Source organism: Caretta caretta, chromosome 11 (assembly GCF_965140235.1).
Source record: "Caretta caretta isolate rCarCar2 chromosome 11, rCarCar1.hap1, whole genome shotgun sequence".
NCBI classification, from domain to species: domain Eukaryota; kingdom Metazoa; phylum Chordata; order Testudines; family Cheloniidae; genus Caretta; species Caretta caretta.
In genome coordinates, this window is record NC_134216.1 from 4,913,414 (window position 1) to 5,201,771 (window position 288,358).

General features: G+C 43.0%; 5 protein-coding genes and 1 long non-coding RNA gene across 15 annotated transcripts; 4 read left to right on the forward strand and 2 right to left on the reverse strand.

Annotated features, from left to right (window-relative positions):
• Positions 1-1,552: 1,552 nt before the first annotated feature.
• Positions 1,553-23,636, reverse strand: TMEM169 (transmembrane protein 169). Of its 9 annotated transcripts, XM_075117724.1 has the most exons (6): positions 18,866-18,942; positions 18,218-18,349; positions 11,464-11,616; positions 9,376-9,437; positions 7,593-8,029; positions 1,553-4,243 (listed from the first exon to the last, which is right to left on the reverse strand). In XM_075117724.1, exons 5-6 carry the CDS (start codon positions 7,894-7,896, stop codon positions 3,621-3,623), a joined length of 927 nt encoding a protein of 308 aa, XP_074973825.1. In that variant the 5' UTR covers positions 7,897-8,029; positions 9,376-9,437; positions 11,464-11,616; positions 18,218-18,349; positions 18,866-18,942; the 3' UTR covers positions 1,553-3,620. The 9 variants fall into 9 exon arrangements, with proteins under 9 accessions (XP_074973825.1, XP_048725804.2, XP_074973827.1 ...); XM_048869847.2 differs by lacking the exon at positions 9,376-9,437; XM_075117726.1 differs by lacking the exons at positions 9,376-9,437; positions 18,218-18,349; positions 18,866-18,942 and adding an exon at positions 23,489-23,636 and having other exon boundaries at positions 11,464-11,611.
• A 73-nt stretch (positions 23,637-23,709) lies between these two features.
• On the forward strand, positions 23,710-50,491 carry PECR (peroxisomal trans-2-enoyl-CoA reductase). 2 transcript variants are annotated; one of them, XR_007359172.2, is made up of 8 exons: positions 23,710-23,851; positions 25,311-25,444; positions 41,258-41,423; positions 42,107-42,188; positions 45,081-45,177; positions 47,757-47,867; positions 49,440-49,538; positions 49,673-50,491. XR_007359172.2 is itself a non-coding variant. In XM_048869946.2 (8 exons), exons 1-8 carry the CDS (start codon positions 23,722-23,724, stop codon positions 49,759-49,761), a joined length of 921 nt encoding a protein of 306 aa, XP_048725903.1. In that variant the 5' UTR covers positions 23,710-23,721; the 3' UTR covers positions 49,762-50,491. The 2 variants fall into 2 exon arrangements, 1 of the variants encoding a protein (XP_048725903.1); XM_048869946.2 differs by having other exon boundaries at positions 49,427-49,538.
• Positions 50,492-73,376: 22,885 nt separating this feature from the next.
• On the forward strand, positions 73,377-165,918 carry MAP3K2 (mitogen-activated protein kinase kinase kinase 2). Its single transcript, XM_048869189.2, has 17 exons — positions 73,377-73,852; positions 112,655-112,724; positions 121,793-121,932; positions 125,206-125,246; positions 128,855-128,954; positions 131,189-131,302; positions 132,218-132,317; positions 135,023-135,153; positions 136,643-136,722; positions 140,982-141,049; positions 145,266-145,358; positions 147,381-147,587; positions 148,291-148,439; positions 150,177-150,308; positions 152,147-152,276; positions 154,253-154,430; positions 156,967-165,918. Exons 2-17 carry the CDS (start codon positions 112,718-112,720, stop codon positions 157,190-157,192), a joined length of 1,896 nt encoding a protein of 631 aa, XP_048725146.2. The 5' UTR covers positions 73,377-73,852; positions 112,655-112,717; the 3' UTR covers positions 157,193-165,918.
• Positions 165,919-169,781: 3,863 nt separating this feature from the next.
• ERCC3 (ERCC excision repair 3, TFIIH core complex helicase subunit) lies at positions 169,782-219,021 on the forward strand. Its single transcript, XM_048869346.2, has 15 exons — positions 169,782-169,886; positions 176,435-176,640; positions 182,399-182,635; positions 184,317-184,366; positions 186,024-186,159; positions 186,353-186,511; positions 188,310-188,514; positions 191,190-191,504; positions 193,985-194,169; positions 198,962-199,164; positions 202,840-202,936; positions 203,131-203,248; positions 209,114-209,232; positions 216,761-216,913; positions 218,439-219,021. The coding sequence occupies exons 1-15, from the start codon at positions 169,868-169,870 to the stop codon at positions 218,571-218,573; spliced, it is 2,337 nt and encodes a 778-aa protein (XP_048725303.1). The 5' UTR covers positions 169,782-169,867; the 3' UTR covers positions 218,574-219,021.
• A 25,951-nt stretch (positions 219,022-244,972) lies between these two features.
• On the forward strand, positions 244,973-284,589 carry CYP27C1 (cytochrome P450 family 27 subfamily C member 1). The gene is made up of 9 exons (XM_048869960.2): positions 244,973-245,442; positions 254,165-254,355; positions 259,467-259,666; positions 262,049-262,258; positions 267,499-267,662; positions 271,413-271,579; positions 272,590-272,668; positions 281,847-282,050; positions 283,530-284,589. Exons 1-9 carry the CDS (start codon positions 245,086-245,088, stop codon positions 283,644-283,646), a joined length of 1,689 nt encoding a protein of 562 aa, XP_048725917.1. The 5' UTR covers positions 244,973-245,085; the 3' UTR covers positions 283,647-284,589.
• LOC142068513 (uncharacterized) lies at positions 277,963-282,001 on the reverse strand. The gene is made up of 3 exons (XR_012664320.1): positions 281,920-282,001; positions 279,819-279,968; positions 277,963-278,656 (listed from the first exon to the last, which is right to left on the reverse strand). It is a non-coding gene; the product is annotated as an uncharacterized LOC142068513 (long non-coding RNA).
• Positions 284,590-288,358: the final 3,769 nt, after the last annotated feature.

Consider the following 288,358-nt stretch of genomic DNA (forward strand, 5'->3'; position numbering starts at 1 on the left):
GGTCCACGGACTCCTGGGTGTCCACAGACTATGTCTAAGATTTCCAAAGGGGTCTGCACCTCTATTCAGCATTTTTTAGGAGGTCTGGAAACGAAAAAAAGGTTGAAAACCACTGCTGTAGAGGTATGTGTGTGCAGAGTATTTATAAATTACAACTACCTTTTGGACACCTGTAACTCAATTACCACCCACCTTCCCAGTCCGAAACGTTACAGTCAAGATAGGGATCAGAAAGGAGCTTCTGTGCCAGTCTTTAAATGCCTTAAAAATGTTCCGCCAGGAGGTGATGACACCATGAATGTTTCCAAAAGAAGAAAAACATCCATGACAATGAAATACGGGGGGAAGGGGACAGACTTAAAATGAAGGTTGAAGTCCATCAATGCTCAGTATAATTAACTGTATGGAGTCAAGTAATGGGGGTGGGATTTCCAGCCAGAGACATTAATGCATTTTGCATTTGCGCTAAATGACACTGGCTCAGGATCTCCCATTCCCAAGGGGCAGATTCACTGCCCTATCAGGACAGCAAGACAGGCCATTCCGTTGCCTCATATCTATGTAGAAAGATTTCAGAGTAACAGCCGTGTTAGTCTGTATTCGCAAAAAGAAAAGGAGTACTTGTGGCACCTTAGAGACTAACCAATTTATTTGAGCATGAGCTTTCGTGAGCTACAGCTCACTTCATCGGATGCATACCGTGGAAACTGCAGCAGACTTTATATATACACAGAGAATATGAAACAATACCTCCTCCCACCCCACTGTCCTGCTGGTAATAGCTTATCTAAAGTGATCATCAGGTGGGCCATTTCCAGCACAAATCCAGGTTTTCTCACCCTCCACCCCCCGCACACAAATTTACTCTCCTGCTGGTGCTAGCCCATCCAAAGTGACAACTCTTTACATAATCAGGTTGGGCTATTTCCTGCACCAATCCAGGTTTTCTCACATCCCCCCCACCCCCATACACACACAAACTCACTCTCCTGCTGGTAATAGCTCATCTAAACTGACCACTCTCCAAGTTTAAATCCAAGTTAAACCAGAACATCTGGGGGGGGGGGGGGTAGGGAAAAACAAGAGGAAACAGGCTACCTTGCATAATGACTTAGCCACTCCCAGTCTCTATTTAAGCCTAAATTAATAGTATCCAATTTGGAAATGAATTCCAATTCAGCAGTTTCTCGCTGGAGTCTGGATTTGAAGTTTTTTTGTTTTAAGATAGCGACCTTCATGTCTGTGATTGCGTGACCAGAGAGATTGAAGTGTTCTCCGACTGGTTTATGAATGTTATAATTCTTGACATCTGATTTGTGTCCATTTATTCTTTTACGTAGAGACTGTCCAGTTTGACCAATGTACATGGCAGAGGGGCATTGCTGGCACATGATGGCATATATCACATTGGTGGATGTGCAGGTGAACGAGCCTCTGATAGTGTGGCTGATGTTATTAGGCCCTGTGATGGTGTCCCCTGAATAGATATGTGGGCACAATTGGCAACGGGCTTTGTTGCAAGGATAAGTTCCTGGGTTAGTGGTTCTGTTGTGTGGTATGTGGTTGTTGGTGAGTATTTGCTTCAGGTTGCGGGGCTGTCTGTAGGCAAGGACTGGCCTGTCTCCCAAGACTTGTGAGAGTGTTGGGTCATCCTTTAGGATAGGTTGTAGATCCTTAATAATGCGTTGGAGGGGTTTTAGTTGGGGGCTGAAGGTGACCGCTAGTGGCGTTCTGTTATTTTCTTTGTTAGGCCTGTCCTGTAGTAGGTAACTTCTGGGAACTCTTCTGGCTCTATCAATCTGTTTCTTTACTTCTGCAGGTGGGTATTGTAGTTGTAAGAAAGCTTGACAGAGATCTTGTAGGTGTTTGTCTCTGTCTGAGGGGTTGGAGCAAATGCGGTTGTATACAATTCAATATCTATTGTATACAATCTCTACGTATACAATACGCCACAAGTACTCCTTTTCTTTTTGCGAATACAGACTAACACGGCTGTTCCTCTGAAACCAATCTACTGAGTGTGCTCATCCTAATTGTATGAATGTGTCATTCTTGTATCTGAAACTAAGAATATGAAGTATAACCCTGAGGTCCTATTGTAATCATGCAAAGTGTGGGCCATTAATGGTGGTTTAGAATCTTGATTGCTCCCACTGACTAGGACAATTGGTTGTAAATGGTTTATTTACCTGAAAGGCTTCCTGTATAAGTGCGGGCCAGCCCCGGAAGAATGGAGGGGTTTCACAGGACATGTGAACATGTCACCTGATACTGGAATCCATCTTAAACCTGGTGCTTTTCCATTTAGAAGGAAGGGTGGGAACCCAGAGAGACCAAAGATTCCTGCCTTGTGCCAAAGATATAAAAGGGGGTGGAACAGAACAAAGGGGGGTCCCAGTCACGAGAAAGCCTCTGCTTTTCACCGAAAATGCCTGCTGGAACTAACAAGGACTGTACCGGGGAAAGGACTGGGCCCAGACTAGGAAGGAATCTAGCCTGTGAAAGAAGCTTACTGGAACATCTCTGAGGGTGAGATTTACCTGTAATCAATTTCTTAAGGTATTAGGCTTAGACTTGCGTGTTTTGTTTTATTTTGCTTGGTAACTTACTTTGTTCTGTCTGTTATTACTTGAAACCACTTAAATCCTACTTTTTATACTTAATAAAATCACTTTTGTTTATTGATAAACCCAGAGTAAGTGATTAATACCTGGGGGAGCAAACAGCTGTGCATATCTCTCTATCAGTGTTATAGAGGGGGGATAATTTATGAGTTTATCCGGTATAAGCTTTATACAGAGTAAAACAGATTTATTTGGGGTTTGGATCCCATTGGGAACTGGGTGTCTCAGTGCTGGAGATAGGTGACCTGCTGAGCAGTTTTTGGTTAAAGTCTGTAGCTTTAGGGGCATGGACCAGACCTGAGTCTGTCTTGCATCAGGCTAGCATGTCTGTGTCAACGAGGCAGGGTTCCGGAATCCCACGTTGGTAGAGAAAAATGGCTCAGAGATAGTCTCAGCACATCAGGTGACAGTCCCAAGGGGGTCTCCGAGACCGAACCTGTCACAACTGGTTTCTAAGACAACTTTAGTAACACCATGCACTTTTCAATCTAGCCTCTAGCACCACATAAGCACAGATCTCCTGATTTCAGCAGGTGTTGGGTACAGGGATTGTCCAGAGAACAGACTCCTTTAGCTAGGTCTATAATCACTATATGGTCCATCCTTTCCACCCTAAAACTAGAACGGCCTTTTGCAGAAGTACGGGGCTTTTGCCACTCATCCCAACATACCTATACAGCTTCCCACCTTAACCCCACACACCTGGATCTTCTCACAATTACATACAGTTGTGATTTGCTAAAACCAAATATTAAAGAGATCAGCTAAGCAGCCCTATTACATAACCATGCATGTTCATTTGACAACAAATGCCAGACTCTCATCCGGCATTTTTTGGTGCTCTGTACACATTTCACGTCCCCTCTTCCCCCCAACTCCCAAGTTTTCATTCTCCATGTGTGTGCTCCAACATAAAAAAGGCAGCATAGTTCTTTGTGTGGTGCACCATTCAGAATACATGTGAACAAGAAAGTCAGAGACAGGCAGCACAAAGCCTCAAACTGTTGAAGTCTCAACACCCTGTGCAGAGCCTTTGCCAGACAGACTACCTGAGATATTGTCAGAATCTAGCAGCTCAACAATGCTATATGGGGAACAGTCTTCTAGGCCCAGCTTGCTACACAACCAGCCACAGAATCCCTTCTCCATATCACTCACGGCATGCCACCAGCCACCGAAGGACCACGCAATCTGAGTAACTGCCGTATACAAGCCTAGGAAGAAAGACATGACCATGATTATGACAGGATAGAAGATAATCAGTAAGGGGCAGAAGGTGATCTTGTGCCAGAAGGTCCTCTCTTCGTTGTACACCAAGAAGATGTTGTACCAAGTGATGGTCCCGTAGTAAAAGGAAACCACAAAGGACACTACAAAGATGACAGGAAGGCAGATGATGCTCCAGAGCAGGACATGGGGGCCCCTGTCCAATCCAATGTCGCAAGTCTTCTTCCCTTCTGGTGTCTCATCTTTTGGAGGCTCCTTTGACTTAGCCAGCTCCTGTAGCTCTTTGTCGGTTAGCGTAACATGGATGTCCACCATCTGGCCCTTCTTCTTCCCTCTTGTGATAGTTCCAGTTAAAGTAACATATCGGCTGTCTAAGGGCATGCTCCAGGCACCTTGAAATGGAGATAAATTTCATCAACATTCAAGAGAACTATTTTTTAAAGTACATTTCATGCAAATCTCCAAAGACATTGCGTGGAATTAGACAATACAGTTAGCGTTCAAATCATAATAATAATATAAAAAAGGCAGGGCAAGGGAAGCTAAGAGATGCAAGCAGGAGATCACACAGAACAATGGAAGAAAATGTGGAGCTATCCAGGGACGCTGGTTGAGAGGACAGGAGTGGAGAAGGTTCTGTACTGGTGAGGCTGTGTAAAAGGAAAAACAAGAGGCAGCTGCTATAGGAAGAGAGGGGAGATGGTAGAGGAAAGAGAATGGGCCAGATTCAGAGGGGACTCTAAAATGGTGCAACTTTCTCTTCTGGTCCCCTCAACATGCGTGTTACACCAACCACAATATACTCAGTGGGCCAAATTCAGAAGTGGGGGGAAGGAAAGTCTAAGTTGGTATAATTTGCATGACAAGGGATAAGATGTAGCAAGAAAAGCAACTAAAGGGTATAAGACTAAGTTAAAATAGCCCCCATTCTTAAGCCTTCTAAGTTACATCAACTCAGAGCCCCTTACACCAGGGGTGGGAAAACATTTTGGCCCTAGGGCCATGGCTGGGAATTGAAATTGTATGGCGGGCCATGAATGCTCACAAAATTGGAGTTGGGGTGCGGGAGGGTGTGAGGGCTCTGGGGTGGGGCCAGAAATGAGGAGTTCAGGGTACGGGAGGGGGCTCCGGGCTGAAGCAGGGGGTTGGGGTGCAGGAAGGGATGCAGGCTCCAGCTGGGGGTGCGGGTTCTGGGGTGGGGCTGGGGAAGAGAGGTTTGGGGTGCAGGAGGGTGCTCCAGGCTGGGATCGAGGGGTTTGGAAGGCGGGAGGGGGATCAGGGCTGGGGCAGGTGGTTGGGGCGTGGGGAGAGGCTCAGGGGCGCAGGGTCCGAGTGACGCTTACCTCAGGTTGCTCCTGGAAGCAGCAGCATGTCCCTTCTCCAGCTCCTACACGGAGGCGCGGTCTGGCAGCTCTACACGCTGCCCCATCTGCGGGCACTGCCCCTGCAGTTCCCATTGGAGCGCCGGAGGGGCCATTTGAGCGTGTAGGAGCCGGAGCAGGGCCATGCCGTGGCTTCTGGGAGCCACGTGGTACGGTCCCCGACCCTGTGCCCCAGCCGGAGCGGGCCAACCCCCAGATCTCGCTCCCCAGTGGGAGCTCAAACAGCTCACGGGACGGATCCATCCTGTAGTTTGCCCAACCCTGCCTTACACAGTGGTTAGAGGGGTCCCAGTTATACGCCCTTACACATCAATTCTGAATTTGGCCCCAGGTCTGTTACTTAGGCTGCAGCAAGTCCACAGAGAGTTTTCAAAACAAGTCTGGGCAATCCGATGTAGCTCATGAAGGTGGTGGTGGTTACATTCTCTGGACCTATTAAAAGGCAGGTGGGAGCAATCTGTCCTTGCTGGAGAGCTGGGATTGTAGAGGCCACAGAGAAGGGAGTTGCAACAGTCCCGGTTAAAGATATTTATTTCATTGCTCTGTAAGGCACCTATTGCAAATGTTTCCCTCCACGGGCCATAAACATATGAGAGACATTTTAAAAGAATTAAAGGGAAAGTCAATCAGCCCAAATAGGGCCCAATATCAAACGATGTGGCACACAGACAGACCCAGGCAAACTAGTCACCACCACAAAGGATCCAGTCCACATTGGAGAAAGTCAGGGGAAGAAAGGGGCAGGAAGAGAACAGAAACAAAAAGCAAAGGAAGGGGCCAAAAACGGGCAAGAAAGAGACAACAGAAGTCCCTGGGACCTGCAGCATAATCTAAAGGCAGCCAACATGGAGATGGAGTTCCATAGTGAGGGACAGAACAAATCCCATCCCCAGCCCAGTTCTGGAAGAATACGGGGATCATTAGCTGGCTTGACCAGCCCAAGCAGACTTATTGCCTGAGTGGGACACTGGGCGGAGGAGTGGTTGCTCAAGTCAGAGGAAGGCACGGGCAGAGGTGAGAACAGACGAGTTTGCAAGCCTAAAACAGGATATGGATATTCCCTAGGGAAAGTAGCAATTCAGTTATGACATCAATGAAGGGACGATGGCACACACTTTAAAACTGAAGCGTCCACTGTCTGCAAACCTTTTGAGGTTTGAAAACACAGCAGGACAGTAGGTTTGAGATGCAGCGATCTAACTGGACTGTGAATACCAGCAGTGCATTCCGCACAGGGAAAGGGATGGAATATACATGCACTGCAATTTTCCTTATTTATTAGCACCCCCTCCCCGCAAAAAAAAAAAACCTACACACAACACCACTCTCCTTCCTTATCAGCTATGAGTCCGAATAGATGGACAGGGCTGGAAGACCTGGCAGGGACTCGCCCCCGTGCAGAGATCTCCAGCTGCCCTTCTGGGTGAAAGCAGCTCTGAAAGTGCTCACCGTTGACCCTGACAAGGAGTCCCTTTCCAAAGAGGAAGCTATGCTGAGACGGTATCAACAGGAGGCTGCAGCCAATGACCTCTCCCTATGGCACTATACCAGAAAGAGCCTCTAGAATTGATCAACCTGGAGCCTGAGTTCCCATCCATTTGCTTTACATGCAGTTCTAAGTAGGGAAGAGGGCCTGATCCCAAAGTCAATGGGAGGAGGGTGTGCTCAACATCTCACTGCAACATCTCCCTAAATTAGCAGCTACATTAAAAAAAAAAAAAGATTTAAGAAGAGGGGGACCAATGGGGAGGATATTCAAACAAATAAGTGGCTAAGACAACAGACCAAAAAATAACCCCTGGTGCCTTTTATCTGGGATTTCAAAGCACTTTCATGTCTGAAGCCTCTCAAACTCGCTCTCCGCTATTATGCGACAGGGAAAACTGAGGAGTAGAAGTTAAAGTGCCTTGCCAAAGGTCACATCAAAAGTCAGTAGCGGAGCTGGAAAGGCGGCTCTGGATTCTCCTCCTGTGCTCCCCGACCAGCCCACCCATCCTGAATCCATAAAAAAAGACCCTCGATTTGTAAATTGAAAATGCCCAATTTTCCAAAAAGTAACGATACAGAAGCTCAAAAAATAACTCGCAGCATCTACCCTAATGAACACTACATCTGAAAAGGGGCTTGTGCCCTCAAGTCCCATGGATGCCCATGGTGCTTCAGAGCACTCAGCCGCAAGAGAGGAGGATAGACTTCCAGAAGTTTTATCCTTCCCCATACCTTTGAAACAAACAAACAACAAAAAAAGACAGGCAAGAGTTAGTGACCCTATTTACACACGGATCAATATATTTTACTGTTCAGTGGCTCAATGGCTAGTTGAATCTGGGTGCCAGCTGCAGCTTCTGGGGATACGTACCATCTGCCACGGAATTTCCCAAGAACTTAGAGCCTTCTTCTGAACTTCTCTCCCTTCCTTCCTCATCCGCCTGCTCTTCTTCCACCTTATTTTCATTCTCCGACCGATAAACTATAATAGACTCTGGACGGGACTCTTTCTTTTTCTTTTTCCTTCTGTCCATAGTGGCTTCTCCATCAAAGGTCACTGCCGTAGCCACAGCTCTCCGCAGGGAGCCTCGGTGCGGACTGCGTGTTCCAGCCTTGTTCTCCCTCTGCACTGCTTCCTCCATCCCGCTGCTGTTTTGAAGCGTCTCATCAGGCATCTCTGAGGAGGTGTTTAAAAATCTATCCGCTCCTGCACTTCTGAGCCATTGATCAGGCAATGATTAGCAGGGATACTCTGGCTTGCGAAAGCATCCTAGTCACAGCATCCAACAGACATCCTCCATTTCCAACCTAAAATGAGAGAGGACAAATAATCAATAGAGTGTCACATTTAACTCCATGTAGAAGAGCAGGTTCCTGCGGATTTTTAAAGAGACACTTCCAGCTAACTTACCACGTTAAGCAAAATTGGTTTAAGCGCAATTTAAACTGACTTACGTGAATCTACATTTATTGATTTTAAAATCGGATTTAGTTACACCAATACAAATTTTCTAATATGGACCAGGGTTAAATGTATGTTCCAAATTTAAATACAGGAAACAAAAGCCGCCAGGATGGGAGTGGGTGTTTAATAGGAATAGACTAAATAAGCACGGTTTGTTGGGAGATTTTAACATTCCTCTGCAATGCCAGCAAAACTGCACTGGCAGTAGAACAAAAAGGTGAAACTGGCAAGCAACATACATGAAACTGACTAATTTAGGATCCCTACTGGACAATTGCAGCAGTGAAACTATGGTGCAAATTGCCTTAATCTAGACAAACCGTAGATTTATTATGCAAGATGAGGTTAATGCAAATAGTAATTGAATGATGTGATACACGGTGAAAAGTCAACCGGATTTTTAAAAACCCTGCAATTTAATAATCTGCATTTCTATTGGTAACAAGCATAAGCATTTTTTTAAATGTGAGTTTTATGTTGAGGGGGGTAAAATCAAGACGACTCCATGAAAAATAAAAAATTACAATGAAGTATTTTGGTTGTGTAGAAATTTTTTTACTACCAATCGATATAAAAAACTCAGGGCCTGATTCTTTACTCAAGCAAAGCCATTATTAATATTAAAAAATGCCACTGACTTTGATGGGAGTTTTGCCTGAGTAAAGGACACAGGAACAGGCCCTCAGCATGCAAGCAGTGTAAACTGCATCCTGGTGGATAATCCCTGGATCCATACAATTCTCAGACTAGACTCAATCTAGGAAATGAAGAGACCGATTGGGAGATAGCACTGGCAGATACTTTGGTGGAGATCTAAATACAGCAATGCAGATCTAGGTTGAACATTTAAATGATCAGAAGACTCTGCATGACTGAGCATTAAAGTCCTGCCTAATGCATGAAGCAGTCCTTCAACAGGAATTTAAAGACATCATCATAATTTACAGCCCATTAAATGTGGAGACATTGTTTTATTTAAACAAATGCTGGGAAAAAGTTGAACATTTTAGATTCAGCTATATAGTCTAAAATGACCCTCCCACAAATACAAAGTCACACGTTTTGGGGATTTGGGTTGGGGGGGGGTGGGAGTTATTTTGGTTGATCTAAAGTTTTATTTATGCTTCTCTCTTATACACATGCACACACAGAGATTTGTAGTAAAACTTTAATTGTTTTACTTGAATACCTGAGGAAAGACTGTGTTCAGTTGCCTCTGGGTGGCTTGAAAAGTTGAAAATCTAAAGATCACTGAAGTTTTACATATAGAAAATAAATTTTCATTAGTCATCAGGAAGCATGCAAAGAGGCATTCCAATAATAGGGTCAGCAGGACACTTAAAGATGCGTACATTAGGCACCCAAAAATAATTAGGACTTTTGCAAATCTTGGCACAAGCCTCCAGCCATTACAGCTGCAAACAGAACCTTCAAATTGTCAGCAGAGTAAAACCAGTGCAATGTTCCTGACAGACTGCCTGAAACAGGAGCGCCAAGAGGGGATGAAATGACACGCCATCTCAAGGAGGGGTTGATTCTTACACCTTAGTAAAGTTAACAATGTTGATTTAAATCATTTCAATCCTTATTAAAGCAGGCAAGAAAGAATAGGGATGATATTTTGAAGAAGTGCAGAGTCTTTTCTGAGTGGTAGCCCAATCTAGCATGGTGTCTTTTGTGGGTGAAGTTTGGTTTTAGGTAGAGTTTGGGATAGTACTACCATCCAATCCTAAATAGAGGCAAAGAAAAATCATATAGCAATTCTCCTGGCCCCTTCTGCACCTTGTGAAAGAGCCTGTGGAGGGGTCACGTAAAAGAAAGAAGGGGGTTAAAAATACAAAGCAACTAGAAAAAAGAGTGATTCCTTCCTGGGGACATTGCTGCTTCTCTGCATTGTAGAATGTCTCATTTACATAGAGCAGCAGTGTTCTTGGGAAGTTAGTTAACTAGGTGTTAACACTCCATACCTTAATCAATATAAAAGAACAATGGACTATCCAAGAATAGAGAAATACTCCTGCCCTCCAGTTCAAACCACCCACTGATTTCAGAGAGAGCGCAAAGAGTCCGCTCTTGACATACTAACTCTGGAAGTTGTCCAGGTCCATAGGAACTTGTTTAAATTTTGAGAGAGGCGTTTTTCAAAAACGCACGCTGAGGGGACAAATGGCTGGGGAGTAAATTCATGCAAGTGGTGCTATTCTTCAGAGACTTGCCTGGGACACATGAATACACTCCTCTAAGGTTCTCCTGAAAAGTCCAGTACTAATACTTAAAGCTTACACCATGCTTTGCACCTGAAAGACACTGCACACAGAGCAGCTGATTAACCCTAATGCCCCTCTGGGATGGGGAAAACTGCAGCACAGTGGCCTGGCGCCACTCAGATGCCACAATGATGGGCAACCCCCTAAAAAACTGGACAGACAGAAAGAAACTAAGCTGGGATTAGAATCTGGGACTTCCAGGTTCTCAGCCTGTGTTCAGCCCACACTGCCTCAAAGAGTAGACAGAAAGTCTCCTAACCCTTGAACAGCAACCCACACAAAACTTGCCAGTAGAAGTTAAAAACAGCCCTAAAACCACAGACCGGGTTGGGGGGGGGGGGAAGGGGTTGGTTTGTTTTTTAAGTATATTCAGCTGTGACCTAGGTTAAACGCACACAAAAATTGAAGGCAAAACCAATGCAGCGCCCTCAGCTGTTACAATGAAAAAGATGTGGGGTCATGGTGGATAACCGGCTGAACCTGAGGTCCCAGTGTGACGCTGTGACCAAAAGGGCTCATGTTGTCCTTGAATGTATAAACAGAGGAATGTGGAGTAGGGAGGTTATTCTACCTCTGTATTTGGCACTGCGGCCGGGATACTGTGTCCAGTTCTGGCATCTGCACTTCAAGAAGGATGCCGATATATTGGAGAGGGTGAGCCACAATAACGATTCAAGGATTGGAAAACATGTATTATAGTTTTCAGAGTAGCAGCCAAGTTAGTCTGTATTCACACACAGAAAAGGAGTACTTGTGGCACCTTAGAGACTAACAAATTTGGGCTCCTGACGTTGATTTAGCCTATCAAAGGGAAGATTAAAGGTGATTTAATCGTGGTCTATAAGTCCCTACATGGGGAACAGAAATTTGATAAGAGAGAGCTTGGCAATCTACTAGACAAAAGTTACAAGAAAATCCAGTTGTTGGAAGTTGGAGCTAGACAAATTCTAACTAGAAATAAGGTACAATTTTTTAAAAATGAGGGTAATTAACGACTGGAAAAAACTTACCAAAGGCTGTGCTACAGTCTCCGTCTCAGGGAAATTTTAAATCAAGATTGGAGCTGTTCTAAAAGATCTGCTCTAGTTCCAACCGGAATTAGTTCAGGAAGTCCTGTGTTATACAGGAGGTCTGTCTAGATGATCACGGGTGTCTGTTCTGAACTTAAAAAAAAAAAAAAACGATGATCACCCCGCACCACAAACAAATCAGCTGTCTCCCCACCATACATCTGGCCGGTGTTTTGCCTGCCCTCATGCTCAGCCTGCCTGGGAAGCAATGGCACCCTCTCTCACATCAATAAAAGCAACACTTTAGGAATAGGGTGCCCAGAGTACAGTCCACCCTCTGGTTCAGCTGTCAACTCAGAGATGTTGGGGCAGTTCATGGGCCCGGGTGAATCTAACAGGTTGGAGCCCAAGCCTGCTCCTCCTCTCTTGGAATGCCTCGGGATTTGGTACTCAGCACTAGTGAACTCGAACAATGAGCAGTTTCTATCCATTCAAAAAAAGGCTCCGTAAGACACAGACACAAGCAGATAGCACAGTAACGAGCATCTCATTCTTTGTAAAAGCTATGCAGACTGGGTGCAGCCCTCACACCTCAAAAGTGGCACTTGGCGCTGGCGAGCTTTGGCAATCCTGCTTCAGAGGTGATTTTCTGCACTGACTTCTGTCGATCACCCAGTGAGAACTCCACCCCGCAGAAGTCTCAAAGTGTAGGTGGAGCATGATAATTTCCATACGCATATCATCAGAGTAGACTGCACTCCCCATGAGAGCACAAGAGCAGGCACGAATCTAATAATTCACGACAGGGGGTAAGGGAGAGGACAATGGCCAGGGCTTCAGAGCGAGCATGCAGCAGTTTATTAGCCAAGCAACTGGTTATTAATCTCCGTGAGAACACAGATGGAAGAACCCTGGGCAGGCTCCACAGTAGCAAGCTCTGCTGATCAGGGCGGTCATGACAACATTAGACTCTGTCGCACAAGGGTCTCAAGGTTTTCTCCTGCACTATTTTAAGTCAATGGAAAGGCTTGATCCTATTTCCATTAAAAGATAAGATATTATTCTGCTCACGAAAACAGAGTACGAGAAAAAGTCTCTCAGAAAGCTAAGAAAATCCTTTGATCCCTGGTACATTAAAACCAGGGTTCTGTTCTGGCCACAGCCTTTTGGGGATTGTTCATAACAGAGCCGAGGTGAGACGACAGTGTGAGCAGTGGACACTAACTAGCATCAGTTTTGTACTTATTTATGTTTATAGTCACAGAAAATAAAACAGATAAATACATCCAGTATGTTGAGCGCTTCCAGCACTCCTTCTTACTTATTTGTAGTACACCAAGGTCCCAAGCAAATCAGGAACCTGCCTTCCTAGATGCCGTCTAAACAAATAGCAAGACAAGATCTCTGCCCTGAATAATTTGTCTGAAATTAGACTGTATGGTGCAACAAATGAACATGCAAAATAATAAGAGGGAAGAAGGTAACCATAATAAGAGCTGGTATTTACATGTGCCAGCTTTATGTCCGCTCATTTATTCAAGGTATTTATCTGGCCTCTGTTTCCCATAGTATCTGAGCACCTCATAATCTTTACTGGATTCATCCTCACAACATCCCTACATGGTAGGGAAGTGCCAGGATCTCCATTTGACAGATGGGGAACTGGAGCATAGCGCGATTTAGGGCCTGTCTAAACGAACGCTTAGTTCACTGCAAGCTGGGGTGTAAATATACCTTGCACTAGCCTGCCACACTCTAAGTGTCTATGTGGATCCCGCTGCTGCCAGAGTTCCCGTGCACCTAAGTACATTTGTACTTACCTGTTTTGAAGCACACTACATACTTGTACTTAAGAATTTTAAACACTATGTACTTAGTACTTGTCTTAAGTACACTTTAAAAGGTATTTAGGTATTTAAAATACAAGCAACTTTTTCCCCCTCTGCAAGAGCTTTTTCAAACAATCACATCCCTCCCAACTGTCCCACATTTGGGGGGGGGGGGGCATGCGTGTGTGAATGTATTTACATTTATAAGATATTTTCTCATTGTTAATCCATTGTTCATGTATACGAATAACATTTCCTTGTTACTCTTCTTCTCTCTCTTCCACTGTGTGTTCACGTTATTCAGGAAGTTGTCCATACGTAGACCAGACAATTGCAAGGAAGACGGGAGTTGACAGTACCTGTGCTTTTACTTATAAATACATAAGCACGATTTCCACGGCACACCTGTACTTATAAGGACTTCTGCAGTGTGTACTTGGCACTTATACTTAAGTCCTTTTTTCAGTACTTATGGCAACTCTGGCTGCTGCACGTTAAAAAGTCCCCCTAGCGTGCCTTGACCTACTCCCCTTTCAAAGCAGGCTAGATCGAAGTGCAGTAGGGAACATTTTGCGCACAGCAGCAGGGTCCACACAGACATACAGCGCCACAGGTGCTGGAACTAGCCGTAGGGTTGCCAACTTTCTAATTGCACAAAACTGAACACCCTTGCCCCGCCCCCGCCTCACTCCTTCCCTGATGCCCTACCCCTGCCCCGTCTCTGAGCCCCCTCTCCCCCCGCTGCTCACTCTCCCCCACCCTCACTCACTTTCACTGGGCTGGGACAGGGGGTTGGGGGCTGGGAGGGGGTGAGGGCTCCAGCTCCAAGGTGGAGCCAGAAATGAGGGGTTCAGGGTGTGGGCTCCGGGAGCGGGCTCAGGGCTGGAATAGAGGATTAGGGTGCAGGAGGCGGTGTGGAGTCTGGGAGGGCGTTAGGGTGCAGGAAGGGGTTCTGACCCGGGGCAGGGGGTTGGGGTGCGGGTGGGGGTTAGGGTACGGGAGGGGGTTCTGACCTGGGGCAGAGGTGCAGGAGGGGGTTCCAACCTAGGACAGGAGGTTTGGGGTGCGGGCTCCAGCCAGGCGGCGCTTACCTCAGGCGGCTCCTGGTTGGCAGCTCAGTGGAGCTAAGGCAGGTTCCCTGCCTGGCCTGGCTCCGCGCTGCTCCTGGAAGTGGCCGGCATGTCCAGCCCCTAGGCCAGGCGGCTCTGCACAGTGTGCGCTGCCCGCAGCTCCCTCTGGCCATGGTTCCCAGCCAGTGGGAGCTGCGGAGCCTGCACTGGGGGCAGCGTACGGTGCTTCCCTGATCGCCCCTGCGCCTAAGAGCCAGACTTGCCGGCTGCTTCCAGGGAGTTGCACAGAGCCAAGGCAGGCAAGAAGCCTGCCTTAGCCCCACTGCGCCGCCGACTGGACTTTTGATGGCTGGAGCCACCAGGGTCCATTTTTGACTGGGCGTTCTGGTCGAAAACCGGACGTCTGCAACCCTAAATAGGGGTGCTGCTGCACCCCCTGGCTTGAAGTAGTTTCCATTATATACAGGGTTTACAGTTTAGTTCAATGGCTCTCAGCACCCTCACTATAAAAATTGTTCCAGCACCCCTGCTTAGTGCCCAGCAGGCTAGTGCAACATGGAGTTACATCCAAGCTTGCGGTGAGCTACACATTCATTTACACAAGCCCTAAGTGACTTGCCCAAGGTCACACGGGAATTCTGCAGTGGAGCAGGGAATTGAACACAAGTCTTTGAAGTCGCAGGCTAGGATTCTAACCACCGGACCATCCTTTCTCTCTGTGCATACCTTGATGGTTCCAAATCACTTAAACATTTTTTCAAAACAAAGTGATAAGCAATCCCACTGACCCTCTGTCAGGCCAGTGCCAACTGGCCATGCCCAGCAAGCATCACAGGAGACGTCAATCTTGTAGCAGAATTTCAAAGAGCAGAGCAGAGCGGTTTAACATATCAGTTCAAGGAACAGAACAGAGGGGAAAACACAGTAAGATAGCTGACCATCACAGAACACTTTACAGGTATTCTTTAATTGAGACACCCAACACCACCGAGATATACTTGTTATTAGCCCCACTTTTCAGGTGACGACACTCAGGTGACCTGTTCAAGGCCACAGAGTGAATCAGTAATGGTGCTAGGACTAGAGCTCAGGACTTCCCGGCTCTCAGCCCTATACTCAGACCACTGAACTGGGCCTCTTTTGCGTTTCCTTTTTGTGACAGACTTAACTCTTTGCTAGTAACATTCTATAGGATACATTGCAGCCAAAACGTTTTAAAAAGGAGTTTTCCAAAGTATCACTCAGTTGTTTCTAGATGACATTTTCAAAGGATTTATTTAAGTCGTTCCACTGAGGGTGCTTTACAGAATATCTGTTTTATGAATTAGTTCTTTTTTCTCCATTATTCCATAATTTTCCCAAATGTCAAGAGATAACGCTGCCGTGCAAAGCAGCCTTACTGAACTCTGGCAGACACTGTACAAGAAAAGCTGTTCTTTAAAAAAGCCAAACAAAATGCTTTGTTAAATTCCCTTGCATAAAACTTTCCCTTATGGAGGATCCCCGAACACCGCTTATCTACCTATTTAGGACAAAGATAGGATGTACCAGAGTGTATTCCACCCCAGCCTCCAGGTTGTTTTGTCCAGATTTGGTAGAAGAGAATAAAGAAACATTTTCAGACAAAGAATGCAAAGCTTCCAAGTTTATCCACAGGAATGAGACTGGTTTTCTATCATGTATTATCTTGTGCCAGAAGTTTCAACGAGTGACACATGTACATGAGCTTTTGAAGAGACCCGAGATTTTGATATTAGAATAACCTCGGGGGAGAAAAAGTTTGAGATTTTCAAAGCAATCTAAGAGATTTAGACACACATCTCACAGTACAATGTTTAGCATAGTAGGGTTCTGGTCTACGACTAGAGCTCCTAGATGCTATGGTAATACAAATAATTTTAATAGAAGATGTGCTAGACTGCTTTGAAAATCTCAACCTAATACCTGGGCTTACATTTCTTCTGGAAACAAAGTGAAGACACTTTTTCCTCTCCTCGCCCCAATTCCACCCATCCCTCTACACCCCCAAACGTCCCCATTTTCCTACTTCAGCCAGTGGGCTCAGAGTCCTGCATGTTTAACACAGCAGACACTGAGTGCTCATATGAAAGGATTTCATTTGCCAGCCCAATGGCAATGCTATTTGCTGGATGACATGGAAGCAGAGTTTGGAAACAGCTGTTTTTTCCCCAGCCATCCCACCTTTAGGGCTGAACCACCTCTAAATGGAGTGCATGTGCGAGAAAGACCTGCTGATGGCCAGTTGTTGTACCCAGGGTTCGTTGACCCATAATGCAACATGGGCTGTGATGATGGCTTCTGCTAACCCAACCAGAGGATGAGTCACAATTTGTAGCCACTTAGAAAACTTTGGAAAGGGGGAAGGGCTGGAATGTGGTTATTGGAATGAAGGGGTGGGAGACTTACAAGTCCTTCTCTTAACAAGGCAATGTGTGGGAGAACCCATGTGGGGAGAAAGGTACATGGAGGAAGAAGACTTTCCTTTTTTAATTATAAAGCTAAAGGTCACTGCTGTGTGGTCCACTGGAGACGGCTGTCTAAAACCAAATGTAGAGGTGAATTTTTTGAAAAATGTTTACACAAGGCCAATACGCTCACTGACTTCAATTCAGAGTTCTGCCTGAGTGTAAACTGAGTAAGAACATCATGATTTGGCCCACAGTTACTTAACAGCTACACGGGGTAACCTGACAGAACTGGAAGTGTCCACAGGGAGTGATCCGGGACTGCTTACACATCACACAATAAAAATCATCTAGGATACTTAGAGAGAACCTCTAAAGGTAGGAACTGGATGGCTCAGGGGATCAGCAGTAGGACACAGAGCATATCACTTCTAAGGGTACATCTTCACTGCAGAGTCAGCTTGGGAGACTATTACCAGGTCTGAGTACCCAGGTTATATTAGCCTGGATAGAGAGGCCCTACTGCAAAAGCTTAAAATGTCCCAGACCTGTGTGACTGCATCCACGCTGGTACTGCACTCGCCCACCTGAGGAGCTAGGCTAGGACTTCTGGGTGGCTATCCCCTGGCTCTTCTGGGTGGCTATCCCCTGGCTCTTAGCGCTGCTTTAAGTTCTCTGAATTCTTTCACGGTGTATTGTGAGAGAACTTTGGCCCAGGAAGGACAGACCTGTGTGGAAGTGTTCTTAGCCTGCCAGCTCACTAATGTAAACAACTTCCTGTCCTCCGCCTCTGTTGCAACCCATGAGCAGGCATGGAGTTTACTGTGAATGATGATCTGATCCAGCTGTTGGCTTTAATGCAACCTTCATTTTGGCAACAGGAGGCAGATGCAAGGCACGAGACACAGTGGAAGGCATCTTGGCAGTACGGTACCTTGCTAAGGAAACCACACTGCATCCTCCCTGGTCCATTCCCCTATCTCCTTCCCAAAGACTGTTCAAATACTGTGGAAGTGCTGCATACAATGTGGGGTTTAAATGCCAAACTGGTGTACATAAACTAGAAGGTGACTTCTGGTACAGAAGGAAGGTGTAGGTAGCGGGGAAGAAAGTATGGCCCAGAAGGAACTGTGGGAAGACACTGGAGGACTATCAGCACCTATGTTGATTAGTCCGTGTCCACACTGCAAAATGGGTGTGTTACCAGCCTGGGTTAAAGCAGAACCCAGGCTCAAACCCATATCTCCTAACTGTGCCAGCAAGCTAGGTTTAAAGCACCTCTAAACCCAGATGAGAGGTTTGTGTGTGTGGACGGTAGTCAGGCGAGAGGCAACACCTGGGTAAGAGCCTGGGTTAACTCTGCTGTGAAGAAATAATTTAATACACTGGTTCAAACACAATGAAGACTGGTAGGAACCTGAGTCATTACCTGTGGTGGCAACATGAACAGACATTGGTGGGTTTGGTCCAGGTCTTAGTGGGTAGATTTCTGTTTCATAAATGGCAGTGTCCTAAGGGAGGGAAAGAAGTGGAGCTCTCCACTATCCCATAGAACTGGTCCCTGCAAGGCACAGTTAAGGCAAATGCTCACAAAATATTGATCTAATTTTTTTAAACATTTAAACTATGGCATTTATAACAGATTAAGAACTATTGCAAATCTCAGCAAAAAGTAAGTAACTTTTCTTGATGGGAGAGTGAAGGTGTCAGGGTTCCTTCCCCACTCTGAACTCTAGGGTACAGATGTGGGGACCCGCAAGAAAGACCCCCTAAACTTATTCTTACCAGCTTAGGTTAAAAACTTCCCCAAGGTACAAACTTTGCCTTGTCCTTGAACAGTATGCTGCCACCACCAAGGGTTTTAAACAAAGAACAGGGAAAGAGACCACTTGGAGACGTCTTTCCCCAAAATATCCCCCCAAGCCCTACACTCCCTTTCCTGGAGAAGGCTTGATAATAATCCTCACCAATCTGTACAGGTGAACACAGATCCAAACCCTTGGATCTTAAGAACAATGAAAAATCAATCAGGTTCTTAAAAGAAGAATTTTAATGAAAGAAAAGGTAAAAAAATCACCTCTGTAAAATCAGGATGGAAAATACTTCACAGGGTATTCAGATTCAAAACACAGAGGATCCCCCTCTGGGCAAAACCTTAAAGTTACAGAAAACAGGAATAAACCACCCTCTTAACACAGGGAAAATTCACATCAAACAAAAGATACACTAATCCGCCTTGCCTGGCTTACCTCTACTGGTTGCAATATTGGAGACTTGGATTAGGATGGGCTGGAGAAGATGGATTTCTGTCTGGCCTCTCTCAGTCCCAAGAGAGAACAACCACGTAAATAAAGAGCACAAACAAAACCTTCCCCCTGCCCCAGCAAGATTTGAAAGTATCTTGTTCCCTTATTGGTCCTTTGGGTCAGGTGCCAGCCAGGTTAGCTGAGCTTCTTAACCCTTTACAGGTAACAGGATGTTGCCTCCGGCCAGGAGGGATTTTATAGCACTGTATACAGAAAGGTGGTTACCCTTCCCTTTATATTTATGACAGAAGGCATTTGATATTCTTCACTCTGATAAAACATGTAAGTGGTGTAGATTTTACTCAATGGCTTGTGGCTTGGTAGTCAAGCAGGTGCTTTGGAAGCTGAAGACCTAGTTTGCAAACATAGATGAGTGTTTGTCCCTGGGATTAATTAAAGATCTGTCTGATATAGTCTATTTAGGATATGTACGTCAGCCACCGGCAATTAATGGGGCTCTATATGGCCTCAAGATCATGGCAACATGGAAGATAATTAAAGAATGTCTTAGAGTGCCAACCACAGCAGTCTATACTTTGCCTCAATTGAGCTCTTTAATACAGTGTTTTAGAACTTCAAAATGCTATAGAAACATTAATGAATCTGAAAGGCAGCATGGTCTGATGGTTACAGCATAGACTAGGAATCAGAAGTCTGGAGTTCTATTCCAAGCCTGTTTGTCTCTGACTTGCTGAAAGACAATGGCATAGTTGCAAACACTGTACCTCTATTTCCCTATATGTAAAGTGTGAATGTATACACTCCTTCATATTACAGTTTATGATCTTCAGATGAAAGGTGCTATACTATAAGTGCTTTTATTGTTAAAGGGTTAATCTTCACCACACCTACCAGAAAAATAATAGTTATCCTTATTTTATCCTTTATTTTCATTTATTTATCATTATCCTTTATTTTACAGAGCGGGAAACTGAGGCACAGAGCTGTTAGCTGACTTACTTGTTTAATGAGCACATGACTGAGAATTATTCTTACCAGCTAGTACTACCTCTTCTACCAAGTAACCTCTTACCGTGAAAAAATATGCAGAAATAATCGTTAATGATGTTTTCAATCTTTGTGCTCTCATCTAATGGGATCACCAGAGAAACCAATCTGTGCACTTTATTCAACACACAGGATCTACTAGGCACACCAATGCTGGTTAAAAATGAAAATGATCTATGTTGGATTGGGAAAGATCTGTCCAGCGTTTATTTTTTGTTGGGCAAAACTCAAAATAATGCTGAATGTTCCCTGCAGCAATTGAATAACTGATACTGGGCTTGTTGAGGGAACTATTTAAAAATGCCAGACCTCTGCCTTTTCTTTAGCACAAAAGGGGCTGTGTTCAAGACATTTTAAAAGGATCAGATTATACCACTTTCAATAATAGTTAGATTTCATCACACCAATGGCTGTTTCTGAAGAGAGAATTTTCCATTCAGAGTATGTGGCTCAGGTATTACAAACTACTAGATACCATCCTTGACGTGTATTAAAACACACAAAATTAGGGAATTATTTGAGAATAATGGAGAATCAACTCAAAATAAGAGAAAACTGCAAGCTGCCTTTCTCTAGCTCTGTGCAAAATAAGTGAGAAGATATAGAAAGATAAATATAATTTAAAAAATCATTCCCTCTTGAGAAACACACAACATTAAAGATCTGCTATTTGCTTAGAGAAAGCTATAGATTGATAGGTGCATAACTCAGTTGGGATGTGGATGAATGATCCTGTAAGTAAGGAGTTATGAGATAAATTGAGATGAAATATTATTTTAAGCACACTTAACATAAACGCAAGTGCTATTTTTTCTGATGAGCAATTTATATCTTATGATGAAGGCTTTGAAAAATTCTTAAGAATGGTTAAAAAGCCCAAGGTCATTTAAGGAAAAAGCGCCAAGAAATACAACTTCAGAGCAACGCATTTTATTTTATGGTTAATAAGGTTAAAAACAAAACAAAAAACACACACCCAGAGTTTTGCCAGGGTTCTGCCTCTGAAAAACCGTTCCTTGGTTTAAGAGGGAATATACATGCATGTGAAAATAATCCCCTTTTGCTTTTTTAAAAAACGATTTCCTCTTCAAGGGGAAGTGGGGAGGAATCCACCAGCTTCAAAGGGGGAGAAATGCAGCTAAGAATAGATCGGACAGCAGAATAAGAGGGGGTGGGGGCTGAGCGGGTTAGTCCTAGTGCCTGATCTCCAGAACTGCAATCTCAGCTGCTGGGTGGGACCTATTTGTTGCCCTCTAAGAGCAAAAGAGAAAAAAAAATATGTACACACACATATATACACACACATCTGATCAAGTCTTTTTATTCCATTCAATAAAGCAAGTAACTATCTCCAGCTCAATCAATAAAGCCCAATGTCTGAGTGACCTGGACAAGACCACAATTTTGGAAAAGGGAGCAAATGCCATTTGTAGTCAATATCGCCTTTCCTCTTGTTAGGTGTCAGGGAACGCAGGGCCATAAATCCCCTTTATTTCAGAGGCAGCAACAGACTTCTGCAGTTCTTTGCACAGCCCTGCCCGGTGCCCAGCAGAATAGGGCAGGCTTTGCTGAGCCCCATTTCATTTGTTTTGCTATATTCGAAGTGCGAGCATCGTTTTATTTTAGGGGACAGGCTAAAAAACGCCCTTCTGTCTAAAGTTTGCTCACTCACATGCCAGTATGCCTGCAGGGAGAACCCCTTTCCAACCTGCATACATATATGGAATTCTCTCACATGCAATGGGGGACTCTTCTCCAACGTGCATGCCAGCAAGGTACCGTCAAATGCCCATGTGCCATGAAATCCCTCTCTCCAAGATGCATAAGCCATTCGCACGTGCAAGGATGAACCCTTCTCCAGCGTGCACGCGTGGAAGGAACCCTTAGTCATATGCACACACGCGCCGGCAAGGTGACATGTCTCCAAAATGCATACACGGAGCCCTCACACCCAGACTAGGGATGCTCTATACACTGCAGCCGCATGGACTTAACGAACAAGCCTCACATCTGTACACTCAACCGGATAAGACAATGCATTAGGAGCAAGGTGGAATGTGCGCCCTTGCTCCTACGCAGGGAAGATCGCCCACTGCAGCTTGTTGGAGAGTTTGTAGGCGTGGTGCCTCTCCCCCCACCACATATTTAAAACCACAGCACCACGTACAACGGGGCAGAACTCTGCTGCTGCACCTCCCCTACCTGGGAATTGCAAAGGTGCAACCGGGGGAGGGGACGGGGAATAAACAGACGGCCAGTTACACTGAGGCAAATGCAGAAGAGAAAATCACCTTCAAGATAGCAAAAATCACCTGACATGAAATCAAACTTACCTGCTGGCCCCCTGCGTGGGGGTCGGATGCTTCCGTCCCCAGCTGGGTCTGCAATGGGGGTGAAGGGGGTATGCAATGGGGGGGTGGAAGAGTGGATGCTCCTGCCCCCAGCTGCTCTGCAATGGGGGTGGGGGGGAACTGCAATGGGGGGTGGAGGAGTGGATGCTCCTGCCCCCAGCTGCTCTGCAATGGGGGTGAGGGGGGTCTGCAATGGGGGGTGGAGGAGTGGATGCTTCCGTCCCCAGCTGGGTCTGCAATGGGGGTAAAGGGGGTCTGCAATGTGGGGGGAGGAGTGGATGCTCCTGCGCCCAGCTGCTCTGCAATGGGGGTGAGGGGGGTCTGCAATGGGGGTGAGAAGAGGGGATGCTCCTGCCCCCAGCTGCTCTGCAATGGGGGTGAGGGAGGGTCTGCAAGGGGGGGTGGGAAGAGGGGATGCTCCTGCCCCCAGCTGCTCTGCAATGGGGGTGAGGGGGGTCTGCAAGGGGGGGTGGAGAAGTGGATGCTCCTGCCCCCAGCTGCTCTGCAATGGGGGTGAGGGGGGGTCTGCAAGGGGGGGTGGGAAGAGGGGATGCTCCTGCCCCCAGCTCCTCTGCAATGGGGGTGAGGGGGGTCTGCAATGGGGGTGAGAAGAGGGGATGCTCCTGCCCCCAGCTGCTCTGCAATGGGGGTGAGGGGGGGTGTCTGCGAGGGGGGGTGGAGAAGTGGATGCTCCTGCCCCCAGCTGCTCTGCAATGGAGGTGAGGGGGGTCTGCAATGGGGGTGAGAAGAGGGGATGCTCCTGCCCCCAGCTGCTCTGCAATGGGGGTGAGGGGGGGTCTGCAAGGGGGGGTGGGAGAAATGGATGCTCCTGCCCCCAGCTGCTCTGCAATGGGGGTGAGGGGGGTCTGCAATGGGGGTGAGAAGAGGGGATGCTCCTGCCCCCAACTGCTCTGCAATGGGGGTGAGGGGGGTCTGCAATGGGGGTGAGAAGAGGGGATGCTCCTGCCCCCAACTGCTCTGCAATGGGGGTGAGGGGGGTCTGCAAGGGGGGGTGGGAGAAGTGGATGCTCCTACCCCCAGCTGGGTCCGGGGTCGGACACTCCTGCCCCCGGCTGGGCCTGCCTGGCAGCGGGCAGAGGGCGCTGTCCCCGTCCCGGGGGGCCGCTGACCGGCGACCGATGCTTCTGCCGCCGCCGCCGCCTCCCGCCCTCAGCCTCTGGCGGTGTCTGGGAGGGGGCGGGGCCACGGCGGGGTCACGTGGGAGGGCGGGGAGCCTATGGCGGGGGCGTGGGGGGCGCTGTGCTAAGATGGCGGCGCCGGGCGGGGGCGTGTGCTGCGGGGTCCTGGCCGCCGGGCTGTTCCGCAACCAGGTGGCCATCGTGACCGGCGGCGGCACTGGCATCGGCAAGGCCATCAGCGCCGACCTGCTGGGCCTAGGTGGGGCCGGGGGGGGGCCCTGCACGGAGCGGGGAGTCGTGGGACGGGGGGAGCTCGAGGACCGGGGAAGTGGGGGCGGGGGAGCCGTTGGACTGGGGGGGGGCGAAGAAGGGGGGAGCTCGAGGACCGGGGAAGTGGGGACGGGGGAGGCGTTGGATTGGGGGGGGGCGAAGAAGGGGGGAGCTCGAGGACCGGGGAAGTGGGGACGGGGGGAGCCGTTGGATTGGGGGGGGGCGAAGAAGGGGGGAGCTCGAGGACCCGGGAAGTGGGGGCGGGGGAGCCGTTGGACAGGGAGGAGTGCAGAAGGGGGAGCTGGAGGACTGGGGGAGTGGGGACGGGGGGAACCGTTGGACTGGGGGGGGGCGAAGAAGGGAGGAGCTCGAGGGCCGAGGAAGTGGGGGCGGGGGAGCCGTTGGACTGGGGGGGGGTTGAAGAAGGGGGGAGGGGGGTAGCCGTTGGACTGGGGGGACGAAGAAGGGAAGAGCTCGAGGACCGGGGAAGTGGGGACGGGGGAGCCGTTGGATTGGGGGGGGGCGAAGAAGGGGGGAGCTCGAGGACCCGGGAAGTGGGGGCGGGGGGAGCCGTTGGACAGGGAGGAGTGCAGAAGGGGGAGCTGGGGGAGTGGGGGCGGGGGAGCCGTTGGACGGGGGGGGTTGAAGAATGGGGGAGCCGTTGGACTGGGGGGATGAAGAAGGGGGCCTCTCAGACAGGGAGAAGGAGGGTGAAGAATGGGGGAAGCCCTTGCAGTGGGAAAGCTGATGCTGGGGGGGAATACTCCTCTGAGGAGGTGCGGGAGAAGGGGTATGGGATCCCTCCAAAGAGTCAGTGCACAAGGTGGGCCCTACGGGAGAAGAAAATGGGGATCCCCAGAGGGGTGCAGGAGGAAGCCCCCCAGGCACCTTCTGTCACAGATGCTTTACAAACATTAATTCAGTCTCTTGTCAACTTGTAATTTAGGTTTATATTGCACAGATTGAGTGGGAAACTAAGGCATGCAGCATGTCTAAGTAACTTGCCTAAGGTGCCCTGGCAAGTGTGCCAGTATTGACTTGGTGAGGGGGAGTGCCATGCACTTAGTCACCTGTCCTGCTTCACTTATCCTTCCAGGCCTTGCCTGAAAATACTCACCTTCATTAGCCTATAATACAGGGGTGGGCAAACTTTTTAGCCCGAGGGCCACATTGCAGCCACATTTTCCGTCAGTTTCCCTCTAGCACTTTGGGACGCTGCAGATAAGCCTGGCTCTGACTGTAGATCCTTCTTACCTCCAGAGCTTAGATGAGGGAAAGAGATGTGAACTCAGAGACCAGAAAGTAACACTGACTGCTGATCTCTAACTTGCCGGCAGCTATTAATGAGCTGTCAGTCTTACAAGAAATCTCTACCTTATTAAATGTCTAATACAACTATCCTATTTGAACAGCTTCTGTCTAAAGAGTTTTTGGTTTTGTTTTGACAGGTTGCAATATAGTTATTGCCTCTCGTAAACTTGACAGATTACAAGCTGCTGCAAAAGAGTTGGCTGCTAAAATCTCTTCCTCAAATCCAGTCAAAGTGACCCCCATACAGTGCAACATCCGCAGAGAAGAGGAGGTAATCCAGATGAATTACTCTTGTGTTTAAAATGTTAAAGATGTGTTGAGGCTATTAAAGTTGTCTCAATCCTCAAAGGCTCTTCTGTGATCTTACTCAGAAGAATGAATGCCATAGATCAGGTAAATGCATTGTAGCATTTTTTGATTTACTGTTACAAAAATGTAGATGCAGGGGAAGAGAAGATAGAAAGGACTGAAATTAACCGTTTCCTGGAGGTTGCCTGTCACTGCAGGAAACAATTACACTGGATACACCCACCTGATCCTTAATGGGTTGGTTCTACTTAGTGCTCCAGAGAAGTGTATATGTGTTTGTGGGGAGAGGAGGAACATCAAACCTGCAATGGCCCCTGCAAATATGCCCTGGTAAAAATGTATTTGACACCTGAGATTTGATCGTTATTTTAACCGTCTCTGTGAGTAAGAATCACTGTACTTCAACATCTAGCCCCACTTATACCTACTGCAGTTTCTTATGGTCAGCTGCTCGTTTCTTGACTCATGAGAAGGCAGGGCCTGGCAACATCTGATGGGACAGAGAAATTAAACATTGACTACTACCCAACCTCAAAATGCCTGATTTTACCCTGATCTGAAAGGAAGCCTTTTTTCAATAGCTAATGTAGACTCTTTGCAGGCCAAACTTCAGGAGCTTAACAGCAGTATTTGATTCTTTCAGAAGTCTTGTAAAGGGCCATCGTGGGGGGGGACATGGGGTCAAAGTGGTTGAGGCAGGGAGCTAGTGTACTCATCCCTGGACTGGGCATTGGAATGCCTCTTGTTGCTCTGCAGCAATCTGTCTGGACAGCACCCCGATGCTGCTCCTAGGTAGGCCAAAGGAATTTAATCTTTCTTCATTGGCTGAAGGAAAATCATTGTGATATGGGCTTGGAGTATGTACTGTACAGCTGTGTGAAAGGAGAGTCACCTCCTTTCGGTGACTCTTTAAGCAGGAAAACACTTGTAATTTGAATGGTCTTCTATGTGACCCAAAGCTTGCTGAAAATCCTAAATGCTTCTCATGGCTGGAGGTCTTCATGCTTGTAGATCATGAGGCTCAGACTGAAAGTGATTGACAGGCTTGATTAACTGTTAACTAACTGTCTGAATCCTGCTTGCCAATTTCTTCTGAATTAAGAAGTGATTGAAGACTTTGGATGATGTCATAAAGCCTGCTTGAGAGCAGAGGAGAGGGAGACAGGTAATCTGTCTCTTAATAGCCAATTAAATTGGAGAAAGCTTTAGTAATTTGGAAAACCGTTCATGTTCAGTCCTAGTTTTTAGATCTCTCTGAAGTCTGGCAGGTGAATGAAGTCTGAGTTGCCTGCTTGTTGTTACACTTTATAAATAAACATTCAAAAATGTAATGATTTGAGTCTGACCTTTATTCTCACACAATCTTGAATGAGTTCATGAAAACACCTAAACTTCCTGATCTGTGGTGGTGGTCCTTGTCTCATTTGGTGAATTTCCTTAAGCACTCAAAGCCTCAAAACACAACAAAATGTAAAAGCATATACCTACCCTTCAATAGCGATATACATTCTAAACCCGTCTGGTCAATTTTACTACCGTAAACCAACCAGCCTAAAATAATAGAATAAAACAGAACAGCTAATAGTGTCTTAAGAGATTTATAACAATGTACCTGGTGCCTTTCAACTGGAAGAGCTGGGCCCTACGGGGCTGTCCACACTGTTTCAATTCACTTGCCAGTGAATTTCAGCTCAGTATCTACCAGCATCAGCAATGCTACATAATAGGTTAGGACAGATGGCAAAAGACCACTTATGTTATTGAAGCCACAAGGACGATCTAAGTAGGGGGGATAGAAATACCAGAGTCAATTAGGCACTGAGACAATAAGTAGAGAACCCCTTCCCTTGCAAAGAGTGCATTGGCATCTTAAGATTCTTCCTAGGGATGGTCACTAACCTTTTGCATCCATCTGAAAGGTGAGTTAATGGAAGCTACTGGACGCTCACTGAAAATAGGACACTTATTTAAGTGCCTAAATGTGAATTTAAGAACCTAATATTAAAATCACTTTTGAAGAAACAAATAGGAATAGCACTGTTACAGTGTTCTTACTATAGGTATTTTCCCCATTTTAAAGATTGATGTACGGAGAAGTGTCTTATCCACAATGCCACAGTGAATCCATCGAGGTAGGAAAAGAATGGCAGAGACCCTACTTGCAGCCATATGCAGTAACCATTAGATATTGATAGTTTTCATTTTTATTTTTTGTGGTCATCTAGCCTGACCTCTAGCATAATATGGGCCATGGAATTACTGGGTAAAATTCTTGCATCAAGTTCTGGTTGAATTAGAACATCTCTCATAAAGGCATCAGTCTTGTTCAAAATACTTAGTTCTAATGATAGATTGATCTCACTGTTAAAAATCTGTGCTACATTTCCAGGATGAATGTCTAGCTACAACTTTCAGATATTAGCATACAAAATTATAACAAGAGCCATATTAAAGAACCCTCTATCACAGGAATCGGCAACCTTTGGCACACGATCTGTCAGACAAATCTGCTGGCAGGCCGGGACAGTTCGTTTACCTGCAGTGTCTGCAAGTTTGGCCGATCGCAGCTCCCACTGGCTGCGGTTTGCTGTTCCAGGCCAGTGGGGGCTGCGGGAAGTGGTGTGGGCCGAGAGATGTGCTGGCTGCCGCTTCCTGCAGCCCCCATTGGCCTGGAACGGCGAACTGTGGCCAGTGGCAACAGCCGAACTGGCGGACGGTGCAGGTAAACAAACTCTCCCAGCCTGCCAGCGGATTTCCCTGACGGGCCATGTGCCAAAGGTTGCCAATCCCTGCTCTGTCAGATATCTCCTCCCCACATAGATACTCACAGACTGGGATCAAATCACTGTGAACTTTCTTTTTGATGAGCTCTTCTCTGGACCCTCTCTAACTTTGGATGGCAGAACTAGATGTACTTCCTTCCCTAATATATAGTCTGATTTCAAATAAATGTTGATATCCATGAGAAGCCCTGAATAAGAAAATGCAATTTTCATCCTATGTTCCTTAGGTACAGTCTGTAATTCTTAACTAACTTCTGTGCTATTCGTTGTATTCGTGGATTCCCGTTTAAGTTGTGTGTGTTTAACATTCTCTACCTCTGGACTTTCCAAGGATTACTACATTATCACCATTTAGTTCTTTCCTAAGATCAAACAGATAACTGGAGCAATAGGTTGCTCAAATTTTAAATCATACTTGTGTGAGTGGAGGTTACCAAGGTACTTCCTCAGGCCAACAGTGGCTGTAAATGCTGTCTACAGTGCATTTGGCTACCTTGCAGTGAGTGCGGTGAAAGTGTTTTTGGGGTGCTCACTGGCAATCTCTCTGTCTAAGCTCTAAAAGAAGTCCTGTCTGTCCTTGAATTGAAGGATGATGGCTAAGATGTGGCGCTGTCAGAGGAGGGATCCAGTGCAGATATGGAGGATTCTTGGGAAGAGGTTGTGGCCCTGTGGACTAGGCCTGAGTCTAGTTGAGACTGGGATAAAAGACACTTAAAATTGCTGTGATGAATCATTTTGTATTACACGATAAAAACACAAGACTAGTGTCTTTTTTGGCTGCAATCTCATCTTTGTGATATCTCAAATTAAACACTTGGAAAAGTAAGCCTTCCTATTTAAAAATACAAAACAAAAAGCCAGACAAATCAGGTCCACGAGCAAGGTGTGACCTGGTGTGCCTGGGGTAGCCCTTACTAAAAATGCCAAAGTCCGGGCAGTCTGCAAAAAGGAGAGCAGATTCTCCTAAAACTGATGTATAACACTGAAGTTGGACTCACCAGTCAGTCACAAACTGTGCTCCTGGTCCCCTACACTGGTTATCAAGAAGCTAAAAAAGAAATCACACAGCCCCCTTTATTGCATTCCACTTCTCTGGCTCCCGAGCAGCCCATAGTCCAGTTCGGTGAGAACTTATTTAAAAAATTCTGCTCACTAAACAAGATGTTTTTCTGTCCCCAAAGGGCCGGCCACATTGTCAGGTCAATATTGGGTTGGATCTTACCCAAAAAACCATGCTGCAAGCCAATCCTTTAGTCTCTAAATCTAAAGGTTTATTACAAAGAAAAATGAAAGAACAAGAAGAGAGTTGTTAAATGATAAAGCACTCAAATACATACAGAGATTCAAAGTCCATGTATCAGGTTCTTAGCAATATTGGTGAGTTTGCAGGCTTGAAAGTCCCTCTGGAACACATCCACAGCTTGGATGGATCATTCAGTCCTTTGTTCAGAGCTTCTTCAGTTTGTAGAAAAGTTACTCCAGAGGTAAGAAGAGGAATGAAGACATAATGGAGATGCTGTTGCTGCCTTTTGTATTCTTTTGCCATGAGGCTTGTAATTCCTGTATCCCAAACACAAGCTTCACAGCACATGGAAAAGCCTTAGAGTTCTTTGACCATTGGCATGCCCCTACATGTCTTGCTGACTCATCGGGGTAGTCTCTGGCTTTTTTCAATGGGTTTATTGTACAGTTGATGACCCTTGATGGGCTATCGAACAGGCTATTCCATACAGTGTCACACAAGGCATCTCTTCTCTCCTGGACCCCTTCATGGCTCCAAAGACAAGTAAGAATTTTATCTGAGTTGTAACTCTAGTTCAGAGAAATTGGAGCAAAGATTCTTGAGTAGAGGAATTCTAAGGAGGATGAAACTGCTTTCTGAATTGCCAAAAGATCTCCTATTCTGCTGTTCTAAATCTCTTAATAGTGCATCTGGTTTGAAGATGACATAATGTTCGTTCTGTCTTGTCTGCCTAGTTTGAAACTGCATCACACAAAGCTTTTGAGAATACATCTCTCCACATGTAGCGCTTGTATTTGGGCTGTCAGGGCTCTCTTCAGCCTCCAAAGTGCTGAAGAAGCCATATTGAGTGCTGCAGGAGGAGATTTATGCTAGACATCAAGGGAATAACTTAATGAATGCAAGTTTTGATGTTTCTTTTAATCTTTATCCTCAGGGGCCTTCTTGCTTTCTAGCTAAAATGTCTTTTCACCAAGTATGCAAGAAATAATCCTGCTTGCTAATGAAGGGCTTTCATAAATAGTGCCTCACCTGTCAGGTTCCTTTAATTAAAAAGACAATGCTGCTGCCTCATTGTCTTGTTTCTAGTTGTTTTACAGACAGTATTTTGTAAAATGTAGCAAATCTGTTTTGTTAAGGCTGTTGGGAAAAGGAATTATGGAACATGGCTGTGTAAAGAGCATCCGGGTTTCCCTATTTTGTTCTCGTGCATGAAGGGATGTTTCATCTGGAACAGCAAATTTGGGTCTCTGATGACTCTCTTTGGACTAGAGCATATGTGGTGACCAGTATGGGCTCCTGAGGCAGTAGTGATCTTAGTAATTTGGACTGAATACCAGTCAGTATCCCACGCTTGCTGTTACAGATGCGAGGGGGAGGGAGAGTGCATTCGGCTTCTGCTGGCCAAGATCTAAACTAAGTGGCTGTGTATCCCTTGTGTCAGGCCAAACCCTTTCCCCCAAGTTCCAAGGAAACTATCACTATTTAGCTCTTGTACCCCACTCTGTAGGCTGCAGGGATGGAGGAGCCCCACAATTCTTCCTCCTGGCTGCTGAGAGGGGAAGAGGCTCTTCCCTGACTGACTGATGTTTGGAGGAAGAGTCCTCCTCCCCACATCTCCTGTGTAGCAGTGGAAAACGGGAGGAGTTGAGACTCCTTCTCTGCCATCTGCACAATCAGGGTACAGGTGCCAGGAGAGTTTTGGTGGCTTCTTTCTCCTCTTCCTTCATGGGAAAAGGATGGCCTTCTCTGCCCAGCTCCTGCTTCTCCACTGCCTCGACATGGGTGAAGGAGAGGGTCCTAGTACCTGCAATGCCACCAGGTCTTTCTTCCTTCCAAGCATAGCTAAGCTGGGACTCTTGGTGTGCCTGCGATCAACCAAGTGCTCTTAGCATTCTCTGGACTGCGTCCATGTCCCCTACTTCAGGATTGCAAAAACTGCCGTGGGTGAGGAGGCTGGGGAATGAGATGCTGATGCTAAAACCCAGGTATCCAACCAGCTGGTTTTAAACCTAAGCGACAAGGTCCCTTGGGAAGGAGAAGTTGTATGCTGTCACTGCAGTAATGCTGACCACTGTAGCTCATCTGAGCATTGATGAATAGCTTTCTTTTCCAAGAGACCTAAAATCCTCAAGCTTTACTGTAACTCCCTCCACTGACAGTTAAATGTAGCCTACATTGGTATAAAAATACTCCATATCTATCCTGCATGGAGTCTGTAGTGGAAGAATGGTTTGACAAATCGTGAGTAAGGGATTTCCATTGTGTTTAAAATAGCAGCTGATAACACATAGTGAACTTCCCTCATCTCAGGTGAAAGGGCCTCCCATTGTCTTGATCCACAAATGCCACAATTGCTAGCCTTTGATTCTTCGCACTCTTCGGACGATTGGAAAAAGGCAACTATAGTGCCCATCTTTTAAAAAGGGAAGAGGAAGAATCTGGGAAACTACAGAATGGTCAGCCTCACCTCAGTCCCTGGAAAAATCATGGAGCATGTCCTAAAGGAATCCATTTTGAAGCACTTGGAGGAGAGGAAGGTGATCAGGAACAGTCAACATGGATTCACCAAGGGCAAGTCACGCCTGACCAACCTGATTGCCTTCTATGATGAGATAACTGGCTCTGTGGATATGGGGAAAGTGGTGGACATGATATACCTTGACTTTAGCAAAGCTTTTGAATACGGTCTCCCACAGTATTCTTGCCAGCAAGTTAAAAAAGATTGGATGAAAGGACTATAAGGTGGATAGAAAGCTGGCTAGATCATCAGGCTCAACGGGTAGTAATCAACAGCTCGATGTCTAGTTGACAGCCAGTATCAAGCGGAGTGCCCCAGGGTGAGTCCTGGGGCCAGTTTTGTTCAACATTTTCATTAATGATCTGGATGATGGGATGGATTGCACCCTCAGCAAGTTCGCAGATAACACTAAGCTAGGGAGGAGAGGTAGATATGGTGGAGGGTAGGGATAGAGTCCAGCGTGACCTAGACAAATTGGAGGATTAGGCCTAGAGAAATCTGATGAGGTTCAACAAGGACAATCACAGAGTCCTGCACTTAGGACGGAAGAATCCCGTGCAATGTTACAGGCTGGGGACCAACTGGCTAAATGGCAGTTCTGCAGAAACAGTCCTGGGGATTACAGTGGACAAGAAGCTGGATATGAGTCAACAGTGTGCCCTTGTTGCCAAGAAGGCTAACTGCATATTGGGCTGCATTAGTAGGAACGTTGCCAGCAGATCAAGGGAAGTGATTATTCTGCTGTATTTGGCACTGGTGAGGCCATATGTGGAGTATTGCGTCCAGTTTTGGGGCCCCCACTAGAGAAAGGAGGTGGACAAATTGGAGAGAGTCCGGCGGAGGGCAACGAAAATGATTAGGGGGCTGGAACACATGACTTATTAGAAGAGACTGAGGGAACTGGGCTTATTTAGTCTGCAGAAGAAAAGATTGAGGGGGGATTTGATAGCAGCCTTCAAGTACCTGAAGGGGTATTCCAAAGAGGATGGATCTAGGCTGTTCTCAGTGGTGGCAGATGACAGAACAAGAAGCAATGGTCTCAAGTTGCAGTGCGGGAGGTCTAGGTTGGATATTAGGAAACGCTATTTCACTAGGAGGGTGGCGAAGCACTGGAATGGGTTACCTAGGGAGGTGGTGGAATCTCCATCCTGAGTGGTTTTTAAGATCCAGCTTGACAAAGCCCTTGCTGGGATGACTTAGTTGGGGTTGGTCCTGCTTTGAGCAGGGAGTTGGACTAGATGACCTCCTGAGGTCTCTTCCAACCCATATCTTCTATGATTCTATCAATTACTCACTGAGTTTCTTAATGTGTTTTAAGTTCACTAATATTCATATTTCCACACATGCCTGGTAGGGGGCTTATTCCTTCACCCACTTACTTCCCTGGTCCTTCTCGCATGAACAGAGAGCAACAATACCCGAAGTCCAAAGGTGCAAACAATTCCATGTTTATTGGGGTGAACTTCCAGCAAACATGATTCCAGTTTCCTTCCTTAGTGTCCCCCTTTCCAGCTCTGACACCACAGAGCCTGTGTCCCTGTTCCCATTTCCCCCTTTAGCAAAACATGATTCCCATTCCCCCCCACACACACACACGCCCTGATTGACTGCAGCCTATATAGTAAAACTTGAGTTCTGCTTAGCTATACCTTAACCAATCATTTTACTGAAATTTAACTAACCATTCCTAACATATTGTAACATGATTATTTAACCAATTATATCCCACCACTTTAATTAGTTTACACCCAGCAAAATTAATTATACAGCAGACAGAAACAATCACAGAACCAGACAGAGATTATACAGACAAATAAACAATAGGGAAGTGGGGACTACAGTGATAGAACAACAAAGAAATGAGAATTTCATATCCCAGCTATTGATAAGTGAGTTCTTGCCAGACAGGATGCTATCAAACCAAGTTTCCTTTTACATCTTCTAGGCACTTCCCTTTCTCTGGAGGCGATAGGCACTATCAGGACAGGACTGTATTCCTAACAGCCCAACAGCACCTTATTTCAATGTGACTAGTTTGGAATGTTAGGATGTGATCGGTCGCTTCCCAGCTTATGGCTGCCTCTGCTGCTTAGCCAAAGATCTTCGCCTAAGCACAGGGCCTCACTGTCACAGTAAGAGAAGGACCTTACACTGGCAGACAGTGATTTTGATTCTTTCTTTTATACTTCTATAACTAGCTAAGTGATAAGAATACACCTAAATTTTTAGAGTATAGGCCTTTACAGACAGGCCTGAATATCTATATCCTAACAATGCCTCTCTCTTTTGAAGTAGGTCACTTTATTATCCTCATATCAGAGATGATGAAACTACGTGCCACAATGTGATGTGGTTAGTGCAAGGTCACAAAGCGATTCAGTGTCAGAGCACAGACTGGAACCCTGGTCTTCTAGTTCTTCTTTTTGACCTTTGTCAAAATTGACCCCTTAGGTCAGTAGTCCCCAAACTGTGGGGCATGCCCCACAAGGGGGGCATGGAGGAACATTCAGGAGGGCGCATGGTGGAGCCGGGGCCAGCCCCCATGTGGGATGGGTAGGGAGCACTATGCTTCCAGCCCTGCTCTGCCCGCAGACCAGCTCCTCCTCCAGGCCCAGCTCCGCTTTCACTCCCTCTCCAACTGCAGCCGCAGCTCCACTCAGCTCCCTGCTCTGCTCCCAGCCCAACTCTTCCCTCATTCCCTCTCTGTCCCCAGCCCCAGTTTCTCTCCCAGCTTGGCTTTGGAGGGATGTGTGTCTGTGGACAGATTCCATTACTGGTAAAGGGGGGTGCGACTGAAAAAGTTTGAGCACCACTGCTTTAGGTGATTGAATAATCCAATGTATATCTCTACTTTTGCTTCCAGAGAGGAAGTTTCCATGAGCTGAACACTGAAAATCTATACAGGGAGAATTTCAAATTCAGGATCGATACAGAACTCTTTCCTTATTTTCCCCCTTGTGAGCTGTAACTGGTTCTGCTGATAAATCTTTCTCTCTCACTGCACTGGCTGTGGTTACTGTAACCAGAAGAAACCCTGCAGTGATATCAAAATGTGCTTTCATTTGGTGAATTATTTAGAGGACAGCTGTAGTGTGAAAGTATGGAAGCTGCTGAGCTGGATTGGAGACAAAGACAGCAAAGGCTGGCACACAGAAAACAGGACTATTTTATTTATATTTTTTATTTTGCTGACAAAATGGTGAGGCAGTAGACACTAGAATGATCTGGTTTTTAGTTAAAATCCCCCAAAAGGTCTGTGTTGGAGAGTAAATAGCTTATCTGAAAATGTTCAGTCGTTCCCCCCCCCGCCGCCTTTCTCTTTTATTACTTTCTTCCTCCACAAAAGACCTTGTGTTATGGATGGATATGGCTTTGTCTAGAATAACTTATTTCCACTCCTTGAATCTGCCAGGGTGGATTGTAAGCAGGGCCCTCCACAGCTGCAGAATTGTGCTCTACAAGCTATTTTAGGCTTAGGTCAACTAAGTGTTCAAACCACCCCTTGCACCAGTTTAACAGTATCAGTTAAAAAATTAGACTATTAGTTAAACTGGTAAGCTCTTAGTGTAACCAGTACAAATGCTTTCATCCTTAATATGCAGTGTTGTGTAAGCTTGAAAGCTTGTCTGTCACCAACAGAAGTTGGTCCAATAAAAGATATTACCTACCTTGTCTTTCTTCCTGAGTGACAGCCTGAAACAATAACCATGAGAGGTCTGAAGTACCCCATTTTGCTCAATGGGGTGCTTACTCTGATATCATAAACATGACCATTTAAATGTCAAAAATAATAACTCTTTCACAGTCTACCACTTTAGCAGAAATATCTAAAAAATATGTCTCTCCTGCTATTCTAATCTGCCTCCTGTACTCCTCTGGGAAACAGAACTTAAACTCAAATTAGATAAGGTATTTGCATAGCTCCCATCCCTTTTGTATCTAGATAACGAGCTACTGGACTGATCATGTGTATTTACTTAGAAGCTTTTAATTATGTATCTAAACTGCTGCAGGATTTCCAGTGTGTCACACCAAAGGGCGTCAGTCACTAGGTATGTTTCAGAGTAACAGCCGTGTTAGTCTGTATTCGCAAAAAGAAAAGGAGTACTTGTGGCACCTTAGAGACTAACCAATTTATTTGAGCATAAGCTTTCGTGAGCTACAGCTCACTTCCTCGGATGCGTACTGTGGAAAGTGTAGAAGATCTTTTTATATACACACAAAGTATGAAAAAATACCTCCCCCCCACCCCACTCTCCTGCTGGTAATAGCTTATCTAAAGTGACCACTCTCCTTACAATGTGTATGATAATCAAGGTGGGCCATTTCCAGCACAAATCCAGGGTTTAACAAGAATGTCTGGGGGTGGGGGCTAGGAAAAAACAAGGGGAAATCCAGACTCCAGCGAGAAACTGTTGAATTGGAATTCATTTGCAAATTGGATACAATTAACTTAGGTTCAATAGAGACTAGGAGTGGCTAAGTCATTATGCAAGGTAACCTATTTCCCCTTGTTTTCTCCTACCCCGCCCCCCCCCCCCCCCAGACGTTCTTGTTAAACCCTGGATTTGTGCTGGAAATGGCCCACCTTGATTATCATACACATTGTAAGGAGAGTGATCACTTTAGATAAGCTATTACCAGCAGGAGAGTGGGGTGGGGGGAGAGAGAACCTTTTGTAGTGGTAAACACCCATTTTTTCATGGTTTGTGTGTATAAAAAGATCTTCTGTACTTTCCACAGTATGCATCCGATGAAGTGAGCTGTAGCTCACGAAAGCTTATGCTCAAATAAATTGGTTAGTCTCTAAGGTGCCACAAGTACTCCTTTTCTAGTCACTAGGTATGTGGCAGGCACTTTCCTTCTTCTCCCGCCATGTCCCAGCATTCTGCCCAGAGGGTACATCAAGTTGGCTTTCAATCACTAGTAAACTTGATTTAGTTCAGACTTCAGTCATTTCTCTGTTTATCTCCTTTCCTATAGCAAAGCTTATTCTTATTGCTGTTACAACAGTTTCACCCACCTTATTAAAGCAGCGTGACTTGGTATCAGTCACACTGGTATTCCTTTATGTCTGTTCTGGTAAATAATGGGGGGAAGGCTGCTGTTTAGTTACCTGAATTAAGCAGTGCCCCTCACTGTGGTGTTTAGTAAGTTGTAGTTCATAACTAAATTTACTCTGACCTTTTTAATACTCTAATAATGCAGCTGTAAATATTCCATTAATTTACAATCTTAAGTCTTTATTTGGGGATATAAATTTTCAGCCATATAATACCTGTCATCCAAAGTGTGTACAAGAGTCACTTCACCTGCTACTGAAATGCAGCTACTTCTGAAGAGGAACATAGCTGCTGTTGAACAGAATATGGCAACACTACACACAGTTCAGGACAAAAGGTGAAGATGCCCATCTCAAATTGAAACTCTCCAGGGGGAATTTTAGGCAGGTAAAAAAGCGCCTACTTAAGTAAGGACATTAAGCTCTAGTCTTAAATTTATTTTCATTGTCATGTTACTTCATTGTTTTTATTCTGTTGACTAAAAAGCTCACCCAGTTGTACTGCTCACACTTTTCCTACCTCATCTTCACTGATAGGCCAGGAGTCAACTGAACAGCAGTTGAAACAATCACGAATAATATGTTAACAATTCCTGTGAAGAACAGTAAGAGATGAGTTTCTTTGGGCAGAATGTCCACCTAGTACATAGTAATAGCTAAAAGTTGGTACTTACAGAGTTTTAACTTTTTTTAATGTGCTGTAGACTGAATATTTTATTCAGTGACTAGCAGCTTATCTGTTGTTAGACTTTGTATTCATTTATTTGAACTCTGTCAAGTTCAAGGTACTTTCCCTGTTCTCCCCAGCCCCCATGGCATAGTTACTGAGTTGATGTGGCGCTAAGTTAGCGGCTCTATTTGTGAGACATAGGTCACACGCTGCCCTCTTGTTTCTGATGCTTCTGTATATTGCCAGCTCAATATATGAGAAGGATGCTGAATGATGTTCTTCCCCCTGTAGGATTGCACTGCTCTTGAATCTGCCTGGTCAGCAGGACATTCCCATTACCCGTTCTTTTGTCCGTTTTCTGTGACCACAGATGCTAGATTAACTCTCTGCATCTTCTTCTTGGCTGGGGATAAACAGTGCTCAGAACCTTTTTATGACAGCTAATGCAGAACAGGGAAATGAGTTATAGGAAAAAATTGAGCACAATAATTGATCCAAGGGATAATTTGATGGGCAGCTGTTCAAATGGTCTCCAATTCCTTCTTTTTTTAATAGAAAAATACGCAAATATTTGTCACCGGCTTTGGTGTATTTGCGGTTGCCAGTATAGCATTGAGCATTGTTGGTGCTACCGACAGTAATTCAAAAATGGCACTAGTCTGCCCAGAAACAGAGGAAGCAGGGGAAGGAGAGAGCAGAATTGTGGGATTTTTTTTTAAATTTAAACCCATGTCCCAGAATTCCACTGCCTTCTGCCTGGCGTTTGCTATGATCTGACAATGCACAGTGAGAAAAATCCCAAAATGCACATGGGTCAGCAATGAAGCAAAGGATCATGGAATACCCTCCCAGGCTGCAATGCGCTTAGTATGCACCAAACACCTGTCATGTACAAAAACATGCAAATTGAATGGGCACAGCCGTTCCGTGGGCACGCTATTAGTTCGTCTTACATTACGTTACACGCTAACAGATGTCAACTTACTGCGAACTATCTCTCCTGTGTTGACAAGGTTTTAAGTATAAAAAGCTACACTTTACAGATAAGGAAACTGAGGCAGAAAGGTTAAGTGATTATCCCAATACTCTGAGAAGGTCAGTATCAGGTAGGATTAAATCAAGAATTCCTGGCTCTCTGACATGTTTAGGTCACCTCTTTTTCAACTGGGAACTGTGAGGGTTTCCTCCAGAATATGGTAGCAAATTGCAATAGATGGTCTGTTCTAAAACCCTCTTATTTGAATATAAGTACTGTTGGAGTATTCTTATTACTTCCCCACTCCTCCAATATAGGAGATAGGAACATATTTGTTTAGTCAAATATGGCTTTGGCAGTTGTTAAAGAGAACACTAGGATGGTTTTGATTCTTTTCCTACTCCTTCCTCTATGATGTTGTTACTGTCAATCATATGACACTGTAGAAAAGAAAGATTACCACTGTTGCAACCACTGATGTATCACCACTGTTGCACAATTGAGATAAATCTTATACAAAGCATGCCTTGTAAAGTATCGATGGAAAAGTTATAGTCTGCTAAGTATTATTATCCTGTTGAAATCTGTGTATCATGGTGTTCCTGGGTAACACCCATAAGGCAGATTTACATCGAGACTGGTCCATTAACGAGAATCAACTCTTCTAGTGGGCCCCTCCTAAAGACAGTTCAGAAGACACGGAGACAGTGGATGCCCTATGACTCAGCAATGGCATATAAACTCTGTTTGAACCAGTAACTTTCCATGCACATAGGCTGAGGGTATATATGGAAACTGTGTCATCACCTCCTTGTCTCTTTCCTGCTCCACATCTCTGGACTATGATTTCTAACAAAGGGGTGCTCTGAACCATGGACTGAGGACCCCCCCAATCTTTTGGGTGAACCAGAGAGACTAATTGCAAGTTAGCAGATTTAACATCACTACTATGATCCTGATATGCAAACTCTGAAATCAACTGTAATGGATATGATTCATTTTAACCTTTTAACAACTCTCTTTTACCTTTAGGTTTCAGAGTAACAGCCGTGTTAGTCTATCTTTGCAAAAAGAAAAGGAGGACTTGTGGCACCTTAGAGACTAACCAATTTATTTGAGCATGAGCTTTCGTGAGCTACAGCTCACTTCATTCGGATGAAGTGAGCTGTAGCTCACGAAAGCTCATGCTCAAATAAATTGGTTAGTCTCTAAGGTGCCACAAGTACTCCTTTCCTTTTACCTTTAGTTTTAGTTTACTAAAGGATTGGTTACCAGCATGGTTTTTGGGTGAAATCTTGAAGTATATTTTGACCTGGGGTAAGTGGCTGGGTCTCTGGAGCTGAAAGAACCTAATATATGTGATTTATGGGTTTAATAATCATTTATCACAGAAGTCTGGTTTGTCTGAGTGGTGCATGCCTGAAGGGGACTGTCTGTGGCTTCATGTTAACTTGTATAGTATTTTGGAAGTGCACATTTGTTACTGGTTTGGTGAAATCTCATGGAATATACCACAAGTCTGGAGTACTTGCCCTGTATTTTGGCATTCTTAGCTGTGTCCCAAACCAGGCAGCGTGACGCAGGAAGATTGTCTGTGGTGAATGTAGTCAATATAGCCTCCTGTTTCACTTGAGAAAGCTGATTGTTGCTGTTTGATGCATTACTGCCCTTAGCAAGCAGCAAGGGCCTTTAGACAATGAAGTGGAGTGTGTGTGTGTGTGTGTGTGTAAAGATTACTCCCTCAGCTACTGAAGTGCAGAGCTTTCTGAGGATGGGATATAGTAGCCATTATAACCAGCAACACAATATGGCCACTTTTAGAACAGTAAGTGAATTAAAAATATTGTATCCATTCAAAACGGCAGTGAATTTAAGTACAGGAAGGCATCAGTAATTACCTTATGTGGAATTTGGCCAGGAGCCAATCTCAGGAAAAGTGCCATAGGAATTTTAGTAACTTTGAATTTGAATGCTTCATTTTTACATTTTATCAAAAAAACATAACCTCCAATTGCACAGCTTTCCCTTTATTTCAGTACTGACACTTCCAGCACCTGGGTTATTTTTGGGAGCTGTCCCATCCAAATACTGACTCTGCCCAGTCCTCTGTTAACTGAAGCTGTCAAGTTGCGCTCTCACAGCCTGAGTATAGTTGCAAGGTTGTTGCCTAGAAGAACTCGTGCAGGGGTTCTCAAACTGGGGCTCAGGAGGTTGCGAGGTTATTACATGGGGGGGTCACGAGCTGTCAGCCTCCTCCCCAAATCCCGCTTTGCCTCCAGCATTTATAATTGTGTTAAATATATAAAAATGTGTTTTTAATTTATAAGAGGGGTCGCACTCAGATGCTTACTTTGTGAAAGGGGTCACCAATGCAAAAGTTTGAGAACCACTGAACTTGTGGAAGGCTGGTAAGTGCATTGGCGCATTCTTTTTGTAGATGGGGAGCACACACTGCTAAAATGGGATAGACAGACAAACCAATTGACCTCTTATAGATTTTTTTTTTTTAATTACTTTTATTAGGTGGAAGCTTTGGTGAAATCCACCCTGGATCTGCATGGCAGGATCGATTTCCTGGTGAATAATGGAGGGGGCCAGTTCCCCAGTCCTGCTGAAGCCATCAGTTCAAAGGGCTGGAATGCTGTCATTGAAACAAATCTGACTGGGACCTTCTACTGCTGCAAGGCAGGTGAGGACTGGATGTGGCAAGAAATACCAGTAGGCAAATAACTTTTAAAAGGCTGCCTGTTGTTCCCCCACCTCCTCTCTGCACACATTTGCATCACATTGGATGCCTGTTTCATTAATCTCATCCTAAACTAAATATATATCTTCTATGTTTGTTATGAAAAGAGTGGAAGGATGGTCTTGTGGCTAAAGCCAGGCCTGGGAGTCAAAAAGTCTGTTTCTGGTTTTGCCACAGACTTACATGGCCTTAGGCAAGTCACTTAACCTCTTTAATGCCTGATTTCCCTATCTGTCAAATAGAATTAATACTTTTTTCACAGCAGAGATGGGAGGCTAAATGTAAAGTTTGTGCACTGTGATCCTTGGATAGAAAAGTGCATGTTATTAATTATGAATGCAAAGTAGTTTAGTGGGAATCAAGATCCTAATCCTTCCGCCAGCAGTTCTCAAAGCTCTTTGCAAACACTAATTAATTGCTCTTGACATCTCATACATGTTGTTCCCATTTTCAAGATGTGGGGACTGTGGTTTAGGGACGCAAGGTGATTTTGCGTCCCTAAAGTCTGTGGCAGAGCTGAGATTAGACCCAGGAGTCTTGACTCCCACTTGTGTGTGCTAATCATTAGGAAAAATCATTTGAAAAGAGGCAGATGCTGAGTAGGTTATTTTCCTCCCCTCATATAGTGTACAATGCTTGGATGCGAGAGCACGGAGGAGCGATTGTCAACATTGTAGCTGACATGTGGAAGGGGTTTCCTGGCATGTCGTAAGATTATTTACCTTTCCTATCCTTTTTGACTTAGCAGTATTAATCACTTTCAGCTGAGCACCCCCAGCAGGGCCTCCTTTTTGAACAGGGGCTATTCTTACAGAAAATATTCATGCACTAGGCAGCAACAGGGCTTGGAAGAGCGGTTACTGCTCTGCCTTGACACACTGTTTCCACACGTCTTTCTGTATGTATTTGCTGTATGTACAGGGATCTATCATGAGTTTAGAGACAGCTGCAGCAATAGATTGAATCTGTGTTCCACACCAGCTGGACTATACAAAACCAGGGGCTTGTCTACACTGTGCACAGGTGTGAATTGCAGAGCACACTAGGAAGGGTTGCACGCTAACTACCCTACCCTATTCGTGGATGCTGCTGGCACAAATTAGTAGTGTTGTTTGAAAGAGGACTGCGTTACTGGGACTAGGTACAGTAGAACCTCATTTATCCGACCCTCCATTATCCAGCTCTCCGCATTAACCGAACAACCAGCCCATACATCCAGAAACAGGCCATCTCTCCTATGGCCGCTAGATGGCGTTGCAGCCTCACATGTTCACATGTTCCCATTTTCCAGATTATCTGAATTTTTGATTATCCGGTCTGGTCCCAGCCCCAGTTAGATCAAATAAACGGGGTGCTGCTGTACCAGTTAGTTCATGCCAACAGCATCCACCTGGGGCAGTTAGCATGCAACACTTTGGTGCACTCTGCAGTTCGCACCCCCATAGTCTGCACTGCGGCACAGTGTAGGCGTAGCCTGTAAGTGAAGCCTCTGTTAAAGTTGTGATGTGGGTGAAAGTTGCCTGTGAGTTCTGTGTATGCAACTTCTGCACTGGTCGTATTCTTCAGAGAGTGTTGCTGTCCTCTTCTACTGTGGATTTACTAGTTTATCTGTTCTCTAGTTGTAGCATGATTTTGGGTCTTGGGGGGGGGGTTGTTGGTTGGGAAGGAGTGTCTCACAGGGGGCCCTGCGTGTGAAGCGGGGACACCCCCATAGGCCCAGTGTGGGGTTGGTACACCCCGTCACACAATCATCGGGACTCCCTGTTGCATCAGGCAGTTTCGATGAGGGGGGATGCAGGGACCAGCAAACACTCAGTTTATGCCTCCCAAGCCTCCTGGCTGGGGCAAACAATAGCAATTGGGGGGCTCTAATCCTCTTGGCAGGGCAGAGCAAACAATCTGTCTGCAACCCCTGGGCAGGACAGAGCAAAGCAAATAGTCTAGGCCTGAAGCCTCCTGGCTGGGGCAGGCAATAACAGTTATGGGATTCTGATACTATGGGTGAGACAGAGCAAATAGTTAGTCTATGGCTTTAGTCCCTGGTAGCCAGACCTAGTGGCAAGTGCGGGGGTGGGGGGAGAGGAAGAGGGGAACCAGGGCCCTATGAAGCTGGAAAATTCCTGGTTAAAGGTTCAAGCATCGGCTTCTAATACATTCCCTGTGTCACTTCCTACTGCAAGGCTCATCTCAGGAATCTCCTGGGCTGGCAGCAGCTCAGCTTCCCAGTCAGTCTCTTCGGTTGACTGGTCGTCCGCAGCGTAGTCCAGGTCCAGGATTCCCACTGCTTCGGGATTTGCTGGTGCCTCTGCAGGGGCTTGCAGCACACATCCTTCCTCCTCTTCAGACAACCGGGACAGAGCAGGGCTGCCTCCTTTTATCTGTCCCTTCCACCTGGAGTATGTGCAGCAGGGGGGAGGGGGCGTGGCATCCTGGACCCACAGTGATTGGTCCTGTCCCAGTGGCCCGGTGCAAGGTTGGTACACCCCATCACAGAGTGTCCCTAGCATGTTCTGACCTTGTCCTGCAGGTAGCCTCACTCAGCCTCCCCCAACCCCCACCATGCGGATATCTGTTTTGGAGTCACCTTCTCATGTACAGCATCAGGGGTTTATTTGCTGAAAGCTGTGGAGTGGACAGGACCAGGAATTTTACTGCCCCTAATCCTGAGTGGGAATACCGGAGTAAGGTTGATCGGTACAGGCTGACTCCTTTGTGTGTTCACTGTTGTGCCTTCTCTCTTGAGCAGGAGATCGTGTGTATCTACTTTCAGCAGTTTTCCTTCTCTTGTTGCATTTTTGGCAGCAACAGGTGCCAAGGCTCTGCAGAGGGGAGTATGAACAGTAGGTAGAAGTCACACACACAGAGCTCATAGGTAGCTCCCAACCATAACGCAACTCCAGCAGAGCGTCTTGTCATAGACAAACCAACATAACGCACTTGCTGTACTTTTGTTAGTATTTTTTTCACTTACTATCTAAGAGCTGGAATCTGTCTGGTTCTAGTCAGTGTAAAGATAACTTAGAGATCCACAAGGTGGTGCAGGCACTTCGGTTTGCTCTGGAATTGACCGATGTGTGAGCTCTCACTGAGAATATACCAATACCACATTTGGAAAATAAACCTAGAGCTGGAGAGCCTGAGCCCCATCTCATTTACTATAAAACTAAGATGGAAAGAGGTTTCATCAGGTCACTCTAAGGGGCAGTGTCTGGCTTGTTAATCATGTTTTGTGCTTCTATATAGTCACATGACTATTGGCAAATTAACTTCTGGGTTTCAGTTGCACTTGATTTACCTGTCCAGCTGTGTAATTATTTGTTCACTGGGGTTCCCTCGTAGTATCATCTCACATACCCATCTTATGACCTGTAGTCTTTCAGCAAAGCTTCCTCTTGACTCTTTGCTGTTCCTTAGGAGAACAAGCTTGTTGGAGTTTGCTTAGTAAGCTGGAAGATGCAATTGTCTGACTGGCCCAGCCAAAAACTTTGTAGTTATTGTTTTATGTTACTTACATTTTTCTTACATTCTTCAATGGGGTGGTGAGAGAGAGCACAGTGTTATCTGTTGAAATGGATTCTTTCCTTTCTTTCTCTGTGATAGACATACTGGAGCAGCAAGAGCTGCAGTGGATAACCTAACCAAGAGTTTAGCCATAGAGTGGGCCCATAGTGGAGTGAGAATCAACTCTGTAGCCCCTGTAAGTAACAACACACAATATGATCAGACTTATCAATGATATAGTCCCAGGTTTAAGATTTTTCAAAGCCAACTGGCGTGGGGGGTAGAAATGCAGAATTTATGGATGTTGTGTGGCTAAATCCCCATGTCTGCTTTGAATGCTCAATTTCATTTAGCATCACCACTCTAAAGTGTTCTTAACATCTTCAAGGCCCTCTGAGTGTTTGCACTGACTGGATGGTCTGTCTGTCAGGAACATGGGGTCAGTAAAATCACTTCCACTTCTGTGTTTACATTAGCACTTCCCCTATTTTTCTTCTTTAGGGGAAAGATACTTGGGAGTGGGGGAGAAATGTCTTTCAAAAGCACATTTTGAAAACATATACAACACTCAGTATTTCAATGGGGGGTACACGAGTGTGTGATTCAGGAGGTGTGCTATGTAGAAAGGACAGTTATGTAGTGATGGTGCAGGGACTGGGAGTTGAGAAATGGCTTCTGTCCCCAGCTCTGACACAGAATCTCTCTCTCTAGGATGTCAAACAAGTTCTTAAACTCTTTTGCCATAATTTCCTCATATGTAAAATGGGGTTATTTGGGGGCAAAAATGGATGTTTAGCGTGTGCAGAAGAATTCACTATAGAAGAGTGGGGGGTGGTGGTTATTCATGATTCATATCAATGAAACACAACACAGACAGGAATCCAATGTACAGGCTAGCTAGAACATGCTTGCCAGATCACTGGGAATTAATTATGTATTGAGTAATTGGTTTAAATAATGTTATGGAAAGACTAACTATCTATTCCAAATGCATGCTGCTGTGAAATAAGAGACATGGCAGCCCTAGCTTTGAATGTTGATATTGTTTCAGTTCTAGTTGTTATACGTTGCATCCTAAACCAGAGTCTGTTTTTCCAAATTTGATTTATTTTTTGGTGAGAGATATGTGGGAGGAGCAGAATTTTCCCATTCAAAATCCATGTTGCATTCTCCCTTACAGAAGTCAGAGTTGGGAAACAGGCCAGCAAGGGGACCCTTCCTCTGCCTTTATGGGATGGTGTGTGTCCCGTTAAGCTTCCTATCTAGAAACAAGCAGTATTGTTGGTGTTGGGATGGGCTGTTTAATTGGATGCACACCGTGCAGCTCCATTCAGGTAGAGAAACTCAAGCTTCCTCAGAGGTTTCTGCATTTGCGTAAAGGCTGCATTCCGGCTCCTGTGAAACTTAATTGATCATATATTTGCAATGAGAACTACTGAATGACGGTTAAACATTGAGATTTTTGCCTAGTTTCTTAGGTTTATTAAGTCTTGGGGAAATAAATTAACATAGCTTGTGTGTAATGAGACATAATGTGTGTGTCTGGCTTTTTAAAAAGACTTAATAATTATCCATTTAATCATATCAATTATACATTATTGCATATGCCAAGCAGCATCTCGGATAAGTAAACATATATTTTTTAATTCACACAGTGCTTGCATTTTAATACGTCATGTACCCAGTGCACAATACTATAATTGTCAGATATATCAAATTATGTATTAACATTAGAGGACAGTTATTTACTGGCTAGCCTGTAATGGTTTCATTACTGTGTCAATTATGAAAATCCATATTGCAGTCAGGAGACACAAAGATATGCACAACTATCCTGTGTGGGTGCACCACTTTTGCGGTAACCCCCAAGAACTTTTCACTGCAGGATCTGGGCGGGGCACCAAGGAAACATGTACGAGGGAAGCAGAGTGTGTTTCTAAAGGAAATAACTTGCTTGTGCATTAAACACTATTCCCCTAATTCCCAAAAAAGCTGTGGTCCACATTCCTGTAAGATTCCTATCACCTTAATAGCCACACTATGGATTAATGACATGGAAAATTTTAGTTGGAATTCAGAACATTTCTCCTGTTTAAAAAACCAACAGTCTTGAAACATGCAGATTATGCACATAGCTGGTCATGTAACCCTGTGTTCCAATTGCTGTTACTTTCATCTTCCCTCGTCCATCCCTTCTATCTGCTACAACCCTCTTAATCTAGAGTGGAAAGTCTTCAGGGCAGGGACAGTCTCTTTCTCTACATCAATACAGATCCTAAAACATGGGGCCCTGAATCTGGCTGGGACTCTGGGTGGTACCAGAACACACATAGTAAAGCCAGTGTAGGGCTCTGTAAGACAAGAAGAAACCTTTGGCTGTCCTATTTGGATTATTTTGCTCTCCTTCAATAAAAGCAAATCTTAAATATTTGTAATTCCAAAAAAAATCTTTTGGGTTCAGATTTTATACCCAATGTTTGGAGCTGTTGAGCTGAGATTGAGGAATTAATTGCAAATTTGGGAAAACTAGGATTTTGAATGGAAAGACCAGCATAACAGTAACCAATGACTTGAATGACACTGTTTAATAATGAAGATGCTAATAGCTACCTGCATTATAACTAAAGTGTCTCATTATTCTGACCAAGCCCAGTTTAAAAAACTCACAGCCAAGTGCTGTTTAGATGGTAAAAATGTGTCAGGGTTTTAAACTTTTCAGAATTAAATTTATGCAACAATACTTTGATCTCACTGTGCTTTTTGTTTTCAATATAGGGAGTAATATTTTCAGAAACCGCTGTTGCAAACTATAAAGAACTTGGTGAAGAGATGTTTAAAAACTACATCCAAAAGATTCCAGCCAAGAGACTGGGAATTCCTGAGGAGGTAATGCATTTCAGAACATGTTCCTGATTCTACCTGTACCTCTGTCCTGACACCATTATAGTATATGGAGGACAATAAAGGGTTAATATTGAGGTGGTGAGGGTGTTAGAAGAGGGAGAGCTTGGAGAAAGGGAGAGTAGTGTGCAAAGCATTGCTTGAAGACTTAAAAAGAATCATCCCATTAGGAGATTTATCCAAACATACTCTGAGAATTTAAAATGTATTGTAAGTACTTGTTCCTGGTCAAATAAATTCTCAACTTACAGAGTAACAGCCGTGTTAGTCTGTATTCGCAAAAAGAAAAGGAGTACTTGTGGCACCTTAGAGACTAACCAATTTATTTGAGCATAAGCTGTAGCTCACGAAAGCTTATGCTCAAATAAATTGGTTAGTCTCTAAGGTGCCACAAGTACTCCTTTTCTTTTTGTTCTCAACTTAGTTACAAAGGAAGCTGACTAAATGAGAAAAGAACTGAAAGTATTGAATGGTAACGTCAGAAAGTAAAAGCATAAGGGATTAAGCCATCTTCCAGTCAACTGGTTGATCAGTAAGAACACTCTTTTCTTTGACAAAATAATGAAACCTCTTTAAAACTTTTTTTGGCCTTGGTATGGAAGGTAGAGAGTTATGGTCTGCTGCTCAACTTAAAAGCTTGTTGTATTAAGCTATATTACTTAAGTGGCAGCCATGGCTAGGCAGCAGTTCTGCGGAAAAGGACCTAGGGGTGACAGTGGACGAGAAGCTGGATATGAGTCAGCAGTGTGCCCTTGTTGCCAAGAAGGCCAATGGCATTTTGGGATGTATAAGTAGGGGCATAGCGAGCAGATCGAGGGACGTGATCGTTCCCCTCTATTCGACATTGGTGAGGCCTCATCTGGAGTACTGTGTCCAGTTTTGGGCCCCACACTTCAAGAAGGATGTGGATAAATTGGAGAGAGTCCAGCGAAGGGCAACAAAAATGATTAGGGGTCTGGAACACATGAGTTATGAGGAGAGGCTGAGGGAGCTGGGATTGTTTAGCCTGCAGAAGAGAAGAATGAGGGGGGATTTGATAGCTGCTTTCAACTACCTGAAAGGGGGTTCCAAAGAGGATGGCTCTAGACTGTTCTCAATGGTATCAGATGACAGAACGAGGAGTAATGGTCTCAAGCTGTAGTGGGGGAGGTTTAGATTGGATATTAGGAAAAACTTTTTCACTAAGAGGGTGGTGAAACACTGGAATGCGTTACCTAGGGAGGTGGTAGAATCTCCTTCCTTAGAGGTTTTTAAGGTCAGGCTTGACAAAGCCCTGGCTGGGATGATTTAACTGGGAATTGGTCCTGCTTCGAGCAGGGGGTTGGACTAGATGACCTTCTGGGGTCCCTTCCAACCCTTATATTCTATGATTCTATGTTGGGAACTTGGCTTAAAGTTGCTGATGACCCATATCCTCAGGCATCTGCACAAAATGAGTATGCCTCTGTAGATGTCTCACACCTAAATCAGCCATTACATACTTTGTAACAGACACACATCCCCAGAAATTTGAGTAAGTAAATGGCATAATTCTTCATTGTTAGGTCTCCCCTACAGTGTGTTTCCTGCTCTCTCCTGCTGCATCCTTTATAACTGGGGAAACTGTGAAGGTGGATGCTGGTCAAAGCTTATATTCCTCCACTTGGGAAATACCAGGTAAAAATGGGTTCATGGGATAGTGTCTTCCAGTGATGAAACTTGGGAAGGGTGGTGACTGGGTGTGGGAGGATAGAAGAGTAGAGGGCTAGTTTTGCAAATGAACGGATTGTTTTTGGTATCACTTCTCACAGATCATAATAGGTGGCCTTCAGCACCAGAAGGAGACAATTCCAAGGCACTCAGAAAGATGCTTTCTGGCAAGACTGCATCAAAGCTGTGAAGAAATGAGACTCCATCCAATCCCCAGTGGAAATGCTGACAATATAACACCTTTGCTTTGTAATTCTAAGTAAATTTGGGTTTCCTGTTCGTGATGCAAACACACTGGGGTGCCTTGATCTTCATATATTTGTAAGCTAGCCCATAAAATCCTTATATAGTGAATATTCTCCTCTGAAAACTCCCCCTGCCTCAGAAGGTTTGGGACCGATCGATTCGTTATTACATCAGGATTCAACAGCTTCAACATGATAGAAACAGTGAGGAATCCGTAGTAGATGTGGTCAAAATCTTGCTCTAAATCTAGTGAATAAAAAGCCAGGAGAGGCAGGCACTCTCCATCTTAGGCAGGATATTAGCATAGGCAATATCAAAGTGATTGAAAGAGAAATGTACATAGCTTTAATGAGTGGGAAATGTCAGCTTGAAGCCCTTATCCTGGATGACTTTGGAAAGAATGGAGTTTGAATCTCTGGGGAATGTTAGTTTCTGCACAGAACTAGCATTCTGGGCTGTGTCAGTAACCTTTGAGTCATCTGCTGGGTATATAGCACTTCTTCTACTCAGCTCATAGCCTGGGTTGCCCAAGAATAATTATAATGGCTAATTAAAGTGCGCACGCAGCTGAACTGCACTGGGAATGAGGCAATGCTATCTGTGACAATCACTAAGTTGGTGACGTTGAGCATGCTGACTGCAAACCTAATTCAATAAAACCACCTCGCAGAGCAGCACTGGTTTTCCTATTGATTTATGCTATTGATTTATGCATCACATGTTTCTGAGTATGCAGGACCATCCTTACCCATACGCAAAGCATGCAGTTGCGCTGGGCACCAGGAAATTTGGGGCACCAAATTTCCTGGTGCCCTGTGCAGCTGCGTTCTGCTCCAGCCCCTGCTCCGGCTCTTCCCCAGGCCCCTGCCCCTGCTCCTCCAGCCCTGCTCTCACTCCCCTGAAGATTGCAGCCAGGCCCAACCCTGCACTCACCACATGGTAAGTGGAGTGATCTGGCCCCAGCCTGCTCTGCTCCCCTGGCTTCCAGCAGCGCTGCCGGCGAGTGCTGTGGGGTGGGGTGGGGCGGGGCGGTTCTCCCCTCCCACCAAGCCTGGGAGCCAGGGGAGCAAAGCAGGCTGGGGCCGGGTCACTCCACTTACCGCAGGAAGTGGGCAGTCCTGCCCGCAGAGGCCTGGGGCCAGCCCCTCCATCCCCCCACCCCGCTCCCTGCAGTGGAGGCCTGGGGCTGCGTAGGGTACCAAAATAGCTAGGGATGGCCCTGGGTGTATGTCCTTCCTGTGACACTTTCTCAGGGGGCCAGGATTGAGAGTCACCTTGTCATTCCTCTGCCTCTAGGCAGGTGCTTAACTAGGTGCCAGTTCCCTGACCCCACCAGTCTGTTAGCTACCCAAATAATTTCCTCTGGGCTCTGCCAGCCCTTACTTTGCCTTGCAGGACAACAATAGGTGCACCTGAGCCCAAAGCATTTCCTGTAGTATACAGCCCCTGTCAGTGGACACTCACAGAAATTACCAGGTTCACTATCCCCAAGCGGACAGCGTGTACACTAGCTCGTTTGATTCAACTGAGGATCAACTCGTATAGAACAGTACAGCACAGAGATATGTTTTTAATGAAAACAATAATAAATTTCACTGTTGAAAATTTAAGAGCTAGTGGGGAAGGATAATGAAAACAAAAATGGTTACATATAAAACAATCATAAAATGCAAACCGGGATCTACTCTATCAATGAGAAAAGGAGTACTTGTGGCACCTTAGAGACTAACCAATTCATCTGAGCATAAGCTTTCGTGAGCTACAGCTCACTTCATCGGATGCATACTGTGGAAAAACCATGAAAAAATGGCAGTAGAGTGGGGTGGGGGGAGAGAAAACCTTTTGTAGTGGTAAACACCCATTTTTTCATGGTTTGTGTGTATAAAAAGATCTTCTGTACTTTCCACAGTATGCATCCGATGAAGTGAGCTGTAGCTCACGAAAGCTTATGCTCAAATAAATTGGTTAGTCTCTAAGGTGCCACAAGTACTCCTTTTCTTTTTGTGAATACAGACTAACACGGCTGTTACTCTGAAACTCTATCAATGGTTACCTTTCCTATATAATAAAGTAGATTTTGTGCCAAGGGTTCAGACTTTTAGAGAGCTAGCTAGTTTCAGACAAACCAGGATCCAACTTTCATGAAGCCCCTCTTCCCTGCCCCCCTCCCCCACTAGTGAGTTTCCTCACTGAATGACAATAAATAGAATGCCAGGAGACATTTTGTTAATCTTCAACGTTCTTTTTTTGCCTCCCACAAACAGGACAACCCCTGAGACTTAGTCACCAGTGTCTTCCCATCCCCCTGTTGACTTCATATGTAAATTGAGTCCCTGTTGTATTAGTTTACAATGCTTAATTTATGTGTGAACTGAGATAGACAGGTGAATAGACCTCCTAACCCCTGTTTGAGGGAAAACTGTTTTCTCTTTGGTTGGTGACAGACTTAAACACATACTTTTATTACATATACACAACTCCTTAAATATCAGCCATACATACATCATGCAGTGATTATAAGGATCAGTATGACAAGGTTTTATTAGAGACCTTCTGTGATGGCGCGGACAAGGTCCAGAGGCCCCCTGCTGGAGGCCTTACACCCATGTGTCATCCCTCCCTACCCCCCACCCCAGAAAAGAGTAGCAGAGAAGTCCTCCAGGCAGCCTAGAATGACTGCACAGAAGCAACCAATTGGAGGGCCTGCTGGAGCAAGTAATCAGGGCCAGAAGGGCCATATAAAAGGCAAGCAGCAGAGCAAAGAATTCAGTTCCTGTCTGGAGCTTGAAGAGAGAGGACTAGGTGCCTAGCTGGATGGATGAGCAGCAGGATCATGGGCACGTCAGTGCAGGCGAAATGAGCCCAGAACCTGGCCTGACCAGGCAAGGGCACTGAGGTGAGCCCAGCTGGTCTGGTTTCAGACTGACCCCAAGGAGGACTGCTGAGATGGGCTTGGTTAGGTTGTTGAAGAAGGCAGGGCCTCTAGGAAGAAGCCGTAGATCTACAGCCCCATACCAGGGCCAGGAAAAGAACCCAAGAGTGCATACCCCAGAAGGGGGGGCGGACAGTGAATGCAGCTCAGAGTGTTGAGTTGCTTAAGACCCACTCAAAAGATTGCAGGCACTATCAGCCAGGGAAGGGGGCACTTGCAAGAGGCAGGTGATGACCCCATTATACCTTCCATTATATTCTTTATGGATAAATACGATGAAAGCAGTGTGTTAGGTGTGGCGAGTTTGTCAGGCCTGCTAAGACTTGCTGTTACAGAACAGTAAATTCTTTGCCAGTTGGCACCTGTGTGTCACGTTCTCCTTAGAAGTTGAAAGTGCTGTTGAAGACCATTGCAGAATGTGAATTATTTCTGTATGTCGAGTTCCATACAATAGGATAAATTAATTATAAATGTGACTGGGGTCCTAGTGGGGGCCAACTATGGTCACTCAATTAGGGTGAACTACAAATAATGGGCAGACAAACCCCATAAAGCTGGTGGATATTCCAATACTTAGATTCACCAAAACAGCTTCTATGTTACCTTACCGGTTATTCAGAAGTCCAAACAACACAGTTCCCTTAAAGTGGTCCATCCTCACACCTCCATCGAGGTACCTAAGTCAAATATGATGATTTCTGAAAATCTTATTTCATCATATAAAATAAAGGGTTCTATCAATACCAAAGGATTGGACACATTACCTTCCAGGTTAATGAATGTTTCAGAACTTACCCAAATACACACTACAGCCAATTCTTATTAACTAAACTAAAATGTATTAAAAAACAAAAGAGAGAGAATCTGGTTAAAAGATCAATATACATACAGACATGAGTTCAATTCATCGAGGTTCAGATTCATATCAGAGATGGTGAGCTTTGTAGTTGCAAAGAGTTCTTTCAGAAATAGTTTATAGTCCAATGTCCAAATATCATATTCAGGGCATACCAGCATAACTGGGACCTTAGTCTTGTGACTCAAATGTCCTCTGATGAAGCTAAAGCAGATCTGAGATTAACAGGATCAGGACCCAAAGGCCTTTTTACACAGCATCTACTTGACCACACAGTCCTGGTTAAACAATAGGCTTTTAATGTAACCTTTTGCTTTCTAAACACCAACAGTAATTAGTTACACAAATTAACATAGGGCAATTTATCCATTAGGCAGTCTATTACAAACTCCAAAGAGACATATAGACAATGACATTATTTTACCCAAGATTTATCCAAATGTTAATATTCCCTTTTGATCTCTGAATCAATAGTTATAGTGACAGACAGGAACTGTCTGTTTATGGGTAGCATCTAAGATACACATAATTAGTATCACTTCTAACAATATAGGTTTGCATTTCAAAGTTCTAGCCTATTTAGCAGGAATTGCCCTAATTATCATTCACATACCTTTCTAAAAAGAAAAGGAGTACTTGTGGCACCTTAGAGACTAACCAATTTATTTGAGCATGAGCTTTCGTGAGCTACAGCTCACTTCATCAGATGTTTACCGTGGAAACTGCAGCAGACTTTATATACACACAGAGAATATGAAACAATACCTCCACAAGTGCCACAAGTACTCCTTTTCTTTTTGTGAATAACACGGCTGTTCCTCTGAAACATACCTTTCTAACATGACTTTAAAGGAGGGCTTTGGGTCATTCAGCCAATGTTTAACCCTTTCTAGCCATGCGTCACAATAAAGTTTTCCCAAGCTTTGAAACTTACGGGGAGAAAACTTCACTATGCACAGTGGCTTAGCACACAGAGTCTGGGAGCATTAACCAATGTGCGCTATAGGGTTGGTTAAAGAGAAGTGCATCTCTAAACCTGAATCTCCTCTCTTGTCACTTTAATCCTTAACCTTGTATGTTTTGCAGTGTGTAACTATATTTAAAACTATTTTATAAACGCATTGCTTCCTGTTCTTACTGGCAGTGACCAGAGTTCAGGACTGCGTCTTCACCTGCAAGAACATGTAACTTCAGGCATATAAGGTAGCTTAAGAAATGGTTCTGTCGTGTAGGTGCTTGAGATGTTTTCAGTTGTTGCAGGAGAAACTCTTGATGTCTGCACTCATTTTCTTAGCCAGTTAAAGATCAACTGAAAGGCTTTTAAGTGTCACTTTCTGCATTTTCATAATTCCAGCAGTGTCTTAACTCAGCTGGGATAAAGACATTTGGGTTATAATGCCACAAAAATGCACATTTTTGTGTGATTAGTAAAGTGGATAACTTTCATCTAAAATTTCATAACTTTTCGTACTGTTTAGCATGTATACCACACTAACATGGTATATATGTGTGATGTTAGCTTTCAGTTTAAAACAGATGTCCCCAGATAGACCTCTATTACCATTTGCCATAATGGCCAAAACTAAAATAAGTGATGGATTGTTCTGTTTGGTTTGTGACAGCAGAAATCCACAACTGGGGGCAGGCGGTTGGTGCAAAATGGAAGTAAAAGGGCCTTCATTAACATTTAATCTTGGATTCTGTGTAAGACTTGGTTGCCGGTTGTCCACCTCCAACACAGTGAAGCTGCTTGGTTTTGGTAATAAAATATAACAACTTCCTGAGTTCCTTAATGTTATAAAAAACACGAATACTGGTTCTGAGTGGGAGGAGGAGTTTGAGCATATAAAGCTAAGAAGCTTTTGTATTAGATTTAATCTCATACTGATAGCTGTTTTTCTGAGTAAGTCATTACTCATTGAGCTAGTAGTAAGGAAGGACCTGTAAAGAGATGAAATCAGCTCCTTCAAACCTGCCAGTGTGGACATGTCCTTCCTACAGTAAGTATTAGATAAGGTAAACAATTAGAGAACATTCCTGGAAGAAAATCCAGTCATTAAATTGACTAAAACCCAGTGATGTGATCATCTGCATTTGCTTAAGTGCAATTCTTAGCTTGCCAAGATAACCATATTTCTACATGTTTCATTTGTTCCTATGTAAGAAATTAAAACTAAACACAAGATCCCTGTATCGAGTTCATGCAACTTCCCCTCCGCATATGTTTGGCTTCTGAACTTCTAGGATCCACAAAAGAATGCTGAGTGGAAGTGAACTGAAGCTTGTTTTAGGAACCTAAAACACTTGCCTATACAGTATCCCAGAGCACCCTACAGCACCAGTTCTCAAACTAGGTCGGGACCCTGTTTAATGGGGTCACCCAGAGCTGGTGTTAGACTTGCTGGGGCTGAAGCCGAAGCCTGAGCCCCACTGCCTGGGGTTAAAGCCGAAGCCTGAGGGCTTCAGCCCTGGGTGACAGGGCTCAGGTTACAGCCCCCTACCTGGGGCTGAAACCCTTTGGCTCCTCCCCCCCACCGTGAAGGGTAGTGGGACTCAGGCTTTGCCCCCCCACACACACACACTTGAGGTGGCAGGGCTCAGACGCACACTGGCTTCAGTCCCCCCTCCTGGGGTCATGTAGTAATTTTTCTTGTCAGAAGGGGGGTCACGGTGCAATGAAGTTTGAAAACCGCTGATCTACAGAGAGAGTGAACCATAAACTAAAAAGAAAAGAGTAACTTAATTTGCATAATACAAAATGACTCCTTATCCTCTACACTAAAAGTATCTGCTGGGTTTTTTTGTTTTGTTTTGTTTTGTTTTTTTTTACTGTAGTATGAATCTGCATATAGAGGAGAGGGATATTATGTATGATTATGGTGGAATACAGCATTAGCATCACTTAAAATGCATCCTCAAATAGGGGGAACGTTGATTCCCTTTGCAATTTTGTACTTGAGAAACAGTATTAGGCCTTACATCTGATATATGCTGAAGCTTGTAGTGTCATGAACACATATGCACATGCATACTTCACATATCAGTCGCGTAGCTTCACACCTGAACGTTTTGGCCATTTCTCTCCCTTTACCAACTGGGATAGAAGAAATGTAACTTTATGGGGGGTGTCTTGAAACATGTTACAAAAGTGGGATGCTGTAGTGGCCTGCTGACTGTATTGCCAGCTGTAGACGTGGAAACTGAGATTAAAAATCAGTCTGCAGATCTGCTGCTATGCCATTCTGGAATAAAAACAACGAGGAGTCCTTGTGGCACCTTAGAGACTAACACATTTATTTGGGCATAAGTTTTCGTGGGCTAAAACCCACTTCATCAGTACACACAGTACATGAAAAGATGGGAGTTGCCTTACCGGGGAGGGGTGGGGGTCAGTGCTAATGAGACAATTCAATTAAAGTGGAAGTGGACTATTCTCAACAGTAGAATACCAAAGAAGGGGGGGAAAAATCACTTTTGTAGTGGTAATGAGGCCAATGTAAACAGGGTGGCCCATTTCAAATGATTGAGGGGAGGGATAGCTCAGTGGTCTGAGCATTAGCCTGCTAAACCTAGGGTTGTGAGTTCAATCCTTGAGGGGGCCATTGAGGGATCTGGGGCAAAAAATTGGGGATTGGTCCTGCTTTGAGCAGGAGGTTGGACTAGATGACCCCCTGAGGGTCCCTTCCAACCCTGATATTCTAGGATTGAGAAGAAGGTGTGAGTAACAATAGGGGGAAATTAGTTTTTGTAGTGACTTTTGATGGGTCACTACAAAAACTAATTTCCCCATACTAATTTCCCCCTATTGTTACTCACACCTTCTTCTCAATTGTTTGAAATGGGCCACCCTGTTTACATTGGCCTCATTACCACTACAAAAGTGATTTTTTCCCCCCTTCTTTGGTATTCTACTGTTGAGAAAAGTCCACTTCCACTTTAATTGAATTGTCTCATTAGCAGTGACCCCCCCCCCACTTGGTAAGGCAACTCCCATCTTTTCATGTACTGTGTGTATATATACCCGCCTACTGTTTTTCCCCCCACTCCATGCATCTGATGAAGTGGGTTTTAGCCCACGAAAGCTTATGCCCAAATAAATGTGTTAGTCTCTAAGGTGCCACAAGGACTCCTCGTTGTTTTTGCTGATACAGACTAACACGGCTACCATGCTGAATTCTGGCAACAGTCCCTCTTGGTCAAAGGGCACCGAGAAGGAAAATATATGTGTGGGTGGTGAAAATATCTGTCCTGTCTGTGGCTTGCTTAGCTCTTCTGGAGCTACCTAATCATATCCCAACAGGGAAGGTGAAGGCAGCCACAGAAAATGGTAGGGAGAGATTTTTACTGAGGTTTAAATGACCACACACCAGCCGCTTATGAATGTTGCTTGTGCCATAGAATTGTAATGAGTGAAAAGCAATGCCATCAGAATAAACATTACCTCTGGCATTCTTTTCTAGAAATGATCTCCCCTATGTTTCTTTACTCTTGTAATCTATCTCTGCTTTTCTCTCTTTACCTATTCCGCCTCATGACACCAGTTAAGCATCCATTTATTCAGTTAGTGTCTTTTCACCAAACTGATAAATTACTTCCTTGCTGATCTTTCTTATTATTGTGTGTGAATATACAGGAGTGCTTCACCCAACCCCAAAACTGATATGGCTCCATGAATGGCTATCTTTTAATCATACTTGACCTACACTGTAGAGACAGTTACCTTTTCCACCAGCCTGAATTATCAGCATTTTGCATACTTATTTAGACAATAAGGAAGAACCAGTTGTAAAAACTTCATTCTTTAGAGGTTAATGATTATCATTGTGGTTGTTGCAGGGAGTATGTTCTGGTTCTCAATGCAAGTCAGCAGTAAGGTGAAATCTCCTTCCTTAGAAGTTTTTAAGGTCAGTCTTGACAAAGTCCTGGCTGGGATGATTTAGTTGGGGATTGGTCCTGCTTTGAGCAGGGGGTTGGACTAGATGACCTCCTGAGGTTCCTTCCAATCCTGATATTCTATGATTCTATAAAGTGTCTGCCTCAGTGTATGTAATTTTTAACGAGTATGATGAAGCAAAAGCTGCCTGGGACCAACTTTTATAGCTGTGTTTAGTCTTTGAATGGACAAGTAGGACATCCTGTATAATCTCAAAGGAAGCAGAGCATAGCATGTGCCATAATGGAATAATTTCATCCCCTTCTAACGACCGTCCACTCTTGCGCTGTCTCAGGTAGCTGGGCCAGCTTGCTGCAGGCTGACATTAAGGAAAATAATCTTGTTTTAAAAAATCAACATTGCCAGTGATCCGGATTGCTGAGAATGGTTGAGTCTCTGTCTGAAGACAGATGAGCTACTTCATAAACTTACATTTATGGGGCTTGAGCAGACAAACCTGTCAGCTTAGATGCCTCTCCCTGATCTGATTTACAATGTGTTTTTCCCCCCATAGAAATAGCTCAAGAAATCCATTCCAAGGTCCTAAATAATGACATTATTTCCCATCACTTTATTTCCCTCCCAAATTTTACAATCTAAATCAGCCGTTCATTGTTATTTTTTCCTCTACTCCTAAGCTTCAGTGGTATATAGGGTCTCTTGTACCTGTGCCCCCAAGCTCTTGTGCTTGCGGCCTGTTGCAATTAGAGATGCAGAGTTTCTTTCTTCATGCCTAGGCTAAAGAAATAGGTTCACTAACTTTCAACTGTCTTAAGTTGTCATGGTTCTATTTCCACGGTTAACTATACAGTTCCCAGAGCCATGGTATTGCAGGATCCTCCATAAATATAAGTTGTAATGATTACCACAGTAATAAACAGTCAGTTAGCAACTTGTAACTCCCTCTCCCCTGCCTTGAAGCTTTGATCTCTCTCTTTTTTCAAATATCTCTTGCCCTGCCATTGCTACATTTATCTCCACCACACTTCCCTCCTTTCTTGGCCTTGCTTGTTCAAACATTTGGTGTAATATCGTTGGCCAATGCTTTCAAAATATTTTAAAATTATTTTTGTATGCCTCCATTCTTGGGTGCCCAACTTAAGACCCCTTTTAAAGGGGTCTGACTTTCACAGGATGGGTGCTCGGCCCTGTTGGAAGTTGAGACCCCTCAATTTGGGTGCCCAAAATCACTAGTAACTTGCTGAAGTTGTTGACCCAACTTATTTTTTTTAAAAGGAACGATCATGCTCTTGATTTTCTAATGTAACTCGCATGCCTCCCATTGTAATGTAAGGATCTAGATTCTTTCCCCTCCCATCCCCACATTGTATAGCTCACTTGAGCAATTGTCTATACAAGTGCCTGTTAACTTTATTAAGCCTTAGCAGGAAAAGGCAGAGGAGTGGGGGGAAAAACTGTCTGTAAGGGAGATGGTCCCATGGGAGCAGCAGATAACTGGGGAGCATCTTAGGCCAATGAGAAAATCAGGGGTCATTATTATTTATCTACGCTGGGATAGTGTCCAAAGCCTCCAGTGAGGATGTGGGTTCTATGTTGTTGGTATAAACTTATAGACAAGAGGTGGAAGGATGTTCTTGTGGTTAAAGCACTAGACTGACCCTCAGAAGACAAGTATGGTAGTTTTCCTGTGACCTTTAGCCTCTTTGTGCCTCAGGAGCGTGCTCAGATACTACCATGATAAGTTTGTGTAAGTATACAGATGGATGATCCATGTGTCAGAGGTTACAATATAAGATGACAAAAAGGAATGAAGGGAAGGATAAGAGGATACAATGTACATGCACAGTGGTCAGGGAGATGATACGGCCATGGCTTGTTAGGGTTTTTTGGGGAGGATTTAAACAAACTTGTGCAGCTGCCCTCCACTCCAGCCATTATATGCTGGTCAGTTTCTTGGAGGCGTCAGGGTACAAGAGGGTTCTGAGAATGGCATCTGAAGGAAAGAGTAGTGCCTTTATGGACTAGTGCAAGGAAGGCGTTCTGGTGTGGAAGAAAGCCCAAAGGTGGTAATTGAAGGACGAGATAAACAGGCTGCTATCGCTGGTGGAAGGGGCAGTGTTGGATCATATTAAAGAAGTTCTGTATTAAAATCACAAATGAGTTTGATTCCCCATAGTTTAAATTCCAGGGTATTACTAATTAAGAGGTCTCTTGGTTTTTGGTACTGTTTCTCTCCCTCTCTGTGTGAAACTTGCAAGCTGCTAATTGTGTTAGTACATTCTAAGATAGAGTCTGTTCTCAAAGCAATTCTTTGTAACAACAACTACTCATACAGAGAGAGACCCAAAGCAATACTCTGTAACAACAGAAACAGCACCCATAGACTCCCCTCCCTTTTGTTGTATTCATCTCGCTTTGTTAACAATTGTGATTAAAATAGAGATAGAGGATGTGTGTGGATAATAACTGAATGATCAGGGAGGTGCCAGCCTAAGAATCCAGTGTCCATTGGCTGAAGAAGGCGTCAAGTGGAAACAACCAGAGGACCCCCCGGAGGGCAGACTGGAATCCATCCATCAGCCTCAAGGATAGGAGAATCAAAGAACAAGATAACAAGATAGCACGGAGCCGTCAGGAATGTGCCATCTGGTGATTGATTCGCAACAGCATGATGAAGCAATTCCCATAGACTGGCATAGGAAGAAATTCCTATAAAAAAGGACTCTAGAAAGACTTTGGGGTCTGATCCTGCAAACCAACTTCTAGGAGCATCAGATGCGCATCTGACGAGGCCCTGCTCCCTCCTCATGTCGAGGCCACCTGGCCAGTGGCTTGGCATGAGCAACTCTAAGGCTGGTAATTATGATAACAACCTTGCAGAACCTGTGTGTGTGTGAATAAATATGAAATTGAATGGAATGTTATAGCTATAACTAACTGTTTACTATGATTCTTTCTGTATTCACAATAAATGTGGCATTTTGCCTTTTCCCCTTTAATAAGATCCTGCTGGTTTTTATTTTATTGGTATAAGAGCAGGAGGTGACAGTGATGAGACTAGAGCAGATAACTGTTAAGGAAGAGAATCGTGAAGGGACATAAGGACAAGGAATTGATGCAGTGAAAAATGGGGAGCCAGTGGAAGGATTCAAAGAAGGGGATATGCAGGGCCAGCCTTACAGGTGGGCGACTGCTGTGGGTGACCACCCAGGGTGCTGTGGCATGGGGGCACAGTGGTCAATCGCCACCACACTCACAAAGCCAGTCCAAGCCCCCTTTAACACCTGAGTGCTGGCCCAGAGCCGGGGAGGGCCAGGGCTCGGGGTGTTCTGGCCAGGGACCTTTTACCATGTGCCAGACTCCAGCTGCTAGTCTCTGCCAGGCTGGGTAGGAATAGGACTTCCTCTTCCCCTGCATGGGTCGCTCCCAGTTCTGGGTCCGATCCACCTCTGAAAACCTCCCCTGGCTGCAAGAAGTTCCGCACTCTCCCCCCCACCCACTTCCTGCCCCAATCGCTCCCCTGCTGCTGTGGGAGGAGTCACCATGCAACGAGCTGCCCTCCTGTCCACCCAACCCCTGTGCATCTGCCTTCAAAGGCAAGGCACCAAAATACATGTTCACCCACGGTGCCATTTTCCCTAAGGCCAGCCCTGGGAATACGTATTTGATGTAGTCAGAGCAATGGGCAAGGGCAGTGATCTCAGTAGGTGAATACGGAATGGAGAAGGGTAGCATGTGGGTCAGGAAGCTGAAGGGGATGCGTCTGTCTCTGGTTCAACCCCATTTTTGACACCTGTCCTTTTTTCAGTGTGCGGAAGACCCCGGCACGCATCTCTCTGGAATGCACCAGGTTGCAGTCCTTTTCTGGCTCCTCCAGAATCTCCCCGCACCGCCTGATCTACGTACACCCTGTCCGTGGCCCCATGAAGTTGCAAGACCTCCTCGTCAGTCTCCTCCTGGTGCTGGCCAAAGTGGCCATTCACCACCCCAGGAGGAGGATGCTGGACGGGGAGGTGCTATGTGACTGTGGGACCTATTTCCACTCCTCCCTTAGCTCACATATCCGGGAAGAGTTCCTCTGGGCTGCTTCTGCTGGCTCCCTTAACCCCTTTGAGGACCAGGAGGCACTCTGAGGTCCAGGGTTCTCTGCTCAGGGGCCCCTTCCAGATCCCTGATTTTTAACCTATGACCCTCATGCTCATTCATGTTTTATCATTTGTTGTCCTCTGCTTTCATTTGAACCCTGGGTCTCGTAGCTCCTCCCCTTAGGCTGGGGGAGAGCTTTCAGATGTGGGCAGGCTTCCACCCACCCACCCCTGGAATTCAGTAGGTGCTTCGCTGTGAGAGCAACCATGCTCACGCCCAGCCTCCAGCATGTAAATTACTCCCAGCTACACTATATTGTAAGGGAACTTTTGATTTTATTCCCTATCAGGCCATCTTGGATTCCCTATGTCATTGTTTGGCATACATCTTGATTCCCTTTCTTCATCCAGGCTTTGACACCCTTTTTCATTTGGGTGCTCTTTTCATGCCATAGTGGGAACAGGTAGGGGGGTCATGTGACTGGCTAATCTGCTCAGCAACAGGAGATTATATAAGGCCAACAATCCAGTCACTCGGGGCTGTCCACCCTAGAAGCAGCAGTGAAAGCGGTTTGTACTGGAGGTAGCAGCAGATTCTGTTTGCTCGAGCGGCATTCAGAGCCCGTGGGGGGGTAGCCAGTCCATAGGTGGGATTACCTCCAGGTATCTGTACCATTGGTGTAACATCTGCAGCATACTGACGAGGGTTTCTTACTTCCACTCAGGATAGCAGTCCGTCAGCTATCCACCTTCAACTCATACTTGCACCCAGGACAGCGCTGGGGAGAAGACCAAGAAGAAGAGCTACTTACCTGAAGAAGTCCTCGTGCGCCCAATTCCAGGATCTGGTTCTCCATCTATGTGGCCAGTGCTCCTGTCCTGCTGGTGAGACGTGCCCTACTTGTCAACAAGAGATGGTACAGTGTCAGCTTGTCATATCTTATTCCTACCTATTGTAAATATTTTTGGCCCTGGGCTTTAAGCCCTGGTTGGGGAGTTAACAGGTGAGGTATCGTTCTAGGTCTATCTGTTTAAGTTGGGTGTCCGGAGTCCCACCTTGTTAATAAACTTTATCTGTTTTGCACCTTATGTTCTGTCAGGTCCTCTGTTGGGGTAAAAGCACCTGATGATAGATGCGGGATGCAGGGGTGTAAACCGATGTAAGTCCCTGGCCAGGCTTAACAATATGAATGCTATGGCCAGCCACTCTTAAATTGCACTGTAGAGCACCACTCCCAGTCCTAGCAAACTCCCAGTCCTAGACTTTCCCCCAGAAATGTGCGTCTTGTACTGCCCACCTTCTGGACAACACAAGCTCATATAAAGTCTGTCATTTTATTAACAGGATTTGTGCATATCATTTTTCTAGTCTCTCAAATGGAGTTTCCCAAACACTTCAATCCAAGCACTGGTTTAGATAAAACAAGTTTATTAACTACAGAAAGATACACTTTAAGTGATTACAAGTAATGGGGCATAAAGTCAGAATTGCTTACAAAGAAATAAAAGGTAAAATGCAGCTTAATTTAACAAGCCTAAATTAATTCAAAGCAAAAGTCTCTCTCTCTGCATGCTTCAGGCAGCAGTCTTACTGGCTGAATTCCCTTCAGACAGGTTCCCTCCCTCCGTCAGTCCAAAGCTGCGTCTGTTCCTTAGGTCTGGCTTCTGTGGATAGAGAGAAAAGGAGGAATAACTTGAGGTATCTGTTCCCCATTCTTATACTTTTTCCTCTTCTTTGAGAATCCTCTCCAGCTGGGGTTCAGGAGACAGAGTCTGTGGGTACATGAATCTCCAGCTGTTGCTTTGCCAAGATGTGAATTTCTCGATCACACCTTTTTTCCTGCCAAAGAATGGTCACTTAAGCAGGTAATGGTCCATTTGATTTTGTCAACACCTGCCTGAGGAGTCAGTTTGCTTTTTGTCTTTGAGGAACTGGTTTGTGGCTGCTTCCCCAGATTTGGCATATGTCTTAGTAACATCATGCAGTAGAATCTTATAACTTTACATACAATGTAGCCCCACATCCCAGCAGTTCTTACCTGCTCTGAGGCCAAATCCTCAGCTCCGTGGCAGCAACTTAAGTCCCTCCAGGTCCTATTCTTGCCTCCAGCCCAACCCCTGTGTGCATGAGTTTACACAGGGGCAAACCCCACTGCACAACTTCTTACCCCGGCTTTATGCCAAACTGACTATTTCACTGTCAGTTACTTTTGTAGAAACGGCTAGTACTTATTCTACAGTCTCCTAACCTAATGCTTCCTATGCCTCTGCAAGTGTTGAATTTAATACCTAAATAACAGGCTTTCTTGTGTCCATTGTATTATTCATTTTCATATTCAATGAATACAAATCTTCAGCAGCTTAATATAATTAAGCTGTCACAGACTTTCCAGTTCACTGCACCAGCACAGAATCAAAGAAATGTAGGGATGGAAGAGACCTCAAAAGGTCATCTAGTCCAGTCCCCTGTACAGAGGCAGGACCAAGTATACCTGGACCATCCCTAACAGGTGTTTGTCTAACCTGTTAGATAAAACCTCCAGTGATGAGGATTCTATAACCCTCCTTGGAAACCTATTCCAGTGCTTAAATATCATTGTTGTTAGAAAGTTTTTCTAATATCTAAACCTAATTTCCCTTGTTGCAGATTAAGCCCATTACTCCTTATCCTTGAGGGCATGATCAGCATTCACATTGCACTCCCCATCAGTACCGGGCCCAGGCTGGGGAAGCTAATGATCCAGCCAGCAGACTAAAATTCGGTGATGAATCCTGGTCACGTGCCACCTGAGACATGTTGCATATACGCTAAGAAGACTTCTTGTGCTACCTTCAAAGTATGTGGAGAACAACTGATCACTCTCCTCTTTATAACAGTCCTTAATATATCTGAAAACTCCTATCAGGTCCTCCCTCAGTCTTCTTTTCTCAAGACTAAACATGCCCAGTTTTTTAACCTTTCCTCATAGGTCAGATTGTCTAAACCTTTTATCATTTATGTTGCTCTCCTCTGGACCCTCTCCAGTTTCCCTGCAGCTTTCTGAAAGTTTGGTGCCCAGAAGTGGACACAGCACTCCTGCTGGGGCCTCACCAGTGCTGAACAGAGCAGGACAATTGCTTCCTGTGTCTTAGATATGACACTCCTGTTAATATACCTGTAATAGGGTGGCTTGCCTATGGGCTGGAGAGCCTGGGGCTAAGCCAGCCCTGATTACAGGATGAGCCACACCTGGGTTGAATGAGGGGCTCCCCATATCAAAGATCAGGAAATTGCACTGAAGGGAGGAAGTCCAGGAGACTTTGTCTGTTCTAACAAGTTGTTTAGCAAGTAATAATCACACCTAAGGCTGAGATCTTGGCATAGACCCAGCTTGCTAAGGCATAGGTGAAGTCATTCTAAAAGTGCTAGCCCATGCTGGTGATGTGTTCTCTCTCTCTCTTTTTTTTTTTTTTTTTTTAAATTTAAAAAGAGGTAGATGTGTTCTGGGTATTTATACCACAGACTCTGAACTCCTGGGATTATTTCTTCTGACACAAGCAAAACTGGCACCCACAAGGAACTACACTGACTTTTCAAAGTGCCCCAGCCCTTGAACTACCATTACAGTGGATGGGAGCTGAATGCTAGAAGGGTTTGCATGATTTGAGCCAGATATAAGGGGGGGGAAAGGTGAAATGATGAGCTCTCTCCAACCTCGCAAGAGTTCCTCTAATATGGTAGAAGCTACCTTCAATACCCCACCCTCCAGCTATTCTTTCCCCTTCAGTGAAATTCCTTTCTAAAGATGTTTAAAATGGACAAATGGCTGTGGGCTGGAACAGGAATAAAAGGGGGGAATGTTGGATGTGTTTTCAAAGCACAGTAGGCAGCTGTGGCTCATTGATCTGCTAGTGGTCATTGAAAAACACTGTACTAGACAACACAGAAGCATCACACAATGTCAGCATTTCTCTTGGCTCTTCTCCTGTCACTTAATGCAAAAGGTCACCTTGGTTACTGACTAGTTAAGAGTTCTGAACGGAGCTTTGATCAATGATAGTCATCATCTCAGCATGCTAGGAGGAACATGCCTGGCAAGGCTTTGTCTGCTGTGGGATGAAGCTGCCTGACTTGGCAGGACCCTTGTGCACCCTCTGTTCTTTAATTCTCAGGGTCCTGACAAAATAGTGTTAAATGGGACCCTTATTCATTAGTGTGATTCAGAGCCTCATACCTCTCATTTGGATGCTCATCAGTTGTGTACTTATTTGGCACTTTTAAAGAGACATTTGTAAGAACTATTGCAATTATCTTTCACAACAGCATTTGCCTTTGAAGGATCTCAAAGCACATAAAAATAGGATGGTTTTATCCTGTAATTCTCTTAGACATGTACATAGCCCTTATGTGAGGAAACCCCACTGAAAGATTACTAGCTACGTCTAAGGATTTGAATGATTGGGCCCTTATAAAAGAGCTTGTCTACACGGGGAAACTTACCAGCATAATTATACTGCTATAGTTAAACAGGTATAACTTCCCCTAAGAACACTCTTATTCTAAAATAAGCCCTTACAGTGACACAGATGTGCTGCTGCAGCAGTGCAGCTGTAAGGTATGCAGAGCTCATAACTTTGCTAGACACTAAAAATCATGGATTGAACAGAGACACTGGATTTATGGCTTATTACAACAATCTGTAATCCGCTAAACCCCCCCCTCTTTGTCTTATGACTACAGGGGTGTTAACAGGCCATTTCATCTTGAATGGTCTCTTAGCATAGGTTAGAATATGTGCTAACTACTTATCTGTTTGACCTCATACTTAACTGTGATTCCGACACTACCCAGGGTACAATCTGGACTGCTGGACAGCTGTGTCCCCTCAATTCTCTAACCTAGGGTGCCTTTTACACTGCTTCGCTGTGAGAACAACCACTCCTGGTCTGCCCACACACAGCCTTCAGCATGTAAATCACTCCCAGGTATCCGGTATGAGTACTATATTCAGACACCCATGAATTACACTGCAGGGCAACACCAGCAGACTCCCAGTCCCAGCCTTACCCCCAGATATCTGTATCTTGAATTGCCCCGCACCCTTCTGGACAATACAAGCTCAGGTAAAGCCCATCATTTCATTAATAGAAAATGATATTCACAAACCTTGTTATCCCAAATGAAGTCTCCCTAACACTTCAGTCCAAACACACGCTAGTTTAGATAAAACAATAAAGAAAGTTTATTAACTACAGAAAGATAGATTTGAAGTGATTACAAGTAATGAGGCATAAAAGTCAGAATTGGTTCCAAGAAAATACAAGGTAAAACACAATTAATTCTAACTTAAGTTCAAATGAATTCAAACCAAAAGGTCTCTCTCACCACATGTTCTAACAGCCTTACTGGCTAAATCTTTCAGCCAGGATCCATCCCCAGTCCAATGATGCTTCTTTTGTCTTTCAAATGTTGTCGATGCCATGAGTAGAGATGAAGGGAGAGAGATCCTTTGGGGCATCTGTTCCCCATTTTTATATCTTTTCCTCCTCTTTGAGAATCATCTCCAGGTGAGGTTCAGGAGACAGAAAATCTCTGCGACGAAAACTCACAGCTGTTTCTTTACCAAGATGTACATTTCTCACTCACACCCTTTTCCTGCCAAGGAATGGCCACGTAACCAGGTGATGGTCCATTTGATTTTGTTAACACCTGCCTGAGACATCAGTTTGCCTTTTGTCTTTGAGGAACTGGTTTGTGCCTGTTTTTCTAAACTTGAAATATGTCTCAGTAATGTTATACAGAAGAATCTTATAACTTTACATGCAACGTTGCCACACATATTTTACCAGGATAATAATGATCAGCCCATTATGAGTTTTAAAATGATACCTCACAAGGTATACTTTGTACATAATCCATTACAGTTTTGTAAAAAGGGTAACCATAGGGATACAGACTGTCACAGTGACACTCTGAGTATCCTTCTCAGATCTGAAGAAGAACTCTGCTCCAAAGCTTGTCTCTCTCACCAGCAGAAGTTGGTTGGTCTAATAAAAGATATTACCTCACCCCCCTTGCCTCTCTACTATCCTGGAACCAACACGGCTACAACAACACTGCATACAACTTACTGCAATAACAACTGCAACCATTGCTCTGAGAGCATTCCCAGCCTTTCTGCCCACCAGTCAGTTTCTCCCTGAAACACTTTTGTGATATCTCCCACATTGCTCCTTCTGCATGGGAAAAACTCCCTGATAAAATCCATAGGGTTATTACCTTATCTTCTTTCAAATCTCACTGTAAGACATACTCCCTGCTGTGGTGCCTATGGTACCCTGCTTGGTAATCAAGAGCAGGCAGGTAATGAGGTGTGACATCCCTCTTACCTGTCCCCTTCCCTTTCCTTTTTTCCAGTCCTTTGCTCTCTCTAATTTCCCCATTCCAGCTGTTCCTTGCTCTGACTGAAACCTTGGCCTCACTGCAGTCAATAGGAGTTTTGCCATTGACTTCAACTGACTTCAGGATTTCATCCCCTATCTCTACCCCTAATTAAAAAGCCAGACAATAACACATGTCACTAAAAAAGTTGTTGGTGTTCGTGCATATGTTGTTTGGCCTGTCCCTGCTCAATCCTTTGTCTCCTCCTGTCTTTTAGACTGTAAACGCTCTGGGGCATGAATTGTCTCTCATCTGTGTATCTATACAATGCCCAATACAATGGAGCCCCATGTGGAAGTTATAGTAACATAAATGTTTATGAAAAATAAACATGGATTTCTACAATGGCTATCATGATAGTATCTAAGGATGCGTGCAATCCACAAAGGTACTTATGCACTGAAGTCCCATTTTTAGGCACCACTGCAATTCATAAAATCCCCGCTTGGCTGCTAGCAAACCCTATAGGTGCCTAAAACTCGGCGACTGAGTTTCTGCCTCTGGGCGTGCACACTGCAGCTCCTCCTGCCTGAGCATGCGCACTACGGCCTCATGATTGGCATCCAGACACTCATCTCTTGCCTAAGCCGCAGAATGATTCCCAAACTGGGAAAGACAGGTGCCTATCCAACTAAGTTATGTATGGAGGCCTGATCCGGTAGGTGTGGTCAGAGGCTGCGAACTGGAGCTGGCCCCTTAAGTGAGCTCACACAAAAGGGCCAAGGGGAAGAAGGGATTTGAACTATCATGTGAGTGCCCTAACAGTTAGGACATATAGTCATTCTAATTTTTACTGGCCCAATTAATATTAATTAATTAAAGTGGATCAACTTCAATCAGCAAGATTGAGGGAGACCCACATCAGAATATTCCAGAACCTAGTTATTAGCCTGACAGGTGGCACATCCCTGTTCAAATCCCTTCTTCCTCTCAGGAGGAGGAGGGACTTAATTGGGGGGTCTCCCACATTCAGGCTGAGTACGTATTCACTAGAGGCTTAAGGTTATAAGGGAGATCCTCCTCTTCCCTCCCCCGCCATTTTGTTTCAGGCCCCGAACGCAACTGTGGTGACCAAATCTCATCTTCTGCCAGTTCGTGGATTGCTAGCACTGCTAAGCGCCTCCCCACAGCTGGACTTTGGCACCTATCTCTGAGAAAAGGGCAAGGCTTAGCACACATCCCTCTGGTCAGTGTCTCACCTTGGCTAGCTTAGGCAGCTCCCTGGGTAGCTTGCTGCCTTTGTGGATCACAGTGTAAGGCACCTATCTCTCCCGCTTCGTTGTATAGAACAGGAAAGGCCAAAATTACTGACCCCCCAAATCGCATAATCTTCAGAAGTTTGAGAGCTGCAAGACACACACAACCAGCTTCGTGGGGTGGCGCCTGCCAGGGTGTGAGGCTTCTGCCCCAACTCTCTCCCATGGGGCTAAAGCCATTAGACCTCCTCCCTTCAGGAGAAAGACCCCGCCACAGGGCAGAAGCCCCTAGTCCCACCACCCAGCCGCAGGGCAGAAGTCCTGAGCTCCACCCTGCCCAGTCTGGTAGGCGGAGAATGGAGGATGCATGGGGGACTCTATGAGCTGCACTTTAACTGTAAATTAGCCACATGTTTGGCACCTAATTCAGGCTTTGTGTACTGAAGTGTTGTTCCTGTGATTTTTCTAGGTGCCTAAAAGGTAGGTGCTGCAAGACTCAGCATCGTTATGCCTTTCCCCCTTCACGGGTCTTGGCCTGCATGCTGAACAGTTAATTTAGGTAATTTCTGCACCTTAACTGCAGAACCATCCTGCTAATGAGAATAACTATATGGTCCCATATCTCTTCAGAAGGTAAAGTTCAGTATTGCTCTAAAACTTTCCTCCTGCCATGGGCTGGCAAACTAATCTCCTTTTCAAAAATCTATAGCAAAGTGAGAAGCACTAGGGGATATAGTACATAAACATCAACATAATGATGCAATAACCATCTGAAGCCTTGTAATCTCAACAACAGGTTTTGAGGAAGTCACTACTCAGAGGTCATTGAAAACTTCCCCTAATTTCAAGTGCAGTTGTCACAATCCTCTCTCTCAAGATAGCACAATTTGACACAAGGAGTCCAGAAACAACTTGCTGTTGACCTTAGGTTGCTTGTAACTGAATTTGCCTCTTGGTCATGAAAGGATGGAGATGGTTGACCTCTTAGAATCATAGAATATAAGGGTTGGAAGGGACCTCAGGAGGTCATCTAGTCCAACCCCCTGCTCAAAGGAGGACCAATCCCAAACTAAATCATCCCAGCCAGGGCTTTGTCAAGCCTGACCTTAAAAACTTCTAAGGAAGGAGATTCCACCACCTCCCTAGGTAACGCATTCCAGTGTTTCACCACCCTCCTAGTGAAAAAGTATTTCCTAATATCCAACCTAAACCTCCCCCACTGCAACTTGAGACCATTACTCCTCGTTCTCTCATCTGCTACCACTGAGAACAGTCTAGATTCATCCTCTTTGGAACCCCCTTTCAGGTAGTTAAAAGGTAGCTCACTAAATGCTATTCTTGACCAAAATCATTCTCCCCCGCCTCCAACCTCTGTGACTTGAAAGAAGAGAGTGAGATGTGTGTAACAGACTGGCACGCACTGGTATTACTGCTTAAATATATGACTTTAAACCTGAATCACTTTCTTGTTTTCTACTGGGAAACCTGAATTGTCTGATAGTACAGCTATACTGGTAATGATCTCTTTGTGAGATACACAGAAAATACAGCAAAGGAGTAATGTGAAAAGTTGACTGGCTCTCTGTGTGGAAGAGTCTGTGCATTCTGCCTTGCATTTGGGGGCATTTTCACTTATTTATTTTTATGTTTGTATTGTTGTAGCACCTGGGAGCCCCAGTCATGGATCAGGACCCTGTTGTGCTAGGCACTGTACAAACACCAAACATAAAGACTGTCCCTGCCACAAAGAGCTTACAGTCCAAGACATCAGATGGATCAAAACAGATGGGGCGTATAAGGAAACAATGAGACAGTACTGGTCAGTGTGATTGGCAACGGTCTCACTTTGTGGTAAAAAATTGCTCCCCCTACAAGCTCCCTTCTTTGAGCCTCTTTGGTACATTATTCTTAGGGCTGGCAAAAAAATTTATATTTTAATTTTGACGGATATCAATGTTTAAGCATTTCTTTTAAACTTTTATCTATTTAAATGTTCATAGTTGCATGAAATTATGGGCTTTAAGCATTTTCTAATTTTGATAGATTTAGATTTTCACAGCTGAGAGAAACTGGGGAGGTCAGATAATTTAATGACAGTAACTGTTGAGAGTCAAAAAATTAAAGCTTTATAAACTGTTTAAACAAATTAACATCATGTCAAAATATACAAAGTAAATATTCTTAAGTCAACAAACCGTACCTGTTTTTACCATTCATTTGCTAGGCTATTCGGAACAAGCCTTATTAAAAAGCCTAAATCAGTACAGTTTGACTCTAATAAGTCCTAGTGTAGCTTTTTAGTTATTTTGCCTATCTGTAAATTTCAATTACTGATGGAAATATTTGTGTATCACTTGCTGCATGTGTGTATGGTGGAATTGATGTTTACCTTTAAAAATCGACTCCATCCAAGCCTAATTTCAATGCACCCCTCAGCCGGTGGCCCAGAAGGGGGCAGACAGGACCGTCCATAGCCAGGAAACAGTGCCTACACCCATGGAGAAACAGAGGTGCCCAAATTCTTCCTCCTGCCTGACCCTCCTATTCTCCCCCACACCGTGGAGTGTCCCTGCAATTTGGGGGAACACCTCCCTCCCCCAAACCTGATGTCAACTAAGTGCTGGTGCCTGGCAGCACTCTTGCCCCACTGTGTGTCAAAGCTCCTATACAGCGAGTGGAGACTCCCCTATAGCTCTAGGGGCAGGGGCACGTGGTTGGCAGCAGTAGGCTAAGGCCAATGGTGGCCCAAGGGCAGCTAGTGAGAACCCAGCCCCCAGCTGCCCTGCCACAGCTCCTGCAGGCCTCCCAAGGGTCACAGGGCATCATTCTGGCGCCTCAGGGGAGTCTTAATTGCGCATGCGCACAGCGAGATGCTGCGAAGACAGGTTCTTTCAACGACCCCCCCTATGAAGAAGCTTTGACAGAAGCCTCCCGCGCCGCTCTTCAGGCGCACGCGCCGGAATCGGAACAACGGGTGGCTTTCCCACTGCGCATGCGCCACCGGGGGTCGCGTTACCCCCCCCCCCCAGCGTTCTCAGGTCGCGTTGTGAGGAGCGCGAGAGGGCTGGCGTGCTGTGCGTGCGCCTACAGGTCTTGTCTGGCGGGATGACGTTCTCCTCAAGCGCTCCCCGCCCCGTAGGCCCCGGCTTTGACGGCCCCTGCGGTTTACGTCACGAGTTTCTGGGTGGAGGAGGTGGCGCTTTCAGCGGGGACGGTAGCGGCGGTCGCGGGCGCCTCACGTTGAAGGGTCGCTCCCCCCCCCCCCCCCGCCCCTTCTGCCCTCGATCCGCGTGAGGGGTGGCGGGCGCCCTCCCTTTGGCAGCTCGCTCCCCATCTTCGCCCCCACTCCGGCCTCTGGCCCGCCCGCCTTCTCCCGGGTGTCTCCTGCTGCGGCCTCGTCTGCCGTCACCCCCGCCGATAGGCCCCCCAGTCCCGCCGCCCCGGGGGGCTAGGGGCAGGCGGGCTGCAGGGTCCTGCCCGCGCCCCCCCCCCCCCGCCTGTGCCCGGAAACCTGGCTGCGCCCCCCCCCCCCGAGCCTGCTCCTCACCCGCGTCCCCCGGGCCTGCACCGGGCAGGGAGCTGTGGGGGGGCTCCCTGGGCTCGGGCACCAACGGCTTCCTCACCCCCACTCGGGGCTCGGCTGGGACCCAGGTAGGTGTGTGGCAGGTGTGGAGGGAGAGGGGGGTGCCGAGGTCCGGAGGGGGCTTGCCTGCGGGAGGGGGGGCCTGAATGTGTGTATGGGGGGGTGTCTGAGCTGCCCAGCTGGGGGGAAGGGAGAGGGAGGGGCCCCTGAGTTGCCGTGGTGAGGGGGAGCCATTTAGCTGTCCGGGGTGGGGGTTGGGGGGAAGAGCCTTAGCTGGTGGGGGAGGGGGACCCTGAGTATGTGTGTGGCGGGGGAACGTGAGCTGCCGAGGTGGAGTGTGGGGGGGGGGAGCCACTGAGCTGCTGAATTGCAGTGGTGGGTTTGGGGGGGATGACACCCCAGCAGTCTAGGGGGTGCAGAAGACAATGAGGAGTAGAGAGTCCAGAGCCATCAGTTTGGGGATGACATGTTGGTGTCAGGTGATCATAGAATCCCAGAATGTCAGGGATGGAAGGGACCTGAGGAGGTCACCTAGTCCAACCCCCTGCTCAACGCAGGACCAGTCCCCAACTATGGGGGGGTCTTGATGGGGGGGGGCGTTCTTGATGAGCTGAGTTCTTCACAGCAAAGCGCTCCTTCCTGAATGCCCGGAAAGTGACCAGTATGCTTATGCTCAAATAAATTTGTTAGTCTCTAAGGTGCTACAAGTACTTCTTTTCTTTTTGCGGATACACACTAACACGGCTGCTGCTCTGAAACATATCTTGTGGGTTACTACAAACAAACAGTAACAGGGCTACCCCTAGACCAAGTAACAAAGCTGTTTAAACAAAATAGCACAATAAATTAGTTGTTTGTGGCTTTTGTGTGTGTTTGTTTACGTTGTAATTATAGAGCCTTGATGGAATTGGGTGTTTTATAAAAAAAAATACATAATATTTAATTATAATGTCACTTAGGCTTTTGACAGTATGCCATCATTGAGATAAGTAGTCTCCTTCCTTTAAGTCTCATTCCTTTAAAGAGTTCTGTGATGGTGGCAGCACTGTAGCTGTTTATGTGGGCTAGCTATCAGCAGGTATTTTTGTCGGAAAAGAGAGAACATTAGGTTCTTTTTTCCCTCTCAGTTGTGAAGTGCATTGCAATACATGTAAGGTATTTCCTTGGCTTCTGCTTTTTCTTGGCAAACAAATTTTTAAAGGTTTGCCACAAGATTTTTGGTTTTAAAGATCAAAGCATGAAAGGTGCTAAGCAATTATGGATATTATATCATTAAAGTTCTATTTGTGGGGAGTGTTGAAGAGGATAAGGGAAGTCTGTCTTGCATCTTTGATAGAAGGGGAGCTTATGGTATATACAAATAGCTCTAAATTGTGAGATTCACTTTAAAACAATGCAGTATTTTGCTGAGTACAAGAGGCCTTCAGAAATTCACTGCTACATATGTGGCAACGGCTTAGTATTTGCAAGATGAAGGTCTACATGCTTGTCTAGCAAAACATCTTGTATTCTCTTGTGGAGTGGCACTTGTTAGGGAAGGGGGGGAATAGCAGAAAATTCTGTGATTCATTTATTTTGTTGGAGGGAGGAGAAAATGAAGAAGTTGTTAGGAAAGACTCTGGACGCTACATTACAATGATGAAATTTTTTATAGAATGTTTCTGAGACTAAAAAAACTCCCTCATTAACAGCAACATAGTAAGAAATATGGGAAATTGATATTTTCTTTGATATACACTGTTCTTTCTCTCTCTCTCTCTCTCTCTCCACACACAGACACACACACACACACACAGTATTTAAAAATGTGAACATCTCGTAACTAATACTTGGTTTTTTCCCTGGACATTTGTTTCAGTAACAACCACGACATATTTCAGAGTAACAGCCGTGTTAGTCTGTATTCGCAAAAAGAAAAGGAGTACTTGTGGCACCTTAGAGACTAACCAATTTATTGCATCCGATGAAGTGAGCTGTAGCTCACGAAAGCTCATGCTCAAATAAATTGGTTAGTCTCTAAGGTGCCACAAGTACTCCTTTTCTTCTAACCACGACATAGGACATATTGAAGCAAACTGGTAATGTCAGTTGTTAGTGTCACTAAATACAGAGTAAAAGGGCCATCTAGGTTTTCATAAAGCAGAATGACAAGCTGGTATTTTACAAATTGACTTATATTTGGAGAAAATATGTATATCCTGTTTGTCTTGTGAAATTCTTTGTATCATTTGTTTACATGACATTAATGGAGGGCTATTGTGAAGAAAATATCCTCGTTTTTAAATAGTTTGTCTCCAGTTGTTTGAGAGAGTTCTAAATGAAAGTGTGAAAGGAAACTTTGTTTAGAAATAACAACAGTGTTCAAGTATCTAGAAATCTTACAGTGCGTAGTGTATAGGGAGGTGACATATACATAGTGGCAAGAATGCTGTTCTGACTGCGGTTTTTAATGTTGTGTTGTTTGTGGAGGAAGTCAGTGTCTTGGAGGAAGCTGAACCTTTGTGTGATGAGAGGTTTGAGGATGGTTTCTAACAGTGCTGATATTCCTTCAGTAAGAGTGCCATGGTTAGATCTGGTGGGTCTGCCTGGGTTCTCTTGTTTGTGTATCTTAGGAAGCATGTAAAAGTTCCCCGGAGCAGGTTTGTGGGAGATGAGTTTGTAGAGTTTCTCTTGGAGTTGTTTGGGGAAGGATTTGATATCCTTAAATTCCTGGGGAAATTGTGGTCTGAAGTCACCTTTAGTTCTTCATAGAAGGTGGTGTTGGAGACTTGTTGGTTGGCCTCATTAATGTAGTCGTCATAGTTGAGGACTACAGTGGTGCCTTCTTTTGTCTGCTGGTTTGATCACTGTCTGGTGGTTAGATTTCAGGGACTGTGTAGCTGTCCTCTTGGAGCTGGAGAGATTTTGGTTGATGTGATGTTTGTTTAAGATTTTTTTTCCTGAAGCAATCAATGTAACGATCAAGAGTGTGGTTTCATCTGCTCTGTGGTGGTCAGCTAGATCACTTTTTTCCTTATGATATCCGTGGGGACGTGGTAACTGTGAGTAGAGTGTCATTGTTGTGAAATAATTCTTTGAGGTGGAGTTGGTGGGAAAACTCTTAGTTCTCCACATTAGCATCATATTAGGTCTGTGGTGGGGCAGAAGTTCAGTCCCTTACCATATAGATAATTCATAACTTTGGTGGACACTAAAAATTATGGATTGCATCAGAGTCATAACTAGGCATTTTAGCACCAAGGGTGAGTAAACATGTTTGCACTCTGTGATGGGATGTATCAGCACTGGTGCAGCAGGGGTTAATCCTTCTTTCTGGGCCAAGGAGGGCACGCCCCCGTGGCTCTGCTGGGTATGCTCCAGCTGGGGAGATGATATAAAAGGCAGCAGAGCAGCTCAGTTAGGGCTGACCGCCGATAAGAAAGGAGGTGAACTACTGACTCCTGGTGTAGGACCACCTGCACTCCAGGAAGCGTAGGCCAGCAAGTCGCAGACGGAACCTGACACACAGGCTCGGGATACCACAGAGAGGGGAGAGACCAGGGAGATCCAGAGACAGGAAACTGCAAAGAATCCGGTAGGAAGCGACCCAGGGAAATGTTGCAGGGAAGCGGTTGTAGAACCATAGATAGGCTCAGCGTGTTTCGGTAGGATTCCTGACGAGCTGGTGGCAGTTAGGACCCGGTGGAGAGTGTGGACGTGGGTCCCCCTATCTTGGGTACCTTGGCATGGTAGAACCTGTTGCGGGCCCAATGTGCCCAAGAGAGCCAGTACAACAGGGGAATGAAGATGAGGACCTTTGAGCCTGGAGACCAAGTCCTGTTGTTGTTACCCTCCTCAGAGTCTAAGCTGCTGGCCAAGTGTCAGGGCCCCTACAAGGTAACTAGATAGGTTGGGCCTGTTAACTACAAGATACAGCTACCAGGACTCAGGAGAGGCGCACAGGTTTACCACGTGAACCTCCTCAAGGTCTGGAAGGATTGGGAAGGCCTGATGATTGCACTATATCTCCTGGAACCTGAGTTGGGGCTGCTGGCCGACAAACCCTCTGAATCAGGGCCAGTGGCAATCATCCAGTAGCTCAACCCCGAATAGCAGGATCAGATATGACCGCTAATGTCAGCCTTCCCGTCCATCTTGCCAACCTGGTCAGGGAGAACGAATGTGTGAATGTGAACGAATGTGAGAAGCCATCACATCGCCACCATCCCTGGACAGAAAGTGAGAAATAACCACCGTCTGCTCCCCAAGAAGATACCAGTCCCCCATGATGCCTTTTGGGTTGCATGGGGCTGCAGCCACCTTCCAATGGCTTATGAACCAAATACTGAGCCTCCATAATTCGTATGCTGCTGTGTACATCGACGATATTGTTGACTATAGCGTGGGCTGAAAGGAACATTTCATCAGCGTACTGCAAGCCCTGGGAGTCACGGGCCTCACCGCGAACCTGGCCAAGTGTAATTTAGGCCAGCGGGTGGTGACTTAACTGGGCTACACTGTGGGTAAGGGAAAGCTATGCTCCTTAATGGAAAAGGTGCAGGCCTTATGGAACTACCCCACCCCCACGACAAAGGGACAAGTACGGAAATTCTTAGGGCTGGCTGCGTACTACTACCATCTGTGCTCAACTTCACCACACTTGCCACTCCACTGATGAACTTGACAAAAAACTCCCAACTACGGAAAGTCCAGTGGTCAGAGGACTGTGAGGCCATCTTCCAAGCCCTACGAGAGCCAGTGGTGTCCCAGCCTGACTTCCCAAAACCTTTCATCCTTGAAACAGATACTTCGGAGGCAGGACGGGGAGCAGTGTTGTCACAAGAACTAGAAGGGGAGGAGCACCCAATCCTGTACCTCAGCCGCAAGTTGTTGCCCCGGGAGACCCACTACTCCACGGTAGAACAAGAGGCCCTTGCCGTTAAGTGTGCGGTCGACACCTTAAGGTATTACCTCTTAGAGAACCCCTTTCTTTTGGTAACTGACCACGCACCCCTCCGACGGATCCATAGTACGAAGGAAACCAATGTGTGAATTATGCGGTAGTACCTCTCCCTCCAACCTTATGCTTTCCGTGTGCTGCACTGGCCAGGGAAGGCCAATGCAAATGTAGATGACTTCTCCCGTGAGGGAGGGGAAGAAGGGCAAGGAAGACCGCTCCCAGATGCTATCTTAAGGAAGAGGGTGTGTGACTGAGTGCATCAGCCCTGCATGCAGCAGGGATTAATCCTCCCCTCTGGGCCAAGGAGGCCATGCCCCTGTGGCTCTGCTGGCTATGTTCCAGCTGGAGACAGGGTATAAAAGGCAGCAGAGCAGCTCAGTTGGGACTGACCGCCGATGAGGAAGGAGGTGCACAACTGACTCCTGTGGTAGGACCGCCTGCACTCCAGGAACAGGAGGCCAGCAAGACGCAGATGGACCTCGACACAACGGGCTCGGGATCCCGCAGAGAGGGGAGAGACTGTGGAGACTCAGAGACAGCAAACTGCAGAGAATCGGTTAGGAAGTGACTCAGGGAAATGTTGCAGGGAAGCAGTTGTAGAACCATAGACGGGCTCATCATGTTTTGGTAGGATCCCCACCAAGCTGTCCGGTGGAGAGGGCAGGCCCAGGTCCTCCTATCCTGGCCACCACCCACCCCAGAGTGGTGGCCCAGCTCACCACCACTACTGACTCTGGCCCCTAGGCTGCACTGCCCCGATAGCCAGGGCTGTACTACTGACTCAGCGGTGGGGCTGTAACGCACCTCTGCCCCGCTTCCAAAGGGTGAGGGAGTGTATCAGCCCCGCTACCATTCTTTTGTCATTTTTCCGCCCCGTTGCTCTGTGCCCTGGGCGGCTGCCCTGCTTGCCCCACCCTGGTTATGTCCCTGTGCTTTCTCATCCTTCTCCCTCTCTCTGGTTTTGAGAGCAAGAGGGGTCCGATTTGTGTTTTAGTTCACTCTGTTAGTTCTTGAATCCTTAACTGGAGACTTAAAAAATGGGGAAGGTGGTCAAAGAGGGTGGATCCATATGAGTGAGTGAGTTGTTCTTCCCATAGTTACTCTGTGAATCCCTTTTCTTAGAAGATTAACCAGCATTAGTGACCCTCCATAGCTGCCGCTTACTAGAGGTTTCTGGGAGCATATTTTTCTCAGAATGGGCATCCCTATGGACAATTTTCAAAGAAGAGTTTGTGTTTTCTAACACACAAGAAGACTAATCTCTCCATGCCGTTTTGTGGTCTTGAATCAAAGTGGTTTGTGTGGAAAGATATGGTACTAACAAACACAAAACTAGGGCTTCACATAGCTTTCCTTTGCAGCTCGTTGTCATTACTACCCCCAGAGTTCTATACAGCATCACTGACAGTAGCCAGAATGTCCCAAGTTTCATTGTGCTGCTGCTTGGGAAAGTTCTGAGCAGCAGCTGGGGCAGTGGAGCTGCTTTTTGCAAACCCAGCATGACACCACTGCATCACGTTTATATTCAGAACACTCTTCACAACTGTAATGGCTAGGAATATTTTAAAATTAAACAGCAGACTGGAAGAAACCATGCATACCTACCTACCGAATTAAAGCAAGCTTATTTTGATCCTGTATCTTTAATAAAAAGAAAAGGAGTACTTGTGGCACCTTAGAGACTAACCAATTTATTTGAGCATGAGCTCATGCTCAAATAAATTGGTTAGTCTCTAAGGTGCCACAAGTACTCCTTTTCTTTTTGCGAATACAGACTAACACGGCTGTTCCTCTGAAACCTGTATCTTTAATAATGCCTTTACATTACTTCTTCAGTTAACCAAACATTACTAAGGGCTAGTCTACGCTGGCAATGCTAAAGTGCTGCCGCACCTTGTGTAGTTGCGGCACAGTGTTGGGAGAGAGCTCTCCTGGCGCTCTTTAAAAAACCACCTCCACAAGGGGCGTAGCTCCCAGTTGTCTACACTGTTGCTTTACAGCGCTTAAACTTGCTGCTCTCAGGGGGGTGTTTTTTCACACTGCTAAGCGAAAAAGTTGCAGCGCTGTAAATTGCCAGTGTAGACAAGCCCTGAGTTTCTGTAGGGAATGGGAGGTGAGAGGTCTGGGATGGGAAGTGTTTGTAACAGGATATGTTTGAAAACAATTTAACTATTACCTACTACCACTTGTAGTAGGAAAATTATTTTTTCCCTGGACCCTTGGAAGACCGTTAATAAAAGAACCACTGTGTGCATAGATTCTAATTTTAATACTATTATTTGCACTTAAATAGAACTTTTCATCAGTAGATGTCAGGGGTTTTGACAGAAGTTTCAAGCATTGTTCCCCTTTTACAGATGGAGTAACTGAGGTGGAGTTTCAGAGCAAAACTTTTAATGTGCTGTCAGTAATTTTGGATGCCTAACTGGGGACACTTTATGCCTGATTTCCAGAGGCACTGCACTGAATGCCAACATCTTCCAAAAGTGGCATTTATGGGTGATCACCTCCAAATCAGTGTCCACTTTGATTAAAATTGAGTAATCAGAAGGTCATGAGCAAATAATGGGAGAGCTGGGCACAGCACCAAGGCTATTCCCGTCCCTGTGCTCAGGCCACTGGGCCATTGCTGCTCCTAGTCAGAGGTCAGGTTCAAGGTGGAATTGTGATGTGGGGTGAAAGGCTGGGACCAACCCTGCCATGGCCAGGCAGCTGCCACCTGTCCCACGGCCAGGCGGGGCCTGCTGAGAAGGGGGTTTGTAACAGGGAGTGGGCAAGCCCTTCAGCTAGTAACACCCCGGGTCTCACTTGAAGCGGGGGAGGTCCTTTCATTTCAGCAGCTGAGGGGCAGAGGGAGGCCGGAGAGCAGCCCCCTGCCCGTGTCTCTGCTGTGGCACGCTGCCCAGGGCAGGTGGAGGGTCCAGAGCTTCCCACAGCAGCCCAGACTGATTCACTCTGCCCTGGGCTTCTGGGCCCTGCACCCTGTGGTAACTGCTCCCCAAGGGCTCTGCTGGCCCTGGAGCTGGGTCTCCCTGCCTGGGCGGCTCATACTGGCTGCAAGCAGTCAAAGAGTGGTGCCGCGCTCAGGTGCAGCCACAGCTCCGGGCACTAGCAGACTCAGCAGGAGGAGGAGATGGGGGAGCGCTGTGGCTATCCAGACCATGGCACTAGCCTGTGTAGCAGCTGACCTGCACTGCCCGGCTTTGGCTTCTGGCCTCCAAACAGGCTGGGGCTGTGGTCTTGGGCGGGGGGAGAGGAGGAGGTGGGGCTGGCACTTACCTGAGGAGGATCGGGGGAGGGGGTTGTGGTAAGGGGAGGCCAGCACCTACCTGAGGAGGAGCAGATAGATGGGTGGGGCAGTGGGGAGGAGTTGGGGCTTCTTGTCCAGCAGTGGGACTAGAATTTACATGAGGGGGAAGGGGCAGAGCCAAGCAGGATCTGTACAGGAGGGGACATGGCTTGGGGGTCCAGGGGGGGAAAGAAATGGTTGTGGCGGGGCTGTAGAGCCAGGCACGTGATCAGCCTCTGGCCTGCCAGGCTGCGTAGATACAGAGACTAGAAGTGTCTGTGCGGTGATCCTGTGTCTGTGAAACTACCCCCCTGTGGCTTTGCACCCTGGGCGACTGCCCCGCTCACTCCTCCCTAGTTACGGCCCTGGACTGCGTAGACTTACTGGATTTATGGCTTATTACAACAATATGTAACCCACTAACAACCACTGCCCAGCTGCTTTCCCCCACACTCCTTCCTTTCATCCCTGACTGGAGGGGTGCTAATGGGCCACTTAACCTTGAATGGTTCCTTGAAATATGTTAACTACTTATGCTAAACAGGTTTCAGAGTAGCAGACTGTATCTGCAAAAAGAAAAGGAGGACTTGCGGCACCTTAGAGACTAACAAATTTATTTGAGCATAAGCTTTCGTGAGCTACATAAGCTTCGTGAGGATACATCCGATGAAGTGAGCTACAGCTCACGAAAGCTTATGCTCAAATAAATTTGAGTCTCTAAGGTGCCACAAGTCCTCCTTTTCTTTATGCTAAACAGTCTGTTCCACCTTGTATTTAGCAGTGACACTCTGCGTCAATGTCTGCACAGCAAAGAAAATCCCTGACTGGCCCATGCCAGCTGACTCTGGCTCACAGGGTTTGGTCTGGGGGGCTATTTCAGTGCTGTGTAGACTTCCAGGCTCAGGCTGAAGCCCTGGCTGTAGGACCCTCACAGGGTCTACGCAGCAGTGAAACTGCCGTGAGCCTGAGTTGGCTGGCACAGGCCAGCCACGGGTTTTTCTTTGCCATGTAGACATACCTGAGTTAATTTTCCAGGCTTGAAAAAGAGCTCTGTGTAAGCTCAAAAGCTTCTCTCTCTCTCCAACAGAAGTTGGTCCAATAAAGATATTACAGTAGAACCTCAGAGTTATGAGCACCTCAGCAATAGAGCTTGTTCATAACTCGGAAATGTTTGTAACTTTGAACAAAATGTTATGGTTCTTTCAAAAGTTTACAACTGAACATTGACTTAATACAGCTTTGAAACTTTACTATGCAGAAGAAGAATACTGCTTTTAACCATCTTAATTTAAATGAGCACAGAAACAGTTTCTTTAACTTATCAAAGGAAAGTTTAAAAAAAAGATTTGACTTTTGTAGTAGTTTACATTTAACACAGTACTGTACTGTATTATTATTTTTTGTCTCTGCTGCTGTCTGTGTACTTCTGGTTCCAAATGAGGTGTGTGTTTGACCGGTAAGTTCGTAACTCTGGTGTTCGTCATAACTCTGAGATGCTAATGTACCTCATCCATCTTTTCCCTCTAATATCCTTGGACTGACATGGCTACAATAACACTGCTTACATGTAAATGTGCATATTTTGGAGACAACTGAGGTTTGAGAGAACTTCCTCAATTCTTAAAATTTGTCACCATATAATGTTGCAATAATGCTGTTTTCGTTTAAGATATTTTAATGCTCTTGTGGAGTAAAAAAACCTTGCATAAACACACATTGAATTTATATATACACAGTTTAATATAATATTTGTACAAATATGTAGATGTGTAGTTAAAGTAAAAATGTGAGGTAAATAGACTTTACAATTTGGTTATAATTCCATCTCTGCTTCTTTTATGTGGTTCCTAGGAAAGTTATTCAGAGTCTAGAGCTTTGAATCTTTAAAAATGACTGTAGCTAGATACAGAAGCATGCTTTGTTTTATTGTAAACATAAAGTTTGTGCTTTAGAGGGCTAGAAAATCAGTCACTCTGTAAATTTCCTTCACGCATGTTGCCAGTACTGTTCTTGGGTTTTTCTTCTGTTAACCTTTCCTCAGCTACTGTTTATAAATAATTGGTTCAAGTCAGATGTGGTATGAAAACTTTGTAGTATTGATACATATGCTTGGAGAAACCTTCTTGGGGGAGGTTCCATGTATTTAGTAGTTTCAAGGGTATTTGTTAACCATCTTCATCTGTGTTATATTTTATGTAAATTTGACTACAGGCTGACTTTTATAAATTATAGGATTACATTTTCAGTTATGAATTAAGTGTAACAGTGTGTTTTGATGGGACTTGTTTACAGACCCGATATGTCAAAACTACTGAACATCCCCTGGACTCAAAATGGTAATATTTGTGATATCACATTTCAACATAGTATCATGAAGGTGAAGATTATTGTTTGTAAAGTGTAATATATGTCGGAAGGCAGATTACTGGGCTAGATGGACCTTTGATCTGACCCAGTATGGCTGTTCTTATGTTCTTAAATTGAAAGTATAATAAAATGTGAACAGAGTAACTTTTTTCTAACTTCTCCCACACAAAAAAACCCAAAACCACCACAACAAAAGATTATTTTATGGAAGGCAAATAAAAGGGGTATATTTACTGTGTGTGTGTTAAATAGACTATATATTATGTTAAATAGACTATATTTAACACTCAGTGCTAGATATCTTAAATTTGGAAAAATTGGGCAAAAGCAATTGGACTTTATTATAGCAATGATGAATAAAAACATAAGATCGGCCATACTGGGTCAGACCAAAGGTCCATCTAGCCCAGTATCCTGTCTTCCGACAGTGGCCAATGCTAGGTGCCCCAGAGGGAGTGAACAGAAACGGTAATCATCAAGTGATCCACCCCCTGTCGCCCATTCCCAACTTCTGGCAAACAAAGGCTAAAGACCCCATCCCTGCCCATCCTGGCTAATAGCTATTGATCGACCTATCTTCCACGAACTTATCTAGTTCTTTTTTTGAACCGTGTTATGTATAGTCTTGGCCTTCACATGGGATTGCCAACTTTCTAATCGCACAAAACCGAACGCCCTTGCCCTACGCCTTCTCCGAGGCCCCACCCCACTCACTCCATCCTCTGCAGCTCCCTCTCCCCCACCCTCACTCGCTCATTTGCACAGGGCTGGGGAGGGTCACAACATCCTCTGGCAAGGAGTTCCACAGGTTGACTGTGCATTGTGTGGAAAAAATACTTCCTTTTGTTTGTTTTAAACCTGCTGCCTATTAATTTCATTTGGTGGCCCCTAGGTCTTGTGTTATGAGAAGGAGTAAATAACACTTCCTTATTTACTTTCTCCACACCAGTCATGATTTTATAAACCTCTATCTTATCCCCTCTAAGTCGTCTCTTTTCAAAGCTGAAAAGTCCCAGTCTTATTCATCTTTTCTCAGATGGCAGCCGTTCCATACCCCTAATCATTTTTGTTGCCCTTTTCTGAACCTTTTCCAATTCCGATGTATCTTTTTTGAGATTTGGCGATCCCATCTGCATGGAGTATTCAAGATGTGGGAGTACCATGGAATTATATAGAGGCAATATGATATTTGCGGTCTTATTATCTATCCCTTTCTTAATGATGCCCAACATTCTGTTAGTTTTTTTGACTGCCGCTGCACATTGAGTGGATGTTTTCAGAGAACTATCCACAATGACTCCCAGATCTCCTTCAGTGGTAACAGCCAATTTAGACCCCATCATTTTATATGTATAGTGGGAATTATGTTTTCCAATGTGCATTACTTTGCATTTATCAACATTGGGCAACAATACGGCAGATGAAATTCAATCACCCAGTTTTGAGAGATCCTTTTGTAGCTCTTCACAGTCTGCTTAGGACTTAACTATCTTGAGTAGTTTTGTATCATCTGCAAATTTTGCCACCTCCCTGTTTCCCCCTTTTTCGAGATCATTCATGAATATGTTGAAAAGGACTGCGCCTAGAACAGACCCCAGGGGGACACCACTATTTACTTCTCTCCATTCTGAAAACTGACCATTTATTCCTACCCTTTGTTTTCTTTTAACCAGTTACCAATCCATGACAGGACCTTCCCTCTTTATCCCATGACAGCTTACTTTGCTTAAGAGCCTTCGGCGAGGGACCTTGCCAAAGGCTTTCTGAAAATCTAAGTACACTATATCCACTTGGTCCCCTTTGTTCACATGCTTGTTGATCCCCTCAGAGAATTCTAGTAGATTAGTGAGGCATGATTTCCCATTACAAAAAGCATGTTGACTATTCTCCAACAAACTGTGTTCATCTATGTATCTGACAATTTTACTTTTTACTATAGTTTCAGCGAGTTTGCCCAGTACTGAAGTAAGGCTTACCAGCCTGTAATTGTCAGGATCACCTCTAGAGCCCTTTTAAAAAATTGGCGTCACATTAGTTATCCTCCAGTCATTTGGTACAGAAGCTGATTTAAATGATAGGTTACAAACTACAGTTAGTAGTCCTGTAGTTTCACGTTAGAGTTCCTTCAGAACTCTTGGGTGAATGCCATCTGGTCCTGGTGACTTATTACTGTTTAGTTTATGAGTTTGTTCCAAAACTTCCTCTGACACCTCAATCTGCGACATTTCCTCAGATTTGTCACCTAAAAAGAATGGCTCAGTTTTGGGAATCTCCTTCACATCCTCAGCCGTGAAGACCGAAGCAAAGAATTCATTTAGTTTCTCAGCAATGACCTTATCGTCCTTGAGTGCTCCTTTAGCATCTCAATCGTCCAGTTGCCCTACTGGTTGTTTAGCAGGCTTCCTGCTTCTGATGTACTTAATTTTTTTTTTGGGGGTGGGGGGGAGAAGCTATTTCTTTTTGGCTAGCTGGTCTTCAAATTCTCTTTTGGACTCCCTAATTATATTTTTACACTTCATTTGCCAGAATTTATGCGCCTTTCTATTTTCCTCACTAGTATTTAACTTTCACTTTTAAAGAATGCCTTTTTGTCTATAATTCTAGTTGCAAAACAGTTTGTTATAAATTTGTCATCAACTAGTCATTGTAATCACCTTTGAGGCTTAAATTTTCCATGCTTCATCTGTGCCCTAAGGTGAACATTTTCTTTTTCTTTTTTTAATTCTGAGGGTAAAATGGTTCAGCAACTTCTGAGAGGAAAGAAAAACCTTTAACATTCTTTTTCTGAGTATGATTATAGTAAAAATGGTGATAATTTGACTGTTATAGCTCGCCTTTGAAGAGTAGTTCATCACCTTATTCCAGAGGAAATTGGTTGCGATTTGATAGTTGTGATCATTGACATTTATTTTAACTTGAACTGCTGTAAGTTAAAGAAAGATCTGGCCGTATTGGAAAGAGTCCAGAGAAGAGCAACAAAAATGATGTAAGGAGAGGTTTTAAAAAAAACTATTTAGTCTTCAGGAAAGAAGACAGACGGGACCTGATAAGTCTTAAAGGGCTGTTACAAAGAGGACAACGATCAGTTGGTCCCCATGTCCACTGAAGATAGGACAAGAGCTAATGGGCTTAATCTGCAGCAAGAGAGATTTAGGTTAGATATTAGAAATAACTTTATAACTACAAGAATATATAAGCTCTGGAATATGTTACCAGGGGAGGTTGTGGAATCCCCATCATTTGGGGTTTTTAAGAATAGGTTAGACAAACGCCTGTCAGGGATGGTCTACTTGGGCCTGCCACGGTGCAGGGGGCTGGACTAGGGGCACAGCTTTGCCACTATAAATTCCCGAATTAGCCACTCTAAGCCGATGGGAGAGAGCTTTCCTGCCTGCTTAATTACCCCAGCCTCTGCGAGGAGCAGTAGCGTTGTCCACACTGGCACTTATGTCGGTGTAATTTATGTCACTTGGGGGTGATTCATTTATGTCAGTTGGGGGAGTGGCATAAATTGTGCTGACATAAGCTGTAGTGTAGCCATAGCCTAGGTGACTTCTTGAATTTCTGTCCAGGCCTATATTTCTGATTTTAAATTCAACTTATGAATAAGGACATTACAGATGTTTCAGGAATCTATGGTGGGATTTTCAAAAGCATTTAGCATTGGACTAACTCTGGTCTCTGAAGTCAATGGTAAAACTTCCATTGACTTCAATGGTTAGAACAATAGGGAGTGCTTTTGAAAATCCCACTGCCTGATGATCAGTTGTCTATTGCTGTTCTTCTCACTAAAATAACCCGCATAGCCTAGGGCATAGTATCTCAACCTTTTTGATTATCAGGGATTAGCTTGCTGCCTTCCTAAACTGTGTCAGGGAGATCTCTGGTACTGGTGCCGGTCCATGGACTGGTCATTGAGAAGCACTGGCTTTAGGGCTTGAGAGTCCAGAGGACTTGAATTCTGTTCACTTCTTCCACTAATTGGCCGTAATACTTTTTGCTTATTGTGAACTTACTTAAGTGAGGCCTAACACCTCACTTAAGTAAATATTCTTATATCTTTTTATTTTGCTGTTTGCCCAAGAACCCTCCCCTGGATCTCCTTATACATCTTGTTTTTCGAAGTCAGCTTGCAAACTGGAAGTAGATCTCTGGGGCAAGAATGCTCTTGTTATGACTTGTGCAGGACCAGGCAGGTTGTCTCAACTATTAAATATTACCCCTTTTCACAGTTGGGGAAACTGGAACATCGTGGTTTAAGTGACTTGCTGCCTGGAACAGAACCTAGATCTTTGGCCTGTGAGAGCACGTCTTCACTGTGCAGTTAACTTGGGCTCTTAATCAGGTGTCGCTTCTAACCTCCCTCCTGTGTACACACACAACTCTCTCTCCTGAGTTTGGTGCTTTAAAGTATTCTTTCTTATCTTTGTAAAGTCCTCCTAGACCTCAAGATGAACAAGTGTTATATAAGTGCAGTAAAGATAGAAAATGCAAAATACACACATACACGAGTTGAGCGCTGAAGTCACAAAATGACAAAATTAAGATGGCATATACACCCTTAACTCATCTTTTGTGCATATTAGTTGGAAGTCTCTTATTGCATGTTCACATTTGTCAAATATTGTATGCTTATAAAATAGGTGTACTTGCCAAGAGATTAAGTTGTTTAGTTCCTGGTGTCAGCTGAGTGTGAAATCATTTTATGTATGCTAATGTCCATTTACATGGGGATCTGTTTCTCTCCTTGTCACTGCCTTGCTTCCGGCAGACCTTGGTTTTTATGTCTCTTTTGTCGCTTGTTTCTTTCCCAGCACCCCCTTCATAATTTGCATCTCTGAGTATGCACAGCAGCAAAGGACACCAAAGAAATGCGCCCCTGCTAAGCACAGTAACAATAGTTAGATAGCCCCTATGGTTTGAATAATGACGTTCAAATCTGTTTTGAACTGCTGATGCTTATGAAGGGACCACTTCTTTGCAGGAGCACAGGTGCAATAGGAGTTGGATCCCCTCACTTGGATGAGTTAACAAATGGATGATGATGTGGAAAAACACAGTTCCTACTATTCCACAACCCTTTCCAAAAACACCCTACCCCTGGGACTTCTAAACTTGGGTCTAGTTTACACTAGTAAAGGTGTGGTGATATAGGTGTACTGACAAACCCTCCCAGTATAGAAACAGGTTCTCTTGAGGAAAAATGTGCTTTTGCTGGTATAGCTTATAACGGTTTCCCAAACAAGCTATAGTGGCAAAACACTTGTTTTGCTATAGTTGGTGCCTAAAATAGCGCTTTTGCCATTATAAAACATCATAAAAATCACACTCTGAACTGACATTATATCAACAAAAGTTTCTAGGGTAGACCTGGCCTTAGTGGAAGGGATAGTGAGTCAGACAATTGTCCTTATGGGGCAGATTGAGGGCAGTACCGATAGAGAATCGTGTCCAAGAACAAAACAAATACCAACGGTGGTCGTTAAGGAAAGCATGGGAGGGGATTTGTCATCTTGGATATAAATGATAACTCAGTGTAGATGGTGATTAAGCTAAAACTATTGGACGGGCTGCTGGTGCAGAAAGAATTTAAGAAAAGTTAAACCATCTAAATGCTGACAGTTTTCAGCACTATGGAGGCAAATCTATGCAAATGGGAACCAGAATTTCACCTTGGAGTGAAGATTTTACATTTCAGCAGAGCAGCTGGAGACTAGCAAACACTCAGATAATGAATATAAAATTAGAACATCTGACTCTGCTGACAACCACAGTAACAAAGGAAATTAAAATGTTGACATCCCTACCAACTTCTTCAGGGAACTAAAGAAAGCAGCAGACGTGTTTTATCGCAGAGTGGTGGGGAATTCGTACCCTACACATTTTTGAAAAGCAGGTTCTGACTGCTTGAATATGGTTGATTTTAAAAAGTCACTCTATATTCATTGTCCAATTACTGACAGATTAATGTCACTGTGTCGCAATTGTTATGTTGCAGTAGTAGTGGTAGAGTTCTTCATTTTGTAAAAATCTAATTGAAATGGCAAAAACCAAAACATAGAATAAACTGGTCACTGTTTGAATTTTTAATGGTTCAGTGAAAAATGAATCAATACAGAGAATAAGAATTTTAAAAATCATAGAATATCAGGGTTGGAAGGGACCTCAGGTCGTCATCTAGTCCAACCCCCTGCTCAAAGCAGGACCAATCCCCAACTAAATCATCCCAGGCAGGGCTTTGTTAAGCCTGACCTTAAAAACTTCCAGTGTTTCACCACTCTCCTAGTGAAAAAGTTTTTCCTAATATCCAACCTAAACTTCCCCCACTGCAGCTTGAGACCATTACTCCTCGTTCTGTCATCCACTACCACTGAGAACAGTCTAGATCCATCCTCTTCGGAACCCCTTTTCAGGTAGTTGAAAGCAGCGACCAAATCCCCCCTCATTCTTCTCTTCTGCAGACTAAACAATCCCAGTTCCCTCAGCCTCTCCTCATAAGTCATGTGTTCCAGTCCCCTAGTCATTTTTGTTGCCCTCCACTGGACGTTTTCCAATTTTTCCACATCCTTCTTGTAGTGTGGGGCCGAAAACTGGACACAGTACTCCAGATGAAGCCTCACCAATGTCGAATAGAGGGGAATGATCACGTCCCTCGATCTGCTGGTAATGCCCCTACTTATACATCTCAAAAATGCCATTGGCCTTCTTGGCAACAACGGCACACTGTTGACTCATATCCAGCTTCTCATTTACTATAACCCCTAGGTCCTTTTCTGCAGAACTGCTGCCTAGCCATTCGGTCCCTAGTCTGTAGCGGTGCATGGGATTCTTCTGTCCTAAGTGCAGGACTCTGCACTTGTCCTTGTTGAACCTCATCAGATTTCTTTTGGCCCAATCCTCCAATTTATCTAGGGCCCTCTGTATCCTATCCCTACCCTCCAGCGTATCTATTTCTCCTTAGTTTAGTGTCATCTGCAATCCACACCATCCTCCAGATCATTAAGGAAGATGTTGAACAAAACCAGCCCGAGGACCAACCCTTGGGGCACTCCGCTTGATACCGGCTGCAAACTAGACATGGAGCCATTGATCACTACCCGTTGAGCCTGACAATCTAGTCAGCTTTCTGTCCACCTTGTATTCCATTTGTCCAGTCCATACTTCTTTAACTTACTGGCAAGAATACTGTGGGAGACCATGTCAAAAGCTTTGCTAAAGTCAAGGGACAACACGTCCACTGCTTTCCCCTCATCCACAGAGCCAGTTATCTCATCATCGAAGGCAATTAAATTAGTTAGGCATGACTTGCTCTTGATGAAGTCATGAATCCATCCATCATCCCTTTATGTATTTTTTTCACTGCAGCATCTCACTTTTCTTTGTACCACTTTTGCAAGAAATCTAAAATGCTCTGGGACCCTGTCCTTTGGCCACATTGTTCCTCGTACTGAGTCCTGGAATCATAAATGTGTTGGGAGTATAGGACAGTAAAGTATTTTATTAGTTTTTAGCCAGAACAGCAAGCTAATGTCAGCTACATTAAGGCAAAATAACTTCCAAATACATAGAAAGTGTGACAGTCATTCATACATGCTGATCTGTTGATATAACTGATATAAAAGCAAATGTGGGCCCTTAAGATTTTGCATTGGAATGTAAGTTTGAAGTTGGGGTATGTATTGCTTTCCCAACACATACCTTAAAGCCTTATGGAGCATTGGAGTGTTGGTGACTGTTTTGTAGGCAATGTGAAGGTGGAAAGGAACGCACAAGTCTTTTCCCATAACTTCTTCTTTCCATGCTTTTGAGGGGTTGGGTGCACTATCCCTAAGTATATTTTATTTGCTAATATATAAATACTACATTTAAAAAAAAAAAAAAGCAGCACTGAATACTTAAGTAATTTGTAACCAGGTGTAGAATATTTCAGCTTTTATCCTGGTTAAAGTCTAGCCCAATCTGTTGTGCAGTAGTGGTGGATGTATGTTGGCCTGCATAAAATGGGTTCATGGTCTTGGCCCACTTCCTAGTGGGCTGATGTTCAGTTCACAAACCATTTCCACATCTGGCATCCTAGTTAATATTTTTTTGAGGTGAAGGTTTGAACTCTATGAACTACCCTATCTCCCTTACGAGAACTCCCTTCACATCAGGGTTAAGGCTGTTTTATTCACTGCTGTGGCCTGTGTTGTAGCTGTTCTGTGAATAAAAGTCTTGAGACTCCAAAACTGTCAGTTTGGCACCATTCATGAGCACCAAATAAAACTTTCAAATGAGAAATTAAATTTAAATCCCAGTTTGCAGATGTTTAAAATATGTATTGCAGAGTTTTAATCCATTGCATGCTGCTTCACTTGGTTTTATAACTCTGTAAAAATGGATACACAATTACTGATGCAACTGTAAACACAGTATGGATTGAAAATGACACTGGTCCAGGATTTCCTTGAAGTAGTGGACCAGTGCCAAAATAATACTTCTGGGCCAAGAGACTAGTGACCATTCCAGAGATCTCAGGAACCGCAAGAACTAGAAAAACTAATACTGTGCACCATTGGAAATTTGAGAAGCCAGTGTTCTGATTGTATATCGCATTTCTTTCTTGACTCTAAGCTTCCACTCTAGTGGACTCCATAAGTTAGAACTAGAACACTATTGTATGCCTTCTAAAAGCATACTACAGTGTGAATTTCTAACTTCAGGGCTTTATGAGAATATTGGCTGCTAAAATCATGTTGGAATAGTGAATCAGTGTGAGGAATCGGAACAGTAGCCAGAATGGTTACATTTTACTAGAATTGATAAAAATGAATAGGGATTTAAACATTCTTGCTTCAGAGCATCGGATAATCCCTTAACTGCATAGTTATAGAACAACTTCCCATAGGTTTCTTCCTAATCCTATCTGGTGTTCTTGTATTTTATTGATTGAAGAAGAAAAAAAAGTGTATCTAAAACAATACCAGAAAGTGTTTTATACATGTCTCCTAAATACCAAAACAAGGATCCTGTCCCTAGGACTTCCGATGATGGAGTGTGGGAAATGTGTGAAAGAAGCAAAATGAGGATATGTTGTCTTCCTACTTGTATTTGGTTCTTGGTTCTCTAAGTAAACTTTTACTGCTTTTAACTTCTCTTAGCACTGCAGATCCAATATAGCTGAGAGAGATGGATTCTTCTGGTTCACACCGACAGAAAGTTACATTTACAAAGTCAAATCCTGCTTTATTAAACCGATCCAAGCCATGTAACTAAGGGCAGAATTTGACTTGCAGATTGTTTCTTCTGATGTATACAGCAAGAAAAGCAAAACAAAACTTGTCTTTCAGATCACAGGATAAGTTTGCAGCATTAACAGTTTGGAAAATGAAAGCAATTTGGTACTGAATCATTGGGGAAACAAACTTGGAACTGGTGTAATTTTTAAAGTATAATCACGTGTTAATATTTGAGTGTCATCTAACTGAAAGATAACCGTTGGCCTCCTTTATTTTTTAAATCTTATGTTACAAGTATCCCCTAAAGATTACTAGTATTGAAAGATTAGTTAAATGTTTTTCTTTTTCAACTTGACTTTTCAGATTGGAGAACACTTCACAGACATGCAATTCAACTACTTTTCAGTAGTCAGTCTTCCCTGTTTATGTGGATTTTTCAGACAGCAATAGGGAGAAAAAAGCTTTTTTAAAAAAAATAGGAAAACATGTTTGTAAAATAATAAATTGGCAGGAAGACTTGCAGAGAGAGAGAGAGTCCTTAAAACTACTTTAATTAAAAATGTAAACATTTCAAGTTGATGGCCCCTCTAAATTACCTTTAAATATTTTTGCTGTTGAATGTTTATGAAGCAGAACTTTGTTAGCCTTGTAAAATTTAAAAGAAAGTTGATATATGTATATCTTCTGTGCTTCTCTTTCCCTGCAGAAACTGAGAAACATTTTGTCCCATGCTTCTTGCTACTGTCCCAAGCACTTCCTGTTTCCACATTCAAAGGAAGTCACTACTACCCTGTTAGGTGTGCAAAATGTGAGGCATGTGTTTTCTTGAGTGAGCAAACTATAAGGGAGATGAGAAGATAACTTTCCTTTAAGTTTTTTTTAAACTGAATCTGTTGAATTTCTGCATATAGTGTGCAAGAATAAAAATAATGAAGACATATTGCTTGGGTGCTCTGGGGCAGGGGGTGGCCCGGGACTGCCCCAGCTGCGGCCGGTGTGGCTAGCCTGGGGGCTGCCCAAGCTGCTCAGGTGGCCCGGAGATCAGTTGCAACAGCTGCTGCAAAAGTCACAGAGGTCCCGGAAAGTCACGGAATCCATGACTTCCTACAGGCGTATTTCAAGACATCCTTCTGCGCCTCTGCCAGTGCCTATTAAACAGCATAAGAAGGAGGATGAATTAGATTCATAGACTTTAAGGCCAGAAGGGACCATCAGGATCGTCTAGTCTGTCCTCCTGAACATTTCATGCCAGAGAACCTCACTCTTCCACTCCTGTAATAGACCGATAACCTCTGGCTGAGTTACTGAAGTTCTCAATTCATAATTTACTGAAAGACAAAAAAGAAACTGATCCTGAACCACCAGATCAGTGTCCATCAGTCTCTTCTAAATATCCACAGTCCTCTCTTGATGGAGTTTCATCATCCCTGATACCAGCACCTAACTGTTTCAGAGCCTTCAAAACTTGCTCTCTTGGATTGCTGATGCCTTAGAAATTGAGACTTCAGTAATCAAAGAAAAGGTGCACAAATTATTTGATACCTTGCACTTCTGTATTCTGGGCAGGATAGTAATGACTGTTAAGAAGGGCATTTTGGAGCCAGCAAAAGCTCTGGCAAACGCCATCTACCTTGCCCCAACTGCAAAAAGAGTGGAAAAAATGTTATCTAGTGTTCCAGAGGGACTTCAGACCGTTTTATACCTAACTGCCCCTGGAATCTCTGTAGTCTAAGGGAAAGCTAGACAACCTGACCTTCCAAGAGCCATTCCAGAAGATCTGAAAAAGCTAAATTTCTCCAGATAGTGGGAAGGGGGTTAGGGGAAAGGCTTACTTCTCTGCTGCTCTCCAATTATGAACAGCAAAATACCAAGTTATAGTCACGAAGTATGATTTCTTTACATGGGGCAAGGGTCCCCCTTTTTTTCAACAAACTTCCTTAAGAAACCAGGGAGGAATTAAAGCCATAATCTCTGAACATCAACTGTTATCTTAAAAATCTCTACACTGACACCATATCTTGGTCCATGGCTGTGGCAGTTACAATGAGGAAGGCTTTGTGGCACCAACCATCCAGTGTACCAAAAGTAGTACAAAATACCGTAGAGGACTTGCTCTTGAGCGCACAGACCTATTCAGCAACTGAACTGATGAGGCTTTGCATTCAGTGTAGGACTCCAGAGCCACTCTGATATCACTAGGTAACAATACCCTGGTCTTGAGATGGAAACACTTCAGACTCCAGTCTCAGAGTAGACTATTTTCAACAATTCCAGTCCCTGCATCCTACCCACCAGCTTCCCCATCATTCTTCAGGGAACCGTCTCACAAAAATCAACTGAAAAGTGGCTGCCCTGCTTTGCCATCTCTGGAAGTCAGGCCAAAAGGTTTCTACTTGTGATATTTTCTTACTCCAAAAAGAGATGGGGTGTTTCTCCTATCCTTGATCTGAAAGGACTAAAGAATTATACACACAGTCTCAGATATGTTCTGTTTGTACAGCACCTACCACAGTGGAGTCCTGGTCCATGACTGTGGCTCCTAGGCACTACGATAATACAAAGGATAAATAATAATGCTAGCCTCCACCATCCCTTCTTTATAGGCATGAGACAAGACTGGTTAGTGGCTCTAGACCTCAAGGATGCATACTTCCATATTGTGATCCGTCAAGCCCACAGGAAGCATCTGCATTTTGTAGTAGGGTCCAATCATTATCAGTACAAGATACTGCCATTCGTGCTCCCTGTGGCTCCAAGAGTCTTCATACAATGCCTAGCCTTGGTGGCCACACACGTAGAGGCAAGTAATTAATGTCTGTCTATATCTAGATGATTGGCTGATCGGACAGGCCTCATGAGACCATCTGCAACCTGTTCAGGGAGTTGAGCCTGATAGTGAGCTACAGAAAGTTATTGCTCAACCATTCGCAGAGGATAGAGGTCATAGGAGCTATAATTGACTTCAAATTAGCAAAGGCATACCTTCCAGAGGAGAGATTTCAGCTACAGAGCCAGATAATCATCTCTAGCTTCGAGATAAATCCATCACATTGAGACTTTATCTCAAACAGGTCATATGCAGGCTTGCATTTACTAGCTAGACTTCACCTACGCCCATTACAGGGCTAGCTGAGGTCCGTGTATTGCCCTGAGACACCTCAGCTGGACATGCATATTATAGTCCCAGCTCATATCCTTTTATCGCAAAACTAGTGGACAGACTCCCTGAATATTTAGATAAGGGTACTCTTCCTCCACCCCTGCACCTCTAAAGACAGTGATCACAGATGCATACGGTACAGGTTGGAGTGCTCACCTTTACCATTTCCAAACATAGAAAATGTGGTCCCAGGAAGAGATGAGACTCCATTTCAATGTCTTGCAACTTGGGGCAATAAGATAAGGTAATCAGAAATGCTTTGCAGGCTAAACGAATTCCAGCGTACACATCCTCACAGACAATACATCCCCAGTGTAGTTAGTGTGTGATGGGGGCAGGGGGAGAGCAAGAGAGGTGAATGTTTGTCGCCTATGTTCCAAAAGACAATCAAATTATGGATGTGGTATCAACTTAGCAATTCAGGTTATCAACTCAGTGGACAGCTCAAGAAAGGCTCATTTTGAACTACATTCAGAAATCCCATATGAGAAACCCCCTTTGCTCCCTAGATGCCACCACCTTGCCCAATATGCTTTATCTTAAACATTCCAGAACATCAAGTCATCCATCTGCTCTTCTCTCAAGACATGGTGTGTCTTCAAGTATCTAGGCTCTTTCCTTCAAGATAAATTACTTCAGAAACACTACAGTTGAGCGAAGAGGAAGAAGAGGCACACCAGGTAGAATCATCTCCAAAGAGATGTTTTTCATCTTCATCTCCAGATACGACACTAGTGTTGTCAGTATCGGTGTCTATAAATGGTTTTAAGACTTTCCAGGAGCCCTTAGAGGATGGTTGATGTGATTTGAGATTCCTTTGGAGGTGGTTTAGAAGAAGACTAACTTTTCAACATTCTTCAACCATCTACACAAAATAGAGTAGCCCTACCTGTTGACGAGGGCATTCTTAAACCTGCAAAAGACTTGTGTGCTATGCCAGCATCTATCTCTGCTTTTCCAGAACATGCTGACTAAAAATATCAGGTCCCACCTAAAAGGCTGCTGCTCTCAAAAACATATACTTGGAAGAATTTTTTTCATCTAGGCCACCTTCATCTCAATACTCAGTCGATTGATTGTTTAGGAGAGTATTTTGTCTGTATCCAGCTGTTGATGCTTGTTTTTTACTTAAGTTGTAAGCTCTTTGGGGTTGGGGACAGTGTTTGTGGTCTGTTTGTGCAGTCCCTAGCACAATGGGGTTCTGGTCCATGACACGGGCTTGTAGGCACTACGGTAATACTAATAAGAAAAATAATAAAAGTACCATTTCTAATCTTGCATCTGACTGAGACTGATTCAGTAAGTTTCAGTGTTGTATTAGTAACCTAGATGGATGGTGAAAGTTGGAATTTTCAACTAAGTTAAATGGTAAAATATTGTGTGACAACATATCTAGGATAAACATCACTTTTAATGTAAGTGTAAAGGCCGTGAAAGTCGTGCATTCCCATATTATTGATGATGCTGGTAGTGATGCCAGTAGTAAAAGTTGTCCAGTGCTTCCCATTATTAAGACCCTGTTTTGAGTTGCGCTTATAACTTTGCCAAACTTTAACCTTTAAGGCTGGAATTTTCCATGCCAAGTGTTTGCCTCAAGCTGAATTTGTTTTGGAAAGTTTCAGCTAAAATGATCCATGTGTTCCTTAGAATGTTAAGGAACTTGAGACACTTGGGATCTGATTTACAGAAGTGCTTAGCATTCGCAACTGAAGTCAGTAGGAGCTGTGCTCTGAACCTGAAAAGAGCTAGGTAATATGAAAAATCAGGCCTTCCCTAGGCTTCTCAAATTGGGCGTCTCTTTGCCGCAGTTCCTCATGTAAAATGGGGAAAATACCATATCACTTCATAGATGTGTTGTGGTGATAAATTAAGGTTTGTAAAGAAATAAGATACTAAAATAAGATCACCATAGAAAAGCTTATAAGGACAATTAATTTTGTATTCAGAGCAGGCTCTTAAGGATGTGCAGTAAATGATGCATGGGGCCACATTCTGAAAGAAGATAAAAATAAATATTGAATAGCTACCCATTCATTTAGCATCATCCATCCTGTGCACTGATTGAGGCAGAAGTACTGTGGAAAAAATAGTAAGTGATAATATATTTAAAGATCATATCACAAATACAGGAGGGATTAAAGTTTCGTAGGCAACCTTAATTTTGACATTTCCTAACTTGAGTATGTACTTCTGCAACCTTAACACTCTTTTAACATAACTTATTTGGATGTGATAGCTATTAGAGTGGCACATCTATAGCTTACAAAGTTTATTTTGAGAACACTTCCCATTCCAAAAACACATTCAGCAAAACTGGAAATATACAGTTCTGTTGCTACATCAGATTTTTGTGTGAATGCACGAGCAAGTTTAGAATAATGTATCGGTCTAATAACTAGTTGTATTGCAAGGCATAGAAAATGTTATTTTTCCTGGAGACTTGATTAAATGCTTTATGAAAGATTGTCTTGCCTTTCCACAATGTCCTGAAAAAGCTAATACTGCCATCTTTAGTATAGTTATAAAAATTACTTATGTTGAATTTTCCCTCTTTGTTCTGCATGTAATTGTTTGTTTTTTAAAAAGTCAGAATAATAAATATAGCTTACAGTAATCCAATATATAGTCTACAATAAGTATTCTTTACAGGTAGCATGTACAAGGAATTCATATTTCTGGCTTTCTTGCTCCCCCAAAATGGTAGACTTTCAGCCCATTGGGGGTCATAGAACTTAAGCATAAACCTGTAAAAGAATAATTGTAAAGTTCTAGATACTGGATATTAAAGTGTGTACCCTGTACTTGAGACTCGGGTGCATATGGAGGTGAGCTGTCAAAAGTGTATCTCAATCCATGAGCAAAATGTAGCTATTCATACTTAAATTATGGTAGTGAAACACTTTTGTCCTAATTGTATGTAGCGCTAAATTTATATAGGGAGTCAGATCTCAATTTTAATTTATATTCTTATTACTTAAAATTAATGTTAATAGATTATAAGCTCCTTGAGGGCAGGAATTGCTTTTTCAATAAGTAGGTAAACTTAGTTCATTCTGACTTTAGAGATGTTACCACTTTTAGTGCTATGCCTCATTTTAAGAATGGGGAATATGCTGCAATCAGTAATACTTCTAGAACCGGAAACAACTGTTGAAGTGTATTTCACTTTGTTTGTACAGCATAGTGTAATTAGACCTCAGTTCTGACTGGTGTCTGAGTTCTTCTATAATATAAATAACAGAAATATCCTGTACATACATACACTTCAGGGAGTATGGCTTACAACTCTTAGGATGTTTGTTTTTAAAAAGGCCTTAGCTATGGCTTCTTAAAGGAATAAAATTTAATGCATTGAAGCTTCTGTAACAGAAATACTGAGCTTTCATTATATCATGTTTACCAAACCAAAGAAAATAGGTTGACTCTTCGGCCATAAGATTGAGTTAGAACTGGCAGTAGTGCCACCCAGTGAAAGTTTCAGCAGAAGACCTTCCAAGATCACCAGAAGCTAATGGTACCTTAGCTTAGACTGCCTTTAAAAACAAAAACCAAGCAGCAATGCAGAAAAACACCCCCACCCCCCCAAACCAGAAAAAACTAACAAAGGGCAAACAAATCAAAAAACCCTTTTAATATGTGGGTATGGCTCTTAGCATAGTAATCAAGCATGATTTTAGTGAAGATAAAGATAAACCCATTAAATATTTCCTTTAAGGCCCTGTAATATGACATCAGCATGCTGTTGGGTGACTTATAAATGCAGCAGAAATTAAGAAAGCAAAAATCCAAACTAAGAAAATAAAGTATGTTGTCCATCTGCAGAAACTGAATGGGAAACATGTCTGTTTTGTAGACAATGGAGGACACAGACAAATAGATCATGTCATACTTGGATATACAGTAAGAATTCCTTTCTGTAGAGTATTCTGAGATCTGGCAGTACTTATACAGAAATGTAGTGATCTTGTTTGTAAATCAGAGCCAAGAACAATGTTGGAACTAGATTGAATTTATAATTTTATCAAGTACAAATAACATAAAGAGTAAATGAAAACATTCTCACCTCTGCCACAAGTGTTAGAGTTCAAACTTTGTCATACTTGATCACATTTATAATGTGAGGTTTCAGAGTAACAGCCGTGTTAGTCTGTATTCGCAAAAAGAAAAGGAGTACTTGTGGCACCTTAGAGACTAACCAATTTATTTGAGCATGAGCTTTCGTGAGCTACAGCTCACTTCATCGGTGAGCTGTAGCTCACAAAAGCTCATGCTCAAATAAATTGGTTAGTCTCTAAGGTGCCACAAGTACTCCTTTTCTATTTATAATGTGGAAACAAAATAAAGTCCAGGCCAGTGATATATAAACATAGTGCCTTAAAAGGGCCAATTTCACAAAGCTGAAAACAGTTATGAGCCAAATCAGCTGGGATGAAGCGCTTAATCAGAAAAATGTGAATGATAATTGGGAATTGTTTAAGAATACATTATTAGATGCGCAAAAAGCTACAGTCGAGGGGGAAGGCTGTATTGGTTAAAAAAAACAACACTGATTTTGAGGGGAAGTTAAGGCAGATATAGCTATATCTGTCTACATAAATATAACAAATAAAAGAAAGGGGAAGTAGATAGTAACGAATATAAATCAGAAGCTAGGAATCAGACAGTTGATAAGAAGTTCCAGAAGACTGTAAGAAAGCTAATGTTAAAAGCCTTTTGGTCTGACATTCATCCAATCAAGAGAATGGAGTGGGTGATACGGGACTTAATAAAGAATGAAAGGAGAGTAACATAATTTATGCATACCAACATGGGCTTCCAGTTCCACGCTCAGGGCCAGGTAGGCAGGCAGAGCTTCAGAGTCTCAATGCGTGGATGAGACGATGATATAGAGAGAAGGGGTTTAGATCTATTAGGAACTGGGGAAACTTTTGGGATTGGGGAGTCTATACAGGAAGGGTGGGCTCCACCTAAACGAAAGTGTATCCAGACTGCTGGCACTTAACATTAAAAAGATTGCAGAGCAGGTTTTAAACTAAGAGATGGGGGAAAGTCGATTGCTGCAGAGGAGCACGTGGATCAGACAGAGACTTCTCTTAGAGGAGAGTCTATTGATAGAGATTCTCTAGGTTTTAGTCAGGAGGAGAGGATGGAAGAGGATAAAGTATGGGCCAGATCAGACGAGAAACATTCACATAAAAAAGAATCTGACACATCAGAAAAGGGCAGACAAATAAACAGAGACAAGTTTAAGTGCTTGTACACAAATGCTAGAAGTCTAAATAATAAGATGGGTGAACTAGAGTGCCTCATGTTAAAGGAGGATATTGATATAATAGGCATCACAGAAACCTGGTGGAGTGAGGACAATCAATGAGACATAATCATTCCGGGGTACTAAATATAACTGAAGGACAGAACAGGTCATTGGGGGGGACGAACGGGAGGGGAGAAGAGTGACATTATATGTGAAAGAAAATGTAGAATCAAATGAAGTAAAAATCTTAAATGAAGCCACATGTTCCATAGAATCTGGATGGATAGTAATTCCATGCTCTAATAAGAATATAACATTAGGGATCGATTATTGACCACCTGACTAGGACAGTGAGAGTAACGATGAAATGCTAAGGGAGATTAGAGAGACTACCAAAATAAAGAACTCAATAATAGTGCGGGATTTCAGTTATCCCCATATTGACTGGGTACGTGTCACTTCAGGACGAAATGCAGAGACAAAATTTCTCGATACTTTAAATGACTGCTTCTTGGAGCAGCTGGTACAGGAACCCACAAGAGGAGAGGCAATTCTCAATTTAGTTTGGAGTGGCAGGATCTGATCCGAGAGGTAACTATGACAGGACTGCTTGGAAATAGTGACCATAATATAACAACATTTAACATTCCTGTGGTGGGAAGATCACCTCAACAGCCCAACACTGTGGCATTTAATTTCAGAAAGGGGAACTATGCAAAAATGAGGAGGTTAGTTAAACAGAAATTAAAAGGTACAGTGATGAGAGTGAAATCCCTGCAAGCTGCATGGACACTTTTCAAAGACACCATAATAGAGGCCCAACTTAAATGTATACCCCAAATTAAAAAACACAGTAAAAGAACTAAAAAAGAGCCACCATGGCTTAACAACCATGTAAAAGAAACAGTAAGAGAGATAAAAAGGCATCTTTTAAAAAGTGGAAGTCAAACCCTAATGAGTTAAATAGAAAAGAGCATAAACACTGCCAAATTAAGTGTAAAAATGTAATAAGAAAAGCCAAAAAGGAGTTTGAAGAACAGCTAGCCAAAACCTCAAAAGGTAATAACAAAATATTTTTTAAGTACATCAGAAGCAGGAAGCCTGCTAAACATCCAGTGGGGCCCCTGGACGATCTTTTGTAGGTGACAAATCTGAGGAATTGTTACACACTGAAGTGTCGCTAGAGGAGGTTTTGGAATTAATTGATAAACTTAACAGTAATAAGTCACCGGGACCAGATGGCATTCACCCAAGAGTTCTGAAAGAACTCAAATGTGAGATTGCGAAGTAGTAACTATGGTTTGTAAACTGTCCTTTAAATCAGCTACTGTACCCAATGACTGGAAGATAGCTAATGTAACACCAATATTTAAAAATGGCTCTAGAGGTGATCCCAGCAATTATAGACCAGTAAGTCTAATGTCAGTACCGGGCAAATTAGTCAAAACAATAATAAAGAATAAAATTGTCAGACACATAGAAGAACATAAATTGTTGGGTAAAAGTCAGCATGGTTTCTGTAAAGGGAAATCATGTCTTACTAATCTATTGTAGTTCTTTGAAGGGGTCAACAAACATGTGGACAAGGGGGATCCAGTGGACATAATGTACTTAGATTTCCAGAAAGGCTTTGACAAGGTCCCTCACCAAAGGCTCTTAATAAATTAAGTTGTCATGGGATAAGAGGGAAGATCCTTTCATGGATTGAGAACTGGTTAAAAGACAGGGAACAAAGGGTAGGAATAAACAGTAAATTTTCAGAATGGAGAGGGGTAACTAGTGGTGTTTCCTAAGACTCAGTCCTAGGACCAATCCTATTCAACTTGTTCGTAAATGATCTGGAAAAAGGGGTAAAGAGTGAGGTGGCAAAGTTTGCAGATAATACTAAACTGCTCAAGATAGTTAAGACCAAAGCAGACTGTGAAGAACTTCAAAAAAACTCAACAAAACTAAGTGATTGGGCCACAAAATGACAAATGAAATTTAATGTGGATAAATGTGAAGTAATGCACACTGGAAAAAATAACGCCAACGATACATACAATATGATTGGGGCTAATTTAGCTACAGCTAATCAGGAAAGAGATCTTGGAGTCATCGTGGATAGTTCTCTGAAGACGTCCACGCAGTGTGCAGCGGCTCTCAAAAAAGCAAATGGGATGTTAGGAATCATTAAAAAAGGGACAGAATAAGACTGAGAATATCTTATTTCCCTTATATAAATCCATGGTACGCCCACATCTTGAATACTGCATACAGATGTGGTCTCCTCATCTCAAAAAAGATATACTGGCATTAGAAAAGCTTCAGAGAAGGGCAACTAAAATGATTAGGGGTTTGGAACAGATCCCATATGAGGAGAGATTAAAGAGGAAAGGACTTTTCAGCTTGGAAAAGAGGAGACTAAGGGGGGATGTGACAGGTATATAAAATCATGAGTGATGTGGAGAAAGTGAATAAGGAAACGTTGTTTACTTGTTCCCATAATATAAGAACTAGGGACCACCAAATTAAATTAATGGGCAGCAGGTTTAAAACAAATAAAAGGAGGTTCTTCACGCAGCCCACAGTCAACCTGTGGAACTCCTTGCCTGAGGAGGTTGTGAATGCTAGGACTATAACAGGGTTTAAAAGAGAGCTAGATAAATTCATAGAGGTTAAGTCCATTAATGGCTGTTAAGGATGGGTAAGGAATGGTGTCCCTAGCCTCTGTTTGTCGGCGGGTGGAGATGGATTGCAGGAGAGAGATCACTTGATCATTACCTGTTAGGTTCACTCCCTCTGGGGCACCTTGCATTGGCCACTGTCGGTAGACAGGATACTGGGCTGAATGGACCTTTGGTCTGACCCAGTATGGCCATTCTTATGTTCCTATATTCTTATGCTTATGGAAAATAGATCCTGTCTAGCTTGTAATGTCATCAAAAACAGATACCAAGTGTGGTTGATTAAGGCAATAGTGTTTGTGTAATAGACTTAGACATTTGACTTGGTATTGAATGCTTTTGATTAAAAAAACTAGAATGGTATAAAATTAACATGGCACACATTAAATGGATTAAAAGCTGGCGTACAGATAGGTCTCAAAACATAATTGTAAATGGGAAAATCATCATCAGACGGGTATTTCCAGTGGGGTCCCATATAGATCAGTTCTTGGCCCTCTGCTATTTAGCGTTTTTATTAATGACCTGGAATAAAACATAAAATAACTGATAAAGTTTGTCAAACACACACATTGGGGGAGTTGTAAGTAATGAAGAGGACAGGTCACTGAGGCAGTGTGATCTGGTAAACTGGGCGTAGGTAAAGAATATGCATTTTAATATGGCCAAATATATCTATATACAGCTAGGAACAAAGAGTGTAGGCCAGGGGTGGGCAGACTATAGCTCACGGGCCGCATCCAGACCGTCTGACCTTTTAATTCAGCCCTCGAGCTCCTGCTGGGGAGCGGGGTCAGGTGCTTGCCCCACTCCACGTGGCTCCCAAAAGCAACAGCATGCCCCCCCCTCCAGCTCCTATGCGTAGGGGCCTGGGAGCCAGGGGGCTCTGCACGGTGCCCTCTCCCTAAGCACTGGCTCTGCAGCTCCCATTGGCTGGGAATCCACACCCTGAACTCCTCATTTCTGGCCCCACCCCAGAGCCCACACCCCCAGCCGGAGCCCTCACCCCCTCCCGCACCTTAACCCCCAATTTCGTGAGCATTCATGGCCCACCATACAATTTCCATACCCAGATATGGCCTTCAGGCCAAAAAGTTTGCCCCTCCCTGGTGAAGGCCATACTTACTTAACGAGCCACTCTATCCTGGGAACTAGTGATTCTGAAAAAGAGTTGGGAACCATGATGAGTAAGCAACTGAACATGAGCTCCTAATGTGGTGATGTGGCCAAAAGGGCTAACGTAATCTTTGGATGCATACATAAGGAAGACTTGAGTAGGAGTAGAGAGGCTATTTTACCTCTAGATGTGTTACTGGTGTGACTGCTGCCGGAATACTGTGTCCTAGTCTGTTCACAATTCAAGCAGAATGTTGATCAACTGGAGAGGGTTCAGAGTTGAGCTCTGAGAATGATTAAAGAATTCAAAAACATGCCTTATAGTGATAGACTCAAGGAGCTCTAGCTATTTAGTTTAGCAAAGAGGAAGTTAAGGGGTGACTTGATTGCAATCTGTAACTATCTGCATTGGGAACAAATATTTAATAATGGGCTGTAGATAAAACAGCTGATTCTCATTTAAATTAAAGCTGTTTTATACCACTCTGGCCACAATCCTTCTCCAAACCTTAGTTATCCACCTCTTGCTTGGCCAGTGTAACCTTCTGTTCTGGCCTCCTTGCATATGAATACTCTACCGTTTTCCAATATAACCAAAATGCAGTTGTTAGTTTTCTTCTTTGTCTGCCATTCTTACCACAACGTCCTCTCCTTGAAATACCTTCCTGGGTATCCTCTGTCTCAACTTATGCTGCCTGTCCTTGTCTTCAAGTCTTTGCTATAATCTCATCTCAGCTTCATCTCTGGTTTTGTCGTCTTTCTTTCTCTCTTGCTCCCTATGCTCCTTCCAGTCCTAAGACTCTTTACTCCCAGTTTTTCCTATTTCAGATCCTGCTAATGCCTTTGACGCTTTCATTTTTGAAGAAATGGGATATAATCTTTTTTTAAAAGTGTATGGAGGGGTTAATTTGGCAGCACAGTTGTCAGGGAAATACAGCATTTCAGCAGAGAATATAGAACATATTTTTGGTGCTTTAATATACAATTAGACAATTAATTAAAATAGATAACATTTATTAAAAGGACCCAGTTTCCATTTCAGGGAAGTTGAAACAAATAGCGAGTAAAATGTTTCTTTTAAGAACAATGTAACAAATTGATAGAGCAATAGAGCTTTTATGGGACTCCTCCAAGACTGTGGAACAAAATCCTGTGGCATCTGAGCACTACTACAAACATCACATTGTATATCAGACATAAAAATTATTTTTGAGAAACATTCAAATGTAACTTTCCATCTGAGTGGTGAGAAGGAGAGAACCATACATGGTAGTCATGTCACTTAATGAACTCCTGGAAGGTGATCAGATACCGATGGTTAGAGCTGGATAAAGGCAATCCAGGCCCCCTTGGCAACTTGCGACAGGAGGCCCCAATATTTATGCCCCTGTGTTCCTTTCCCCACGTGGACTGGGGGGGACGGGGATGGTCCATTTAATCTCCCAGAGAGGCAGAAGCATGAACTCCTTCTCCTTCCAGGAGCAGTATCAGGAGCTTCCTCCCCTTGGAAACAAGGAGTGAGGAAGGTGTCCTACCATGCTCTCCTACCATGGACAGGCAGAGTGCCAGCAGGGTGCTCCACCCAGTATTTAGGGTGTATCTGCTTGGGTGGGTGGACCAGAACAGTCCTGCTGCACTTTTTCCCCCTCTTGCCAGACACACACAGTCCTCTGCAGGAATGGTGTTGTCTGGGCCCCCCAGAACAGTAGGTCTTGGAGGTAACACCCCATTGAGGTGCATGGGGAAGTTCACACAATTCTGAGCTATTGTTTTAGGCTGTCAGTAGATGCAAGACATCATTGTGTTTGTTACATTTGAGTCATGTTTTCAAGCTTTTCTTCACAACCATCAGGACTATAAACTTATTTTTTTAGAAAATGAAAGCTGAGATTTTGATAACACTGGAATGCTAGGTGTGGGCCTATAGTGGCTATGTCTTAATATTGTCCTGCTCCTACTGGGACCCAGGAAATGGGCGGACGCCCGCTCACTGCTAAAAGGTCCCCACCCCCACCCTATGGGGGGGATCCACAGGACCTGGAAGCCAAGTAATTCCAGGGGACAACTAATAAAATAACAGGAATAAGAAGGCGGTCAAACAAAGGGAATCTTGTCCTGGTGATGGGCATGGTGTCAAAACCTGAACAGAACAGAACTAATCATTGCTTCAGGTTGATAGGCTCTTGTTAAAGGGACATTGGCAATTAGAAACCACTTTAAATTTTTGTTAAAATAGTCTACGTACTCTTAAATCAACATGCCAACTTTTTTAGGTTTACTGTAACAATTTCATGTTTGTAAAAATGTCTTTTTCCTCCTTTGGTGTACAAAACACCAGCCACATAAACAAGGGAAACTAAGGCCACAAAGGAAATAATGAAACTAAGTATCAACAAATGCATAATTAAACTGAAATTAAAGGTGTTTTCTCTAATCTTTGCTACAATAATCATAGGTGTGCTTGGGAGGATAGGGGGCAGGTAAATGTTCAGATACAAATGTGTTTTTAAAGTTGATGGTGCCCCTCTATCTTTGGTTTAATTTCTTGCACCTCCATAGTGGGTGGGAGTGTGATAAAGTACAAGATTATGTGCTCAGAGACTCATCTGGGTCTGTATTTTAGGAGTGTCAGGTTGAACTTTGAATATATTTTCCCCTTCTTTAGCATAAGCTTTTAAAATGAGTATGAGCATGTTCTGCTGTTGCGGCATTTGTTGGATGCTGCTATATCTGCATTCAGAGACCATGTTTAACACCATCTGCTGTAAGTGCTGAGAATCTTAATACAAAAAAAGGTGACAAATTTTGAGTGCAGTTGTTACATGTAAAAAATATGGTTATTTATCGTACTGTAATTGTGGTTCTTTAAAATGTGTTGTCCATATATAGATTCCATTCCTGGAAACTCAAACAAGACTAATGATCTTGATAGCACCAGCTTGGCCCTGGCAATTCTGGTTCCCAGCCTTCATGAGACTTTCAATTTAGCCTCCAGTAACATTGCCAGTGAGTCCAAACATTGTCTTCCTGAACAATGAGAATGTCTAGTATCCAAATTTGGCCTCTCTACTTCTCACATTCTGGATGTTGACAATCATTGAAAGAGCTTGTTCTAGAGATTTCCAAAACATTATCCTACAACATAGAAAGGATGTTACAAGGTTCACATACGCTGCAAAGTAGAAAAGTTCTCCTTATTGGCAGAGCAACATCATATTTCTCCAACAGCAGCAAACATTCCTAAATATCTGGACTATTTAATGTTGATAAAAAGATCAGGGTTTTTTATCAGTTCTGTAAGGTGCACCTGGCAGCTCTATCAGGGCACCATCCTCCTGTTCAGGATTTCATCCCAATTTGGGGGGATTTCTTAAGGGACTACTACATGTATTCCCACCAGTGTGGGAGCCTTCACTCTGCTGGGATCTCAGTGTGGACTTAGGTGGGTTGATGGGTCCTCCCTTTGAGTTGTAGCATCATGTTCCTTACGCTATCTTTCGGACTTCTAAGTGGCAGTCACCAGCCGGTAGGATCGGGGAATTGCCTGCACGCATGGTAACCTTTTTTTTGTGCATATAGGGAGGCTATGCGTAGGCCCCATTCAAAATTTCTACCCAAAGCTGTTTTTGACTTCCACCTAAACCACATGATTCATCTACCAGTGTTATTACCCAAGCCCCACTCCAACCAAGGGCAGTCTAGACTACACTCTTCAGATATACACAAACCCCTTTATCTTTACCTGGATAGAATTAAAGTCATTTCGTATTTCACTTATATTGTTGCCTTTGTGGGGAGAATGAAGGGCCAAGCCATTTCATCTCAAAAGTTATGTAAGTGGGTCTCAGGTTATATTAAGATATGTTATCGGTTAGCTAGTTTAGATCCACCAGATCAAGTCAGGGTTTATTTCACTTGAGCTCAGGCAGTTTTTCAGAATTGTTCAGTCTCAGAAGTATGTATAGCAGCTACACCTCTACCCCGATATAACGCTATCCTCAGGAGCCAAAAGATCATACCGCGTTATAGGTGAAACCGCATTATATCGAACTTGCTTTGATCCACTGGAGCGCGCAGCACCCTCCTGGAGCGCTGCTTTACCGCGTTCTATCCGAATTCGTGTTATATCAGGTCATGTTATATCGGGGTAGAGGTGTACTTGGGGATCAGTTCATACTTTCTCAAAACACCATTCGTTGATAGGAGCTTCTAGACTGAATGTCTCCTTTGGCAGAGCTGTTTTACAGGTTTATTGCTTGTGGGCCATAAAGAGTGATATATGTATGGGCAAGCATTCAAAGAAGAAAAGTTGCTTACTTTAAATAACTTTTTTTTAAAGATGTGTTTTCCATATGTATGTTCCACAACACACCGTCCATGCCTACTTTTACAGAGTTTTATAACATTTGGATTCTGTATTGGTGAAGGAACTGTGAGGTTGGTTACCTTCTCTGTGCCCTTTGTGCTCTTGGGGAGGGTGGACACCAATGCATGCTGCTGGTCAAATGATTCTGATCTCGAGTTCATATGTACCAAAAGTGTAATATATATGGACAAATGCTCAAAGAAGATACAAACATGCTTACTGTTATAATTTTAAGGATTTTTAGCAGATTTTGCTGAGCTGCATGTTTTAATCTCTAAATTAGGAGGGCAAGTTTTAATGGCTATAAATAGTTACAAGATCATAGCCTCTTCTTCCCACCCCCTTTCAGTAGCTCTATAGTTCATAAAGATCCTCACTTACACTCCCCATTCTCCTTCTAGAGCCTATGCTGTTGTGATACTTGCTCTAGCAGAAAGGATCAAGGGGCTATTCCCTTCAGAACGCCTTAACACCACTCTTTGCAGTGACCATAGTCTTTTGCTGCTAGGCAGAATGGCACCTAGAGAGTAATTACTTTTCCCTTTGCCTAAAGTACACAGTCCCTCTGTGTTTCAAAGTCTCTTCTTGGCGTCTGAACTCTGATCCCATCAAGCTGAGTGATTTAAAAGTAAGCAGTTATATGAAAGCAAGCTATTTTCAGTTTGTGGAGAAACTTCCTTGTTAAACAACTTTTTCTTTTCGTTTAAAGAAAATAAAATTTTGTACCTTCAGTGTTGCCAGATGCTTTAGTAAATTAAAAGGAAAAATGTGTGGATGTCTTTTTATGGGCTTGATCCTGTAACATAAAGCACTGCACATGTGCATGACATCATTGAAGTCAGTGGGAGGCCACTAGTGGAAGAGTGTCTGTGCTTGCCAGTTCTGTTTGCAGGGTTAAAGTCTGTTGTTTTTATTTGTACTACGGTAGCACCTAAGAGTGGGACACTGTTGTGCTAAGTGATATACAGCCACAGATCAAAAAGACTGTCCTTGCCTATGTTGTGTGAGATGGTACTCTGGCAGATCAATTAGGAAGTGTGCTTTTCTGATTTTTCTCATGATCCTAGCGTGGTTTAAGATATGGTGATAATTATACTGTTAAACAGAAGCTGCATACTTTGCCTCAACTCTTTTTTGAATTGTTTACATTATTGCTATTATCCTATCTTGGCTTTCTCTACAGCCTTTCTCTTGGGCTGTAAGGTGACTGGGGGATTCTGAACGTATGAACATATAGTGTATGTAAACAGTTGACCTGGAACTTTTCCAACTATTGAGAGTAAAGGTAGTCCTTTATGTTTTTAGGATGATTTCGTCTTCATGCGTGACAATGATTAGGGTTTGGCTCTGGGTTCTAGTGCCATCGTACTTCATTTGTCTGGGTGCTTTGACTTGATGTGTCTTTATTCAGTGATCATTTGCATTTTTTCCTTATAAATTGTGTGTAAATATCTTTAAAAGAAATTGAGAAATGTAAATACAAATACTTTATTATGGCTGTGACTTTAACTTGTGTCTGTATAGTCACATAATATCTGTGCAAGTTAGCACATTGCATATACTAAGAAATTAGTTCTGAAAATATTTTATGTGCTCAGTGGGGACCAAATTAAGGTGAACTATAAATCTGAATTTCCTGACTATTTTTTTTGTCGAAAGTCTTGATTATAATACTGTGTGGAGGAACACATTGTTCCCTCTTGTGGGAGAGGATCCAGGAGGAAGAAAATCCAGCAGAAGAATTCTTTTTTGGAGAAACTTAGAGATAATGAGTTGTTGAATCTTCTGCCAAATCTTGGTATTTGTTATCAATTCACTCCATTTAATACCTAGTATTTTCCTAAGGCATTCGCTGTTATAGGCATTTATACAGCTGTCTATACCTCCAGTGCAGTGGTCCACAAACTGTAGGGCATGACCACTAGGTGGGCACAGAGGAACATTCAGGGGTGTGTGGCAGGGCCTGGGCCAGCCCCCCTGCGGGATGAGGAGGGAGCGCCCCCAACCCTACTCAGCCCCCCGTCTCAGCTCCTGGCCGTGCCTCAACCCCCAGCTGCAGGTTCTCTCTGAGCCATGGCCCCACTCCCATCCCCAGCCTTGGCCCCCTTACTCCTGTCTGTGGCTTAAGCCTCTTTCTCTCCCCCCATCACAGCCTTGCTCCCAGCTATGGGTGTGGACCAGGAGTGGGGGGGGGGGGGGTGTCACAACGTGAAAAGTTTGGTAACCATTGCTCTAGTGGATTTTCAGTTTTCACATCCATATGTTGAGGTAGAAATAACAACTGAAATGAAGATTCATAATTTGGTTTTTAAATTGTAGTTGTAGATGTTATATTAGATTAAAACTTCCAGCGTTTCAGACATGTGGTTTAAAACTCTCAAGAAATGTAGGAGTTAGTGAAAATAGTTATACTTCATATGTAAATTTTTTACACTTTAAACCTTTACTCTTAAGTCTTCAGAGCTTACATGTTTTTTAATTGTTTTTCTCTTTAGAAAATAAATGAATGCTAATGGGACAGCCATTTCCCTGAGGTTCAGGTTTTCTGGCTGGCTGCCATGATGGGTAAGTTACCTATAAGTGGAATCCAATTAAACTGTTACCTTGGCTTAATTCCTTGTGAAAAGAACAAGACCACTTACGTAATTAACATTTTTTATGCTGGAAATGCATGTCATGGCTTTGATAGTGAAATTTGAATTGAGGCTTGCACTTAAAGCAGACATTCAACCAGTTTGAATATGAAAAATATTGCAAATTGTTGACAAAATTACAGCACTTACTCTGTGGATATAGAATAAATTTAAAAGAAATTGAAAAAAGTTAAAGTATGGAAATGTGCTGTTAGGATACACAACACTCACTCTTTAATGACACCATGGGGGGGGCAAAATCTTTCTTTAAAAATGATTTTAATCTAATCTGAGACTACAAACACTCAAATGCCTTAATCATAAGCACATTTGATGCCTAGTTTCACTACAAGGTGGCGTAAAGGCTGTCTAGATGTCCTAACTATGCATTTCTGTACCTCAAAATGTTTGGATTTTTTGTTACATTTAACCTGAATTTTTGGGGTTTATGATGAATGATTAGTTTTTGGAATGATTACACCATCCCAATTTTAACCTAAAATACTGATATATACTCTCAACCGTAACTCTATTTTAGTGTATTCTTTGTCTGGGAATTATGATATAACTGATTTTTGTGTAAGTGTTGGTCCTAATCTGATACTTTAAAAAAAAAAAACAAAAAACAATGAGCCAGGATTGTTTAAGAATATAGTACTTTTCATGCTGCTAATGTTTCTGCACACGCTGAAATTTGTAAGAACAGGGATTTTGTCAAATTATAACATGCATTAGATGTTAAATTGCATTTAGTGTCCTCAAGCTAAAACTTAATTTCTTATTTTTATCAAATACAGTGGTCTAACATGCTTCTTCATTATAAGTAGGGCCCCTACCAAATTCAAAGTCCATTTTGATCAATTTCATAGCCAGAGGGTTTTTAAATTGGTCAATTTCATGTTTTCAGATATTTACATCTGGAAATTTCATGGTATTGTAACCATGAGGTTCCTGATCCAAAAGAGGGTTGTGGGAGGTTGCAAAACTGATATAAGTTGGTTGCGGGATTGCCACCCTCACTTCTGCATTGACTTAAGAACTGGGCTTTGCAGGCAGCAGCCACAGAGCTTCCTGCGGCCGGGGGAGATTCCTGGAGGTGGGTCTGATCTCCCCTGTGCTTCTGGGAGTGCCCCCACCATTCACCTTGCTCCAGCTGCTAGTCTTCTGGGTTGGCAAGGGATGGGATTACTTCTTCCTCTGCACGGCCGCTCTCAAGGGGAGATCATACCCATGGAGCACTGAAAATCCATGGGTATCCGCTTTATAGCTGCGGGTATCCACAGATGTGGATATCCCTGGACCATTTTTGCAGATAGCAGCATACATGCAGATACAAATTATGTATCCGTGCAGTGCTCTGATGGTAAGAGCTGGGTGGGCAGCTGTGAGGAACCACAATGCAGACCCTCCACCTGCCCTTGGTGGGGGGCTTGAGGGGCACGGACACAGACACAGACAGGGGGCTGCTTGGGCCCCCTGTCCAGGGCAGGTGGAGGGTCCGCCGTGGCTTCCCACAGCTGCCTGCCTGGCTCTTACCATGGCCGGGCTGCAGCTCCAAGCTACCTCCCTCTCCCCTGCATAGCCAGGTCAGGGAGAGATGTGCTATGGGGAGCCTGTGTCCCTCCACCTGCCCTGGGTGGGGGGCCCGAGCAGCCCCAGGCCTGTGTCCCTGCCCTCCAGGCCTCTGACCCAGGGCAGGTGGAGACACTTAGGTTCCCCATAGCTGCCAGTTCAGCTCTCCCCAACGTGGCTCCAGGTGGGGGAGGGGGGTGGCGGCTCGGAGCCACAGCCTGGCCACGGCAAGAGACAGCTGTTGGGGGCCACGGCGGACCTTCCACCTGTCCCAGGCAGTCCTCTCCTCATGCCTGGTGTGCGCTACTCTCTCAGTAGCTGGTAGGAGAACCCGGACGCACTCTCTCCACTGTTTTCCAGTCCAGGGACCCTCAACCCAGCAGCTCTGGGCTTTTACTCTCCCAGCCCTTACTGCTCCTTCCCTGGACTGCTTCCTGCTCTTCCCCCTTATGTCAGGGAGTACAACTGCAGGTTTCCTCTCCTGCAACCTACAAACTTCCTCTCTCTATAGACCTGCTGAGCTCCTCCCCCGACCTGGACTTCATCTGCAATTAGGCCCTAGCAGTCCCTATGTTTCCTCCAGGTGCAACCTAAGGTTAATTGGTCTAATTTCAGGCTTCGTGGGGGGGGGACCTCATCACACTTGGTATTCTTCTTTGAGTAGTGCTCCACTTCAGGATTGTGTGTCCATCTGACTTTGTGCCCATCCATGTGCTTTTGATGGGAGATTTTTGGGAACAGTGCCTGTTCGGCCCATGCATGCAACCGTCTCATCCTTTTGTCCCATACCAAGGTCATATAGGGCTGCCCAGGCAAACTGCCCTCAGTTCCTTCTCAACCACCTTCAGCTTGAGGCAGAACATCAACCATGCCCACTTTACTCAGACTTAATTTCTAGTATAGTTTTAGTTTAATAGTTTCTTTCCCCTTTTGTTCAATTTCCCCGATTGAGGGTTGATTCTGAACTTCTGCTTTGGGGTATGGCAGGATCCCCAGGGTTTAAGCAGAGTGTCTCCTGCCAGCAAGCTATCCCAAATCAATGACCGCCATTCTTGGTTCCTCTGCTATTTGGGAGACACCCATCTGCCCCAAGAAGTGTAAAATATGCTGCTCCTTCAAAACCAGATCTTGGGAAAACAGGAAGATCAAATTATTGATAAGGGAGTAAGCCCTAAGACTAGCTTCTGACCCAGGCTCTGAGAACCCTTCTGCACACAGGCCTCTGAGTACTCTTTATGCCTCGTAGAATTCAGGATCCCTGTCACCAGGAGTCTCGAAGGATCCAAGTGTTGCTACCCTGTCTGCCTCCGAGTCTTGGTGACCAGCTCAGGAGAGGCAGCACTTGTACTGATGTCTGCAGTAAAAAGAGCTTCATTTCTAAATCTCAGGGTACCAACAAGGAAAGTAGGAATACTAGATGTCTTAAGAAATCTTGGTCATCGCCTGATAAGTAAAGAAAAAAAACTGTCAGACACAGATGAACACAGTTTGTTGGGGAATAGTCAACATGCTTTTTGTAATGGGAAATCATGCCTCACCAGTCTACTAGAATTCTTTGAGGGGGTCAACAAGCATGTGAACAAAGGGATCCAGTGGGTATAGTGTACTTAGATTTTCAGAAAGTCTTTGGCAAGGTCCCTCGCCGAAGGCTCTTAAGCAAAGTAAGCTGTCATGGGATAAAGAGGGAAGGTCCTGTCATGGATTGGTAACTGGTTAAAAGAAAATAAAGGGTAGGAATAAATGGTCAGTTTTCAGAATGGAGAGAAGTAAATAGTGGTGTCCCCCTGGGGTCTGTTCTAGGCCCAGTCCTTTTCAACATATTCATGAATGATCTCGAAAAAGGGGGAAACAGGGAGGTGGCAAAATTTGCAGATGATACAAAACTACTCAAGATAGTTAAGTCCTAAGCAGACTGTGAAGAGCTACAAAAGGATCTCTCAAAACTGGGTGATTGAATTTCATCTGCCGTATTGTTGCCCAATGTTGATAAATGCAAAGTAATGCACATTGGAAAACATAATCCCAACTATACATATAAAATGGTGGGGTCTAAATTGGCTGTTACCACTGAAGGAGATCTGGGAGTCATTGTGGATAGTTCTCTGAAAACATCCACTCAATGTGCAGCGGCAGTCAAAAAAACTAACAGAATGTTGGGCATCATTAAGAAAGGGATAGATAATAAGACCGCAAATATCATATTGCCTCTATATAATTCCATGGTACTCCCACATCTTGAATACTCCATGCAGATGTGATCGCCAAATCTCAAAAAAGATACATCGGAATTGGAAAAGGTTCAGAAAAGGGCAACAAAAATTATTAGGGGTATGGAACAGCTGCCATCTGAGAAAAGATGAATAAGACTGGGACTTTTCAGCTTTGAAAAGAGACGACTAAGAGTGGATAAGATAGAGGTTTATAAAATCATGACTGGTGTGGAGAAAGTAAATAAGGAAGTGTTATTTACTCCTTCTCATAACACAAGACCTAGGGGCCACCAAATGAAATTAATAGGCAGCAGGTTTAAAACAAACAAAAGGAAGTATTTTTTCCACACAATGCACAGTCAACCTGTGGAACTCCTTGCCAGAGGATGTTGTGAAGGCCAAGACTATAACAGGGTTCAAAAAAGAACTAGATACATTCATGGAGGATAGGTCCATCAATGCCAGAAGTTGAGAATGAGTGACAGGGGATGGATCACTTGATGATTACCTGTTCTGTTCATTCCCTCTGGGGCAGCTGGCATTGGCCACTGTCGGAAGACAGAATACTGGGCTAGATGGTCTGACCCAGTATGGCCGTTCTTATGTTCTTAAGAAGGCTCCAGAGACCTCAGTTCCACTGAAGCTCCCAGTCACTCCAGTACCCTGAGAACATCTAAAATGTCCCTTAAGAGCCATACTATGAAATGGGACTCTGTACTGAGGACTTCAACTGCAGATGGCCATATCCAGTTTAGAAATTTTATGTCAGAGAGGTCTACACCATTGTACCCTTCCATATCCCTGGTGTGATGGGTTCCCCCGGGGGTGCCACCTAGAACTGGGGTACCGCTGAGCCCACCCTGACCCACCAGACTGGGCTCCCTTTACACTGTACTGCTGTGACAAGCTGCAAAACCCCCTCTAGCCTGCACTTTCACCAGCATACATACAGGTAGGGACACACTAAGCTGTGGTTACATGCAGTTAGGTTCTCTGACCAGCCCCTGCATGGAAAGGCTCCAGCTCGGGTACCTCCCAGCTCCTTAAGCACGTAACCCCTCCCCCAGAATATAAACCCAAAATTATACCATCTTGTGCTGCACAGAGGACTACAGCCTAAGCTCATAAAATTCACCCCCTCCCTCAGTGTGGAGAGGAATATGCAACAGCCTTCTTCCCCCCGAGTTAGGATTCCCATACACTAGTTTCGATAATGCAAAAACAAAATTTATTAACTACAAAAGATAGATTTTAAGTGATTATAAAGCAAGCAGATCAAAGCAGATTACCTAGCAAATAAACAAAAAATGCAATCTAAGCTTAATATACCAAATAGGTTGGATATGAATAGCAGATTCTCACCCTAAGTGAGGATATAAGCAGGCTGCAGATTCTTAAGGGGCAAGCTGCACTTGCTTCCAATTTGGAACCCCCAGGTGTTCCATTCACAGTAAAAATCCCTTTAGCCTAGGTCCAGCACTTCCTCTAGTTCAGTCTTCATTCCTCAGGTGTTTCCAGGAGTCTTCTTGGGTGGGGAGTGAAGAATCCAGATGATGTCATTCCCCTGCCTTATATAGCTTTTGCATATGGTTGGAACCCTTTGTTTCAAAGGTTGCTTCCCATGCCAGTCAGTGGAAAAATACTGACATTCCAAGATGGAATCCAGCACCAGGTTACCTGGTCATGTTTCCCTATAGAGTCACAGCAGCCATCTCCCACAGGCTGTTGAGAGCCTTCACAGGAAGGCGCACCAGATGGGAGATAAGCTTCTCCTAAGGCCTATTGTTTCTTCCTAATGGCTCATTTAACCTGAATGGGCCCTTCCCAGCCAGCCATCTAGACTGAGAGCATTTTGCCTAGTGGGGGATGCCCAGGAATAGCTATGTGTGAAATAGATATAGTCAATATTCGTAACTTTGGATACAAAAATAATACATATTCAGCAAACCATAGCCTTTCCAATGACACCTCACATGCCTTATATTGCATAAAATACATCATAATCATGATATAATTATATCATACTAATATCACTATGAAGAATATGGGGTGCAGTGTCACACCTGGTCCTTATACCATCATCTCATACCTCTGTATCATACTATCGGAGTCTGTCCCTCATATCAAGTGTTTGACATCCATAGCATTCATACACTCAACACAAGTACCTACCTTGGTACCAAAGCCGTTCTCCACCAGACCTCATTTAACTCCTTCCTACATACCACCAGTACCACAGGAGTTTAGACACTTAAAAACCTGCTTGTCTACAGTGAGCTAGAATCCTTGTTACTTACTGGTACCGGACAGCTGTCTGCACAGAGATGCTCTTGGTCGCTCACTCCACATTTTTTCATTGGGACCACCTTGTTTACAGACTTGAACCATCCAAAGTGAACAGTTATCACCAACTCTGGATTATGTTGAGGATGACTCTTCCGACTCTCAGATTTCAGTACAGCATTCTCCTGTTTATCCTCCAAGACATCATTTTTCTACCTTGACCCCTGTGCACCTGATATCAATGGTGGATGCCTCCTCCTATGCTCTCTGGGCTCCTAGAGTAACCTTGTTGGGACCCCGGGTCCTTTATCACCAATAGTTCATTAGGGCCCTGAATCGCTGTCATAGGGCACATATGCAGAGAGAGTCTCCCCAACCTCTACTTCCACGGTCTCAACCAGAACCACTGGAGGAGACCTTCAAGGAGCAGGAAGCAAGGGCTGACCAGGAGGTGACACCTCACACAATTGTATTGTCGTCATTGCCTGGCGAAGCTGCACTGCCTCCACCACCTTCTATGGCAGATGACTTCAGGTAGTTCAGCAACTGATGAGGCACATCGATGACATGCTTCAAATCCTTTGATCCAGGTCCAGGATTCTCATCATAAACTCCACCATAAATCATAGTAAAGAGCAAGTGTGCATCAGTTGGCTTGCTTGAGAGTATTGCAGTAAGAAGCAGATCTGCTTTTAATTTTTCCCTTGGTAGGAAAATTTTAGAGGCTTTATACCATTATTATGAATGCAGATTTTCACTATTGGTTAGTTCCAAGTAAAAGTTTTGACCTGCCTATTTTGACAGGTTTCAGAGTAGCAGCCGTGTTAGTCTGTATCCTCAAAAAGAAAAGGAGGACTTGTGGCACCTTAGAGACTAACAAATTTATTTGAGCATAAGCTTTTGTGAGCTACAGCTCTGTAGCTCACGAATAAAGACTGTAAACTAGATTTAAATTATTTGAATGTATCGAATCATCAACCTTCATCCCACACAAACTCTTGGGTAGCTCATTACTGCTATTGGCTAACAATAACTACATTTTTAACATCTTCAGTTGTGTGCAGACATTTACAATTGTGGTGTTACTGCAATCATATGGTACTGTTACAATATTTTATGACAATTCTTGCGGTACTAAAGACAGGAAATGGTATTTTTGAACTTGCCAGTGTTTTTATCTTTAAATAAATGAATTTACTGTAACTTGACTTTTATTTTTGAGTTCAGTTTGATCAATGAGCAATAATAGATGATTCATATTTATTAGATTCGTATTTATTATTTAGAGCTCTGTGAATCTCAAAAATGCGTCCCTTCCACGAACAGAAATTGATCCAATAAAAGATATTACGTTACCTACCTGGTCTAACTAATTTTTAGGCATTCATGGCCAAAGGTCTTTGGATAATTTAAAAAAATTAAAATCTGGATTATATTTACTATTTACATTAAACAGTTGTTTATACATTATACAAGTTTGTATTTTATTCTTTTCAACCACTTTTTAGTGTTCAGCATAAACCACAGCTTAAAAGGACCGTGACAGTGAAATATTAAGTTGCTGTAAATCCCAGTACAAGTTATTTTAAAGAAGAGAGAAGTTAGCTAGATGAACATGGAATCGCTGTTATCCCCAGCTCTTCCTTTCCTTGTGTAAGGTGGTGATGGCATAAATGAACAGTATCAGTTGCAAATACTGTAGTTGAGGAGTCACCATTCATATTTGTCAGTGACATCTGACTTAGCCCTGACACCTCTTCAAGTGAGAGCACATTATTCTTGCTTGCTTCCTACTTCTGCAAAATTAACATTATAACAAAATTGCATTTCACAAGAATGCTTGTCAAGGATCATAAAATTGAATCTTTGAACCTGGCATTCATTTATGCATAGGACCAATGCAGCCATTAATATTTAACTTTGATAACCTAATAGAGTTCTTCCACAGGGTTGACTGCAATGATTGGCATTCTATTAAAACATTAGAGACTCTGGTGTTTCACCTTTTGAAGGACTGATGGGGTCATTCATATAGTTGTTTGACTTTGTATTGGCCTCAAAGGAGGGTTATGCACATTTAAAATGTGAGTTTCCAAGAGGAACTAAGTTTTAATATATGTAACTGTTCTCTCCTTTCTACCAATCTCCCAGGCTTTCCCTGCTGTGCAAACAGCTTTAGTTGTATGAAATATAAAGTCATGTGCATGCTTAATCCATTTAAGCAGTTCTCTAGATTCTAGTGGGAGCTCTTCACCACCTGTCTACATGAACTTTGCAGCAGAATTTGTCCTGAAGCTAGCTAAAAACTACATTGAGAGCAATCAGCAAGTAGCAAAAGTCTCTTCTAATTAGAGTTCCAATGTGTTGCTTTTTCGGTGTGCCTGAGTTCTACTGGTTTAGGTTGGGGAAGAATGATACCCACAGTAAATTGTTAACTTTGGTCTTTCTGTGCCACAAACAAGTACTGCCATAATAGTGCATCTTTACAAATTGAAGATCTAATTTTTTTCTCTCACATTTTCCTAAGCGTTTTACACGAAACAGCCTTTGAAACCCTTTTTCCTAGTTATAGTCTGCAGTTGTATCGAGGTGAATTGAATTGTCAGTCCTAATTTGTTGGGAAGCTGCTTTTACTTTTTTTCAAAAATTTAAATTTAAGTACTTAACAATAAAAGTTGTTTAGTTCCTTAAGTCCTGCTTATGATGTTACTTCCTAGAAACAAATTAAATGAATGTTTGTAATTGCAACATGCTAGCTACAGGATCTTTTTTTTTTTTTTAAGCTAATTGTGATGAATGTGTGTGCCCTTTCTTAAGTTTTTAGGAAACATGTTTATTTTCCTAGTTAATTTTTAAATGCTGCTTTCAAGTGAAACAGTTTGAACTTCTAAGTGTCCTATTGTTGGTGTTTGTTTTTTGTTTGTTTTTTAAACAGATGATCAGTCTTTCAATTCTATCGAGCAGCAAGCTTTGAATTCAATCATGCAGGATTTGGCTGTCCTTCATAAGGCTAGTCGTCCTGCATTGCCAGTACAAGAAACAGGAAAACCAAAATCATCTTCACCCAAAAAACAGGTAATTTTCTGCATTCTTGTCTAACACAATGAACAATGTATATCCTACTGTGACTTCTATAATTTTCCAATTGCAAGACCAAAGTCAGTGTTAAATGAGCTATTCTAATCCCTTGTGGATGCTGCATATTTTTGAAATTAGTTACAAAAATGAAGAGTAACGTTTCAGGACACATTCTAAACACATGCACACTAAATGTATCTGGTGAAGGTAAAGCATCCCCTTCCTACTCCCTAATTGAATATTTAAAGACAGAGAATTACACTAATTGTCAAGATCACACTTTGGTTTGGATCACAGTCTTTTTTGCTGACTTATTTTAGGATTTTTATTTTAAAAGCAAGATTTGCTGCCGTCCCTTCTTTGAATTGTTTCTTTAGACTGAATTTAGTCATATACAACTGAATTGGACTATCCAGGTATTGAAACTGTCATATTAAAGGTGGTTTGCAGTGGGGGGAAATACATAGAGAAAGTATGAAAGATTTTTTTTTATTTGTTTGACATTAGAAATACTAGTTCTTGTGAACTGTGTTTTTCCCAGAGACTATGGGCAGCTAGAGAACTAGTGGAGATTGTGGTATTGCAAAAGAGAATTGATAAAGCTGAACAATTGGGTGGGGGGAGGAGTTTTTAGTCAGAATGTTCAAATTTTATATTTATTTTGAAAAATAATATTTAGGGCTTCTGTGAGCTTCATAAAGAAGCAAAAAGCCACAGTTTTTCGCCTTTGTACAGTAGGTCACATTCTGTACATTCTGTATAAGGGCATGTGAATATCATTGCTCATGAGAATAATCCCATAGAATTAAATGGATGTTTGTTGGATTGGGGCCTGAATTGGTGGTCTATCAAGACATTTGAATTTTTACATGTATTTGTGTATTAATCTATTTTATCTTCAGTATTTGGGAGGAGGGGGGGGGGGGGTCATTCCTTATTGGTGGTTTAAAAGCCATAGATATTCCGCTTGTAACAAACAAGGAATTGTGATTGGAATTCTCCGTTTGAGAATTTGATGAGGTTGGTATTACTGAAACCTGATGGGTTGATTCACACAATCAGAATGTTAAAATGGCAATACTGATTTAGGAAGGATTGAGCGGGCAGAAGGGGAGGAGGAGTGGCACTCTGTCATAAATCGCATAATCTGTTTCTGAGTCAGTGATAACTTGGAAGAAAATGATCTTGAATGTTTATGGATCAATATCCTAACAAATAAAGCACAAGATGGGGTACTAGTTGGTGTCTGCTATAGACCTCCCAATCATACTAGGGAACAGGATGACAACCTCCTTATGTACCTATTTACAATGTGTAGGGAAAAGAACTGTGAGATCATGGAGAACTTCAGTTTGAGTGATGTGCTGGAGTTCTCATGCTGCCAGTATTAAAACAGCCTTAGAATTCCTAGACATTATAGATGACAGTTTCCTAACTCAAAAAGTGTTGCAGCCAATATGTGGGTAATTCTTTCTTAGACCTTGACCTAACCGATGAAGAGGAACTGATTACAAAACTAAAAATTAATGGTAGCTTAGATACAAGCTTGTATCATAATATGCAAGCAGAATAAAGTCCAAACCAGTAATGTGTGTACTTGGTGCTTTAACAGGGCCAGTTTCACAAAGCTGAAAACAATTGTGAGCCAAATCAGATGAGAGGAAGATTTTAATCAGAAAAAATTGAATGATAATTGGAAATACTTTAACACCTTGCTAGCTGCCCAGAGAGTCATAATCAAGGAAGAAGGCTGTCTTGGTTAAAAAAAACTGACCTGGTTTAGAGGGGAAGTGAAGGCAGCTGTAAAGCATGTGTGTATATTAAGATAAAAAGCAAGTTTTAAAAAATATATTAGGAACAAAAAGTATCCTGACAGTAGTATTGCTCCATTACTGCATGGAAATGATAGAATTATCAATAAAAATGCAGAAAAAGTGGACGTGGTTCAATAAATATTTCTGTTCCGTATTTGGGGAAAAACAGATGATATGGTCTCATCATATGGTGATAACACTCTTTAACATCCTTCAGAGATATTAGTGGAATGGAACATTTTTAAATCAGCATGCCCAAATAACTGCCCATCCAAGAATTTTAAAAGAGCTTGCTGAGGAGCTGACTGGACCATTAATGCTGAAATGCTGGAGCACTGGGGAAATTCCGGAAGACTGGAAGAAAGCTAATGTTGTGCCAATTTTTAAAAAGAATAAATGGGATGACTCAGGTAAATTGTAGGCTTGTCTGACTGACATTGATCCTTGGAAAGATAATGGAGTGGCTGATATGGGACTCAATTAATAAATAGTTAAAGGAGAATAATATAATTAATGCAAATCGCATGGGTTTAGGGAAAATAGATCCCATTAAACTAACTTGTAATCTCATTTAAAAAATCAATTATGGTTGATACAGGTCATAGTGTTGGTATAATATCCTTAGAGTTCTGTAAGGTGTTTGACTTGGTACCGCATGACATTTTGATTAAAAAACTAGAAAGATCTAAAAGAAAAATGGCACATGTTAAATGAATTAAAAAACTAGCTAACTGATGAGTCTGAAAAAGTAACTGAAATGAGAATCATTGAACTGGTGTGTTTTTCGTCGGGTCCCGCAGGGTTCTGTTCAGTTATTTTAATATTTTTATGAATTATCTGGAAGACAACCTAAAAATCATTGCTGATAAAGTTTACAGATGACACAAAAGTTGGGGAGCAGTAAATAATGAAGAGCAAAGGTCACTGATTCAGCGCGATCTGGATCGTTTGGTAAAGTGGGCACAAGCAAACTACATGCATTTTAATACAGCTAAATGTAAATCAGGGGTCGGAAATCTTTGGCACGTGGCCCATCAGAGTAATCCACTGGGGGGCTGTGAGACATTTTGTTTACGTTGGCAGGTATGACCCCCTGCAGCTCCCAGTGGCCGCGGTTCGCCGTTCCTGGCCAATGTGTGTTTTTTCTCTCACAAATGTTTAGTTTACTTCAAAACCATCCTTTTGATCCTCATGGATTTCTGGACTTATCATATCTGATACCTTACCAGAAGAAATAGTCTTCCACTTGTCTGTGTTAGTTTCTGCCAAAATGTTCAGTAAGGCAGAAAAGAATATAAATAAACCTTATGGCCCCTCTAAAGATTAAACAAAATGTCTGAGAATGTTAAATGTATTTTTATGGTTTTCTGAGTAAGAATTTGTCACCAACTAATAATTTATAATGGTTTCTATTATGGCTTTTTAAAAAATGTATAATTTCTCTCTTTCATTACAGAATGATGTTAGAGTCAAATTCGAACACAGAGGTGAAAAAAGGTAAGGCAGGAAAAGAAACTCTTTAATGCATTTCTATTGCTAGTTTATGGGTTTTATTGCTGTTTCTCTGCTAGTGTCCCAAAGAAACCATTAAAAGTACTTGATAGAAATTGATGTACACACATGACTTAAGAGAAATAGAACAGTCAGCACAAATAAGCAGAAAATAGAAATGTATAATTTAAACAAAATTAATTAAAAGCTGTTAAATGTAGACCCCAAACTGTTCTTAAAACTAAAAAGGTATCTTATTAGCAAATGTCTTACCAAATCTTCATATGTTAGCTTTTAAAATAGAACTTTCTAGCATAGATTAATTACACAAACAAGGAGTGTACACCTCAAATATAAGTAGATTTGTATATGTGGTCAGGAATTGTTGAAGCAGTATGGTCATGGTACATGAAGTGAGAATGCAAAATCTAAACTGGATCACCAGAGCTATTTTGTTATCAGTACAAAGAATTTATAGTGATTACTGAGACTACCATATTTGCCTGCCATCCTAGTTGGGGTCTGATGCTGTGTGTTGTAGTCACTAGCAGCAATGATCTATAAAATGATCTATAAAAGTCTAGTTTAAATGTTAAGAAAAAAAATGTTGATCATGAGGTCAGAGGAATACCTGATCCAGAGCGGTTTTCCATTACCAGAAATGTGTAGACAAACTCTCAATGTAACTTCCAGAGAAATGAGTTGAGCAATTCATGCACTTGTGCAGAAGGGCAGACTAATCTGGAGACTTCTTCCAGCCCTAAGCTTTATTAAGTTGATATATTTGTAAGAGTGAAAAGTGGGATTTAGAAAACTTTTTTCATTGCATAGTTAGCTTTATACTCTTTCGATTAGTCAAGGAATTGTCAAATAGGATTTACTTAGATGTAAATTCCAAAGAATGGACCTGATTCTTCAAATGCTCTCTCATGAATAACTTTATTCACGAGTGAAGTTACTGGGACTTATTCTCATATGAATAAGTGGTTGCAGGATCAAGCCCTACATTAGTAAGAAAAGGAAACATTTTGATTTGATCTTTCTGTACTGACTGTGATTTTGTGGGAAAATCCTAACTGGCAATTCTTCTATAGGAAAGTCTTCTGAGATTTGTAACTGGGCTGTTCTGATTGGTTTCCAGATATTCAAAAAGATATTAAAAAGCTTAAAATGCATAATTAAAGCTAAGATGTATGACTCAATCTCCCCTTTGTGGAGGTCTCCCACTCTCCTCCTTCACTGCCATTCCTCCTTCATGCATCTCCTTTGCTTGGAACTCTGTTCCTGAACAGGTTTGCCATGCCTCATTTCTCTTCTCCAAGTACTTCCTGCCAATATGCTTCTTACTGTAAATCCCTAGACCTTCCTGTGAGTAGTGGTCACAAGTTAAACTATTGAAAATTAACTCAAAATAAAAAAACAACCTCAAAAATTCTGGTCATATTCATTGTGTAAATTGTAAACTCTTCAGTACTATGTAACCAGTAATAATGATGATAGAGAATCCTATTTTTAACAATAGCAAATGCAACAGTTCTCTTTTCCTTTTTAAAAAACCAGATTACACTGAAGCCTGTGCTACTGGTCACCAGTTGTTAGTGGCCTGTAAAATCTATCAATGCAAGTTCTTCCATGCTAATCAGAATGCAGTGTGGCCACCTTTTAAAATGGCTAGAAAAATAGAAGTACTCTTACTGGCCATTAACAGACTTCACTGTCTGTGTCTAGAATTGTAATTGAAATGTATTAGCACATCATTTGTGGAAGAATGCTTTATGTAATGCAGAAGACATCCTTGTAGCTTCCTTTAAAATTAAGACTATTCAGGCCAGATAGAAGTGATTTGGAGCTAATGCCCAGGTGATACTGGAGAAGGAAGGTGGGTGAGGTAACATTCTTTTATTGGACCCACTTCTGTTGGTAAAAGCGTGCCTTTTTCACCAACAGCAGTGGGGACAATAAAAGATGTTACCTCACCCACCTTGTGCCTCTAGTATCCTGGGTCCAACATAGCTACAACTGCAAACAGGTGATACTGGACGAACCACGTCCAATATGCAGGTTGAGCTCTGTTCTGTGTAAGAACATGCAGTTCCAAAGATACCAGGATGGGGTGGCACAATGGACATAGGGTTATGCAATAAATAAATATTTTGAATGGTGCTTCTACATTGTTGTAAAATAGGAGGCAGAAAGGAGGAGTCAGAGCTATTCATAAGTTCCTAAGATAATATATATGGCATTCTAAACTGATAGCCAAAGTCTTCTAGTAAGCAAAGTTCCAGGCTTGCACAGTTAACTAAGGTGAGAAAGGAAAGAGACGATGACCTAGCTTCTCTCCTCCTTTTCCCGAGGAAACAACGTTCTTACTGGTATGTTGGTTAATGAAGACACAGATAAAAGGGACCATTAGCCATTGTTAATTTTCCAGCATAATATCCATAAAATTCAAGTGGAATTCCTCTTCAGGATTTGTGGTTCATATCTGCCTCGGTCACTTAGAATAGCGATGAAGGAAAAGTCTGTTATATGGCCTTCTGCTGAAATAATTTAATAGCTTCTTTTTGAGAGATATTTGTACGTAATGGAAGCTCTGAGAGTGACACACATTTAGGATCTTTTAGTTTTGGTGGCATTCAGCTAATAGGAAATCTTTAAGTTTATATCCCACATTTTAGAAATTTTTAAGGGAATTTTACTTAAAGAAACACTGTCAATGTTGTTAGTCTTAACAATTTAACTACATCATATCTTTCAAAAAGGGCGGTGGCTGGATGGTATTTTTAAACTCTCCTCGTGATTCTAGAAAATTTGTTAGCCAGTTAAAATGAAGGCGGTAATATTGATGTAATTCTAACTCTTCTGCTGGTCAGTCCATTACTCGCCTACATCCTGTTTTTCTTAGGGCAGGTCTACACTACAAATTCACATCGGCACAACTGCAGCACATCTGGTGAAGATGCTTAAAGCCAATGGGCGAGAACTCTCTCATTGGCTTAACTCCACCTCTGCAAGAAGTGGTAGCTATGTCAGTGGGAGAAGTTCTCCCGCCGTCGTAGCTCTGTCTACATGGGTGTGTGTGTGTGTGTGTGTGTGTTAAGGTCGGTATAACTACTTCGTTCGGGGTGTGGATTTTTCACACCCAAGTGGCGTAATTATACCGAAGTAAGTATGTTGAACAGATCAAGCCTCAGTGATAGCTGCCTCCCGTGTTCTACTTAGTTCTGTTAAACAGAAGTTATTGAAATTTACAAGAATCCTCCATTCTGGAATAGTTGGAGCAGGATTCTGGAATACTTAATGCTGTGAGTGCTCACCAGAATGGAGCAATATGCAAATTACTAAAGCACAGCTAGCAGGACCTAATTTTATGCCTAGTAAAATATGAAAAACTGTGAGCGTTCCTTTAATTTTTACTACAGAAGATGCTTTTTAAATTTATTCTGCATATTAATGTTCCAGAAAGGCAGGCAGCTAATATTTGGTAAACTGTTTTTTCTTTTTCCTGTTATAAGATTATTCATGGGTAATTCATTAATAAACAATGATCCTTTCAAATTAGTGAAAAATTTCTCCGAAAAATTTCTCCAAAAAATTTATTTTTTGTGTTACAGGATTCTACAATTTCCCAGGCCTGTCAAACTAGAAGATCTTGCATCTAAAGCTAAAGTTGCTTTTGGACAGCCTATGGACTTGCATTACAGCAATAATGAGGTAATATTCTGCCTTCCTAAATCCTCAGTTTCTAATGTATTAATGGTTTTGACAGCTGAACATTTCAAGACTGAAATCCAACGTATTTTCATAATGACTGAAGGCCACCTGATGGCCTCCTGCTTAAAAAGTTGCAGAATGGCCAAGGTTAGTCACTTCTGCCATGAGTTTGCAGGGTTCTCCAGTGCACCATTCCCTCAGGTGAATGGGATTTGTCTAAACAGGGATAAGGAAGAGGGCACAGCCCAAAATGTTGTAGGGAGGCAGCATGCCCTGATGGATGGGACACCAGACTGGGGATGGGGGTCATGAATTTGATTTTTATTCCCAGCTTTGCCACTGACCTGCTGTGTGACTTTGGACAACTCATTTAATCTCTTCTTGTGCCTCCCTTCCTTTTTGTAAAATGTGGATGATATTTACCCTCACAGTAAAGTGCTTGGAGATTTAAAGATTAATATTATGTAAGTGTTAAATACTATTATTAGAATTGGGACATTTGAGTAAAGAGCCGGACCTTCTGTCCCATTTCTGGACTTAATTGTTTTCTTCCCCCTAGTTCTTCTGGGCAGCACAGCCAACTGAGGAGCCCCAGAAAAATGGGTGCCCCTGCCTCGTGACCCGCTCTGCCTACCCGCCTGGCTCTCCTGTTGGTAGGAGCATGAGGGAAGGGGGAGCAGCAGAGGGAGCTACTGCAGGCAGAAGGGGTGGGGAGGGCACCCACTTGCTCTGGCCCAGGGCCCCACAAAAGGGTAATCTGCCTCTGGGCATGTGAATGAATTTTCTGCTCTTCTTGTCCCCTTTTTGAGTTAAAATGAGAAAGGAGAAGGTATAGTCAGAAGTGTGTTAGAAACAACCTGCCACTGTTAAGCTAATAAATATTAGAAACTACTGTTTACCTTGTCTTCCCTCTTTTCTCCCCTGACCATTTGTTTGGGGTTGTCCACTTGTTGTATTGTAATTAAGGTCTTTGAGGTAGGACTAGGTATTTCACTAGGAGGATGGTGAAGCACTGGAATGGGTTACCGTGGGAGGTGGTGGAATCTCCATCCGTAGAGGTTTTTAAGGCCCGGCTTGACAAAGCCCTGGCTGGGATGATTTAGTTGGGATTGGTCCTGCTTTGAGCAGTGGGTTGGACTAGGTGACCTCCTGAGGTCTTTTCCAACCCTAATCTTCTAGGATTGTATGATAGGACAGTCTTTACTGTACTTTATATCTCTACAGTGACCGTTATGGTGATGTCCCAATCCCTGATTATGGGTTTTAGGTACTAACATAATACAAATACTAATAGCTTAGTTTCTGGTTTTATTCTAAAATGTACACCACCCCGCACCTCCACACACACCCGTTTGATTGTGTTTTTCTTTGAGTAACATGGAAGTTAATTGATTGCTATAGAACCAAATTTGCAAAATGTTTCATTCCTCAAATTTCATTACAATAGTTACTTGTGGGCAGGGAAAATCCATTGATATAGACCAGTATTGTGCAGTTTCTTTTTATAAACAGGAGATATTTCAATTCTAATTTGATTAAAATCTGGTTATGGCTTAAAAAATGTTAATTATAATTTAAATGGATTTCAGTTGGCAATTTGTGACCCTGGCCTAGGCAAAGAATTAATTCAGTTCATGCCTTCCTAGTGAGGCCTGTATTTATCCCATGTAGGAATGTTTATGTCTAGCACCTTTCTTGAATAATGTAATTACTTAATAGATAAGTCATTGGGGAATGTGTACAAACAACATTACTGTTTTTAAAAAATGTATTTTGAATGTATACTATGTGAGGTGACAAAATACTGTACATAATGATGTAGAAAAGAAATTATATATGAGCTCTGTGGGGGGAAGGTATAGTGATTTATTATGATACTTCTATGTAGGAGAATGAAGAAAATATACTATAAGATGCTACATGTATCTAAAGCTGCAGAAAATGTTACATTGTATATTTTGAAATGGTTGTTACTTTGTTATGAATGCCTGCTTCATAATGCTTTGCAGACTAGAAGGCAAAGTTAAAGTTGTGATTCAAATTTAACATTATTTCCTAATTCTCTTCAGTGCCTGACTGAGGTGTCTCAATGCTGTATTATTATAGTAGTTTATATTAATTGGTTTTAAAATCATTTTTTGGGGGGTTCTTAGTCACACACAGTATCGGGTTTACACCAACACTACTCTTTTTGTCCCTTACTAAGACAACTTTTTTCCTCTCTCTCCCTGTAGCTGGTGATTCCATTAACCACACAGGATGATTTGGACAAAGCTGTTGAACTGCTAGATCGTAGTGTTCACATGAAGAGCCTCAAGATATTGCTTGTAATACATGGAAATTCACAGGTATGAATTAGTATATTTATTTATGTCTAGATTAAAGAGTTCAACGGGACATTGCCTACTTAAAAATTACACTTCTCTGTGAAATATTTATCTATTATTGTTACAAGTAACATATAAGAGATTAGAGAGTATGTTTTTTCTGTTTTTTGAGTTTGTTTACTTTATGCATGCAACATTTCATGTTTGGTCATTTTCACTGTGTTCCCCTGGAGAGTTAAATTATTTGAGTTACCCTCTTTGTGTGGGTTTTTCATACAGCAGCAAAAGATATTTTTTAAAATAGGAAAATGTGTAAAATCGCCAACATAGGCATGCAATTTCAGAGGCTAATGCATTTAACTTTTTTAAATTAATAATTTCAAATTTTCTTTAAATAAAAAAAGAGGTGTTCAAATGTATCTGTCACAACAAATGGTAACAGTGAAGATATAATAGGTTTTTGTCATGTCCCACAGTACCACTTTATGTGGACATTACTAGCACAATAATACTTTGGTCATTTGAGTTATACCACATTATAAGTAATTATTATTATTTTGTATAGTGATTCTTTGAAGATGAAATCCAAACATCAGATTCTATGAGCTAAAAGAGAGTGTGTATTTTTCTTGACACAAACTGAAAATTGCAAGTTTGAAAAAAATTCTAATTATAACAAAAACATAACTTGCTATTTCAGTGTAATTTAAGACATGGTTGTAGAAATGTTTGAGTAAACAACTGAAATGATATGAAATACATGGACTTTGAAGAAAATTGGCTTCTTTTCCTTACGCAAAAAAAGATATCGCATGGAAACGTTTCTCGTAACATAAAGAGCTTTTGGAAATCTGTAGTGTGTTTTTCTTTATTTCTTCTCCTTTTGGGACTACAGAATTAAACATATTTGTTATTTTATATTTTTTTCATTTTTAGGTTCCTGTCCTGAGTAACATGGAACCCTTGCCATCACTGGAAGATTTGGATAATACAGTATTTGGAGTGGCAGAGAGGAAAAACAGGCTGTCTGTAATAGGTAAAGCAATTAATATTCCTGTGACTTTAAGTGTATGAGCTTTCATTTTAAATTGTCTGCAGACTCATACTTTTGAGAGAGTATCTCCGTTAATCCTGATTGACTGGTTGATGTCATGTTTCTTTTACTGAGGTTTATTCATGCTGATGAGTTGGGTGATAATTTTTAGTTGTAAAAATCAAAGAAAAAATAAATAAAGGTAAATATTTTTTTAATTTGCCTAAATGTTAAGTGCAGAAAAGACTGACCAAAAAAAAGAATTGATCCATAGTTGAAAGAACCCTGTAATAGAATTAGATTTGGGATATTAACAAATGGGTTAATTCTTTGTTCCCCAATGTTAGCCTATAGATTTTCTTTTTTATTGTTCATTTGCAGACTCATCCCTTCTGTCCATTAAACTCAGTGTCAGTACTCTCTTTGACTTCATTACATGCAGGATTGAGCTTCTGAACAAAGCCATATTTATTTAAATGGCAATGCATTTTCCTGACTGCAAGATTCCATTCTTAAAAATGTTTGGTGATTTAGATTGTTCAGGCTGCTCTTAAAGTACCTCTAAGAGAAACAGCTGTGTTAGCATTGGACTAATTAACCTTTTCTCCTATGCACAGTTTGAAGTGTGAGGTTAACTTGTGAAATTTAATTATGTGGATTCCTTGGTTTCATGTCTTCTGTGACTAAAGAATTAATTGAACAAGTAACATTTGTTTGTCAGTTTAATTGTCAATTACGTTCTGATTTTGCACGTCATGTAAGCATATTTTTGCAGTGTATATATTGCACTGTTACAAACAAAAGAAAATAGCGTGGCACTGTAACTCATCTGTGTTAAGGAGATAGTTGGATGCTTAATTAAATGTTTGCTTACTTTATTTTGGGATTGGATATTCAGACATCTTTTCTTTAAAATTTTAAATATGACCATATTAAATATAGATGTTAATGTAATATAAGGACCTTTGTATTTAGGTAACGATTTGTCACACCTGGTTTGATACAGTTGAAATGTGCTTTTTATTTACAACACCCAGTAGTACCTGCTGCAAGGTTTAAAATAATGAGTCAGGCCACAAAAAATCATGAGTTTTTTTAAAATAAATAATACATTTTGGATTTGTTTGAGTAGCAGCCGTGTTAGTCCGTATTCACAAAAAGAAAAGGAGGACTTGTGGCACCTTAGAGACTAACAAATTTATGTGAGCATAAGCTTTCGTGAAGCTCAAATAAATTTGTTAGTCTCGAAGGTGCCACAAGTACTCTTTTTTTTTTTTTTTACATTTTGGATTATTTTTATTTGCCTTCTGGATTTTAAGTCTTTAGGGTTTGTGTTTTCAAGCTCTTCTCTGCACTGATGATGGTTATAAACATTTTTTGTTGTGTGTTTTAGTGAAAGCTGAAATTCTCACATCCTCATAAGACTCCAGGAGCTGGGGTTTTAAGTAAAAGTTCATGAGGTTGTCAATAAAAATCATGAGAATTGGCATCAGTAAATACTCCTCTCTTATGAAATCTAGATCCAGTCGTCTGGTGTGCTGGGAATTAATGAATTATATGCCTGTGCTGTACAGTGGAAAAGTACATTCAATCTGGTGCATTCTAAATGCAAGATTTAGAATGCACCAGATTAGCTTGCACATTGGCAGAGGCAAATTTTTATCCAGAGACGGATATGTAGATGGACACAATTCCCAGATTATAAATTTAGAATTATATTGTCTCTTCTAATGAAGTTAAGGGCACCAAAAACGCCAGGAGAAACACAGAATGTTGACTACAGGTCTAGGAATGTTTGTAAAGGAGAAAGTGATCACAGCTAGCTCTGGGCCCCATGAAGCTTATGACTGCCCTTAATTTTGGGTTATTGAGGATGTAAAGGAGAATTTCATATTTTAAAAGTAAGTTCTATCCTTAAAGCTAACACTGAAAACAAACAAATATATACTAATCTGTGGGGACAAAGGAAGATGTCTGAAGTGCACCTTAAGATTCATTCCTTTCACACACTTTCATATAATATGAGTCAATTAATTTGGGGGTTTATCCCAAAGAATCATTCTGGAACCCTCTCCAGCATACTAAGGGCATAGTGATGTGATGGTAGTGGATTGTTTGCAGTCACCTTTAAACCCTCTTTAGTAAACTGAACTGTTCTTGTTCTCTGCTATAAGAAACAACGGAAATTTTAATTTTAATCATGGTAAACTCAAGTACCCCAATACACTTTTCCAGTCCTTCAATATGTAGATTGACTTTCTTAAGCAATCCTACCTATGATGTGTAGTAGTTCTTAATTTGTCGTCTTCAGACCTGATCCTGGAAGCTGCTCCGCATGAGCAGAGTCCACATCCATTGAGCAGGATTTGGGCTTTATTTTGTCACTTAATACATTTTAAAGTATTAAATTTTAGGAGATGACATTAAAGTTTTAGTTGATGGTGCCTAATGGGAGGAGGGAGGGGGGGAGGAGCGGTTGTTTTTTGAATCCTTGGCCATTGGAAAATCAGCACCTTGCAGTATCAGGCTCCATGAGAGCAACAGTCAGCTTTTAAAAACTGTGAAATAAATCATGGTAGATGTAGAAGCAAACTTTGTGCTTTACAAAAAGAAAAAATACCATAGTAAGCTTTTTTGCAGGAGAGGATTGTTTTTAATCTCCAGTCCAAGAAAACTGTTCTCCAATATTGCCTTTTTTTTATTAAAAGGATCTAATACACGTGATAGGAGTTCACCTCCCCCGGGATACATTCCAGATGAGCTGCACCAGGTCGTACGAAATGGATCATTCACTAGTATCAATAGTGAAGGAGAGTTCATTCCAGAAAGCATGGATCAAGTAAATTTTTTTTTTTTTCCATTTCCACTTGATTAAATGTCACTGTGGGCATGGTGACTGACCTACCAATTACCACCTATCAGCTTTTCAGTTAATGTTTCTATAATGGTTTAAGTACTATAAACCTAGTAAGCATTACCACCTTCCTCTAGCAGGTGCACAGGGGCGTGTCATTCTGTTCCTCTGATCAGTCTGTTACTCAACTATTCCACCAGAATGAAGCTATTAGAATCTACCAGAATTCCTGCTCTCTCTCTCAATATCATATCCTATCTGGATACTGATGGAAAAGGTGGGTGGGGTCTGAATAGCTCAGAGGATTGAAAAGGGGATATGTAGTACTTTTCACATCTGGGCCATTATTATTTATCCTTATTACAGTGGTGTCTCATTGCCCCATTTGAGATCAGGACCCCCTACAGGAAGACTTTGTACTCACAAGTAGTAAGAGTCAGTACTTACAATGAAGCATTTACAATGAGATGAGATGAGAGAGAGTGGAAGAGAAAACAGAAGCATAGTGTGAAAGTGACTTGTCAGTTGCACAGCAAGTCAGTGTCTGAACTGGGAGTAGAACTTATATCTCCAGACCCTCAGTGCCAGGCCCTGTCCTCTGGACAACGCTGCCTACCCATCCTCTGATCAGATCCAGCCCATTTCTGTACATAATAATCATTACCATTGGCCTGCATAAAGTCAGTTGATGCCTCTCAGACATTTCAAGTACACAAATGCTCACAGGAAATTAGAGACCAAGGATTGCATGTATGAACACTCCAAAACGTAAAATATTTATAGCACATGCAACTGTAACAACCACCTGCATGAGTCATCAGTGTTTAAACCTAGGACCTTCAGCTCTATAGCATATGCCTCTACCATTTAATCTATAGGAATAACTCACTCAGCTGGTAGAAGTAGTAGACTGTTATCCTCTCTGGACCAGCCACTCAAAAGGGCATGTAACCTGGATTGTCACCGACACAGCAAAAGACACACCTCTGACCCCATAACCATCTCTTTTCCAAATTTCAAGTTCCTTCTCCTGGAGCCGTTTCTTTAAAAAACAAAATTTTTTGAAACATTGCCACAGCTAACTATCTTTAGTAGCTTAATTTTTTTGCTCATATTTTCCAAAAAATTTCAGCCTGAGATAGAGACCAAGCAATTTTGTTAATCTAATATAGGTGTTGGAAATACTTCCTCTCTTTGTGTGTGTACTACATACATTTCTTTTAACATAATTGCTATAATTTACTATTTCCTAAACACTGTAAATTAAATACAAACACTGTTTGTATTAGGTGGGAGAAGAGCACCAGAGTGCTTTTCAACAAGCAGGACTCCATACAATATGACTTCGGCCACATCAGTTATAACTGCTGATTTTTATGATCAGTATGTTAGGGTTTTGAGCTATAAAATGTGATGCAAAGAACCATCAACAATAAAAAAAAATTTCAGTCCCTCTCTTATGGTTACTTACTAGATGCTGGATCCATTGTCCTTGAGCAGTCCTGAAAACTCTGGCTCAGGAAGCTGCCCCTCACTTGACAGTCCTTTGGATGGGTAAGAACTACTTACATTCAGCACTTTTTTCTGCTAGATTGCTTGAAAGTACTGACCACAGAACATAGTAAGTCAACCTTCAGAAACAATTTCTAGGTGTACTTTTTTCAAACACACACAGAAAAGCAAAAACAATATAACTTATTGGGATTTAACTGCTTACTGATGCACAGAAGAGAAGAGTGCCATATCAGCCTGTTATTTTTGAAGATGCATGAAATTTAATACATCAGTTTCTGGACTTGCTGCTTTTTGTTGCACACAGAGATTTATTGTAAATCTGGACATCGTTGTCTTGTTTGTAAATTGAGTGTATTCCACAGCCATGAACAGCTCCATTAAACATCCACTTTAGAATTTGGCATAATCTGCAAGAAACTTCCATTCTACTAATAGGTTACCCAGCATTGTGCTTAATATTACTGCACAGATGATAAATCAGTGCAAACAGTCAAACATAAATGGAAAGGTGAGTGATAGTTGTGTATAGTCATTGCAGATAAAGATCCATTCAAAACATAAGATTATATTGTTGGCACATTTTACTGAACATTTCAGTTCCACCTACATGCCCAAATATTATAAATAAAACAAAATTTGAACATTTCCCAGATGAACTGACTGACTTCTTATTTGCTAAGTTGAATATTTTCTGTTCTGAAATAAATCATTGTACAGGAGAAACAAGCAGATACAGTCAACTTATCTTGGTTTGGTTTTAAATTTGCTTTCGGTTTTGTCATTTTGTGCCACTCTTGTCTAATATTTGGAGGTGTGGAGTTTAAATACTTAATTAAAATTATTAGTACACATTTATGAACCACAGATCCACCAACCTGAAATGGATGGTTGTTCCCATGTTGAACCAGTCAGACTGGCAGAACAGCCAGTCATAGTTGAGGTAAATTCCTTGTGCCTCCTTTCCTTATTTGATGAAGACATCATTGTGGAAGGACTTATCTTCCACGCATGCTGCAAAGTCCATTTTTTCCGGCATTTAAAATAATCGGGGAGCTGGAAACTGAAGGATGATCTGAGAGGGTCTCACCATATGGTTGTGGAGAGGGCATTTATTCTCTTTTGTGGGAAAGTAAAAATTAATCTATTTGAAATTGGAAGTTTGAATCAAAACTTTATAATGACAGGTTTCATGAAAAAAACCCTAAAATATACTTAAATTTTGGGTGATGGTTAAAGGTGTGGGTAGACATCATAACTCAAATAAATAAAATTCTTCAACCCAGCACATGGTGCAAAATTTCTGCATTGTCATCAGAAATGAAACATGTCCATGCTTTCCCTTTGTGTTGTCTTGTAATTTAATTTGCTGTAAAGTTTTGTGATCCTGCCAGTAATTAACTGTTGATGATTGAAGCGCTCATGGAGTTAAATATCCATTCAAAAGTCTTGCTCTCTTCCTGTTCCACTCTGACAAGAGCCAAAAGACTAACTTCCCATGTCCAAAGCACCGCAGGAACTTCTTCCTCTAATCTGTTCTCACTGTCAAAACATCAACAGCACTCCTTTCCTGTACTAGCAATGCAGGGCTAGAAGAGGGTAAAAAGTGTGGGGAGAGATTCACTCCCAGCTTGTTTTGTGCTTATGGAGCATGGGACAGAGAATGACAACAACAGGGGCTTCTGATCTATCTCCGCTTCTCAAATGTTTATACCGGTAGGGAAAAACTGCTGTGTCCAGGAACACATGCTAAGTGGACTCAGAACTAGACTGGAGTCCCATGAGTCAAAATAGTGGCACAGCAATGGGGTATGTGAGTCACTCTGAAATCTAGCTTGATATCAGTGGCATACTGAATATGGTTACCTTGGAGTTGAAGATCAGATACATCTTAGACTGCAAACTTTAAGTTTCAGAGGGGTAGCCCTGTTAGCCTGTATCAGCAAAAACAATGAGGAGTCCTTGTGGCACTTTAAAGACTAACAAATTTATTTGGGCATAAGCTTTCGTGGGCTATAACCTACTTCATTGGATGCATATGATGAAGTGGGTTATAGCCCATGTATACCCAAATAAATTGGTTAGTGTAAGGTGCCACAAGGACTCCACATTGTTTAAACTTTGAAGGCTATAACTACTTAGAGTTAAGGCATGTATCTCTTCATGTCCATTTTTTGGGAAAGACAATTAGCTTACAATTTCATGTCAAAGTATCACAAAAGGATCTTTGAAAACTTTTGAGATTTGAACTTTCCAGAAGCTTTCACTCAGACAAAGAAGTTTGTTTACATTTGCAGAAGATGATGCTGCCTGCTTTTTGTTTACAATATCACCTGAAAGTGAGAACAGGCATTTGCATGGCACTGTTGTAGGCAGTGTCACAAGATATTTACATGCCAGATGCGCTAAAGATTCATATGTCCATTCATGTTTCAACCACCATTCCAGAAGACATGCATCCATGCTAATGATGGGTTCTGCTCAATAATTATCCAAATCTGTGCGAACCGACACAGGTTCATTATCATCATCTGAGCCAGATGCCACTAGCAGAAGGTTGATTTTCTTTTTTGGTGGTTTGGGTTCTGTAGTTTCCGCATCAGAGTGTTTGTTCTTTTAAGACTTCTGAAAGCATGCTCCACCCCCTCATCCCTCTGATTTTGGAAGGCACTTCAGATTCTCGGATCGAGTGCTGTAGCTATCTTTAGAAATTTCATATTGGTATTTTTACATTTTGTCAGATTTGCAGTGAAAGTATTCTTAAAAACGAACATGTGCTGGGTCATCATCCGAGACTGCTATCACAAGAAATATATGGCAGAATGTGGGTAAACAGAGCAAGAGACATACAGTTCTCCCCCAGGGAGTTCAGTCACAAATTTAATTAACACATTATTTTTTTAACTAGCCTCATCAGCACAGAAGCATGTCCTCCGGAATGGTGGCTGAAGCATGAAGGGGCATACAAATGTTTAGCATATCTAGCATGTAAATACCATGCAGTGCCAGCTACAAAAGTACCATGTGAATGCCTGTTCTCACTTTCAGGTGATATTGTAAACAAGAAGTGGGCAGCATTATCTACTGTAAATTTAAACAAACTTTTCTCTTAACGATTGGCTGAATAAGAAGTAGGACTGAGTGGACTTGTAGGCGCTAAAATTTTACATTCTTTTGTTTGAGTGCAGTTATGTAACAAAACTACATTTGTAAGTTGCAGTTTCATGATAAAGAGGTTGCACTACAATACTGGTATGAGGTTAATTGAAAAATATTTTTTACAGTGCAACTATTTGTAATAAAAAATATAAAGTGAGCACTGTACACTTCATATTCTGTGTTGTAATAGAAAGATATTTGAAAATGTAGTAAAACACCCAAAATATTTAATAAATTTCAATTGGTATTCTGTTTAACAGTGTGATTTTTTTTTGAGTTAATCACATGAGTTAACTGTGATTGATTAACAGCCTTCATTTTTTGCCTAATTTTTGATTTTTTCTAAGAAAACCAATTAACCTTGATTGGTAGACTGAAAGTATCCTATGAAAAAGTTTCTTGCATAGAAATTTTTTGACTTGCCTCAACCAATCCAGAGACTCTTGTCATCCTCATTTAGTTTGCCTCTTACTTTGTTCAAGGACTCCTAACAGGGGTTTAGGCTTGTCTCCATTTTCTGTTGCCTACTAGAGAAATTCTTATCTGGAAAAGGAAGATGCTGGGGTGGTATGGTTATGAAAGTGCTCTACTGCAATTGGTTGTTCTGTCTGGCTGGGAGTTACATAAAGACAAATTTCTAGGTAAGAAATTTGACCACATGAAAAACCCCTTAATTCAATAAAATTGCTTTTTAAAGTTTTTTATGAAAACACTTGAGCTTCACAGAAGGAAAAAGGAAATCCGAGAGCTGCAAGACTCTGCATTTCTTTGGCAAAAAATATTTAAATAGGCTACAAAAATTCTTGCTAAATTAATATCCTGTAACTGATGTTTTGATTTTGTTTATCCATGAAGGTGCAAAGCACGAGCTCGTGTGTGGCTTCATTGGCACTGCTGTGTCTACTAAGAGTCTGTACTAATGAGCAGTGCCATTCGTTTCCTCCCTATCCCAAGCAAGATCCATCCATTGTAATTGATGTCTACAAGCTTTGGTATTTCAAAGTTGAGTCCCATTCATGTCTACGATAGCACACACTGTACTGTATAATTCAACAATTATAAAACAGTAAAACTTAAGTGCTTGCCTGACTACTCTGACTCTCCAGTAACAGAGCATCTAAAATGTTGTCTTACGCTTCTAGAGATAGCTACCCCAAATCTCGGATGCCACGAGCACAGAGCTATCCAGATAACCACCAGGAGTTTTCAGGTAGGTAAATCTATTGGGGCCATTTAGTCTTACCAGATACATCCAGCTGTAAGTAACATGTCTCAGGATGCATGTACATAGTATATGTGATGCTTCCTTGGGGTACCCAGGGTTTTGAGGCACCTCACTACCACCTTCCCTTAGTGTGAGGAAACCTTGTTTGTGTTTGCCATGGCTCAGCTCCCCAGCGCTACCAGCCATGGCCATACAAGCACTTGCCTCTAGACCTCACAGGCCCCGCTGTCCCTCTACAGGTCAGTAGTTGGCACACCTCAACCCTTCAGGCATCTCTACAGTACATCCTCTCATCCGCTGAACACTCTCCATATTCACAGATTTGCTGTTTCCAAAGACTCAAAACACCTCAGCTTACCAGTTTCACCTCAGATCAGTGCTGTGCTTAACACATAACACTTAGATTTGTTTATAGTGAAATCAGGTATAAGTTTATTTAACAAAGCATAGAGAATCAAGTAGTAGCAAGTAGAAGTATTGAAAACAAATTACAAATGAAATAAAATCATAACACATTGTAGAGCCTAAACTTAAGATACTCATGTCTTGTAGAGTATTGCTCACCCAGAATCTTTGCAGTGCTTTACAGCCTGGCTGGCTATGACCCTCTTTTCATGAGACAAGAATGCTGTCAGTTTGCTTCCTAGGTGAAGTATTCAGTGTGTCCCTTTGGACTTCCAAGATAGGCCAGACCAATCTTTTGTCTTTATTCATAAACAAGAATATCCCCCTTCAGTTTGTTCCTTCCTATAGATTTCTTCTCTTGTAGATTTTGCAAAGTATTATCCAATTAGTACAGACATTTTGCATTGATTATAATGACCAGTGGCTACTGGGTCTCAATAGAGACCTCACATACCACCCTTTGGTGAACTATTCTACAAATACCCATGGGATCCCTGTGAAACCCTCTGCACTGTCTGCCAATTGGCACCAAGGGATTTTTGGGTCACAGGAGAAGATAATTTTGCCTCTCATCCAAAAGCAAGAGAGACACCTTTGTTTGGTGGCACAGGACTAGGAGTCAGACCAGGACCATAGTTCCGGTTTGCCAGTGAATAGTTGTGTAACCTTGGGTGATTTATTTAACCTGTCTGAGCCTTTATTTCACTATTTTTTCCACATGTCCCATGCCTCATTCAATGCACAGAATAGACAATGCTCAATTAATGGGCAGCTATTCAATATTTTGTTTGATCCTTTTTGTTCAGTATATGGTCCTAGATCTTACTTAGTGCACACTATTCAAACCCTTCTGTAAAAGCAGGATTATTAATTTTGTCAGAGGTTTTTCATTGGCACTCATCACGATAGTGTCCAAGTGCTTCACAAACATCTATTAATTAATCTTCACAAAACTGCTGTGAGGTGACAAGATATTATCCCCTTTTTACACATGGGGAGCTGAAGCACAGATTAGGATTAAAAGTATTCTCTAATTTTGGGTGCCTAATTTGAGGTGCCTGGACCTGATTTTTCAGAGTAACTAGTATTATGTAGTAGTTTTTATATTGAAGCACAACTCCAGTTGACTTCAGTTGCATTTGTGAGTGTTCGGAACTTCTGCAAATCAGACCCCAGAGTCTGAAGGCAGACACCAGGAAAATGACACAATCAGTGGCCACCTGTGAAAAGCTTGGTGTAAGTGACTTGGTTAGCATCAGACAGGAACTCTGTGGCAGAGACGATAGAATCAAATTTTCTGGGGCAGCGTTCAACTGGTTTAACCATGGGATCTTCCTTTCTCTTCCTGCTATTTCCTATCTCAGTCACTGCATACCTTCCAACTTCTACAACAAATGAGGCAGTAGTCCTACAGCCAACAGCCTGCTTCATTGCACATCCCTAATTTGTCCCCAGAGTAGGTCTATCAGGTGTAGTGAATGAGGCAAGTGTCCTATGGAAAAAATAGGATCTGATCATTAAAGACTGTCATAATGCATTCACATAAGGGGGGCTTAATTAAGGTTGCACAGGCAACCTGAATTCTGGCATTTCTTAACTTTTGTGTGCTTGACTCTACAATCTGAATTTTTAAAGATTTTTTTTTTTAAAACTTATGAAATTACACTTACACACTCTAATTCCATCAGGTGGCATCATATTGAACCTTTAGATCACCACATCTCTGCCACTTGAGCTAACAGAGTAAATGATAGCTGTATTAGGTTATCATCCTCTATGTGGAGCAGCACTAATGGAAGATGACACATACTTTGGCAGTGGGGTTGACAAGTATTTGCTGACAGCAGAAACTGAGAGACTCAAGAATCTTGGGTTCCATTCCAGGCTCTAGAAGAGAATGTCCTCTTTTGGCCTACTTCAAAGCTTGACCTCTTCTACCCCATTCCTTCCAACCTGTCCCAGTGCTGACTCTTCCCCACTCCTGGCTTCTGATTCCAACCTTCTTGCTCAGTCAGCTCCAGTTCCTCCTTTCTTGTCCCAGCTCCTTGTCGTCAGTCTTATTGCCCAGACAGCCCTCATCATAGTCTTTCCCTGGTTCCTCATACAGTCTATATCTTTCTCCTGCCCCACCTCTGGCTCAGTCTCTCTCCCTGGGCTCCTCATCCAATTTCAGCCTCCCATCCCCACCCCCACCTCCTCCTTGGCTCCAGGTCCCAGTCTCCCCAGCTCCTCGTCTAATCTCAGTGTTCCCTACTCAGGTACCTGGCTACCAGCTCTTCCTTCTACCCCTCTCCCGTTTCCCTCACCAACTCTGTCCCAGCTCCCAATTCCCAGTCTATCCCCTCCCCAACTTCCAGTTTCTCCACTGCCAATCCCTGTCTCACCAGGCCACTTGTTCCAGTCTGCTCCTGTCTCTCCCTCATGGTCCGGTTTTTGTCTCTTCTGCATTCGAATGAGACAGCTTACTCCTTCACACTGCCTGAGTGCCAGCAGGAGAGTTGAGAGCACAGGAGAGACCAGCTACTTGCTCTCTGTTTCCATACCCAGCCTTTGTAGCTCTGGGTTGGAGCATGCTCAGTCAATCTGTGAGGATGATACATGTTTAGTCTGGTCAGTGCTAGGAGCTGAGAGGCTGGAGCATGCTCAGTGAGGATGGAATCTTTGGAGATTTTAGCTAGCAAGTCTAAACTGAGTATGTGAAAACAATAATTTTTTTGTAAAGGTTTATAATTTAGCCAGATTTGAGTGGCCTTTTTACCAGATGGCAAAAAACACATCCTTGAAACAAAGGCCGCTCCTGCTCCTTGCCAAATTTCAGGAACCTGCTCCAAAGCATGCAGGTGTTCGAGCATTTCAAAGAAAGTCACCAGAATTTTTTAACATGGTCAAAATATATATATTTTCTGAGCCTCATTCTCAGAAACATCTAAACCCTTTTGGCAGAAATTTTCCAGACAAATTGAGCCTGAGGCAGACAACCAGCACAGAAAATGTCAGCCCAAATAGTTAAAGTTTGGCAATGTACAAAACTGAAAAACAGGGTCTTATAAGGAGAAGTGTTGGACAACCTTAATAGGTGGTGCAACCAGCCCTGCTTATGATAGGAATCATGCAGTGACCTATGGGGTAGTGGGTGGCAGACAACTGGATACACCAGTGAGGGAGGGGTTTAGCTACGGATGCTAGGACAAACCCTTCTTATGTGTTGAACGTTAAATGAATAGAATGCAGTGTTTCCATACACATGAAGTCTGTAGATGTCTTAGATATTTTTACAGAAAGTGCCATGAATCTTTTTTCCATTCAGCATAAACAGGAGATTGCTTTTAACATTTCAGGCAGAAAATTCCCACAAACAATGCTGCCGCTCCAGATAGTTTACTAACTAAGGTTTTTATAGAAAAAGCTTACTTGCCAATCGAAGGAAAAAAATCTACTAAGACATAATTTTCTGTTCTATTGGTATTGTAATCTTGTGCCTGCTTAGAAACAGATGGTAGCATGTTTGAGTGGATGTGATATCTAATTAAATTTATTTTTTTATTGTTTTGCTGTTTTATCATTTATAGGGACTAAAACATGATTAGTAGGCTGAATGTTAATTTGCTGATCTTTATATGCACAGCCTTCCAGTTTACAAGTCTCTTTATACAAGAGTCCACTTCAGGGTTAAGTGTAGGGTTGCTTTTTTAAAAACTTGTGATGCAAGACCAATTAAAATTTGGTTTGTTTTATTAATTTTTCCTCGTGTGTTTAATTTTGCAATGTATGATAATATTTTCTTTGTTCCCCATAGACTATGATATCCCAATATTTGAGAAATTTGGAAAAGGCGGGACTTATCCCCGAAGGTATCATATTTCATATCATCACCAAGATTACAATGATGGTGAGTATGGGACAGTAACATTTTCAATATTTATTCTTTTTTCAAAAAAAAAGTTGAAAGAGTTAACAAATATAATCTGAAAATGTTGGAGAAGCAAACAGGTGTTCTCTCTGAAATAAATGTAAAGCATGCTTAAAGTTAGTCACAAATCTGTGTTTAGGCATGTGACGGGGTTGGGGCTCACCACTGCAGCACTTCCCGCTGGCACATCTGGGAATTAGCTCTGTCCTCTGCAGGGCGCCCTGTGCCAGTGGTGTCCCGTTCATCATCTGCTCCCCTGTTCATATCCAGAGCCACGTTGCTCCCTGATGGGCGACGTCTGCTTCTGGTCACTGCCCTCAGACGGTGCCCCTTAGTCCATCCTTACCCCCTTCCGGGCCAGGGGGGTTTAACAGCAGTCTTCCAGCTCGCCTCTGCCACAGTGGCCAACCACAACCCCCAAAGTCTAGTCCCTCTGCTCAAGGGCCAGTTGCAGTCTGTCACGGCCACTCCTCCACAGCCAGGTGCAGTACAAGGGGCGGGGGGGAGAGACAGACACCCAGGCCCTCCTACTGCTCTGGGTCCCAACTCAGGGACCCTCTAGTGTCAGCCTCTCCATCCTCCTTCTCTCTGCTCATCTGTCCGTCTTCCCTGGGTCACTTCCCCTCTAGGCCCTTCTGGTCAGGGCCTGCAGTCTGACAGGTATTGGGCTGGAGCTCTCCTCTGGGCGCACCCCAAGCCTGCCCAGCACTGCGCTGTCCAAGGTGCTGGTCTCCTTAGCTCAGGAGACAGACCTTCCCCTCTGAAGGTCTGGGAGAAACTCCCTGCTCCTCTCCTGGGCAGCCTTTATATAGAGGAGTCTAGCCTGGCCCCGATTGGCTGCCCTCTGCTCTGCACTGATTGGCTCCCCCACAGTCCCTCTCTGTTTGGCTGCCGTTCCGCACAGCCGCTCTGGCCTGTTGTAGCCCAATCTTGCCTGGGGGTGGGGCACCACCCTACCACAAGGCACCTAAATTAAAGTAGCCTGATTTTTCAAAGATGCTGAGCTGCCCCAGCTCCTGTGAAGATGTAGATTACAGTATTAGGGAATCATGGGAGCAGCTGTACATGGAAACCATCTCTGCCAAAAGCCTATGCACAAACTATACAGAACATACAATGAATGCCATGAGTAATTGTGATACTTTACTACCCAGAATAGACTTCGCTGTTACTCAATCTGGAATAGCATAGAGTAGCTAAATTGTTGCTCCTGTTTACTGATTCTCATAATAAAAGAGGAGAAGGATAGGTCATGAAATTGAAAAGCAATAAATTTAAAACTCAAAAATACTTGTTAACTTAATTAACCTATGGAACTAATTGCTGGAAGGTATTGTATTTCAAAACAAGATTAGACATTTGGATAATGAGTTACATTAGATAGAGAAAAAAGAGGGGAGGGAATCCATGCTTCCATGCCTGTAGAAGTTTCTTCCTAGCTCCCATCAGTTAGTGGTTGACAGGAAGAAACTTCTACAGGCAGGTAATTCCCGTAGTGTCCATTATGGACTATCTTTCATCTTCATCTGAACTTAAACACCTTCTGTGTGAGGATTCCTCACTAGGTGGGCCATTAGAACTCTAGTGTATCTTTGGCCTGTTTTCCAGGAATAGATAATAGCCTCTCATAGCAGTGAAGATAGAAGTATTGTTGCCTTTGGAACTTGTCTCCATTTTCTTCAAACCACCAGTAGAAAGAGTCACTTAATTATGAAACTGTTTGCAGGAATTGCAGATGTTACTTATGCACTTCTCCCAGCTAGCCAGTCTTGGACTAAGTCATTAAGCTAGTTTAAGTCTGAGCTCTACATGTAGGCATTCTGCACACTTTCCCTCTCAGCAGGCTAAACCAGTAACTTTCATTATCATTTCATCATATTCTATGGAAGATTTGAATTGTTTTGTTTTCAGTGCACACTTAATGCAGTATACAGACACATATTGTTTAGTACTTATTCTTCATGGTACAGTATTCTAGGTAGTCTTTGTGCATCATTACAGGTCGTAAAACCTTTCCAAGGGCTAGAAGGACCCAGGGGAACAGCTTCCGGTCTCCAGTCAGTTTCAGCCCCACCGATCACTCCCTGAGTACAAGCAGTGGGAGCAGCACCTTTACTCCAGAGTATGAGGAGAACCGAATGAGAAGAAGGGGAAGTGACATAGACAATCCTACCCTGTCAGTAATGGACATCAGCCCACCTAGCCGCTGTAAGTTAAAAAGGCACATTACAGTCTTCAAAGGAAAATTTTAAAAAAATCTCGTTAAATATATAATACATCAGAACCGACAAAATTACTAAAATACATGTTATTAAAGGCATATCCATAGTATTATTACAGTATTACATTAGAATTATAACTTACATTATATTATAACTAATCACTAATTTTCTTAACATTTAATAATGTTAGTGTACATCTGGACCTGAAGTAGTAAGATGCTTACCAGTCAAATGATAACTTTATTTGCTCTTGCTGCTATGGGCTTAATTTTTTTGTTTTGATAAACAGGGGACTTAATTAGTATGGTGGTTGGGTGTGTGTGTTTATACTAGCTATGTATGCTTGTAGTTGCTGTAGATCATGTCTTGTTTTTAAAGGGTACTCTTAAAATACTTCGGTGATGAAATGTATTTTAGTCTCCTTTTCAGGTACTTTAGTAAGTACCTCAGATGTGCGTATCTTGTACTTATGTGTTTGGATGTATTTTTATGGATAAAATATAGATTATTAGGTAGCTGACAGGATCACATTTTCTATTTAGAGGAAATTTTATAAATCCGTGCTTTTTACATGGAAATTTAAAATTAAAAAAGTATTTTTTTCAAGAGTTTTATTTTTGTGTTCCAGTTTTTCTTGAACAACTGAATAACAAACTCATTCTAAAAACAAGACATACTTCTATTTTCAGCACCACGAGCGCCAACTAACTGGAGACTTGGCAAGCTGCTGGGTCAGGGTGCTTTTGGCAGAGTATATCTATGTTATGATGCTGACACCGGAAGAGAATTGGCTGTTAAACAGGTTCAATTTGACCCTGACAGTCCAGAGACAAGCAAGGTAAGAGACCCTGAAAGAAATATTTGTAAAGGGATCACTTTAAGAGTGGTTTTCTGTGTGGTCTAAACTGATGTTGCTTTTTGCTTTCACTTAATTTTATGAATGTTTGAGGACATATACTTCTATGAGTCTGTACGACAGAGAGACATCCCATTTCATTAAAATCTTCATAACTCAGTTGAATGATTATAGTGGTATGTAACACATGATTTCATCTTCAGATATATCTCTCTGAAACTAACATATATTATCAAATTCAATACAGCCTGAGGCTATAAAGCTAAACCATAATCTAACATGGAAGGTACATTCTACAGAAATATTATTTTAAGTAGTAAAGTGAAAAATATAGGAACCTAGCGTACATTAGCTTTGTTTGATAATGAAACCAATAGAGAATGTTTTGATGAAGAACACTGTTTCATGGATATGACTGCAGTTATGTACAAATTGACATTATAGGTAAAGTCCAATGCCAATGAACCTACTGTAATTGGTCCCCTATATTGCTCTCCCAAGAGCATTGTTTTAGTGCTTTTGTTGACAGGTAGTATTTCCATACGTCTAATCTGAACTTGTCCTTCTTTAAATACAGTTACAGTCAGAAATGTAAAAACGGCACCATGTTACTGCCCAGATCTGCTCCTTGTTTGTATTCCAAGTTGTAGCTGCCAGTTTTACTGACAAAAATAAATTCTTCTTTTCATTCATTAGGATTCCATAGTCAGTACAGTTGTGGGGAGAGTAGAATTCCATTCCGGCTCATGCATCATCTGCAGAATTAACTGGCTGACTTCCAGCTGTAGACTGTATTACTGCTGGTGGCATAGGAGCTAGACAGAACAAAGATTGACTTGCAGCTGTAGTTTTTAGTGCTGGTGCTTTAAAAACAAATTATTGTAAAAAGTAACCAATTTGCTCTGGAAATCATAAGGACAGTAAATGTGGAACCACATGATGCCATTTTTGCAGTAGTTACCTTTCAGAAGTTACCCAAACTTGCCATTACTTCTTGTAACACACCCGTGGCAACATCAAGTGGTCTGTGATGGATAAATACCAAGTTTTGGTGAAGGGCTTCCATATGGAATCTCTGGAATGCTTAAAATTCTAAATCATACCTATTTTTTAATGAACTTGTATAGGGAAATTTACAGCAGGGAATAAGTGGCTTTTCCACCCTTAACCACTTCCATGCTATAAAAATAAATAATAAAATATATATCTGGGAGGAAAAACAAAACTAAAATATGTAATTAATTGTGAACTATAGTTTAGATTTATAAATGTGTTGCTTAACTTGAGATAAGCTTTTATGAACTAATTCTAGTGATATCCGAAGAAAGACTTAATTTGAGAATTTTTCATCCAACTGAAAATTTGTAACATAATATTACAGTATAGCTCTTGAATTTGTTGACATTTTAAAATAAAGTACCTGACAGGTTCTAGTTTCTGAGTATATGAGATTGAGAACGATTCTTGAAATCAAAAGAAACTGAAATAACTGGAAAATATCCCTAAAGAATTTATAGAAGTCAAAACATTTCTCAGATTATGCTGTAGATCTGCTCTCCCTCTTCTACTGCTGATGTTTTCTAACAAGAAAATGTGTTAACTTTACACAGACTGCAGAGTAAACCCTCATAAAGTCAGTCTTATTAACAGAAATCTAAAAGTTGTGTGAGATCATTTTGTCTCAACTATAGTAAGTTTTACTGAATATTTTCTTTTCAGGAGGTAAATGCACTTGAATGTGAGATTCAGCTGTTGAAAAACCTGCTGCATGAAAGAATTGTTCAGTATTATGGCTGCTTGAGGGATCCCCCCGAAAGAACACTCTCTATATTCATGGAATACATGCCAGGGGTAAGCAAGAGAGCTCATTGCAGGCAATCATTTCTACAGAATGTGTGCCAACAGTCTAAATCAGGGGTTCTCAAACAGACGGTCATGACCCCTCAGGGGTCACAAGGTTATTACAGGGAGAGGGAGGGTTGCGAGCTCTCAGCCTCCATCCCCAACCCCTGCTTCACCTTCAGCATTTATAATAGTGTTAAATGTGTTTTTAATTTATAAGGAGGGATCGCACTCGGAGGCTTACTGTGTGAAAGGGGTCACCAATGCAAAAGTTTGAGAACCAATGATCTAAATGGATAAGATTTGCAGGAGTACACACAGATGTTAAGGAAATGTCTGATGATAAATCATTAACCAAAGACAGACACAACTGCATTATAACATTATTTGAGTTTTGCCTACTGTATTAATTGCTTATTAATTCAGAATTAGAATTAGTTTAGAGAGCACAATATTTGTGTGCTTCTGGCTGACTACTTGCAACAAATGTCTTTTAAAAACAGTTTTGTGGGCTTTTTTTTAACAACTTTTAATCATGTATCTCAAGTTTAACATTCCTTTTTAAGTTTGCATCCACCTCCAGCTTGACTGTGTTCTAGAGATGCTTCTAACAGATGAGGAATATACACAGCTGCCTCTTGAACCAATCAGCAAGCCTATGAAGGGAGTATCACAGTAGCCATACATAGGACTCCTGTTGACTTGGGGGGAGAGAGAGAGATCAAGCTCGAGTTCTAAGGTTTAGGTCTCTCTCTTAGTGTATTGGGCACTATTACTAGGTCACTGCGTCAGCCAGTCAAAGATGTTGTGAGGGCAAAAACTAGTTAATAATAGCCAGAGATAAGTTGAAAATTAGATCTTGCAGCTGTCTTTTTGTTGGCACAGAGGCATGTATTGTACTGTCCCTCCTGTCTGCCTACTCCTTTATGGAAATATTTTGCTTTCTGAAAACTGCAGATTTTCACTTATTCACAAAATAGAACAAGCAGACCTGAGTATAGTAAGATGCAGGTGTTTCATGTATCCCTAAATGTTCATAAGTAATTGCTGCATTCTAGTTTGTTGTTATAAGGCTGCACAGAAGAAAAATTAGGATTTTAGATGAGACGAGGATCTCATTTTAGAGACCTGTAACATTTTCTGAGATCTGGAGGACAGAGTATCAAAGTATGCAGTTTTAAAGACCTGTATAGTTTTGGGTTTTTGTCTTGGTACTGTTCCTTTTAAACCATTAAAGTGTGTAATTTAAAATGGCCAACCCAAATTGTATTAAGATATTGAGAAAAACATCAGATGTAGGCTGAGACTTTTTTTTTATGCCAAGTTTCTGCCTGTTGTTTTATTGAGACCTAAAACTTATTAAACAACATATTTTTAAATGTCATGCTCTGGGTTGTCCAGATCGTTTTCTCCGTTTGTTGTCTCTCAGAGTGTAAGATGGATTGGGTACGGTCAATGGCTGTGTCGTGTACAGTGCCAAACACAGCATCATCATGTAACTAGTAAATCTCTAAAAAATCATGCTTAGAAGGAAAATACTCTACTGTGTTATCTGTATAGCAGCTCAGCAACATTTAAACTATTTGGTATTTTTAAAATTCATTGTCTTGATAACATTTCTGTGTATCATTATGCTCCTGTTAAAGGCTGAATCATTTAGTTTAGCTGGAGATATAACTGCTAATGTGAATTAAGCTGATCCGGAGAAGTCGTAGAGCCTTGCATCTCTAAATTTCTGGTACAAACTTCATACAATCCAGTTATTTTTTAATAATGGTTAAAAGATAAATTATTCTATCATTCTTAAAAGTGCTATAATTATTAATACTTTTTCTTTTTGGCCACAGGGTTCCATTAAGGACCAGTTAAAAGCATATGGAGCACTCACAGAGAATGTGACCCGAAAATACACACGGCAGATTTTGGAGGGAGTTTACTATTTGCACAGTAATATGATTGTACATAGAGATATTAAAGGTAATTAAAGAAGAGATGTAAGTTCTGCTTTCTCTACTCCAAATAAGCAACATGACCTTGAAACATTTGAAGCTTCATAAACCAAAGGGAAATGATTGCAATAAAATTAAAGGGTCACTGCTAAATTTGTGATGCCAGAATATTGGCTTAACTTCAAGCAGTTCCATCAGGATTTACTTCAATAGTCCAGTCTTTGTAATGTTTTTCAAACCTGAAAATTGCCAATGTTGCAAACTGAGAAAAAAAATGTTTTAGTGAGTAATGGGATACTAATAGGGGTATATATGACTGTTTTAATATCAGGACTTTTCAAAACATTTATTTATGAACAACAATCCAGCGAACACAATGTTGAAACCCTTAGCGAGCGTGAGTAAATCTGGTGGACATAACTGTATCATAGCTGCTAAAATTGCTACATTATTTTCCTGTTTATGTGTCAATATAATTTTTTGTAAATTTCAAGGTGACAGATTTCAACTATCATGCTTATACCAAGTTAAATAAATTTGTAAACCTAAAAGTATGTCGTTCACTTTGAACATGATATGAAGATGCAGATTTTCTGAGTGCTCTAGGCACTTTCCTTCCTTACTTCACTTCTTTCTTACCCACCCAGTTCCCTTTTATTTATTCTTAATATAAGATAGATTTGGCAAGTCAATAACTTTCTCAGAAAGTTCATAGAAAGGACCTCCATAATTCCCAGGGGGTTGCAAATCAGTGTCAGGGAGCTGTGGCCACCCTGCCATTTTTATATTGCTAAATGAGGGGATAGGTAGTCCTGGTTAGAGGAATGGAGACCCCTAGAGCACTCTGATAATGGAAAAGGTTGAGAAGCTCTGAGTTAATCCAGCACTTTTTTTTTCCAAATTGGTCAATTTTTGAAGGATATAGAAATAACCTGCAAACTCTTAGATGACAGAGGTGCCCCTAATATTCTGCCCTCCGGATTTTGACTTTATTTTTGTTCATTAAATTATTTCAAATATAACTTCATTTAAGATTAGAATCAGGCCCCATATATTCCACAGCAAGAACTCTTAAATTCTGCAGCAACATTACTTTATTCTAAGGCCATAAAATAGTCTCTTGTCCCCATCGCCACCACGACCGCCAGTACACGCACAGCTGTAGCTCAGAGTGGAAAATAGTCATTAATGTAAAATTCATTCATGATTGTCAGTGGTGGGATTTTATTATGTTCTCCGGATGGCCCAGTTCCGCTACCTGGGCCTCAACTCCCAGGGTGTTGCCCAGAGAACTCAGCTCAGATCTTCCTTTTTTTCATAAGAGTCAGGAAAGTTGGAAGCAGCTAGCTTTAGCAGTTTACCTCCTTAGCTGACCTAGTCTCTTGCTTCCTAGCCTATCAAACTACGCGTCCATCTCCTCTCGTCCTTAGATGCGAGCTGGATTCTAGCTCTGGCTCCCCAACTTCCTGTTACCTGGCTCCAGTGAACTCTGCAGGGATCATGCACTGTAATTCAATTAACTTCCCCTTATGCGCAAAGCTGCAGAGCAAGAGGTAGTGCAGGCAGCCCAGGGACACACACAAAAATGTTGGTTGCCAGGCTGCAGCAAAATGATGAATTCCATGGCATTTTGGAAATATGCCAAATTATGCAGCTGTGGAATTGTGGCATCCACAGAGACTTGAGTGAGACAAATAGGGCAGGTTATGCCTCAGGACTATAATTTTCAGACTCTCTGCAGATGCAGGTAGATGACACTGCATCAGTTACACTTGGTTCAGATTTCAGAGGTTTTTTTCTCCAACCATAGGGGCTAGAAATAATTTTTAAAATGAAAGCTCAGATTCTAGAGAACAGTTCTGAGCAAGGGGCAAGTTCTGTGCCATGTAATATACTTGGCTGTTGTTATAATGCATCAGTTAAACCAAATGTGTGTTGATTCACTCTCATGCAGTTGATTGGCTTTTACTGACTATAAAGCAGAGATTTTTCTTTTTCTTCCAGGAGCAAATATTCTGCGGGATTCAGCAGGCAATGTGAAGCTAGGTGATTTCGGTGCCAGCAAGCGACTTCAGACTATCTGTCTCTCTGGCACGGGAATGAAGTCTGTCATGGGGACTCCATACTGGATGAGTCCTGAAGTTATCAGTGGAGAAGGGTATGGGAGAAAAGCAGATATCTGGTAGGTCAAAGAGCTATTCTAATGAAAGACAGCTACATACTACCCCAGAGGAGATGGTTTCACTGCAAAATATAAATTTTCATTATTTTAAGCATGAGCGCACTCATTATGTGTTTCTGGTTGCCCAAGGTGAAAACAAGCTATGTAGACAATGAAGAATATATTGGGGCAGGGGATCAGTTAACACTAAACAGATTGGTTTTTGTATATCAATGACTGTGCTGACTGACTTAGGACCACAAGAGAACACTGTGGACCAAGCTCACATGAAGTGAGGCCTATCTGGCATACTTGTAAATACTAGAGGGGCACTAACATAGGAAAATGTCACAATTAATTCAGTTCAGTGATTAATGAAAGTTACCTAAGTAGCATTTGCCCAAACCATATCATGAGCACAACCATGTTGAGAGGGGAAGAGGCTAATTTGTTTTAGTTTTATTTCTTTCTTCTGCTCCCTTATATACCTGAAGGTCTCTACCATATGTTAACAGGATGGATTACGTGTTGAGTTTACTTAGCTATCACACAAAATATAACACCAACATATTTTATACTGAAGATTTTATTTAAAAAAAGAAACTGCAACATTCAGAACAGTAGAACTAAGGGAGCATTGTGATTTGAAGAGCTCTTTGAGTGAAATGACACAACTATTTGCAAGTGCATTGTACTCTGGATGGTTGATACTCAAAAGGTCTCAAAATTAATAATTTTATTTATATAGTGTCCCATTCCCCATCAAAATGCTTGGGACACAGAACACACAGTGAAATATCACCGTCTTACAAGAATGAGAATAATTCTTCTTTGAGTGCTGTCCCTGTGGGTGCTCCACTTCAGTTGCCAGTGTGTCCTGGCGCCGCCGATCAGAGATTTTTTGGTAGCAGTGCCTGGTCGGGATGCCCGTGCACAGTAGCTGTTTTGCGATGTCGTTGGCACTTCATTTAGTGCTCGCGTGTCCCAACCCCCCTCAGTTCCTTCTCAGCCGTCCTCGGCTGCAGACAGAGCTCCAACGGCAGTGTCACAAAATTACCTAGAAAAGAATTTGAAATAGTTATTAGTTCAGTTTAGTCCCCAGTAGTTAGTTCATTGTTAGTCTTAGGTTTCCGTTTTAACCATTTAGACTTTTTCTTTTAAAAAAAAAAAAAACCCCACTCGGGAGTTCCCTTTCCCCCTTTTTCTTTTATTGTCCTGTGACTTAAGTTGGACTCTGAAAATGCCAAGCTCTCCTGAGTTTAAAAGATGCACTTCGTGTAAGGACACAATGCCTGTCTCTGATGGATACTCACAGTGTGTCCGCTGCTTACGGGAGGAGCACATTTCTCTAAAATGTTCCCATTGCAGCAACCTTAAAGCCAGAGCGAGGAGGGACAGGGATTTCTCCATAAGAATAATTTTAACACTACTGTCTGATAGCACTGCCACTAAACTGTGGAGTTGGCCCAGAAATTCAGATTGCTGGCTCTAGCATTTGTAAATCTTATTTTTCAAGTAAGAAATTAACGTGCTGTCTAGATAAACTGACCATGTGTCAGTGGGTCACAGCTGAGGATGCCAGATTCAGGACAAACTGCTGAGAAATAGGGCAGACTTACCCCCAAACTGATAGTTATTCTATCATAAGATATACCAAGCCAGTAATAAAAGTAAACTTCTGTCTCACCACACTGGTTAACAAGAAATAAAAAATGCAGTCTCTTTAGGCATTCCAGCACTTATTTTACCACCTAGACACTATACTTTATGATGAGTGGTTATTGAAAACCAATTTCATCAAACAGGGTTCTTCTGGTCTCTCAAGATCAGCCATATCGCCAGATCAATATATAACTCAGATCTTACCCACTAATCACGCTGTTGCCAGTCCTTTAGTGGCTAAAATCTAAAGATTTATTTTTAAGAGAAAAGAAGTAGTTTAAAATGGTTGAGGAATTCATTGCAATGATTATATGCATAAATTCTTATATCAGTGATGGAATAAACAATGATGGAATAAACTGCTAGTTTGAAAAAGTCTATCTGGAAGTTACCCAAATAGCTTGGGGATTATGAGTCCTTGTTTAGAGCTTCCTTGTTAGAAATTCAGTCCAGAAAAATGAAGCAGGACATGAAGACAAAATGGAGATGTTTCCAAGGATCTTTTATACCTTCTCCCATGTGAGTGGAATATTACTGTCCAAACAAAGTTCTCAGTCTCAGTTTGTGGAAAATTATAGGCACAAGGTGGATTCCAGGGTCACATGAGCAAGTCACATAAACATCTGCCACTGAAATAATTGCATTCAGGTTAGCTGACATGTGGAGCAGGACATAAGTTGTGATTTGCAGTAGCTAGCATGACCTTCAAATCAAGTGTGTAATTATAGACGTGATAAAAGTCTGTTTTTTCAATTGAATTGAGTTGCAATGTTGTGTGGGCAACAATCTTCCATTTGTGGCATTTCAGTAAGCTTCCATGTTGTAGTTTTTGTTTCCACGGGGGAGAACATCATTCTGTTTGTAACCTGCTCTTTTACTTTCACCTCTGTTTCAGGAGCGTAGGTTGTACGGTGGTAGAAATGCTCACTGAGAAACCCCCTTGGGCAGAGTATGAAGCAATGGCTGCCATCTTTAAAATTGCCACCCAGCCAACCAATCCACAGCTGCCACCTCATGTCTCGGACCATGGTCGGGATTTCCTCAAGCGGATTTTTATCGAGGCCAAGTTGCGACCATCTGCAGATGAACTGCTAAGACACACATTTGCACATTATCACTAACAGCCTGCCTCAACTCAGCTTGCATCTACTGCATTTATTTTCTATTTGACTGCACTTTTATTTTTATTTTTGTACAAAAAAAGGAGAAAAAAGACAAGAGAGAAAACCTATTTCTCTTGATTCTTTGTTTCACTTAGATTATAAGCAAGAATCTAAATTTTTGTATTTAGAATGAGGGTCCCCCCTCCCAACCTAGAACCTTTTGTTTCTGTAATGTACTGATGTGGTTCACAGATAAAGCACTTTAGTACATATTCATTCCTTAACTAAGGGGAAAACAGAGATGTGACTTGGACTGTCAAGAACTGTAACATTTTCTAACACCGCTGACTGTCTCAGGATGCAGGGAAAAATACATTAGCAGCTAGCATGCAGGGAGAATAAAATCATTATCTGTGATTTGTTCTTTGTACTGTAGGTAGTTGCTGCTGAGGGTTTTAAGTTATATTTTAGCTTGTTAATCAGTTTCTGAATATCACACTTGAGGCATGAACCCACAGTTCTGGAAATTAATTAGAAAGCTCAAAGAACTTAGAACCCTCAGTAGAGAATGCTCTGCATAATAGAGCACCTGCCTGACACTTCCTTTGTGACCAAAAGAAAATAAGGCAGGAGCGTAACCCTAAATCAGTAGTTGGTGGGAGCTGGTATAAAGTTATTCTATTACCTTCATAGATCAAAAATTACAGGTAAATCAATTATTATAGATCCAAACTTCTAGAGACTGCAAAGCTCAGGGGGTAGTCTCCATAATGAAGAAACAAAAAATAACCAAAAAGATCAACAGATAAATAGAAATAAGTCAGGAGAATCCTTACCCCCTGCTGCTGCCAAAGATACACTTACTATAGAAGTTAAGGGGGTGGGAGGAGTCACTTCCCTTAGGTGATTGTAAGACACAAACCGGTGTGAGATAAAGTCCTTCACCATCCAATGAATGTCAAAGAAAAAAATTAATCCTTATTTACTGTATGCATTATCTGACTATCCAAATGAACTGCAAGGAATAAGACATTCAGAACAATTGTCAGAGACTGAGAAGGAATGTATTTTGAAGGTCATGCACCTGAATATAATAACAGGTTTTAGGGTAGCAGCTGTGTTAGTCTGTATTCGCAAACAGAAAAGGAGTACTTGTGGCACCTTAGAGACTAATAATAAATTTGTTAGTCTCTAAGGTGCCACAAGTACTCCTTTTCTTTTTTCTGAATATAATAATCCTTCTCAAATTGTTTTGAATGCGATTGTTTTAATAACACAATCCAGTTATTAGGATGTTAGAAAAAGTCCCTGAAATAAAATGAATTCTAATTCCTTGTGTCTAATTCCATTAGTGTCAAATGACAACAAGGCACTTCAAGACTTCTTAGGTCATATTTTTCAAGCAGCAATGATGATAAAAAAACTTTAAAATGCCTCTTTCCTAGGGAAAGCATTAAAAGCAGTCAACATAGAAACATCAGGGACAGACCATACAGAAAAAGTGGAATATTTTTAAAGCTGCTTGTGTGACGTAGCAATTGTACATGAATTTTGAAAATGAAGTCTAACTAAACAAAGAGCAGCAGCACAATGTGTCATGCTGAGTTTTGCATTAAAAATGACCAAAGATGTAAAAGGAACAAAGCAACTAAATAGTATGAGTCTACAATTTTGCAATCCAGAAGGATCAAACTGTGCTAGATCTCAGACAGTCATAAACTGTTTATTTATCTTTTCCATCTCTAGAACAGGGCAGTAAAAGAGTAAAATTCTGAGACAAAATCTCACAGTCCTTGAACAGCTCCACTGAAAAATACTGATGAGAAGCATTTACTAACTGACTTCACTTTAGAGAGAGAAGTCAAACCCTCCCATCTTTATAAAAGTATGCAATATACAGAATTTGAGAGAGAGTTTGGAAATAAGTTCTTTGACCTATATAACTTAAATTTGATTCTTGATAGTATGATTGATTCACTGGTTGCCTATCTTACCCTCACAGTTATGTAAAGACGGAATGTGCTGATGCTTTGGACATCAAACCATTCTGGCAAGACTTTGTGTAATGGTTCCAAGAGTCCACTGTGCTTTTTGTCCTTATTAGGACTATCAAAAGCTTGAGGTACATGAAAATTAAGAAATGAATGTATTGGGGCTACAATGAGAAATTAAAGTGTTGGCTCACGAGACAGAGACTCTTGAGGTTTCTGAATTTTTATTTTGCGAATTTAGCTGCTAAATTGTGTATCAGCAGCATAACTAGGAGTCTGGATCTATCCTAATCCATTTACCTGTAGTAGGTGAACAATTATTCTTCTATTGGGGTCACAATCACAATATTTTGGACAGGTGGCCTATTCTAGTTGTCTGTTTTCTGTGATTATTGTGACTTTTATCTGGTTGGTCATTTTGTTGGTCATGGTAAGCAGCAGTGCAGGGTTTACATGCATGAGATGAGAGTTCAGTCAGGGAAAACCCATGAGCCAAAATTAAAGTAAACTTGTGTTCACTTTCTTTGGCTTCTTTGTCACTCTATGGAAGCAGTCTATGGAAAGAATCTGCATGAACCTTTGTGCTGTAAAGGACCTTTGCTTCATAAGCAAAATTTAGTGGCAGTGGGGGCAGTATGGAGAGTTATGTAGAGACTGTCTTTAAAATACAGTAGAACCTCAGAGTTATGAACACTAGAGTTACGAACTGACTGGTCAACTACACACCTCATCTGTAACCAGAAGTACTTAATCAGGCAGCAAAGACAAAAACGCAGCAAAGACTATACAGCACAGTACAGTGTTAAATGTAAACTACTAAAAAAGTAAAGGGAAAGTTTTAAAAAAAGGTTTGACAAGGTAAGGAAACTATCTGTACTTATTTCATTTAAATTAAGATGGTTAAATCCGCATTTTTCTTCTGCACAATAAAGGTTCAAAGCTGTATTAAGTCAATGTTCAGTTGTAAACTTTTGAAAGAATCACCATAACATTTTGTTCAGACTTATGAACAATCTCCTTTCCTGAGATGTTTGAAATTCTGAGGTTCTACTGTAGACTAATAGTTTACATAATGTACAAACCATATATCTGAAATTGATTTCAAATGAATTAAGAAGGTATCAAAAGCCAAGCTGAAAATGTACATATATAGACAGTGGTATCTGAAAGGGTAAGAAAGTCATTTATATTACCAAAAAGTACAAAAAATGAACTTTAAAGGGAAAATGTAACCAGGTTTAACTGCAGCACTCAGAAATTTTAAAGATACTCTTGGATCAATAAAAGAAACTGCTCTCTGAAGCTTGAAGTTTTTAAAAAATATACCCTATTTGCAAGGCAGAGTTGGCTTCTCTATGCTGCAGTGTCATTTCTTAGCTGTGACTGGAAAACAAAACAAAAAAACCCAAGACTGCTGCTTTTGTGCCTTTTTAAAAGATTGCTTTCTGTCTTGACAATGGTAAACTGGTTTGAGATTGGGAAAAGAGAGAACTTGCAGAATAATACAAAGTTTTAAAAACTTTTAGGCATAGTTTTCCCCTTAAAATATAATTCCATCTGGATTGTAAATTGTTGGACATATCAGAAAGCTACTGAGGCAATATAGTACCTCTTTAATTATGACTAATTTCACCAGTTTTGTTGTTCATGATTAAGATGTTGTCATATGAATCACAAGAAGGACTGAACTATTTTTTTTACCCTTGGGAGAACCTCCCAACCGATCTAAGCTACTTATGTATAACCCTTTAAACAATTACTGTATAAAATAAAACTATATTTTGAGCTAGAAATAGGAACTATTGAAGCTAGTCAAATTCTGCCTTTTGAGAAACAGGCAGTACATTCATTCCCTTGCATGTTGCATTTTTGGAAACTTGGTAAGATCATGTTGAGGTAAAATGGTTTTTGTGTTATCTGCTTTTAATGATAGTGCAGTAGATCCCTACATGTCCATAAGGCATCTAGCACATCACTGGCAGTATAACTAATACAATTTATGTCTATAATTCTGAAGGTGCATGGAGCTGCATGATTAAAATCCCATTGAAGATGAGGGTCATGAAGCCAGATTTCTCTGCGCCACTTTGAATAACCTACCAACTAACATTAGAGTATTTTAGAATCGTTAACTTGTGAGTGCTACGTCCAATTATGAGAAAATGTCAGTGGAACAGAATGTTGTCACAGGGTTTTGGTCTCCTCCTATGTCAATACCAAAGCAGAACTGGGCTTACAGAAGTGTCAAGATTTATTGGGAGAGGAGAAATGCTTATTTTCAAATCAGGAGCTATTGATCTGGCAACTATTTTTTATTACACTGACTTTATTTCTGTTACATCTGTTTAGTAATAAATATTTAACAACTTGTCTGTAAATTGGTTTTAATAGTGAGCTAGTCGCTGCATAATTCTGATATGCTGCATTCTTATTGGCTTATATAACCAGTAGGTTTGTACTTCAGCCAGTCAGAAATAAGCTTATTAATTAAACTACAGTTTTCTGTGTATTTTTTAATAAGCTGGTTTCTATCTGATTGAAATGGAGAAAAATATGAATAACTGCTGGCTGGCACAGACTCCATTTGTAAAAACAAACAATGTGCTTTGGTACAAGTTCAGTCCTGTCTAAGGGGAGAATGATGTGCAGTGATGATTTTAAGAAAATGCTTACTTTACAAAAAAGAATTGAGTAGAATTTCAGTTAATCTAAACCACAAACTATACTTTATGCATACATAATTCCTTCCAATTTTTTTAGGCAAAATTTTTGAGTAATAGTTCAGGGTACGTTTCGAATTGAGTTAAACTGTCCTTTTGGTTATAATATTGAAAAATAATTTAGCAGCTGTCTCTTCAGCTAGTGCCTTTTTATCTGTATGCCTTAATTTTGTTTTTGTATAGACACCATATTTAAATCATATGGCCGTCTAATTATTCAGTGCCACCAAAATAGTCTTTAAAAATATATGCAAGTTTCCAAGGCAGAACTCACTAACTGCATCAAAAGTTGTATTTTAACTAGTATCTGTAGCAGACTTTTAGGTTGAGAATTTACTACAGTTGTTTTTAAATGATAAAAATACTTAGCACCTACAGTGCTCTCCTTTTTCAGAGTACTGTACAAACATTCCAACAAGGATGTTAGTGTTATCCCCATTTTACAGATTGGAAAACTGAGATGTGGGCTAGATAACTTGCCCAAGATCATAGGCTTAGACATGCCACTTGCTATACGTGGTACTGTACTATAATAAAGGAAGTTTGGCTAAGAAAAGTGTTAAGACAGAGCCAATACTACTGCACAAATTAGCAGATAGTTCAAATGAGCTACCTTTGTTTCCAATGATATTGTGTTCTCTTCTTTTAAATAATCCTAACTCTGCCATTGTCTTGAATGAAAGCGTTCCCGCTAGAAGCAGAAGGTGCAGTGCAGTATAGTAAGCCATTCCTTCAGACAACATTGACCAGTGTCAAACTGCCGCTTCAGAGACTTGAGCAAATTGGTCAGATCTACAGTTGTTTAGAACTAAATTTATTTGTTAGCTTTTTAATCGTCTAGTTCTTTAAACTTTATCATGAATATAAAAAAGCATATTTTTGTGTGCTTGAACGGAAACCCATATGGTGTTTTTTGGATTAGCAACGGTATTACTGCCCATACCATTTCTTATTGCTGGGAACTTTCTATCTTGTATTCATGACAAGTATGCAGTGTCAAATCACTTAAAAAACCAAAGCTTTTCTATCCCCTCTACAAGAGCCAAAAGTGATGTTTCGTAGATTAGTACTGTTACTCATCCTTATCTACCAGTAAACTATTGCTAAATGGAATAAAACAGGTACTAGTAAAAGTTATGTCCAGCACTGCCCATTTTTAAGGATAGGTTTGGAGGCTCCTCGTTGCTGTTTTGAGATGCAAAATTCATTCCAGCATTAAAAGGAAAAGTTTGAACAAAGATCTACACGATCTTATTGACATCACTAACATAATGCACAAACTTGGTGATTAAATTCCTTTCCTATGATATTCTTTATAGCCAAGTTTGAGCTTGGGGGCATTTAAGGAAAGCCATGAAGAAAAGTAGATTTATGATCTGAACTGCTCGTAGTGCCATAGCAAACCAGAAGACTTCAGAGGTTGCTGCAGGAAGCAGTCCTTTTAATTTAAGAGCCAAATCTCACCCCTAGATACAAGGGACTTCCACTGCCCTTAAGGGGAGAGTCACGAATGCACACTGGAGGGAGCAGAATTTCCCCCAAGATAGGATTTCTAAGTCATTAAACTCCACATCAGGAACAAAGAGTGCTTTTGTTTGGCTGATTTATGTTTTAAATTTCTTTGGCATTACTTCAGTACCTTTTTTGGATCATATTTAAGCAATACCTTGGGGAAAATCTGTAGCAACTAAAGGTGTAATTCAGTTGACCTCTCACGTATTGAAAGGACAGAATTTAGTAAGCTCATTTTGACTAGCTTTTTTTTTTTCCATTATTTTTTTAAAAGGGGAGAAAAACTGGATAAAAATTAGTGAAAATTTGGCCCTGATCATTCAGTCGTTATGCTGGTGGGACTCCTGCTGGTAAGGATTGCAGGATCAGGCTCCTTGTGGGGAGGAGAGAAGAAAGATAATATGGGTTTACACTGAATGTAAGGTGGGAAATATTTCAGAAAGTTTTGCATCTTTTCCCCCTATAATAGATCTTCTTTCCCCCTCCCCCAAGAATATATAAATGTGGATATAAAGACAAGCATTGCATTTTTTGTCAGTTTCACAGTGTTTATCTTTCGCTAATACTGGTTTAAATCTTGATGTCATTCATTCTAAAATGTAAATGGTTTGTTAAAACTTGTCTGCCATCTCAGATGTCACACAGTTCATTTAATGGAATATCATTGTAAATAAATGTTGGAGACTTGGATAAGTTTGAAAGTAGGCTTTTTAATTTTCACAGTGCTATGAATAAATGTGTAAATTTGCCCTTTTGATCTAATGTACATTTTTATGTAGCTGTTAAATTCTCTATATTTAATCTATCAGTTTCTCTCTGTATATGTTTTTACTCTCAGTTGAATGCTGGGCACAGTTTGTAATGTATACACAAAGGTGTTTTTTTCTATCAATGTTGACTTTTTTGCACATTTTTGAAAATGTTTAATTTGTACACTGATTTAATACTCTGACCAATTGTTGATGGGCGTATGAGAATCAAGTATGTGTGCAATGTACTACTGTTTGGATGTATGTTTTTTATTACTTTTGAGATGTTGCTATCAGTAACTGCACTGCTGTTGCTGCTTTAAATGGAATATCTTGTGTACAAGTGTATTAGCCTATGGTTATATCTTGGTTGAGGAACTCAGGAGTTGAGCATTGCTTACTAGTTCTATAATGTGTCTAACAACTTTCCCAACTTTAAAGTATACTTGTAATTCTGTATATGAACTCTGTGTGTGTGCGCGCGCACGCGGTGCGTACACACACACACACACACACACAGAAATATCCCAGTTGTCTTATTCCACAGTTTCATTTCTACATTTTTATGAACTTGTTTTTTAAGGGTACTATGTTTAGTTAGAATAATTAAATATATAAAAGCTTTGAGAGATAATTTACTAGATAAATATATTTTCAGCTGGCTGATGTTCAGAAAATATTTTTTTAATTTTGTTTTTAATCATTCAAAATGTATTTGTATTTCCAAAATTGGACATGAATTGTACTTAGAAGTATATTAAAACACTCTGGAGGGACAACAGTGGGATTTCTCTTTAAGACTTTTGTAAAAAACCAAAATGCTAATGTGTCAGTGATACGGAGAAAATCCACTGTTGTGAAAAGGGGAAAGCAATCTTTGAATTCTCAGAGCTACTTGAAAAAATGTGAGGGGGGAAAAAATCAATCTTGGAAAAGTCAGATTTTTCCATCTCCTGTTCTTTGTGTTACATTTAATGGTAATGCTTCTCTTTCTTTATCCTTTCCCATTTCTAGTTTTCTGGTATTAGAAAAGATAAAGCATGTTACTATATTGTTGATTGATTGGCGCATGAGATAAGAACATGCTTTAAAAATGTGGCTTACTCCTTTCAAGAATACTAGTCAAACTTTTGACTTCCATTTTGATTAACATTTTTGTGGCTTAAAAAAAAAAAAAAATCCTGTATAATGTTTAAAGTGATACCCAAGTAAAAATTCTCATGCTAGGTATACAGTGCACTGTTGAATGTCTCTAAATCCATAGTTTAGGAAAAGAGCCAGTATACTCTGTCAAACAAAGGACCTACTAATTGCCTGGTACGGTGTGGTTTCTTCCACTTTTCGTGCACATTTTGACTTTGTTACATTCTCAAAATTGTGCTTGTAAAAATGTATAAAAAACTTTTTTGATTTTTTTTTACTTTTTTATGTACTTACCTGTTTTATTTTCTTGCTGGTAAATGGCTTTTATTTTGTTTGGGTTGGGTTTTTTTTGTATCGGATGTAAAAGAAGCCATGTTTATATTTTGTGTTTGACCAATGACTTTGTTTATATGAAATTTATATATTGTTGGTACACATCTTTGTTTAGGTTGATCATGCATGAGGACCTGCAAGAATTAGCACAATGAAAGATTGCTTTTTCTTCCAAATTTTTATTCATTTTTGAAAGGTTATGGTGCAGAGGTTTACTGGATGTAACCTTATGAACTATGGAACGACTATAGATAATGGCACTTTGAGTGTTAATAAAACAAAATATTTATTTCCAATTTGTATTTCCCTTCATTTATTTTATGTTTTCAAAACAGCAAATTTACACGCTTCACATACTACATTTGCCTGCAACACTAGACTAGTCTGTTCAAAGTAAAGCAAAGTATATAACATGGTACAGAAAGCATCTCTCAACATCCATGAGCTAGAATGTTTAAATCTACAAAGGTCCTCTTATAAATGCAAAGATCGTGGAAATAAAAAACGATCACCCTCTCATGCTGTAAAGCAAATGCCTCTGATTTTTGTTATACAGTAAAAACTGGCCTGCGTAACTGAGATGGGAACCAAGAGCACAGTGTTCAACTCCTGCTCATGCCGAAAAGAGGTTGTTAGACAGGAGTAAGCTCCAGCAGGTAGCTGTCTATGTGCAATACCATCTGCAAGGACACACTCCTGTTGTAGAATGGGGGAAAACCCATCTTTACTAGGTATGTTTTTATTTGACTTTTGGATATTTCTTTATGCAAACAAGGGAATATTCAGGCTATGTTCCGAATTGGGGAGGAGAGTCACGCTTTGTTGGAGAGAAATTGCAGATATTCGGCAGCTTTTTGTTGTAGTTCAACCTTGTGGCTGTCCCAGAGCTTGACAATAAGCCTAAGAGTATTTTTAAAATTTAGTCCGTTTGTGACTTATTTATATGACTTAGTTTTAACTGATATTCTCTAAGGCGCTGATTCTGCAGTTTTCAATGTATAGGCAGACTACAGCCTGAAGCCGCATTGAAATCAACAGGGCTGTCTGTCGGGCTGCAGCAGCATGTCTGTGCATTGTAAATTGCAGGATTGGGACCTGTCACCTAAATTTAACTTTTTTTTGCCTGGAACAATCATTTCTGCAAAAATGCTGAGGGATTTTTAACAGCCATACCAGGCAAGGGAGAGACATCATCTGTTCTGAGTTTAAGGAAGTAAGAATGGAGCTGGCTCAAAGTATGCTGTCATTCAGAACTAGAACTTTCACGTGGAAAAGGGACAACTTTTAAAAATAATTGAGAGCAAAACTAGAGCTCTTTAAGTAATCTTCACTAATATAGTGCTTCACATCCCCACATTTCAGTAGAAACAGTAGCTATGTGCCTTACAGTGATAGACTCAAGGAGCTCAATCTATTTTATAGCGGTACCTTTAATGTAGCAGACAAAGGTATACAAGATCCAAAGGCTTAAAGTTGGCTTAAAGGTCAGACTGGAAATGCATCCGATGAAGTGAGCTGTAGCTCACGAAAGCTTATGCTCAAATAAATGGGTTAGTCTCTAAGGTGCCACAAGTCCTCCTTTTCTTTTTGCGGCTACAGACTAACACGGCTGTTCCTCTGAAAACTGGAAAGAAGGTGTGAATTTTTAACACTGAGGATGATTAACCACTGGAACAATTTACCAACGGTGGGGGTGAAATGCTCTATTGCTGGCCATTTTAAAATCAAGATAATGTTTTTCTAAAAACATCTGCTGTAAGTCAAACAAGAGCTGTCTCTGGGACGTGCCCTCTGGTGCTAGGTGCTGTACAAAGACGAAAGGCCGCCTGGGCTGTACCTGGAAGAGCTTTCAATGGAATGGAATGCACTGAGCATGACTGGCATAGGGGCTTGCCCTGGGGGTGCTGCTGCATCCCCTGGCTTGAAATGGTTTCCCTCATATTCAGGGTTTACAGTTTGGTTCAATGGCTCTCAGCACCCCCACTATACACATATACATTGTTCCAGCACCTCTGTGCCTGACAAAATGTGCTGGGGGTGAAGATAACGGAAGTAATCACTCGGGCTGGGGGTGAACAATTTGCACAATGGATGGTTCCCTACTCATTTTTAAAATAGATCTCTGCCGTCCCCTGTTGAGGGGCCGCAGGGGTGTCTGGGGAGTCCGGGGTGATGCGGGCTGCTGGAGTTTGTACAGGGGCTGACTGGGGGTGATGTGGGCTTCTGGGGTTGGTACAGAGGGTGCTGGGGGGGGTGCCAGAGGAATGGGGGGTGTGGGTTGCTGGGGTTGGGACACGGGGTGCTGAGGGAGTGGGGGGTGACACGGGCTGCTGGAGGGGTGCCGGAGTTGGGACAGGGGGTGCCTGAGGAATGGGGGGTGCGGGCTGCTGCAGTTGGGACACAGGGTGCTGGGGGAGTGTGTGGGGGGAGATGTGGGCAGCTGAGGTTGGGATGGGGGGCGCCGGGGGAGTGTGTGTGGGGGGAGACGTGGGCTGCCGGGGTGGGGATGGGGGGCACCGGGGGAGTGTGTGTGGGGGGGGAGGGTGTCGGGGGAAGGGGGGAGACGCAGGCTGCTGGGATAGAGATGGAGACGGGGGAGAGGCAGGCTGCCAGGGTGGGGACGGGGGGTGCCGTGGGAGTGGGGGGGGAGAGGCAGGGTGGGGATGGGGGGCGCTGGAGGGTGTCTGGGGAGGGGGGTAGACGTGGGCTGCTGGGATGGGGATGGGGGAGTGTGGGGGGGGGAGGCGGGGACGGGGGGTGTCGGGGGAGGGAGACATGGGCTGCCGCGGTGGGGACGGGGGGGAGAGGCGGGGGGGGCGCCGAAGGAGTGTGGGGGGGAGGCGGGCTGCCGGGGTGGGGACGGGGGGTGTCGGGTGAGTGGAGGAAGGGAGACGCGGGCTGCCGGGGTGGGGACGGGGGGTGCCCAGGGGAGTGGGGACGGGGAGGGACAGGCGGGCTGCCGGGGTGAGGATGGGGACGGGGGGAGAGGCGGGCTGCCGGGGTGGGGACAGGGGGTGTCGGGGGAGTGGGGGAGGGAGAGGCGGACTGCCGGGGTGGGGATGGGGACGGGGGGTGTCGGAGGAGTGGGGGAGGAAGAGGCGGGCTGCCGGGATGGGGAGGGAGACGCGGGCTGCAGGGGTGGGGACGGGGGGGAAGGCGGGGTGCCGGGGGGGGGACGGGGACGGGGGGGAGGTGGGCTGCCGGGGTGGGGATGGGGACGGGTGGTGTCGGGTGGGGGGAGAGGCGGGCTGCCGGGGTGGGGACAGGGGGTGTCGGGGGAATGGGGACGGGGGGAGAGGCGGGCTGCCGGGGTGGGGATGGGGACGGGGGGTGTCGGGGGAGGGGGGGAGGCGGGCTGCCTGGGTGGGGATGGGGACGGGGTGTGTCGGTGGAGGGGGGGGAGGCGGGGGAAGGGGACGGGGGGTGTCGGGGGAGGCGGGCTGCCGGGGTGGGGATGGGGACGGGGGGTGTCGGGGGAGGGGGGGAGGCGGGGGGACGAGGGGGAAGGGGACGGGGGGTGTCGGGGGAGGGGGGGAGGCGGGCTGCCGGGGTGGGGATGGGGACGGGGGGTGTCGGGGGAGGGCGGGGGGACGGGGGGGAAGGGGGGTGTCGGGGGAGGCGGGGTGCGGGGGGGGACGGGGGGTGTCGGGGGAGGGGGGGAGACGGGGGGACGGGGGGGAAGGGGACGGGGGGTGTCGGGGGAGGGAGGGGAGGCGGGCTGCCTGGGTGGGGATGGGGACGGGGGGTGTCGGGGGAGGGGGGGGAGGCGGGGGGACGGGGGGGAAGGGGACGGGGGGTGTCGGGGGAGGGGGGGGGAGGCGGGCTGCCGGGGTGGGGATGGGGACGGGGGGTGTCGGGGGAGGGCGGGGGGACGGGGGGGAAGGGGGGTGTCGGGGGAGGCGGGGTGCGGGGGGGGACGGGGGGTGTCGGGGGAGGGGGGGAGACGGGGGGACGGGGGGGAAGGGGAGTGTAGGGGGAGGCGGGGTGCGGGGGGGGGGGGACCGCGGCTGTGATGGGGACCGAGGCGGGGGACGATGCGAGGGCGGGTGCCGGCGGGTATTTGAGGGGTGCCGGGGGGACTGGGGAGGGGTGCGAGGGGAGGGGCTGTGTGGCGCGGGGGTTGCTAGGTGACAGGCCGCGGGCGGCGCCCCGTCCCGGAAGTGACGCTCGGGGCCGGGGCCGGGGCCGGCTGGGCGGGGCCCGCGGTGCTGCTGGCGGCGGGCGGGCGCGGACGGGCCCGTGACGATGGGCCGGCGGGAGCGAGGTGAGACCCCCCCCCCCCGCGGCGGCTCCGCTCCCCGCCAGCGCCCCCCAGCCCCCCCCCCGCGCCCGGTGCGCCCCTTTCCCGCCCCGGGCGTAGCCGGGGTCCCCCGACGGGCCGCGCAGCCTGCGGGGCGATGGGAGCTGCCCCCGCCCGGCTTCCCTGGGCTCCGGCCGCCACCAGCCGCAGGGGCCACGTCTGGACACCGGGCCCCGGAGCTGTGGCCCTTAGACTGGGCGTGTAACAGGCGTGTGCGCGCGGCAGGTGCGCGCGCGCGTGTCCGCGTCTGCGGGCGCGTGGCAGGAGCGCGCGTCCGCGTCCGCGTCTGCGGGCGCGTGGCAGGAGCGCGCGTCCGCGTCCGCGTCTGCGGGCGCGTGGCAGGAGCGCGCGTCCGCGTCCGCGTCTGCGGGCGCGTGGCAGGAGCGCGCGTCCGCGTCCGCGTCTGCGGGCGCGTGGCAGGAGCGCGCGTCCGCGGGCGCGTGGCAGGAGCGCGCGTCCGCGGGCGCGTGGCAGGAGCGCGCGTCCGCGGGCGCGTGGCAGGAGCGCGCGTCCGCGGGCGCGTGGCAGGAGCGCGCGTCCGCGGGCGCGGGCGCGTGGCAGGAGCGCGCCCCCGCGGGCGCGGGCGCGGGCGCGTGGCAGGAGGGCGCGGGCGCGTGGCAGGAGCGCGCCCCCGCGGGCGCGGGCGCGTGGCAGGAGCGCGCCCCCGCGGGCGCGGGCGCGTGGCAGGAGCGCGCCGGCGCGGGCGCGTGGCAGGAGCGCGCCGGCGCGGGCGCGTGGCAGGAGCGCGCCCCCGCGGGCGCGGGCGCGTGGCAGGAGCGCGCCCCCGCGGGCGCGGGCGCGTGGCAGGAGCGCGCCCCCGCGGGCGCGGGCGCGTGGCAGGAGCGCGCCCCCGCGGGCGCGGGCGCGTGGCAGGAGCGCGCCCCCGCGGGCGCGTCCGCGTCTGCGGGCGCGTGGCAGGTGCGCGCGCGCGTTTCCGCGTCTGCGGGCGCGTGGCAGGAGCGCGCCCGCGTGTCCGCGTCCGCGTCTGCGGGCGCGTGGCAGGAGCGCGCGTCCGCGTCCGCGTCTGCGGGCGCGTGGCAGGAGCGCGCGTCCGCGTCTGCGGGCGCGTGGCAGGAGCGCGCGTCCGCGTCTGCGGGCGCGTGGCAGGAGCGCGCGTCCGCGTCCGCGTCTGCGGGCGCGTGGCAGGAGCGCGCGTCCGCGTCCGCGTCTGCGGGCGCGTGGCAGGAGCGCGCGTCCGCGTCCGCGTCTGCGGGCGCGTGGCAGGAGCGCGCGTCCGCGTCCGCGTCTGCGGGCGCGTGGCAGGAGCGCGCGTCCGCGTCCGCGTCTGCGGGCGCGTGGCAGGAGCGCGCGTCCGCGTCCGCGTCTGCGGGCGCGTGGCAGGAGCGCGCGTCCGCGTCCGCGTCTGCGGGCGCGTGGCAGGAGCGCGCGTCCGCGTCCGCGTCTGCGGGCGCGTGGCAGGAGCGCGCGTCCGCGTCCGCGTCTGCGGGCGCGTGGCAGGAGCGCGCGTCCGCGGGCGCGGGCGCGTGGCAGGAGCGCGCGTCCGCGGGCGCGGGCGCGTGGCAGGAGCGCGCCCCCGCGGGCGCGGGCGCGGGCGCGTGGCAGGAGCGCGCCCCCGCGGGCGCGGGCGCGGGCGCGTGGCAGGAGCGCGCCCCCGCGGGCGCGGGCGCGGGCGCGTGGCAGGAGCGCGCCCCCGCGGGCGCGGGCGCGGGCGCGTGGCAGGAGCGCGCCCCCGCGGGCGCGGGCGCGGGCGCGTGGCAGGAGCGCGCCCCCGCGGGCGCGGGCGCGGGCGCGTGGCAGGAGCGCGCCCCCGCGGGCGCGGGCGCGGGCGCGTGGCAGGAGCGCGCCCCCGCGGGCGCGGGCGCGGGCGCGTGGCAGGAGCGCGCCCCCGCGGGCGCGGGCGCGTGGCAGGAGCGCGCCCCCGCGGGCGCGGGCGCGTGGCAGGAGCGCGCCCCCGCGGGCGCGTTTCCGCGTCTGCGGGCGCGTGGCAGGAGCGCGCGCGCGTTTCCGCGTCTGCGGGCGCGTGGCAGGAGCGCGCGCGCGTGGCCGCGTCCGCGTCTGCGGGCGCGTGGCAGGAGCGCGCGCGCGTGGCCGCGTCCGCGTCTGCGGGCGCGTGGCAGGAGCGCGCGCGCGTGGCCGCGTCCGCGTCTGCGGGCGCGTGGCAGGAGCGCGCGCGCGTGGCCGCGTCCGCGTCTGCGGGCGCGTGGCAGGAGCGCGCGCGCGTGGCCGCGTCCGCGTCTGCGGGCGCGTGGCAGGAGCGCGCGCGCGTGGCCGCGTCCGCGTCTGCGGGCGCGTGGCAGGAGCGCGCGCGCGTGGCCGCGTCCGCGTCTGCGGGCGCGTGGCAGGAGCGCGCGCGCGTGGCCGCGTCCGCGTCTGCGGGCGCGTGGCAGGAGCGCGCGCGCGTGGCCGCGTCCGCGTCTGCGGGCGCGTGGCAGGTGCGCGCGCGCGTGGCCGCGTCCGCGTCTGCGGGCGCGTGGCAGGTGCGCGCGCGCGTGGCCGCGTCCGCGTCTGCGGGCGCGTGGCAGGTGCGTGCGCGCGTGTCTGTGTCTGCGGGCGCGTGGCAGGTGTCTGTGCGGGCGACTGTGTGTGTATGCTTATGGTGGGTGAGTGTGCATGTGTGGCAGGTGCACGTGTGTCTTGTGTGTGGCAGGTGAGTGTGTGCGGGTGCCTGGCATGTGTCTGTGCATGCCTTGCACGTGCGCACCCACACACCACCTAGCACGAGGGAGCCCCCTTATTGGTGTGCGAGGTTGGTCATTACTGTCGTACACATATTAAATAACCTTGTTGTGCTTGGTGCCCCTGTAACTGATGGTGGGTGTGATTGAAATCCAGGGAGCTAAGAGCCATTGGGAAAGCTGAGGGATCTCTACTTGTGAAAGCTAAGACCCAATGTAAGCTAATACTTACGTCCACTTAGTTATGACACTCATGTGAAAAGCGATGTTGTTTAACTGACCTAAGGTCCGGTGTAGACACCACTAGATCAATAGAAGAATTCTCCCCTCAACTTAGCTACCACCTCTAAAGTAGGTGAATTTAGTACAGCAATGGAAAACCCCCTTTCGTGGCTTTCGTAAGTGTCTGTACTACAGTGGCATGACTGCAGCTGTGTTGCTGTAGTGCAGGCATATCCTATGTTTACAAAATAATCTGAATAGAAGGTGACTTTTCCTTTTCCCCACTTCTAAATTCCTATCTCAAGTCTTCCTGCCAAAGTCTTCCTACATGCAGGTCCCTCTTCATCTGCCAACCAGGAGCTAAACTCATAAGAACAGCCATACTGGGTCAGGCCAATGGTCCATCTAGTCCCATATCCTGTCTTCTGACGGTGCCCGGTGCCATATAGTTCAGAAAAAATGAACAGAACAGGGCAATTTCGAGTGATTTAACCCCTGTTGTCCAGTCTCGGCTTCTGGCAGCTGGAAGTTTAGGGACACAACCCAGTTGTATGGGGTTACCTCCCTGACTGTCTTGGCTATTAACCATTGATGGACCTATTCTCTGTGAACTTATCTATTTCTTCTTTGAACGCTGTTATGCTTTTGTCCTTCAAAACATCTCCTGGCAATGAGTTCCACAAGTGGATTGTGCATTGTGTGAAGAAGTACTTCCTTAAGTTTGTTTTAAATATGATGCCTATTAATTTTGGCAGGGGACACCTAATTCTTGTGTTATGTGAAGGGATGAATAACGCTTCTCTATTTGCTTTTTCCACACCATGGATGATTTTAAAGACTTGTATCATATCCCCCCTTAGTCATCTCTTTTCTAAACTGAACAGCCCCAGTCTTTTTAATTTCTCTTTGTATGGAAGCTGTTTCATACCCCAATCATTTTTATTGCCCTTATCTTTTCTCTGTACCTGTCCCAATTCAAATGCATCTTTTTTTTATAAAAAAAGATGGGGCAGCCAGAACTGTACACAGTATTCAAAGTGTGGGTGTACCACGTATTTATATAGTGGCATTATGTTTTCTGGGGTTTTTTATCTCTCTCTTTCCTATTGGTTCTTACCATTTGGTTAGGTTTTTTGAGTGCTGCTGCACACTGAGCGGATGTTTTCAGGGAACTATCCACAATGACTCCAAAATCTCCTTCTTGAGTTTTAATAGCTCATTTAGACCCCATCGTTTTTTATGTGTACTTTGGATTATGTTTTCCAGTGTGCATTACTTTGCATTCATCAGCACTGAATTTCTTCTTCCATCTTGTGACCCACTTACTCAGTTTAGTGAGATCCCGTTGTAACTCTTTGCTGTCTGCTTTGAACGTAACTATCTTGAGTAATTTTGTATCGTCTGCAAACTTTGCCACGTTCGTGTTCACACCTTTTTCCACACCCGTTATGAACATGTTGACTAGCACAGATTCCAGTACAGATCCATTGGGACCCTTTTATTTACCTCTCTATTGTGAAAACTGATGATTTATTCCTAGCCTTTGTTTCCTATCTTTTAACCAGTTACTCATCCGCGAGAGGACCTTCCCTTTTATCCCATGACTTGTTACTTTGTTTGAGAGCCTTTGGTGAGGGACCTTGTCAAAGACTTTCTGAAAATCCAAGTATACTATATCCACTGGATCGTTCTTGTCCATGTGTCTGTTTTACCCCCTCAAAGAATTGTAGATGGGGAGGCATGATTTCCCTTTACAAAAGCTGTGTTGACTTTTCCCCAACAAACTGTGTTTGTCTATGTGTCCTATAATTCTGTAATTTATGATAGTTTCAACCAATTTACCTGGTACTGTAGTTAGGATTACTGGCCTGTAATTGCCAGGATAGCCTCTGGAGCCTCTTTTAAACATAGGTGTTACATTAGTTACCCTTCGGTCATTTGATACAGAGGCTGATTTAAGTGATAGGTTACATACCACATATATTTGAGTTCCTTCAGAACTCTTGGGTGAATGCCATCTGGTCCTGGTGACTTTTTTCCAAAACCTTCTCTACCAACACCTCCGTCTGAGACAGTTTTTCAGATTTATCATCTAAAAAAAATGGCTCAGATGTGGGAATCTCCCCCTCATCCTCTGTTGTGCAAATAATTCATTTAGCTTCTCCACAACAGCCTTGTCTTCCTTGAGTGCTCCTTTAGCACCTCTAACGTCCAGTGACCCCACTGATTGTTTGGCAGGCTTTCTGCTTCGGGTGTACTTAAAAAGTATTTTTGCTGTTAGTTTTTCTGTTTCCTGCTAGTTGCTCTTCAGATTCTTTCTTGGCCTGCCTGCCTTATACTTCTACGCTTGACTTGCCAGAGTTTATGCTCCTTTCTGACTCCTCACTAGAATTTGACTTCCAATTGTTAAAGGATGTCTTTTTGCATCTAACCAACTCTTTTGTTTAGCCATGGTGGTGTTTTTTTGGTCCTCTTACTTTTATATTTGGCATATAGCTTTAGTTTGAATTTCTATTATGATATTTTTAAATAGTAAAGGAGTACTTGTGTCACCTTAGAGACTAACCAATTTATTTGAGCATAAGCTTTCGTGAGCTACAGCTCACTTCATCGGATGCATTCAGTGGAAAATACAGTGGGGAGATTTATATGCATCCAGTGAAGTGAGCTGTAGCTCACGAAAGCTTATGCTCAAATAAATTTGTTAGACTCTAAGGTGCCACAAGTACTCCTTTTCTTTTTGCGGATACAGACTAACACGGCTGCTACTCTGAAACTTTTTAAATAGCGTCCATGCAGTTTGCAGGCATTTCTCCCTTGTGACGGTTCCTTTTAATTTCCATTTGACTAGCTTCCTCATTTTTGTGTAGTTCGCCTTTTTGAAGTTAAATGCTTCTGTAGTGCGGTTCTTTGGCATTTTCCCCCAATTAAGGATGTGAAATTTAATTACATTTATGGTTGCTATTACTGAGCGGTTCAGCTATATTCAGGATGAACAGAACCAGATCCTGTGTTCTACTTAAGACTAAATCAAGAATTGCCTCTCTCCTTGTGAGTTCCGGGACAAGCTGCTCCAAGAAGCAGTCATTCAGTGTGTCTAGAAATTTTGTCTCTGCATCCCTCCCTGAGGTGACACATTCCCAGTTAGTATGAGGATAGTTGAAATCCCCCATGAAAATGCATTTTCTACCTTGTAGGCTACCTAATCTCCCTGAGCTTTTCACAATCACCATCCTGGTCAAGTGGTCAGTAGTATATACCTACTGCTATAGTCTTATTATTCAAGCATGGGATTTCTATCCATAGACATTCTGTGGTACAGTTTGATTCATTTAAGATCTTTACTTTATTTGACTCTATGCTTTCTTTCACATGTAGTGTCACGCCCTCACCAGCACGACCTGTCGTTTCATATATTTTGTACCCTGATATTACTGGGTCTCCTTGATTTTCCTCATTCCACCAAGTTTCCATGATGCCTATCCTATCAATAACCTCCCAGCAAGTATCTCTTAATGTAGGTTTTTGGTTTTTTTAAATAGATGTCTGACTCACTCGGCTACAGATCTGGACAGTGTCTTGTTGTCTTGATGGACCTTAACTGATCAAGGTGTAGATAAATTTATATTTTAATTTTTGTGACTTTGTTTTCAGATAAGAAGAAATCTAAGAAACGTCATTACGATGATGACGATGATGACGACGATGAAACTCCTGGTAGAGAGTCTCAGGAAGCTGTTCCATCTGCAGCCGGGAAACAAGTGGAAGAGTCTGGGATCAAAGTGGATGAGTATGGAGCAAAAGACTACAGACTCCAGATGCTTCTAAAGGGTGATCATTCCTCACGTCCACTCTGGGTGGTAAGTCCCATCAAACAGCTTTGTAAAAGACTTCTTTTGTTTGTGGCAAATAACAAAGGAGAATGAAGTATAGTACTGTGCAGTGAGTTTGAATTAGGTAGACTTAGAAAGGGACACTGTGAGGAGGAAGATTTTGCATAAGACCCAACAATACGGACAAATGCTGTGCAAAACACAGCCAGGGAGACAGTCTCTGCCCTAGATTGCTAACAACGGACATAGGACGGGATGCTTTGGAGATCTAGAGGAGGGATTCATGTTATCTAGGCAAATACCTTTCTCTGTAATATGGTACAAATGAGGTTTGAGGTAAAAGGTTAAAACTGGAAGGCCCCATCAATATTTTTTCCCCAGAGAAAAGCTGGGAATGGAGGAGGATTTGTAGCCATTTCAAAATATGCTTCACTTATTGCAATCTAGTAGAGAGGCATAGTGGGGGGGGGGGGGGGGGAACAAAAACGTATCATGTGTCTCCAGGTAGACAGAAATCTTGGTGTGAGTTTGCCCGTGTAAAACATTCTGAGCAAACTTTAAAGTTTTGGTACAGTCCTAGTTTAGAGTGGCATGAGAGGATGACAGAGATGCTTAATGACTTATTTGTTTCAGTTTTCACCAAGAAGGTTGGTGGCGATTGGATGTCTAACATAGTGAATGCCAGTGAAAATGAGGTAGGATCGGAGTCTAAAATAGGGAAAGAACAAGTCAAAAATTACTTAAACAAGTTAGATGTCTTCAAATGACCAAGGCCTGATGAAATGCATCCTAGAATGCTCCAGGAGCTGACTGAGGAGATATCTGAGCCATTAGCAATTATCTTTGAAAAGTCATGGAAGACGGGAGACATTCCAGAAGACTGCAAAAGGGCAAATATAGTGTCCATATATAAAAAGGGAAATAAGGACAACCCAGGATATTACAGACCAGTCAGCTTAACTTCTGTACCTGGAAAGATAATGGAGCCTTGTGGATAGGGGGAAAGCGGTAGATGTGGTATATCTTGACTTTAGTAAGGCTTTTGATACTGTCTCGCATCACCTTCTCATAAACAAATAGGGAAATGCAATCTATATGGAACTACTATAAGGTGGGTGCATAAATGATTGGAAAATCATTCCCAGAGAGTAGTTATCAGTGGTTCACAGTTATGCTGGAAGAGCATAACGAGTGGGGTCCAGCAGGGATCGGTTCTGGGTCTAGTTGTTTTGAATATCTTCATCAATGATTTAGATAATGGCATAAAGAGTACACTTATAAAGTTTGCGGCAATACCAAGCTGGGAGGGGTTGCAAGTTCTTTGGAGGATAGGATTAAAATTGAGAATGATCTGGAGAAATGGTCTGAAGTAAATAGGATGAAATTCAATAAGGACAAATGCAAAGTACTCCACTTAGGAAGGAACAATTAGTTGCACACATACAAAATGACTGCCTAGGACGGAGTACTGCGGAAAGGGATCTCGGGGTCATAGTGGATCACAAGCTAACTATGAGTCAACAGTGCAACACTTGTGACAGACCCAGACCAGTGGGATACAAGAGTCTGGTCGAAGGCAAATATACTGGCCACTGGATGAATGGTTTTCTGTTCCCTGGGTGACCAGAGCAGGGGCTGTGCTAGAGCAATCAGGAATGTGCTAGAACCAGTTAAGACAGGCAAGCTAATTAAGACACCTGGAGCCAATTAAGAACTTAAGAGAATCAATTATGGCAGGCAGGCTAATCAGGACACCTGGTTTAAAAAGGACCTCCCATCAGTTAGTGGAGGGTGTGCAAGGAGCAGGGAGTGAGAAGGTGTGCTGCTTGGAGGACTGAGAAGTACAAGTGTGATCAGGCTTCAGGAGGAAGATCCTGCGATGAGGATAAAGAAGGTGCTGTGGGGGGGAGGCCATGGGGAAGTAACCCAGGGAGTTGTAGCTGTCACACAGCTGATACAGGAGACATTGTAGACAACTGTTATCCACAGGGCTCTGGCTGGAACCCAGTGTAAAGGGCAGGCCTGGGTCTGTCCCCCCAACTCCTGATCAGACACAGGAGGAGTTGACCTGGTCTGTGAGCAACACCAGAAGGGAAGGGCTAATTTGGAAAGGGATCTGGCCTGTCCCCAACCCACTAGGTGGGACAACAGAGACTGCGGAGATCGTTCTCCGTTTCCCTCATGCTGACCAGTGATGAGGTTAGCTGAGTGAACGGCAGGTTTGAGCCTCTAGCAGAAGCGGCCAAACTGAGGGCTGCCGTCAGTCTCTGAGGTGAGCAAATCTGCCAAAAGCACAGGACCCACCAAGGCAGAGGAGGAGCTTTGTCTCACACACTTGCAAAAAAAGTAAACATCATTCTGGGATGTATTAGCAGGAGTATTGTAAGCAAGATGCGAGAAGTAATTTTTCCGCTCTACTTTGTGCTGATTAGGCCTCAACTGGAGCATTGTGTCCAGTTCTGGGCAACACATTTCAGGAAAGATGGGGACAAATTGGAGAAAGTCCAGAGAAGAGCAACAAAAGTGATTAAAGGTCTAGAAAACATGACCTAAAAGGGAAGTTTGAAAAAAATTGGGTTTGTTTAGTCTGGAGAAGAGAAGACTGAGAGGGGATATAACAGTTTTCAAGTACATAAAAGGTTATTACAAGGACGAGGGAGAAAAATTATTCATCTTAACCTCTGAGGATAGAACAAGAAGCAATGGGCTTAAATTGCAGGAAGGGAGGTTTAGGTTGGACATTAGGAAATTTTTCCTAACTGTCAGGGTGGTTAAGCACTGGAATAAATTGCCTAGGGAGGTTGTGGAATCTGCATCATTGGGGATTTTTAAGAGCAGGTTGGACAAACACCTGTCAGGGATGGTCTAGATATTACTTAGTCCTGCCTCGATAAATTGCCCTGTTCTGTTCATTCCCTCTGAAGCATCTGGCACCGGCCACTGTTGGAAGACAGGATACTGGACTAGATGGACCATTTGTCTGACTCAATACGGCCATTTTTATGTTCTTATTGAGGAAAGCAAACTTTGTGTTTCAGGGCATAAACAGATGGCCTGCAAAGGTTGGTTGGGAGGCTCTCCCACCAAATACCCTTTCACAACTAACCAGATTTATCGAGTGAGCCATCCCCTATCATGCAGTCCAAGCTTCTGGCAGTCAGGGTTTTCAGGACACCCAGGGCATGGGGTTGCCTCCATGACCATTTTCAATAATAGCCATTGATGTACCTGTCCTCCATGAACTTATTTAATTCTTTTTTGAATCCAGTTATGGTTTTGGGCTTCTCAGTGTCGTCTGGCACAGGTTGACTTTGTGTTTTGTGAGGAAGTACTTCCTTGCATTTGTTTTAAACCTGCTGCCTATTCATTTCATTGTGTGACGCTTGGTTCTTGTATAACGAGAAGGTGTAAATAACACTTCCTTATTTACTTTCTCCACACACCATTCATGATTTTGTAGACCTGTTTCATATCCCCCCTCAGTCGTCTCTTTTCCAAGCTGAACAATCCCTGTCTTTTTAATCTTGCCTCATACGCAAGGTGTTCCGTAACCCTAATCACTTTTTCTGGTCTTTTCCAATCCTAATATATCTTTTGTGAGATGAGGGCAACCAGAACTGCACCCAGTATTCAAGGTGTGAGCATACCAAGGATTTATATAGTGGTGATACGATATTTACTATTTTATCATTTGTCCCTTTCCTAATGGTTCCTAGTATTCTTCTAGCTTCTTTGACTGCTGCTGAATATTGAGCAGATGTTTTCAGAGAACTATCCAAGACTTCAAGGTCTCTTGAGTGGTAACAGCTAATTTAGACTCAGTCACTTTATATGTATAGTTGGGATTGTTTTCCAATGTGAATTACTGTGCATTTATCAACATTGAATTTCATCTGCCAGTTTGTTGCACAGTCATCCAGTTTAGTGAGATCCCTTTGTAACCCTTTGCAATCTGCTTTGGACTTAACTATTTTGAGTAATTTTGTGTCATCTGCAAAATTTTTGCAACCTCACTGTTTACCCCTTTTTCTAAATCATTGAATTTGTTGAACAGCACTGGTCCCAGTACAGATCCTTTGGGGACCACTCGCTGTTTACTTCTCTCCACTGTGAAAACTGTAAAACCTTTGTTTCCTATCTTTCAACCAGTTACTGATCCATGGGAGGACCTACCTTCTTATCCCATGAGTCAGTGTGTATTGCTGTTATGATTCAGGACTTTGATTAGCATAGTGACTCTTCTCGAACAGTTAGTATGTGGTCTTACTACAAAATTAATATGTCAGACTGAAAAAACCTCATCAGTTCTAGGGGTGTTTACACTTGAATGCATTAAAGAGACACCGACAAATTAGTATCTGGTCACTTGCAGAAAATGAGTTAAAAGTAGGTTCTGGTACTATGCCTAGCTCTGAGTCCCCTGTCAGTTTTTGTGGTTTTAAAGCCCAGGGTGAATTGATGTAAGTCAACACGATTTAAATCAGCAAGCAGGAAACCTTGATTTAAATCCATCAATTTTAATCGTGTTTTGCATTTGTACATTTTAGTTAGTTATTTTCCTAAAGAAAGGTTTATTTTTATTGGTGGTTAAACATATTGATTTGCAACTAATATAGCCTTTACACTACACTTGGTGATTCTTGGTGCTAACCAGGATACACCGTATCTATACACATTTATTTAAGCAGTTATGCAGCTTAACTTACATGTATTTGCGTTCTCAATTTTAATTTTTGTATTATGTTAATGGTGAATGGTGCATTTCTTATTTAGTAGACAATTAACTTTTTACTTGTGATTTGTGTCAAGCTTTATTTGGATGGTAATTCAATTGAAGGACAAAAACAGCATATTATTTTGGTTTATTAAACTTTTTTCTTATGTATCCAGCACATTTGAAGTAGTTTAAATTTATCAAAACCGATTTTAGTTTTAAAACTGATTTATTAAGCGAAGGAACTATGATCTGTAGTTAGCAAATTGAACTGATTGTTTTTGGTCACCATGTCCTTCAAGCCTTTAGAACTAATAGATCTCATCCCAGTTTTTATTCATAGACTGGAAGAGGATAACAAGCTTTCTTGCTTTTTCAGCTCCCATTGGTCTCTTAATTTTGAAAGAACTAGTCATTGAACTGAACTAGTCGCATAAACTGAAATGAAGAAAATATTTGCTCTGCTACTGCTGTCCAAAACTGGCTTAACACTTCAGCAAACTGTGGCCCAGATGCTTAGCCAGTGACTTCCACCAGTTCAGTGGTTGGATTTTCTTAAGAAGTTGGCAGCAAACATGTTGTTTGTTGTATTTCATTAAATGATTTTAACAGATTATGATTGGTTTAGGCCTTAACATAAATTGCCAATTTTAAATAGGTTTATTATTTTAACAATAAACCTGTATTTAATTTTAAAAGATCTGACTTTTTAAATCATCAATTTTATTCACCCTGTTACAGCCTATTTTTAAAAAGCTTTTTTCTCTCACTTGATGCTCTCTGATGGGAAAATTGGTAATCGTGAAACTGATTAGATGAACCTCAAGGTGGCCTCGAGTTTTTTGCTGACTTATTTTGTTTGTGTCTTGAACGTCAGATTAGTTTTCCTCCGTATGTGGCTCTCACCCTGAAACAGCAGCACCTTTTCCATGCCCCATGACATACTGTCCATTAAATAATAATGGTCCCTTTGCATCGTGTGTCCTTAATCCTAGTAGTAGAGAGGGCTTTCTACCTTTCTCACACAACTTCATTATTTCTTTAACCCATTTTTCCTTTTCTGTCTTCTAGGCTCCTGATGGCCATGTTTTCCTGGAAGCCTTTTCTCCTGTTTACAAATATGCCCAGGATTTTCTGGTTGCTATTGCTGAACCTGTGTGCAGGCCAACCCATGTACACGAATACAAACTCACTGCTTACTCGCTTTATGCTGCTGTCAGTGTTGGTTTACAGACAAGTGACATCACTGAATATTTGCAAAAGCTGAGCAAGACTGGTGTCCCAGATGGAATAATTCAGTTTATCAAGGTGAGATCATTTCAGTGGAGAGTCATTCTCCATTGTCTTTTCATGTCTCTAATACTCCTGTTCTCTTCTATTGCTCGGTTTCAGAATTCAGGGAAGCACGCTCTTCATCCTATCTTCTTCCTTTACCCTTAGGATAGCATCAGAAACATAGCTTTCAGGCTGTGACAGATTGGAACTGGACATCAAAATTGCATATTTCTGATTGATTTCTCCATGCAACATGTATGCATATCCTAAATACTAAATATACCTTATAAATAGGTTTGACCCACAAATAGAAAATTTCACGTAAAGGTCTGATCTTGTAACCATTGTTCATGTAAATAATTTAACTGGAGTCAGTAAGTGCTGCAGCATCTGGCCCCAAATTTGGAATCACCCCTGCTATATGCATTAAAACGTCACATTGTCGAAAGGTACAAACCTGCACTATAGAACAGTGTCTGAGTTGCTTACGGTTTTTTGCATTTAATAGTAAGTTAATGCATAGTTGAGGTTGCTCTATTAAAATCAAAGTCAGAAATGCCAAAGTCAAGGTTCCAAAAGATGTATTAACACACCTGTGTTGTGCATCCTGTATGTTTTTTTGAATGTATTTTTTATATTAACAGAAATACAGTAATCTACACATTTAGCCATAAAAGTAGTGTAGAAAACACACTCTTAATCAGGAATTAGGAACTAAATCTTATTATTTTTGGTAGAAAGTATTCCATAGAATATTCAAGCTGTGCAGTGTGTCAGAGTTAACATTGCTATAAGAATCCTAATTTAACTGAGCAATCATAGCCTTGCATTAATGAAACGTAGCTATTGCATAATAATGGAAATTAATGTACACTGGTTGGCGGGAGGCAGTTCTCTGAAAATGATAAAAATGTAATTTATTTTAAGCCAAGAAAAGCACATGCTCCTTAGTGAGGATTGTGCCTTTCAACCTTAGCAAGTAGCAGGGGCTGTCTTTTCGTTCATCTAGCACACCAGGGTCCTCGTCCTTGAATTGTACTCCTAAGTGCTATGATAATACAAATAAAAACTATTGTGGACATTGCCAGGCACCTGTCGTAACCAGTCTTGTTATCAGCAAATAGCTATAACCTGTCTGGGTCCTCCAGGTCTCTATGCATATGGATTGTGAGGTGCAGAAGCATGTGAGAGACACCATGGCGTAGCCCTAAATATTTGTGAACAAGCTGCCATTTGGACAGATATTACCAAAGATTCCAGACTTGACAATGGGACTGTTGTCCTGGAGTCTCTAACACTATGTTGCGGGATAGATGAGTTCCCATCTCTTCTATATTCAGAGGAGGAATTCCTCCGATGTTTCAAAGCATCCTGTTCTTAGTGGTAACGAAGACCATTTTTTTTATGTAATCCATAATAGGTAGTGAAACCTCTTGAAGACCTCTCGTCTTTGATGCCCATCTATTTTGCAGCAGCTCTCAGCAATCCTGTGCGTGTAGAGTTGACTGATTTCAGTTCTCCCTTATACTTCCCATTTGTTCTGACTCTTATTGATCCTGTACTAGTCTTGGTGAACCATTCTGGTTACGCAGCAAAGGTTGTGTGTCTGTATTTTTGTATACACACACAAATGTTGTGTCATTAAATCAGCCACTGCTTTATTATGCTGAATCTGAATTGCTTGTTCCTAATGGGTGTTCTTGTCTGTTTGTAGCTGTGTACTGTCAGCTATGGAAAGGTAAAACTAGTGCTGAAACACAACAGGTAAGCAGCTTTTCTCGTGTGTGGGTGTGTGTGGGGAGGGGGGGTGGGAGGGAATATCAGTTTTTTTTTTTTTTATTCCCCCTGCTTGCAGTACTTTAGTATAGTAGTTATTTGCTTTAAGTTTGACTGTTCTGGGTTCACTCTAGTGGTGATCATTGTGTTAGCATGGGTATGCTTTGTTTGTTTGTTTTTTAGAAAGATTCTTCAAACCAAAAGTGCTGATTTACGTTAATTGACTGGTCAATCTATGGTCTCAGACTGCTGAGCTGACAATGTTTGTTTTACTGCGGTAGATTGTCTTACTGCGGGAAGTGGCGCGGGCTGCGTGGGACATGCTGGCTGCCGCTTCCCGTGGCTCCCATTGGCCAGGAACGGTGAACCGCAGCCACTGGAAGCTGCAGGCAGCCTTGCAAATGTAAACAAACTGTCTGGCGGCCCGCCAGCGGATGACCCTGACGAACTGTGTGCGGGCCACAGGTTGCCCACCACTGGCCTAGATGATCTAAATAGTCCCTTTTAGCCTTAAAATCTATCCTGCATATGAGGAAACCAAGGGTCAGAGGGGAAGTGGCATGCCTGAGATGCCACAGCGTGTCAGTGTCTGAGCCAGGAATAGAACCCAGGACCCCTGACTCCCGGTGCCCTCTTGCCTCCCTTTTAACCTGCCCTTTTGGGTAAAACAGAAATTCACCCACCTGTGGAACTCTTTGCCAGAGGATGTTGTGAAGGCCAAGACTCAGGATTCAAAAAAGGATTAAAAAAAGAACTAGATAAATACATGGAGGATAGGTCCATCAATGGCTATTGGCCAGGATGGGCAGGGATGGTGTCCCTAGCCTCTGTTTGTCAGAAGCTGGGAATGGGCAACAGGGGATGGATCACTGGATGATTCCCTGTTCTGTTCATTCCCTCTGGAGCACCTGGCATTGGCTGCTGTCGGCAGACAGGAGACTGGGCTAGATGGGCCTTTGGTCTGACCCAGGGTGGCCATTCTTCTGTTCAATACTAGCACGCTCTTTATAGCCGTTTTTAGGAGTCCTCCCTGAGCCACCACCTGCTTCTCCAGTTCAAACGTTTTTCAGCTTCTGTAGGCTCACGTTTTAATGAGACTCTCCAACGAGCATCTTTATTGGCAAGCTTCAAGGGGAAGAAACACTCCTAGGGCTTGCAGAATGAGGTTTTCATAGCTTCTGCCTTATACTAAGGGCTCAGGCAGCTCACCCTGTGTACTCGGATTTCTTTCCTGGCCCCACCCCAAAGGCGGCTTCAAAAGAATTGCCTCCTTTTAGAGATGATGGACGGTGAAGTGGGGAGCTTTCCAGGGTTATCTAAATGGTGCTTTTGGAGTCTTTCTAGTCTTATCTAAGTTTTGAAATGGATTATTCAAGCAAGGGAATCTTTAGCAGTTAAATATTTGCTGTGAGGATGTCTGTGAAAAGTTCTCTGTAGTAGCAACAATTGTTTTAACCCTCATGCGCACGAGCGATGGCAAAGATGCTATAGCTTGAGTGACTCCATCTGGAATCACTGTCAGGTAGATTGAAACGCCAGTTCCGGTGTTGCAGTAGGTGCTCAGACAGATTCTCTGATTGGTGTAACATGCTTTAAACTTTGTTGGGAGCTGCTTGTCTAGTTCTTGTTTGTTCTTTCCATCTAGGTATTTTGTAGAAAGCACCCACCCTGAAGTCATCCAGCAGCTTCTTCAGGACCACGTCATCAAAGAGTGTCGGCTGAGAAACGCTGAGGGAGAAGAAACCGAGCTCATCACAGAGACATTCACGAGCAAATCAGCAGTACGTTGGGATCGAGGGTCATCTTCTAAAATGCTGGATTCCTCTTTGTGAGGCTGTACATACTGTTGAATATCTGCAGCGGTGGTTATTGCATACTTCCTTCTGTTGTAAACATTGCACATGCTCTGTGCTTCATTAGTGAACCATTGCTCAGCGAGAATCTCTAATGGGGTCTTTTAAATTCCTGTTTCAGATTTCCAAATCCAGTGACGGAGGTCCTTCAACATCACAAGGGACAGATGCTCAGAATAAATCGGATGTCCCGGCCGACTTATTTGAGTTTTACGAGCAGATGGACAAAGATGAGGAGGAGGAGGAAGAAACACAGACTGTATCTTTTGAAGTCAAGCAGGTAAAATATCTGTTAACTGCTTGGCACCCATGGTCATAGTGAGTCCCACTGCAAGCAATTGGATGTGGGGTTGCTAAATACCATATTCTAAGGCTTTTCTATCGGGGGGGGCCCTCTGAGCCACAAAGACTTCTTCCCTCACCTCTGAAAGTCCCACATCACAGATTCTTCCTCTCCAGCCTGGTGGGAGGGACTAGACACTGCCCCTTCCCTGGCTGACGCGTGAGCGATGTTGACAGGCTACAGGGCAGTTGCTAGGGTATATGGGCTCCCTTTCTGCAGGATTGAATGTGCTATCTCGTGTGGACTGTTATGCTGACCAAACCTGAGTGAGATAATTACTTGAAAATATTAATGTAGTCTGAAGGCAGATTCTAAATCCACCCAGATGCTTTGTGTGACTTCACATCTCCTTCCAGCCCCAGCAGCTTCTGGCAACTGTGAGACTGTTCTTAAATTTACCTTGTCTGCTTGATCTTGTTGGCGGTTAACCTACACTATTCAGCAAAAGTTAATGTGGCTTGCATACATGTCCCATATGTTTGAGGAGCTTGGTAAGTAAGATCTTGTGGACTTTTCTTTGGTGCTCATTGTTGTAATGTCTGAGCACGTCACAAATACTAGTGAATTTGGCTACAATTTTCAGAGGAGCCTATGGAAGTTAAAAGGGAGTTGCATGCTTAACTCCCTTGGGCACATTTGAAAATCCCAACCTCAATCCTCAAAAACCCCAATCTTGTGTGAAATAGAGATTGTTATTTCTTCCCTCATGCAGATGGGGAGCTGAGGTCCCAGGAGCTTAAGCGACTGGCCCAAGGACAAAGTTCACGAGTTCCACTCTAGTGCCTTAGCTACAATACTATTCTTACTCCTTATGCAAACCTGGCCTATGTAAAGAGATACACTGTTCTTATTTGTGGGTGTGGAACCTTTAATGTTACTGCTTCTGTTAAGTCATTTCTGTTAAGTGCCTTCCCCATCCCAGCAGTGTGTAATTAGTGAGGTGTGAGATCATGTAGGGGTCTGAATCAGTTTGTTTCTTGCAGTGTTTTGTCTAAATCTCTCGGATTATAAAATCTTTGGACAAAGATGCTTTTTATTTTTCTGTCATGTACAGAATGGAGGATATCGGTGCTTAACAGGTAGCAGGTGCTGCATATGAATTGACTTATTAGATCAGATGTATTTATGAGGCTTTTTTGTGAATTTTCTGTCGTTTTATCCTAGACTTGGCAAGTCTTTTGTTGCCTTATAGGAAACATAAAGACAATCGGCAGGCTATTCAGGTTATTTTTTCAATGTCTCAGATAGCAATTAAATGCAACATGCTTTTGTGGTAGAGTATCTGTTACTGCAGAGCGAAGATTTCTCAGTCACCTGTGTAGCTTCTGTGGACCTTCAGTTACAAAACAGTGACTAGAGATGCTGTATTTTGAATTGTTTGTGTTCAAAATGTTGATTTGTCAATAGTCCTATAAAGGACATTATCAGGGGCTTTCCCTACAGAATAACACCCTTTCAGAGATTTGAATATCTCACTTTTTTCTATTTGTCAACAATTTCCCCCCTTTGTTTCTAATATACAATAATATTTAAACTGTTCTGTTTTCTGCTTTGATCACCAGCAAAGTTCTGAGAATAGGTTTTAACTCCTGCTGTTACAGAGCAAGCAAAGGGTGTAAAAGAACAATTAACTTGCCTTTATACAGCTAGGGTATATAAACTGGTGACTTTAAAAAATCCTCAGCAGGTTTCAGAAATTTAGAATATGCTGTTAGAAGCTTTGTTTCCTTTCTAGGAAATGATTGAAGAGCTTCAGAAGCGTTGCATCCACTTGGAGTACCCCTTGCTGGCAGAGTATGATTTCAGAAATGATTCAGTGAATCCTGACATTAATATCGACCTGAAGCCCACAGCAGTTCTCAGACCTTACCAGGAGAAAAGTCTAAGGAAGATGTTTGGGAATGGGCGTGCTAGATCTGGTGTTATTGTCCTGCCATGTGGTAAGTAGTTGGATTTTGGCTAAGTTGAAGTAAGGCCTTATGCGCAACTTGATGGCATTTCTCTGTTTGTAACTAATTTTTGACTGCCACAGCTGATCAGTTTCAGAGAGTTTCAGGGAATGTTCTGGGCATAACCCTTGCGGGGGGACAGAGCCCCTGGCATCTGGTTAGCAGGTAGGTCTGCAAATATCTGCAGATCAAAGAACCAGCTGCTGGCAGCCATTAACACCTTCCAGTATAACAATACCCCCCCCCCCCATCTCAGTTCTTTTGCTTGTGCCAATAGAGTTTTAAAATGTTGACACCATAAATGATTTATCTTCCAAATAGAAAGAAAAGAAATAAGAATGATGGCAAAGCAGGAAATGTAAGAACAGCCATACTGGGTCAGACCAATGGTCCTTCTAGCTCAGTATCCTGTCTTCCAACAGTGGCCAATGCCAGGTGCTTCCAAGGGAAGGCAGAGAACAGAGCAATGATCAAGTGATTCATTCCCTGTGTCCACTCCCAGCTTCTGGCAGTCAGAGGCTAGGGACACCCAGAGCATGGGGTTGTATCACTGACCATCTTTGCTAATAGCCATTGATAGACCTGTCCTCTGTGAATTTATCTCATTGTTTTTTGAACACTGCTATAGTTTTGACCTTCACAATTCCCCAGGCAACGAATTCCACAGGTTGACTGTGTCATGTGAAGAACTATTTTGTTTTGTTTGTTTTAAACCTGCTGCCTATTAATTTCATCACATGCCCCCTGGTTCTTATGTTACGTGAAAGGAATAAATAACACTTTCTTATTCATTTTTTTTCCACACCAGTCAAGCTTTTATCGACCTCAATTACATTCCCTCTTAGTCGTCGCTTTTCCAAGCTGAAAAGTCGCCGTCTTTTTCATATCTCCTTGTATGGAAGCTGTTCCATACCCTTAATCATTTCCATTGCCCTTCTCTGTACCTTTCTCCATTTCTAATATTTTTTTTGAGATAGGGTGACCAGAACTGTATGCACTGTTCAAGGTGCGGGCACACCATGGATTTATATAATGGCACTATGATATTTTGTGTCTTCTTATCGATTCCTTTCCTAATGGTTCCTAACATTGTTAGCTTTTTTGACGACTGCTGCTGCACACTGAGCAGATGTTTTCCGAGAACTATCCACGATGACTCTACGATCTCTCTCTTCAGTAGTAACAGCTAAATTAGACCCCATTATTTTGTATGTAGAGTTGGGATTGTTTTCCACTGTGCATTACTTTGCATTTATCAACATTGAATTTCATCTGCCATTTTGCAAAAAGAACAGGAGTACTTGTGGCACCTTAGAGACTAACAAATGTATCCGATGAAGTGAGCTGTAGCTCACGAAAGCTTATGCTCAAATAAATTTGTTAGTCTCTAAGGTGCCACAAGTACTCCTGTTCTTTTTGCGAATACAGACGAACACGGCTGCTACTCTGAAATCTGCCATTTTGTCGCTCAGTCACCCAGTTTAGTGAGATACTTTTGTAACCCTTTGTTTTGGACTTGACTATCTTGAGTAATTTTGTATCATCTGCAGATTTTGCCACCTCACTGTTTACCCCTTTTTCCAGATCATTTATGAATATGTTGAATAGGACTGGGCCCAGTACAGACTCCTGGGGGACACCACTATTTACATCTCTCCATTCTGAAAACTGACCATTTATTCCTACCCTTTGTTTTCCTGTCTTTTAACCAGTTAGCAATCCATGAGCGTCTGGGAGTACACAGAGCCCTGGCATGATGGAGGGGGTGGGTGGGAAACTGCCAGGGAGCCTCTGAAATAGATGGGGATGGCAGTGGGCGACAGAAGATGGATCACTTGACGATTACCTGTTCTGTTCATTCCCTCTGGGGCACCTGGCACTGGCCACTGTCGGCAGACAGGATCCTGGGCTAGATGGACCTTTGGTCTGACCCAGTCTGGCCGTTCTTATGAGGGTGGCACAACGGGAGCTTGTAGGGGTGGGGAATAGAGGAATGCAATGAGCCCCTGGTGTGCAATGGGCTCAGCCTATGGAAGCAACAAACACCCACTCAGTAACTAGCAGCTTGCTGAAGCCATCTGGTCTAATTTAAAGGGTTGTCGACACGTACAGCTGTGCCGCCTTAGTGAAGACGGTTCTACGCTGACAGGAGAGCTGCTCCCTTTGGTGTAGTTAATCCATCTCCATGAGAGGCAGTAGCTCTGTCGACAGGAGAAGGTGTCTCATCAGCATAGCGCTGCCTACCCAGGGGTTAGGTCGGTGTAACTAAGGGAGTGGATTTTTCACACCCCTGAGCGACGTCGTTCTACCAGTGTAGGCTTGTAGTGTAGACCTGGCCTAAGTTTTGGAACAAAGAAACTATTCAAAGCAGTTCATTTTGCTGCAAAGAGAACATTAATTGCAGTGATTTTGCTGAGATTTTTCATAAGTGTATGACGAGCAGCAGACACAGATGTGTGGTTTCATATGCTAATATGTAAAGGCTGCTGCTTCTATTCTAGTCTTGAAGCAGTGGCTACTGAGAAATTTCCCCTCCTCTAGGACAATTCCTGGCTAACCATTCCACAGTGGTTTTCCTCTCCTCCCCCTTTTTATCCAAGGAATGATGGGATCTATCTGTCTGAGCTGATTACTGATGACAGTTGCTCTTATTTGTCCTCCTACAGGTGCTGGCAAGTCTTTAGTTGGAGTTACAGCTGCGTGTACAGTCCGTAAGCGTTGCCTGGTACTTGGCAACTCTTCTGTCTCTGTGGAGCAGTGGAAAGCCCAGTTCAAAATGTGGTCCACCATAGATGACAGCCAAATCTGTCGATTCACGTCAGATGCCAAGGACAAGCCTATCGGCTGCTCTGTTGCAATTAGTACCTACTCTATGTTGGGACACACAACTAAGAGGTCTTGGGAGGCAGAGAGAGTAATGGAATGGCTTAAAAGTCAAGAATGGGGCCTTATGATACTTGATGAGGTGCACACCATACCTGGTAAGGAGTGTACAAATTCTTAAATAGTCCCCTCCCCCCCAGACTCATTGTTAATGCTTTGCTACTGTTGCCATGCAGTTTCTTGCTGGCTTTCTCTTTAATGTTGTTCTGGAGTTCTAGAATAAATTCATAGCTTAGTATTTGAGTTTTAATACATGTAAATGATCATCGGCTCTGGTGGAAGTTTTTGCAGTACTGCAGTATTTATAGGAAGACTGCTTTCCAGAGACCTCTCAACTCATTAGGGAACAGGTGTTACTATTCTTAATACCAGTGGGAAATCATTATAGTAATGTTAGCACTTTTCCTAATTACAGTAGTAAGAGGTGTCATCTCTAGAGCTTTGTTCCAGAGAATGGATGGTAACATGATGGAGGCTTTCTTCTGAAGCTGCTTAAACTTCAGTAAAAGATTTCTGTAGTACACTTAATATGCATTTACTTTTCATGTAACAGTTGCTAAAGTTGCCATGTGGCTGTTACATCAACACAAGTGGGAGAAGAGTTGGACTGCATTCTCTTAAGTGGGTAGGCAGGTGTCCTGATACAATCTCTTGAAGTGTGGTCCCTATGAATAAGTTAGGGATCCCTTTGTCTATGTATGTATTTTACTGGGAAGAAATATATCTATGCTAATTTGTTTCTAAAATTTATCAATAGGTGTGTTGACTTCCAGATAGGGATATATGGTGTTGGAAGGAAAGAATGGAGCATTTCAGTTTACAGGAAATAATGCTGGTTAGAAATGCCCCCCCCAGTCCAGTCCAAGTCTCTGACTGCTATACCTTTACTGAAAGAGTTTGCATGTAATTTTTAAGTGTTAACAGAAATGGGAGAAATGGTAAAATATGGAAATAGCCATTGCTCGTTGGCAGCCACTTTTAACAAAGATCTATGCTGTTGCCTCAATTTTCTTACCATCATCACTTCTTAGACTTGGTCATAAAAAATAAGGCAGAAGGCCTACTTTATACTACTAGAAAGATGATGGGAGTTCTGGAAATACCTGAGAGAGATGATGCCATCGTACTCCAATGGACTCAACCTAGGAATAGTAGAACCCCTATTTTCTAATCCTGGCTCTGAAGTGCTGTGTGGCCTAGGCTAAGTCACTTAACACCTCTATATCTCTCCTTTTTTCCCATCTGGTAAACGGGGATTGTGTTGCTGGCAGTCCAGCTGCCAGCTCATGACAAGATCCCTAGGTCGCACTGACAAATGCTTCGCTGGAAACCAGTCTGGCTCGCCTGTGTGTTAATATTGTCAAAATAGGTATTAGATTTATAGATTTGTGTTTAGTGTTTGGACTTCGTGAAATACTTGTGAGTCACTGCCTGCATTAATATTACTTCTTATATCCATATCCCATGTTATAATATTGGAGTGTTTGCTTTGTAACTACAAAAGTGTTTCTTATGAAACTGGAAACCCCCACAGTCGAGAGAGACATGACCGAGTGTAAAATATTAGTTTTACCAAAAGAGTTGTTAAGCACCAGACAAACTACTGTGGAACATCAATGAACAAAAGACTTTGTTGTTTGCTCCTCCCACACCCATGAAGAGGGGATATGCACAAATCTGCATCCCATCACTGTTTGAACTTGGGGGGGGGAAAGGAGTATAAATCCCTGACCAGGAGGATCTATATCACTGTGCTGCTTGGAATTTGGTGAGGGCAGTATTTCAACCCATAAGCGAGGGGAGTCCCCAAGTTGGTTAGTTTGAGTTAGCCATAAAGGACACACAGAGCCTGCATATTGCAGCAGCTGCTATTACTTTTTGGAACCTGAGACGGTCATGCATTTGTGTAGATGTTTACCTGCTTCAGCATTACAAATAACTCTAACTTCTTTTTCCTAGTTAACAAACCTTAGTTAGCTTAATGTAGGATTGACTATTAGCATTGTCGTTGGTGAGAGATCTAAGGTACAATTGACCTTAGGTAAGTGACTGGTCCTTTTGGGACTGGAAGTAACCTGTACATTGTTGTGATTTTTTTTTGGCATAAGGGTCCTTTTGTCACAAAGGCAAGCTTGCCTGGGTGGGGAGATAGACTGGGATGCCCAAGGGGACTCTCTGAGACTCCAGGTTAAGGCTGTTATATTGCTTGAGCAGTTCACATTTGATACTGGGTTGGTGAAATAGCGCCCTGGTTTGTAACAGTTGGCACCCATGTTTGTGAGCCACTCCAGACAGTTGACATGGATAATACTGGGGTCTGAGGACTAGTTAAGGTTTGTACAGTGCTTTGAAGATGTACAGTGCAGTAAAAGTGCTTAAGTATAAGTCAAAAGCTGCAACCAATCGAGTGTTTGGTTTTAATGTAGGAGTAATATTAGATTAGAATCGTGTTGCTTACCCATTTATAGTGTGCTCATCTCTGGCGTATAGCTAATACAACAAAATCTACACACTTGCAATGTGTGTCTTTTTAATCCTTTTATGAAATCAAAAGGAAATCTCACCTTGTCTTTCTTAGCCAAAATGTTCAGACGTGTGCTCACCATTGTGCAAGCTCACTGCAAACTGGGACTGACTGCTACTCTCGTCAGAGAAGATGACAAAATTGTCGACTTGAATTTCCTGATTGGACCAAAACTCTATGAAGCCAACTGGATGGAGCTACAGAACAATGGCTACATTGCTAAAGTCCAGTGTGCTGAGGTGATGCTCCGCTTTTTACTACAAGTGCTACAGTCTATATTCTCTTGCAGCCAGAACTATCTAATCCCATTTATGTTTAATTAGGGCAATCAGTCGTCTTTATAGATCTGCAACAATATTGAGATACTGTGTATTTCAGGCAAGACTGTCGGTAATCAACATAAATCCATGGTAAATACTGTATTGTGACTCTGTCATTGCATGCTAATATAACGGTATCTGGACATGCATCTGTTGAGACACTAATGCTGACTGCTGCTACTGTGGTGTTTGGTTGGCTCTCTGTAGCCCCATCCTCAGACATCGGCACACACTGGCTTCAGTACTAATGTAGTTCTTTGATCATAGATTTTAAGGTCAGAAGGGACTATTATGACCATCTCCTTTGTTCTCTTGCATAACAAACCGTGGAATGCCACCTAGTATCAAGCCCAGTAACTTGTGATGGATCTATAGACCCCTGTCATAGACTGTATTTTAGAAAGGCACCCAGTCTTGATTTAAAGACTACAGGTGATGGAGAATCTACCACAGCCCTTGGGAAAGCTCTTCCAGTGGTTAATTATCCTGACTACTATGAATGTGTGCCTTATGTCATGTTCAGATTTTTTTGGCTGCAAATTCCAGCCACTGGTTCTTGATATACCTTTGAAATGTGCCTGTGTTTGATCTCCTCTAGTCACTCAATTGGAGGGAAAGGATTAGTGTGAACTATGGTGTCTGAGAAGGGAAAATCTGTCTCTCGCATCTGAAGCCCTCAAGCTTTTGAGGATATAATTGAAATAAAGTAAAGCAATTCCCCAGACAGGAATAGAGTTCAGTGTAATTGATTGCTGTGAGATGGAAGTCTTATGGGGTTCTCCTTCTGCCCATAGGTGTTGACTCTGTGGGTGCTCTGCGGCTGGAGTACCCATGGGGGTTGGGGGGAAGGGTGCTCAGCTCCCACCAGCCACCCACTGATCAGCTGTTTGGTGCTGGTCAGGAGGCACTGTTGATAGCTGCCACTGCACTGCCTTAGAGAGTGAGCTCAGTCTCCTTATGGACAAATTGGTTTTCCTTAAAACAAAATAAATAAATCCCCAAGCAGGTTGAACTTCCAACCTCTCAGATATAATAGTGTGCCTGCCCTTGGTTCTGTGAAGCTTCCACTAATCTTGTCCCTCCAAAGGAGCTATCGGGAGGACTGCTGTCATGGTAAATGCATATGTATATACACTGTAGCACTGAAACTGCAGTATTATAGGGACAACAATTTGAAAATTTCATTCTATCTTTGTACCCATTTAATTACAAGTAACACCCAAGCTTACCAAAACCTTGTTTTGTTTTAGTTTTTAGTTTTACTTACATTTGTCAGCATTTTCCAGCCACCTTTCCCTGAAGAATGAGTCATTTTTTGCCTTGTTAAAAACAACCTTATGAATCTCAAGTCTCATACAAATTACATTTTTTTTTTTTTTTTTTGAGTCCATACTGTGCTCTGGATGGTGCTCTGTCAGGAATTGGAATGACTGGAAATTGATCAAGCTAAAACACAAAACCAAAAAATCCAGGCTGACAAAACCATTATTAGACACTTTTTAGGCAATTCCATTTCAGGAGTACGGTTTCCCTGTTGCACACACTGGCTGGTAGCTCATAGACTAGGGGTGGGCAAACTACAGCCCGTGGGCCACATTCAGCCCGCCAGCCCATTTTATCCGGCCCTTGAGCTCTTGCTGGGGATCAGGATCTGGGGCTTCCCAAACTCCAGCCACAAAGCGGGGTCGGGGGGCACTCCACACGGCTCCCAGAAGCAGCAGCATGTCCCTCTCTGGCTCCTACGCATAGAGGTAGCCAGGGGGCTCCACATGCTGCCCCCACCCCAAGCACCGCCCCCACAACTCCCATTGGTTGGGAACTGTGGCCAGTGGGAGCTGCAGGGTCTGTGCCTGCAGATTGGGCAGTGTGCAGAGCCGCCTGGCCTCACCTCTGCATAGGAGCTGGAGGGGGGACATGCCGCTGCTTCCGGGAGCTGCTTGAGGTAAGCGCTGCCCTGATCCCTCTCAAAACCCCTCAATCCCAGCCCCACCCCAGAGCCTGCACCTCCAGCCGAAGCCCTAACCCTGCCTCCCTGCCCCAGCCTGGAGCCCACTCCTGCACCCTGAACTCCTTATTTCTGGCCCCACGCCAGAGCCCGCACCCCCAGCCACCCCCTCCTGCACCCCAACCCCCAATTTCATGAGCATTCATGGCCTGCCATACAATTTCCATACTCAAATGTGGCCCTTGGGCCAAAAAGTTTGCCCACTCCTGTCATAGACTCATAGACTTTTTAAGGTCAGAAGGGACCATCATGATCATCTGGGCCGGGGTGGGCAAACTTTTTGGCCCGAGGGCCACATCGTGGTGCGAAACTGTATGGAGGGCCGGGTAGGGAAGGCTGTGCCTCCGCAAACAGCCTGGTCCCTGCCCCCATCTAACCCCCCCTGTTCCCCTGACCCCCCCCTCTCCCCCGACTCCCTGCCCCTTATCCAACCCCCTGGCCCTGGCCCTCTTACCATGCCGCTCAGAGCAGCATGTCTGGCTGCTCCCCAGAGCGCTGCACGCATGATGGCATACCTGCGGGGGAGGGGGGGTCAGCGGGGGAGGAGCCAGGGGCGAGCCTCCTGGGCCAGGAGCTCAGGGGCCGGGCAGGACTGTCCTGCAGGCCGTAGTTTGCCCACTTCTGATCTAGGCTGACCTCCTGTGCATTAAATAAAGCACAAAGAAAAGTTCACATCAAGGAACATTCGTAGTTACTTGCAGCTTTGTGCGAGTTCGTGTTCTTTAAGAGAGTGTTAGATTTTTTTTTATATTTAATTTAAAATCTCCATTATTTCAACAACCAGCCAAAAAAGTAATGGTGGTTTCTGGGAAGTAACGAACATCTGTGATCGTTATGAACTTTATTCACATTCGTGTAGTGTCTTTCATAGCTTGCCTTATCTATTCTGGCCTGAGAAAGCAACCTGGTTGCTCCTGAGGCCAGATCTTCCATGTGGCAGTAGAGGGCAGTGCTACCCAGTGATGCAGGAGATCATATTCACGGCATATATCGCTTGCTTCAGTGTGTGAGTTACAGACTGTAAAATTATTATCAGTAGTAGCTGCAGCATGTTAAAGGGAAATGCTGCTCCTATCTCATATTATTTTTAATATTTCCACTAGCTCTTTTTTTCCAGAGGTTTCTGATTTGCAATAAACTTGTCCCCAGATGTTGTCCCAGGTTTATACCTTGGAGTACATGCCTTGCAAAATTTTAAAATTAAAAGATCAGTGGGGATGGAAGTGCATTTTTACCAGTTTTACTCTTGAATGAGTGCATAAGTCACTAAATGGGAAAGATCCTGTGTACTCTGTGGCAGTAATTCCTAAATCCTGTGGTTTAAATTCTGTTGTCAAGAAGTATCCTTTATTTCTGTCTTTCACCTTTCCCCCCTAGCAAACTCACACATCTGCTGGTCCTAGTTGAAAATACTCATTGATGTATTTAGATTGGATATTAGGAAAAACTTTTTCACTAAGAGGGTGGTGAAACACTGGAATGCGTTACCTAGGGAGGTGGTAGAATCTCCTTCCTTAGAGGTTTTTAAGGTCAGGCTTGACAAAGCCCTGGCTGGGATGATTTAACTGGGAATTGGTCCTGCTTCGAGCAGGGGGTTGGACTAGATGACCTTCTGGGGTCCCTTCCAACCCTGATATTCTATGATTCTATGTAAAATTTCTTACTTCCCTTTCAAGTAGGGGATGTGCAGGAGCTATGAAACCTAATCCAGAGTAATTCCATTGTTACACTCTAACCTGGTGGGAAAGAGACTTCCTCTAAACCCATTGTGTAGTCCACTTGTTTAGTCTGTGCTCTGAAGACAGGATTTGACTAAAAGAAAATAATAATGACCACTAAGAAAGCAAGTAATTATTCAGTAAAGTCTCCTATATTGTTTCCATACCATAATGCAAATGTTCCATTAAATTAATGGTAGATTTGTTTTTAAACTTGATTTATTAAACAATAATTATAAACTACGTTTTCATTTACAGAGTAGTTATACGTTCTTAGTTTTTATTTGCAAGTGTTCTGTTCTTGGGTGCTTGGCATCTATGGTAATGAGCATGGTATACAGAATGGGGGTGGGGGAGAGAACTTCTATTCTAAACTATGGTGTACAGATAATACCGCTGCATTTGTGGCAAGTTCCTCAAATTGAGTTAAATATATGCAATAATAATAAGTAAATAAAGGGGTCTCACTAAATATAAAATCATGTAATGCTAAAAAAATGTATTGTAAGGAAAGCCCATAAATGAGGAAAGCCTCCAAAATCCTATTAATTTGAGCTAGCGGTGCTAGTTGAAGCTTTGCAGGAGTGGCAGAATCTATATGTGCACCAGTGAAGCAATGGACTCCCTTTGAAAAAAATCTCTGGAAAATAGCAATTAAAATTAGATGGAACTTGGCATGGACATGTTAAAAACAGACTGATGAGTTTCTACACTTGTACAGTAAATGTCTCTTTCAACTTGTGGTGGGAAGTCCAAAAGAAGACTATCTTTATACCAAGATTGGATGTCTAAAATATATCCTTTAGTTCAACCAGAAGTTATGAGTTTGTTGCAGGAATTATTGGGTGAAATTCTCTGGCCCGGAAATCAGAGTAGATGATTATAATGGTACCTTCTGGCCTTAAAATCTATGAATATCTGTTTTCTACTACACATGGAAACTCATTATGGATTACTGTGTATAATTTTTTTTTTTCAAAAATTCTAGGTTTGGTGCCCAATGTCTCCAGAGTTTTACAGAGAATATGTGGCTATCAAAACAAAGAAGCGGATATTGCTCTACACTATGAACCCAAATAAATTCAGAGCATGCCAGTTCCTGATTAAATTTCATGAGCGAAGGAATGACAAGATCATTGTATTTGCTGACAATGTGTTTGCGTTGAAGGAATATGCAATCAGACTGGGGAAGTAAGTATTTGTGAATAAGGAGGGCGTCGCCGCCTTCTCCTTCTTCTTACTGGAAAATTAATATGTTCCACAAATTTCAGTCACTTCAGACATTTTTATAATAAACATTAAACTTAATAAAGATAAGAAACATCAAAGAGCATTTCAAGTAAATTTCAATGTGTATTGCAATATATTTTTCCAAGTGTAACATTCTAAGTTTAAACTCTCTGCATTTTCTGTAGTGGCTACAGAGGAATTTGAAACCAGTACTTATGTAGAGAGTTGATAGTCACAATAAAATGAGCTGAGGATAAAAGCACTGTAGGCAAGTGACTAAATAAGGGGCTATTTGGATGGTCAACTATCTGTGCATGTAACAGACTTGTCTCCCTGCCCCCATGTGAAATGAGAAGGAAATTTTGTACCAGGGAGCCCCTGAATCCTTCAAGGCCCACAGAAAGCCGTGGCCTTCCCTGCTTTCTGCCCCCTTCCAGGCCTGTGGCAGTTTTGTCCTAAACTAAGATTTTAAGCTCTTTGGGGCAATGGCTTTTACATGTCTATACAGTGCCTAGTACATTGTGCTTCCACACACTACTTTATTGCAATTAATAAACAGCAGCACAGCTTCTGTAGGAGCCCCTCTGCTGCCTTGGAATGACTTACTCTTTGGGGCGGGGTTCAATTGCAAAAGGAAAGGTAAAAATTAAAATTTACTTGCCAAGGGATTAGCATCAAAGTGCTTGCAGGATTAATGAGGGAATAGTAAAGGAGATTGGTTCTTCCCTGCCTGATACTCGTGGAAGGATTTTCTCCATGGAGCATGTGGAGAAGCCAGCCTTACCCTTTCAATTATGAGTCGAAATCATGGCTTTTCTATTCCCCTCTCTTGGCAGAAATGGTGAGGAGCATTTAGCCCTGTAAACTTTTTCAGCTGTCCAGGAGTTTCCAACAGTATTTCTTACAAAAAACAACTTCCCTTATCTCTTTTTCCCAAATTTGTGATGAGTTTTGAATGGCAGTGCAATAGCCATTCTACACCAGCTCACTGTGACTTCGAACAATAAGCTGGGCTAACAGTGCTGGATGACTTCCAGATTCAGAACTCATGGTCTCTTTCATCATCACTCTTAAACCTGTCTGGACAGAGATTAGCTAGAATGATGCTGCTGGAATGTTAATAACTATGTTCGGTGTTCCATATAAGATAATAAATATAATGGGTCTTTTGAGTAAAGAATAAAAAAGAGATGGGTGGGAGGGGGCAGTCCTGTAGCTTAGTGACTGGTGAAGATGTTTGAGAAACATTGTAAGTAAAACTACTGAAGGTTTTTGGCAGAGTTATTAAATTGCGGGAGGATGGGGGGGAGGGGAGTTGCTTTTTTAAAATGAAATCTCCATCTTCCAAATTGCTCTCTTCGGATCTGGAGTGGAGCCCAAGGTTACACAACTGTCAGTACCACAGGGAAGGCAGGATTGCAATGCTTGGCAGTCACGGGGGATTGGCATGGGGCAGAAAAGGCGGAGTTTCTTAAAGCTCATTTTAAATGCTGAGATTAGGAGTTTCTTGAGCTGATCCTGGCATCTTGACCATCATTCTTTGCATCATCCAGAGCAAGAGCTAATATAGCTTGTATGAAAGCCATTCTTTACTTACAGCCCTGATGCTTATCAATACATCTAAATCATTGCTTTATAAAAGCCACTTCCAGCCTTCCTGGGTTTGACAGATTATGACGACACAGGTATTGATCCTTGAGGCTCATCTTCCCATTGGTTGGAGGAAGGGTTGGTTTTCAAGTTGTTGTTATTAGATGGTTTTTGTTTGTTCTGGGAGGGGAAGTGTTATAACTTGTTTGTTCATCACGATAAACCCAACTGATGGGAGTTAAGGGGAGATTAGACACCCAACAGTTTTAGGTCATCCCACTTTTTTGGTTTAACTACAGTAATATAGGCAAATGCTTGACAAGCTCTCTGTTTACAGCCTTGGGAAGCAGCACTTGATGGACGTGAAGTTCTCACAAGTTTTTAAATCTTAGTTCAATCAACAGCGGATGTTTTGTGTGTGAATTTTGTTTGGGACGAATATCACCTTCACATCCTAAAATGAAATTATAAATGAAGGCTTAAAATAGAAGCACTGGCAGACTGGTAACTACAGAGGCATTACAGGGTATCCCTAGCTGTACAACAACAGTATTGTTTAAAACACTTTGTGTCTCACTCCTATGAGCCACTTCAGCTTTGGCTAGGAAAAGACTGTTACCAAAATGTACCAAGTAGAAGAATTGGATTAGAGGAGATTTGGCAGCACAAAAACTAGAATGACGTTTTCAGTAAGAGAAGGCATTAACAGCCAATGCCCAGGGGATGTAGAAGGCCTTGGCATGCTATGAGTTGGGTTCTTGTGCTCAGATGCCATGGTGATGTGTGCAGTATGTAAACTTAAGCTAAATTTTTGGGCCTAATTAAAAAAAAATAGGGAAAAAAATTCTTAACATAAATTATGAAACTTGCTCCTCTTGGTTTTTGAAGGTGCTTGTTAACAAGCTTCCCCAAAGAATGGGGAAGAGATGGAAAAGCAGCAGCTACACATTACTGCAGGTTTCTCTTGCATTTACAGTCAGGCCCTGGCAGAGTCACAACAGACTTTAAAGTGGGAGGGAGTTGATGAAGGGGTCAAGTTATATGTGGTGTTATGGAAAACTGCTGCTAATGTAAGGTAGTTTGGAGACTATGTGGAATGAAGGAGATCCAGGGGCAATCCAGCTCTACAGGTACAAAGTCAGGGTATGTACAACATTTCCCACAAAAACTTCCTGTATTATCACTTTCCTTTCGGACGCTGTAAGGAGGTAACCTGTACAGTCTGAACTGTGCTGCAGTCATTTTGAGATTGCAGACAGAAATATGAACTTGCCGCATGTATCTTAACCTTTGAGTGTCGGCTTGCAAGGTACACTAAAGAGTCTCATAGCTTCCTCCACCATTGTAAATCCCAGGTTGTTCTGCTCTTTTCCATAGAACCCAGTGAACATTCTATCCTGGTCACAAACCACATGTCCAGGGGTTACTGGAGAGGAGGAGAAAGGTGTTGACTTCAAAATATAGACGTCATTTCCAGATAAAATGCCTAACAGCCAGCTTGAGACACTGAGAATTTAATTAAAAGGGAAACTTGGATTATTAAGGACTCTAGTGGGAAGAAGTGAGAAGGGCACAGCTGTCCATATGCTGGCTCATTGGATTTGAGCAAAAAAAAAAAAACAAAAACCCAGCCACCCACCTTTTTATTTTAACAGCTGCATTCAACCTTTCATCTAGGATTAGCAAATGTTTTCAGTCCACTGATCCGCAGTTCAGTCAGAGCACATCAAATGAAAAGCACTTACCACTGTCAGGATTTATTTCTGCAGAAAGTGGAAAGATGTCTGCCTCTGGCAGCTTGGGTTTGCCCCAGGTGGTGATTCAGTTAACATTTGGGCAGGATTACAGTAAAGAGCCAAAGGATTAAAGATGAGCAGCAAAACTTTTTTTGTTTTTAAACAAAACCCAAAACACTCCTATTTATATACTGATCTGAAATTTTAAATAGTTTTACTGCATTCCCCTCCATGGTATTCTAACACCTAAGGATAAATAGTACTGAGAAGTCTTGAGAACTGATTACTTTCAATGTTTGTTCTATCTTAGACCTTACATATATGGTCCTACTGCACAAGGAGAGAGAATGCAGATTCTACAGAACTTCAAGCACAATCCAAAAATCAACACTATCTTTATTTCCAAGGTAAGTGAAGACATTTGCTGTGATGCTGCATCAGATTGAAGGGTGCAAATTTATTTTAAAAATGCAGTAAGTTACATGTGCCAGCTTATTTTTGACATACTACTTATTGCATCACCAAAGTTGTATTTTTCATGGTCTTCATTTCTTAATGTGGGAAAATAGCTTATTGCTCAGAGGATGCTTTTGTATTGTAGGTAGGTGACACATCGTTTGATCTACCAGAAGCCAATGTTCTGATTCAGATTTCGTCCCATGGTGGGTCTCGAAGACAGGAGGCTCAAAGATTGGGACGTGTGCTGAGAGCCAAAAAAGGTAAATGAGCATGGTTTTGGGCTTTGTGTCTTGAGTCCTAGTACAAGATTAGGAATTTTTAATAATTTAGGTTGAACACTCAAATGTTGGTGTAACACAAACCATCCATATAACTAAGCAGGCAGATTGCCATAGTCGGCAGTGGCCACTGTTGACCCAAGTTTACATGTAAGATAAAAATTGAAGAGTAGTTATTAAATTCTGCTGCACTAAGGAGCCACCTCTTTTCTGTTTCTTTCATGTTCTCTACTTCTTATCCTGACTTTTTCTTTCCTTCCTTTATCTTTCTCCTTTTCATACTTCTTGGTCTTATCTCCTATCCTTTCCTGTCTGCCTGTTGGAACACTTGATCACCCCTGGTTCCTGCTTGGCTCTCTCTTCTTCTTTCTTTGTTTTGCCTTTCCTTTCCTTTAAGAACTTATTAAGGTCCATTTTCTTCAGGAAACTCCAGCAAAGTGCAGTCTTGAAACACATTTAATCAGGATTCTGGAGATTGGGTCTCATTGCAGTTCCTAATGAACAAGTGTCAGCATTACTGACACCACTGTCAAAATGAGCACAAATTGATAATCTTGTTGAAAGTATCTGCAGAGGTCAAGCATTTGTCTGTGCGTTGAGACAGAATTATCTTATCACTTGTCTAGATAGTCCCTTCAGAGCAGAGGTCAGACACTGGCAAGCTGGTGTGGGAAAGCTTGCACTAGTACTGTTCGGTGCTTTTTCTGTTCTGTAGAGGACAGGTGTGAATGGGCATGGAACCACCAAACTTCAGAAAATGGTTAACAAACAAATCCTGTGTTTTTCCCCTTGATACACTCCTCTGCCTCCCTTCCAGGTGGCATGATATGTAGAATACTGTTCTCCCTCCCCACCAACTCCTGAGTAGGACCCTCCATTTATTCATTCCTCCCTCTGGGGCAAGGGTTTTTTTTTCTACCTGTGTGGTCCTGGGTGGGATGGGATGCGGGAGTCTCAATTGCTTCTCTTCTCTCCTACTTAGACAATTTTAGGATTGACTCTTTCTTGACACATCTTGGACTTCTCACCATTTTATACTTGGTGGGAGAATGCTTTGGTGACTTGAATCTACTGCAGCACTGGGTACTGATTAGCTCCCAGTAAAGCTGAAGGCCACTGCTCCCATACCATAGCACATTCACAACTTTCAAGGCCTCCTCCGAACTCATGAATCAGATCTTGGTGCTTCAGATATCCTCCCTTCTTTGGCCACAAGATGGACCACCGACTGGTACCTTCCACCAGCATAATTTTCACATTTAAAAACTAGATAAATGTTTGCAAGACAATGAGAGTATATTTTCAAGTTGTCTTTGTAGTTGCGTAATCGTAGTACTTGAAACTGCTGTTCTCTGAGCTGTGGATTTTGAGTTGAGAAATTTCTGAGTGGCAGATCTCAAAGCCGCTCAGTGCTTAACACTTATAATCACTCTCCACCTCAAATCTAATCTGTTGAAAATCAGAATGAACATTTCTTTCAGTCCTGAAAGGTTTTTCTTTTCGAATAAATGTAAACTAAAAAACTTGTTAAGTTTTGGCTGCAGTTCTGGAATGATGGCTTCCATAATTAAGGAAGAGGAATCTAACTACTGCTTGGCCTAGATGATCACAGTATACCATTGTTGGTTCTGTGGTCCCTAAATATCCACTTCACCAACTCTGTCCTCACCGCTCACTGTGGTTCTGATGACCCATAACCAATGAAATAAGAGGAGAGACAACTAGAGCACTGATGGTGGAAGTCTCGTGAATCTGACCAGTTATGATGTGCAGACTTTAAGATCGTATGTTGTGGCTTTGCAGGAAGTAAAAACAGGTTTCTTCTCCTTCCATCACAACAGAACTGTTTGAAGTGACCAACAGCTTGGTAAAGCCTGTAACCACTGAGGTTGAGCTTGACTTATGTGAAAAATTTCATGTTTTGCAGACAAACTTGTTCTGATTTCAGAATGAGCTGTCTGCTGACGCGGATACAGAACCGTGTCCAGCAGGGGGAAATGCTGTCATCTTTGCTTGAATTACAGCTGGTGCCATTCAGGTTACAGAGGTGCTGGAATGCTTTTATCCTACAACTTTCAAGTGAAGGCCAGCTGGAGAGTACTGTGTCCATTTTTCCTTGTGTGTGTTGTTTCCCTATGTGGTGGGAAAGATGCCAGTGGGTCTTAAGCTACTGAGGCCAGAGTTCAAGAAACCAATTCTTGATACTGACATTCTGGCTAACTGTGACTGGGTATCCATCATCCATCTGGGGAAGGTCATTAAGAAGGTGGTAGTGGGGCAGTGCTCAGTTTCTTGATTGATCAGATTTCCTTGGCCTCAAGTTAGTTGAGTTACAAGTCGGGTGCCAAAACTGCACTGATTGCATTAGTTGATTATTTATTGTCAATGGATGGAGACATGCTTATTCTCAAATCTGTAAGCTACCTTTGATGGTTTGGAGCATAAGACTTTGATTCACTTGTGGACCCTCGCAGAAGTGGTTGAGCTGCTCTTAAATGGCTCTGGTATTGTTCTGGGAGAACCTAAAATGTAGCTGGAGGCAACTGTTCCTTTACTTCAAGGGTTCTTTCCTGCAAGGTACCACTGTGCCTAGATGATGGGGAGGGATAGTTCAGTGGTTTGAGCATTGGCATGCTAAACCCAGGGGTTTGAGTTCAGTCCTTGAGGGGGCCATTTAGGGATCTGGAGCAAAAAAAAATTGGGGATTGGCCCTGCTTTGAGCAGGGGGTTGGACTAGATGACCTCCTGAGGTCCCTTCCAACCCTGATATTCTATGATTCTATGAGCTTGGGGCCAACTGTAACATAATCCTGAAAAAAGGAAGAGAGAGAGAGAGAATGTTAATTGGCTGGGGGAGGCAGCCAGAAGAATTTTAGTAGAACTTGCTTGCTGCCCTCATTGAGAGAGTGCAACCATTTGTAACACCATAGTTGTCACATCCGGGACTGCTTTTGGATGCCTGGATAGTGACTGTGGTGTGCACAGTGCTGCTTTTCCCATCCTTACCATGTAAGAAGTATGACCTTATCTTCAGTGCAGACCTCGCCACAATTATCCATGCCTTTATCACCTGGAAACTAGATTGCTGTAACGCACTTGGTGTGGGTCTACGTCCGATGAAGTGAGCTGTAGCTCCCAAAAGCTTATGCTCAAATAAATTTGTTAGTCTCTAAGGTGCCACAAGTACTCCTTTTCATCTTGGGACTAGTTAGAGGCTGAAGCTAGTGCAAAATGCTAAGTCCTTTCTGGTGAATAGAATTGCACATGGGAAACATGTCAGATCAGTGCCCTGGGATCTGCAGGGCTTGCAGTAAGCTTCCAGGTGGAATTCAAGGAGCTGGTTGTACCTTGTAAGGCCCTAAATAATTTGAGACCTCCTTACTTGAGATCCCTTTCTCCCCTTGCCCAGCCACCACAATTAAGTCACTGGTGGTATTTGAACTGGAGGTGCTGGCAGGGCATTCTCTGTTAGGTCAGTGACTTGGTATCTTGCTCCTGAACACTGGACTGCAGAGTGTGGTTTCTAAACCTCTCTGGCATGCTGTAAAGCTCCCTTCCCCTCCAGCTACTGAGGAGAAATGGGCAAGTTGCATATTTAGGGGTATTCCGTTTATATCAGGTGCCCTTCAGTTCATGGTCTGGGCACCCACAGCATAGGATGGGTGCATATATTTTTATAAATTAGAAGAAATATACTACATGTATTTGTGCTGCTTTTCATTAGGGTAATCTCTATTAGATTCAGTATCTAATTTCCAAGTGGACTCCAAGTAATACACATTTTTATAAAAAGAAAAGGAGTACTTGTGGCACCTTAGAGACTAACCAATTTATTTGAGCATGAGCTTTCGTGAGCTACAGCTCACTTCATCAGATGTATACCGTGGAAACTGCAGCAGACTTTATATACACACAGAGAATATGAAACAATACCTCCTCCCACCCCACTGTCCTGCTGGTAATAGCTTATCTAAAGTGATCAACAGGTGGGCCATTTCCAGCACAAATCCAGGTTTTCTCACCCTCCACACCCCCACACAAATTCACTCTCCTGCTGGTGCTAGCCCATCCAAAGTGACAACTCTTTACATAATCAAGTCGGGCTATTTCCTGCATAGATCCAGGTTTTCTCACATCCCCCCCACCCCCATACACACACAAACTCACTCTCCTGCTGGTAATAGCTCATCTAAACTGACCACTCTCCAAGTATAAATCCAAGTTAAACCAGAACATCTGGGGGGGGGGGGGAGGGGGTAGGAAAAAACAAGAGGAAACAGGCTACCTTGCATAATGACTTAGCCACTCCCAGTCTCTATTTAAGCCTAAATTAATAGTATCCAATTTGCAAATGAATTCCAATTCAGCAGTTTCTCGCTGGAGTCTGGATTTGAAGTTTTTTTGTTTTAAGATAGCGACCTTCATGTCTGTGATTGCGTGACCAGAGAGATTGAAGTGTTCTCCGACTGGTTTATGAATGTTATAATTCTTGACATCTGATTTGTGTCCATTTATTCTTTTACGTAGAGACTGTCCAGTTTGACCAATGTACATGGCAGAGGGGCATTGCTGGCACATGATGGCATATATCACATTGGTGGATGTGCAGGTGAACGAGCCTCTGATAGTGTGGCTGATGTTATTAGGCCCTGTGATGGTGTCCCCTGAATAGATATGTGGGCACAATTGGCAACGGGCTTTGTTGCAAGGATAAGTTCCTGGGTTAGTGGTTCTGTTGTGTGGTATGTGGTTGTTGGTGAGTATTTGCTTCAGGTTGCGGGGCTGTCTGTAGGCAAGGACTGGCCTGTCAGGTAAAGTTCCCTCTAATTCACCTTCCTTTAGTTTTCCATTCCTCAATGCTCTCCTGACCGATAATCCTAGTTATTATTGTAGCATTACTCTAAATGTACATATCTAATTTTTTAAACCAAGTCCCATTGACTAAGTGCCTAGGTTGCTTTTGAAAACAGAACTTGCATTCCTCAGTGCTTAGGTGCTTTTGAAAAATGTACCTGAAGTGCCTTGTTTTGAGACAGCAGTTACCTGAAGCACTGTTTATGTTTGAAATTAGAAAGTGCAACCCTTAGTGCACACTCAGGATATGGTTCATTGTTGCCTAGATTACACAATGGGAACAGTATGGATTTGAAAATGTCTGAAATAGATATAACATTTGCACTATTATACTAGCTAGTGCGGGGGGAGAGGGCTTGGATTCTCTAATAGTTGCTTTGTGCTGTTTGAGCCATAAAATCTATTACCCATATACAACTACTGTATATAGCCTAGGTTATTCTGAATATTGAATAGCCTTACTAATTCCTAAATATTGAATAGCCTTACTAATTCCTAAATAAAGCTAAATATCTTATTGTCTCATCTGGTTTTGTGCCATGTCAGTGCAAATCTCTACATTTACATTTATAAAACTTTTCCTCTGGTATCTTGCTGCAGTACTATTTCCTGACTTGTATCTCAAGCACAACTTGAGTTGTTTTTAAGATTATCCTTCATAGCACCCTTGTGAATTTTTGTTCTTACCTTGTTTGGAATACACAACTCAACAAGCAATATTTTCCTCCAAGAGTTAGGTCTCCAATATCTCCCTTTGCCTCTTCCCATATTCTTTTCAGGCTGTCAGTAGTTCTCAGCAAGAATTTCCATGGTATATATGTGATCACTTGCTGATTGATCAGATTACCTTAATGCATGTGTGCAGTTAATCTTTAAAGTATGTTCAGAAAAGCAATTCTGTAAAAATAACTTTACACTTCTGCTCTGGATGTTTTCTTTTTATCCTTCAATTTACTCATATAGGCTAATTGTCCAATACCTCTTGTCTCCTAGGGACGGTTGCAGAGGAATACAATGCCTTCTTTTATTCCCTTGTATCCCAAGATACTCAGGAAATGGCATATTCAACCAAACGACAAAGATTTCTGGTAGACCAGGGTTACAGCTTCAAGGTAATTTTGTCCCTTCAATGTGGAACACTGATGACTAGTGCGTATAATGTCAAATTCGCGCATCTTGGAGTCTTAATGTACCTCCTGTACCTCCTGAAGATAATGAAGGGTGCAATTGGTTAATCAGTTGGTGCTTACAGGCAACTACTGTTGCTGTAATGTTACTATATTGTGGTGTCTGTACTGCTGTAGAGGACATGGTAAGGTAGCATTAATTACAGCATCTGACCATGCAAAGCATTCTGACTTTATAGCAGGCAACAACTTGGGGAATGGGACCAGAGTAAGAACACTTATCGGAAAAATTGACTGATTCCACACAAATGGGATGGCCTTAACCTGTACTTGGAAGTTTTGGAAGCCTTCCCATTTGAGAGTGTGAAGAATAGAGATTCAATTAAACTAGCTTTGTGTCCCCAGTTGGTCCAAGTCCTCATTGCTGTAGGTGATGTTGTGTATAGTGTACATCAGAGTCCAGTGAATATCTTGGTATATTTTACTTCCTCTGGTTATATCTTAAGAACAAAAGAGCAAAATTGAATTATGTAACCTGGGACATACTATCTTTCTTTCTTCCCAAACTCTATAGAGTGGAGTTAAAAACTATTATGATTAAAAATAACTAATGGCAAAGAAGTTACCGGCAGCCATGGATGCATCAGACATGATGGCTAGACATAGGGCCACTGTAGTTACTATGTAAAAGAGCATCATGCCTCTGGTATTCCTAAGGGGAGACAGAATACAGTAGACTTCTCAGTTTTGGGTACAGATTTATTAATATGACATACTGATGATGATGTGTTATATGCCGTAAAAGATTTCAGAGTCACACTATGGTCACTGGGCACTCAGCCCCAAACTGCAAGCTATTCAGATACAAAAGGCAAACTAGACAGAAGACACGCAGCTACTCTCAACAACGGCCTTCTGAGTACCCACCTAGAAAGAAGCCGAGACTCTCTCAAAAGAAGTAAATCTTTCGCAGTCGCTATTCAGACTACACTTGCTGCCAGATAGATTTGACGCAGGAGTTGAGTACCACACTGAAACTGGATGAGAGCCATCCCCAAACCCCACCTTCAGGTGCCATCTTTCTCTTTTCTACCAAGCCCAACTGGAATAACAATTGACAAATGGGTGCTGGAAGTTGTTGCCACTGAATACTAGAACCTATTTAAATCTTTCCCCTGTCCCCCAAATCCCTTCCCATCCCTCTTCAGGGATCCTTCTCATGAAAACTAACTAAAAGAAGGGAGAGGGATAGCTCAGTGGTTTGAGCATTGGCCTGCTAAACCCAGGATTCTGAGTTCAATCCTTGAGGGGGGCCATTTAGGGATCTGGGGCAAAAATTGGGGATTGGCCCTGCTTTGAGCAGGGGGTTGGACTAGATAATCTCCTGAGGTCCCTTCCAACCCTGATATTCTATGATTCTAAGTAGTTTCCCTTCTTCATCTAGGGATCCTTGAGAAGCTACCTGTGGAGTTTAAGGCAAGAGGCTTCAGATCACAAAATATCCTTATTCTGAAGACAAAAGGGTGTCTTTGTCCTATCTTAGACCTGAGCAGACTGAACGAATATCTATGCCATTTCAGGTTCAGGCTGAAAAAGATTGCGGCCATCATCCCTTCCCTTTAGCTCAAGATTGGTTTGTAGCTGTTGATCTCCAAGACGTGACTTCAATACTGTGATCCAATACAAGATGCTACTGTTCAGTCTCTCCACACACCAGTAGTCTTCACAAAATGCCTACTTGTTGCGGCAGCATAACTGAGACAAACCTTTCACATCTATCCATATTTAGACAATTGGCTGGTCAAAGGCTGGTCTCATCAAGAAGTCACCACAGCCTAGAACTATGTCCTTCACCTATGTAGACAGCATGGGGAAAGACTCCCAACCCCTCAGAGTTCATAGGAGCCCTACTTGATTCCAAGTCACCCAAAGCATACTTTCCCAAAGACACATTTCACTCTCTCTAGACAGTTATCACCAACATCAAAGTGAATTAATCAGCCACAATCAGAACTTGCCTCAGATTTAATGGCCACATGTCAGCATGCAGCTACCTGACACCACTAATCAGATTTCACCCATGTCCGTTGCAATGCTGGCTAAAGTCAGTTTATCACCCCAGAAGACATCAGATGACCACACACAAGTTGTGGTTCTAGTTTACATCCTGTTATCTGACCACCAGTTCAGTTACATCAAGAGAGTTCAGAAGGGGAGTATCCTTCTCTATACCCTCCTACAAAGACTGATAAGACATCAGTCAGGAACAGTGCACACCTGGACCACCTCCAGATACAGGGACTTTCCACTGTACATGCTTCCCACTCTGGGGATGGGGTAAGAGAACAAACACATGAGAGATGTGTATTCATGTTGCTTAATCTGCTACTTGGAAGGTCCCCAGATGCAGTGGGGATGAAAGTGGTATAAAAATCTAGATAGACTAGAATAGGGGTATGGTCCCAAAAGGACATGAATGTATACATAACTCTAGAATTATAAGCGATCTCACTAGCTTGCATAGTATTCCAACCTGTTTTAAAAAATTCCATAGTACAGATTCTCACAGGCAACACACCTGCAATGTATTATGTAAGCAAGCAAGGGAGGAACCTGCTCATCACCCCTGTGGCAGAAGGCAATCAAATTATGGACATAATGTCAACTCCATGGAATAACCCCAGTAGCTTTTCATCTCCTAGGAGCCAGCAGTGATTTCACAGGCTTCCTAAGAGGACAATCCATTACCAACCACAAATGGTCACTGAAGAGTTCCCTTCTCAGACAGATATTTCACCATTGGGGAAATCCCATTATAGGTTTGCTTGCCATCAAAAAGAAAACATACTATCCAGTCTTTTGCTCTAGAGGAGATGTAAGCCTGGGATCCTCACAAGACATCGTTTTGTCCTGTGGGATCAATATCTCACTTAGGCATTTCAACGGATCTTGCTAATACTCAGGATGATATGGAAAAATACCTGGGGTACTATATTTGCCCAAACAGTTCTGGTTAACAGAGCTCAGAATGTCTACTGAACCTCTGATAGCCCTTCCAGACTGTCTAGACACAACGCAGAACCAAGGGCAAATATTACACCCAGGCCCACCAAAAACCACTGCACCTTACAGCCTGAGTGTTGGCTGATTGAATGCCACTAGCAGAAATTTCTCACTGCAAATATGAGAAATTCTACTGCAGAGCAGAAAATTCTGACAAGGCATACTTATTCAACAAAAATTGTTTGGGCAGCCCAGCACAACCGTGACCTTTTGGAGGCCCCATACCTAAAATCCTTGATTATATTCTACATTTGAAATACTTTGAACTTTCATTCAGATCCTTTAAGGTCCACTGTGCAGTAACTTTTGGCAGGACAACACCCTCTTCCAGTCATGTTCAGTTTTTCTTACCCCACTCTATGTAGATTTTTGAAAGGGGTTACTCTATATTTACCTACCAGTTAGGGAATCCCTGCAATGTGAGATCTTAATATTGTCCTTTCAAGCCTCGTGGAGGCTTTTCCCCACCACCTTTTTGACATCAGACAGAAGGGTCAACAAATTTCAAACTCCCATGGGCAACCCTCCTTAAACAACATTCCATTGAGAGCTCATCTTACGTTTATCCCCAAAGTTGTCAGACATACCTGAGCTATCTTTGATGTAGTTAGATCATAGCTAGCTCAAGAAACAACAGTGAAGCCCTGACCACCCAGGACTCGAGGTACATGCTCAAGTGGCCACCACCCATGGTGCTGCATCTTTAATACTGCAATTCTAGTTATCTTTGATCTACCTTGGGTATGTTTACATGTTCCAATCAAACTTCTGAATTGCAACATAGACATATACTGATATATCCATTTAGGGTATTTCAGCCTGCTATCATCTGGCTGGTGTACTTTCTCCAGATGTCAAAGCTCATTCCACTAGAGCGCAGACTTGTTTTACAAACCTCTACATATGAGATAAGCCTGGCAGCCATTTGTAGAACCCCCTCTACTTTGGTTAAATATTATGCCCTCAACTTGTTGGAAAGATCAGGTGCCAAACATGGTAGGGGAATGTTATCCTGATTTAGTGGCAGCTAGGACTCCTCAGTCCCCTCTTCCAGATGGTGACTGATAAGCAGAGCCCTAGAATGGGTTCAAATACTCTGAGAAAAAACTATTATTTATCTTACAATAACTCTGGTTCTTCAGTGTTTTGCCCATGATCTGCCCTCCATCCCTGCTTTTTCAGAGTCTTTAATGGATATTAAGAATTGAGGGAGCTGTGGGACGGTTGTGGCTACTTTGCCCTTGTCCTCGGGTGAGGGAAGGGGTCATTAGGACATCCACAGTGCAGGTGTAGCCCAGTGGACACTACTATAGAAAGATTCTGACCTTGCACACATGAGGTACATGCACAACCTTGAGTGGGATCTGCGCGGATAAAACATCCAGAAGAATCATTTTTTTCATAGTCTATGGCTAGTTAAGAGGACCGCTTCAGAACAGGCCTCACAATTGAAATAATTCACCGCAGTCTTTTTATATGAAAGCCTTTTTTGTAGCATATCAAATGTGCCCAAATAGTTGCAGATTAGTGTTGATCTAATAGCGAACAGGCCTATGTGGTTATAGCCAAAAAGACTCAAAGAAATCTCTTTACTTGTATTTGAATGCTTTGGATTATGGAACTAATTAAAAAAGGCCAAAACAGAGAGATTTCCTTTTGCAAGTAATCAGTTTTAGGAGCCTTAAATTGGCATTATAACTAGGACAAGTGTGAGTGCCAAATGGTTGGTGCCAAACTTAAGGCTGGTAATGTGGGAAGAAATAAAAATTAGATTTTTGGAAACACTTGCTATTTATGGATAGTTTTATGTACCATTTATTAAATAGTTCCATGTGTTATATCTGTCTGTAGGGATAAAAATTGTGGCTTTTTTCATCTTTTTGCTATTTTGTGTGGTGCACTGGCTTTTTAAATAGAGCCCTCTTGTCATGATTCCTTGCTCAGAACCCAGTGAGTTAATTGCACTTGGCTCATGTTACATCTTATTAAAGTATATTCCCTTTGAAAAATATTGCTCTACAAAATCTAAGACTTTTATACTAAATCTTTGGTCTAGCAGGTTTTTCTGCTGTTGGTCTAAGAATCGGTGATAACTTATAAATTTGACCCATCTTGAACCAGGCCAGCTTGAAACAAGTACTGTATACTGCTGAAAAGCAAAGAGTCTCTCTTTAGTTGTACACATAATTTTGTTTTTAAATCATCACAAGGGACAGATTAATACACTTTTTCCTGTTAGAAGCTGGACACGATCTTAGCAGATGCTGTTTTTCATAGATTCACAGATTGTAAGGCTAGAAGGGACAATTGTGATCTAGTTAGCCCTGTCTAACGGAGGCCATAGGGACTTCCCTGAATTAATTTCTGTTTAGATGTTTTTCTAAAAGATACTTTATTGTTCAATCTTGATTTAAAAAAACCTCCAGTGAGGGAGAATCCACTGCAACTGTTAGTAAGTGGAGCAGTGGTTAATTACCCTCACTGTTAAAAATATGCACCTTATTTCTAGTGTGAATTTGTTTAGTTTCGATTTCTAGTCATTGGCCCTTGTTACACCCTTCTCTGCCAGATTGAAGAGCCCGTTATCAAAGTTTTGTGCCCCGTGTAAGTATTTGTCAACTGTGCGAAGAACCGATAACTGTGGAACCTCAGTAGAAACATACATCCCCTTGATAATGATTCCCCATTTCTGTTTACATTTTGAGACATGTCTGTTAGCCAGTCTTTAATCCATTTGTGTTCCATGTTGATATATCATTCCAGTTTCTTATTCAAAATGCTTTATAGAAGTCTAAATATATTACATGAACGCTATACCTTTGTAATTTCATAAATATGTATATATAATAATGTTTGACAAGATCTATTTTCCATAAACCACGGTGACTGGCATTAATTATATGTTCTAAACAGCTATATAAAGCAAAGCTTTATAAAATATGATCACAGTTTGGTGTCCTAGCTGCCTAATGGTATCAAGCATTAACCTCTTAACTGTAGAAGTTCAAGAGAACTCGGGTGTTCAGAGGATATCTAAATTGAGATGGGAGAGGAAAAAAGCCAGATGATAAATCAGTGTGACCCAATTTGAATGTCTGTCTTGCAACCTGCCATGGCTGGGAACGCTGGGAAGTTAGAAGTGCACCCAGGACTAGCGCATTTTTTTAAAAGCAGTAAACTTGGCTCAGTAATCAAAATGGGGGGGAGAGGGAGGCGGAGGGGAATGTCTATTCCTTTCTACTCTGGATTTAAACAGAGATTGTATTTGAGTCTGAGAGCCCTACTGAGGGGAGAGATGTTTCAGTGATTGTGAAAGAAACTGAATTTACAGCGACTAGTCATATATTGTAAACATTCTTTTTTCACTAAGACTAAGAAGCAGAAGCTGGGAGACTTTGGAGTTCTCTAGGAAAGAAGGACTTTGAAGTAGAGTGGAGATAGCACATTTACTATACTTGCCCAGATATCTGACTAAATAGGAGACTAAAATATGTGCTAAACTGTACTCATATCCTTGGTGGTGAAGGTAAATCAGGGTGGGATGCACATGTCAGAATTCTCATAGTGAGAGCTGGTGGATTGTGCCTCATGAAAATGTAGAATAGTGAAGAAAGCTAAAGGAATAAACAAAAGAGGGTCAGTCCATAAGAAGAAACTAATCTAAAAAGCAGTTTTCTGCCCTCTTTATTATTAACTCAAATATAATTACTAAGCTAAATGTGCTTTGCTCAATTTCCTTGTCAATGTGGTACATTAAGCATTTGGCTGAACATTCTGAAATGCCTTCATCCTCAGCTATGTGCTTTTGTTCTAGTCTCTTATCTAAATGACATTTTGCATTAGGTTCCTTTAGCACAGAATGTAACAAGGCAGGTGTGTGGTATCATTCACTTTGTATTATGTGTATTTAGACTTGGCAGAATTCAATTTTTAAACCCATATATCCATCAAAATTATTTTTTTTATTTTTAAGCTTTTTTTTCTAATTTTATCAATTTAAATTTTCCCAGTTTGTATAAAATTGGCGGGAGGGGTCAGAGAATAATTTAATGACAATAGATATTGAGAGTCAAAAATTAGAAGCTTTATAACTGTCAAAATATACACAGTAAAATTCTTAAATCAAATTCTTCATTCTGAAACGTCATTTTTCTTTCTTTGCCCATCTGTAAATTTCGATTATCATTGATGGAAATATTTCTGTCAGTTTGTATGTGCGGTGAATCGAGGTTTACCGACATTTACTAATTTAAAAATATAATCTTTCCAAGCCTACGTATATTTGTGCTAGCTGTGAAGCAAAGCTGTTGGACTGCTAATACGCTATAAATGCAGTAAGGTCCATTGGGGGGCGTAGTTGATTTTCTTGGGAATGGGGGAGATGCTAATTTAAAAAAAAACTAAACTGAACACTGAGAAAATGCATCCTCCACCACATTCTGCTTCCTAGGTGATCACAAAGCTTGCAGGAATGGAAGAAGAACAACTTTCATTTTCATCCAAAGAAGAGCAGCAGCAGCTTCTTCAGAAGGTCCTGCAAGCATCTGACCTGGATGCTGAGGAAGAGGTGGTAGCAGGAGAGTATGGCTCAAAGTCAACTCAGGTAAATGAAGAATGCTTAGCTTCTGGTAATTGTGAACTACAAATGCTACAGAACTGGACCCTTACTTCTTAGTCTTGCTTCTGCATAACCATGCCAATACGCAAAAAAGAATAGAAAAATAGAAATCTTTACTTTCAGCTCCTATAACACCTTATTTAGCAATAAGAGTAATTGCTAGCTTAGGTACTAGAGAGAAATGACAGGTTTCAGAGTAACAGCTGTGTTAGTCTGTATTTGCGAAAAGAAAAGGAGGACTTGTGGCACCTTAGAGACTAACCAATTTATTTGAGCATAAGCTTTCGTGAGCTACAGCTCACTTCATTGGATGCATACTGTGGAAAGTGTAGAAGATCTTTTTATACACACAAAGCATGAAAAAATACCTCCCCCCACCCCACTCTCTTGCTGGTAATAACTTATCTAAAGTGATCACTCTCCTTACAATGTGTATGATAATCAAGTTGGGAGAGAGAAATGAGACACTTGAACAAGTGTGACCTCTACAGTATCCTTTTATGTTTTAGGACATTGGTGGCAGATGGCAAATTTCTTTTATTGAGATCAATTTTATGAAATACACATTAAAAATATCCTAGTGCACTTAATTTATTTGTCGTGTCACACTGATTGAAAGGTTTCATGCTCCAAGACCTTACCCCCTATAGTACTTCAAATAGGGCTGACTGTTAAGGCTATTCAAGAAGATGAGTCTTTATATATGCTATTTTATTTTTACTCATAGAAAATAAAACATGATTTCCCTAAAAATAAACATGAGAAACTAAGGGCATTTCTACACAGAGAGATCTAAGAAAATTAATATGAATTAACCAAACGTGTGAATTTGTAGTGGATTAGTTAAACCACAATAGTCTGAATGAGGATGTTCATGCAGGAATTTAAAGTGGCCTTTATTTGGTTTAGTTTAATTCATTTCTGAAGTTAAATAAGCTAACCTGAATTAAAGCCACTTTAGTCTGAATGAGGGTGTTCCCACAGGCATTTAATACAGTGTTACTAATCCACTTCTAAAATTAATTTGGATTAATTTTCCTTAGCGTCCCTGCATAGACAAGCCTAAGGCTTGCTAATATATTATGAGTTAAGGGGACATCATAGGAGTGTTGCTCAGACTTCAGGCTTGACCATTAACTATGGTGGCATTGGGCTGGAACGCCCTTTGAATTCTCAATCTCTTGAGGTATCTTTTCTATAGATCCATTGCTTTTGTTATACCAGCTTTAACTAGAGGCATATTACTCCTGCAGTTAGCTGTGAGGTGCTTTGGTTGAGGAGCATCTCTGGCGCAGGAGTAGGGGTATACTTACCTACGCACTTCGGTGTACAGAATTCTTGATCATCCACTAGGTGTCCAGCGTTTTCGTATTTAATTTAAAATATATATATATATATTTATATATAAAAATTTGATCATTCAGCATTGCATCTAGCTACTCTGGCATCAGTGGGTTAAGAACATTATGTATATAGTTAAACTGAACAATTGTGATTTCTCTTACTCTAGGTGTCCCGTCGTTTTGGCACAATGAGCTCTATGTCTGGAGCAGATGACGCAGTTTATATGGAATATCACACTTCACGGAGCAAGGCATCTTCAAATAAACATGTCCATCCACTTTTCAAACGTTTCAGGAAATGATGTAATATATGGATGCATTTTGTCAAATTGTGGACCTATTTATCCTTCCATACAGCGGAATATGGAGCCTAAATACCTTGTAGACCCTTAAAGGACTCTTTAATGTGTGGCTATATAGATGCATAAATAGTTAGCAATATATGTATGCTAATGGGTGAGACTGAAAAAGTGAATGAACTATCTCTGACCACAGTGAAAGATCTTATAGAAGGACTGAACCCTGGTTATGCCTCTGTGGTGTTCCCAAGGTAATAAAACCTTTATTTTTATCAAGTGAATTTAAAGACCACTTTTTAAGCAAATGCTGCAAACGTGATCTTTTTTTGTATATCAAGTTTGTACTAATGTTTAAAATTTTATTTATCTCATAAATATTCTAGTTGAAAAAAACATAAGGAAGTCTAAAATGCTTGAAGGAAAAACTTAAATAAAACTTGAATAAAAATCATTCATTGTGCACATTTTATTATGTTTTTTACATATGGAGAATTGAGTAATTTGTACTCCTAATTTAACCTAGTTTAAATTTATAACAAACTAGCTCAACATGTCATGAAACTTCAAGAGAAAAAACCTGAAGAGGGACTTTGTCACTGGAGTAAAACTGGGAAAAACATTTAAAAGTTAATGAGCAATCCATTTAACCTGTATTTTTGGTGTTCTTACTACAGTTTTTCTGTTGTATACATCATACACTGCCATCATAAATAATCCTCTGTTTAACATTGGCATATTACCATTTTAGTTTTGCATAAAAAGGTAGTATTTTGACTTGCTACAGGGAGAGCTGAAAGCTGGGTTGCGATGGAGAGAGCCCTTTTTTAAAACATGGGTATTTTTTATTCTTGGCAATACTGGCAAAGAAGTCTTCTGAAGTGAGAGTTAATTTGATTCAGTGATGGATTTGCTTTTACCACTGTGAAAATTCCTAACAAAATAAATGTAATCATGAAACTGCTGAGATTTGTTTTAAACACAAACCCACCAAACAGCCCACTAATGATATAAGACCAAAACTTTTGATATTGCATTTATTAGCTCCTTTTCTGTGAGTAGGATTTTTGTGAACAACCTATAATGTAATGCTGCCCTTGATTCACCAGTTCAGATCTAAGGTTAGGATTAGCCTTACTATGCTGGATGAGATGTATATTCGGGGCTAAGTCTTCAGGTAGCTACAGAGCAGGGGGATCTTTTGAGGGGAAAAAAACAGAGATGGACTTATTTCCTTATGGGAAATGAACACCAAAGCTCTGTTTATGCTGGCGAATGCTGGTGTTTCCATTTTTTGGTTAATGTGCTTGGAATGCAAACTGTTATCATTCACACAAATGCTTCTGATGTTTCACAAGTATTCCCAGGATCTGTATAACTGCACCAGATCCAGACAGATGTGAGAATTGAATCCAGCCAGTTCAATTCAAATTGTTTCATTGTTAGTCCCCGCAACTTCATCTCACAATGCTCAATTCTCCCTCCCCTGTGCTGTATCTTCCTTCCATGTGGCAAGCCTGGAACCTGTCAAGGTGGTGCTTGGGTAGCTTGATTTAAGATATCTATATAGGAATAACGTGTGTAGTATCTCGGTGCTCATTCCTTTCCCCTTTGAATTCCTCAGACAATAAGCAAGGGCACAGCACTGGAACATTTGCCCATTCCTCATATCTCTTCTCTTTGTCTTGGGCCTTACACAAAGCAGTCTGTTGAACTGTTTGTTTAGGAGAACAGAATGAGGAAGTGGGATGATGTGATCATTAAGCATACAAGTTTGTCAGTGTTCCTAGTGGGACGCTTATCTCTGCCAGGTTTTAATGCTCACTTCAGAACCACTTTCTGTTTTTACAAACTTTGAAAAAGCTGTACTATGCCAAATATGGAGATGGCTGTAATTTACTAGTTAAATTAATCCTCATGATGCATCTATAGCACTGGCTAGAGCCAAACATGTGCTCTGCAGCTTTGACAATGCATGTTGGTCCTGACATCTAGCCCTCCTGCTATGGCACTATGCATGGAAACCTCTTGTTCAGACTGTGCTCGGCACAGAAATAGTACGCACGACTGCATGTGTGGTAAGAATTAAGCAAACTGCTGCCACTCATTTCAAGAGTAGAATCTAGGTCTTCAGAGCTGTACAGCTAGTGTGTATTCTACTATGCTTAGAGAGAACATTGCTACATTTTAAAATAAACAATAGGTTCCCTTGTTTAAAGTTGTGCATAACTGTATCTGGATCATAGCCTGCTAATGTTCCATAAATCTGATTATTCAAAGATTTCTAGTTTTCAAAATTCTTGTTACTAGCAGTCTGAAGAATGGCTATTCATAGGTCACTTACTGATATAGAGTAAAACCTAAAATGTCACCTTCAAGTGACTCTTCCACCTTTTAAAATGAACACTTCAAAGTATCCCCATGCAGTTTCTAGTGTAATTTCTTTCATCCTTTAAAGACCGCTTTTATTGTGTAACCAACTTTTTCTGGTCCATAGGGTAATTACCAAAGGCTGGTTTGACTGTACTGTACCTGGTTTATTGATACAGACGTTCAGCTGACCTGCATGATGAACAGCTCACTGGAAGAAGTGAAAAATGATCTCTGCTATAGTTGGAGATAATCTGCCTCATTTTTTCCTGTTTTCCCTGCCATGCAGCCAAATGCTCAGTTCATTTTTGAAGAATGGAATGGAACACAGCAGAATTGCTTCAGCTCTGGCCCATCCCATAAAGTGCAGAATACCCTTAATTCACATGTCAATGGCGTACTCAACTCAGATACTAAGGTGATAGATGCCAGTATAAGAATCCGGGTGGATAGATGTGTAGGGGCAATGTGGTGGGAAGGTTGCTTTGATGCCCAAGTCTCTTTTCAGGAATTTGGTTGCAGTGTTTACTAATTCTCCCAAGGCTCTTAATTGAATAATTTTCTGTGAACAATTTTTGGAATTTAGCAGGGCCCCAAGTTTCCGAAGGTGAGCGATGGTGTGATAGCTTCCTGTTATGTGATGGGGGGGAAGTACGAATCTCTGCCTGGAGAAGGAAGTGATCTATACAGGATAGTTCTTGCACTGCTAATATCTCTATCCAGTCCTGGGTGCGTCCCCGTGTGGATGGGTGTGTCCATATCTTGTGTGAAAACAAAAGTGAAAAGGGCAGGAGGTTTTATGTTGTGATCTGCGTTGACGTTGGAGTCTCTCAAGATGATGATGTCTTGAACTCTAAACTCTTCTGAACTCCATTACCACAATCAGATAGTGCTCAATCATAATTAGAGACTCTCTCTTACAGGAAGCCTTTGGTGTCCAAAGGTCTGTAAAGTAGAAGGATGTCAGTTTTCTTCCTCCTTGGTTACTTCAGTCCTATTAATGGGAGATAGCAGCCATTTTGAATCTTCATGGAATTCTCTGTAGAAAAATAATTTTTCAGCCTCTGCTGAAGAAACTTTCAGCTCTTCAAGTACTTGTCCATATGTACGTACGTGTGTCTGTGTGTGTGTGTAGTCCTTCCAATCTATGCGCACATATACCCTATGAGCTTGAGATTGCATTCTTTTGGTCAGCAGTGTCCGTTGGGTCTGTGCAGACATGCCCTGAGTGCCCTCATGCTCCATCCCAAGGGCATAAATGGTGGTGCGGGACCAACCGCCCCATAGTTCTTTCTCCTCACCTTTGGGTTTTAGACAGAGCTCCAAGTGTCCATGCTACACTCTCACTTGATACACTAATTTCTAGTTTAGTTATTTAGATTGAGTAGTTGCCCATTGGTACTCCCCTTTTTGATGATCTTTAGTTAAATTTTGGAAGAAAAATTCTTTCCTTCCCTTTGTATATATTCTTGACCAGAACCTTCCCAGTACCAGGACATGTCTCGCTGATGGGCACACAAGTTGTCTCTTTTTTTGTTTTGTTTGGGGTAGTCCCATATCCCCAATAAATGCATTGTCCACAAGCCCTTTTTCTAAAAGGACTTTAAAAGCCAGAGGAGCAAGGCTTAAAATGTTTCTTCTAAACTTCTCCATGCAGCCTGGGTCAGCCTTTGTACCTGGTACATCAGTTTGTGGTAAAGAGCTGTGCCCCTGGGAGCCTAATATCAGTTAGCTGCAGGGTTTCTTTGACTTCCATAGGTTTGGGTAGGACAGTCCCTGTTAAGAGTAGTGAGACAGAAAGGAGAATTGTTCCTTCTCTAAGAGTAGAGGCAGTTTTTCTCAAGAGAGCTCTATAAAAAAGAGATCAAAATAATCCCTTCATTCCCAATCCAAGGAGATTTCACAGCCTGAGTTGAGGGCCTTCAAGGGAGTATACTACTAACTGTTCAATACCATTAATTGAAGGTGGTACTTAATAAATACAGAGACTACTGAGGTGTGTGCAGCACCACATATGTCAGCACTGGCTCCTCTTAGGTACAGATAAAGGTATTGGACCTGAGCATTTCAATTCTGGTTACTGTATGGCCATATTGAAACCACTGGGGTCCTTATTACAGGCATACCTCACATGTACTGTCTCAGAGAGCTGCTCAGAGGCAAAAAACAGTGCAACCTCAAGCATCCCCTCATGATAGCATCTCGAGGAAGAACAACAACCTAGAAATTAGGATATTCAGGCACTAGTAACCACTCTTCTTTGTCTCTAGATGAGACGGTGATCCCTTCAGCACAATCTCATTTGGATGACTATAAAAGCATCCAGAAACAGATGATGAGAGTAGTCCAATTGCTTCACATTCTGTTTGAGAAGGTACAGAGGGCTCCTCATAAGTTACTGGATGTTTTGCATGCATCTATGCTGGGAAAAGTTCCGAGATCCCAAGAGAAGTGCAATCAACAGTGGAGGATTTTCTGTTTGAGGGTTCAGATTTTTTTCAAAACGAAAACAGATGATGCTTTTCACACTTTGAGGGATTCCTATATCATTCTACACCGGCCTCCTCTCCACCTTCCCCATCCCTATTCAAGGACCTCTTTCATGAGAGATTTACTCCAAGAAGTAGAATCATTTCTGTCTCTTGGAGCAATAGAAGAGATTCCTCTACAACCGAGGGAAAGGTTTCTAATCAGACTATATCCTCATACCCAGAAGAAAGGGGGATAAGGGCCAATTCTGGATTACAGAGCACTTAATACCTTTTATCCACTGAATAAAGTTCAGAATGGACACCTTAGCCTACATAATACCATCTCCAGATGAAGAAGATTGGTTGCGGCTCTCTACCTGCAGGACATCTATTTTCATATCATCATACATTGGGTGCACAAGAAATTCCTGAGATATGTTACATCAAAACCACTACCAATATAGAGGTCTCTTTGGCCTTTCTATAGCACCAAGATTATGTACAAAAGTCTTAGCCATAGTAGTAGTACACCTGAAGAGACAGAGAATAAGTGTGTCGCTATACCTGGATGACTGGCTCATCAGAGGTACAGAGCACCATCCAAAGCATTTTTGAGCTATTCATATCCCTTGGACTTATCTGTTGACTTTTAGGCCATTATTACACCAATTTATAGGAAGAATTTATAGGGACCATTATAGACTCCAAGACAACCAGAGCTTAACCTACAGCAGGTTCCAGACTATGGCCATGCTTGTCTCCCAGCTTCAGACAAATCCTCAAACCATACTAAGAACTTGTCTAAATCTGCTGGGTCACATGGCCTCCTGCATTTTGTCACGCTGCATGCTAGACTGCACCTTTGTTGCATACAGGTGTGGCTGAAATCAGTGTAGTGAAATTTTCAGCTAGCATAACTTAGACATACTTCTGATGGTGCCACAAGACATTCTCTGCTCTCTTAGTTGTAGAAGAACCATAACAAGGTATGAATGGGAGTCCCTTTCTCCCAACTATCCCAACCAAGACCATAGTGACTGATGCTTCGTTACTGGGTTGAGGAACCCCACTTGGATCACAAATTAGGCAAGGCAAACGGAGACTCAATATTCAAGAACTCAGTAGTGTGCAAAGCTTGCATGGAGCCCTTACCTCCAATACGCAGACTGTCTGTTCAGTTAATGACAAACAACACAACTGCCATGTTTTATACAAACCCACAGGAGGGACTCTTATCTCCTCTGTGCCAAGAAACAGTTCAATTATGGAATTAGTGCATTCAACATCAGATATCTCTCTCAGCAATTCACTATATGGGGCTACAGAACACTCTGGTGAACGATTTGAGCAGATACTATTCATCAGAGCATGAATGGACAATTCACTAGTCAGTTATTTAGTCGATTTTCAAGAAATGGGATCATCCAATCAGTAGTCTTATTTGTGATTGACAGGAACAAGTAATGTCAAGTATTTTCTGCTCCAGAGGGGGACAGAGTCCAGCATCCCTATCATATGTGTTCCTTGGTCTTGTGCACTGATGCACACTTAGTCACTGATTGTATTGCTCCCAAGGGTACTTAGAAATATCAGACAAAATGCAGCCAGGGTCATCGTGATCACTCCTGCCTGGCCAAGGCAGTTCTGGTACCTGAAACTGTTATAGTTGTCAAACCATCCTCCAAAACTACTCCCACTATTCCTAGACCTGTTATTTAAGAATGAAGAAGCCATCCTTCATCCCAGCACATCCACCCTTCAGCTAACAGCCTGGTTTCTGAATGGATGTATCGCTGGGTAAGTATACCCCGTCACGGGGTGTCAGATAGGCATCAAGGTGGCTTTCCTCCTGTGCAGCGCAGCGTGGCCTAGTGGTCAAAGTCAATATGGCTTTCCTTCGGTGCAGGGCCATGTGGCCTAGTGGCCAGAGTCAATAGGGCCGCCCTTTGGTGCAGGGCAGCATGACCTAGTGGCCACAGTTGATAGGACTATCCTCTGATGCAGGGTGGTGTGTCCTAGTGGTCAGTCGATAGGGCTGGGCAGGCAGCCCTCACTGTATAGGGTCCCACAGCTTCCTTGCTGCGGCAAATCAGCAACAAGTTTGGGCCTTGAAGCCAAAGGGGAGCAGGCCATGCCACCTAGTGGTGGGGCTGGAGGCCAGGGGTAAGGAACTCAGGCCCTTCCTACTCCACTGAGTCCCAGCCCAGGGCCCCATCACTAGTGAGTGGTCCCAACACTGGGTCAAAGGGATAGCACCGAAATACGCTGACTCCATTCCCTGTACCACAACCGGACCAATGTCTGGTTCCCCTGGACTACTTCTGACCCGGTCTCCCTGCTCTGTAGCCTGCAGGTCATCCTCCTCCGTGGGGCACTTGGTGGGTGAGGTTTCCTACAACTCCTTCCACCCATGGGTCTTGGTGTGGTTGGTCTCTGAGGCCTCTGGTTCCGACAACTTCTGGGTGGGAGTTTGCAACACATGTCCACTCACCTCCCTGGTCAGCCCAGACTGAGCCAGACTAGCCTCTTTTATAGTCTGCCTCCAGTTGGAGCATGCCCAGCAAAGGGGCATGGCGTCCTCTGCAGGGTCAGTGCGGGGTAAATACACCCTGTCACAGGATGTCAGAAATAGAGAAGTTCTGTGCACCAACTGAACATAACATTTTAACTAATAACAGAAAGACTCTACCAGGAAGACTTATGCAGCTAAGTGGAGATTTTCAGCTTGGTGTGAACACCATCACTTTCAGCCTCTTGAGGCACAAATCATTGCCATTTTAGACTTCTTACTCTCTCTAAAGAACTCAGGACTTTCAGTTAGTTTTGTCAAGGTGCAACTTGCAGCTTTTCACACATTCCATCCACCTAGAGGGGCGTATACAATTTTTTTCCTATTCCACTATTTTCAGATTTCTCAGGGGTTTCTTAAGAGATTTTCCACCTATAAGAAGAACCAACTCCCACTTGGAACCTTAATGGTGTACTTGTGGGCCTCCTGGGTCCTCCATTTGAGCTCATGGCATCATGTTCTCTTACACGTATTTATAAAGACCTCCTTCCTTATAGCAGTCACATCAGCTAGGAGAATTGGGGAGACAAGGTCACTCATGGTGGATCCCCCTTATACTATTTTTCACTCAGAAAAGGTGTCTGAGACCACATCCTAAGTTCTACTGAAAAGTTTAAATCAGGTTATAAATCTACCTATATTTTTCCAAACCTCATTGTGGAAAGGGATCTGGGGGTCATAGTGGATCACAAGCTAAATAAGAGTCAACAGTGTAACACGGTGCAAAAAAAGCAAACATCATTCTGGGATGTATTAGCAGGAGTATTGTAAGCAAGACACGAGAAGTAATTCTTCTGCTCTACTCCGTGCTGATTAGGCCTTAACTGAAGTATTGTGTTCAGTTCTGGGTGCCACGTTTCAGGAAAGATGTGGACAAATTGGAGAAAGTCCAGAGAAGAGCAATAAAAATGATTAACGGTCTAGAAAACATGACCTATGAGGGAAGGTTGAAAAAATTGGGTTTGTTTAGTCTGGAAAAGAGAAGACTGAGAAGGGACATTATAACAGTTTTCAAGTCCATAAAAGGTTGTTACAAGGAGGGAGAAAAATTGTGCTTAACTTCTGAGGATAGGACAAGAAGCAATGGGCTTAAATTGCAGCAAGGGTGGTTTAGGTTGGACATTAGGAAAAACTTCCTCACTGTCAGAGTGGTTAAGCACTGGAATAAATTGCCTAGGGAGGTGCTGGAATCTCCATCATTGGGGATTTTTAAGAGCAGGTTGGACAAACACCTGCCAGGGATGATAATACTTAGTCCAGCCTTGAGTGCAGGGTACTGGACTAGATGACCTCTTGAGGTCCCTTCCAGTTCTATGATTCTATAGTTAAGTTAAATTACATACCTTTTGATGTGTCTAGGGCCTGAGCCTTTTTACTACAGCAAACGATACCTTTTACTTCATTTCTTAGACAGTTCTTATCCTTTGCTGAGAAGATAAAAGTCAATCCTATTTCCACCCAAAGATTATTTAAATGGGTTTGAGGGTGGATTACTCTCTGCTATGAACTAGCTAAATTACATCCACCATGGATATTAGAGTCCATTTTACTAGTTCACAGGCAGTTTCAGCTGCTTCCTTGAGAAGCATTTTGTGAAGCAGCCACATTGGGTTCTATACATACATTTAATCAGACACTGTACCTGAGCCCTGGTCTACACTACAAGTTTAGGTTGAATTTAGCAACATTAGGTCGATTTAACCCTGCACCCATCCACACGACCAAGCCTGTTTTGTTGACTTAAAGGGCTCTTAAAATCGATTTCTGTACTCCTCCCCAGCGAGGGGTTTAGCGCTAAAATCGACCTTGCTGGATCGAATTTGGGGTAGTGTGGACGCAATTCGACGGTATTGGCCTCCGGGAGTTATTCCAGAGTGCTCCATTGTGACCTCTCTGGACAGCGCTCTCAACTCAGATGCTCTGGCCAAGTAGACAGGAAAATCCCCGGGAACTTTTGAATTTCATTTCCTGGTTGGCCAGCATGGCGAGCTGATCAGCGCAGGTGACCATGCAGAGCTCAGCAGCACAGGTGACCATGGAGTCCCAGAATCACAAAAGAGCTCCAGCATGGACTGAATGGGAGGTACTGGATTTGATCGCTGTATGGGGAGAAGAATCCGTGCAGGCAGAACTCCATTCCAAAAGATGAAATGCCAAAATATTTGCAAAAATCTCCAAGGGCATGATGGACAGAGGCTACAACAGGGACACACAGCATTGCTGTGTGAAAGTTAAGGAGCTGAGGCAAGCCTACCAAAAAACAAAGGATGCAAACGGTCACTCCGGGTCAGAGCCCCATACATGCTGCTTCTATAATAAGCTGCATGCAATTCACGGGGTGGGGGGGCTACCACTACCCCACCACTGTGTGTGGACACCTGCAAGGGGGGAGTCTCTCACAACAGGGATGAGGATTTTGTGGATGAGGAAGATGAGGAGGAGGTTGAGGATAGCACAGAGCAGGCAAGCAGAGAATCCCTTCTCCCCAGCAGCCAGGAACTGTTCATCACCCTGGAGCCAATACCCTCCCAACCCTCCCAAGGCGGGCTCCCGGACCATGAAACTGGAGATGGCACCTCTGGTGAGTGTACCTTTGTAAATATAATACAGGGTTTAAAAGCAAGTGTGTTTAATGATAAATTTGCCATGAAGACTTGGGATGCATTCGCAGCCAGTATAGCTACTGGAAAAGTCTGTTAACGTGTCTGGGGATGGAGCGGAAATCCTCCAGGGATATTTCCATGAAACTCTCCTGGAGGTACTCTAAAAGCCTTTGCAGAAGGTTTCTGGGGAGGGCAGCCTTATTTCGTCCTCCATGGTAGGAAACTTTACCATGCCAAGCCAGTAGCAAGTAGTCTGGAATCATTGCAAAACAAAGCATTGCAGCGAATGGGCCCGGGCTTTGGTGGCATTCAAGCAACATCCATTCTTTATCTCTCTGCGTTAGCCTCAGGAGAGTGATATCATTCATGGCCACCTGGTTGAAATACGGGAAATTTGTTTAAGGGGACATTCAGAGGTGCCGTTCCTGCTGGGCTGTTTGCCTTTGGCTGAAAAGAAATCATCCCCGCTGTTAGCCACCCAGTGGGGGGAGGCCTGTTCATGCTGAGCTGTTTGTGTTTGGCTGACAGGGATCTTCCCTGATACTAGCCATGCGGTGGGGTGAGTGTGTGCGTGAAGTGATCATTCCAGAGAATTGGGTGGAGGGGGGTTTGGATTGTGCTGCACATTCACCCTAAAACCGCAGCCCCTCCTTTTAAATGGCCAACCCAACGGGCTTTGCTTGGTATGGGAAAGGAGGGCGCTGCTGTTTGAAACTGTTCCCACATGTTATGAAGGTTGAAGAAGCCAAAACCCTTTGCCTTACCATGGCTGCCTACAAGCCGAATTCTGTCGCCCAGCCGAGCTTGTGTGATGTCTCACACCAAACCGGCAGGCACGCAATATAAGCGGCAAAATGCCACCTTGTACCAAAAGCACATGTGCTACGTAATGTGAATCGCTTGATTCAGTGTGAAATAGTCTTCCCTTTGTTCTCTAAAATGTATCTTTTTAAATACTACTCTCCCTTTTTTTCCTCCCGCAGCTGCAAATTTTTCTACGCTTTCCCTATCATCTCCATCCCAGGGGCTAGCGCAGACTAGAAGGCGGAAGAAACGCACTTGCAATGACATTCTCAGAGATCATGCAGTCCTCCCGCACTGAAAGAGCTCAGCAGAATGTGTGGAGGCCAACAATGGCAGAGTCCAGGAAAGCGTTAAATGAACGCGATGAGAGGAGGGAGAAGCACGCAGAGAGGAGGCAGGATGCAATGCTGAGGCTAATGGGGGGAGAAAACTGACCTGCTCAGGCACCTGGTGGAGCTGAAGGAAAGGCAGCAGGAGCCCAGACTGCCGCTGCAGCCCCTGTATAACCACCTGCCCTCCTCCCCAAGTTCCATATCCTCCTCACCCAGATGCCCAAGAACACAGGAGTGGGAGGGCGGAGGCTACGGGCACCCAGCCACTCCACCCCAGAGAATTGCCCAAGCAACAGAAGGCTGGCATTCAATAAGTTTTGAACTGTAGTGTGGCCTTGTCCTTCCCTCCTCTCCTCATCCACCACCCCACCCGCTGCTTCCCTCCTCACCCACCCCTCCCTGGCTACCTTGTGAGTTTTCTCCCTATTTGTGTGATGAATTAATAAATAAATAAATGATTTTGAAACAATTATGACTTTATTGCCTCTGAAAGTGGTGATTGAAGCGGGAAGGTCAGTTGGCTTACAGGGAAGTAGAGTCAACCAAGGGGGCGGGCTTTCATCAAGGAGAAACAAACAGAACTGTCACACCGTAGCCTGGTCAGTCATGAAACCGGTTTTCAAAGCTTCTCTGCTGCGCAGTGCGCCCAGCTGTGCTCTTCTAATCTCCCTGGTGTCTGGCTGCGTGTAATCGGCCGCCAGGCGATTTGCCTCAACCTCCCACCCTGCCATAAACATCTTCCCCCTTATTCTCACAGATATTGTGGAGCACACAGCAAGCAGCAATAACAATGGGAATATTGGTTTAGCTGAGGTCTAACCGAGTCAGTAAACTGCGCCAGCGAGCTTTTAAACGTCCAAATGCACATTCCACCACCATTCTGCACTTGCTCGGCCTGTAGTTGAACTGCTCCTTCCTACTGTCCAGGGTACCTGTGTATGGCTTCATGAGCCATGGCATTAAAGGGTAGGCTGGGTCCCCAAGGATAACTATAGGCATTTCAACATCCACAACAGTTATTTGCTGGTCTGGGAAGTAAATCCTTTCCTGCAGCTGTTCAAACAGATCAGAGTTCCTGAAGATGCGAGCATCATGCACCTTTCCCTGCCATCCCACTTTGATGTTGGTGAAATGTCCCTTGTGATCCACCAGTGCTTGCAGAACCATTGAAAAGTACCCATTGCGGTTTACGTACTGGCTGCCAAGGTGGTCCGGTCCCAAGTTAGGGATATGCGTTCCGTCTATCACCCCACCACAGTTAGGGAACCCCATTGCAGCAAAGCCATCCACTATGACCTGTACATTTCCCAGAGTCAGTACCCTTGATAGCAGCAGCTCAGTGATTGTATTGGCTACTTGGATTATAGCAGCCCCTACAGTAGATTTACCCACTCCAAACTGATTCCCGACTGACCGGTAGCTGCCTGGTGTTGCAAGCTTCCAGAAGGCTATCGCCACTCACTTCTCAACTGTGAGGGCTGCTCTCATCTTGGTATTCTTGCACTTTAGGGCAGGGGAAAGCAAGTCACAAAGTTCCATGAAAGTGCCCTAACGCATGCGAAAGTTTCACAGCCACTGGGAATCATCCCAGACCTGCAACACTATGCGGTCCCACCAGTCTGTGCTTGTTTTCTGGGCCCTGAATCGGCGTTCCATAGCAAGAACCTGCCCCATTACCACCATGATGTCCAAATTGCCAGGGCCCGTGATTTGAGAGAAGTCTGTGTCCATGTTCTCATCACTATCGTGATTGCGCTGTCATCGCCTCTTCGCCTGCTTTTGCAGGTTCTGCACATACTGCAGGATAATGCATGAGGTGTTTACAATGCGCACAATAGCAGCGGTGGGCTGAGGGGGCTCCATGCTTGCCATGGTATGGCGTCTGCAGGAGAGCAGAGTTGCAGCAGAAGCAGTGGATGACGACAGATACCACGAGAATAGATATTTATACAGAATGACGAGAGGACCTGCGAGGTGGACTCATGGCACCAGGAGAGCAGAGTTGCTGTGGAAGCGGTGGATGACGACAGTTAGCAGTCCTACTGCACCGTCTGCTGACAGCAGTATGGCGTTGGCAAGGAAAAAAGGTGCAAAACGATTGTCTGCCGTTGCTTTCACGGAGGGAGGGGCGACTGACGACATGTACCCAAAACCACCCGCGACAATGTTTTTGTCCCATCAACCCAGAATTCCAATGGGCAGCGGAGACTGCGGGAACTGTGGGATAGCTACCCACAGTGCAACGCTCCTAAAGTCGATGCTAACTACGGTTCTGTGGACGTACTCTGCCAATTTAATGTGCTTAGTGGGGACACACACAATCGACTGTATAAAATTGCTTCCTAAAAATAGACTTCTATAAATTCGACCTTAGTGACAGCTTCTGGAGCAGATGCTTCCTTTGGCAGAGCTGTTTCTTACAGTCTATCTTTAAGTGAAACTCAGAGCACCCATCACTTTAGTTAGATTGCTGCTGGAGAGTTTATATATATGGACAAGCACTCAAAGAAGAGAAAAAAGTTACTTACCTGTACAATAAGTGGAGTTCTTTGAGATGTGTTGTCCATATATACTATATATAAAATTTCATGACCCGCCTTTATTCCCCTTTGCTTCAGAGTCCCACTTCAGAGTGGTGAAGGAACTTAGTGGCACTTGGTCCCACACTACCCTTTATTCCTTCAGTATGAGAATACAAGGACAATCAGGGTGCATGTGCAGACCCAACAACTACTGCTGGCCCAAAGGCTCCAATCTTGAATGCATGTGCCCCAGGAATGGAATATATATATAGGGACAACATTTCAAAGAATTCCAGTAGCTGTACAAGTAAGCAACTTTTCTTTATGAAGAGTAACAGAAAAAAATGACCATTAATTGTAAAACTTCTTCACATATAGCCTAGGCACAAGATGAGTGAGTTTAAGTTATATAAAAAGTTTGAGGCAAGTCTGGTGTTCTGATGAGATCGTTTGGGATACAAGCAGGATCCACATTTCTTAAAGGACCTGTCTTTAAATTAATTTTAAGTCTAATTAGATTTATTTATCAATTCTCAGAAAATTCATTCTATATTCAGTAAGTGTTCATTTTGGTGAGCATGTGCTGTATTTGTTTATATGTAAAGATGTTAAATCTCTGCTTTAATTGTAAAACTTAACTCATCCTTAATTGTGGAGCTGAAGTTGACACCTCCATAATGAACCAAACAGATCTGAATTTAGGAAAATAAGAAATAATGCTAGTTTGGTGCTCTGGAACTAGAAGATAAGGCTATATACGAGACCCCGCTTTGGGACTATTTTAGACTATTGGACTTTAAGATAGTGTTAATGTGTGACATGGGCTTGTTTTGTAATGAAGGCCCATTCTGTTTTCTTCATTACAAAGTAATAGCTTATTAATGATGCATTTTTTGTCCTTACAAAAGTCTTCTTGCAAAGGTAATGTCCTGGCAGGCAACTCAAGTTTATCTGTGTGACATAAATATAGCTAGGTGAATACCTGTCCAAATTCAGGACAGGAGTGTTTTACTAGTGATGCTGAAGGGATATTTAATTGTATTAATTTAGTAAATTAATAGTACCATTTTTCAAGGATTTGTCATAATAAGCTGTGAACAAGAACAAATAAAATACTCTTGTTGTTAATCTGACCGTTCCTTGGTGATAACATTTAATCTGATCATTTTAGAACATCAAAATATTTGTCACTTGGCATGTTTGTAAGAACAATGCGATAATGTATCTCACGTTTGTGAAGAGGCCTATATTTTGAATTTCTGTTTGAAGGAAATGAGCAATAGAAAGTGAAGCCACACCTGGAATAATAATCTCAGTTCTGGGTACTACACGAACAGGAAATTCCTAACAAATTTAAGGAGAACAGAAATTTTAAAAATGTAGGTGGCTGGAGAGGTTGCTATATGAGAAAGAGTTATAACCGTTAGATAAGCACAGTGACAACTAGAAGAGTAAAGAGGACATGACTGTCTGATAGGTCCATACAAGAAAGATGCAGCTGTCAGAGCCCAAGGTGAAACTCTTGGCCAAATGGCCATGGACTTTCTTACAACAGAAGATCAGAATGGGTTGGAGCCTTACAATCCTTTAAGAATGCAAAATAAACGTGAGAAGGGTGGAAAACAAAAATCCTTTTGGATTGAAGCGTTGCTTTCTTATATTTTGGTACCTGGATGAGACAATGATGAGCGCATTATAAATACATAAATTGGATAGAACAGACTTCCAATTAATTGCTCTAATTGCTAGGCCATTCCCATTCAATACTCATAAATAAATACTTTTCACTGCACTAATTTTTTGTGTGTAATAGTTTACTAGTGTTTCAATTATCCTTGCTCTTTTCTGTAAACTGATGTCCTAACAGTCAAAATGATATGTTTGTTCGTTGTGAAATTCATGCTGTTTGTCAGTTTGATTGTAAAAGGAATCATTCTGCTAATCAGGCTTGGATTGAATAGGATATTTTATTATCATTTATGTAAAAGATAAGATTTTAAATCAATCGTTTAGGAAAAGGTTCTATACATGCAGAGAGGGCTGAGTGGATAACCCAAGAAGTCATTTCTGACTGTTCATGAAAAGGACACAAATGGTAAAGAATTAAAAGATGACAGCTTAGTTAATGCCAATCAACATGGTTTTATGGAAAATAGGTTTTGTCAAGCAAATTCGTTTTCTGATGAAATCACAAGTTTGGTTAATAAAGGTAACTGTGTTGACGTAATGTACTTAGACTTCCTTAAGGCATTTGATTTTGTCCCACCTGATATTCTGATTAAAAACAGCATTATACAAACTCAATATAGCCCACAATAAATGGATTAAAAACTGGTTAATTGGCAGATTGCAAGAAGTAATTTTAAATGGGCAGTTGTCATTCACTGGGGGGCATTTCTAGTGGGGTTGTTTCAGGGATCATTCTTGGCCAATGATATTGAGTATATTTATCAATAACTTGCAAGAAAATAAAATCATTGCTGATAAAATTTGCAGATGACACAAACATTGGTGAAGAGGTAAATAATGATGGGGACAGACAGTTCTACAGACTGATCTGGATCATTTGGAAAGATGGGATCATTTGAATAACGTGTTTAAACACAACCAAATGCAAGGTGATACATTTAGGGACAAAGAATATGGGTCACATTTATAAGATGGCTGACTGTATTTTAGAAAGCAATGGCTCTGAAAAGGACCTAAGGGCTGTGCTAGATAACCAATTGAACAAGAACCTCCTGTGCAATAGTGTAGCTACAAGAGTGGTAGTCGTTCTTGGATATATAAATGGGGAAATATAAAAAAGGAGTGAGGAGGTGGTATTACCTCTGAATACAGAATTGGTGGGAACATTGCTTCATTACTGAGTCCAGTTCTTTTGTCCGCACTTCAAAAAAGTGTTGAAAAATTGGAAAGAGTTCAGAAAAAAACTACAAGAATTATTCAAGTTCTGAAAAAACATGCCTTATAGTGACAGACGAAAGAAGGATAAACTAAATAGATTGAACAAGAGAAAATTAAAAGGAAACTTGATCATGGTCTACAAGTATCGTCATGGTGAAGAGATTTCTTATAATAGATTGCTCTTAAGTCTAGCAGAAAAAGCCATAATGAGATCCAATGGTTGGAAGCCTTACCTAGACAAACCGAGACTAGAAATATAGTATGTAAATATTTAACATCAAAGGTGACTAACGACTGGAACAACTTACCCAAGTATCTAGTGCAACTTTCCATTTTTTCCAGTGTCTTTCCTATAATGTTATGATGAAACACTGTCACTGTATCTGAATATGGACTCAGTCTTGTCTTTCACAGTTCCAAGTTTATATCTGTGAATTTTTCTTCATGTACTGCCATCCATCAGATGTTTTCATGATTTCACATTAGCATTGTTCAGCTTTTTCAATTTAATTAAAATGAAAGCCACAGGACCATATGCAATCTTGTTTCAGTACATTCACTCTAGGTGGTAGAATATAAATCTGTGGAAGGGAGATCAAATTAAAACGAAAACTCCAGGACTGCCAGACACAGACATGGAAAGTGAATGTTACTAAGAGACAGACTAACAACTTCAAGTAAAACAAATAAATAGGTATTTCTCCTTTTTTTAACACCAGTTTACATAGAGAGTCTTGAGAGACAATTAGCCAGGGAAGAATAAAAGCTGAACAGCTTGTTGATGAAATCCAGACCTTTTATTTTACTTTTTCTCTTTTGATCTTAACCAGCAACCTAAAATTAGGGAAACATACACGAAGGGCTCTATCCTGCAGACATTACTCAAGCATAATTTCCATTGATTTCAGAAACTTTTGCCTAAGCAAAAACTGTAAGAGTGGGTCCTAAGGTAAGAGATAATATCCCTGTTGTGAAAAAAACATGTTTTCTTCCTCACACACCTATAAAGGGAGTTCTCTAAGTTAAATCAAGTTCTTCCACATTAAACTATTTGTTGACATTTGTTGACTTTTTATAACTTAAATTCTCCCCTCTCGCTTTCTATTTTCCCCTTTGAAGGAAAAGCACAATGCTATTTCTACAGAAGGTTGGAAGAAAGGTAATCAATCACAAAGGATAAAATTTTCAAAAGCAAGTCATTTTCATAGTGCTTAATGTTCTTAGTGTTTAATGCCAGAAGGGATCCTTAGATCATCTAATTTGACCTCCTGTATATCACAGGCCCTTAAATTATCCCTGTATTAAGCCCAATGACTTGAGGACTGAAATTCTTTAGTCTAACTCTGGAGAACAGGAGAAACTAAGTCACCACCAATTCCCAAGACCTCTGCAATGTCAGGGGATTGACTAGATGAGATAAGTCCAAATGCTCCTACATGCGATCAGTGGTACAGAGGAAGGCAAAAAACCAGAAGGGTCCCTGCACTGAGGGAAAATTCCTTTCCAACCTCAAACTGGAACAGGAAAATGAGATTGTAAAGCCACAAAGATATGTTGTGGCTCTTAGAAACAGTTGTAGTAATGGAAATTACTTTTAATTCACTATTTTAAAATGACTAGATTTTAAGATAATAGTCTCCCTTTAAGTAAAAACTCTTTCCATAGTGGAGCAGCAGATATTGCTAATTGCAACTGAGTTTGAAAAATAGTTGTCATGCACAAATCTTACAATTTTATGGATATATTTACTAAAAGTAATAAAGAACTATAGAGAACATTTTTAGAAGTTTGGGCTTGTCACAAAATAAAAAGCTTCAAATATTTAAAAGGGACACTGAAATAAAAATCACATTCTGTAAATAAATGCCTTTTTACTTACGTTACTAATAACAAATACAGTCAAGAATTTTATTTTTACTTTTTATGTGGTTTACTTTTTGCATTACTCTGTGTGTACAATGAAAATCAGTTAAATCTGTGTTGCTTTTGTTCATAGCCAGGTTTCATAGCTCTGAGAACATGCTGCAATGTTTGGGTTGAAAACATTACAGATATTCACTTGTTTTAAAATAACTTCTTCCTTTGGAAGTTTTATGCACAAATTAATGGAAATATTTTTATTGGTCTTAGGATATTTTTCTAATGTTTCAGTTTAACAAAATCTAAACTTTGAGTTTAATATGAGTTGAGGGAGATGATCTGTGAAAACAAAACTATAAAGTCATAGTAGAGAGTACTTTAGGGCTCAAGCGAACAAAACAAATGCAATATTTTTGTTTCCTACATTTCAGTATACAGTACAAAAGTGATTGATTTATAAATACAGGACCTGAACTTTATCCTGTTGACATCAGTTGGAGTTTTGCCATTGCTTTAAGGGTAAGAGCAGGATCAAGTCCATAGCCCCAGTCTTATACCTTCAATTCATAAAAGGAATCCTGTATTCACACAAGTAGTTCCACTAAGTATGTAAATGGACTCGTGATTAAGGGTTGCAGGATTAGGACTTTAACAGTTTGTTTTTTTTTAAAGCTTGTTTGTAACTCATATTGCTGTTAATGGGAGTTAGGAATATCTCCAAGGGAGAACAGACTAATTAACCTTGCAATTTTTGCCTTTTAATCCTTTGATTAGTTAATTACTGTACAGTATTCATAGCTTTACTTACCTTTGTGTGACTTGTACTTAAAGAAGAGAAATAGGGAAGGACTTAGTGGAACAGAGAAAGCTGCTGCTATGTAGACATGTTAAAAGTCTTCTCTCTGAGTTATATCCCTCCATATCTCAAATACCAACACTTCATTAGAAAAAAGTAACAAAGAAGCATGGGAGGGGTCAGACTCCAGACCTGTTACAAAAATCCATGTGCAAAGTTGAATTCTCTCATGTTCTTTGTTGCAATCAATTAATGTTCTTTATTAAATACTGAACACAGTCACATGGAATGTTACCACTGCTATGGACTTGAATTTCTTTCCTCCTTTTCTTCAATCTTTTTTTTTTAATCTCTTCTTTTGTTAAAATGTTTGGTTTAGACTTTAGTGGCTGTCATGTGATAGATGATGGGGTGCAGAAACCTAAAGTTTATCTGTATTAACAGACTTTTCTTAAACCAAAACTGCTTTCATAACTGACTACGAGCTCTGCTCTCACCTCATACTCATATTCGGCACTAACAGGCAAACCCATGCAAAATGGGAAAGTATGCAGAGAACTCCATGATGGAGGTATCTGCATAGACAGCCTGAAAAACTCTCCCCTCAGGAAGGAGTGTGTGGACATTCAGAAAAGGCAGAAGGCAGGGCTTTCTAACCACCTGGCTTTTTAACTGCAGGGATGTCCAAAAATACATTGGGAAATCAAGTTCAATTCCTACCATTGTGGGGCATATGCACAGAAAGCTAGTTTCTCTGCATTGTTTCTGACAGCATGGATCATTCAAAAGCCAGTGGTCATTTATACTCCTGGCTCCCTCAGTAAGGCAAGGAGGGAAAGTTAATTCTGTAAACATCTACACACAATTTTTACTGGGATATATCCACCAGTTTGAGGCTTGAGTGCTAGATTAGAGCAGTTCTTCCTAAGCTGCACTCCCCTCCAAAAGTGCTGCAAGTGCCTTAACTCAGTGGCTCTCAACTTTCCAGACTACTGTACCCCTTTCTGGAGTCTGATTTGTCTTGCATACCCCCCAAGTTTCACCTAACTTAAAGACTATTTACTTACAAAATCAGACATAAAAATACAATTGTCACAGCACAGTATTGCTGAAAAATTGCTTCCTTTCTTATTTTTACCATATAATTATAAAATAAATCAATCAAGGCAGGTTACTCTTTGCCCATCCATGACGGCACGATTCGTGAAAGCTCTAGAGCGCTTGTACCCACATGTCTGAGATCAGGTTCCTCCGTGGGGCCTGAATCTGCAGCTCTCAAAGCTCATTGGCCCTCCTTTTGAACCCCTAGCTTCCTGCTCCCTCCTGCTCCTTTCTTGCAAAGTGTCCTTCTTGATGACTATAATGTCAGCCCGGCAGGCGTCCGAGATCAGGGCACTCACTTTGGAGCTGCCTTGTACGGTCTTCTACGAGGACAAGGTCCAGCTGCACCCGCATCTGGCTTTTCTGCCCAAGGTCGTTTCCCAGTTCCACACGGGCCAGGACATTTACTTACCGGTCCTCAAAAAAGGAAAGGGACAAGGTCGCCTTTTCAATAAGTGGGGGGAGGGTGTAGCCCAAGGTCTAGTGTGTGTAAACAGCACCCCTGTGAAAAAATGGTTACCTACCTTTCGTAACTGTTTTTCTTCGAGATGTGTTGCTCATGTCCATTCCATTCTAGGTGTGTGTGTGCCCTGATCTCGGACACCGGCTGTGCCGACATAGCTTTCTTGAACAACCTCATACTAGGTCAGTGAACAGGAGAGGGGGTTACATGTGGAACTTATGTTGAACTGTTTTATTGTGTGCAAAGAATGCACTGTATCCTGACAAAAGGGCCTGAAAAGATTTTGGGTGTGGCATTAGTCCTTCCTGGGCTGGGGAGACAGGCCAGGAGCCCTAAACTGAATACAAACCAGGTTTTAAATCAAAGAGTGACTCAGTAGCTCGGAAGTGACAATAACTTAGCAGAAGATAGAATTCCTAATAGATCGGGCAATTTAAATGATCATGTGATCACGAACTGTGGAGAGTCACGGGGTGAGGACACAGAGGAAAACTTGACTGATGTGGAGTGAAGAGGATTGGAAACAGCTAGATATTAAGTCCATGCAGAGTTTGGACAAAGGGTGAGGTGGATAAGAAACCAGTGAGGGTGACAGAGTGCAAGTATGTAGTCCTTCTTTCTACAGAAAGCAGTAGGATTACAGTACTGTAGACCAAAGTGAAACTGGAAGATAAGTCAGTTATTCCTTTTGAACAAAAACTTGTAGTTATTGAGGTTACAGTGTATCCCAAACACCTAGGGTGCCGGTAGCATGCCTGGTATACTGCTAAGGTGACCAGGTGTCCATGCTGACTGGGTGGTTGACTGTTTGGTTGGTGGCGCCGCACAGCGGGGCTCGCAGACTCCCTGCTAGCCTCCACACGGCTCCCAGGAAGCATCTGGCATGTCTCCCCTCCAGCTACTATGCATAGGGGCAGCCAGGGGGTGCTGCATGATGCCCCTGCCCCAAGCGATGCCCCTGCAGCTCCCATTGGCAGGGAACCGCGGCCAACGGTAGCTGCGGGGGCAGTGTCTGTGGACGGGCAGCACACAGAGCTGCCTGGCTGCGCCTCCATGTAGGAGCCGGAGGGGAGACATACTGCTGTTTCTGGGAGCCACTTGAGGTAAGTGCTGCCCTGAGCCTGCACCCCTGAGCCACCCCCCTGTGCCCCAACACCCTACCCCAGCCCTGATCCCCTTCCCGCCCTCCGAACCCCTCAATCCCAGCACAGAGCACCCTCTTGCACTCCAAATCCCTCATTCCCAGCCCCATCCCAGAGCCTGCACCACCAGCCAGAGCCCTCACTTGCCCCCATGCCCCAACCCTCTGCCCCAGCCCTGATCCCCCTCCTGCCCTCTGAACCCCTCAGTTCCAGCCTGGAGCACCCTCCTACACCCCAAGCCCCTCATCCCCAGCCACACCCCAGAGTCTGCACCCCCAGCCAGAGCCCTCACACACCCCTGCACCCCAGCCCTGATCCCCTTCCTGCCTGCTGAACCCCTCGATCCCAGCGCAGAGCACTCTCTTGCATCCCAAGCCCCTCATCCCCAGCCTCACCCCAGAGTCTGCACCCTGAGCCTGAGCGCTCACCCCCCGCATCCCAACCCTCTGCCCCAGTCTGGAGCCCCCTCCCACACCCTGAACCCCTCATTTCTGGCCCCACCCTGAAACCTGCACCCCCAGCCCAGAGCCCGTACCACCTCCCACACCCCAACCCCCTGCCTCAACCCGGAGCCCCCTTATTTATCAAACTGGACCACAGTCTAACATACCATTCCCATCTAGAACTTAAGGAAACAGATCACCTCCTACAATGCCTTGATCCTCCAGAAGCTAGCAAGAGCCTCCTGGGGGAGCAAAGACAAATGTTTTATTAACCTCAGTCAAGGTGCTGGTATTCAATCCAACAACATATTGTGCAGCAGTTTGGGGCAAAAGTCAGCATATGCATCTCATTGATTTGGAGCTGAATACACCCAACCATACCATTAGTGATTGCCTTAGACACACCTTCATAGGTGCCGACTCCATGGATGCTTTGGGGCTGGAGCACCCACAGGAAAAAGAATGGGGGTGCTGAGCGTCCACCGGCAGCTCCCCTATCAGCGCCTCCCCATCCCTCCCAGCACCTCCCACCCGCTGGTAGCCCCGCCGATCAGCGCCTCCCCCTCTCTCCCAGTGCCTCCCGCCCACCGCGGATCAGCTGTTCCTCCGGAGGCGCTGAGAGGGAGGAGAAGGAGCAACGGCGGAGAGGGCTTGAGGTGGGAGCAGGGGCGGGAAGAGGTGGGGCAGGGATGGGGCTTTGGGGGAAGGAGTGGAGTGGGGCAGAGGGGGAGTTGAGCACCCCTTGGCACAGTAGAAAGTCAGCGCCTCTGCACACATTAATGTCTAATTTGTATATCTTGGCTCATATAGCTCGCCCAAAACTTTGATGAGATGCTATTACCCTTAAAACTGCCTGGAGGGCTACGATGGATAAAACAACTTGCTGCACAAAAGGCTGACAATGGTTCAAATAGGTGCCAACAAGCAACACATGCTTCCTATGAGATCTGCCTGCCTCCAGAAGAAAACACCTGCACCTGAAGTTCCTACTGACTTGCCATGACTGACATCACAACTTTCTTTTGTGGTGGCCATTCATGCACTTATGTCTAGTGCTGCCAACCCACTGCCAATCTCAGATGACCAATGGCATATACGAGCCAGCAGAGTGGCAGCAACTGATGAACTTCAGAAGTCCTAATTTACATCTGTTTTCATCCTGGGACACAGGCCCTGGACTAGACTTAATAGGCTACTGACTGGAAAGCTGAGTGGGTTGCCACAATGCAAAAATTTGACTTAGCCCAATCTCCACAGTAATTGTGGGGCAGCGATGCTGACCTTTTATTGCACACACCTCCACAACTAGAAGATTGGAGGGCAGAGCAGACTGTAACACTTTGCTACCCTCAGTGTTCAGCCATCTATCTGCTGCATCAATCTAGATATCACCTTGTGACACATAAGAAAAAAGATTATAACTAGTACCTTAAATGCTCAGAAATCAGGATGCCTATTTTGTACTCTGATGAAAAGTGCTGTAAGCTCAAGGTTTATTCAGTAATGTTTTCTTGTCATTTTTTTTTTTTTTTAGTGTGTATAGGAACTCAGTAGTGTAATTACAAGTACATAACTATTCCTTGGAATATCTGTAATTCCTATTTTATTTTGAGTTGCTTATCTTCATTTAGACTAATCCAGTTTAATAGGGTTTTTAACTAATATATTTCCAAATATTTTAGATCTAGTGCTGCTATAGGGTATTTTTCTCTTAATTTTTAATTTATTTGTTAGAACTTTTCTTAGACTATCATGTTCCTCTCACATTGTGTACTAAATCTGTAATGACCTTATGATCTTTGTTACTCTTTTTAGTAAATAAAATGGTTAATAAGATTTATGTAGTTGGAAATGTTTCTTTTGCATACCCTTACATGTTGTGGAACACTATGTGCTTTAAGTATCAGAAGGGTAGCCCTGTTAGTCTGGATCTATAAAAGCGGCAAAGAGTCCTGTGGCACCTTAAGCTTTCATGGGTGAATACCCACTTCGTCGGATGCATGTCATCCGACGAAGTGGGTATTCACCCACGAAAGCTTATGCTCCAATACGTCTGTTAGTCTATAAGGTGCCACAGGACTCTTTGCTGCTTTTATGTGCTTTAAGAGGAGGCCATATTCAGAAGATATTTGGTATATTTCTTTATCTGATACGGGGAAGAGAAAGATTTGCTGTGAAGTCTGAATACTCTTGTACTGTTATTGTAGACACTTAACACAATATTCTAGGCAAATTCAAAATTGCTTACTTCTATTCTGCCTACCTGTGATGGGGTATACTAGGGATCAGCAACCTTTGGCACATGGCCATTCAGGGAAATCTGCTGGCAGGCCGGGACAGTTTGTTTACCTGCAGTGACCGCAGGTTCGGCTGATCACAGCTCCCACTGGCCGCGGTTCGCCGTTCCAGGCCAATGGGGGCTGTGGGAAGCGGCGCGGGCTGAGAGATGTGCTGGCCTACCGGTCAAAACCCAGAAGTTTTGTCATTACCATAGAAGCCCACCATTTAGCACCCCTTTTCACGCTACATCAAATGCCAAAGCCTTGCCGATCATGTGCAACATTTAAAGTTGAATTCTGTTCAGTCTGCTTTCAGCCTAAGACTTCTATGGTAGGAGTCTGCAGACTGCAGACAGAATTTCCAAAGTGGTCTGCAACTCCATTCGAAATGTTTTTAAGGGTCCACAAATGAAAAAAGGTTGAAAACCACTGGCATAGAATGATTTAAGTCCTGAACACTATTGCCTTAGTGACAGCACTGTATTTCCACTGCCAAAAAAAATAGTGTTGTTACTACTGAATATTGTTGCTCTTGAGTGTGGAAGTCTATTATTATTTTTCAAAAAAAGAATTACTTGTGGCACCTTAGAGACTAACAAATTTATTTGAGCATAAGCTTTCGTGAGCTACAGCTCACTTCATCAGCTCACGAAAGCTTATGCTCAAATAAATTTGTTAGTCTCTAAGGTGCCACAAGTCCTCCTTTTCTTTTTGTGAATACAGGCTAACACGGCTGCTACTCTGAAACCTGTTATTATTTTTCAGTGACAGGTTGTATAGTAGAGACGCGAGAAACAAAGACAAGGTGGAAACTGAAAAAGGAACAGTTATAACATGCCAAGAAAGAAGGTTTTGTCTGGGCAAGCCAAGAGGCAATTAAGTCTGTGGGAACAGAGGGACAGAATTGCCATGAATGAAGGAAAAGGGTAGTGTGGCCAGCAAAGCTGACAAAAAGGACTGAAGTAACTAAAAATTGCTTGGAAGAAAGGATAAAAACAGATTTCATCTACAAAAAAATAGCTATTACACACTATTTGATTTTAGCAGGCTTTTGTTGTTGAATTCTTTTTAAAATTGTGCAAAAGAAATTGCTATCCGGTTTTAACTTTAATTCCCTGTGCAGAAAAAATAATCACTATTCATTACAGATGTGTACATATTTATTGAGAATCAAAAGGTGGCTGAACATGACATGCAATTACAAGATAATGTTCAGTTGAAACTGTTCTACCAAAACATGCAGAAGTTACTTCTGATGAGAGATATTTGTGCAATAAATTCAAGAACAAAGAAAACATATGGGCAACCTGATTATTATCACAGGAATTGTTGGCAAACATAATTGCTGTAGAAAAGCACTGGTATTTATATATGAATAAAAACGTTCTTGTATTTTATTGCATATTGAGTGGTAGTTACATAAGTTTTATTAAAAGAACTTAGTATTTGCTGAAAGGTGGAAATGCTAGCTTTCAGAAAAAAAATCGTTTACTAATCTTAACACCACCTTTTAATGAATGAGAAAACTGTAACCCATGAGAGATTTTTGCCAAAAACAGGGGGCGGAAGGGTGGAATCTAAACCTTGATTGCTTCAGAGCAGGCTTAATTAGTAAATTTATCGGATTTGAATTAAACAAAACAAAAGGCTCATTTTATTCAAGTCTCATTCCAGACCACCACCCCTTTTCCAGCCTTAGGGGAGGGAGCCTTTAATAATGGTCTGTGTAAACTGATGCTCAGGCATTAAGAGATTGGAGAAGTGCTGCTTGCGCAAGTTAAAGGAGAAGAGAAACGGCAATCAAATAAAAAGCGGCTGCAGAAACAAAACAGAACTTTTACTGAATATAAAAAAAAATGTCTCTTTTCACCAAAGTCTTGAACAGCAGTTGCAGACAGGCGCTTGAGCCTGAGAAAAGGAGTTGCTTTTTTCGTGTGATTTTTGTCAGCGGGTTTCACCAACTGACCAAACGTTCTAGCAGCCAGACTTTGGAGGTGCAAAATAACACTACAACAGCAGCTGCTGCTGCAGCAGCAGAGGACAAAGAGGAGGAGATGGTGGCAGTTTCAGAGGAGGCAGAGCGGCTCCTGAAACCCACCCAACACCACCACTGCAAAGTGAAGAGCCTGCAAGAAATGCCTGGACCCAAAACCCTCTCCAACCTGGTTGAGTTCTTCTGGAAGGACGGCTTTGGTCGCATTCATGAAATCCAGGTACAATTTAGTTAAAAGAACCATTTTGATTTACTCTAGGATATCAGTTTTTTTTAAAAAAAGTATCTGCTTAATTAATAAGTTGCAGTCCCAGTTAATCCTGCTTGTCATGACAACGTCGTGTTGGTGCTGTTGTCACGCTACAGTTGGTGTTTGTTTACAGGATCCCTGTTCGCCCCATTCAATCTTCATGCAATGAGTGTTTCAGTGTTTGGCGACTTCAACCCTGGCTTTCTTCTTTCTTTCCGTCAGAGAACAGTATTAAAAACGTGCTTTTCAGTCATGGACAAGAGTCTGCAAAACGTGCATTAGAATCTGCTTTAGTGAGAACAGATTTCTGACTGATTCTTGTGGTTTTTTTCCAAATCTCTCATCTAATATTAGGGCTTTCTCTATCCCCCACAAACCCAGCATCTTGTGGGACTTCTTTGCATCTTCCTCCTCCTCCCTTTTTTGGGGCAATATTTTCCCGTCTTTTCAACCTTAGCTGTTTGAGGTTTTAGTTGGCACGACTGACTTGTTTAACATTACATGTAGAACTGAAGAAATCCAGCCATAATAAATACATGGCAGAGGGGGCTTTTTTTCCCCTTTAAGATTTGAGGAACACAAGAGAGGATTTTTCCTCACATTTTACCAAAAACCAACCAACTCTGTTCATCTCCAGAACGAGGCAGTGTCAGCACAAGGCAGAATTTCTGTGACTTATAATGAAAATTTGAACGGCAACCTCTCTGAGGCTTGGAGCAGCGTCCACACTATGCTGTGGGGGCGCACATGTCTCTGTGGGCAGAATTTGGCCCTCTACAACACATTGCGGGGGGTGGTTCCCTCAGCTTTTTTCACCTACATCTCCCCAGAGCTCATCAGTTCCTCAGAGAGACCATTTTGTCTCTTAACTATCCCTCGCTCGCACCCCGCTCTGCATGCAGACCCTTCACATATCGGGCCCCTCGGGGGCCGGTTTCTGTGTATATGTCTGCGCCGGCTGTGTATTGGCCTGAGGGCTGGCGGGGCTGCCGCCGCTGAGTTGTTTAGACAGCCATCCCCTCAGCAGCAGGCGGGCCATTTGAAACCCTCCCTTCCCCCTCCCTCCACCCCTTCTGAGGATGGCAGCGCGCGCCAAAGTTGGGGGTGGGGGGACCCAGCCAACGGTCGCGGCTCGCGGCGCCCCAACGTTCCAAAGGGGCTCGCGCTGCCGGAAGGGAGCCAATGGCGCGGCTCCCCCATGTCCCCGAGACAGCTGCCCTCCCTCCTGCACCCCCTATTGGCAGACAGCAGGGAGGGACGGACCCCACGTGTGCGACGGGGTGGTTGTATAGAGGGGAGGGGCTGGCCCCCTTCTAGTTGCGGGGGGAGGAGGCTTCCTGGTAGTGGGCAAGAAGTAGGAGCGTTGGGAGCAGATCAAGGGAGTGATCATTCCCCTCTGTCTGGCACTGTGAGGCCACATCTGGAGTATTCAGAGTAGCAGCCCTGTTAGTCTGTATCTGCAAAAAGAACAGGAGGACTTGTGGCCCCTTAGAGACTAACAAATTTATTTGAGCATAAGCTTTCCTGAGCTACAGCTCACTTCATGGGATGCATGCATCCCATGAAGTGAGCTGTAGCTCAGGAAAGCTTATGCTCAAATAAATTTGTTAATCTGGAGTATTGCATCCAGTTTGGGGGCCCCCCCACTATAGAAGGGAGGTGGACAAATTGGAGAGAGTCCTGCGGAGGGCAACAAAAATGATTAGGGGGCTGGGGCACGTGATTTACGAGGAAAGGCTGAGGAAACTGGGCTTGTTTAGTCTGGGCTTGTTAAGACTTAGTTTAGAAGAGAAGAGTGAGGGGGGATTTGATAAAAGCCTTAAACTACCTGAAGGGGGGTTCCAAAGAGGATGGCGCTCGGCTGTTCTCAGTGGTGGCAGATGACAGAACAAGGAGTGGTGCTCTCAAGTTGCAGTGGGGGAGGTCTAGGTTGGATATTAGGAAACACTGTTTCACGAGGAGGGTGGTGAAGCACTGGAATGGGCTCCCTAGGGAGGTAGTGGAATCTCCTTCCTTAGAGGTTTTTAAGGCCCGGCTTGACAAAGCCCTGGCTGGGATGATTTAGTTGGGATTCAGAGGAACAGCCGTGTTAGTCTGTATTCGCAAAAAGAAAAGGAGGACTTGTGGCACCTTAGAGACTAACCAATTTATTTGAGCATGAGCTTTCGTGAGCCACAGCTCACTTCATCAGATCTGATGATGAAGTGAGCTGTAGCTCACGAAAGCTCATGCTCAGAAATGGCCCACCTGTTGATCACTTTAGATAAGCTATTACCAGCAGGACAGTGGGGTGGGAGGAGGTATTGTTTCATATTCTCTGTGTATATATATAAAGTCTGCTGCAGTTTCCACAGTATGCATCTGATGAAGTGAGCTGTAGCTCACGAAAGCTCATGCTCAAATAAATTGGTTAGTCTCTAAGGTGCCACAAGTACTCCTTTTCAAGGTGCCACAAGTACTCCTTTTCTTTTTAGTTGGGATTGGTTCTGCTTTGAGCAGGGGGTTGGACTAGATGACCGCCTGAGGTCTCTTCTAACCCTAATCTTCTGTGATTCTATGATTCTTCTAAGAAGGGACGGGGGAGTGAGTGACTGCAGGCTTGGGGGCCCCTTGGCCACAGCTTGGCTGTGTGCTCACTCATGTTTCACACACAGTTGCATGGACACTAAAGCCCCACACCCAGGCATGTAATAAACCACTCTGAGGTGGGCCAAGCGATGACATAGACTAGGGCAGCTGAGGCCCCACATGCTGATGGCAGATACTTAATTTGAGTGGGAGAGGACCAGTGTCTGGAGTGGGCAGCTAACGGGAAGTCCAGTAGCGTAGCCAGGGAAGGAGCGGGGGGAGCGGCCGCTCCCGCTCTGAACTCAAGTGGCGCTTTTCTAATTTATAGGTACCATTTTTAATTTTTACTCACCCGGCAGTGCTCCGGGTCTTCGGCGGTGGGGGCCTCCACGCACTCTGGCTCCTTGGCGGCGGGGGCCTTCATGCGCTCCAGCTTGGCGGGGGCCTTCAGTGCTGCCGAGGACCTGGAGTGCCGCCCAGTGAGTACAAGCGGGTGGCACCTTTTTTTATGTCCGCTTCCCCTGTTCGCTCCACCTAGCTTCACCACTGGGGAAGTCCCAGGGCTCCCACAATCTGGCCTGTGGGACGAGCAGCCTAGACAATGGGTCATCATCTTGGTCTGTCTGGGTCAGAGAGCAAAGATGGGAATGCCTTGTGGGTTGGGACCTGTCATCTCCAGGCCCTGCGCCTTTGCATTTGATAGGCCCCAGCCTGCAAGGTGTCACTGCACAATTCCCAGGAGCAGCAGGAGAGATGTGCAATAATTAGAGCATGCTGCTGACATAGCCTCTGGAATGTGTCTTTTATAAAGAGGGAGTTCCTCTATCTTTGTTTTTTAAGCAGCCACTCCTTCCTATGCTGGGGCTCCCTTCCCTCCCATCTGCATCTTCCTCGGACAAGTGGGTTTAGGGTGAGCACCTGCATTTCAAGAAAATAAAGAACTGTATGAAAAATACAAGCTTGTGTTTATTTTTCAGGGACAGTACCTAATGGGTTTTCATGCCTGGTACAAAATCAGACATTTGTAATGCAGAGTATTGACCCTTTAGAATAACTATTGCTAGAAAAAATACTGTCTGATCAAATGTTTCTTTTTGTTAGATAACATTAGACTTTAGGCATCACAATACACTACAGGGTGGGATGTCACTGTAGATAGGTTTGAATTTTCCCGCAGTAGTTACACCCACAGTAGGAATCCCTGGTGCCCAAAACAACTTAACCTCAGGCTTTTGGACAGAGGATAGCTTTCCATCTCAATTCTGGGCTCCCCAGTGGTGTCTCCAGCTTTGCTAGGTCAGCATTCAGGATTTTGTTTCTCTCCTGCTCACTCTTAATTGCTGGCTAGGTGAGAGACCAGCAGTTGAAACTTCTTCTCTTTCTTCTTTGGTTGATCCCTTGTCACACTTTCTTTGGTTTCTCCATCAGCTCCTGCTCTGTGCTCTTGCTACATGAGGAAAGAGGCAGTGTGGGGACTGTGGTGAGGTACCATATAGAGAAGGTGTGCTGCATCAAGCAATGGCGGAAGCAACAGTCAAATGAGTCCCCATCTTCCCTTGTGGAGTCAAGACAGTGGGGAGCAGGAGACCTGAAAGGGGCAAAATCCAGTGGGTCATGAGACAGTCAGAGGAAAGTTGTGGAGTTGTTAGACATTGGGGGAAGGGGAACAGAAAGGGATGGGGCAGAAAGGAGGGAAAAACTTGAGTTGGGAAGCTTCAGAGGAAGAGAGGAGCTCTTCACCCTTCAGAGGCAGAAAAGGGAACTGACACTGAATGAAACCACTGGAGTGAGGAAGGGACTTGTGTGCCCTCTGAAGACACCATCCCTAAGGAGGGCAAAATTAAAAGCATATACTTCATTTTCTGTCAAATCTGATTACCTGTTTTACAGTAGCTCAGGGTTAAGCAGGTCTGCTTCCCCCTCCTCTCCAGAAAAATACAAAGACTGCAACTGTGGCTGCACTGGGGATATAAGGGCAGGAGTGACCAAATGCCTTGCATTATAGGTGGAGGGATTGTCTGTATTCCAGCCCATAAGGCCTTGTCTAAACTTAAAAGTTTTGCTTCCTTAACTATGCTGGCATAGTTCAATTCAAGCAGCAGAAACCCTGTTATATAGATGTAGTTATACCAGAGTAAAAGTGCTTCTACCAGTATAGCTTATTCCTGTTCGGTGAACAAAATATACGAGGCTAGCATAAAGGGCTTTATACCAGTATGGCTGCACCTATGCTAGGGTTTAACTGTTGGTAAAAAATCATACCCTTTAATAAGATAAGTTGTGCCATAAGTTAAAGCTTTTTAAGTGTAGACCAGGTCTAAGAAGCAGCAGCAGAGGGTCTTGGGGATGGAAAAGGAGGAGAGAAGATAAAAAGGGAAAAGAGGGGAAAGGAAAGGGCAGCTGCTGAGAAAACACAAGGTATCAGGATAGAAACATGAACTATGGAAGGAAACAAAAATCAGGATGGAGAAGAGGGACTAAAAATTCCCAGAAAGGGAAAGGAAAGGCAAAAAGGGAAAATTCAAACAAGTTGCTGTATTTTAGAGTAAAGATTATATGTTACTTTCTGTTAAAATTTTTAAAAATAGACTAGAGTTAGACTCTTAAATCTTTAGTGAGGTCAATGGCAGCCAAACTTTAGTCTTCTATTTTTGAATTTCTTGGCCTAACTGGATTGGTAGCCAATTAAAACAACTGACTCCCCCCTGAGAGAAACAAAGCAAAAAATACTGTGTGTGTGTGGGTGTACAAGACAGACATGTGACCCATATCCACAAATTAAATTACAACAGGGTTATACGTACTGTGCAAAATATTGCTTTCTTTAATTTTAGCAACTAAAATATTTGTTAGTGCTATGAAAATTTTTGAAAATAACAACAATCAAAGAAACTAGAGGTGGAAAAATAGTAATACATGCCACAACCACTGAACAATACAGGATTTTCCCCTTAATCCAATACAATTTGTGGAAGGAAAAACCGCACAAAAAGGTGTGGGGCAGTATATGTTATCTATTTTTTATTCAGTTTAGAGTCTCACAAAACATTTTAGTTTACAAATCATGATGGCTTGTTTGTATATACTCTGTAACTGGATTAATAACACCCTGTTAAATTTAACAACAGAGTGAACATCAGGAATGAATTAATCTGAAACCTCTTGGTAACCATTGCAGCTACTTAAATTATGTTCTTTGAGAGACAGAAATGTTCCATATGCAAAAGGGGTGGTGTGGGGGGGATTTAAGCATTTTTTACAATGAAGGTTCTGTTCTCAGTAACCTGATTCCAGAATTTAGTTGGCCATAGCAGCAGTGCATACAGCAACTCTGGGTAAAAGAAAAGAGTTTTGAGTTCAGTGGAGTTGGAGCTGTTGTGTTCCACCCATAGGTTCAGAGAGAAGGAAAACGAAGGTGAGGGGGAAGGGTTTGGACTCTGCGAATTCAAATGTTGTGTGTGAAGTACAGCATGACATATGAGGGAGTAGGGAGACAAGGCAGGATATTTTTAATAATTGTAACAAGAAACAAAATATGGAATTAATGGGTTTGTGAAATAAAATATCAAACAGACCTTTCAGACATATCTGCAATATACATGTGATGCAAAAAACACCATTTTAATATTTTATTATTTTTTACAAGTAATGTCCCCAGATGAGCTAGAGGCTGTACAGTCACAATGGAAGACAAGATTCCTGCCCTGAGGAGTTACCTTCTTTTTCTATTATTTGTGGAAAGAACACATATTTCATTAGATTTCACTCCTCAAAATTTAGTCCAAAGTTGTCTTTATTGAATTCTAGCTTATAAATCTCACCATAAAGAGTATAACTGAATGTACGTATGTTATAAGAATGTAGTACAATATGTTAAAGAATGATTAATTCTTTCCAAGGTTATTACAGGCAATTGAACATCTCATCTATACAATAGTGGAAGATTAAGGGATACTACTCAAATTAAGGTTTCAAAGTAGCAGCTCTGTTAGTCTGTATTCGCAAAAGGAAAAGGAGTACTTGTGGCACCTTAGAGACTAACAAATTTATTTGAGCATAAGCTTTCATGAGCTACAGCTCACTTCACCGTTTTCTTTTTACTCAAATTAAATCTGTTCTCCTGATGGTGGATTTTTTCCGATCCTGATTCTCTGATTGTAAATTTTCTTACCATAAGAACGGCCATACTGGATCAGACCAAAGGTCCATCTAGCCCAGAAGTATCCCGTCTTCCGACAGTGGCCAATGCCAGGTCAATAGCCCAGAGGGAATGAACAGAACAGGTAATCATCAAGTGATCCATCCCCTGCCCACCATTCCCAGCTTCTGGTAAACAGGCTAGAGACACCATCCCTGCCCATTCTGGCTAATAGCCATTGATGGACCTATCCTCCATGAATTTATCTAGTTCTTTTTTGAACCCTGTTATAGTCTTGGCCTTCACAACATCCTCTGGCAAGGAGTTACACAGATTGACTGTGCGTTGTATAAAAAAAATACTTCCTTTTGTTTGTTTTAAACCTGCTGCCTATTAATTTCATTTGGTGGCCCCTAGTTCTTGAGTTATGAGAAGGAGTAAATAATACTTCCTTATGATTTTATAGATCTCTATTATATCCCCCCTTAGTCATCTCTTTTCCAAGATGAAAAGTCCCAGTCTTATTCATCTCTCCTCATACGACAGCCGTTCCATACTTCTAATAAATTTTGTTGCCCTTTTCTGAAACTTTTCCAATTCTAATATATATTTTCTGAGATGGGCCAACCACATCTGCATGCAGTATTCAAGATGTGGGCATACCATGGACTTATATAGAGGCAATATGATATTTTCTGTCTTATTATCTATCCCTTTCTTAATGATGCCCAACATTCCGTTCGCTTTTTTGACTGTCGCTGCACATTGAGTGAATGTTTTCAGAGAACTATCCACAGTGACTCCAAGATCTCTTTCTTGAGTTGTAATAGCTAATTTAGACCCCAAAATGAATTCCTGAGAGATGGGTGCTTCATTTCAAGACCATCTCCGAATGAAATCTGTTAATCTTTTTCTATTTGTTGGGAAAGATAGAGCATCACTCTGTAAAATAATCTTTTGAGAAATCTTTTTGTTTGTTTTTTTTATTGTTGAATGTTTCTCAATTCCTCTTTCTTAATTGCCTGCTCTTTGCCTCCAGCTAGTATTCATGGATCACTCAACAGAGATACCTTATTAGATAAGTAGAACACCCTCCACCTTTTCTTTTCCACCACCTGACAATGTATGCCTTTTTTGAGATGTTTGTCATAATAAATCTACTCTAAAATTTGGAAATTTCAATGCACTGCTGTTGTGCTGGCAGCCCTAATGGCAAGGTCATTGAGTAGACTTTGTAAAGAATAAGGAACACACTAATTGCTTTATTTATTGAAGAGGGACAAGTGAGCCTTTTTAAAACAAAAAAGTAAAAATTTACTTCTTGACTATGCTTCTTACCTCCCTTTACTTTCATCCTTTGTTTTGATCTTTTTGGGGCTGATCTTTTATATAAGACCAATATTTTCAAAATGGAGCACTGCACAACAGGTTGACATGGGGGAAAAACAATTTTGTCACTCTTTTGGACATGAGTTGGACATTTCCATACTCCACAAGTCCTTTCACCTCTTCAATATTCAGTGTAGCTAGCCCTTTGTGTCTTGTGGAGGTCTGGGGTCTTTCCAGCCTCAAAGATCCTGCATAGCAGTGACCTCCCCTTCTGGTCATGGTGAGTATTTCAAGAATGATGATGCTTTCTAGTGACACTTCCAGCTATTGCTTGATTGAAGAGCTTGGGACCTAGATCTGGATCCAACACATGACTGCTCACGGTTCTGCCACTAGATCATCAGGCTGGTCTTCAACTCCTGTCTTTCAAGTAATGAAATATCTTTGAAGATGGCTGGTATTCAGAAGTATGGTTTGCTCCTGAAAAACTTATTCTGTTTCTAAAGTGCTACTGCTGCAAACTCTCCCCTCAGTAGATTAGGTGGCATTTTATGTCAATGCAAATTGATATGTTCTATGACAAAAGTATCAGTTTCCTTTGCCTTTATTTTTTTTTTCATAATGTTTTTTTTCTCTGATTTGTTGTTGATGTTGCAGCAAAAACACACTCAGGAGTATGGAAAGATCTTCAAGTCTCACTTTGGTCCACAGTTTGTAGTGTCCATTGCAGATCGAGACATGGTTGCTCAGGTGCTCCGGGCGGAAGGTAGAACTCCACAAAGAGCTAACATGGAATCCTGGCAAGAGTACAGAGATTTAAGAGGGAGAGCTACAGGACTTATTTCTGCGTAAGTATGGTTACTTTTTTCCCTTCTTAATTTGTATTATCAAAGCATGTTAATTTTCTGAAGTACTATATAAATCAGCCTGGTGGTTTTTTTCATTTAGCATATGATTGGTTCAAGAAGAGTTATCTGCCTCTGAAAGCTTGCATGTAACATGATTGTGTGTGTGTGGGGTGGTGGTGGTGGTGTATGAGGGTAATTGTCCTTGTGAAGCATTCACAGTAATCAATGATGTAATGTGTTTATGCAAAAGGGAACCAATCTTTTTGTGAGTCATGGCCATTCTCTTACTTTGATGAGATAAAATTGCAGTAGCAAAAGGCTTTATATAGTGAAAGCCTGATAATGCATTTAACACTCACATTACACCAAAATCTCAAGGTTAAAATATAGGTCAGATTCAAAATAATGGCTCCTTGTTGATATATAAGAATTGGAAAAGGTGCAGAGAAGGGCAACAAAACTGATTGGGGTATAGAACAGCTTCCATACGAGGAGAGATTTAAAAAGACTGGGACTGTTCAGCTTAGAAAAGAGCTGAGTAAGGGCCGGGGGGATATGATAGAAGTCTATAAAATTGTGAACGATGTGGAGAAACTGAATAGGGAAGTGTTCTTTACCCCTTCATGTAACACAAGAACGGGAGTCACCCAATGAAATTAATAGGCAGTAAGTTGAAAGCAAAAAGAAGTAGTTCTTCACACAATGCACAGACAATCTGCAGAACTCATTGCCAGGGGATGTTGGAAAGTCTAAAAGTATAACTCTGTTCCATAAAGAATTAGATAAGATCATGAAGGTAGGTTCATCAAAGGCTATTACCCAAGATGGTCAGGGACACAGCCCCATGCTCCAGTTGTCCCTAAACCTCTGCAAGAAGCTGAGACTGGATGATAGGGATGACAGGGCAGCAGACAAGTTAAGGAGAATGAGAATGAGGATGGAGTACTGGTTCTGTGATCTGGCTAAAAAAAGAGATCATTAGAGACTTTGGTGAGAGCGGCTTCAGTTGAGTGTAAGGGGTGGAAGCCAGACTGACGAGGGTCTAGGATGGAATTGGAGAAGAGGAACTCCAGACAACGATTGTAGACAGTGTGTTCAATGAGTTTGGAGATGAAATGGAGAAGGGAGTTGGGGCAGTAGTTGCAGAGACAAGTGGGGTCACAGGTAGTTTTTTTTTTTTTTTAAGATATGAGAGACTAAAATATGTTTGTATTGTGAAGGCAAAGAGATGGAAGATAGTGAGCAGTTAAGGAGATGAGTCAGGTAGGGGATGAAAGTGGGCACAAGGGAGATCAGGAGATGGGATAGGATGATGTCACTGGGGCAAGTGGAGGGCCTGAAGGAGGAGATCAGAGAAGAATTTGTGCATCTGTGATGAGAGAGAAGGAGGAGAGAGTTGTAGGAGGGGGAAGGGAAGGCAAACTGAAGAGTCAGGGAAAGTCACATAATATTTTGTCATTTTTTTCCTGCTAGAAATCAGCAAGGTACTCTGCAAAGAGAGAAGTGGAGACAGGAAGATGAGACAGTTTGAGGAATGAGTAAAGGTGATGAAAAGACAACTGGGATTGTGGGTGGCCCTTTCAATGGGAAAGGGGGGCAAAAGAATCAAGGGTGGAGGACAGAGAGGAATTAAGTGAATCAACAACCATATCAATGGAGGAAAGGGAAGAGAGAGCAGAGAGCAGATGAGAAGTGCACTGGAAGTGCTGATGGACTGGAAGTCATGGAAAGGCCAAATGACAGGGCATGAGAGAGGAGGCTGACAGGCAATGTTGAACGAGACTGAATAATGGTTGAAGAGGGGGAACTCAGCAACAGAGAGATCAAAGAGAGCAGTGCTTGGTAAAACCAAGTCAAGTGAATGGCTCTTTTTGCAAGTGGGATAGTTGAACCAGGGCTGCAGGTTGAATGAAGACATGAGGGTGAGGAAACATGCATTTACGGGGGTTGGATGGGTTATCAACATGAAATTACTCAGGGATGAGAAGGATGCATATGGTGGATTGTGAGGAGAGGAAGAGAGAGAGCCAGGAATCATAGCCAGAGAAGAGGGCTGATGGGAAGGAGTTGGGTGAATGGTAGTTGATAGCAACGTGGACAGGAAAAGGAGAGAAGAGTTGGATGCCGTGCTGTCCAAAAGAGAAGAAAGGGTGGGAAGGGGGAAGAGGGAGGGGTTGGAAGCAGCAGGAATGGGAGGGAAGCCCGACAACTCCACCGTGGCCTGATGCAGGGCAGGAGATGTGAGAGGAGAGGCCTCCATAAGAGAGGGCAAGTTTCAGAGGCCAAGCCAAACGAAGGGATTCAGGTATCTGAGAGCCAGGAGCTGGAGGGAGCAAGATATGAAAAGGTCATGGATGACTGAGACCTTTTTAGAGATGGAGTGGGCATTCCAGAGACAGCAAGAGAAGAGAAGGCAGTGGGGAGGTGGCGGGGCATGAAATTCCTCTCTGGTCCAGTAACTTTCTGTAATCTACAGCAGCATCCCATTCCAAGTGGAAGACTTTCAGCGGGAGTGCTTATTCACGTGACAATTTAAAAATGTTTGAAAGACTGTTGGTTTGTCTGCTTAAATAACGAAGAGAGAGACGGTGGGTGAGGTAATACCTTTAGATATTAGACCAGCTTCTGTTGGTGAAAGAGACAAGCTTTCCCCTTCTTCAGGTCTGGGGAAGGTACTCAGAGTGTCACAACTAAATACAAGGATGGAACAGATAAGGAGTCAACTCATGTTGCAAGAGACCATTCAAGGTGAAGTGGGCAGTTAACACTTCTACAATCCTAGGCCAAAGGTGTGTTAGTAGTTTACAGATTGTTGTAATGAGCCATAAATCCAGTATCTTTATTAATGCATCCGATGAAGTGAGCTGTAGCTCACGAAAGCTTATGCTCAAATAAATTTGTTAGTCTCTAAGGTGCCACTAATACTCCTTTTCTTTTTGCGAATACAAACTAACACGGCTGCTACTCTGAAACCTATCTTTATACACATTGTAAGGAGAGTGATCACTTTAGATAAACTATTACCAGCAGGAGAGTGGGGTGGGGGGAGAGAAAACCTTTTGAAGTGATAAACACCCATTTTTTCATGGTCTGTGTGTATAAAACATCCTCGCTGCATTTTCCACTTTATGCATCCAGTGAAGTGAGCTGTAGCTCACGAAAGCTTATGCTCAAATAAATTTGTTAGTCTCTAAGGTGCCACAAGTACTCCTTATCTTTATTAAGTCTATGATTTTTGGTGTCTAGTGGAGTTGTGAATATAAGTTCCCAGGCTTGTTTTTTAAAGATGTTGTGCAGGTTACCTTTGAGGATGAGGACTGAGAGGTCAGATACAGAATAACCGTTTTGTGAAAATTGTTTGCCCACAGGTGATATGGTGTATATGTCTTTTATCATTTTTGTGGGTGAGTTCATTTGAGTGTAACGATTCTCTCGTTTCACCCATGTAGTTTTTGGGGGCATTTAGTGTACTGATTGAGGTACACCACATTTTGTGATGGGCATGTGTAGAACGTATGGATCTTGAAAGGTGTGTTTGTTGCGGGGATATTGATCACTGGAGCAGTGCAGATATGTTTGCAGGTTTTGCATCTGTTGTTATGGCAGCAACTAGTGCTGCTTTAAGTTGGTGTGTATGTGTTAGTTCCTTATCTGATCCACCTTGTACTTATCTGTAACACTCTTGAGTACCTTTCCCAGACCTGAAGAAGAGCACTGTGTAAATACAAAAGCTTGTCTTTTTCACTAACAGAAGTTGTTCCAATAAAAGATATTACCTCACTCACCTTGTCTCTCTAATGTCCTGGGACCAACATGGCTGCCACAACACTCAGAAGCGGATTTACCATGAAACAAACCGTGCAGTGACACGGGGCCCCCAATGACAGGAGGGCCCCAAAATGCAGGACAAATATCTGACAACCTGCCCCTGAGTCCCAGCCAGCAGTGCAGCAGGGCTCAGGCAGGCACTGCATGCCATGGCTGGTGGCCCCACACCGCACACGGAAGTGGACGGCTGCTGGCACGTCTCTGTGCGCCCCTGGAGGGGGGAGGAGGTGGCTTCGTGCGCTACCCCCAGCCCGGGCAGCACACGGAGACCTGCTGCCCCCCTCCCTGCAAGAGGTGCGCAGAGACATGCCAGCAGCAGGGCTAAGGCGGCTCCTTGCCCGCTCTGCCTCCCTCCCTCCGTGCCGCTGCCCCCTCCTGAGCGCCGACTCTGCAGCTCCCATTGGCCGCTCCCATCCTCCCTCCCACCCCACAATCTCCTGCCCCAGCCCAGAGCCTGCACCCCACTTCCAAACTTTCTCCCAGAGCCCGCACCCCTCACCCTGGATCTCCTAGTTTCAGCCCCGGGGGGCTCTCTAGTTGAGAACCACTGTTCTAAGTTATGTAATTCTTAATGTATTAATGGTCTGTCTTGAACTTCTCGTACTGTAGGTGGTTAGGACTTGAAAAGTACCATATCTCACAGAAAGTAAACTTTGCTCACAGAAAACTTCCCCTAGATTTGGAATAAACATAACAGGGCTTGATATGCCAATAACAGGATTTGCTATATTAAATCAGACCAGTGGACCATGAAATCTGGTTATGTTGGATGTTTTGGGAAGAAAAGCACCAAATCTGTATAAAAGAAAACAAATTAGCAAAGATAAATGTATATTCAAAATTTCATTTTAATGGGAATATGTGTGATACTTTTGCAAACCAGAATCTCAGATGTGTTTTGTTGGTCAGGTACTGTATGTATATAGCAGGTGTGATTAAACAATTACCTGAAGACCCTTCCAGAATACTGACAGAAAGAGTCCTACAGCTCTAACCAGTACACATTAATTAACTTACAAACTTGATTGCGTACTGTAACAGTGAGGTGAATTAGACAATGGAATGACTTGCCACCTTCAGTCAATACAGAATAAGAAACTTAAGAACATATTACTTGACACACCAGTGTCCACTATACTCCTTCCCAGTAGTGGTTTCAGTTTTACCAATGAATTTGTTTATCACTCGCTAATGAGAGACTCTTATTTAATTCATGAACTTCCTGCCTCGCTAACAATTGTCAGGAAGAATTGTACATAGATATTTTAAATTATTTCTTCTAGGGAAGGGGAAGAATGGCTAAAAATGAGGAGTGTACTAAGGCAGAAGGTCCTGAAACCCAAGGATGTGGCTGTTTTCTCTGAAGGAGTCAATGAAGTCATCACAGATTTAATTAAGAGAATCAACACTCTCAGGAGTCAAGAGGAAGATAGGGAAACAGTGACCAATGTTAACAACCTTTTCTTCAAGTATTCCATGGAAGGTGAGACACAGACCACATAATATCTGGAAAGAAAATTAATGCGAAACCATGTGATTATAATTAGGCATTTTTATCATAAACTGCCACTGCCACACTCGAGCTAATTTAAAACAATCAGATGGCTTGATCCTACAAATGCTTCACTTAACTAGCACCTACTTCAGCTAAAGAATCAGTAGCATTCTTTCATCAGAGTCAGAACTAATCCCATATCTGCCTTGTGTTAAGGGTCACTTGCTACTGAAGTTCCCGCCTATAAACAAAGTGTAAACCCAAGGTCCTAACCACTTGTAATCATCCAAAATACTAGGGTACTTTTCACAAGTGTAGGGGCATTAAGCTTCAATATACTTACCAAGTTCTAGGCCAAGGGGTCACATTTAGCCTACCTAAATTCTGTCTTCAGTTTCAACAGGGAAAAGTATTTTTCTTCAGTGCCTACATCTGCCTAACTGTGGGGGTCTTACGCTTTCTTCAGAAGCATCTGGCTACTGGTGGAGGCAAAGATACTTGACTAGATGGATCTCCTGTCCAATCAAATATAGCGATTCCTATGTTCTTATGTAACTGTTATGTAGCTTTTTTTTTGTGCATTTAAACATTTGTTTTATTCCTTTCCCAAATATCTGATTTTCAGCAGTGGTTGAATTATTAGTTTTTGTTTTAAAGTTTCATGTGGTTCTTTAACTGACACTGCATGAACTAGAGAGACAAGGGGAGTGCGGTAATATATTTTATTGGACGAACTTCTGTTGATGAGAGAGACAAACTTTTGAGCTTACACAGAGCTTTTCTTCAGATCTGGGAAACTTAAGAGTGTCACAGCTAAATACAAGATGGAACAGATTGTTTAGTGTAAGCAGTTAACATATATTTCCAGGGATCCTTCAAAGTGAAGTGACCCATTGTCACCCCTCCAGTCATCGGAAGGAAAGGAAGTGGTGGTGGGGGGAAGCAACTAAGGAGGCATTGTTAGGGGTTATAGATTGTTGTAATAAGCCATAAATCCTGTGTCTCAATTCAATCCATGATTTTTAGTGTCTAGCAAAGTTATGAATTTAAGCTCCCAGGCTCATCTTTGGAAATGTTGTGCAGGTTCCCTTTGAGGTTGAAGACTGATAGGTTAGATATAGAGTGATCGCTTTGTGAAAAGTGTTCACCCACAGGAGATAGGGTGTTTTTGTCTTTTATCATTTTCCTGTGTGAGTTCATTGGAGAGTGTAATGATTGTCTGGTTTCACCCACATAGGTTCTGTTGGGGCATTGAGTGCACTGGATGAAGTACACCACATATTGTTGTAGGCATGAGTAGGACCCATGGATCTTGAAAGGTGTGTGTCGGGGATGTCAATCATTGTAGCAGTGGAGGTATATCTGCAGGTTTTGTATCTGTTGTTTGGGCAGGATCTGGTACTGCTTTGAAGTGGTGTGCCCCTGGCCTGTGAGAAGCTTGCTTCTGATGATGAGCTTGGAGAGGTTGTGGGATTGTTGGAAGGCCAGGAGAGGGGGTTCAGAAAAGATTTCTTTCAGGATGGGGGTCCCCATTGAGTACGGGTTGTAGTTATTTGATGACACCCCGTATGAGTTCCAGTGTGGGGCGCTAGTGACAAGTAGGGGTGTGTGTCAGAGGTGGTTTTATTTCTGTATTGAAACAGGTTCTCTCAGGGTATTTGGGTGGCCTGTTCTATGATACAATCTTCTTTTCTGGTGGAGTGTCCTTGTTTGGTGAAGGCAATTTTGAGTGTCCTGGACTTTCTCCTCAGAGCATATTCTGTGATATATGAGTGCCTGGTTGTAAGTAACAGATTTCTTGGTGTGTTTGGGGTGGTTACTGGATCTATGAAGGTAGGTGTGGTAATCTGTGGGTTTCTTGTATATAGTTGTCTGTAGGATTCCATTGTTGAAGCTGATTGTGGTATGAAGGAAATTGTTGCTCGTATGGGAATGTTCCAGAGAGAGTTTAATGGATAGGTGGTGATTGCTGAAGTTGTGGTGGAAGTCTATAAGGGAGTTTAAGTCGTTTGTCCAGAGAATGAATATATCATCGATGTATCTCAGGTATATCATTGGTTTCATAGTTCAATTGTCCAGAAATAATTCTTCAAGGTGGCCCATGAAGAGGTAAAAGGAGAAAAAAGAAATAACTTTAACATCTCCTTTATCATAGAAAGGACACATAAGGAGGTCATTTAGTCTACCCTCTGTTTTATAAGGGACTGTATTATCCCTAAACCATCCCAAGTAAGTGCTAGTCAAACTAATTAAGCATGTTTTTGCAGACTTGGTTCTGTTCCTTTACCTTTTAATTCTGTACCATAAATAACTCAAAGAAAATAAAAAGAATGAAGGGACTGTAAATTCTGTGACTTTTCTCCTTTTCAGGTGTGGCAACTATTCTGTATGAATCCCGATTGGGCTGCCTGGAAAACAACATCCCAGAGAAGACTGTGGAATACATTGAGGCTCTGGAATTGATGTTTAGCATGTTTAAGACAACTATGTATGCAGGGGCAATTCCCAAATGGCTTCGTCCATTTATTCCAAAACCTTGGAGAGAGTTCTGCAGATCCTGGGATGGGCTCTTCAAATTCAGTAAGATTTAATAATAGAAAAGTTCAACTTTGTCTCTGTAGCTGCTGTCACTGTATTTGAATAGAGCTTGTTGCATTTGTACCCTAAAATTATAGTAAGGAACTGGGGAAGAGGAAGAAAGTAGGAATAAAGTACAGTGTGAAATATTAAGGGATTATTTAGAGAAACTAGATGAACATTTGGGCTACATAGCAGAAAGAACTTCTTGACAACGAGATCTACTAGAATGTGGTGCGGTAATCTTTTAAGAGGCGTAGTGGAAGCCGCACTGATTGGGACAATTGGAATTAGACTGAACAGAAAACTAGGAAAAGTATTCTAGGAAACAATCCTTTATTGGCCAAGTGGTGGACTGTGCGGCCCAACACATCTTTTCCATCTCTATCTTCTATGTTTCTGTGAAATCATGCTTATTATCTAGAGGTTAAAGATATTCGGACATCTGCTTTTTTGCTAAAGCTTATTTGTTTTGTTACCCCATTTACCCATCCACCTTGTTTGTCTGTCTTGTTCACCTGTTGCATTTCACAAGCCAAAGCTGAGCACGGGGGCCAAGGTTTTTCAGGAATTCTGGAGATATGTTGTCATAGCCCGCAGCTGTTCCACACTTGATGCTACCCAGTGTCTGTTCCAGCTTGGTTACAGTGAATGGTTCTGGGCAGCTTCTGATCTGGTGTACACATTTAAACATACGCCATTTGTTCCTCACTTGTCTTCACACCTGTTTCTCCAAAGGTGCTCTGGCCACTTTAAGTAGGTGTCCAGCTACCTGGTTGGGTGTCACTGAGGGTCGGCAGAGTGCAGGTGGCTGCTGCCCTGCTCCAAGGCTTCAGAGCAGACTCTAACACTTGCAGCTGGAGCGGGTAAAGCTCATCCTGTTGGTTGTCTCCTCCCATCTGGCTCGGCGAACAGAGTCCAACGATTCGATCAGATGGTCAGTGACATCTGGGTCACCAGATGCCTCATACTGTTCTAGCAAGGCAGCGCATTCTTCGTCGAGAGAGGGGATGTAGACAGAGCGGCAACCGCATGGGGTAGCACCACAGAAGTGACAGTAGGTCTCATTTACCGAGATATGCTCGGCTGGTATTGTCACTACTCTCTTCTCCAGTGCTTCCCTGTATTTTTCCCTGTCTGCCTTTCAGAATCTCCACCACTTCTTTTTGGGACTCTTGACAACTGTGATCTGTAGCCTGATATGGATCAGCGACGGTCTGTGTTGGCTGCGTGGAAAGTTATCCAAGACTTGGCATGTTGCTGGCTGAGGATGGCCATGAACTGAACTGACCCAGCACAAGTCAGGAGAGTAGTCATGATCCCATCTAGAAGAATGGAACGTGCCTCACTGCTTAACATCATGGAGAAGGGCAAGGTTGTTTCGAGATGCCCAGTTTGCAAGTTGTTCACAGTTGGTGTCAACCTCCTTATATCCCCAGAAACAACAATGCGTTACCCCAGGTCTGTGTGCTTTTTCCAACTCTGTTCAACTTTTACATCAATGACCTGCCAACAATGGAGTCACGAAAGTTCATTTACGCAGATGACATCTGTTGCGGTACCCAAGCCTGGACATTTCACGAGCTTGATGCCACCTTAAACTGGGATATGATAAAGTTAGCTACTGTAAGACTGGGTGCCTCCAGCCAAGTGTCATAAAAACAGTTTCCAGTTTGTTCCATCTTCGCCACACCAGCACAACCCAAACACTGAATGTTTATCTGAATGGTCAGAAGGTGAAGCATGAAGTAGAACTGATCTATCTAGGTGTGACCTTAGACTGCACACTGAGTTACCATGCCCATCTGAAGAAGACAGCAGCTAAAGTTAAGACGCACAACAATCTTCTTAGCAAACTGGCAGGTTCATCATGGGGTGCTCATGCTCCAACTTTGTGGATATCAGCCCTTGCCACCACCTATTCGGTGGTGGAGTACTGCACACCAGTTTGGAGTCGATCGTCACACACCAAACTGGTGGATCCGCAGTTACATGCCACCATGCATATCATCTCCAGCACCCTGCGTCTGACCCCACTCCCATGGCTTCCAGTTCTAAGCAATATTGCTCCGCATCATATCAGATGAGAGGTTGCCACTGGCAAGTTACTGGAGAAAGTACGCGCCAATTCAAGCCTGCTGCTGCACAATGACCTTTTTAAACCACCAGCTGCATGTTTGTCATCACGTCGCCCATTATGGTCTCATTTTCCACCCCAGGATGTTAGGGCTGAAACACTCTGGCGAGAGGAATGGATATCTGTCATAATCCCCAACCAGTCCCTTGTCGCTGACCCCACAATTTGCCAGTGAGATGGCAAAGTTTACAGATGATACAAAATTACTCAAGATAGTTAAGTCCAAAGTTGACTGCAAAGAGTTACAAAGGGATCTCACAAAACTGGGTGACTGCACTGCAAAATGGCAGATGAAATTCAATGTTGATAAATGCAAAGTAATCTATATTGGAAAACATATTTCCAGCTATCCATACAAAATGATGGGGTCTAAATTAGCTGTTATCATTCAAGAAAGAGATCTGGGAGTCATCACGGATAGTTCTTTGAAAACATCCACTGAATGTGCACTGGGGGTCAAAAAAGCTAACAAAATGTTAGGAACCATTAGGAAAGGGATAGATAATAAGAGAGTAAATATCATAATGCCACTATATAAATCAATGGTACGCCCACATCTTGAATACTGTGTGCAGTTCTGGTCAACCCATCTCAAGAAAGACATTAGAAATGGAAAAGATACAGAGAAGGGAAACAAAAATGATTAAGGGTATGGAACAGCTTCCATATGAGGAGAGATTTAAAGACATGGACTTTTCAGCTTGGAAAAGAAATGACTAAGTGCGGATATGATAGAGGTCTATAAAATCATGAATAAGGAAGTGTTATTTACTCCTTCACATAACACAAGAATCAGGGATCACCAATGAAATTAATAGGCTGAAGATTTAAAACAAACAAAAGGAAGTACTTCTTCACACAACGCACAGTCAACCTGTAGAACTGATTGCCAGGAGATGTTGTGAAGGCCAAAAGTATAACTGAGTTCAAAAAAGAATTAAATAAGTTCGTGGAGGATAGGTCCATCAAGGCTATTAGACAAAGTGGGCAGAGATGCAACTCTACACTCTGGATGTCCCTAAGCCTCTGACTGCCAGATGCTGGGACTCGATGCAGCAGATGGATCCCTTGATGATTATCTTGTTCTGTCCATTCCCTTGGAAGCATCTGGTATTGGCCACTTTTGGAAGACAGGATATTGGGCTAGATACACCATTGGTCTACCCAATATGGCCTTCTTATGTTCTTACAGAAAAGTTTGAAAAATATTCCATTTGGAAACAATTTTGCCAATATGGTCTAGTAAGTCCCTTATTTTACATTACCAGTTCATTATTTATTTTAATCTGTTCTGTTGCTTGTTCCTCACTTGAAGTCAGAATCATCACTTGTCCAAAACCTATTCAATTTAATGGAAGCTTTTTCCCCATTGACTTCAGTGAGTTTTGGAACAGGAGCTCTGTAACAAAACCATCATCTCTTCAACTGACTGTGAACAAAATGAGGAATCAGCTCATGAACTCTTAAGAAATACTGAGTGTATTTCATGCAAACATACCTACTACTTAAAAAAATGAGGAAAGAAAAGTAAGGGAAAGTATGGCATATGGTTTAAAACATTCTATTTATAAGCATTTCAGTGGCCTATAATCACTCTGCGGAAGTGGAGTCCTGTTTTCATATTTCTCATTTAAAATTTGGGGGTATCAAAAACCCTCTAATCTTTTTACCCTGCAGAAGTGGTGCTAGGAAACATCTGCATATTACTTCATTCATATTGTAGCAGAATCTTCTTTTTCTACGTTCCCCCAAATGTATACTTTTTGAGAGAAGTTTTGAGGTTCTTTCAGATTATTAACGATATAAATCTGTCATATGGCTGGAGCTGTATTGACCTATAGTAATTACTCCTGAGCGAAATTATGCACAAAAAAATTAAAAATTAGGCACCAAAAAAATAAAATGTATTTAAAATAATATTTTAAAATTCTGAATGTAGGGGGCTCGGGGGGGGTCTGGGTATGGGGAGATGGGGCTTGGTGGAGGGGGTCTGAGTGTGGGGAGCTTAGTGGGAGGGTCCAGTTACTGGGGGAATGGGGTTTGATGAGGGGGATCCAGGTGCAGCTGGTTGGGGCTCAGTGTAGTGGGGGTCTGGGTGTGAGGGGCTCAGCAGAGAGGTCGAGGTGTAGGGGGCTAGGGCTTTTCAGGGTAAGGGTTCCATGGGCCTGCTTAACAGGGAAGCCCCAGATGCAGCCAAGGGGACGCCACATGCCGGACTCCTGCTTCCCCTTGCAATTCCCCTATCCCCGTTCTTCCCCATCTCATCCCCCTACTTCAGCTGGGCAGCTCTGTGGTTGCAGAAATGAGGGGCGGAGGGGGAGTGGCATGTAACCCTGTGTGCTTCCCCCATGCCTCATCCCTGTTTGGGTGGGGGAAACCCTCCCCCAACTGCACTCATGGTCATCCCACTGCCCGTGAGGCTTCTCTTTGCTTCCCTGACGTTTTCTGCAGGGAAGCACAGGCATTCTACGAGGGGGGTAGTTCCCGCAGAATTTCCCCAGGGCTAAAATTAAAGATGTGCAAGATCTATCAGGAAATCAAGTCCATACCCCTACGCATATAAAATTATTCCCTATAATACATTTTTGATTGCTTTAAAGAATGCATTTGACGGGGCTTCTACCATTTCCCCTTGTGTAACACCCACCTCCAAAAACAAACAAACAAGCCCTTCCCCTGCAGACCTCTGATTAATATTAACAGCAACTGAACAACAACAGACTCCAATCTCTTTGTTTTCAGGTTTCTTTGTCACATTGTTTCTTTTTTGCAGTAGCACTTGCTGTGAAAAGGAATTAAAATATAGGTGGAGATTATGTGCTTTACCAAGGTCACCTGTTTGTTTGTGTGTGTGTTTGTCTGTGTGGTCTTCATGCAAGAATATGCCAATTATGGTTCTTTTTTCTATGAGGTCAGCATCTGACCAATCTGTGGGGTGGTTTAAGCATTGTGGTATGACCTCTTCTTTAGCATAACCCACCTCTACACTGGAGGTGCCATGTTTGTAATCACCGAAGTATAAATCGGAAAGAAGGGAGGAAAGAAAAGAAGGGCTGAACAATGATTAGGGGATTTTTTTAATTTTTTTTTTTTTGTCATTTAAAAGGTCAAATCCACGTTGACAACAAGATAAAGGCTATTCAGTCCCAATTGGACCAAGGAGAAGAAGTAAAAGGTGGGCTACTCACCTATCTCCTAATGACTAAAGAGCTTACTGTGGAAGAGATCTATGCTAATATGACTGAAATGCTTCTGGCAGGAGTGGACACAGTAAGATTATTATATCATTTTCTGTTTGGACAATTTTATTGCTGTATAAATCCACTCCATTTGCAACCTTGCGCCAGTGCTGTGTAAGCGTTTTTGTGCATCATAAATTGCATGTATGAATCATGGAATCATAGTAGTAATGGAAAATATGTACTAGTTCATATAGTCCATCCACTGAAGCCAAAATATACTCTCTACAGTGCAATTTGATTTTGAACTTTGTAAGTGATGGGGCTTCCACCATTTTCTATAGGACACTACTTCACAGTCTAATAGAAATATATGTATTTGTTAGTTTTTCTTAAATTCCCTTTTCTAGTTTGGGGATGGAATAAATATTTAATGGCCCTTCAGAAAAAAGGAAATAGGCAACTCTATTGAGGGTCTCTCTTTAAAAAAATAGGTATATTTAGAACTTGCTAATAGATTTTGATATATGTACAATTAATCATTGAGAGACATTATAGATAAGATACGTGGCCTCTGTTAAAGTCCCTTTGTACCACTAGACTGATATCAAGGGGATCTTAGACCAGCCGTATGGGGATGATGTGAAGTCACAAGCATGGAGGAAGCCTGAACTCTGTGCCGTTTTTCTGCCAGCCCTGCTGGTATAGGGGGCATGATGGGGTGTGGTGGGGGCATTCGAAGGCAGGGGCGGGGCATGATGGAGCCTGGTTAGGGGGGCAGGCGGCGAGGCTAGAGTATGATACACATAATGTCTAAGGAACCATTCTTGACAGTCCATGTTAGAACATCCCTGTGGATTAGAGATTGGGGTGGCATAAAGGTGGTTTTAGAGCCACCTCCGCCTTCCCTGCCCCACAGCATGGGCTCAGCACAGCTGAGAATTGCATTCTAGGATTGGGTTCATCCACAGAGATATAAATGAGCCATGTGCTGGAGATTGTAATTAAACTTTTTGGATCAAGCCTAGAAGGGTTTGATGAAGATCTATAACCCTGTACAAGCTTGTTTGCCAGTAAGCTTGAAATAAAAATCCAGCTCATTTGTTGCTAATTGGATTCAGCTTTCTCTGGGTGTGAGAGCGGTCTGGAGGGATGGTTGGGAAAAAAAGAAACTTTATTAGCCTCAGAACAAAGAGCATATGTAAGGGCTTATTTCTGTATTAGAATTACTCGGTTGGTTAAGTTTTCCAGAGGCTTATGAGCTTGGTGAGCTTTTTATTGTTTATTTAAATAAAACACAATTTATTCATCCCATTAGTTTTCCAGCCTTTCAAAGCCCTAATTTTCCACTTTTAGGCAGAGAGAGTTTTCATTAACCAAAAGGGCAGTGTACTAGTTCATGACAACAGAGACTGTGTTTGCATTTATACAGCTTTCTCAACTAACAATGATTATTTTATGAGAAACATGTGCTTCTGGCTTCCCCCCTTCTGGTACATGATAGAAATGGAGGGAGCCCTGTTTCCCCAATGCTGGCATTTCAGGTTTTGTTACATGATGGAAACTGAAAGAGCTCACAAGGATTATTAAAGATTTTGAATAAATTTCTAAAGCTGTTATTTGGCTTCCAAGCATTTTGGCTGTTGTAGCACAGAGCCAGTTTTGAAGAGGATATGAAGGACCTGGGAACCTGAGAGGAGACACTGTTTATATCACAATAACTCTTGTGTGTAGTTTGGCACAACTGTCAGCCTCTTCAGAGAGGAGCAGCCCAGAACTGAGCTGTAGTGAAGGATGTTATAGGGACGGAAGGCTAAAAAGAGGATTCTTGGGCTATTTCTACCCTGAAATGTAAGCCCAGGGTTTGAATTCTGGCTCAAGCCTAATCTCCCTTCCATCTACACACAAATCGCACTAACCCAGGGCTCTGACCCAGGGGCACCCGCCCAGGGGTGGAGGGTCCGAGCCTGAGTCCAGCTGGGTCCGATGGTTCAAGCCCTATTGCTTTGCAGTGTAGATGCTGCCCCACTGAATTTATGCACAGGGAGTCCGCAAAAAGTATTACGCAATCCCACCAGCCAACTTTTTGCCCATTGGACAGTCTTCTGGTGGCTGGTCAAGTTTTTCCACACTGCACTATGAACAAAGGGCAGAGTGTTCACATTTTGGGAGGGCGCAAGGAAGTCAGGGATATGTGTGATTGGTCTTGGGCTCACAGAATGCAGTGTAGACGCTGGAGCCCCAGGTTGAGACCCAGGTTTCAACAATTCCTAACTTGGGGTTACAAATGAGTGTAGATGCACAAGCCCTAGGTAAACAAACCCATGGTCTGCTAACTCACGTTCTACTGACCCTGGGCCTACATTGCAGAGTAGACACATTTGGGGACAGGATTTTCAGCATTGTGTCCTAATTTTGCAAATAAACACAAACTGAAAAGGTCACTGTCATGTCAAACTTGCTCTCTGATTCCAATTTTGTAAAGTTATACCAACAGAAATATTTCCATAAATTTGTTTTTACCAGTATATTGTTGGCAACCCAAAAATTCCAACATTGTTGTCGTGCATGAGAACCTGAAAGTAAAATTGATTGGTAACTAACTATACAAAAATGAAACTGAATAATCTGTTTTCATTATATAAACTGAGAAAAATGCAAACTCAAACCATATTATTTTTCAATGGTGAAAAATAAAGTAGAGATTAAATCTTCTTTCACTTTTAGTAATCGAAGATGTTATTTATAAAAAAGTAAACTGCCATGTTTGCCAAGGGACACTGAATCAGTCAGTCTTGGAGGTATTCTGTCTGTGGAGAGGAGTTCTGAGGGAAGCAGGTTCAAAAGAGGCTGCTGTACCTTCTTTTTGGATGTGGTAACATGTGGTCTCCGACACACACATGCACCTGCACCAACTTCAGTCATTTAGCTGGTGTAGAGAAGGATGGGGACATGGCTCCTGTTCTTGTGTCCTATCCCTGCCTTTGTGCGCTTATGCAGGGCAAGCCACATTTGGAATTTATGATTTTTAATATGCCAGTGTCTCCTTAAATGCCTAATTCTGAAACCTGTAATTCTGTACAGTCTTTCATGATCATTAGTATCATAAATGTGTGATTTGTTTTCTTTGAATATGTCATTTTAATGGAAACAGCTTATTCATGAAGAGAGTAAAAAGGTGAATTATGCTGGGTTGTTTTAAACTCTGATTTATACACACACTCCCCTTAAGCATTGATAGGAAAACTTTCCATAGGAGGTAGAATTATGTCATATTAGTAGTTTCCAACTGCTGGAAAATGCATATTATGTTACAACATCACTTACTAAATGATGAGATATAATTCTAGAAATGGTAATATCAATGTTATCGTTACTAGGATTCTGTGAGGAGAATGCAATATGCTTACAGTGGGTGGAAATGGTCTGCATAGCATTCTATCATCCTGCAGAATATTTTTGTTGGGAGGAAAGGCACAGCAGTAATTGAGAACTAGCTAATAATTTCATCCATTCATGTTTATAGCTTTTGTATTACATATATCATTTTGTAGTTTACTTTTCTTGTTGCTTTTTGATCTTTCACTTGTAGAAATACGGAGGAGGGGTAGTTCTGGTGTGTTTTTCCAGGTGGAAAAGGGCTGAGGTAGAGGATGATGTAGACTGATTCCATGCCCTGAAACCCAGATGTTACTCATATCCTTTTGTTTTATAACTGTGTGTGTACATAGTGAATCCTTAGTTGAAAACTGCTTGTTTTTCCTGGCATTGAATTAAATATTTGTAGCTACTTTCATTATTTTTTTCTTTTTCCTGATGATGTTGGCGGTTTCTTTCTTAGACTTCTTTCACTTTGTCCTGGGCAACATACTTGTTGGCAAAGCATCCTGAAGTTCAGGAATCTGTGTATGAAGAGATAGTCAATAATCTGGGAAAAGATCAAGTTCCCACTTCAGATGATGTCCCCAAATTGCCACTGATTAGAGGCCTGCTCAAAGAAACCCTGAGGTAAGTGAAACTTTTAATGATCAACATGCAGTTGTCTGCCAGTTTCTTTCTGGTTATAGTGACTCTTGTGTCCAAGCTAAAATATGTTTTCAGTTTCTGCTATTGGTGGTGGTGGCTGCTATTACTTTTATTCATTGTATCACCAGTATACTCAGTGCATTCTGAGCAATTTAATATCATACATAGCACCTATATAATACTTTATGTTTCCTAAGTGCTGTATAAATATTAACTAATTAATGCTCACAATGTTCCTGTAATAGATAATTAAGAGCTTGACTGTGCCGTTAGAGCACTGATCACTGTGAGGGACTGTGAAACCATACCACCTCAGCAGGAGTTCTGGAGAAGTTGTGCTTCAGTGAGTACAGGGAGAGTGTGCCCACTGCTACCATTCTTGAGGCCATGGACACATAGCCTACTTCTCCCTTTTAGGGGTGGCTAGCTCTGCTAGCCAGGAGCAGTACCTGTGCTCATGGAAGTAAAATGACAGAAGTATCATTATCCCTATTTCACAGATGGAGAAACTGAGGCATTGAGATTAATTTGTCATGTTACGGCTACCCATTATTTCACTTTTGTTTGCAATGTTGTTGAACCGTGTTGGTTCCAGAATATTAGCGAGACAAGGTGGGTGAGGTGATATCTTTTATTGAACCAGCTTCTGTTGGTGAAAAAGACAAGCTTTCAGACTTACGCAGAACTCTTCTTCAGGTCCGGAAAAGGTACTTTAGTCCAATAAAAGATATTACCTCACCCATCTTGTCTCTTATTATTTCTCTGGCAGAGCCAAAATTAGAACTAAAGAGATACTAGCAGCTAGTCTTATAGAGACCAATAGACAGACCATGGCGCCCCACACTCTTTTGGTCCCCAAGAGAATCCATGCTTGCTACAGTTCTTTTCACTCTGAGTATATGTTAATGTGGTAGCTAAACTGGATCTTTTGTAAACCTTTGTAAATTTTATAAATTATAGATGCTGAATCCCTCATTAACATTTGTCTGTAGGTTATTCCCAGTATTGCCAGGAAATGGTAGAGTGACACAAGAAGACTTGGTTGTTGGAGGATACTTGATACCTAAAGGGGTGAGTTGTGTGATGGCCTTATGGAGGGAGAGGAACAGATTTTCTTCATAGAATCATAGAAATGTTGGACTGGAAAGGACTTCAAAAGGTCATCTTGTATCCCTGGCCCAATCTCCTATAGGGGTATCCCTACCATGCTGAGGCAGGATAAATATACCTAGACCAGTCCTGACAGATTTATGTCTTTATGTATGGAAAGTCTTCCATTAAGACAGAAGTACACTTGTGTGACTTTGCAAGATATCACCAAAGATGGAAGCACAGGAAAGAGGAATTTATAATAGTGTTCATTTATGTGAAAAAAAATAATTTCATCACTGACTATGTTTTTTACCTAAATCCTGATGGAAATGTGAGTGTTTTCCTTATTAGAAGGACTGGTTCTCACCCTCTGATGAGTCTTTCAGTTTTGGCTTTACTCTTCAGTACCTTAGAAACAAAGAGGGCTGTTGATAAATTTGTATTAGGTTGCTATGATTAGATTTCAAACTAGAGCACACATTTAATTATTTTTGTAAATTAGTGTAATTTGGGGTATCAAACTCATTCTATCGGGAGAGGTGAATTTTTGTTTTAATTATGGTCATAGCCAAGGTATAAAATTAGGACTACAAACTACTCTCAGTTCACAGTGGAACTCTCATTGATACCATTTGGAGACTTACACAAGATGAAGGGTAGAATATGCTTTTATAAAGTAACTAAGCTTAGAAGGCCTGATTCTCATTTACGTTAAGGCTCCCTGACATTGCTATAGAAGAGTTAAGTGGCCTTTTAAATGGATGTAAGTGTAATTTGCTCCTTTAAAATCCTTTTACATTGTCAGAGCAAAGTAAAAGGGCCTTAGTGTAAAGAAACAGACCCTTGCGTTCTTAACATTCTTTATTATTTATCTATTGCATTCAGCATCTCTCTTGGTTAAATGATCACCTTTAGTACTGCCACTATTTCTGATCTCTGTTTTCCTTTCTTCTACATTCTCATTTCTGTTTCTCTCCTTTTCCACTGTCTTGGCCTGAATCCACAAAGGGATTTAGGTGTTACCTGGAAAATCATCAGAATAACGAGATCCACATCACCTAGGCTCCCTATACAATGAATGGGGAGAGATAGGTGTCTAAGAATACAATCCACAAAAGTCAGCACACTAGGCAAGGAGCTAGCCTAAGCTAGCCAATGGGAAATTCTGACAAGAGTGGTATGTCCTAAGTTCCATCCATTTCTAGGAGATAGGCACCTAAATCTGGGCTGCAGGGAGGCACCTATCTCTGCTAGTGATCCACAACCAGAAATCATTCTGCTGCAGTCAGGCCTTAGTCATTTATTGTGAGAATGAGGGCATGTCTTCACTAGCACCATGGCAGCGCTTTAACATGGCTTGTGTAGTCACAGCATAGCGCTGGGAGAGAGCTCTCCCAGTGCTATAAAAAAAATACCTTCACAAGGGGAATAGCTATTACACTGGCACTTTACTGCGCTGAAACTTGCAGTGCTCAGGGGTGTGTTTTTTCACACCCCTAAGTGAGAAAGTTGCAGCACTGTAAAGTGCCAGTGTAGACAAGTCCTGAGTTAGGCATCTGTCTCACTCCACACAAACAACTGGCAGAAGAGGAGAGAGTGGTGCCAACCTTATAACCCAATGGTTAGAGTACTCACTTGGGATATGGGAGACCCAGGTTCAATTCTCCCGTCTATCTGATACAGAGAAAGGAGGTGGGAAAGGTTCTCCCCTCAGGACAGTGCTCTAACCACTGAGTTATGGGTTATTTTGACGTGGGGCTCCCTCAGTCCCTCCTGTTCAAGCTGTTGTGCTTTAAATAAATAGTTCGTCAGTGTGCCAAAGAGAGTGAGAATAATTTTATAGCCTGGTGAGCTGAGCATCCACCTGGCAGGTGGGAGACCCATGGTCCAGTCCCCTTTGTGGATATGAGCCTTTGTGTCTGTCTCCTCCCGTCTCCATCTTGCATTTCTCTTCCTGACACAATTCCCAGTTTTGTACCTATGCCTTCCCCATCCCTTCTGCTCTAAAATAATCATCAGTTAAATAATTAATGCTGACCGTTACAATGTTGTAAATAGACTTTAATGTTAATCCATGAGTTAATGAGGGAGCTGGGGAACCCACATCCCTCAAAGTTATTGTTTCACAATGTCTGCAGACTCAAGAATTGCATTGATTTACACCTGGTTCGTGTTTGGAAAGTTATTTTCACAATCATGAGGTTAAAAAATTATTTTTTTTAAAAATGAAAGCTTAGATTTTGCAGAATCTGAGTATGGCATGTGGGCCACAACAATGCATCACACTGGGAGTGGGTTTGGCTCATGAGTCATGTGTTTGAAACCACTGGTTTAATTCTGATATATGTTTGCAAAATAGATCAGAATGTTTCGAAGGAGTGATGCAACTGCCTGTTGTGTCAACCCTTATGGCTAAATTCTGCACTTAGGTGTACACATGTGGCTTCTGTTCATTTCTGTTTTTATATTATAAATTGTGATGTATGTTCTTTGCCATGCTATCTCTTGTTGTGTCACCTCCTAAGGCCAAATTCCACTGTTACACTGGTGTAAATTCAGAGTTAATCTGTTGAAATCAGTGAAGATATGCAGGATTTACACCAAAGTAGATGAGATTTACACCCCCTAAAGTAGTTGAGAACAAAATCTAGTCTCCAATTTCTTTTTTTATAAATGCAGTTCTTCTTCAAGTGATGTCCTTGTGGGTGTTCCAATGTAGGTGCGGCAGCACCCACTGCGGCTGGGATCAGAGATTTTCACCAGCAGTGCCCGTCGGACTGCACATGTGCAGCTCCCCTCTTTTGTGCTGTGCGCAGGACGTATATGTAGAGCTGTGCTGTCTGACCACCCCCACTTCCTGCTCTACCACCTTTGGTCTGGGACGGAATCCACTAGCAGAGCCCGCTTCTCCTATTCCCTCATAGAGAGTGCCTTACCTGATAATGTTTTTAGTATTTTCCTCCTCTTTTTCTTTCTCCTTCTATCTACAAAATTTTGTTTTGTTTTGTTTTAACTTAATCTTTACAGTTCTTCTCATAGTTTAGGTTTCTGTTTTTCTCACTTCCCACCTTTCCCGACTGCGAAGCCTTTTCCCTTCATCCTTATGCCTGGCTCTCCCGAGTTTAAGAGTGCATTTCGTGTGGGGCTGCCTTCTCGATAATGGACAGCCACCCGCAGCGTATCTGCTGTCTGGAGACACTGTCTCACCTGAAACCCAGCGCCAGAAAGGACAGGGACATTAGATTGAAACTTTTCCTCATGGAGAGATTGCTACATCCAGCATCGGACCCGGGCCCGGACTCTCCCCCAGAGAGGCCCTCACACTCTGCCAGGTCATCTGCTGACCCCTATTATCCATGCCGTGTGAAGAGAAAGTCATCCTGTGATTGTGCAGATGACCAGAAACGGGCGTCCTCCTCCTCACATTCTGAGGTGCAGCCTGCCAGAACACTGTCCCTGGCTAGGTTGGTGGCCTCAGCCTCATCCGACAGGGGACATAGCTCCAGGGCTCGTCTGAGTACCTCTGGTACAGGCTCAAAGAAATGGTTTAAAGAACCTATCTGGCCAGACCTTCAGACTTCAATGCCATTTCCCAGCTCTGGGGACTGAGGCAGCCCGCTTGCTGGAACTATGCACCGACACTGTTTCTGGCACTGATAAAGCTGTTGGCACCGAGTAAGTCCTCGGCACCATTAAAATCATTGGCACCGGCCAAGTTACTGACGCCAACCGAATCATTGACACTGAAATCTTAAGCACCGGTCAAGTCTTTGGCACTGGTCACGTCATCAGCTAAGTCTCTGGAGCCATCTTCTAAAATTTCAGGGACATACACCCTCTCTTCGGCACCGTGTATTACAAAGGCACCAATGATGCTCCTTTCCCCTCCACAAGACTTCAGATACTCTAAAGACCTGCTGATATCTGACACTCCCGAGTCTTCACTTCTTTGACGGGATCTCCCCCCACTTCTGCCTTCCTCTCTGGATTCATAACATTCCTTCCTCTCTTCGCCGAGGACAGCACCTCCCTTCCCCAGGGAGGAAGAGGAGGAGGAGGACAAGGGCTCCATTGTTCCCTCGACTTCTGGGCAATTTGCACTGGCTTATCCTCACTCTGGCCCCCAATCCTGGCAGGGACCACTGTGGATGCAGCCACATGTGCCACTCCCACCAAACTGGCCATATTGGGACCCTTGGGCTACAGGGCACAATTCAGGAACCCTCCCAGAGAGCAAAGTTGGAGACCTACACCTCTCCCTTCTCCATCAGTCTCTCGTCCTCAGGAAGTCGAACCACCACCAGTACCAGGGAGGAAGAACAGGAGAAAGAGCAGGAAGAGGAGGCTCCCACAACTTTAAATTTTTCCTCCTTCTCACCTGACAAGGCGATTATGCCACCACCCCCTAAATCTGCCGATGACTTCAGGCACTTTCAAGATCTATTCCATAGGATTGTGGATTCCCTCCAGATATCATTGGAGGAAGTCAAAGACCAGCAGCATAAACTGCTGGACATTCTCCACACATCCTCTTCCTCAGAGATCACACTATTGTTCAGTGAAGCTTTTCTCGAACCTGCAAAGGTTCTATGGCAGACACCAGCTTCCATCCCTCTGACCTGCAAACACGCCGACAGAAAATGTTATGTTCTGATGAAGGATGCTGAATTTTTCTTTTCGCGCCCCACCCCAAATGCTTTGGTGGTCAGTGCGGTGCAGGAGAGAAGCCATCAGTACCAACCTCGATCTAGTCATCCAGAAGAGATTGGAAACACCTGGACCCTATTTGGACACAAGGCATACTCTCCACGCTACGATTTAGGATGTCAAATTATGAAGCTCTCATGGCCCAGTATAATGATCTGAACGACTCCAAATTGGAGGAATTCTGTCACGATATACCAGAGACCAAAAAGGAGCCATTCCAGTCCTTAATATTGGAGGGACACCTCCTAGCCTGTACAGCCCTACAAACCTCGCTAGATCCTGCAGACACCGCTGCTCAATCCATCGCAACTGCTGTGGTCATGAGGTGTGCATCATGGCTCCACTTCTCAGGCTTTCCTAAGGAGGTACAAACAGCAGTAGAGGACTTACCATTCCAAGGCCAGGAACTATTCTCAGAGTGCACAGATAACTCTCTGCACTCCCTTAAAGATTCTTGAGCTACACTTTGTTCTCTCAGGATATACATGCCAGCACCAAAGGGATGCTCAGGGAAGTATCAACTGCCCCCTGTGATCCCGAACTCAACAATGCACCTCTCAACACCTCTTAACCCAATGCTGTTGACAAGGCCTTTGATTAAACGTAGACAGCCCACTCCTCAAGGAGCTACCTCTCATGCACTAGCACCAAAGCAACAATTTTGAAGGTGTGGTTGAGGCCCCTAGAAACATTCTCTTGTTCCAGTCATCCCCACCCTCTCTGATGTTCCAACAGTTTGGTGACCAACTAGCTCCATTTTCCCCATCTTGGAGTCTCATCACCTTGGACAAGTGGGTTCTAGAGATATTCAAGGAAGGATACTCCATCCCCTTCCTATCTTTCCCACCCTGCCATTCCCTCTCCCTGTCCTTCTTCAGGGACCCCTCTCATGAGTCCATTCTATGGGGAGAAATAAGTCATCTTCTGGGAGCCATGTCCCTTCCTAGCACATGTGACAAGGTTTCTACTACCACTATTTTTTGATTCAGAAGAAGGCTGGTGGCCCCATCATGGACCTTCGCAATCGAAACAATTCTTCAAGCTGCAATGTTTCAAGATGGTTACCCTCTCCACTGTTATCCCAGCACTGGAACAGAGGGACTGGTTTTCAGCAAGATGCATACTTCTATATTTCCATACATCCTGCCCACAGACGATTTCTCCAGTTCGTCGTGGGCACCAGCCAGTACAAAGTACTGCCCTTCAGACTCCATGGCACCTCAGGTGTTCTCCAAGGTCCTTGCAGTAGTCGTGGCCTTCCTAAGGAAACAAGAAATCGTCATTTTTCCATACTCGGATGACTGTCTCCTCAAGGCCCCTTCTGAAATCAACACTCTGAGCTGTCCATATAACAATGGACCTGTTCACGAAGGTAGGCCTCGTCGTGAACCTAGAAAAGTCCATTCTAATGCCAGTACAACAGCTGGAATTCATCAGTGCACAGTTGGATGCCATACATGCCAGAACCTTCCTACCACCTCACAGATTCTCGGCTATAACGGATCTGGTATTGCACGGGTCTGCCCCCAGATCTCTGCACAAATATGCCTCCAGTTTCTAGGCCACATGGCAGTGACCATGTTTGTGGTCAGGCACACAAGACTACACATGCGATTTCTTCAAGCATGGCTCTGTATCGAATACCTCCCCCACAAATACAGCACTCACAAACTTTTATCCATGCCGAGGCAAGTCAAGGATTCACCGCTGTGGTGGACACAGCCCAGCAAAGTCTTTGTTGGAGTTCCTTTCCTACAACCATCGCCAACTAGGATACTAAACGCCAATGCCTCCCAAATCAGTTGAGGAGTGCATCTATACGAATACTCGGTGCAGGGCAGATTGTTGTCCACCGAATCTACCTTACACATTAATCTCCTAAAGCTACGAGTGGTTCGCAATGCCTGCTGACATTTCTTACCTCTTCTCAAACATCATATCATAAGAGTGATGACGGATAATCTTGCCTGAATGTATTACATCAACAGGCAGGGTGGAGCGAGGTTCCACTCTTTATGCTCAGAGGCAATCAAATTGTGGAACTGGTGTATCCAGAATAACATCTCCATTTCAGCCATGCACCTCCCAGAACACAACCGCAGACACATTGAGCAGGATGGTCTTGCACGATCATGAGTGGGAGCTGGATATGCGAGCACTTCAACCCATATTCAACCACTGGGGCTGTCCCATCATAGATCTCTTTGGCACTCAACATAGTGCACACTGCCCTCAATTCTGTTCTGGAGCAGGACTGGGGCGCGGATTGCTGGGACACTTGTTCTTCGTAACCTGGGATATACCACTCCTTTATGCCTTCCCTCCCTTTCTCCTATTCCGAGTACTTCGCAAAATACAGGCGTACTGAGCTCATGTCATACTAATAACTCCAACATGGCCACAACAGGTCTGGTATACTTACCTTCTACGCGTGATGGTATGCTGACCGATCTGTCTCCACCTAAAACCGTGGATCCTCACACAGGATGCATTCTCCATCCCAATCCGCAGATGCTCCACCTTAAAGCCTGGCTCCTCTGTGGTTCTGGGGTCCAGAAATAGCCTGCTCAGACTAAATCAAACAGATACTTTTGAATAGCAGGCGTGACACAACCAGACACACTTACATTCAAAAATGGACTAGATTTCACTGCTGATGTAGCTCACGTCAGGTTGACACAGCACACTCTCCATTGCCACTTATTCTTTGCAGCCTTTATATAGGGCCCAGCTTGGCCCTGACTGGCTGCCTTTCTGCCCTTCTCTGATTGGTCGGGTTCTGCACAGGCGCCCTCCAGCCTGCTTTAACTCCTCTTCTGCCAAAGTGGGGCCACTGTCCCACTACACACCCTCCCCTTTAAACAGCCAGGATTGGCCAATAGCTCTATTAGGGTACACTTGGCGGCAATCACTACCTTTCCCTCCCCCATTGTTGGCCACTCCGTCTTCACACACCTGCTCATGAAGCGCTTGTTGATGGGTATTTGCCATATACAAGACTTGACCTCAGCCTGGCCCCAGCCTAGTCGTCTGTTCTCTCACTAGGCCCCTGTTTGAACCAATGGCAACCTGTTCTTACATACACCTATCAAGGAAAATGGCCTTTCTTTTTGCCATCATCTCTGCTAGGCAGGTGGGCGAATTCACAGCCCTCGTGGTATGTCCACCATACACAGTGTTACTGTAAAGACAAAATTAAACTACGCCCACACCCAAGATTCTTACCTAAGGTCCCAACATCTTTTCATCTCAATCAACCAATACACCTCCTTTGCTTCTTCTGAAAGCCTCACAGTAATCAATAGGAGGCAGCTCTACAAACCCTAGATGTGAGGTGTGCATGAGTCTTCTACTTGGACAGGACTAAATCCTTCCGGAAATCGTCATGATTATTCCAATCCACCACCAAAAGATCCGGAGGCACTGCTATATCAAAACAATGCTTCTCTAAATGTATGCACATTTGTATGCATTTATTTTATGAACTCCACGATAGACAACCTCCTATCTCAGTCAGAACACATTCCACACGATCATTATTTACCTCGTTTGCCTTTCTTAATAATGTCCCCATTGATGACATTTGTAAGGCTGCCACATGGGCACCAACAAACACTTTTGCCTGGCACTTTTGCACAATGCTGCAGTGGATACTCTCCTTGGACATGCTGTCCTATCCTCGACAGTACATGTTGCTCTGAAGCCCCAGCCTTCCAACTAGGGTCACTGCTTTATAGTCACCTACACTGGAGCACCCATAGGGACGTCACTCAAAGAAGAAAAGGTTACTTGCCCTGTGCAGTAACTGAGGTTCTTCGAGATGTGTGTCCCTGTGGGTGCTCCACTACCCACCCACCTCCCCTCTGCTTCAGAGACGAAAATATAAGCTCTGCAGCAGAGAAGGAACTGGGGCTGGGCGGACCGCAGAGCACTCTATATGCGTCCCGCACACAGTGCGAGAGAGGGGAGGTGCGTACGCGCGGTCTGACGGGCACTGCTGGTGAAGATCTCCCATCCCAGGTGCAGGGGGTGCTGCCGCCCCTACAGTGGAGCACCCATAGGAACACACCTCTCCAAGAACCTCATTTACTGCACAGGGTGAGTAACCATCTCTTCCTCTTTTCCTTTGATTGTGTTAGGCAATATATATAGGAGAAAAACAGACATAAAAGGGTTTATTATATTACATTCCCTTGTGTATTTTCTTTTTATACAAGCTCATGAGGAATCTTTTACTGAGCCTAAAAGTTTTTGTAGATGATCTAATTTGAGCCAATGAGAAGGAGATCTAATTTTGAGATACTGCTCTTTGTGAAAACTCAGATATGTAATTTCTACATCATCTTTTTATCCATCATATTTCATGTTATACAAATTATAACTGAATTATTATTATTATTGCTACGTGTATCAGCATTAATTAAAAATAAAATATCATTTGTTTTCTCAGACCCAGTTAGCACTCTGTCATTATGCTACATCGTATGAGGAAGAGAATTTCCCAATGGCAAATGATTTCCGACCTGAGCGCTGGCTGAGGAAAGACAATACGGACAGAGTGGACAACTTTGGTTCCATTCCATTTGGTTATGGCATTCGCAGTTGTATAGGAAAAAGAATTGCAGAACTGGAAATTCACCTTGCACTGATTCAGGTGAGGAATCTGTGACAGTGTTATAAAGAGATAAAAAATATATTAGTATCAGCTCTTTAATATGCAAACTGCCTCTGGACATCTTTTTATTTAAGAAAAGCTTTGTTTAAAGAATGTTGACTAGGCCCCGATCCTGCATTCTTTTTCATTCAGAATACACATGTGCTTAGAATTAAGCATTTCAATAAAAATCTACATTACAGAAATAAAAATTGTAAATCCCAGTTGTAGTACAAGCAAAATCCATCCAATGTAAGATTACCAAGGAAATAAATTACTTTAGTGTAAAAGGATTTTCATAAGTCAATTGCAACCTTTAAATGAAAGGCTCCCTTGGCATATGGCAGGATGGTTCTTTACTCAGTTATAGGATTTTAATTAAAACATTGTTGTATTGAGAACAGTGGAGCATTTACCAGAAAGTGAAGAAGGTTTGTAATCCTGAGACTAGGCAGACCATACTAACCAACATTCAAATCAAACATTCACCGTCTCCATGTTTTCTCTGATCCCTGTGTCTTCTTTTTCAGGCTTCTGCATGTATTCTTTTTTGCTGTTTTATATAGATTATTTTGTATTACATCCTGAGGTAGAGAAGGCTTTCCTATCAATTCCTACTGTATGTATGCATCTCCAAGAATCCCCCAAAAGATTTGGATCAGATTGAGCAATCAAACCACATGAGTTTGCAATTTTATTTATTTATTTGTTTGTTTGTTTATTTATTTATTTACCATGACTTCACAGTCAGAACTGATCTACTTGGATGTGCTCCACAGTCATTTGTGTAATGCACTGTAGCATTTCAAAGAAGTTGCTGTCTCTCCCATGTGTTGGTTCTCATGCTGCTTTAGTGGATGTATCATGGGCATCAGTGCAATGGTCTAATATCAGCAGAATCACCTTGATTGAATGACAGACTGTTATTGTTATTCTGTTCAATATAGGTTCTTGTATCATGCTCATCACTTTATTATCAGAGCACTTGCATTAAGGAATGCGACTAACATCTGTCATGTTCTGTTGTTCCATCCTCTGCCCAGGTGGAGAAGTGTGTGCAGTGGAGTATTTTGTTTTGGAATATTTTTCATTATATACACACACTATATATTTGTTCATGATGGCAAGGTCAGACATACATGCCTTGCACTTAGAGAGTCCTTAGTTCCTGTGGGAGTTTTTTCCACAGTTTTAGGCCAGGCACCGAAAAAGCTCTGTCTCCTGCACAGACAAGCTTTTCTCTTATTGTCAAAAGTTCCATCGTGCCAGAGGAGCATAGCTGTCAACCATGGTCTTCATCCTGGAGCCGTTTCATTTTCCCCACAGAGAAATCGTGTTAAGCAGGTTCACTGGAACTGACAGCAACATTAGTGGTAGTGATGAACTCTAAGGAGTATTACTGGTTTTCTGTTTCTAGAATTATAAGTTTGTATTTGTCAATTTATAAGCTGTCTAATATCAACATATGTCTCTTTCCAGCTGCTTCAAAATTTTGAGATCAAAATTTCTCCCAAAACTAAACCAGTTAAGGCCAAAACCCATGGACTTTTGACTCCTGGAGACGCCATCAATGTGAAATTTGCTGACAGGAAGTGAGATGCAAATGTTTAGGAAATTTTAGTGTGTACTCTTCTTGGAAATTGACTTGCATCTGATTGAAATATGATGATTGTTCTCTTGTCCATTGGCTTGTGGGCATTCTGCAAAATGATTAAGTCTTAGATGCTGACCTACTTCTAGCAATATCCAAGAGATGTTATCTCTCTCATAGAAGATAATTCCACAAGTTCACATGGAACTGTATGGAAATATAAACTTAAATACTTCCTTTTTGCACTGGGAGTTACCTTTTCCCTGGAATCAGTTTTGTATGATAGCAATAGATGCACTGAAACAACACTATCAAGTTCAGACATGGCATATTGTCTTGAGCTTTTGTTAGACTGCTTAGTCGTCAAAGAGAAGCATTCCTGTGTGTCTGTGTGGTGATATATACTCTTCCCAAACCTGTATATATATGTTGATTGACAGTTTCTCTTTGTTGTCTTCAATGCCTTTTTTGCAATTCTGCCTCTTTAGTTAGCTTGAAAAAAGCATTTACATGATATGCGTCAAAATAAAATTAATTCAATAGTTTGAAACATAAAGATGTTGTAAAAATATATGGAAGATGTTGCCAGTTTGTTTAGACTCAACAATTAGGATCTGTTTTTAAAAATGTTTTTATAAAACATAAAGTGAATAGAAATAATAATTGCTTTGAAATATTTCGTATTGGCCACAGTCGGAAGACAGGAGACTGAGCTAGATGGACAATTGGCCTGACCTAGTATGGCAGTTCTTATGTAAATGTGTCTGTAAAATTAAAAGCATTTGTAAAAAAAATAATTTTTTAAAAAACATATTTAAACACCATGTTGCAGAGTTATGAACCCAAACAGTGTTATCACACGAAAAGCAGGAAGTGAAATTAGATTGTTTCACTGTTCCATTTGAATTACATGCAAATAGTAAATAAACAAGAAAAATGATGGAAATACATTAGTTTCCACGTTTCCATTTCCTGTGACCTAAAATATTACTAGTAACAGAGATGTTTTAAAAAATGGCAACAAAAACAAACATATAATTTTTGTCCTGATAGTCTCTTTTTAAAAGTAAGAACTGGAAACTCTCATTGTAATTTACTGCCTGCCCTCTGTAGGATGGATATGTGACTGCTACGAGGTTTATCGGTTTTAGATTAATTGACTATCTAGTGACCAATCTAAAAAGTGTATACTTTAAAGTTACATTCTCTTTGACAGCTAGTGGAAAATATCTCTTGTATGTGGCTTCTGATCATTATGGCACCAATTTTACATTTGTACAAATATTCTTATTTGAGAGAACCCTTTGCCTTGGAACTATTTTATGCCTTGAGCTAAACCATTTTGCAAAAGAACCATAGAATCATAGAATATCAGGGTTGGAAGGGACCTTAGGAGGTCATCTAGTCCAACCCCCTGCTCAAAGCAGGACCAATCCCCAATTAAATCATCCCAGCCAGGGCTTTGTCAAGCCTGACCTTAAAAACTTCTAAGGAAGGAGATTCTACCACCTCCCTAGGTAATGCATTCCAGTGTTTCACCACCCTCCTAGTGAAAAAGTTTTTCCTAATATCCAACCTAAACCTCCCCCACTGCATCTTGAGACCATTACTCCTTGTCCTGTCCTCTTCTACCACTGAGAATAGTCTAGAACCATCCTCTCTGGAACCACCTCTCAGGTAGTTGAAAGCAGCTATCAAATCCCCCCTCATTCTTCTCTTCTGCAGACTAAACAATCCCAGTTCCCTCAGCCTCTCCTCATAAGTCATGTGTTCCAGACCCCTAATCATTTTTGTTGCCCTTCGCTGGACTCTCTCCAATTTATCCACATCCTTCTTGTAGTGTGGTGCCCAAAACTGGACACAGTACTCCAGATGAGGCCTCACCAATGTCGAATAGAGGGGAACGATCACGTCCCTCGATCTGCTCGCTATGCCCCTACTTATACATCCCAAAATGCCATTGGCCTTCTTGGCAACAAGGGCACACTGCTGACTCATATCCAGCTTCTCGTCCACTGTCACCCCTAGGTCCTTTTCCGCAGAACTGCTGCCTAGCCATTCGGTCCCTAGTCTGTAGCTGTGCATTGGGTTCTTCCGTCCTAAGTGCAGGACCCTGCATTTATCCTTATTGAAACTCATCACATTTCTTTTGGCCCAATCCTCCAATTTGTCTAGGTCCCTCTGTATCCTATCCCTGCCCTCCAGCGTATCTACCACTCCTCCCAGTTTAGTATCATCCACAAATTTGCTGAGAGTGCAATCCACACCATCCTCCAGATCATTTATGAAGATATTGAACAAAACCGGCCCCAGGATCGACCCCTGGGGCACTCCACTTGACACCGGCTGCCAACTAGACATGGAGCCATTGATCACTACCCGTTGAGCCCGACAATCTAGCCAACTTTCTACCCACCTTATAGTGCATTCATCCAGCCCATACTTCTTTAACTTGCTGACAAGAATACTGTGGGAGACCGTGTCAAAAGCTTTGCTAAAGTCAAGAAACAATACATCCACTGCTTTCCCTTCATCCACAGAACCAGTAATCTCATCATAGAAGGCGATTAGATTAGTCAGGCATGACCTTCCCTTGGTGAATCCATGCTGACTGTTCCTGATCACTTTCCTCTCATGTAAGTGCTTCAGGATTGATTCTTTGAGGACCTGCTCCATGATTTTTCCGGGGACTGAGGTGAGGCTGACTGGCCTGTAGTTCCCAGGATCCTCCTTCTTCCCTTTTTTAAAGATTGGCACTACATTAGCCTTTTTCCAGTCATCCGGAACTTCCCCCGTTCGCCACGAGTTTTCAAAGATAATGGCCAATGGCTCTGCAATCACATCCGCCAATTCCTTTAGCACTCTCGGATGCAACTCGTCCAGCCCCATGGACTTGTGCACGTCCAGCTTTTCTAAATAGTCCCTAACCACCTCTTTCTCCACAGAGGGCTGGCCATCTATTCCCCATGTTGCGATGCCCAGCGCAGCAGTCTGGGAGCTGACCTTGTTACTGAAGACAGAGGCAAAAAAAGCATTGAGTACATTAGTTTTTTCCACATCCTCTGTCACTAGGTTGCCTCCCTCATTCAGTAAGGGGCCCACACTTTCCTTGGCTTTCTTCTTGTTGCCAACATACCTGAAGAACCCCTTCTTGTTACTCTTGACATCTCTCGCTAGCTGCAGCTCCAGGTGCGATTTGGCCCTCCTGATTTCATTCCTACATGCCCGAGCAATATTTTTATACTCTTCCCTGGTCATATGTCCAACCTTCCACTTCTTGTAAGCTTCTTTTTTATGTTTAAGATCCACTAGGATTTCACCGTTAAGCCAAGCTGGTCGCCTGCCATATTTACTATTCTTTCGACACATTGGGATGGTTTGTCCCTGTAACCTCAACAGGGATTCCTTGAAATACAGCCAGGTCTCCTGGACTCCTTTCCCCTTCATGTTAGTCCCCCAGGGGATCCTACCCATCCGTTCCCTGAGGGAGTCGAAGTCTGCTTTTCTGAAGTCCAGGGTCCGTATCGTGCTGCTTACCTTTCTTCCCTGTGTCAGGATCCTGAACTCAACCAACTCATGGTCACTGCCTCCCAGATTCCCATCCACTTTTGCTTCCCCCACTAATTCTTCCCGGTTTGTGAGCAGCAGGTCAAGAAAAGCTCCCCCCCAGTTGGCTCCTCTAGCACTTACACCAGGAAATTGTCCCCTACGCTTTCCATAAACTTCCTGGATTGTCTATGCACCGCTGTATTGCTCTCCCAGCAGATATCAGGAAAATTAAAGTCACCCATGAGAACCAGGGCGTGCGTTCTAGTAGTTTCTGTGAGCTGCCGGAAGAAAGCCTCATCCACCTCATCCCCCTGGTCCGGTGGTCTATAGCAGACTCCCACCACTACATTACTCTTGTTGCTCACACTTCTAAACTTAATCCAGAGACACTCAGGTTTTTCTGCAGTTTCGTACCGGAGCTCTGAGCAGTCATACTGCTCCCTTACATACAGTGCTACTCCCCCACCTTTTCTGCCCTGCCTGTCCTTCCTGAACAGTTTATAACCATCCATGACAGTACTCCAGTCATGTGAGTTATCCCACCAAGTCTCTGTTATTCCAATCACGTCATAATTCCTTGACATCACCAGGACCTCCAGTTCTCCCTGCTTGTTTCCAAGGCTTTGTGCATTCGTATATAAGCACTTGAGATAACCTGCTGACCGCCCCTCACAGACATTCCTGCCTGTGCTTCCTCCCGGTATCCCGCTTTCCCACTTACCTCAGGGCTTTGGTCTCCTTCCCCTGGTGAACCTAGTTTAAAGCCCTCCTCACTAGGTTAGCCAGCCTGCTCGCAAAGATGCTCTTCCCTCTCTTCGTAAGGTGGAGCCCATCTCTGCCCAGCACTCCTCCTTCATGGAAGACCATCCCATGGTCAAAGAATCCAAAGCCTTCTCTCCGACACCACCTGCGTAGCCATTCATTGACTTCCACGATTCGGTGGTCCCTACCCAGGCCTTTTCCTTCCACGGGGAGAATGGACGAGAACACCACTTGCGCCTCAAACTCCTTTATCCTTCTTCCCAGGGCCACGTAGTCCGCAGTGATCCGCTCAAGGTCATTCTTGGCAGTATCATTGGTGCCCACGTGGAGAAGCAGGAAGGGGTAGCGATCCGAGGGCTTGATGAGTCTCGGCAGTCTCTCCATCACATCGCGAATCTTAGCCCCC

Bases quoted from the DNA above. Each gene is read 5' to 3' on its own strand.
- ERCC3 (XM_048869346.2), top strand. The intron at 186,512-188,309 runs GTAAAATATCTG...TTTCCTTTCTAG, and splicing joins TATCTTTTGAAGTCAAGCAG to GAAATGATTGAAGAGCTTCA. The intron at 191,505-193,984 runs GTAAGGAGTGTA...TGTCTTTCTTAG, and splicing joins TGAGGTGCACACCATACCTG to CCAAAATGTTCAGACGTGTG.
- TMEM169 (XM_048869849.2), bottom strand. From the start codon at position 7,896: ATGCCTGATGAGACGCTTCAAAACAGCAGCGGGATGGAGGAAGCAGTG. The intron at 4,244-7,592 runs GTACGTATCCCC...CTCCATTTCAAG, and splicing joins GGGAAATTCCGTGGCAGATG to GTGCCTGGAGCATGCCCTTA.
- MAP3K2 (XM_048869189.2), top strand. The intron at 132,318-135,022 runs GTAAAGCAATTA...TTTTATTAAAAG, and splicing joins AAACAGGCTGTCTGTAATAG to GATCTAATACACGTGATAGG. The intron at 145,359-147,380 runs GTGAGTATGGGA...GCATCATTACAG, and splicing joins TCACCAAGATTACAATGATG to GTCGTAAAACCTTTCCAAGG.
- CYP27C1 (XM_048869960.2), top strand. From the start codon at position 245,086: ATGTCTCTTTTCACCAAAGTCTTGAACAGCAGTTGCAGACAGGCGCTT. The intron at 245,443-254,164 runs GTACAATTTAGT...TTGATGTTGCAG, and splicing joins GTCGCATTCATGAAATCCAG to CAAAAACACACTCAGGAGTA. The intron at 267,663-271,412 runs GTAAGATTATTA...TTTCTTTCTTAG, and splicing joins TTCTGGCAGGAGTGGACACA to ACTTCTTTCACTTTGTCCTG.
- PECR (XM_048869946.2), top strand. From the start codon at position 23,722: ATGGCGGCGCCGGGCGGGGGCGTGTGCTGCGGGGTCCTGGCCGCCGGG. The intron at 41,424-42,106 runs GTGAGGACTGGA...CCCCTCATATAG, and splicing joins CTTCTACTGCTGCAAGGCAG to TGTACAATGCTTGGATGCGA. The intron at 49,539-49,672 runs GTAAAAATGGGT...CACTTCTCACAG, and splicing joins CTCCACTTGGGAAATACCAG to ATCATAATAGGTGGCCTTCA.